Raw genomic sequence first — 204,035 nt, 5'->3', positions numbered from 1 at the left:
GTTCCTCTTCACTTTCTGCCATAAGGGTGGTGTCATCTGCATATCTGAGGTTATTGATAGTTCTCCCGGCAATCTTGATTCCAGCTTGTGCTTCTTCCAGCCCAGCGTTTCTCATGATGTACTCTGCATATAAGTTAAATAAGCAGGGTGACAATATACAGCCTTGACGTACTCCTTTTCCTATTTGGAACCAGTCTGTTGTTCCATGTCCAGTTCTAACTGTTGCTTCCTGACCTGCATACAGATTTCTCAAGAGGCAGGTTAGGTGGTCTGGTATTCCCATCTCTTTCAGAATTTTCCACAGTTTATTGTGATCCACACAGTCAAAGGCTTTGGCATAGTCAATAAAGCAGAAATAGATGTTTTTCTGGAACTCTCTTGCTTTATACATGATCCAGCAGATGTTGGCAATTTGATCTCTTGTTCCTCTGCCTTTTCTAAAACCAGCTTGAACATCAGGGAGTTCACGGTTCACGTATTGCTGAAGTCTGGCTTGGAGAATTTTGAGCAGTACTTTACTAGCATGTGAGATGAGTGCAATTGTGCTGTAGTTTGAGTATTCTTTGGCATTGCCTTTCTTTGGGATTAGAATGAAAACTGACCTTTTCCAGTCCTGTGGCCACTGCTGAGTTCTCCAAATTTGCTGGCATACTGAGTGCAGCACTTTCACAGCATCATCTTTTAGGATTTGAAACAGCTCAACTGGAATTCCATCACCTCCACTAGCTTTGTTCTTAGTGATGCTTTCTAAGGCCCACTTGACTTCACATTCCAAGATGTCTGGCTCTAGATTAGTGACCACATCATCATGATTATCTGGGTCATGAAGATCTTTTTGTACAGTTCTTCCGTGTATTCTTGCCACCTCTTCTTAATATCTTCTGCTTCTGTTAGGTCCATACCATTTCTGTCCTTTATCGAGCCCATTTTTGCATGAAATGTTCCCTTGGTATCTCTAATTTTCTTGATGAGATCTCTAGTCTTTCCCATTCTGTTGTTTTCCTTGATTTCTTTGCATTGATCACTGAAGAAGGCTTTCTTATCTCTCCTTGCTATTCTTTGGAACTCTGCATTCAGATGCTTATATCTTTCCTTTTCTCCTATGCTTTTTGCCTCTCTTCTTTTCACAGCTATTTGTAAGGCCTCCCCAGACAGCCATTTTGCTTTTTTGCATTTCTTTTCCATGGGAATGTTCTTGATCCCTGCCTCCTGTACAATGCCACAAACCTCCATCCATAGTTCATCAGGCACTCTATCTATCAGATCTAGTCCCTTAAATCTATTTCTCACTTCCACTGTATAATTATAAGGGATTTGATTTAGGTCATACCTGAATGGTCTAGCGGTTTTCCCTACTTTCTTCAATTTGAGTCTGAATTTGGCAATAAGGAGTTCATGATCTGAGCCACAGTCAGCAAGGCTATAAGACACAAGATTAATACAGAGACCTATTGCATTTCTATGCACTTATAATGGAATATCTGAAAGAAAAGATTTAAAAAAACTATCATGTTGAAAATTATATCAAGATGCAAATAAAATTAAAAGTGAAAGTGTTAGTCACTCAGTCACGTCCAATCCTTTGCCACTCCATGGACTGTAGCCTGCCAGGCTCCTCTGTCCATGGGATTCTCCAGGCAAGAATACTGGAGTGGGTTGCCATGCCCTCCTCCAGGGGATCTTCCCAACCGAGGGATCAAATCCAGGTCTCACACATGGCAGGTGGATTCTTTACCCAGTGAGTCATCTGGGAAGCCTATCCTATGTGCAAAAGTCAGTCAATCCTGTCCAACTCTTTGCCACCCCATGGAATAGTCTATGGAATTCTCCAGGCCAGAATATTGGAGTGGGTAGCCATTCCCTTCTATAGGGGATCTTCCCAACCCAGGGATTGAACCCAGGTTTCCTCATTGCTGGTGAATTCTTTACCAGCTGAGCCACCAGGGAAGCCCAAGAATACTGGAGTGGGTAGCCTATTCCTTCTCTAGCAGATCTTCCAGACCTAGGAATCAAACCAGGGTCTCCTGCATTGCAGGTGGATTTTCTACCTGCTGAGCTACCAGGGAAGCTGGTATGTGTTTCTATAACTTATTTCTTTTCACTGTTGAATACATGAAATACATATACATTGTAAGTTTAACTGGCAAAGCCCAACAGGATTGTTTCAAGTTTTTATTTGTCTGTTTGTTCTTTATTGAGATATAATGGACATTTAAAAATTGTATAAGGTTAAGATAAGGGGCTTCCCAGGTGGTGCTAGTGGTAAAGAACCCCCCTGCCACTGCAGGAGATGGAGGAGATGCAGGTTAGTTACCTAGGTTGAGAAGATCCCCTAGAGAAGGGCAAGACAACCCACTCCAGTATTCTTGGTTAGGAAATCCCATGGACAGAGAAGCCTGGTGGGCTATATTCCATGGGGTTGCAAAGAATCAGACATGACTGAAGTGACTTAGCTCACACGCAAAAGATATACAATGGGGGCTTCCCTGGTGGCTTAGCGGTAAAGAATCTGCTGCCAATGCAAGAGACTGGTGGGTTCAATCCCCGGGTAGGGAAAATCCTCTGGAAAAGAAAATGGCAACCAACTCCAGTATTCTTGCTTGGGAAATCCATGACAGAGTGGCCTGGTAGGCTATAGTCCATGCGGTTGCAAAGAATTGGACGTGACTTAGCAACTAAACAACAACAAGACATACAGCAGTGCTGATTTGATACATTTATATACTTCAATATGATGGAGAAGGCAATGGCACCCCACTCCAGTACTCTTGCCTGGAGAATCCCATGGATGGAGGAACCTGGTAGGCTGCAGTCCATGGGGTCGCAAAGAGTCAGACATGAAAAGTTTCACTTTTCACTTTCATGCATTGGAGAAGGAAATGGCAACCTACTCCAGTGTTCTTGCCTGGACGATTTCATGGACAGAGGAGCCTGGCAGGCTACAGTCCATGGGGTCGCAAAGAGTCAGACACGACTGAGTATGCACACCACATGATTATTATTAGCTAACACTAATCATGCCACAGAATTATCATTTCTTTTTTGTGTGGAGAATAATTAAGATCCAGACTAACAACTTTTGAAATTTGCAATATAGTATTGTTGACTATGGGCTTTCCTGGTAGCTCAGATGGGAAAGAATTTGCCTCCAATGCGGGAGACCCAAGATTGATCTCTGGCTTGGGAACATCGCCTGGAGAAGGAAATGGCAACCCACTCCAGCATTCTTGCCAAGAGACTTTCATGGACAGAGGAGCCTGGCAAGCTATAGTCCATGGGATTGCAAAATGCCAGACATGACTGAGCAACTAACACACACATACATACACAAACACACACACACACACACACACATACACACACACATACATTGTTGACTATAATCACAAATTATGCATTACATCTTATCTACTTAGTTGCAAATTTGTACAATTAAACATTTCCCCAATTCCCCAATCTCCCAGCTCCTGATAACCACCATCCTACTTATACCATTTTACACGTTTGACTTTTTTACATTTGACATCTAACTTATTTACAGTATCTGTTATTCTCTGTCTGATTTATCTTACTTAGCACAGTGCTACCAAGGTCTATTCATGTTTTCACAAGAACACTTCTATTTTTCTCATGACTGAATAATATTGTTCAAACTTACACCATGTTTTTAACCATTCACTTTCAGATGAGCACTTATGTTGCTTCTTGGTTATTGTAAAAAAGAATCATGGGAATGCAAATATCTTTTCATTGTCCTGTTTTCATTCTTTTTGCATATAAAACAAGAAACAGGGTTGCTGGATTATATGCTATTTTAAAAAAAAATTTTGTGGAATCTTTATGCTGTTTTCCATAGTAACTGCACTCATTCATATTAGCACCAAGTATTGCCTCTACTCCACATATTAACGTCCCTGGTGGCTCAGTGGTAAAGAATCCGCCTGCAATGCAGGAGAGGGAGGCTTGATCTTTAGGTCGAGAAGATCCCCTGGAGAAGGAAATGGCAACCCACTCCAGTATTCTTGCCTGGAAAATTCCAAGGACAGAGGATCCTGGCAAGATATAGTCCATGGCATCGCAAAAGTGTTGGACAAGACTCAGCAACTAAATACCAACCACATACTCACCAACACTTATTATCTCTTGTCTTCTTGATGCTAGCTGTCAATGAAAAAATTAATCAATAGTCAATCCAAAGGAGTAATAGAGAATTTTATTTGAACCAGGCTGAGGATTGTAATCCAAGAGACAGCCTTTCAGAAAACTCTGAGGACTGTTCTATTTGTTAGAAGTTGAAGGCACAGTCACATATATATATTTGAGACAAAGAAATTTACATCACAAATGACACACTGACATTTTGCATCAAGTTCACCAAAGATACATAGTCTAGTTCTGCACACACCAAGCAAGCAGCAGATCACCATTGCCTGTTACAGTTGAGCAAACATTCTCATCCTTTAGGAGCTCTGATTAATGTACAATGCAGATACTCATTGCGCATGAAGGAGGGATCGGTATGGGCAAGGAATATGTCATGCTTAAAGTTTCTTGTCCTGCTTTAAAGTATAAATTTTATTCCATCATAGCCATTCTAAGAGGTGTGAGGAGATTCTCCATTGTAGTTTTGATTTTCCTTTCTACGATGATCAGCGATGTTGAGCAACTGTCCAAAAACTGATGGCCATTGTATGTCTTCTTTAGGAAAATGTCTATTAGAGTTCTTTGTCTATTTTTAAATTGGGTTACTTGGTATTTTGTTATTGAATTGTAGGTGTTACTTATGAATTTTGGATATTAACCCTTTTTCAGATATCTAACTTGGCAGTATTTTCAAATCTATACTAAGTAATACTTCGTGGCAATAAAAAGGAATGAAATATTGATACAAACAAAAACAGGCATGAATTTCAAGTACAATATACCAAGCAAATGTCGATACAAAAAAAAGTATAACTCTGTAATAAACTTATGTGATGGTCTAGGAGAAACAAAGTTAACACCTAGTGAAATACACAGTGGAAGAGGATTGAAAGCTAAGGGACAATTCTGACTGAGGAATGAACACAAAAGTAATTTCTGGGTGATGGAATTAATCTCCCTGTTGATTGGATTGCATTTGACCCTGGTATTTGAATTTATGCAAATACACTGAATTTTGACCTTGGGATTTGTACTTTTTACCATGTGTAAATTATACCAAAAATAAGGGAACCATAGACAACAACATGAGACAGCACCAGGCAGAGGTCACATGGGGTGGCAGTCAGATGTGACTTAGCAACAAAATAACAATAACAACAAGGCCCTCTCAGCCCCTTGCCCTCTGGGCTTGTGAATGGAGTGGCAGCTCTGAAAATCTCTGAATTGCCTTCACAGTCATTCTTCCATGTCCTTGAACAATAGCTTTGCTTCTGTTGAGATGGCTGATCCATAACAATTTCTCTATTAAGTAGTCACTTGGTCATCCCCTTATGATATTTTAAATTATGTATGCTTACTTTTTAAAAACATGAACATGAAAAATCGCAAAGAAAAAGTAATCACTTAAAATTTGACCACTTAAAGTTTACCACTGTTACCATTTCAATGAATGTATTTCCAAAAAGAACATAATTTTCTAATTGCCAGTGACTTATGACATCAAAAGTATCATGCACTAAGTTTACAGATATATAGGTATTTGCTTCTGGATTTCTTTTGATGTCCAGTTGCATATGCTATACAGTTCTGACTTTTGCAAATTTATTTTTTAATATAAATTTATTTATTTTAATTGGAGGCTAGTGACTTTACAATATTGTATTGGTTTTGCCATACATCAACATGAATCCACCACGGGTGTACACGTGTTCCCCATCCTGAACCTCCCTCCCATCTCCCTCCCCATACCATCCCTCTGGGTCATCCCAGTGCACCAGCCCTGAGCATTCTGTATCATGCATCGACCCTGGTCTGGTGATTCGTTTCACATATGATATTATACATGTTTCAATGCCATTCTCCCAAATCATCCCACCCTCGCCCTCTTCCACAGAGTCAAAAAAGACTGTTCTATACATCTGTGTCTCTTTTGCTGTCTTGCATACAGGGTTATCATTACCATCTTCCTAAATTTCATATATATGAGTTAGTATACTGTATTGGTGTTTTTCTTTCTGGCTTACTTCACTCTGTAAAATAGGTTCCAGTTTCATCCACCTCATTAGAACTGATTCAAATGTATTCTTTTTAATGGCTGAGTAATACTCCATTGTGTATATGTACCACTGCTTTCTTATCCATTCATCTGCTGATGGACATCTAGGTTGCTTCCATGTCCTAGCTATTATAAACAGTGCTGCGATGACACTGGGGTACACATGTCTCTTTCAATTCTGGTTTCCTCGGTGTGTATGCCCAGCAATGGGATTGCTGGGTCATAAGGCAGTTCTATTTCCAGTTTTTTAAGGAATATCCACACTGTTCTCCATAGTGGCTGTACTAGTTTGCATAAGAGGATTCCCTTTTCTCCACACCCTCTCCAGCATTTATTGCTTGTAGACTTTTGGATTGCAGCCATTCTGACTGGTGTGAAATGGTACCTCATTGTGGTTTGGATTTGCATTTCTCTGATAATGAGTGATGTTGAGCATCTTTTCATGTGTTTGTTAGCCATCTGTATGTCTTCTTTGGAGAAATGTCTGTTTAGTTCTTTGGCCCATTTTTTGATTGGGTCATTTATTTTTCTGGAATTGAGCTGCAGGAGTTGCTTGCATATTTTTGAGATTAATTCTTTGTCAGTTTCTTCATTTGCTGTTATTTTCTCTCATTCTGAAGGCTGTCTTTTCACCTTTATTATAGTTTCCTTTGTTGTGCTGAAGCTTTTAGTTTTAATTAGGTCCCATTTGTTTGTTTTTGCTTTGATTTCCAGTATTCTGGGAGGTGGGTCATAGAGGATCCTGCTGTGATGTATGTCAGAGAGTGTTTTGCCTATATTCTCCTCTAGGATTTTTATAGTTTCTGGTCTTACATTTAGATCTTTAATCCATGTTGAGTTTATTTTTGTGTATGATGTTGGAAAGTGTTCTAGTTTCATTCTTTTACAAGTGGTTGACCAGTTTTCCCAGCACCACTTGTTAAAGAGATTGTCTTTACTCCATTGTATATTTTTGCCTCCTTTGTCAAAGAAAAGGTGTCCATAGGTGCATGGATTTATTTCTGGGCTTTTTATTTTGTTCCATTAATCTATATTTGTCTTTGTGCCAGTACGATACTGTCTTGATGACTGTGGCTTTGTAGTAGAGCCTGAAGTCAGGCAGGTTGATGCCTCCAGTTCCATTCTTCTTTCTCAAGATTGCTTTGGCTATTCAAGGTTTTTTGTATTTCCATACAAATTGTGAAATTATTTGTTCTAGCTCTGTGAAAAATACCGTTGGGAGCTTGATAGGGATTGCACTGAATCTATAGATTGCTTTGGGTAGTATGCTCATTTTCATTATATTGATTCTTCTGATCCATGAACATGATATATTCCTCCATCTATTAGTGTCCTCTTTGATTTCTTTCATCAGTGATTTATAGTTTCCTATATATAGGTCTTTTGTTTCTTTAAGTAGATATATTCCTAAGTATTTTATTCTTCTCGCTGCAATGGTGAATAGAATTGTTTCCTTAATTTCTCTATTTTCTCATTATTAGTGTATAGGAATGCAAGGGATTTCTGTGTGTTGATTTTATATCCTGCAACTTTACTATATTCATTGATTAGCTCTAGTAATTTTCTGGTGGAGTCTTTAGGGTTTTCTATGTAGAGGATCATGTCATCTGCAAACAGTGAGAGTTTGACTTCTGTTTTTCCAATTTGGATTCCTTTTATTTCTTTTTCTGCTCTGATTGCTGTGGCCAAGACTATGTTGAATAGTGGCGGTGAAAGTGGGCACCCTTGTCTGTTCCTGACTTTAGGGGAAATGCTTTCAATTTTTCACCATTGAGGATGATGTTTGCTGTGGGTTTGTCATATATAGCTTTGATTATGTTGAGGTATGTTCCTTCTATTCCTGCTTTCTGGAGAGTTTTTATCATAAATGGATGTTGAATTTAGTCAAAGGCTTTCTCTGCATCTATTGAGATAATCATATGGCTTTTATTTTTCAATTTGTTAATGTGGTGTATTACATTGATTGACTTGACTTTTGCAAATTTATTTAGAGTTCATCATATGGTCCTCCTTACATGAACCTGCCATGGTATTCTTCTGTTTCTGAATCACCTTGTCTATTAATAATTTATTGATAAATTTTAAACTTTTTTGACTTCTTCCCCCAAAATGGGATTGTTCATGGAATTACATATTCTCATTTATTATATATTTAATTGCCAATTAATGCAATAATTATAAATGAGATGTATTTTTCAAGTGTATTTTCTTGCCATTTTGTAGATATAAAGGAGATATCTACTCCTGGAGATATTTTTTCTTCGTATTTTTTTCTTCCTCACCAGCAAGACCATGAAGAGCCTTAAAATTTTGTCACTTTTATGTCAGAATATTTTTCATTTATTTTTCTTGAGAATTTTTGGCTGAAAAACCAAAGGAGAAACAACAAATTAACCAACCAATCAGAAAATAAGAATAGGCATTATGAAAGAGAAAAAATAAAAATAAGTTTGGATGCCCTCTTTGTACAAGTACAAATTGATCCCTAACCATCAACTTCTTTCATTGTTGCTATTGAGTCACTAAGTCACAGATTTCTTACCACTGAATCAGGGTGACTCAATGGTAAAGAACTCTCCTGCCAATGCAAGAGAAACAGGTTTGATCCCTGGGTCAGAAAGATCCCCTGGAGAAGGGCATGGAAGTCCACTCCAATATTCTTGCCTGGGAAATTCCATGGGCAGAGGAGCCTCGTGGGCCACAGTCCATGGGGTCCCAAAAGAATCAGACGTGACTTAGCGACTCAACAACCCCAACTGTGCAGACACATGAAAGCACTTGAAAGTGCTACTCACACTCAGCCTTTCAGATTCTCACTTTGTCATTTGGATCTCTGGCCAATGACACCTTTGATAAGTCAGGAACTGGGTTAAAAATCTAAAGGAATTCCCAACTTGTTATAGGTTCGGTTGTGTACCTTCCTAAGTATATATATTGAAGTCTTAACAACCTACCTCAGAATATGCAATTATCATATTTGAAAACAGGGTTGTTGCTGATTAATTAAGATGAGGTCAAACTGGAGTAGAAAGAGCCCCTGATCCAATAGGATGATGATCTTATAAAAAGGGGGAACTTGAGACATAAAGGCATGCCAGAGGGACGCAATGTGAAGACTGGGGCTATTTTCCATTAACCAAGGAACTACCAGAATCCAGGAGAGACCTGGAACAGATCCTTCTCTAGAGCCTTCAGAAGATGTAGAGTCCTTCCAACAACTTAAGCTCAGACTTTCAGCCTCCTGAAATTTGAGACAGTAAATTTATTTTGCTTAAGTCACTCAGTTTATCAGATTCTACTGTAGAAGCCCTATGAAACTAAGATACAATGTTATAGTTTTTAAATGCCTTTTCCAGTTTCTTATTATCCTCAATCTTTGCATAACTTGTGGCAGCAAAACTGACTGAATCTTACAGCCACATGCAAACAAATAACTTTTTTACTACCTTTGCTCAGAAAGTCCTTAACTAAATGTGATTTTCCTAACAATGCTCCTTCACTGGTCATCCCATTTATTTCCCCTCTATCCCAAGCTCTTATGGATCTAAGGATCATGATCCCAATATGAATGTGTGTTTCTCCTGAGGACAGGTAGGATGCAAAATCATAACAGAGCTAATTACCATCAGTTCAGCACTAAAACTACCAATGAGAACAGGGCAGAGGGGATCTCAGCAGTCTAGACTAGAATTCACAATGGATGGAAATGACCTTGCCTCTCATGAAGATAATGGCCCAAGATGGGAGTATCCCAGGCAAGGCTCAGCCTCCCCAGTGATCTGAGGGACTCGTGAGGTGTGTTGCCTTTCTCACCCACAGATCCAAAGCACACAGTCCCTCCCAGGGGGTGGTAGAAGGTTTACTCACTTATTTTCCACATCCTGGATAGTGTCAGGAATGGGCAGATTTTTGGTTTCAGGTGGGAGAAGAATGAGAAGACCAGCAACAATCGGAAAGACTCCATAGATGATCCAGGGCAGGATGGGTAGATACACTACTAGGGTCATCAAGAGGGGAGCCAGGGTTGCCCCACACCTGCTAGCTAGCATATCTAATCCTACAAAGTTTGCCCTGAAGGAGTAAATGACATGATGTGGTAATTCAGTAAATATCTGCACATAAAATTTGAGAGATATTACTCTGCAATGAAACACAATTACTATATTCATGAGCTTGATGATAAACCCTTGTTATTGAGATTTGCTCCCTGGTTTTCTAGCTGTCTTTGTCAAAGTGTATTGATACATTTTCATTATTTTATATGGAATGTTACACATTGGACCTATAGTAATAAGAGATTCAAAAGATTAATGAGAAGATACATTGAATTACTGCTCAGAACAATACACAGAACAAAGTTGGGTTTTTTAATTAACTTTAGCTATAGTTGCTATTGATATATTATCACAATTACAAATGATTAATTTATAACTTAAAGATCTTATTGTGTTCACTCCTGAAATAAGCATCAGTTAGATGGGGAAGTCATACTTTAGATCCTGCCAGAGCATCCATAAACTCTTACCTGAGGAGAGTGGGGATGAGTTCAGTAGACTGGACAGAAAGAGCAGATGTAGAGGCAGCAACACAGCCAATTCCCACACTTGCCAAAGCCACACGCAGGGTCTGCATTTCTGGAAGCAGGAAGACCAGCAACACTAAGAAATCTGGGCTGGAAGAAGTGGCACCCACCAAATTTACTCAGGAAAAAAAAGAAAACTATGGTTTATTGATAGGTTTGAAATATACCATAGAATATACATATATATATATATATGTGTATATATATATATGTTGATAAACTGAGAAATGTAAAATCAACAATATATGTGGTAAAATTACATAAAACTATCTGGAATAGTTGCAACAAATCCATCTGCATATCTGAGATTTGCAAGAAAAGAAAAAAGGAAACAGTGTGGCAGAAATTTGCTTTCACTAATTTTGTCCAGTATTTGCAATATCCTTATTGCTGAAGTTAAGACCATGATATGGACAATTACTGAGTCTAATATTCAGCTCCAGTCATGAGACGTTTACAATTCAAGTGCAGGGGTTTTTTTTTGTTTTGTTTTGTTTTTGTTTTTTTTTTAGTTTTTTATTTTTTAAATTTTAATATCTTTAATTCTTACATGCGTTCCCAAACATGAACCCCCCTCCTACCTCCCTCCCCATAACATCTCTCTCGGTCATCCCCATGCACCAGCCCCAAGCATGCTGCATCCTGCGTCAGACATAGACTGGCGATTCAATTCTTACATGATAGTATACATGTTAGGATGTCATTCTCCCAAATCATCCCACCCTCTCCCTCTCCCTCTGAGTCCAAATGTCCATTACACACATCTGTGTCTCTTTCCCTGTCTTGCATACAGGGTCGTCATTGCCATCTTCCTAAATTCCATATATATGTGTTAGTATACTGTATTGGTGTTTTTCTTTCTGGCTTACTTCACTCTGTATAATCGGCTCCAGTTTCATCCATCTCATCAGAACTGATTCAAATGAATTCTTTTTTACAGCTGAGTAATACTCCATTGTGTATATGTACCACTGCTTTCTTACCATTCATCTGCTGATGGACATCTAGGTTGTTTCCATGTCCTGGCTATTATAAACAGTGCTGTGATGAACATTGGGGTACATGTGTCTCTTTCAATTCTGGTTTCCTCGGTGTGTATGCCCAGAAGTGGGATTGCTGGGTCATAAGGTAGTTCTATTTGCAATTTTTTAAGGAATCTCCACACTGTTCTCCATAGTGGCTGTACTAGTTTGCATTCCCACCAACAATGTAGGAGGGTTCCCTTTTCTCCACACCCTCTCCAGCATTTATTGCTTGCAGATTTTTGGATTGCAGCCATTCTGACTGGTGTGAAATGGTACCTCATTGTGGTTTTGATTTGCATTTCTCTAATAATGAGTGATGTTGAGCATCTTTTCATGTGTTTGTTAGCCATCTGTATGTCTTCTTTGGAGAAATGTCTATTTAGTTCTTTGGCCTATTTTTTGATTGGGTCATTTATTTTTCTGGAATTGAGCTGCAGAAGTTGCTTGTATATTTTTGAGATTAGTTGTTTGTCAGTTGCTTCATTTGCTATTATTTTCTCCCATTCAGAAGGCTGTCTTTTCACCTTGCTTATATTTTCCTTTGTTGTGCAGAAGCTTTTAATTTTAATTAGATCCCATTTGTTTATTTTTGCTTTTATTTCCAGAATTCTGGGAGGTGGATCATAGAGGATCCTGCTGTGATTTATGTCTGAGAGTGTTTTGCCTATGTTCTCCTCTAGGAGTTTTATAGTTTCTGATCTTACATTTAGATCTTTAATCCATTTTGAGTTTATTTTTGTGTGCGGTGTTAGAAAGTGATCTAGTTTCATTCTTTTACAAGTGGTTGACCAGTTTTCCCAGCACCACTTGTTAAAGAGATTGTCTTTACTCCATTGTATATTCTTGCCTCCTTTGTCAAAGATAAGGTGTCCATATGTGTGTGGATTTATCTCTGGGCGTTCTATTTTGTTCCAGTGATCTATATGTCTGTCTTTGTGCCAGTACCATACTGTCTTGATGACTGTGGCTTTGTAGTAGAGCCTGAAGTCAGGCAAGTTGATTCCTCCAGTTCCATTCTTCTTTCTCAAGATTACTTTGGCTATTCGAGGTGTTTTGTATTTCCATACAAATCTTGAAATTATTTGTTCTAGTTCTGTGAAAAATGTGGCTGGTAGCTTGATAGGGATTGCATTGAATTTGTAAATTGCTTTGGGTAGTATACACATCTTCACTATATTGATTCTTCTGATCCATGAACATGGTATATTTCTCCATCTATTAGTGTCCTCTTTTATTTCTTTCATCAGTGTTTTATAGTTTTCTATATATAGGTCTTTAGTTTCTTTAGGTAGATATATTCCTAAGTATTTTATTCTTTTCGTTGCAATGGTGAATGGAATTGTTTCCTTAATTTCTTTTTCTACTTTCTCATTATTCGTGTATAGGAATGCAAGGGATTTCTGTGTGTTGATTTTATATCCTGCAACTTTACTATATTCATTGATGAGCTCTAGTAATTTTCTGGTGGAGTCTTTAGGGTTTTCCATGTAGAGGATCATGTCATCTGCAAACAGTGAGAGTTTGACTTCTTCTTTTCTAATTTGGATTCCTTTTATTTCTTTTTCTGCTCTGATTGCTGTGGCCAAAACTTCCAGGACTATGTTGAATAGTAGCGGTGAAAGTGGGCACCCTTGTCTTGTTCCTGACTTTAGGGGAAATGCTTTCAATTTTTCACCATTGAGGATAATGTTTGCTGTGGGTTTGTCATAGATAGCTTTTATTATGTTGAGGTATGTTCCTTCTATTCCTGCTTTCTGGAGAGTTTTTATCATAAATGGATGTTGAATTTTGTCAAAGGCCTTCTCTGCATCTATTGAGATAATCATATGGTTTGTATTTTTCAATTTGTTAATGTGGTGAATTACATTGATTGATTTGCGGATATTGAAGAATCCTTGCATCCCTGGGATAAAGCCCACTTGGTCATGGTGTATGATCTTTTTAATGTGTTGTTGGATTCTGACTGCTAGAATTTTGTTGAGGATTTTTGCATCTATGTTCATCAGTGATATTGGCCTGTAGTTTTCTTTTTTGTGACATCTTTGTCAGGTTTTGGTATTAGGGTGATGGTGGCCTCATAGAATGAGTTTGGAAGTTTACCTTCCTCTGCAATTTTCTGGAAGAGTTTGAGGAGGATAGGTGTTAGCTCTTCTTGAAATTTTTGGTAGAATTCAGCTGTGAAGCTGTCTGGACCTGGGCTTTTGTTTGCTGGAAGATTTCTGATTACAGTTTCAATTTCCGTGCTTGTGATGGGTCTGTTAAGATTTTCTATTTCTTCCTGGTTCAGTTTTGGAAAATTGTACTTTTCTAGGAATTTGTCCATTTCTTCCACGTTGTCCATTTTATTGGCATACAACTGCTGATAGTAGTCTCTTATGATCCTTTGTATTTCTGTGTTGTCTGTTGTGATCTCTCCATTTTCATTTCTAATTTTATTGATTTGATTTTTCTCTCTTTGTTTCTTGATGAGTCTGGCTAATGGTTTGTCAATTTTATTTATCCTTTCAAAGAACCAGCTTTTGGCTTTGTTGATTTTTGCTATGGTCTCTTTTGTTTCTTTTGCATTTATTTCTGCCCTAATTTTTAAGATTTCTTTCCTTCTACTAACTCTGGGGTTCTCCAACTCTTCCTTTTCTAGTTGCTTTAGTTGTAGAGTTAGGTTGTTTATTTGACTTTTTTCTTGTTTCTTGAGGTATGCCTGTATTGCTATGAACTTTCCTCTTAGCACTGCTTTTATAGTGTCCCACAGGTTTTCGGTTGTTCTATTTTCATTTTCATTAGTTTCTATGCATATTTTGATTTCCTTTTGATTTCTTCTGTGATTTGTTGGTTATTCAGAAGTGTGTTGTTCATCCTCCATATGTTGGAATTTTTAATAGTTTTTCTCCTGTAATTGAGATCTAATCTTAATGCATTATGGTCAGAAAAGATCCTTGGAATGATTTCGATTTTTTGAATTTATCAAGTTTAGATTTATGGCCCAGGATGTGATCTATCCTGGAGAAGGTTCCATGAGCACTTGAAAAAAAGGTGAAGTTCATTGTTTTGGGGTGAAATGTCCTATAGATATCAATTAGGTCTAACTGATCTAATGTATCATTTAAAGCTTGCGTTTCTTTGTTAATTTTCTGTTTAGTTGATCTGTCCATAGGTGTGAGTGGGGTATTAAAGTCTCCCACTATTATTGTGTTATTGTTGATTTCCCCTTTCATAATTGTTAGCATTTGTCTTACGTATTGTGGTACTCCTATATTGGGTGCATATATATTTATAATTGTTATATCTTCTTCTTGGATTGTTCCTTTGATCATTATGTAGTGGCCTTCTTTGTCTCTTTTTACAGCCTTTGTTTTAAAGTCTATTTTATCGGATATGAGTATTGCCACTCCTGCTTTCTTTTGGTCTCTATTTGCGTGGTATATCTTTTTCCAGCCCTTCACTTTCAGTCTGTATGTGTCCCTTGTTTTGAGGTGGGTCTCTTGTAAGCAGCATATAGAGGGGTCTTGTTTTTGTATCCATTCGGCCAGTCTTTGTCTTTTGGTTGGGGCATTCAACCCATTTACGTTTAAGGTAATTATTGATAAGTATGATCCCGTTACCATTTACTTTATTGTTTTGGGTTCGGGTTTATACACCCTTTTCGTATTTCCTGTCTAGAGGATATCCTTTAGAATTTGTTGGAGAGCTGGTTTGGTGGTGCTGAATTCTCTCAGCTTTTGCTTGTCTGTAAAGCTTTGATTTCTCCTTCGTATTTGAATGAGATCCTTGCTGGGTACAGTAATCTGGGCTGTAGCAGGTTTTAAAGTGACCAGTCATCCTGGGAATTTGAAGGTTGTGATAATGTGAGATTTTCATTGATAAAATCAGAAAAGTCCCAGGTAAACTCAAATGAGTCAATCAACCTATTGTAGATACAGCATTGCCATAGGGTAAGTATGACACCAGAGAGTAACAGGACAGTACTGCTCTATTAGTGGACAGGCTGTGGAGAAGCTAGGTCTACATCAATGTTAGACATGAAGAACCTAACATCAAAGCCTGTAGTTGGGGAAAATTGTCAGAATTAGGGAACAATTGAGAAAATTTTAGGGGAATCAGTTTTCTGCACAGTATAAAAAGAAATGTAATTATAACTGGATAATATTGGAAAGACCTCCATAGTAAAGCAGTATTATTAATGCATTATTGATGATATTCTGAAGAGCAATAAAAATACCTATCTGTAATGCTGTGAGTCACATTCCTGCACTGGAGATGCAAATTGCCCACCAAGTTTCTCCTAATTATTACATATCATCATTCTATTAACTTATAAAGTAATCTGATAGGGAATGGACAAAGATTTTTCTCAGCTTCAATTCTTGTTTCTACTGCACCCTCCTTCCCCACTTGAAAAAGAGGATTTTTTTTTTCATTTCCTGGGAGACTTTCTTAAGAAAGAACCATAGTCATAGTGACTTGAGCTCACAGTCATATGTAGATACATAGAAATGGGGAAGTAGACCAGTCATCAAAGCTGGTAATGAAGAGCCCAAATAGAGGGAGTGGCCATAGTATGCTCTCACATGGGATATAATTGCAAAGCCTCATCCCTCTCTACTTGTTATTTAATGTGTGAATGGGAAAACCACAAGTGAATGATTGCTGTCCTAGAGAGACTACCTGGAATAAATGGGACCATTTTCCAGACATTTCCACTATATGATGAAAGATAAATATATGTTTGCGCTGCCCCTTACTGACCTTTAGCTCTTTTCTCAAAAACTGGTGGATTCATGTTGATGTATGGCAAAACTAATACAATATTGTAAAGTAATTAGCCTCCAATTAAAATAAATAAATTTAAATTTTAAAAAACTTATTAGCAGAAGTTCTCATCAGTTTGGTTTGGGGGAATACTTAACCTTTCATTAGGACCTCTTTTTACTCCTGGCTTCAGACAAGTATGACCAAACAAACCTTGAAGAATGAGAAAAAGACCCTTCATTTCCCCCAAAGTCCAGTCTTCTCTCACCTTGGGGCACAAATGTGTTGACCAAAATGGAAATTCCTACCAGGAACATGAGAAACATCTGGGTTGGTCGACGGCCCAAGTGATTCAGTGGTAAAACTGCAAGACTTCGGACTGAGACCGTGAGAGCTCCAAAGATTACCTGGAACAAGAAAATATTGCTCCCAAAGTGCTGTAGATTCATAAAGATGCCAAAATGGGGTATTGTGATTGCAAATCTGTAGTGGAAAAAAAAAAAGAAGAAAAAAGACATAAACCATAAGACTTAGAGCAAAGGTACTATAATTGATAATTATATTCACCCAGGCAGCCAATGATCAAAGTTAAACAATAAAGGCCCTATCTGACTTGTGTAATTCTTCATTTTAAAGTGAAAAATCACCATAAAAATTACATGGCTGTATATGAAAATGACACTTTTTCTGACAATCCTTTGTCTGATTTATTAAACACAAATATGACAGTAAGAGGAAACATAACGTGACTCAGTCTCCAAACAAGATGGTATATAATATTTGACAACAGAAGCATTAACAGTGAAACTTAGAAATTAGGGAAATAATTTCTTTTGGGGGGTTGTCTATATGCTGTGAGTCCTCCCCCTCTTCGCCCAATCCCAATACTGCAAGGAATTTCTATTTTCTCAACTAGTGGTTGAAGCTAGAAAATACTGTCTGTGTCCCCTTGACTTGACAGCATAGTGCCCTGGGGATTAACACAGTTCTAGGAAATGTAAAGTTCATTCCTGATTTTTTAAGGCTAAGAAACAGTGTAAGAATACAGGAAAGCAAACATACACCAACAGTAACTTCAGAAATGGAATCAAAGGATCTCAATTCAGATTTTACCCAGAAAACATTTAAAGGAAAGAAGCCCACTTTAATGATCTACTATACCTAGAGAGAGCTAGACTTAGTGCAACTAGACTTAGACATTAAAATAGAAGAAACATCACAGATCACAGTATTCCAAGAAAGGTGTCTGATGACTGTCATCTTTATTTTTTCCTTCCACTCTGATTGTCTAGGATTCAGAAACACAAGTCTATGTCCTAGAGAATATGGAAAAGTTGAAAATGCATGTGCTGTGAACTTAGTCACTCAGTCATGTCAGATTCTGTGCAACACAATGGACTGTAGCCCACAAGGCTCCTCTGTCCTGGGGATTCTCCAGGCAAGAACACTGGAGAGGGTTTCCGTGCTCTTTTCCAGGGGATCTTCCCAACCCAGGTCTCCCACACTGCAGGTGGATTCTTTACTGTCTGAGTCACCAGGGAAGCCCCTCCGAAAAATGAGGCACTAATTTCCATGTGAGTATTATTAGGTGTGTTTTCCTCATCTTCTATCTCCCAATCAGTGCCTCCCCCTCATTCTTCATTATGAAAAATCATAATAAAGTTAAATGCAGAAATGATCTACTATGATATGCCTGGGAAGAGACCAATTACGAAATGCAATAGTCACTTACTTAAGTTTGTCAGTGGGTCTATGTTGTCCTGTATGTTTCTTGTGCATTCAGTGTTCACAAATTAAGAATTATATTTACTTCTGTGTCTCTTTTGCTTTGGACTCTGTGGGAGAGGGCGAGGGTGGGATGATTTGGGAGAATGGAAGTGAAACATGTATAATATCATATATGAAATGAATCGGCAGTCTAGGTTCGATGCATGATACTGGATGCTTGGGGCTGGTGCACTGAGATGACCCAGAGGGATGGTACAGGGAAGGAAGAGGGAAGGGGGTTCAGAATGGGGAACAAGTGTATACCTGTGGCGGATTCATGTTGATATATGGCAAAACCAATACAATATTATAAAGTAATTAACCTCCAATTAAAATAAATAAATTTATATTTTAAAAAGAGAATTATATTTAAAATTTCTCCTTCGGACTCTACCAAAGTAAGTACTTATATCCCTTCAAGAGACAATGACCAAGATTTCCTTACAGAAGCCCTTGTGCTAACACACAAATAAAATGCATCCAAATTGGAAACCATTAAAAGTCCACCAACATTGACGTACATAAAGAAATTGTGCTGTATTCATCTAATGAAAACTGGAGCACTAGGGAGGAGAACCACCTAATGTTACACGCAGCAGAATGGGTGAATCTTCAGGAATGAGTATGAGAAAAGGGGGCCTGTCACAGAATCCTCTTATCATTTACATTAGGTGAAGGTCAAGATCAGGCAAGACTCTTCTGCAGTGAAAGAGATCAGAGCAGCTGGACAGGCGAGGGCAGTGAGGAGAGAACAAGAATGAGCCAGTGGTGGAGGTAGTGGTGTTTATTATTGTACAGGATATGTGAGGGGAATCCTGGGGTATTAGGATTTTCAGGCTTTGATCTGGAAGTTGCTACATTTTTACATGTTGAAATATTCATTGATCTGTAAATATTCATAATATCTTCATGTATCGATTGGCAAAAATGGCTTCAATTAAAATTTAAAGAAAAAAATAAACCCCCAAATCCACACTGTGACAGAAATTTTCAACATAAACCTTCACTGAAGAGATTGGCAGAGTGATATGACCAACTCTACTTCATATTCTAATTTCTGTGGCAGTATTATTTGGTGTGTTTCCCTCATCTTTTATCTTCAAATCAGTGTCTCCCTGTCACAACACTGTTGTAATTAATGAAATAGTTTCATGTTAGTACTCTTTTAATGTTGCTATATAAAGCTATTTTTTATCCAGTATGGATGTTTTGTCCTGTTTTGTCCTGTATGGATGTGAGAGATGAATCATAAAGAAGACTGAGTGCCAAAGAATTGATACTTTCAAACTGCAGTGCTGGAGAAGATTTTTGAGAGTTCCTTGGACAGCAAGGAGATCAAATCAGTCGATAATAAAGGAAATTGATCCCAAATATTCACTGGAAGGACTACTGCTGAAGCTGAAGCGCCAATATTTTGGCCAGCTGATGTGAAGAGCCAGCTTGTTTGAAAAGACTCCAGTGTTGGAAAAGATTGAAAGCAAAAGGACAAGGGGGCTGCTGAGGATGAGATGGTTAGATAACATCACCGACTCAGTGGACATGAGTTTAAGCAAACTCCAGGAGATAGTGGAGGACAGAGGAACCTGGCATGCTATAGTCCCTGGGGTCACAAAGAGTTGGACATGACTTAGCAACAACCACATGCATTCTGTAAAGCCCACCTCACAAAGGAGAGAAGACAGATCCTTTTACGCAGATTGGGTGTGCGGAACAAGTCAAACACAGTAGGTTTGGTCTGTGCTGCCTCCAGCTCCTCCTGCATGGTCACTTTTAAGCCCTTCAACAACAACAAACACATATCACTTGCTGACATAGTGCCAGGTATTGTAATGAACACTGGCACCCAATAGGATAGGAGAGATACATTCCCTTTCTATGTAGTACAACAGATTACACATGCAGTCACTTGTGTGAACAGGATATAGAGGATATAGAGAGTTAAGGGAGACTCCAGGAAATTACACAGCAACAATGATTTTTTTTTTTAATGAGGCCATGGCGGAGGGAAGTGAGCAGGGCATCCAGGAGAGCACACAGGCTGCAGGTTCAAATCAGGAGATGAACTACAGGAAGTAGTCCTTGTATAGCGTTCAAAGCTCCTTTTATAAGAAATGCGCATGAAAGACCAGGAAACTGAGCTTGCATTCTCAACCAGATGGCCTTGTTAGAAAAGCAGTTTGTCTATCTCAATAAGGAGGAGGCAGGCATTAGTTCATGACTTCCCTCCCACCCAATAACCACCTTCCCTTTCCGGCTTACCTCCATACTCAAGATTTCTTCAGCATTCTTTATTCCATTTCTGTGTGCAACTTTTTTAAGTTCCTTTAAGCCCTCATCTGGTTTATTGGTGACAATCAGCCACCGTGAAGATTCCACCAGCCACCTGATGAAAGAAGAGCAGACAGGTATAGTCAACCCTTCTTTGCTATATGATTATTGACATGTTTTATGCCTTCTGCCTACTATCCACTACATCAACTAGACATTCATGTTGTGTTAAACTAATTCTAGGAAAATATGAGTCATAATTTCATGCTGGGATGACAGACTTGGAGACAAATTGCCTTTATGCTTATTCAGCAGGAGTTTTTCCTAGAAGTTTATGAAGGTTAAACTGGAGAGTGCCTCACATACATAATTCCCTCTCAAAGCGTGACATGAGATCTAGCAATTTTGTGCACATAATATATATTCTTTTCAAAAAGTACCCCAGGCTTCCCTGGTATCTCAGTGGTAAACAGTCCACCTGCCAATGCAGGAGACCTAGGTTTAATCCCTGTTCTGGGAAGATCCTATACGCTGGGGAGCAACTAAGCCCATGCACCAAAACTGTTGAGCCTGTGCTCTAGACCCCAGAAACCACAGCTACTGAGCCCATGTGCCGCAACTACTGAAGTCTGTGTGCTCCAGGTCTCCCGCTCTGCAACAAGAGCAACCACCCCAGTGAGAACCCATGCCCTGCAATGAAGAGTAGCCACTGCTGGGTGCAACTAGAGAAAAGCCAGTGTAGCAGCGAAGACCCAGCACAGCAAAAATAAACAAATAAATAAAAAAAAATTTTTAGAAGAAGCCCCAGTTATGTATGGTAGAGGTCAACAAATATTTTAAACACATGTACACCCATGGCTGATTCATGTGAATGTATGGCAAAAACCATGACAATATTGTAAAGTTATTAGCCTCCAATTAAAATAAATAAATAAAATAATTACCCCCCCAAAAAAATAAATAAATACTCCTGCCACTACCAACAATGTTGATATCTAACTACACATGTGAGTCACATATTACATGCGCCTCAATTTCCTCAGCAGTAAAATGGGAACAGGGGGCCTAGCTTCCTTTTATGGTTTTCAAGAGGATAGAATGACTGAGCACGCGATTTGGACATGGATTACACTGTCCCCTCTCTCTGAACTCATCTCACTGTTAAATCTATAGTCATTTTTCTGTGATCTGTTAAATCTGATTCTTCCTAGAATGGTTTTAAGTGTAGGAATGAATTTATCCATTTAAAAACTGTTTGTTGGGGTTTTCCAAGATGTTAGGGGAGTGGCTGGACATGGAGTGCATCTCTCTCCACGGATGCATCAGGAATACCTCTGCAGATGCAAAAGTTCTCACAGAACACTGGCTGAACACTACTAGCAGGAGACCTCAGTCACCAGAAAGGACCATATGGAGCCACACATAACTGGCTAAGATGAAAGAAAGAAGGGAGAATAAGGAGGAGAGCAAGCAGGACCAGGCCTACACCACAGGGTCGGGTAGCTGAAGGAAAGGAGAGATTCCCACATCCAGGGAAATCAGTTGGGACAGAAGGGAAGAATTTGAGGCTGTCAGAAAAGGATGAACCAGCTGATCTGTCTGGATAGAGTGAGAACCATACAGACAATCTGTGCCACAGTCCTACATACCCTAGACTGGAAGCCACATCCACAGGTATGCAGGGGGTCTGGGAGCTGGAGCCTGGGGATTGGAGAGCAAACCCAGGCGAGGACTGCTGGTGGCTGGGGGAGACATCTTAAGGAAATAGGAGGAGAAAATCCACAACAGGGAATGCCTTTGGAGGAAAATTGGACTGCCATGGAAGCAGGGCGTGACTGCTGAGTCACATGCAGGGAATAGAGTCACCACTGTAGCTTCTCTCTCCCCACACACCAGCCTGGGCTACCCAGAAATAGAGAAGAACCAGCCATGGCTGCCCCTTGCCTGCCTGCCTCTGGAGGTTAGCAAAAGCAACCAATAGAGCCTTATCTCTTGCATCCATGGCCACAGGCTAACCTGCATGCCGGGCACCACCAGCCTTCCTCAACTCAAGCAGCCATGCTGCCTCCATGCCTGGTCCCCATTGCAGCAGACCCAAGTCCTCCAGGGCAGCCTTAGGAGCAGACTCCTGTGAGTGGCCCACATGCAAGTTCAGTTCAGTTCAGTTGCTCAGTCATGTCCAACTCTTTGAGAACCCATGAATCGCAGCACACCAGGCCTCCCTGTCCATCACCAACTCCCGGAGTTCCCTCAGACTCACGTCCATTGAGTCCGTGATGCCATCCAGCCATCTCATCCTCGGTCATCCCCTTCTCCTTCTGATCCCAATCCCTCCCAGCATCAGAGTCTTTCCAATGAGTCAACTCTTCGTATGAGGTGTCCAAAGTACTGGAGTTTCAGCTTTAGCATCATTCCTTCCAAAGAAATCCCAGGGCTGATCTCCTTCCGAATGGACTGGTTGGATCTCTTTGCAGTCCAAGGGACTCTCAAGATTCTTCTCCAACACCACAGTTCAAAAGCATCAATTCTTCGGCACTCAGCCTTCTTCACAGTCCAACTCTGACATCCATACATGACCACTGGAAAAACCATAGCCTTGACTAGATGGACCTTTATTGGCAAAGTAATGTCTCTGCTTTTGAATATGCTATTTAGGTTGGTCATAACTTTTCTTCCAAGGAGTAAGCATCTTTTAATTTCAAGGCTGCAGTCACCATCTGCAGTGATTTTGGAGCCCAAAAAAATAAATCTGACTCTGTTTCCACTGTTTCCCCATCTATTTCCCATGAAGTGATGGGACTGGATGCCATGATCTTTGTTTTCTGAATGTTGAGCTTTAAGCCAGATTTTTCACTCTCCACTTTCACTTTCATCAAGAGACTTTTTAGTTCCTCTTCACTTTCTGCCATAAGGGTGGTGTCATCTGCATATCTGAGGTTATTCTCCAAGCCAGGTTTCAGCAATACGTGAACTGTGAACTTCCTGATGTTCAAGCTGCTTTTATAAAAGGCAGAGGAACAAGAGACCAAATTGCCAGCATCTGCTGGATCATGGAAAAAGCAAGAGAGTTCCAGAAAAACATCTATTTATGCTTTATTGACTATGCCAAAGCCTTTGACTGTGTGGATCACAATAAACTGTGGAAAATTCTTAGAGAAATGGGAATACCAGACCACCTGACCTGCCTCTTGAGAAATCTGTATGCAGGTCAGGAAGCAGCAGTTAGAACTGGACATGGAACAACAGACTGGTTCCAAATAGGAAAAGGAGTACGTCAAGGCTGTATATTGTCACCCTGCTTATTTAACTTATATGCAGAGTACATCATGAGAAACCCTGGACTGGAAGAAACACAAGCTGGAATCAAGATTGCCGGGAGAAATATCAATCACCTCAGATATGCAGATGGCCCACATGCAAAGTTGGCAATAAAACCACAAGTGAGCAAAAAGGACAGGGCAATTAAGTAAGAGGATCAAAAACCTTTCATCAGCTGTTCAAGCTGCAGATTAAGTACTTAACATCAACTAAAGACTCTGCATCTATTGAATATATGAGGGTATAAGGAGTGCTCCCACAAAAGAAAATACTCTAGCTCTGGCAGCTGTGGATATTGATGGCAAGCACACATGGGAGGAGAGCCAAATTAGAGTCTCAGCTGTCCTCACAGGGTCCACAGCAGGTCTAGAGATTAGCCCTCCCCAGCATTTGGAGGTCTCTTGGGAAAGCAGTGGAGGGAAATACTTCATGGTAGGGCAAAGGACACCAATGGCTGAGACTCTAGGAAAACATTTATTATTGTTTTTGTGTTTTGATTTGTGCCATTATCACTGGGTCGGGAAGATCTCCTGGAGATGGAAATGACAACCCACTCCAGTACTCTTGCCTGGAAAATCCCATGGACAGAGGAGCCTGGTAGGCTACAGTCCATGGGGTCACAAAGAGTCAGACATGACTGAGTGACTTCACTTTCACTTTGGCTATTTTTTAAAATTTAAATTTATTATTTTTCTTTTTGGATTGCATTTATTTATTTTTTAATACAAATTTATTTATTTTAATTGAAGGCTAATTACTTTACAATATTGTATTGGTTTTGCCATACATCAACATGAATCTGCCACGGGTGTACACGTGTTCCCAATCCTGAACCCCCTCCCACCTCTCTCCCCATACCATCCCTCTGGGTCATCCCAGTGCACCAGCCCCAAGCATCCTGTATCCTGCATCGAACCTGGACTGGCGATTCATTTCTTATATGATATTATACATGTTTCAATGCCATTCTTCCAAATCATCCCACCCTCTCCCTCTCCCACAGAGTCCAAAAGACTGTTCTATACATCTGTGTCTCTTTTGCTGTCTTGCATACAGGGTTATCGTTACCATCTTTCTAAATTCCATCTATATGCGTTGCTGCTGCTGCTGCTGCTGCTGCTGCTTCAGTCGTGTCCAACTCTGTGCGACCCCAGAGACGGCAGCCCACCAGGCTCCCCCGTCCCTGGGATTCTCCAGGCAAGAACACTGGTGTGAGTTGCCATTTCCCTCTCCAATGCATGAAAGTGAAAAATGAAAGTGAAGTCACTCAGTCGTGTCCAACTCCTAGCGACCCCATGGACTGCAGCCTACCAGGCTCCTCTGCCCATGGGATTTTCCAGACAAGAGTACTGGAGTGGGGTGCCATTGCCTACTGTATTGGTGCTTTTCTTTCTGGCTTACTTCACTCTGTATAATCGGCTCCAGTTCCATCCACCTCAGAACTGATTCAAATATATTCTTTTTATCGGCTGAGTAATACTCCATTGTGTATATGTACCACTGTTTCCTTATCCATTCATCTGCTGATGGACATCTAGGTTGTTTCCATGTCCTGGCTATTATAAGCAGTGCTGTGATGAACACTGGGGTACACGTGTCTCTTTCAATCCTAGTTTCCTTGGTGTGTATGCCCAGCAGTGGGATTGCTGGGTCACAAGGCAGTTCTATTTCCAGTTTTTTTTTTTTTTAAGGAATCTCCACACTGTTCTCCATAGTGGCTGTATTAGTTTGCATTCCCATCAACAGTGTAAAAGGGCTCCCTTTTCTCCACACCCTCTCCAGCATTTATTGCTTGTAGACTTTTGGATTGCAGCCATTCTGACTGGTGTGAAATGGTACCTCATTGTGGTTTGGATTTGCATTTCTCTGATAATGAGTGATGTTGAGCATCTTTTCATGTGTTTGTTAGCCATCTGTGTGTCTTCTTTGGAGAAATGTCTATTTAGTTCTTTGGCCCATTTTTTGATTGGGTCGTTTATTTTTCTGGAATTGAGCTGCAAGGGTTGCTTGTATATTTTTGAGATTAGTTGTTTGTCAGTTGCTTCATTTGCTATTATTTTCTCCCATTCTGAAGGCTGTCTTTTCACCTTGCTTATAGTTTCCTTTGTTGTACAGAAGCTTTTAATTTTAATTAGGTCCCATTTGTTTATTTTTGCTTTGATTTCCAGTATTCTGGGAGGTGAGTCATAGAGGATCCTGCTGTGATTTATGTCAGAGAGTGTTTTGCCTATGTTCTCCTCTAGGAGTTTTATAGTTTCTGGTCTTTGGCTATTTTTGAAATTTCTTTATTCTCTCCTGTTGTGGTTGCTGTTTTTATTATTATTATTTCTATTTAGTTTTTTCAGATTCTTTTTTAACCATACTTTTAATTTTTTAAATCTGTCTCTACTTTTACTTTGGTTTTCTCTCCTGTTTTTGTTGGGGGGGGGGGGTTGGTTCTTTTTGTTTTGTGGGGATTTCTTTTATTTAAAATATATATATATCTTTTACATACTTCTATATTAACTTTGCTTTTCTGTTGTTTTTTATTTTATCATTTTTCCATTTGTTTTGTTTTCTTTGCTTTATTCCTCAGTTGGCACTCTGCTTTGGTTTTATTTTCTGTTTTATATTTTTGTTAGTTTTGTTTTTAATTGGTTGATTTCATTTTGGGTTTCCTTTGTTTGTCTGGTTGCTGTCTTTTACTCTGCTCTCTTGGTTTTGTTTTGGTTTCTTGTGTATGTGTGTGTGTGTGTATGTGTGCATGTACACACACACACATGCATACACATGCTTATATTTGCTTTGCTCTTGTTTCTGTGTTTTAGTTGCTTTGACATTTGTCTGGGTTTCTTTTTCTTTTTTATCCCTTTTATTACCATGATGAATGGCTTGAGGGGTATTGCTTCCCTGACTGGAAGTCTGGCCTGAGCCTCTAGGGTGGAAGCACTGAGTCCAGGACACTGAACAAAAGATTCCTGGCCCCAGGGACTATTAATCAGTGAGAGCTCCCATAAAGGCCTCCATCCAAATCCAAGACCTAGTTCCATCCAAATCCAAGACCTAGTTCCACCCAACTGCCTGTAGCACCTAGTGCTGCATGCCTCATGCCAAACAATAAGCAAGATAGGAACACAAACCAAATCATCAGCAGACAAGCTACCTAAAGTCATACTAAGCCCACAGACACCCCAAAACACACCACTTTACACAACCCTCCCATCAGAGGGAAAAGATTCAGCTCCACCCATCAGAATGCAGACACTTGTCCCTCTCTACACAAGCCACTAGACCAACCTCACCCTCTTGGGGGAAAGACCAAAAGCAAGAATTATAACCCTGCAGCCTGGGAAAAGGAAAACTTAAACACAGGAAGTTAGACAAGATTTAACAAAGAGAGAGAGAGAGAAATATTGTGCAGATGAAGGAGAAGGTAAAAACCCACAAGACCAAACAAACAAACAGGAAATAGAAAATCTACAAGAAAAATAATTCAGAGTAAGCCTAAGGATACTGGAGTGGGTAGCCTGTCCCTTCTCCAGGGGAACTTCCCAACCCAGGAATTGAACCAGGGTCTCCTGCATTGCAGGCAGATTCTTTACCAGCTGAGCTACCAGGGAAGCCCAATGATAGTAAAGATGATACAAAATCTCAGAAATGGAATGGAGCAAATGTGAGAAACACTTAGTAAGGACATAGAAGAAATAAAGAATTTTTAAAAAGGCAGTGATGAACAATACAAAAACTGAATTAAAAATACTCTAGAAGGAATCAACAGCAGAATAACTGAATCAGAAGAATGAATAAGTGAGCTGGAAGGTAGATTGCTGGAAATAACTGAAGCTGACTAGAATAAAAAGAAGAGTTAAAATAATTGAGGACAGTCTCAGACACCTCTGAGACAATATTAAATGCACACATTCAAATTATAGGTATCCCAGGGAAAAAAAGAGAGAGAGAGAGAGAAAGGGGTAAGAAAATATTTGAAGAGGTTATAGTTGAGAACTACCCTAACAGGAGAAAGGAAATAGCCAATCAAGTCCGAGAAGCACAGAGAATTTGATAAAGGATAAACTCAGTGGAGAAACATGACAGACACATATTAATCAAATTTTTTAAAAAATTAAACACAAAGAAAAATATTAAGAGAAGCAAGGGTAAAGCAACAAATACTATACAAAGGAATCCCCATAAGGTTAAATCTGATCTTTCTGCAGAAACTTTGCAGGCCAGAAGGTAGTGGCAGAATATAATTAAAGTAATGAAAGGAAGAAAACTACAACCAAAAATACTCTACCCAGCAAGGATCTCATTCAAATTCAATGGAGAAATAAAAAATTTTACAGACAAGTGAAAGTTAAGAGAATTCAGCAACATCAAACCAGCTTAACAACATATGATAAAGGAAATCCTCTAGGCAGGAAATATAAGAGAAGGAAAAGACCTACAAAAACATACCCAAAACAATTAAGAAAATGGTAATAAGAACAGAAATATTAATAATTACCTTAAATGTACATAGATTTAAAGCTCCAATGAAAAAATACAGATTGACTGAATGAATACAAAAATAAGACCCATATATAAGCTGTCTACAAGAGACCCACTTTAGACCTAGGGACATGTATAGACTGAAAGTGAGGGGATGGAAAAAGATACTGCAAACAAAAATCACAGGGAAGCTGGAGTAGCAATACTCATATCAGACAAAATAGACTTTAGAATAAGGAGTGTTATAAGAGGCAAGGAAGGACAGTACATAATGACCAAGGGATCAATCCAAGAAGATATAAGAATTGTAAATATTTATGCACCCAACAAAGGAGCACCTCAATATATAAAGTAAATGCTAACAGCCATAAAAGGGGAAATCAACAGTAACACAATAACAGTGGGGATTTTAACACCCTACGTACACCAATGAACAAATTATGCAGAAAGAAAATTTATAAGGAAATGCAAGCCTTAGGTGACACATGAGAACAGACGGGCTTAATTGATATTTACATGGCATTCCATCCCAAATCAGCAGAATACACTTTCTTCTCAACTGCACATGACTCTCAAGGATCGATCAGATCTTCGGTCACAAAACAAACCTCCATAAATTTAAGAATATTGAAATCATATTGAGCATCTTTTCTGACCACAGTGCTGAGATTAGATATCAATTACAGGGGAAAACTGTAAAAAACATAAACACGTGGAGACTAAGCAATACACTTCTAACCAATGAAAAGATTACTAAGGGAACCAAAAAGAAAATAAAAAATACCCATAAACAGATGACAACAAAAACACAGTGACCCAAAACCATGATTGGGTGGTTTTGTTCAGTTGCTCAGTCATGTCTGACTCTCTGTAACCCCATGGACTGTAGCTTGCCAGGCTTCCCTGTCCTTCACTGTCTCCTGGAGCTTGCTCAGACTCATGTCCATTGAGTCAGTGATGCCATCCAACCATCTCATCCTCTGTCCTCTGCTTTCAGCATCAGGGCCTTTTCTAATCAGTCAGCTCTTTGCATCAGGTTGCCAAAGTATTAGAGCTTCAGCTTCAGCATCAGTCCTTCCAATGAATATTCAGGACTGATTTCCTTTAGGATTGACTGATTTGATCTCCTTGCAGTCCAAGTGACTCTCAAGAGTCTTCTCCAACACCATAATTTAAAGGCATCAATTCTTTGGTGCTCAGCTCTTTATGGTCCAACACTCATACCCATATGTGACTGCTGGAAAAACCATTGCTTTGACTAGATGGACCTTTGTTGGCAAAGTGCTGTCTATGCTTTTTAATACAGTGTCTAGGTTTGTCATAGCTTTTCTTCCAAGGAGCAAGCCTCTTTTAATTTCATGGCTGCAGTCACCATCCTCAGTGATTTTGGAGCCCAAGAAAATAAAATCTGTCACTGTTTCCATTTTTCCTCCATCTATTTGCCATGAAGTGATGGGATCAGATGCCATGATCTTAGTTTCTGTATGTTGAGGTTTTATGTTTCTTTGGGAGTGGGCGGTGGGGGCAGGGGGGGGAATGTTTAATACTATTGAGAATTTTGAGGGAGGGTTTCAGATGGAAAAACAAGCACCAGTTCAGAAATGTCAAATTAAGGGCCAAGTCTAGTAATTCTCAAATTATAGTGAGCAGAAATTTCATAAGGCAAGCTTGTTAAAAATGCAGATTTCTAGGCTCATCACTCTTAATCTAACTTGTCAGCTATAGTGTAGGCCCTAAGAATGTTGAGTTTTAAACCAGCTTTTAGCTCTCCTCTTTCAAGAGGTTCTTTAGTTCCTCTTCACTTTCTGCCATTAGAATGGTGTCTTCTGAATATCTAAGGTACTTGATATTTCTCCTGGCAATCTTGATTCTAGCTTGAGCTTCATCCAACCCAGCATTTTGGATGATGTCATCTGCATAGAAGTAAAATAAGCAGGGTGACAATATATAGTTTTGGTATACTCCTCTCACAATTTGGAACCAGTCTGGTCTGGTTCAAACTGTTGCTTCTTGACCTGCAAATAGGTTTCTCAGGAGGTAGGTAAGGTGGTCTGTTATTCCCATTTCTTTTTTTTTTTAATTTTAAAATCTTTAATTCTTACATGCGTTCCCAAACATGACCCCCCCTCCCACCTCCCTCCCCACAACATCTCTCTGGGTCATCCCCATGCACCAGCCCCAAGCATGCTGCACCCTACGTCAGACATGGACTGGCGATTCAATTCTTACATGATAGTATACATGTTAGAATTCCCATTCTCCCAAATCATCCCACCCTCTCCCTCTCCCTCTGAGTCCAAAAGTCCGTTATACACATCTGTGTCTTTTTTCCTGTCTTGCATACAGGGTCGTCATTGCCATCTTCCTAAATTCCATATATATGTGTTAGTATACTGTATTGGTGTTTTTCTTTCTGGCTTACTTCACTCTGTATAATTGGCTCCAGTTTCATCCATCTCATCAGAACTGATTCAAATGAATTCTTTTTAACGGCTGAGTAATACTCCATTGTGTATATGTACCACAGCTTTCTTATCCATTCATCTGCTGATGGACATCTAGGTTGTTTCCATGTCCTGGCTATTATAAACAGTGCTGCGATGAACATTGGGGTACATGTGTCTCTTTCAATTCTGGTTTCCTCGGTGTGTATGCCCAGGAGTGGGATTGCTGGGTCATAAGGTAGTTCTATTTGCAATTTTTAAGGAATCTCCACACTGTTCTCCATAGTGGCTGTACTAGTTTGCATTCCCACCAACAGTGTAGGAGGGTTCCCTTTTCTCCACACCCTCTCCAGCATTTATTGCTTGCAGATTTTTGGATCGCAGCCATTCTGACTGGTGTGAAGTGGTACCTCATTTCTTTAAGAATTTTCCACAGTATGTTGTGATCCACACAGTCAAAGGGTTTAGCCTTTGAAGTCAATGAAGCGGAAGTAGATGCTTTTCTGGAATTCTATTTCTTTTTCTAAGATCCAATGGATGTTGTCAATTTGATCTCTGGTTCCTCTGCCTTTTCTAAATCCAACTTGAACATCTGGGATTTCTTGGTTCACATACTGCTGCAGCCTAACTTGGAGAATTTTGAGCATTACTTTGCTACCATGTGAGATGAGTGCAATTGTGCAGTAGTTTGAACATTCTTTGGCATTGCCTTTCTTTGGGATTGGAATGAAAACTTTTCCAGTCCTATAGCCACTGTAGAGTTTTCCAAATCTGCTGGCATATTGAGTGCAACATCATTTTTAGGATTTGAAACAGCTCAACTGGAATTCCATCCCCCCCACTAACTTTGTTCATAGCCATGCTTTGTAAGGCCTGCTTGACTATGGACTCCAGGATGTTTGGCTGGACAGTCACTCATTCCAGGATGTGAGCAATCACATCATGGTTATCTGGATCAATAAGATCTTTTTTGTACAGTTCTTCTATGTATTCTTATCATCTCTTTTTAATATCTTCTGCTTCTTTTAGGTCCGTACTCTTTCTGTCCTTTTTTGTGCTCATCTTTGCATGCAATGTTCCCCTGGTGTCTCTAATTTTCTTGAAGTGTCTCTAGTTTTTCCCATTCTCTTGTTTTCCTCTATTTATTTGCACTGATCACTTAGAAAGGCTTTCTTACCTCTCCTTGCTATTCTTTGGAACTCTGCATTCAGATGGATATATATTTACTTTTCTCCTTTGCTTTTGCTTATCTTCTTTTCTCAGCTATTTGTAAGGCCTCCTCAGATAACCATTTTGCATTATTGCATTTCTTTTTCTTGGGGATGGTTTTGATCAGTGCCTCCCTACAATGTTATGAACCTCCATCCATAGATCTTCTGAAACTCTGTCTACCAGATCTAATCCCTGTAATCTATTTGTCACTTCCACTGTATAATTGTAAGGGATTTGATTTAGGTCATACCTAAATGGCCTAGGGGTTTTCCCTACTTTCTTCTATTTAAATCTGAATTTTGCAATAAGGAGTTCATGATCTGAGCCACAGACAGCTCCCGGTCTTGTTTTTGCTGACTGTATAGAGTTTCTCCATCTTTGCCTACAAAGAATATAATCAATCTGATTTTGGTATTAACCATTGTGACGTCCATGTATAGAGTCATCTCTTGTGTTGTTGGAAGAGGGTGTTCACTATGACCAGTTCATTCTCTTGGCCAAACTCTGTTAGCCTTTGCCCTGCTTCATTTTGTACTCCAAGGCCAAACTTGCATGTTATTCCAGGTATTTCTTGACTTCCTATTTTTGCGTTCTAGTCCCATATGATGAACAGGACATCTTTTTTGGTGTTAGTTCTAGAAGGTCTTGTAGATCTTCATAGAATTGTTCAACCTCAGCTTCTTCAGCATTAGTAGTTGAGACATAGACTTGGATTACTGTGATATTAAATGGTTTGCCTTGGAAACGAACAGAGATCATTCTGTAATTTTTTAGATTGCACCCAAGTACTGCATTTTGGACTCTTTGGACTATGAGGGTTACTCCATTTTTTTCTAAGGGATTCTTGCCCACAGTAGTAGATATAATGGTCATCTGAGTTAAATTCACCCAGTCTGGTCCATTTGGGTTCACTGATTCCTGTAATTTTGATGTTCACTCTAGCCATCTCCTGTTTGACCACTTCCAATTTACCTTGATTCATGGACCTAACATTCCAGGTTCCTATGCAATATTGTACTTTATAGCATTGGACTTTACTTTCACCACCAGACACACCCTCAACTAGGCGTTGTTTCCACTTTGGCTCAACCTCTTCATTCCTTCTGGAGCTATTTCTCCACTCATCTCTAGCAGCATATTGTTCATCTACTGAGTTGGGGAGTTCAACTTTAAATGTCATGTCTTTTTCCCTTTTCATACTGTTCATGGGATTCTCAAGGCAAGAATGCTGAAATACTTTGCCATTCCCTTCTCAGTGGACCACATTTTGTCAGAACTCTCTACCATGACTTCCCCATCTTAGGTGACTCTACATGACGTGACTCATGGTTTCATTGAGTTAGACAAGACTGTGATCCATGTGATCAATTTTGGTTAGTTTCCTGACACTGTGGTTTTCATTCTGTCTGCACTCTGATGGATGAGGATAAGAGGCTTGTGGAAGCTTCCTGATGGGAGGGACTGGCTGTGGGGAAATCTGGGTCTTGCATTCAAAACCGATAGAATGCAGCAAAAGCAGTTCTGAGAGTAAAGCTTATAGCAGTACAATTCTACCTCAAGAAAAAAGAAAAATCTCAAATAAAGAACCTAATATTACACCTAAAGCAATTAGAAAAAGAAGAATAAAAAGGGGCCAAAGTTAGTAGAAGGAAAGAAATAACAAAAATCAGACCATAAATAAATGAAGAAAATAATAGTGATGATCAATAAAACTAAAAGCTGCTTTTTGAGAAAATAAAAAAATGGATAAATCATTATCCAGACTCATCAAGAAAACAGGAAGAAGACTCAAATCAATAAAATTAGAAATGAAAAAGAAGTTACAAGAGATACCACAAATGTACAAAGGATCAAAAGAGACTACTATGAGCAACTATATGCCAATAAAATGGACAACCTGAAAGACACAGAAAACTCTTAGAAAAGTACAACTTTCCAAGACTGAACCAGGAAGAAATAGAAAATATGAACAGACCAGTCATAAGTGCTGAAATTGAAACTGTGATCAAAAATCTTCCAACAAACCAAAGTCCAGAGCCAGATAATATGTCTAGAGAAGAGCTAACGTCTATCCTTCTCAAACACTTTCAAAAAAGTTGCAGAGAGAGGAACACTCCCAAACTCATTCTACAAAGCCATAATCACCCAGATACCAAAACCAGAAAAAGACATCACACACACACAAAAAAAATTACAGGGAAATATCACTGGTGAACATAGATGCAAAAATCCTCAACAAAGTACTAGCAAAATGAATCTAACAGCACATTAAAGGGATCATACAATATGATCAAGTGGGGTTTATCCCAGGGATACAAAAATGCTTACATGGAAATCAATCAATGTGATACACCACAGTCACAAATTAAAAGATAAAAGCCATAAGACAATTTCCATAGAAGCAGAAAAGTTTTTGACAAAATTCAACACCCGTTTATGATTAACTCCCCAGAAAGTGAGCATAGAAGGAACCTACCTCAACATAAAAAGGGCATGTAGGAGAAATACACAGCACACATTACTTTCAATGGTGAAAAACTGAAAGCCTTTCCTCTAAGACCAGGAACAAAATAAGGACGTTCACTCTAGACACTACTGTTCAACATAGTTTTGGAAGTCCTAGCCACAGCTAGGACATCATGTGAAAAGCTTGGCTAGATGAATCACAAGCTGGAATCAAGATTGCCAGGAGAAATATCAATAACCTCAGATATGCAGATGACACCACCCTAATGGCAGAAAGTGAAGAGGAACTAAAGAGCCTTTTGATGAAGGTGAAAGAGAAGAGTGAAAAAGCTGGCTTAAAGCTCAATATTTAAAAAACATGAATCGCCAGTCTAGATGCAGGATAAAGGATGCTTGGGGCTGGTGCACTGGGATGACCCAGAGAGATGGTATGGGGAGGGAGGTGGGAGGGGGTTCAGGATTGGGAACGCATGTACAGCTGTGGCAGATTCATGTTGATGTATGGCAAAACCAATACAGTATTGTAAAGTAAAATAAAGTAAAAAATAAATAAATAACTTATTCCCATAAAAAGATAAAAAATGAAGATCATAGCATTTGGTCCCATCACCAGTCCCATTCTAAGAGAATAGAAAAAAAAATATTGTAAATAGGTCAGATAGTTAATTAAATTTTAAAAATGTTTTGTTCATTAAAAAAAAAAGTTTGTTAAAATTACTTAAGGAAAGAGAGACTGCTCAACATATAATGTAAAGCACCAAATATACATGCCATTTTCACACTGGAGAAATCATGCTACTATTTCGGCAAACTTTTCTCTGAATATATTTGCTGTCTCTTTATTCAATTTCATCTGCAACATAGAAAATCAGTGAAAATCTACTATAACCATATTAATTTCAAAGCCAAAAAACTGATGGTATATCTTTTTAAAATATTTGAGACAATATTTGATATTAAGGAAAATATAATTTTCAAATAACTCTGTTACCTCTAAATTAATAACATGTACAAAGAAGGATGGCAAGAAAATACCTAAAACCCCCTAGCCAAAAGTTCATTGTTATTCCCTATTCTTTCCTCCAGTCAGTTTTCATTCCAATCATGAAGAAGGGCAATGTCAAAGAATGTTCAAACTACCATACAATTGCACTCACTTCACATGCTAGCAAGGTAATGCTCAAAGTCCTTCAACTTAGGCTTCAGCAGTACGTGAACTGAGAACTTCGAAATGTATTTATAAGTTGGGTTTAGAAAAGGCAGAGGAAGCAGAGATCAAATTGCCAACATCCACTGGATCATAGAGAAAGCAGGGGAGTTCCAGAAAAACATCTATTTCTGCCTCATTTATGCTAAAGTCTTTGACTGTGTGGATCACAGTGAACTATGGAAATTTTTTTAAGAGATGGGAGTACCAGACTCTCTTACCTGTCCCTGAACCTGTATGCAGATCAAGAAGTAATAATTAGAATTGGACATGGAACAATGGACTGATTTGAACTTGGGAAAGAGTATGTCAAGGCTATATATTGTCACTCTGCTTATTTAACTTATATGCTGAGTAGATCATGCAAAATGCCAGGCTGGGTGAAGCACAAGTTGAAATCAAGATTTCCAGGAGAGATATCAAAACCTCATATCTGCACATGATACCACACTAAGGGCAGAAAGTGAAGAGGAACTAAAGAGCCTCTTGTTGAGGGTAAAAGAGGAGAGTTAAAAACCTGGCTTGAAACTCAACTTTCAAAAAACTCTTGGTATAGGATTTGTTTAGGCCTCACATGATGCCTACCTTATTTTAAAGCTATTTAAATGTCTGATGTGCATTGTCTTATGATCAGGATAGTTTTTCCACCTTACCTAGTTACCTACAAGCTGGTAGGAAATACAGTGAATTTACCCTAAAATGTCCAATCTGTATTGATGTATCTTGTCAGTTTTTTGATGTTGGTTTTCTAAAACAATCTGATCAATAAATCTTATCTAGATCTTTAAAAAATCATGGCATCTTGTCCAGTCACTTCATGACAAATAGAAGGGGGAAAAGTGGAAGCAGTGACAGATTTTATTTTCTTGGGTTCCAAAATCACTGTGGACCTTTGACTGCAACCATGAAATTAAAAGATACCAGCTACTTGAAAGGAAAGCTATGACAAACCTAGACAGCATATTAAAAATCAGAAATGTCACTTTGCTGATAGAGGTCCATATAGTCAAAGTTATAGGGTTTCTAGTAATCACATGCACATGTGAGAGTTGGACCATGAAGAAGGCTGAGCACCAAAGGAATTGATGCCTTTGAACTGTGGTGCTGGCGAAGACTCTTGACAGTCCCTTGGACAGCAAGATCAAACCAGTCAATCCTAAAGGAAATCAACCCAAAATATTCATTGAAAGGACTGATGCTGAAGCTGAAGCTCCAATACTTTGGCCACCTGATGTGGAGAAATGATTCATTGGAAAAGACTTGGTACTCGGAAAGACTGAAGGCAAAGGAGAAGGAGGAGGCAGAGGATAAGATGGTTAGATAGCATCACTGACTCAACAGACATGAATTGGAGGAAACCCCAGAAGACAGTGGAAGGCAAAGGAGCCTAGCATGCTACAGTCTTTGAGGTTGCAAACAGTCAGACATGGCTTAGCAAATGAATGACAACAACAAATCTGCTCCTGGAATCTCAAATTGTATAGAATGAACAGATGAGAAATATGGGTTTTATATCCAAACAATAAGAAAGGGTCCAGGGAATAAGGAAGTCAATATATTACAATTCAATATGCATTTTCACCCCAGTTCCCTTAAGTCAGAGTGAGAGAGAAGACTTTTACCTTGAGGAGAGAAAGAAGCCAAAGAAAGGTACAGACACCACCAGCTGCAGGGTGCGCCACTCTCGAAAGACAAAAGCCAGTCCTCCCAGCATCATCTGTCCAATACTAAGGGCACAGGATACCAGTGTTATTACCATGGCTTTTGACTGGGATCTGGTCCACTCTGTAACTGAAAGAAACACAATTGAGGTAGCAATGTTAGATGAAGAAATTTCAAGATCAAATTCAAGGTTTGGAAAATGGAGGAGATCAAAATTGTCAACTTACTGAGAATACCATTATTTGATATGACGACCACAGCAGAACAACCTGACCAGAATCGTAGAGAGCAGTAAATGAGGAAGGTGGGAGCAAAGGCTGTGCAGGTCCCAGAGATGGCGAGCTGGAGCAAACAGCACCTGAGAATCAACTTCCGCCCAAACCTAAGAAACAGAAGGCAGTTAAAATAGGAAAGCAACAATAATTTGGGACAAAACATTAAGAAAGCAAAAGCATACACTGAAATGTAAAGAATGCTTTAACAAATGATTCTTTGTACCTGAACGCTTGAAAAATCAAGAGCTAAATCAGCAATGGAAATCTCCTCAAATAACATTCCTTGTCTACAATGTACACTAGCAATACCAAAACTTCATCCTCCAGTCACCAATGGACTCTGTCACCTAGCATATAAAGAGAACTACAGTGCTGGAAATTGTAACATACTATAAGCACATATTGTACTAACTTATGTATTTAACAAACTAGGTAGTCTATCCAGTGTGTAGACCACAAGAGAGCTAAAAGTGTACTTGGGTCTCTAGGATCAAACAGATTAAGGCTAACTTATACAAAAGATTGGTGGGAAATGCAACAAAGTCGTAGGAGGTTTATGTAAGGACCACTCTTTGTTGAATCTGGATTTGTTAGTCTCAAGTAATATGCTTTTCTAGAACAGAATGTAAAAGCACTATAACACAGATCGAGGATATTATATAAATCTCTCAGAGAAAAGAACTATGTAAGATGGAGAATGAACAGGAAAAGATGAAGGACAAAGAAGAAAAAATAAATGTTCTCTTTCATTGAGAGTCATGAAAACAGAGTCTTAGTGGAGACATCTAGGACTAAATAGGATATGCAAATCTATATATCCAGTAATAAAAACAGATAAACACATTTGGGATCAGGAATTCCTCTGCAATATTTAAATTATTCAAACAGCTCCTCTAAAAACAGAAAATGTGCAACGTAGGAACAAACACATCAAATAATCATATATGTAATCATTATCATAAAGAAAATAATTTAGAAAACACAAAGTGACTTGATAGACAAAAATTGTAGCAATCATATCAAACTAATTTCAACTGATAGAAATTACCAGGATGGATTTCTTTGAAAACTTAGTTTTTTGCTTTTCCTACATTGCGGGCATATTCTTTACCATCTGAGCCACCAGGGAAGCCCATCCTTCCCACAATAGTACTTAAATTATTAGAACCAATACAACATTGTACAGTAATTAGCCTCCAATTAAAATACATAAATTTAAATTTAAAAAAACTAAATTGACAAAAAAGATATACAGCACAAATAGCAATAATAATAAGCTGGAATATTTATACTAACATCAAATAAATTTCAAAGCAAAATACATTTCCAGAAATAATAATACTAAAGATGTCAAATGTATCTCTTAAAAAAAAAAAGGTTTTCTTTGATATGGACCATCTTTTAAAGTCTTTTATTGAATTTGTTAAAATATTGCTTCTGTTTTATGTTTTGGTTTTTAGGCTTCAAAGCATATGGGATCTTAATTTCCTGACCAGGGATCAAACTGACAACCCCTGCACTGGAAGGTAAAGTCTTAACCACTGGGCTGCCAGGGAAGTCCTTGTGCTATTTTCCCAATAGCACTTGCTGAGGATCGATCCATATATGGATGTAGTATTTTATGTGTTCAGGTAGGAGGGTGAATTACATATCCTCTTGAACTACCATCTCACTCTTATTTCTGATTTTTACTTTTAGTTATTCTAGTCACCCTAGTATGTTTGAACTGGTTTCAATTTAGATTTTTTAAATATAAATTTATTTCTTTTAATTGAAGGCTAATTACTTTACAATATTGTATTGGTTTCGCCATACAATTTAGATTTTTAAGTAGGAGTATAGTTGATTTACAACGTTGTGCTAGTTTCTGCTGTACAGCAATGTGAGTCAGTTATACATAAACACGTCGTTGTTGTTCAGTTACTAAGTCGAATTCAACTCTTTGTGACCCCATGGACTGCAGCACAAGAGGCTTTCCTGTCCTTCATTATCTCCCAGAATTTGCTCAAACTCATGTCCATTGAGTCACTAATGCCATCCAACCATCTCATCCTCTGTTACTCCCTTCTCTTCCTGCCCTCAATCTTTTCCAGTATGAAGGTCTTTTCCAAAGAGTCAGCTCTTCACATCAGGTGGCCAGTGTTGGAGCTTCAGCTTCAGCATTAGTCCTTCCAATGAATACTCATGGTTGATTTCCTTTAGGATTGAGTGGTTTGATCTCCTTGCTGTCCAAGGGACTCTACTCTTTTCTAGGTTCTTTTCCCATATAGGTCATTACAGAGTACAGAGTAGATTTCCCTCTCCTATGTGTGTACATGTGTGTTAGTCACTCAGTTGTGTCCAACTCTTTGCGACCCAATGGATTGTAGCCCACCAAGCTCCTCTGTCCATGGGATTCTCCAGGCAAAAATCCTGGAGTGGGCTGCCATTCTCTTCTCCAACTCCCTCTGCTATACAGTATGTCTTTCAGCTCATTTCAGTTCAGTCACTCAGCCATGTCCGACTCCTTGTGACCCCATGGACCAGAGCACGCCAGGCTTCCCTCTCCATCACCAACTCCCAGAGTTTACTCAAATTCATGTCCATTGAGTTGATGATGCCATCCAACCATCTCACCCTCTGTCATCCCCTTCTCCTCCCACCTTCAATCTTTTCCAGCATCAGGGTCTTTTCAAATGAATCAACTCTTCGCATCAGGTGGCCAAAGTATTGGAGTTTCAGCTTCAACATCAGTCCTTCCAATGAAAACTCAGGACTGATCTCCTTTAGAATGGACTAGTTGGATCTCCTTGCAGTCTAACGGACTCTCAAGAGTCTTCTCCAACACCACAGTTCAAAAGCATCAATTCTTCGGTGCTCAGCTTTCTTCACAGTCCAACTCTCACATCCATGCATGACCACTGGAAAAACCATAGCCTTGACGAGACAGACCTTTGTTGACAAAGTAATGTCTCTGCTTTTTAATATGCTCTCTAGGCTGGTCACAGCTTACCTTCCAAGGAGTGTCTTTTAATTTCATGGCTGCAGTCACCATCTGCAGTGATTTTGGAGCCCAAGAAAAAATAAAGTCTGACACTGTTTCCACTGTTTCCCCATCTATTTCCCATGAAGTGATGGGACTGAACGTCATGATCTCAGTTTTCTGAATGTTGAGCTTTAAGCAAGCTTTTTAACTCTCCTCTTTCACTTTCATCAAGAGGCTTTTTAGTTCTTCTTCCCTTTCTGCCATAACGGTGGTGTCACCTGCATATCTGAGGTTACTGATATTTCTCCCGGCAATCTTGATTCCATCTTATGCTTCACCCAGCCCAGCGTTTCTCACAATGTACTCTGCATATATGTTAAATAAGCAGGGTGACAATATACAGCCTTGACGTACTCCTTTTCCTATTTGGAACCAGTCTGTTGTTCCATGTCCAGTTCTAACTGTTGCTTCCTGACCTGCATACAGGTTTCTCAAGAGGCAGGGCAGGTGGTATAGTATTCCCATCTCTTTCAGAACTTTCCACAGTTTCTTGTGATCCACACAGTCAAAGTCTTTGGCATAGTCAATAAAGCCGAAATAGATGTTTTTCTGGAACTCTCTTGCTTTTTTGATGAGTAGGTCTTTGTTAGTTATCTATATTATATATTGGGGTTTCAATATAGTTTTGATTGGCATGGCTTAATAAGTGATGCTGTTTTGCTTCTTTTCATGTGCTTCTTACAAGTTGTATATCTTCTTTGTAAACAAATGTATCTATTCAAATCCATTGGTAATTTGTCCACTTTATTGAGGTATAATTGACAAAAGCAAATAAAATTGCATATATGTACCTCATGCAAAGAGTTGACTCATTGGAAAAGACTCTGATGCTGGGAGGGATTGGAGGCAGGAGGAGAAGGGTTCAACAGAGGATCAGATGGCTGGATAGCATCATCAACTCGATGGACATGAGTTTGGGTGAACTCCAGGAGTTGGTGATGGACAGGGAGGCCTGGCCTGCTGCAATTCATGGGGTCACAAAGAGTCAGACACAACTGAACTGAACTGAACTGAACTGAAGATGTTCAGTGTGATGATTTGATATATGTATATTGTGAAGAAATCACTTCAACCAAGCTTATTAACATACCCATCATGTCACAGATACAATTTTTGTGTGAGAGCATTTATCTAGTCTCTTGCAAGTTCTGAGTATACAGTAAATTATTAACTATACCTACTCATTGAAAAAGACCCTGATGCTGAGAAAGATTGAAGGCAAAAGGAAAGGGAGAGGCAAAGGATGAGATGGTTAGATAGCATCATCTACTCAGTGGACATAAATTTGAGCAAACTCCAGGAGACAGGGAAGGACATGGGAGCCAAGCATGGTGTAGTCCGTGGGGTCACAAACAGTTAGACACAACTTAGTGACTGAAACACAACAACTGTGCCATACGTGACCAAGATATATTCATCTTGCAAGACTGAAACTTTATACCCTTTGACCAACATCTCCCCATTTCTCTCACCTCCAAAATCTTGACAATCACTTCTCTGCATTAACTTCCTCTGATTCAAGTATTTCATAATCTACATATAAGCTAGTCATGCAGATTGTGTTGTGTGTCATGTTTATTCATGTAGTATAATAATTTATTTATTCATGTTACTACAGTTGATAAGATTTCCAATGAATCACAGCCTTGTTATGGTGAAGGTGCTTGTGTGACTCAATGAAACTAGGAGCCATGTCATGCAGGGCCACCAAAGACTGATGAGTCATAGTAAAGAGTTCTGGCAAAACATGGTCCACTGGAGGAGGTAATGGCAAACCACTCCAGTATTCTTGCCACAAGAACCCCATGAGCATTATGAAAACATAAAAATGTATGACACCAGAAGATGAGCCTCCAGGTCAGAAGATGTCCAATATGCTACTAGGAAAGAACGAAGGGCAGTAACAAAGAGCTCCAGAAAGAATTAAACAACTGGGCCAAAGCTCAAACGAAACTCAGCTGTGGATGTGTCTGGTGGTAAAAACAAAGTCTGATGCTCTAAAGAACAACATAATATAGGAACCTGGAATGTTAGGCCCATGAATCAAGGCAAATTGGACATGGTCAAACAGAAGATGGCATCAGTGAACTAAAATGGATGGAAATGGGAGAATTTAATTCAGATGGCAATTTTATCTACTACTGTGGACAAGAATCCCTTAGAAGGTATGGAGGAGCCCTCATAGTTAAATAGTCCAAAATGCAGTAAGTGTGTGCAATTTCAAAAGCGATGAAATGACCTCCGTTGTTGCCAAGACAAACCATTCAACATCACAGTAATCCAAGTCTATGCCCCAACTACTGATGCTGAAGAAACTGAAGTTGACTGGTTCTATGAAAACTTACAGCATCTTCTAGAACAAACACAGAAAAGGATGTCCTTTCCATCATAGGGGATTGGAATGCAAGGAAGTCAAGAGATACTTGGAGTAACAGGCAAGTTTGGCCGTGGAGTACAAAATGAGGCAGATAAAAGGCTAACAGAGTTTTGTCAAGAGAATACACTGGTCATAGCAAATATCTCATCATGCATGATGCTGAATATTTTCAATTTTTTAACCATCCATTGATATGATCCTGTATTCTGTTAATATGCTATATCATGTTGAATGGTTTGCATGTTTTGAACCATTTTTGCATCCTTGGGGTAAAAACCACTTGTTCATGATATAAAATGCTTTTACTGTGTCATTGAATTTGATTTATTAACATTTTAATGAGGATTTTTGCATCTATGTTTACCATTGATATTGTCCTATAGCTTTACTTCCCTGTCTTTTCATTATAGTATCAGTTGGATGCTGGCCTAGTAAATGAATTTTAAAATATTATCTTATCTTCTATTTGTATGGATAAATTTAAGATGGGTTGGTATTGATTCTACTTTAAATGTTTGGTAGGACCACAGGACAGGAAAAGGTCAGTTTTCATTTCAATCCCAAAGAGGAGTGCCAAAGAATGTTCAATGTGCGTGCTAAATCACTTCAGTCATGTCCAACTCTTTGCAACCCTGTGGACTGTAGCCCACCATGATCATCTATCCAGGCCTGTGATTCTCCAGGCAAGAATACTAGAGTGAGTTGCCATGACCTCAATCTTTCCAACACAGAAATCAAACCAGCATATCCTGTGGCTCCTGATTTGTAGGCGAATTCTTTATCACTGAGTTACCAGGGAAGCCCAAGAATGTTCAGACTACTGGACAATTGTGTTCTTTTCTCATGCTAGTAAGACTATGCTCAAAATCCTTCAAGTTAGGCTTCAGCAATATGTGAACCGAGAACTTCCAGATGTACAAGCTGAGTTTAGAAAAGGCAGAAGAATCAGAAATCAAATTGCCAACATCCATTGGATCATAGAGAAAACAAGGGAGTTCCAGAAAAACATCTATTTCTGCTCCACTGACTATTCTAAAGCCTCTGACTGTATGGGTCACAACAAACTGTGGGAAAATGTTAAAAAGATGGGAACACCAGACCACTCTACCTGTCTCCTGAGAAACCTATGCGCAAGTTAAGAAGCAACAATTAGAACAAGACATGGAACAACGAACTGGTTCAAAATTGAGAAAGGAGTCCATCAAGGCTGTATATTGTCACCCTGTCTATTTAAGTTTATGCAGAGTATATCATTGAAAAGCCAGGCTTGATGAATCACAACCTGGAATCAAGACTGCCAGGAGAAATATCAACAACCTCAGATATGCAGATGATAGCACTCTAATGGCAGAAAGTGAAGAGGAACTAAGGAGATTCTTGATGAGGGTGAAAGAGGAGAGTGAAAAAGGTGGCTTAAAACTCAACATTCACAAAACCAAGATCATGGCATCTGGTCCTATCACTTCATAGCAAATAGATGGGTAAGAAGTAGAAACAGTGACAGATTTTATCATCTTGGGCTCCAAAATCATAGCAGATGGTCCCTGAGGCCATGAAATTAAAAGAAGGTTGCACCTTTTAAAGACAGTTATGACAAACCTAGAGAGCATATTAAAAGGCAGCAACTTCACTTTGCTGACAAGGGTCCATATAGTCAAAGCTATGGTTTTTGCAGTAGTCAGGTATGAATGTGACAGTTGGGCCATTAAGAAGACTGAGAGCCAAAGAATGGGTGTTTTCTAAATGTGGTGCTGGAGAAGACTGAGAGTCCAAGATCTTGCAAGATCGAACCAGTCAATCCTAAAGGAAATCAGTCCTGAATATTCACTGGAAGGACTGATGCTAAAACTGAAGATCCAGTACTTTGGCCACCTGACACGAAGAGCCAACTTTTTGGGAAAGACCCCAGTGCTGGGAAAGATTGAGGACAAGAGGAGAAGAGGGCGACAGAAGATGAGATTGTTGGATGGCATCATTGACATAATGGACACAAGTCTGTGCAACCCCAGAAAATAGTGAAGGACATGGAAGCCTGGCATGCTGAAATCCATGGGGGTCACAGTCAGATATGACTTAGTGACTGGACAACGAACAACAGCATACATGAAGGGAGAAGTAGACAATACAATGATAGGAGGGAAATTCTGTACCACATTTTTGACAATGGAAAGAGATCATCCAGACTGCAAGTCAATAAAAACACAACAAACTTGTATTATACTTTAGAGCAAACAGTCCTAACAGATACAAAGCACATTTCATCCAACAGCAGCAGAATACACATGCTTAAGTGTACAGCAAACATTTTCTGAAATAGATTATATACTATGTCACAAAAAACGTCTTAGCTAAGAAAATTGAAATGTTGTCAAGTATCTTTGTAACTAACTACAATAAAATGAAGCTAGAAATAAATAACAGATGGAAAGTTGGAAATCTTAAAATATACAAAAAATTAAAAACCAATGGGACACAAAATCATTCAAAAGAGAAATCCCCAACATCTTGAAACAAACAAAAATGGTAATACAACACATCAAAACTTGTGAAATGCTGCAAAACCAGCTCTAAGAATGAACTTTATAGCAATAGATGAGGCAGCTATGAAAAAGAAACCTCTCAAATTGCATTACTTTAACCTCAAGGAACAGAAAAAAGAGAGAGAGAAACAAGCCCACAGTTAGCAGAAAGAATTAAATAACAAAGGGAAGATCAGAAATGAAATAAATGGAAACCAGAAAATCAATAACAACGTCAAAAAACCCAAAAGATTATTTTTAAGAAAGTGAACAAAATTGACAAACTTTATCTAAACTAAAAAAGTGAAAGAAGACTCAAATTTTTTTTAAAAAGGATACATTTCAGCTAATACCACAGAAATACAGAGGATTGTAAGAGACTGTTACTGACATTTATAAAGAATAAAGTTGATAAGCTAGAATAAATGGATAAATTCCTATTTATCTGTCATAAAAATATAAAATCTGAACTACCAACAATGACTAATTCTTACCCCATACAAAATGTAGTTACTATCAAAAATATTTAAACAGATCATGTAATTAAGTATCAAACAGTAAATAACTCAATTTTTAAAATGATCAGAAGACCTAAATAGACATTTTTCCAGTGAGGACATACTGATGGCCCATGGGCAGATGAAAAATGCTTAGCATCATTAGTTGCTAGAAAAATGAAAATCAAAAGCATGCTATCACCTTATACATATCAGGATCACTATTAAGGAAAAAACAACAAATAACATCTGTTGGCCAAAGTACGGAGAAAAGGGAAGTTTCATGAAATATTGGTGGGAAAGTAAATTGGTGCAAAAACTGTATAAAACAATATGGAGGCACCTCAAAAAATTAAAATAAAACTACCATATGATCTAACAATACCACTCCTGGGTACATACCAAAAAAAAAAAAACAATAATAATTCAAAAAGATACATACATCCCAGTGTTCACTGAAACATTATTTATAATAGCCAAGACATGGAAGCAATCTAAGTGGCCATTAACAGATGAATTAACAAACAAGATACAGTGCATAGATACAATGGAATATCATTCAGCTCTAGAGAAGGAAATTCTGTCATTTGCAACAACGTGGATGGACCTACATGCTTAGTGAAATGAGGGAGACAGAGAAAAACCAGTACTCCATCACTCATATGTGAAATCAAAAACTGATAGAAAAGAATGGATGTAACAATAAAGAAACAGCCTCACAGATACAGAAAACAAACTAGTATGGGATTAAAAGATACAATATTGTTGAGGTTAAAGCATCTGCCTCCAATGCGGGAGACCTGGGTTCCATCCCTGGAGAAGGAAATGGCAACCCACTCCAGTATTCTTGCCTGGAGAATCCCATGAACTGAGGAGCCTGGTGGGTTGCAGTCCACGGGGTCACAAAGAGTCAGACACGACTGAGTGACTTTACTTTCTTACTTACTTACTTACTTAAGAGAAATGATATGGGGTGGGAAGTGGGAGGAGGATTCAGGATTGGGAGCTCATATACATCCGTGGCGGATTCATGTCAATGTATGGCAAAACCAATACAATACTGTAAAGTAAAATAAAGTAAAAATAAAATTTTAAAAAGAAAAAAAAAGATACAATATTGTAAAGTAATTAACCTCCAATTAAAATAAATAAATTTATATTAAAAAGATATGAATTTATCTCTTATGTATAAATGTGCCTTTATGTATCAAATAAATAAACCACAAGGATCTACTGTACAGCACAGAAAAATGTAACCATTAATTCATAATAACTTTAAATGGAGCATAATCTATAAACTATTGAAATATAATTTAGTTTACCTGAAGCTAATATAATGCTACCAATCAACTATATTTAAATTTTAAAACATAGGACCAGATGGTTTCACAGGTGAATATTCCCACACATTCAAATGACAATCAACACCAATTCTTCTCAAACATTTCCAAAAAATTAAAGAGGCGAGTACACTCTCAAACTCACAGGAAAAGATCACCATTTTCATGCTAGATAAGGACATTACAAGAAAACTAAAGACCAACATCTCTGCTGAATATAGATGCAAAACTTTCTTAACAAGATATTAGAAACTGAAATCAACTGCACACTGAAAGGATTATACACTATAATCAAGTGGGATTTATCCCTAGGATGCATGGAGTTCAACATACACGATTCAATGTATGTGATATACAACATTAATAGAATGAAAAATAAAAATGATATGACCATCTCAAAAGATGCAGGAAAAGCCACTTGACATAATACAATATCTCTTCATGGTAAAAATAATCAATTGGGGATAGAAGCAACGCACATGAACATAATAAAGGTAATATATGATGAGTCTTCAGATAATAGCATACTTAGTATGGACAGGTTGAAAGATTTTCCTCTCAGTTCAGGAGGGGAAAGGGGGTGCCAGCTCACCCTATAAACATAATCCTGGAAGCCCTAGTCAGAGCTATAAGGCAAGAAAAAAGCAAAAAGCATCCACTGGAAAGGAGGAATTATATTGACTTTGCATATGATATGAAATTCTATATAGAAAATTCTGAAAACTTACAAAATTTTTTCAATTCACTAAAAGTAGATTAAAGACTTAAACATTACCCCAAAACAGTAAAACTCCTGGAAGAAAGAAAAGGAAAATCTCCTTGACATTGATCTTGGCAATAGTATCTTAGATATAATAGCCATCAGAACCAGTATGAGGGTGTATCTCACCATTCTTTTGATTTCTATTTCTCTGATTATTAGTGATGTTAAGAGTCTTCTCATATACTGATTGACTATTTCTATATGTTCTTTGGAGAAATATTGACTGAGGTCCTATGCCATTTTAAATATCAGGATATTTGAGAGCTTTTCTTATTTGTTGCACTAGCTTCTTTGGATATTAATTCTTTATCAGACAGATGCCTTTCAAATATTTTCTCTTATTCTGTAGGTTTCCATTTCATTTTGCTGTTCATTTTCTTTGCAATGGAGAAGTTTCTGGTTTGACATAACCCCACTTGTCTATTTTTGCTTTTGATACCAATGTCCACAGCTTTTTATCTATTTTTAGTTCAAAATCTTTGACTGAGCTATAAGTTTCCTGCTTCTTCCCTGAATTTTCTTCCCTTATTTTCTGTCATAACATACTAACACAAACATATCTATAAGCATCACCACACATCCGTATTACCTAAATTGATCAATCAGCATTGGTTGTGAATCATCATAAAAGGCTCAGTGAGAAGACTGGCCAATACGAGCACTTCAGCTCTGAAATCTTTTATGAATTACACGGAGGTGATACATTCAGAGTTCACAATTTTTAGTTGTAAGAGGAAATGATATTAGGCTTACAGACAACAAGGGATATTTTAAGCCTCCCACTTCTCCTACAGAGGACTTGATGTGTGGCTGCCACAGTTATTCTCTTACTTTTGGATGACCACTGCCAAGTACAAGATAACCCAAACATCTCACAACACAAATTATATCACCTGAGGTTTACAGAGTAGTTAACTCACGTGGCTGGAAGAATTACCTCTAATGAGGTTTTTTAAGCAAAACCAAACATCCAGGTTATAGTCACAATTATTTCTTGCTTCAGAACCATCTCACTAAACACCAAAGTTTTCTAGAAATGAATATGGTGGGTACTACGACAGCAGGACCGATATGAGAACCCATAGGCGTTTAGCTCACAGAGTCAACGAGTGAATTAACATAGAGTCATAACATGTAAACCTGCAATATTGTCTCTCAAAAAGATTGAACCTCCTGTCTTGAAGCACCTCACCCTCACTTCTCATTGGTAATTTCTGCTCATCTTTACAAATGAAGTTTACGTAACCCTCCTCTACTGTTCTGAAATGCCCCCCAACCTAATAGAGATGTTATTTCTGTGTCCAGTACAATGAGCTCTGTGACCAAACAAATTTGCATTTGTAACAATGAGTCTAATTCTCCATTTCCATCTATAGCTCCCTAGAAACCAACAGTATGAACTGCCTACTGGAACTCAATAAAGACTTCTTTATGAAAGAGTTAATAGAAAACTGTGAACCTACCCAGAAGAAGGGCAGCCGTGATGTGGAGACACTCACCTGTCTGAGAGAAGGCCGTATATGAGGCCTCCCACCAGCATTCCAGCCATGAATAGGGATTGACCCACTGATTTCTGTGACTGATTGTCACAAATGAGGTCCCACTGGAAAAGAAGGAAACCAGCACAGGGGAGCTTCACAGCTTCTTATATCCCTCAGCGAACGTTCACTCACTCTAACAACCCTCAGGGAACACACCCTCTGGTTTCCTTTGAACATTTACTCACATATATTATTCAAGTCTCAGTGTAAGCACGGAATTCTCTAAATCCTCAACTAAATCCTCTTAGTTCTATTATGGCAAATCATACTCAGTTAGCACTGTGTGCCTCACTGGTTCTCAAACTTTGCCACACATTGAAAGTATTGAGGGGATTTTTTTTTCATTACTGATGCCTGGATTTTACACATGGAATAAAATGTATTTGGTTTGTTTCTTTCATAAGAATCCAGGACATAGAATTTTTAAAATTAATATAAATATTTCCGATTTGCACAAAGGCTAAGAACATGTGACCATGAATAATTTTCCACAATTTATATCAAGTATTAACTTGGCTAAACATAAAAATTCACACAAAACTTAAGTTTTGTGATAGTAAAATCCATAACCAGTTTGTTAATTTCAGTGCCCTCACATTGTAAGTAATTGACAATTTACAAAATCAGCAATTACTATTTGCTAAAAGAATGAATAAAAGCTGGCTATCTGAATAATGAACCTGTGTTTACTTTACATTATTCTAAACACAGAGAACAAGTACTCACAAGAAGTAAACGAGGCCTTTACCTCAGTCACGATGGTGGAGGAGAACAGGCTGTGGTCATACACCCAGCCATCCACACAGGGCTCCATGTCCAGGTCAGTCATGTTGGGCAAGGTCCCATTCAGGTGAAGGAACTGCCACTGGGGGTGAAGGAAACGATGACACTTCTCTGGCTTCAAGTTTGAATCCAGTGGGATGGAGATTCTCAGGAGGACATCAGGGCTGAGGATCCCTGTGTCATTACCAGAGACAGTGGCATTATCAAGAATGTGGACCCAGCAGCGATGACCAGGAACGGCTGCAGTGAAGTTCTCCAACAGCGAGTGACAGACTACTATCATGAAAACGGGGAGAACAAAAGCCATCTGAAGGATCTGGAATTTCCCCAGGCCACCAACTTTATCCAGGAGCTCCTCAAAGGCCATTGTAAACAGGTGATCCTCAAGAAGAGTCACAATGACATCAAAGCTGCAACTTCAAAGGGAGAAAACAGTATCCTTTCATTAATTCATATTGAATCTATGTGACCTCATATCAGGTTCTCCTCACTACTGAGTGGATCCAACTCACCTCACTCCTACAACAGAGAAATGGAGACAGTTTCCCTAGTCCTTTTGGAAGCATAGGATGTTCACTTTTTAATAGTCATAGAGAAAATTATTTACCAAAGATACTTGTATCTGATGAACATTAAATCTGTTTAAAGATTTACTCTCCGATGTGCTTGTCCTCAGTGATTCTGTATCATCAACAGTGAACTTTGGCAAGTACGTGGTCTCTAAACAAGTTAAAATAAACCTACTACAAAAATTCAGTCATTTTCAGAAGATGGAAAGGACAGAATTGAACTGCTTCATAGTTTTCTGTGGAAAGAACAAAAAAGGAAGGGTTGTACTTGTTTATATGGACTTTGCTGTTGTTGTTCACTTGCCAAGTCATGTCCAACTCTTTGCGACCACATGGACTGGAGCACACCAAGCTCTGTCCTCCACTAATTCCCAGAGTTTGCTGAAACTCATGTCCACTGAGTCAGTGGTGCTATCTAACCTCTCATCCTCTGCCATCCCCTTCCCCTTTTGCCTTGAGTCTTTCCCAGCATCAGGGTTTTTCCCAATGAGTCAGCTTTTGCCATCAGGTGTTCATAGTATTGGAGCTTCAGTTTCAGCATCAGTCCTTCCAATGAATATTCAGGGTTGATTTCCATTGGGATTTACTGGTTTGATCTTATTACTGTCCAAGGGACTCTCATGATTATTCTCCAGCACCATGATTCAAAAACATAAATTCTTTGGTGCTCACCCTACTTTATAGTTCAACTATCACATCCATACATGACTACTGGAAAAACCATAGCTTTTACTACATGGACCTTTGTCAGCAAAGTGATGCCTCTGCTTTTTAATACACTGTCTAAATTTGCCATGGCTTTCCAAGGAGCAAATGTCTTTTAATTTCATGGCTGCAGTTCTTGTCTGCAGTGATTTTGAAGCCTAAGAAAATAAAATCTCTCAGTGCTTTCACTTTTTGCCTCCTGTTTGCCATGAAGTGATGGGACAAGATGCCATGATCTTAGTTTTTGAATGCTGAGTTTCAAGCCAGCATTTTCACTCTCCTCTGTTACTGCCATCAACCTCTTTAGTTCTCTTTACTTTCTGCCATTAGAATGCTATCATCTGCATATCTGAGGTTGATATTTTTTCCTGACAATCTTGATTCCAGCTTGTAATTCATCCAGTCCAGCAGTTCACATGATGTATTCTGCACAGAAGTTAAATAAGCAGGGTGACAATATGCAGCCTTGTTGTACTCTTCTCCCAATTTTGAACTAGTCAGTTGCTCCATGTAAGGTTCTAACTGTTGCTTCTTGACCTGCATACAAGTTTCTCAGGAGACAGGTAAGGTGGTCTGATACTCCCATCTCTTTAGGAATTTTCCACAGTTTGTTGTGATCCACACAGACAAAGGCTTTAGCTTAGTCAGTGAAGCAGAAATAGATGTTTTTTTGGAACTCCCTTGTTATCTCCAAGATAAAACAAATGTTGGCAATTTGATCTCTGGTTCCTCTGCCTTTTCTAAATCCAGCTTGTACATCTCTGAGTTCTCAGTTCACATACTATTGAAGCCTAACTTGAAGGATTTTGAGCATTACCTTGCTAGCATGTGAAATGAATACAATTGTGTGGTGTTTGAGCATTCTTTGGCATTGCCTTTCTATGGGACTGGAATGAAAACTAACCTTTTCCCTGTGGCCACTGCTGAGTTTTCCAAATTAACTGACATACTGAGTGCAGCATTAACATCATCATCTTTTAGGATTTGAAATAGCTCAGCTGGAATTCCATCACCTCCATGTTTGTAGTAATGCTTCCTAAGACACACTTGACTTAAAACTCCAGGATGTCCAGCTCTAGTTGAGTGATGGCGCCATCGTGGTTATCCAGGTCGTTAAGACCTTTCTTGTGCAGTTCTTCTGTGTATTCTTGCCACCTCTTTTCAATCTCTTCTGCTTCTGTTAGGTCCTCACCATTTCTATCCTTTATCATTCCAATCCTCGCATGAAATGTTCCTTTGATATCTACAATTTTCTTGGAGAAATCTCATCTTTCCCATTCTATTGTTTTCCTCAATTTCTTTGCATTGTGAGATGTGGCTTCAATCCCTGGTTCAGGAAGATCCCTTAGAGGAGGAAAATAGCAAAGATCCCTTAGAGGAGGAAAACAGCAAACCACTCCAATATTCTTGCCTGAAAAATTCCATGGACAGAGGAACCTGGGAGGCTACAGTCCAAAGTGTCCCAAAGAGTCAGACACCACTCAGCAGCTAGGCACTTGTATTATTACTGCTTCTTGCTATTCTCTGGAATGCTACATTCAATTGGGTATATCTTTCTCTTTCTCCTTTGCCTTTCACTTCTCTTCCCTCCTCAGATATTTGTAAAGCCTCCTCAGACAACCACTTTGCCTACTTGCGTTGCTTTTCCTCAGGGATGGCTGCCTCCTGCATAGTGTTACAAATCTCTGTCCATAATTCTACAGGCACTCTGTCTTCCAGATCTAATCCCTTGAATCTATTCATCACTTCTACTGTATAATCATAAGTTATTTAAGTAATACCTGAATGGTCTAGGGATTTTCCCTACTTTCTTCAATTTAAGCCTGAATTTTGTAATAAGATGTTCATGATCTGAGCCAGTCTTGTTTTTGCTGATTGTATAGAGCTTCTCCATCTTTGGCTGCAAAGAACATAATCAGTCTGATTTTGGTATTGAGCATCTGGTGATGTCCATGTGTAAAGTCACCTCTTGGGTTGTTGGAAAAAGGTGTTTGCTATGACTAGCATGTTCTCTTGACAAAACTCTGTTAGCCTTTAACCTGCTTCATTTTGTACTCGAAGGCCAAACTTTCCTGTTATTCCAGGTATCTCTTGACTTCCTACTTTCACATTCCAATCCCGTGTGACGAAACTGACATCTTTTTTGTTTGTTTGTTTGTTTGTTTGTTAGTTTTAGAAGGTGTTGTAGAGCCAGTCAACGTCAGCTTTTTTGGCATCAGTGGTTGGGACATAGACTTGGATTACTATGATGTTGAGGTGGTTTGCTTTGAAAATGAACTGAGATCATTCTGTGTTTTTTGAGACTGCACCCAGGTACTGCATTTCAGACTGTTTTGTTGACTATGAGGGCTATTCCATTTCTTCTAAGGCATTCTTGTTCACAGTAGTAGACACAGTGGTCATCTAAATTAAAAGTAAAATCATTTTACTACACTGATGGCTAAAATTCTGATGTTCGCGCTTACCATTTTCTGCTTGACTACATCCAACTTATCTTGATTCATGGATCTAATGTTCCAGGTTCCTACACAACATTGTTTTTTACAGCATTGGACTTTACTTTCACCACCAGACACACCCACAACTGAGCGTTGTTTCTGCTTTGGCCCAGCCGCTTCATTCTTTCTGCAGCTATTTGTAATTGCCCTCCACTCTTCCCCAGTAACATATTGGACACCTTCCAACATGCACTGGGGCGTATGGAGCGGGGAAGAGAAGAGGCAGCATTGTAAGTCTGAGAACAGAGTACAGGGTACATAAACTGGAAGACTGATCCCCCTCTGCAGTCAGAGTTAAATGAACTTGGACTGCCAGGAAATTCCAAGGATTCACTTGGTAGTTACAGTCTCACATTTCCTGGAAAAGTGACTAACCACATTCAGTGACTTGAGTCCAAAGTGCAAAACAGAGAGAAGTTACTCCCAACCACACATCTAAGTGCACAGTTGTGTAGGTGACACATGGCAGTTTCAAGGAGCACGGATGGGATGGGATTGGCTCTTGTTCAGCATCTTCCTCTCCTGCCTACCCAACTGCATGCACTTCCCAGTCTCACAGAGAAAGACCTTGTATAGGGAAAGGCCAGTCTATTCAGAATACTTTTTCATGGAGGAAGGCTATTTAAGAAGTCTTTGGGTGATCCTTGGCCTTAGAGTCAGTGTCTCCAGAGGGTCTCCATGGCAGGATAAGGTGTGGGAGCTTGATTCAAGGAGGGCTCTGATGAGTGCCTAAGGAAGAAAGGCAGGGAATAGGAGGGGCTGCTGGGCCTCCACTAGCTGAAGTGAGGAGTCCTTGGGAGGAATGCACCTGGTCAACTTGGCTAGGTCTTACTGTAAACTGGGGCCTAGAAGGTCCCAGCTTTAGCTTCATGGAGATAGGAAGGGGTAGTGAGATGAGGTTCCTGTAAGTCCCACTTCCCCAAAGCCATTGCCATGGAAAAGTACTTCTTCTGTCCTGGCAGGACAAGGAAATTTGCAAATGTATACAAATAATTTTCTCCTATAAAGAAATATTTCCCCTCACTATAGAATATTTTATGTTTTTTGCATCTTAGTTAACTTCTTTTTTTTTTTTTTTGACTCTCGGATTTATTTTATTTTCCTAAGTGTTTGTTTGAGCATTTTTTGGCATTGCCTTTCTTTGGGATTGGAATGAAAACTGACCTTTTCCAGTCCTGTGGCCACTGCTGAGTTTTCCAACTTTGCTGGCATATTGAGTGCAACACTTTCACAGCATCATCTTTCAGGATTTGAAATAGCTCAACTGGAATTCCATCGCCTCCACTAGCTTTGTTCATAGTTATGCTTTCTAAGGCCCACTTGACTTCACATTCCAAGATGTCTGGCTTTAGGTGAGTGATCACATCATCGTGACTATCTGGGTCATGAAGATGTTTTTTATACAGTTCTTCTGTGTATTCTTGCCACATCTTCCTAATATCTTCTGCTTCTGTTAGGTCCAGACCATTTCTGTCCTTTATCGAGCCCATTTTTGCATGAAATGTTCCCTTGGTATCTCTAATTTTCTTGAAGAGATCTCTAGTCTTTCCCATTCTGTTGTTTCCCTCTATTTCTTTGCATTGATCGCCAAGGAAGGCTTTCTTATCTCTCCTTTCTATTCTTTGGAACTCTGCTTTCAGACGCTTATATCTTTCTTTTTCTCCTTTGCTTTTTGCTTCTCTTCTTTTCATAGCTATTTGTAAGGCCTCCTCAGACAGCCACACAATTGCACTCATCTCACATGCTAGTAAAGTAATGCTCAAAATTCTCCAAGCCAGGCTTCAGCAATATGTGAACTGTGAACTTCCAGATGTTCAACCTGCTTTTATAAAAGGCAGAGGAACCAGAAATCAAATTGCCAACATCTTCTGGATCATGGAAAAAGCAAGAGAGTTCCAGAAAAAACATCTATTTCTGCTTTATTGACTATGCCAAAGACTTTGACTGTGTGGATCACAATAAACAGTGGAAAATTCTGAAAGAGATAGGAATACCAGACCACCTGACCTGCCTCTTGAGAAATCTGTATGCAGGCAGGAAGCAACATTTAGAACTGGACATGGAACAACAGGCTGGTTCAAAATAGGAAAAGGAGTGCAAAGGCTGTATATTGTCACCCTGCTTTTTAACTTACATGCAGAGTACATCATGAGAAATGCTGGGCTGGAAGAAGCACAAGCCGAAACCAAGATTGTCGGGAGAAATATCAATAACCTCAGATATGTAGATGACACCACCCTTATGGTAGAAAGTGAAGAGGAACTAAAAGCCTCTTGATGAAAGTGAAAGAAGAAAGTGAAAAAGTTGACTTAAAGCTCAACATTCAGAAAACTGAGATCATGGCATCTGGTCCCATCACTTCATGGGAAATAGATGGGAAACAGTGGAAACAGTGTCAGGCTATTTTTCTGGGCTCCAAAATCACTGCAGATGGTGACTACAGCCATGAAATTAAAAGACGCTTCCTCCTCGGAAGGAAAGTTATGACCAAACTAGATAGCATATTGAAAAGCAGAGACATTACTTTGCCAACAAAGGTCCATCTAGTCAAGGCTATGGTTTTCCTGTGGTCATGTATGGATGTGAGAGCTGGACTGTGAAGAAAGCTGAGCGCTGAATAATTGATGCTTTTGAACTGTGGTGTTGGAGAAGACTCTTGAGAGTCCCTTGGACTGCAAGGAGATCCAACCAGTCCATTCTAAAGGAGATCAGCCCTGGGTGTTCTTTGGAAGGAATGATGCTAAAGCTGAACCTCCAATACTTTGGCCACCTCATGTGAAGAGTTGACTCACTGGAAAAGACTCTGATGCTGGGAGGGATTGGGGGCAGGAGGAGAAGGGGACGACAGAGGATGATTTGTCTGGATGCCGACTCCATGGACATGAGATTTAGTGAACTCTGGGGGTTTGGTGATGCTACAATTCATGGGGTTGCAAAGATCGGACACGACTGAGTGACTGAACTGAACTGAACTGAAAGCAATTTCATTTTCGGAGGTCTGTTGATGTATGGCAAAACCAATAAAATATTGTAAAGTAATTAACCTCCAATTAAAATAAATAAATATATATTTTAAAATAAATAAAATAATAAAAACCCAGTGGCCCAATGGCCCTTAAAAAGTTCATCTGGTTTTGTTCAAGATTTAAAACTACAGTACCAAAGAACAGATGTGTGTGTGTGTGTGCGCTCAGTCGTGTCTGACATTTTGCAACCCCATGTAGCCCACCAGGCTCCTCTGTCCATGGAATTTTCCAGGCAAGAATACTGGAGTGGATTGCCATTTCTTTCTTCAAGAGTTCTTCCCGACCCAGGGATCAAACCTGTCTCCTGCACTGGCAGGCAGATTCTTTGCCACTGAGCCACCTGGCAAGAGGTATCAACATTAAAAGGTATTGAGAGACAGACAGACAGACAAAAGAGGGACTTTCTCCAGGTTCCAGGAGAAAGACTGGGAGACTGAAGAGTTAATTCTTTCCTGTAACTAGAGCAAACACAAGTCATAGCAGCTTTCACTTAGTTTTATAAGATACTCAAAGGAGAAAAGGGTTCAATACTTTGGCCACCTGATGTAAAGAGTCAGCTCATTGGAAAAGACCTTGATCTTGGGAAAGATTGAGGGCAGGAAGAGGAGGGGGAGACAGGGGATGAGGTGGCTGGATGACATCACCGACTCAATGGACATAAGTCTGAGCAAACTGCGGGAGATAGTGAAGGACAGGGAAGCCTGGCATACTGTAGTCCAGGCTACAGTACGTAGAAAAGAGCTGAACACAACTTAGCGACTGAACAGCAAAAACAAATGAGAAAACACAGAAGGGGAAAGATGTGCTCGACTGAAACCTCTCTAATGACCTTCCATCAAAATGCAGCACGTGTAAATTCCAGAAGCTCCAGCATTCTTCCAGAGACTGTCACCTTCTGTGACAGGAGTATCTGCAGGTAGCCCCAGAGGAAGACTTCACGTGGAACAGCCATGAGCCGGAAGGAGGGGCGGGTCGGCCATTCTCAGAAGTCTGTCCAGGAGGCGAGAGCACAGGGCGGATGCTCTTTGCTTCCGTAAGGGATGGAGCCCCTTCCCCAGCGCCGCGGGAAGGCGTCCTTCAGCGGGAGGGAGGCCCTTTCCCCGGTCTATCTCTATCGGTCTATCGGTCCTTTCCCTGGATCTCTGTGCAGCCGACTCCAGCCCCTCCTGGGGAACGCAGACGCCGCTTTCCTTGGGGAGCGGGGTCTCTGGGCCACCCTTCACCCTCAGCTGCCGCTGCGACACGGTCTGGGCGAGGCCGGGAGCTCTGCCCACGGTGGGGAGCTGGTCCTCTGGTGTTGCGAGCGAACCTGCACCGGGCGCGCCGGAGGGCCCGAGAATGCCCCCCTCACCACCCCCTCCCCGACTCTTCACCCCTCACCGCCCCCCCCCAACTTCTGCCGCCTGACGTTGCGGGCGGGGGAAGGGGGCAGGGGGCGCGGAGTTTGGAGCTGAGCTTCCTGAAGGTGTCCTCGGTGGCCCGCAGGGCTCCCTCCCGCCAGGCCGCTCTCCAGGGCCTCCTCGGAAGCTTGTCGGAGGCCCCCTCGCCAGCTGCGGCTCAACAGGGTAGGGGGCGGGTCCCGGCCGCCAGCGCTTGCGAAGGGAGCCCTCTGCAACGCGAGCGGGGTGGGGGTGGGGGGGCCGGAAGGGGTAGTGGGCGGGGTGGGGGGTGGGGGGAGGGGGGGGGAGGGGAGCGCGGCGAGCTGCACCCGCTCTTGCTCTCCCAGCCCATGAGCGCCAGCCCCGGCCCCGCGACCCTCTGGGCAACAGTGACCGCGGAGGCCCCAGCCGACGCCGATGCCTCCTTGAGGGAGTTCCTCTCCGGGGGCCATCACCTCCCTCCCTCTGGCCGGCCTGTCCTTGGGCAGGTCCCCGTGGCAGCCGGGCTCTCGGCTGCTCTGGGAGCCTCCCAGGTGGGATGCAGGTGGGGTTAGAGGAGATCTGGCTGCCTCCGGTCTCCCTGGCTCCGGAGGACACGGAGCCCTCCCCCATCGCCCTGATCCTGCGGTCCCCCGCTTCGGGTCTGGAGTCGGTTCCCTCCAGCAGTCCAGCGGCAGCGAGCAGTCAGTGGTGTCTGAGACTAGAACCGAGAGCCAGGATCTTGGTTCTCAGGGTCACTGCTGCCCTCAAATATCAGAGCCTCGCTCCTGGGCTCCTCGGGGCCGCCCCGCCATCCCCCAGCCCCCGCCCTGGGCACCTCTGCCCAGACGGGCGTCAGGCTGTCTTTTCAGGCGCCCGGGGACTAAGTCTCTCATCCCCCCACAGATGCCAGCTCTACTGGGCTGAAGTCATTCACCGTCAGGTGGCCGGCTCTTCCGGGCCCGTGGGAGCCTGCTGGTAGAAGTGAGCCAGTCCAGTCACCAGCTCATGCCCCCTAATCCTTAGAGCAGACGGCGAGGGTAGGGGGTACCGCTCGGGACCCAGACCCCGGGCTCGCTGCTCCTCTTTCGGGGGATGCTGAGCCCACTGCTCTGAACCCCGGGTAAGACGGCGGGGGGTCCTAGGGGCCAGGGGTGCGGGGAGAGCTGGGACTGGCTCGGCCAAGCTAAGGCGGGTTTGGGGGCTTCCTCCTGGCTCTCCGAGGCCGGAGGCCTGAACGCTGGGCTGGGGTCCTGGTCCCTAGGCTCTCCAGGCTCCGCTGGGCGGGTCCCGCTGGGGGTAGCTTCGGGCCGAGCTGTTGAACTTGAGCTCCTCCTCGGGGCTGCCAGTGGAGCTCTCTCCGCGAAAATTAGAAGCTCAGGGTCCTAGGCGCCCAGGGAGAGGCTGGAGCGGCGGGCGCTGAGGGTCTGGTAGGAAGGGCTGATGCGCCCGGGGTGGTGGGGTGGAGGAAAGCGGGCGGGTCCTCCGCGCTCCTCTCGGTCAACAGCCCGGAGTCATTCTCACTGCTGCTCCGGCCGGATCCCCAGCTCCCCAGCCGCCCAAGGACGCTACTTCAGCTCCTGCGCCTCGTGGTCCCAGTTGTCCTTCACCGCTTCGTTGAATCTGACACAAAGTCACTGACTATCTGGAGGCATTCGTCCAGTTGCGCGGTGTCTTTGTCTTCACAAAAGAAGTCCGTGAAGGCATTGCGGCTGGTCTCCGAGCCCTTGCTTCCAGCGCCCCAGCTTTTCCAGGGCACATTGAAGAAAATCTTCATCCACTGACTCCCACCCACCACCCAGCTGAATGTTCTTTAGAGACCTCGTCCTGATCCCAAAGGCCAGGAAGCAGCTAAGCCCGTGGTAACTGCTGAGCCCACTTGCTGCAGCTCCCGAAGCCCCAGCGCCCTGGAGCCCAGAGATCCGCCGCAAGAGCAACCACGGCATTGAGAAGCTGGAGAGTAGCCAGCCCCCTCTTCCTGCAAGTAGAGAAATCCGGCGTGCAGCAAGGAAGACCCAGCACAGACAAAAATAAGTAAAATTGTATTTTTTAAAAAAAGAGAGAGTGCAGCCTGCCTCTGTATTTTCCAAAGATAATCTAGCATCCTCGAGAACACGATGAAACTTTTCAGAAAAGTTCAGAAGAACAGCATCTTCCTTTTGAGCTTCCCTTGCAACAATGCAGGAGATTCACCGTAGGTTTATTTGCGTTGTCTGCCAAGTTGAGCAAAGAAGACAGTTTAAATCACACTGCATTGCTAGCATGCCCCCTCTGCAATCATGATTTTCCCTTCTTGCAGCACCAAGTATATTAATAATATTAATAATATCAAATGTAGTTCCTCACACACATCAGCTCTCCTGTAGCAGTTCTGAGAATCATCATGTCTGTGTATAGAGAAGGCAAAAATTCTTATTTAGCACCATGACTTCAACCTGCAGTGAGTAGTTCAGCATCTGAATTAAGGGGTCTTCCTTGGATAGCTTGGCCATGTCTCCACTAATGCTTTTAATTTCTTCATATCTTCTGACTCTGGCAAAAGCTTAAGAAATTCTCGGAATGTCTCTGGTCCATCATGCTCGCTCTTTCCTTGGTGAATGTCTTCAATGGACCAAGGAGAATTCTTAAATAACTTAAGAAATATCCCAATGTTTATGCTCTGTTTTGCATCCAAGATAGTAATCTCTTCTCTGGCCTTCCTGAAGGACAATTTTAAAGCCTGCCTCTCCTAGAAGAGGAAGACTTGGTGGTATTTTCTTGCTGCCCAAACAGCTCCTGGGTGGTCCCTGTGTCGATTTGGTACTGATGCTGTTGCCTGGTGCCAAGGTCCATATGTTGGTTTTGCTACGAACTTGCTCCTCTGGAATGATTTTCCAATTAAAAAAATAAAAGCTTCTCATTCACTTTTTCTTACCAAGGTGGCTGTAGCTGTTCAGGTGAGGGGTTGAGGGTAGTTCTGGGGTGGGGAGGGGGACCAGAGGCCCTCCAGTCAACGGAGGGGGAGGGTGAAGAGAGAGAGGAAACCGTTCTAAGGAGTTTGAACCTGTTGTGGGGGGCGGGGGCTGGAGAGGAGTTGGTGGTGCTGCTTGCCCAACCATGCATCCAGCTGCTGTGGTGGTATTTCTACTTCCTTTATCACTGACTAAGCAGGTACAATTCATAACATGTATAGTATGTTGCCTTTTAAGGAGGTAATTTCTTGACCTAGGGGAAGCAGACACAGACATCCGACTTATGCCATACTTTTCCAGCCACTAGCAGGAGGAGAAGTGTTTGAAAGAGGATGAGATGGTCAGATGGCATCATGAACACAATGGACATGAGTTTGAGCAAAACTCCGGGAAAACAGGGAGGCCTGGCATGCTGCAGTCAGTAAGATCGCAAAGAGACGGACACACGACGGAGCAAATGAACAATGAGAAGTCTGCCGCCTTTGGGTGTCATCTTCCAAACCAACGCGCCACCAGCTGGACACACAAAAGACTTGGAGGGCGCCGCATCCCCCGGAATCCCTGGGGAGCCGCGTATGCATGGCGGCAGCAGAGGGACGTGGCAGCAGAGGATGGCCTCCCAGGCAGGCCGGGGAGGGTCCACCGCCCGCATCGCGGGGACACGCGGGCCCACGGATCACGCCAGGCAGGCTCGGAACCCTCCGCTTTCCCGAGCTCTGATCGCCCCCGCCTGAACCTGCTGTTTTAAAAATGCAAGCAAATATTTCACACTGGATTTGACTTAAACTACCATTAAATTTGAACTTTCATGTATTAATTAACCAGAGCATTTGGAATATAAATTTAATTTGTAGTGATTTTATTAAATGTATATACATTTTAATACTGTTTATCCTGTTATTTTCCCCCACGGTTTTGATAACTTCATGATATTTTACATATGCTTCTTGTTTAAAAAAATGAACAGAGAAAATTGCAAAGAAAAAGTAGTAATCACTTAAAAATCTGCTCTTTAAAGGTCCCCATCATTATCATTTCAATGAGTGAATTTCCAAGGAGCACTTAATCTTTCTCTTTGCCAATGACTTTTGTTGTCGAAACTAGCATGTACTAAGTTTACAGATGTATTGGTATCTACTTCTGTATTTCTTTTGATACTGGTTACCTATCCTACTCTGTTCTGATTTTGGTAAACTTAGAGTTCATTATGTGCTGATCCATACATAAACCAGTTACATCCTAATTACATAGTATTTCTGTTTCTGAATTATCTTGTCCATTAATATTATTGTTAAGTTAGAAGCTTTTCAGCTACCTCCCCCCAAATATTGAATTGTTAGTAGAATTGCCTGTTCCCATATATTATACATTGAATTGTAAATGAAATTAATATTTCCAGTGTATTTTCTTGCTACTTTGTAGATAGAAAGGGTTTTTTCCTCCATATTTTTCTCTTCCTCATCAGTAATATCATGAAGTCTTAAAAGTTTGTCAGCCAAAGAAGACATACAGATGGCTAACAAACACATGAAAAGATGCTCAATATCACTCATTATCAGAGAAATGCAAATCAAAACCACAATGAGGTACCACTTCACACCAGTCAGAATGGCTGCGATCCAAAAATCTGCAAGCAATAAATGCTGGAGAGAGTGTGGAGAAAAGGGAACCCTCCTACACTGTTGGTGGGAATGCAAACTAGTACAGCCACTATGGAGAACAGTGTGGAGATTCCTTAAAAATTGCAAATAGAACTACCGTATGACCCAGCAATCCCACTGCTGGGCATACACACTGAGGAAACCAGAATTGAAAGAGACACATGTACCCCAGTGTTCATCGCAGCACTGTTTATAATAGCCAGGACATGGAAACAACCTAGATGTCCATCAGCAGATGAATGGATAAGAAAGCTGTGGTACATATACACAATGGAGTATTACTCAGCCATAAAAAAGAATTCATTTGAATCAGTTCTGATGAGATGGATGAAACTGGAGCCAATTATACAGAGTAAAGTAAGCCAGAAAGAAAAACACCAATACAGTATACTAACACATATATATGGAATTTAGGAAGATGGCAATGACGACCCTGTATGCAAGACAGGAAAAAAGACACGGATGTGTATAACGGACTTTTGGACTCAGAGGGAGAGGAAGAGGGTGGGATGATTTGGGAGAATGGCATTCTAACATGTATACTATCATGTAGGAATTGAATCGCCAGTCTATGTCTGACGCAGGATACAGTATGCTTGGGACTGGTGCATGGGGATGACCCACAGAGATGTTATGGGGAGGGAGGTGGAAAGGGGGTTCATGTTTGGGAACACATGTAAGAATTAAAGATTTTAAAATTAAAAAAAATAAAAAACTAAAAAAAAATGACATATTTAACAAAAATCTAAAACATTTTGGACACTCAGATGTGGAAATAAATTATGTTAAACACAAACAAAGAAAAAAGTTTGTCAGGTAGGAATCCTTTTCTTTGGTTCTCGAGAATTTTCTGCTGGAAAAAAAAAATAGACACAGCCAATCAACCAATTAGCAAATAAAAGTAAACATTGTAAAACAAAAAATAAAAATAATTTGGGATGCTCTCACTCTATAAATACAAACTGGCCTTCTAACCATCACTTTTTCGTAATCCAGTAAAATCCATGGGATTGAAACTCATGCTGGAGAAAAGCTTTGCTAACCATACAGACCCAAGAAAACAATTTTGAAACTTGTTGCTCTCACTTGAGCTTTTCAGACCTCTGACCAATGACACCTTGGGGAAGGCAAGAGGTAAATTAAAAATCTAAGGGATTCCATATGTATGCCTTAACATACAATATTTGCTTTTCTCTTTCTGACTTACTTCACTCTGTATAACAGGCCCTAGGTTCATCCACCTCACTAAAACTGACTCAAATTCATTCCTTTCTATGGGTGAGTAATAGTCCATTATATATATGTATAACATTTTCTTTATCCATTCATCTGTGGGCACGGTGGGGGAAGAAGAGGGTAGGACAGATTGAGAAAATAGCATTGACATATATACACTGCTGCTGCTGCTGCTGCTGCTGCTGCTGCTGCTGCTGCTAAGTCGCTTCAGTCATGTCCGACTCTATGCGACCCCATAGACAGCAGCCCACCAGGCTCTTCTGTCCCTGGAATTCTCCAGGTAAGGATACTGGACTGGGTTGCCATTTCCTCCTCCAATGCATGCATGCATGCCAAGTCGCTTCAGTTGTGTTCGACTCTGTGCGACCCTATGGACAGATATACACTATCATGTGTCAAGTGGGCTTCCTTGGTGGCTCAGACAGTCAAGAGTCTGCCTGCAATGTGGGAGGCCAGTGTTCGATCCCCAGGTTAGAAAGATCCCCTGGAGGAGGGCATGGCAACCCACTCTGGTATTCTTGCCTGGAGAATCCCATGGACAGAGGAGCATGTCAGGCTACAGTCCATGGGGTTGCAAAGAGTTGAACACAACTGAGCAGGTAAGCACATGTGTAAAAGCGATAGTTAGTGGGAAGCTGCTATATAACTCAAGTAGCCTAGTGTGGTGCTCTGTGAGGACTTCGGGGGTGGGATGGGAGGGGGAAGGAGGCTAGAGAGGGAAGGAATATACATATACACAGTTGCTTCAGTCATTTCTGATTCTTTAAGACCCTATGGACCAGCAGTCTCCTCTCTCCAGACTCTTGACTGTCTTCTCCAATGGGTCAACTCTTCGCATGAGGTGGCCAAAGTACTGGAGTTTCAGCTTTAGCATCATTCCTTCCTATACATATATGTGTGTGTGTGTGTGTGTGTGTGTGTGTGTGTGTGTGAAAGTGAAAGTGAAAGTGAAAGTGAAAGTGAAGTCGCTCAGTCGTGTCTGACTCTTTGCAACCCCAGGGACAGTAGCCCACCAGGATCCGCCATCCATGGGATTTTCCAGGCAAGAATACTGGAGTGGGCTGCCATTTCCTTCTCCAGCATATATATATATAAACACACCTGGTTTGTAGTGTTGTATGGCAGAAATCAACAGAACAATGTAAGCAATTATCCTCCAATTGAATATTTTTTAAAAAATCTAAGGGAACTCCCCATTTATTATTGGTTGACATGTGTCCCTCCCAAAGTACCCATATTGTCAAGTCTCAGTATCTCAGATGTGAGGTTACCATATCTGGAAATAGGGTTGTTGCTTATATGAGTAAATAAGATGAGGTCAAACTGGAGTAGGATTGGCCCCTAATCCAATATAGTGGGATCCTTATAAATAGGGGAACTCTGGGGCTTCCCAGGTGGCTCAGTGGTAAAGAATCCACCTGCCTTGCAGGTGACTCATGTTCGATCCCTGGGTCCAGAAGATCCCTTGAAGTAGAAAATGGCAACCAGCTCCAGTATTCTTGCCTGGAAAATTCCACAGACAGAGGAGCCTGGCGAGCTACAGTACATGGGGTCACCAAGAGTTGGACACAACTGAGCATGCACACAGTGGACAAAGAGGCATGCCAGGGAGATGCCATGTGAAAACTGGAGTTATTTTTCCACAAGTCAAGGAACCACTAGAAGCCAGGAGACACATAGAACAAACCCTTCCTAGAGCCTTCAGAGGAAGCATGCCCTTGCTAACAACTTGAACTCAGACTTCCAGCCTCCTGATGTGTGTAAGACAATTTCAAAATTTCAGTTTGTTGAACTCTCTATGAAACTATCCATCTAGTCAATGATGGCATCCAACCATCTCATGCTCTGTCATCCTCTTCTTCTGCCTTCAACCTTTCCTGACATCAGGGTCTTTTCCAATGAGTTAGTTCTTCACATCAGGTGACCAAAGTATTAGAGCTTCAGGTTCAGCATCAGTCCTTTCAATGAATATTCAGGACTGATTTCCTTTAGGATTGACAGGTTTGATCTCCTTGTAGTCCAAGGGACTCTCAAGAGTCTTCTCCAACACCACAGTTCAAAAGCATCAGTTCTTCAGGGCTCAACTTTCTTTATGGTCCAACCCTCAAATCCATATATGACTACTGGAAAAACCATAGCTTTGACTAGATGCACCTTTGTCAGCAAAGTAATGTCCCTGCTTTTTAATATGCTGTCTAGGTTGGTCATAGCTTTTCTTCCAAGGAGCCTTTTTTCATGGTGGCAGTCACCATCTGCAGTGATTTTGGAGCCCAAGAAAATAAAGTCTGTCACTGTTTCCATTGTTTCCCCATCTATTTGTCATGAAGTGATGGGACCGGATGCCATGATCTTAGTTTTTTGGATGTTGAGTTATAAGCCAGCTTTTTCACTCTGCCCTTTCCCTTTCATCAAGAGGCTCTTAAGTTCATCTTTGCTTTCTGCCATAAGTGTGATGTCATCCACATATCTGAGGTTATTCATATTTCCCCTGGCAATCTTGATTCCAGTTTGTGCTTCATCCAGCCCGGCATTTTGCATGATGTACTCTGCATGTAAGTTAAATAAGCAGGGTGACAATATACGGCCTTGATGTACTCCTTTCCCAATTTGGAACAAGTCTGTTTTTCCATGTTCAGTTCTAACTATTGCTTCTTGACCTGCATACAGATTTCTCAAGAGGCAGGTAAGGTGGTCTGGTATTTCTATCTCTTGAAGAATTTTCCACAGTTTCTTGTGATCCACACAGTCAAAGACTTTAGCCTTTGAAGTCAATGAAGCAGATGTAGATGGTATTCTGGAATTCTCTTGCTTTTTCTGTGATCCAACAGATATTGGCAATTTGATTTCTGGTTCCTCTGCCTTTTCTAAATCCAGCTTGAAATCTGGAAGTTCTTGCTTCGTGTACTGTTGAAGCTTAGCTTGGAGAATTTTCAGCGTTACTTTCCTAGCATGTGAGATGAGTGCAATTGTGTGGTAGCTTGAACATTTTTTGGCATTGCCTTTCTTTGGGATTAAAATGAAAACTGACCTTTTCCAGTCCTGTGGCCACTGCTGAGTTTTCCAAATTTGCTGGCATATTGAGTGCAGCACTTTCACAGCATCATGGCCACCTCCATGGCCCTATCAGAGTCTTTTTCTAGCCTCTGGCAGCTGGCAATCAGACAGCCCCTTTGGCTGGTCCTTCTCTGTTGCTCAGCCTGTTCAGACACTTAAATGGCCACCCTGGATGGAGTCCTTCTCTCTTGCTCCATATGTCAGGCACTTAAAGAAGCCCCCTGATTGGGGTCCTTCTCTCTGGTTCAGTGCATCAGGTGCTTAAAGAGCCAGTCTCTCTGGAGTCTTTCTCTATTGTTCAGCTACCTGTGCTGGTGTGTGGGGAGAGAGAGGCTACAGTGATGGCTCCACTCTCTGCATGTGACTCAGCAGTATCCCCTTGCCTCTGTGGCTGCCTGGTTTTCCTCCACAGGCATTTCCCACCGTGGTCTCTTCCCTCGTGTGCCCTGGGGTCATCTCCCTGCAATCAATAACAGATCTTGCCCTGGGTTTGCTCTCCAATTCCTATGCTCAGCTTCCCAGCTGCTGTGCTTTCTAGGGTACTTGTGTGCCTGTCTGGGATATGTGTGGCTGTGTCAATGATTGTCCTACTCCACCAGTTCGTCTCACCCTCCATACTTCCCCATATCCATAGTCCATCCTCTATGTCTGCATCTTTATTACTGCCCTGCAAACAAGTACCATCTTTCTAGATTCATGTATATGTGTTAATATGCAACATTTGTTTTTCTCTTTCTGAATTACTTCACTCATATGACAGACTCTAGGTCTACTCACGTCACCACAAATGAAGCAGTTTCATTCCATTGTATAAATGCACACATCTTCTGCATCCATTCATTTGTGGATGAATATTTAGGTTGCTTTCATGTCTCGGCTATTGTAAATATTGCTGCAATGAACATGGTGGTTCACATGTTTTTTGAATTATTGTTTTCTCAAGGTATATGCCCAGAGTGGGATTGCTATGTTATATGGTAGTTCATCAGCTTCCTGGGTGACTCAGTGATAAAGAATCTGCCTGCAATGTACGAGATGCAGGAGACACAGGCTTGATCCTCGGGTCAGGAAGAACCCCTGGAGGAGGGAATGGCAACCCACCCAGTATCTTGCCAGGAAACTCTTCTGGACAGAGGAACCTGGTGGGCTACAGTCCCTAGGGTCACAAAATGTCAGACCCAACTGAAGCAACTGAGAATGGATGCACATGGTACTTCTATTTTTAATTTTTTAAGGAGCCTCCATATGGTTCTCTATCATGGCTGTATCAATTTATATTCCAACAGTGCAAGAGGGTTTATTTTCTCCACACCCATTCCAGCACGTATTGCTTATAGATTTCTTTATGATGACCATTCTGACTGGTGTGAGGTGATACCTCATTGTAGTATTGATTTGCATTTTTCTAATAATGAACAATGATGTTTCATATGTTTCTTGGCCATCTGTGTCTCTTCTTTGGAGAAATGTCTATTTAGGTCTAATTAAGAGGAACTAGTCAAGGCTATAGTTTTTCCAGTGGTCATGTATGGATGTCAGAGTTGGACTGTGAAGAAGGCTGAGCGCCAAAGAATTGATGCTTTTGAACTGTGGTGTTGGAGAAGACTCTTGAGAGTCCCTTGGACTGCAAGGAGATCCAACCAGTCCATTCTGAAGGAGATCAACCCTGGGATTTCTTTGGAAGGACTGATGCTAAAGCTGAAACTCCAGTCCTTTGGCCACCTCATGAGAAGGGTTGACTCATTGGAAAAGACCTTGATGCTGGGAGGCATTGGGGGCAGGAGGAGAAGGGGACAACAGAGGATGAGATGGCTGGATGGCATCACCAACTCGATGGACGTGAGTTTGAGTGAACTCCTGGAGTTGGTGATTGACAGGGAGGCCTGACATGCTGCAATTCATGGAGTCACAAAGAGTCGGACACGACTGAGCAACTGAACTAAATTGAACTGATTTAGTCTAAATTTAATTTGGTTGTCTTTTTGGTTGAACCGCTTATATATTTTGGAGATTAATTCTTAGTCAGTTGTTTTATTTGCAGTTAGTTTCACTTCCCTGGTGGCTCGGCTGGTAAAGAATCCACTTGCAATATGGAAGACCTGGGTTCGATCCCTGGGTTGGGAAGATCCCCTGGAGAAGGGAATCCTTCTCCCCTGGAGAAGGCTACCCTTTTCGGTATTCTGGTCTGGAGACTCCCATGGACTGTACAGTCCATGCAGTTGCAAAGAGTCAAACATGACTGAGTGACTTTCACTTTCACTTTTTCTCCAGTTCTGAGGTTTGTCTTTTCAATTTTTTGTGGTTTCCTTGTTGTGCAAAAACTTTTAAGTTTAATTAGGTTTTGTTTGTTTGTTTGTTTTTATTTTCACCACTCTAGATGATGGGTCAAAGAGGATCTTGCTGCCATTTATGTCAAAGAGTGTTCTGCCTGTGCTTTCCTCTAAGAGTTTTATAGTGTCTGGCCTTACATTTAGGACTTTTATCCATTATGGTTTATTTTTGTTAATGGGGTTAGAAACTGTTTACATTTCATTTTTTTACATGTAGATGTTCAGTTTTTCCAGCACCACTTATTGAAGAGGCTGTCTTTTTACTATGGTATTTTCTTGCCCTCTTAGTCAAAGGTTAGGTGACTATAGACGCATGAGTTTTTCTCTGGACTTTCTACATAACCCAAAGCAATCTACACATTCAATACAATCCCTATCAAATTACCAATGGCATTTTTCACTGATCTAGAACAAAAAATTTACAACTTGTATGGAACAACAAAGGACCCCAGATAGACCCCTTGGCAACCCTGAGTAAGAAAAATGGAGCTTAAGGTCAGGCTCCCTGACTTAAGACTATACTACAAAGCTACAGTAATCAAGACAGAATGATACAGACACAAAAATGGAAATATAGATCAATGAAACAAAATAGAAAGGCAAGAGATAAACTTACAATATATTTTAAAAATACAAATAGCTTGTAGATTTTTCAACTGAAAGAATTTTGTGGGTGCCGATTCCTTCAGCCCAGATTTTTTAATCTCACTGATCTTCTTTGTCTTCAGAAATACAGACCCTGCATGTGACTTTGGCAAGTGTGGGAACTAGCTGTGTTGCTGCCTCTCAGACCAGTAATCCTGTCCACCACAGTGAACTCCTCCCTACTATCGTCAGGTATATGAGTTTATGACTATTCTCCCAGGATCCACATAGAAGTTTCTCAGCTAATTGATGCTTATTCAGGGGAATAAGTGGAGAAGGCAGTGGCATCCCACTCCAGTACTCTTGCCTGGAAAATCTCATGGATGGAGGAGCCTGGTAGGCTGCAGTCCATGGGGTCACGAAGAGTCAGACACGACTGAGAGACTTCACTTTCATGCATTGGAGAAGAAAATAGCAACCCACTCCAGTGTTCTTGCCTGGAGAATCCCAGGGATGGCAGAGCCTGGTGGGCTGCCGTCTATGGGGTCGCACAGAGTCAGACACGACTGAAGCGATTTAGCAGCAGCAGCAGAAGCAGGGGAATAAGTATAACAAGGTCTGTTAATTACAAAGCAAGTGTTAATATTTGTAATAGTAATAGTATCTTAAAAGCAATTATAACCAAAGTTTATTGAAATTGTTGACTTTGTGCCAAGTACTATGCTAAACTTAAACGCATCTTCTCATTAAGTTTTTAGAACTTTTGTCAACTAGGTGTAATGTGTAACACTGTTCAAAGGCTAATACACCTTGACTTTGACAAAGACAGCTAGCAAAACACAGAGCATATCACAAAAGCAAGTGTTTATCATCATGCTCATGATTTAATACTGTAAGGGTTTTTGGTTCCAAAATAAAAGCAAAATGCATGTTAAGTCACTTCAGCCATGTCCGACTCTTTGTGACCCGGTGGACTGTAGCCCGCTAGCCTCCTCTGTCCATGGGATTTCCCAGGCAAGAATGCTAGAGTGGTTGCCATGGGTTGCCATGCCCTCCTCCAGGGGATCTTCCTGACCCCGGGTTCAAACCCTTGTCTCTTTGGTGCCACGTGGCACCAAAGTCAAAATAATAGATCATAAATTAAAGTCTAGAATTTTACTGGATTATTACGTATTATCATTTACCCATCAGAGCAAAATCTTCAGGATTAGATATGATGGCTAGTAGGTGTGGGGCAGTACTGACTCCCCTGCTGATGACCCTAATGGTAATCTACCCATCCTGCCCTAGATCATCTATGAAGTCTTTCCCATAATTGCTGGTCTTCTCATCCTTCTCCTGCCTGAAACTAGAAATCTGCCTCTGTCTGATGCCATCCAGGATGTGGAAAATAAATGAGTAAATCTTCTAGCCACCCCTTTGGAGGGACTGTGTGCTTTGGATCTATGGGTGAGAAAGGCGACACACTGTGTGGGTCCCTCAGATCAATGGCAAGCTGAGCCTTGCCTGGGATATGCCCATCTCTGCCTATTGCCTTCATGAGGGGCAAGGTCATTTCTATCCATTATGAGGTGTAGTCTATACTGCAGAGATCCCCTCTGCCCTGTTTTCATTGGTTACTTTAGTGCTGAAGAAAAGATTGTGAGGGAACATCCTATCTGCCCTCATGAGAGACACACATTCCTGATAGTGTTTCATGGTCTTCCAATCCATAAGAGTTAAAGTCTTTCTTTGAAAACATATTAGAGAGATAAATCTTGCATGAGTGCCTATAAGATTGGGCAATTTTACTGCCATAAATAATGGAACTATTGAGGATAAGGAAAATAAGAAACTGGTAAAGATATCTGTTTATAAGAAAAATGCTCAGTCACTCAGTCATGTCTGACTCTTTGCGACACCATGGATTGTAGCCTGCCAGACTCCTCTGCCCATGTATTTTTCTACACAAGAATACTGACATGGGTTGCCATTTCCTGTTCCAAGGGGTCTTCCAGGCCCAGGAAATGAATCCACATTTCTTGCATCTCCTGCATTTGCAGGCAGATTCTTTACCACTGTGCCACCTAGGAAGCCCATTATTAGCCTAGGGCTTCCATAATGAAGCTCCACAAACTAAGTTACTTAAACAACAAAAATTTGTCTCACAGTTAAATAGGCTGGAAGTGTGAGCTCAACTTATTGGCAGGGCCATCCCTCTTCGTAGGCTCTAAGGAAGGATCTGTTTCAGGTCTCTCCTACCTCCCAGTAGTTCCTTGGCTTGTGGCAGCATAACTTCAATAATCACATAGCATCTCCCAGGCACATCACTGTGTCTAAATGTTTCCTTTGAATAAGGACACCAGTCTTATTGGACTAGGAGCCCACTCTACTCCAATATGACCTCATCTTCATTCATTTTATCAGTAACTTCCTTTTGTCTTAATATAATATTCTCATATTCTGAGATACTGAGAGTTATGACTTCAACACATGAATTTTAGGAGAGACACAATTCACCCCATAACAAATGGGGAGTTCTCTTAGGATTTTCACTTCACCTCTTGCCTTTCCTCTGTCACTGGCCAGACCTCTAAAGAGACCAAATGAGAGCAGCAGTTTTCAAACTTTCAAGGGTCTGCACAATCAGCAGAGCCTATTCCAAAGTAAGTGTCAACTCCATAGATTTTATTGGATTAAAAAAGACTATGGGGAGAATCAGTTTGTACCTGTGCGTTGAAGGCACACAGACATTTTTCTTTTTTTAGTGTTTGTTTCCATTTGCTAATTGGTTGGTGATTAATTGTTTCTGTTTTGTTTTCCAGCCAAAAAGTCACAAGAAAAGTAAATTAAAAGTTTTCTCCATAAAAGTGACAAAGTTTTAATGGGACTACATGAGCTGACTGGTGAGAAAATGAAAAATGTGAAGAAAAAATAGGAATTTTCCTTTTTATTTACACACTAGCAAGAAAATATAGTGGAAAATGAATCTCACTTACAATCATGGCATTAATTTTCACTTAAACATATACTTCGTTGGAATATGTAATTCCATGAACAATTCTTTTAGGGAAAGTAGTTGGAAAAGTTTTTAATTTATCAATCAATTATTAATAGACAAGATGACTCAGAAAGAAAGATACATAATGGAACTAGGATGTGACTTGATGTATGGAGCAGCATATGGTGAACCCTAAAAAAATGTGCAAAAATCAGAACACTATAGCATATGCAACTGGACATCAAAAGTAATCCAGAAACAGATACCCAATGTGTATATGCTTAACATGATACATTTGAAATCATAAATCACCTGCAAAGAAAAAAGATTATATAATCTTTGAAAACGCATTCATTGAAATAACAATGGTGACATTTAACATTTTAATGGTGGGATTTTAAGTGATTATTACTTTCTCTTTGAAATTTTAAAAGAATCCTAAAAGAAAACAACTTTGAATACTCATTGGAAGGACTGATGCTCAAGCTGAAGCTCTAATACTTTGGCCACCCAATGCAAAGAGCTGCTCATTGGAAAAGACCCTGATGCTGGGAAAGATTGAAGGCAGGAGGAAAAGTGGGCAACAGAGAATAAGACAGTTGGATAGCATCATCAATTCAATGGACATGATCTTGGGCAAACTCCAGGAGATGGTGAGAGACAGGGAGGCCCAATGTGCTGCAGTCCATGGTGTCCCAAAGAGTCAGACACAACTTGGTGACTGAACAACACCCAGAGAGAACTAGACTTATTACAGCAGAAGAAACATCATGCTGCTGCTGCTGCTAAATTGCTTCAGTCATGTCTGACTCTGTGCAACCCCATAGATGGCAGCCCACCAGGCTCTGCCATCCCTGCGATTCTCCAGGCAAGAACACTGGAGTGGGTTGCCATTTCCTTCTCCAATTCATGAAAGTGAAAAGTGAAAGTAAAGTCACTCAGTCGTGTCTGATCCTCAGCGACCCCATAGACTGCAGCCTACCAGGCTCCTCCATCCATGGGATTTTCCAGGCAAGAGTACTGGAGTGGGGTGCCATTGCCTTCTCCGAATCATCATAGATCACAACAATTATAACCACATTCTCTCTTGAACATTATCTCTGCTTTTCCTTCCACTTTGACTGTGTAGGTTTCAGAAACATAAGTCTCTGTCTTAATACTGAAAAGGTGGAAAAGCACAATGCAGTGAAAAGCAAAAGCAGTCTACTAGGATATTCCTAGGATGAGATAAAATGTACAATTCAGTAATTACTTTTTAAAGCTTGGCAGTAGATCTATACTGTCCTTGTGCTTTCTGTGCATTTGAGTCTTCTAAAATTGTAGAATTGTATTTATTTTTTTATATAAATTTATTTATTTTAATTGGAGGTTAATACTTTCAGTTCAGTTCAGTTCAGTCACTCAGTAGGGTCCAACTCTTTGTGACCCCATGAATCGCAGCACGCCAGGCCTCCCTGTCCATCACCAACTCCTGGAGTTCACTCAGACTCACGTCCATCGAGTCCGTGATGGCATCCAGCCATCTCATCCTCTGTCGTCCCCTTCTCCTCCTGCCCCCAATCCCTCCCAGCATCAGAGTCTTTTACAATGAGTCAACTCTTCTCATGAGGTGGCCAAAGTACTGGAGCTTCAGCTTTAGCATCATTCCTTCCAAAGAAATCCCAGGGTTGATCGCCTTCAGAATGGACTGGTTGGATCTCCTTGCAGTCCAAGGGACTCTCAAGAGTCTTCTCCAACACCACAGTTCAAAAGCATCAATTCTTTGGCGCTCAGCCTTCTTCACAGTCCAACTCTGACATCCATACATGACCACTGGAAAAACCATAGCCTTGACTAGACGGACCTTAGTCAGCAAAGTAACGTCTCTGCTTTTGAACATACTATCTAGGTTGGTCATAACTTCTCTTCCAAGGAGTAAGCGTTTTTAATTTCATGGCTGCAATCACCATCTGCAGTGATTTTGGAGCCCCCAAAATAAAGTCTGACACTGTTTCCACTGTTTCCCCATCTATTTCCCATGAAGTGATGGGATCAGATGCCATGATCTTCGTTTTCTGAATGTTGAGCTTTAAGCCAACTTTTTCACTCTCCTCTTTCACTTTCATCAAGAGGCTTTTTAGCTCCTCTTCACAATCTGCCATAAGGGTGGTGTCATCTGCATATCTGAGGTTATTGATATTTCTCCCGGCAATCTTGATTTCAGCTTGTGTTTCTTCCAGTCCAGCATTTCTCATGATGTACTCTGCATATAAGTTAAATAAGCAGAGTGACAATATACAGCCTTGACGTACTTCTTTTCCTATTAGGAACCAGTCTGTTGTTCCATGTCCAGTTCTAACTGTTGCTTCCTGATCTGCATACAGATTTCTCAAGAGGCAAGTTAGGTGGTCTGGTATTCCCATCTCTTTCAGAATTTTCCACAGTTTACTGTGATCCACACAGTCAAAGGCTTTGGCATAGTCAATAAAGCAGAAATAGATGTTTTTCTGGAACTCTCTTGCTTTTTCCATGATCCAGCAGATGTTGGCAATTTGATCTCTGGTTCCTCTGCCTTTTCTAAAACCAGCTTGAACATCAGAAAGTTCACCATTCACGTATTGTTGAAGCCTGGCTTGGAGAATTTTGAGCATTACTTTACCAGCATGTGAGATGAGTGCAATTGTGTGGTAGTTTGAGCATTCTTTTGCATTCCCTTTCTTTGGAATTGGAATGAAAACTGACCTTTTCCAGTCCTGTGGCCACTGCTGAGTTCTCCAAATTTGCTGGCATATTGAGTGCAACACTTTCACAGCATCATCTTTCAGGATTTGAAACCGCTCAATTGGAATTCCATCACCTCCACTAGCTTTGTTCGTAGTGATGCTTTCTAAGGCCCACTTGACTTCACATTCCAAGATGTCTGGCTCTAGATTAGTGATGACATCATCATGATTATCTGGGTCGTGGAGATCTTTTTTGTACAGTTCTTCCGTGTATTCTTGCCACCTCTTCTTAATAGCTTCTGCTTCTGTTAGGTCCAGACCATTTCTGTCCTTTATTGAGCCCATCTTTGACATTGTTTTGGTTTTGCCATACATCAACATGGATCTGCCACAGCTATACACATGTTCCCCATCCTGAACCTCCCTTCCTCCTCCCTCCCCATACCATCCCTCTGAGTCATCTCAGTGCACCAGCCCCAAGCATCCAGTATCATGCATCCAACCTGGACTGGCGATTCGTTCCATGTATGATATTATACATGTTTCAGTGCCATTCTCCCAAATCATCCCACCCTCTTCCTCTCCCACAGAGTCCAAAAACTGTTCTATACATCTGTGTCTCTTTTGCTGTCTCACATACAGGGTTATCGTTACCATCTTTCTAAATTCCATATATATGTGTTAGTATACTGTATTGGTGTTTTTCTTTCTGGCTTATTTCACTCTGTATAATCAGCTCCAGGTTCATCCACCTCATTAGAACTGATTCAAATGTATTCTTTTTAATGGCTGAGTAATACTCCATTGTGTATATGTACCACAGCTTTCTTATCCATTCATCTGTAGAATTGTATTTAAAATTTCTCACCTGGCTGTACCAAAGTACCCCCTCATGAGATAATGAATGAGATTTACTACAGAAGCTCTTATGCTAGCACACATAATCTGTATACAAATTGGAAGCAAATAAAATCCACCAATATCAAAGTACTTAAAGAAACTGCAGTGTATTCATCAAAGGAAAATAAAATAATAGAGAGGAGAACATTCCACTGCTACAGGCAACAGAACAGATGATTCTACATGAATGGGCATGAGGAAAGGAGGCTGTCACAGAATCCTTTGATCATTTATTTGAAGGTCAAAATCAGACTAAACTTTGATAGAGCAATGGAGATCAGAACAGTGCACAGGACAGGGAAGTGAGGAAATGAGAGTGAGGCTGTGGCAGTGGCAGTTATTAGTGTTCTACAGGATATAAATGAGGGATCTTCTGGGGAATTCAGATTTTTCTATCTTGATCAAGACGTTGGTCATATTTTAACTGTTGAAATACTCATTTATCTGTATATAATCTGAATCTATTCGTGCTTTCCTGTGCAAGATTGGCTTCAACTAAAATTCAAAGAAAACTAGAGAAAATTAAAGGCCAAAATCTGTACTTTTAAAAAATTAATTAATTTTAATTGGAGGCTAATTACTTTACAATATGGTAGAAGTATGTGCCATATATTGACATGAATCAGCCATGGGTGTACATGTGTTCCCCATCCTGAACCTCCCTCCCACATCTCTCCCTATCCCATCCCTCAGTGTCATCCTGGTGCACCAGCCCTGAGTGCCCTGTCTCATGCATTGAACCTGGACTGGCAATCTATTTCACATATGATAATATACATGTTTCAATGCTATTCTCTCAAATCATCCCACCCTCACATTCTTCCACAGAGTGCAAAAGTCTGTTCTTTATATCTGTGTCTCTTTTGCTGTCTCGAATAGAGGGTTCTTGTTACCATCTTTCTAAATTCCATATATATGTGTTAATAAACTATATTGGTATTTTTCTTTCTGACTCAGTTCACTCTGTATAATAGGCTCCAGTTTCATCCACCTCATTAGAACTGATTCAAATGTATTTTTAAAATAGCTGAGTAATATTCCGTTGTGTATATGTACCACAGTTTTCTTATCCATTCATCTGCTGATGAACATCTAGGTTGCTTCCATGTCCTGGCTATTGTAAACAGTGCTGAGATGAACATTGGGGTGCACGTGTCTCTTTAAATTTTGGTTTCCTTGCTGTGTATGCCCAGCAATGGGATTCTTGGTAGTATGACAGTTCTGTTTCCAGTTTTTTAAGGACTATCCACGCTGTTCTCCATAGTGGCTGTACTAGTTTGCATTCCCACCAGCAGTGTAAGACAGACCTTTTCTCCACACCCTCTCCAGCATTTATTGTTTGTAGGCTTTTTGATAGCAGCCATTCTGATTGGCATGAGATGGTACCTCATTGTGGTTTTGATTAGCATTTCTCTGATAATGAGTGATGTTGAGCATCTTTTCATGTGTTTGTTAGCCATCTATATGTCTTCTTTGTAGAAATGTCTGTTTAGTTCTTTGGCCCATTTTTTGATTGGGTCGTTTATTTTCCTAGAATTGAGCTGCAGGAACTGCCTGTATATGTTTGAGATTAATTCTCTGTAACTTGCTTCATTTGCTATTATTTTCTCCCATTCTGAATGCTGTCTTTTCACTTTGCTCATAGTTTCCTTCATTGTGCAAAAGCTTTTAAGTTTAATTAGGCCCCATTTGTTTATTTTTGCTTTTATTTCCATTACTCTGGGAGGTGGGTCATAGAGCATCCTGCGGTGGCTTATGTAGGAGAGTGTTTTGCCTATGTTTTCCTCTAGGAGTTTTATAGTTTCTGGTCTTACATTTAGATCTTTAATCCATTTTGAGTTTCCTTTTGTGTATGGTGTTAGAAAGTGTTCTAGTTTCATTCTTTTACAAGTGGTTGACCAGTTTTCCCAGCACCACTTGTTAAAGAGATTGTCTTTTCTCCGTTGTATATTCTTGCTTCCTTTGTCAAAGATAAGGTGTCCATAGGTGTGTGGATTTGTCTCTGGGCTTTCTATTTTGTTCCATTGATCTATATTTCTGTATTTGTGCCAGAACCATACTGTCTTGATGACTGTAGCTTTGTAATATAGTCTGAAGTCAGGCAGGTTGATTCCTCCAGTTCCATTCTTCTTTCTCAAGATTGCTTTGGCTATTTTAGGTCTTTTGTATTTCACAATACAAATTGTGAAATTATTTGTTCTAGTTCTCTGAAAAATACCATTGGTAGCTTGATAGGGATTGCATTGAACCTATAGATTTCTTTGGGTAGTATACACATTTTCACTCTAATGATTCTTCTGATCCATGAACATATTTCTCCATCTATTTCTCCATCTACTTGGGTCATGTTTGATTTCTTTCATCAGTGTTTTATAGTTTTCTATAAATAGGTCTTTTGTTTCTTTAGGTATATTTATTCCTAAGTATTTTATTCTTTTCGTTGCAATGATGAATGAAATTGTTTCCTTAATTTCTTTTTCTGTTTTCTCATTGTTAGTGTATGGGAATGCAAGGGATTTCTGTGTGTTAATTTTATATCCTGCAACTTTACTATATTCATTGATTAGCTCTAGTAAGTTTCTGGTGGAGTCTTTAGGGTTTTCTATGTAGAGGATTATGTCATCTACAAACAGTGAGAGCTTTACTTCTTCTTTTCCAATCTGGATTCCTTTTATTTCTTTTTCTGCTCTGATTGCTGTGGCTAAAACTTCCAAAACTATGTTGAATAGCAATGGTGAGAGTGGGCACCCTTGTCTTGTTCCTGACTTTAGGGGAAATACTTTCAATTTGTCACCATTGAGGATAATGTTTGCTGTGAGTTTATCACATATGGCTTTTATTATGTTCAGGTATGTTCCTTCTATTCCTACTTTCTGGAGGGTTTTTATCATAAATGGATGTTGAATTTTGTCAAAGGCTTTCTCTGAATCTATTGAGATAATCATATGGTTTTTATCTTTCACTTTGTTAATATGGTGTATCACATTGGTTTGTGAATAACGAAGAATATTTGCATCCCTGGGATAAAGCCCACTTGGTCGCGATGCATGATCTTTTTAATATGTTGTTGGATTCCGTTTGCTAGAATTTTGTTAAGGATTTTTGCATCTATGTTCATCAGTGATATTGGCCTGTAGTTTTCTTTTTTTGCGGTATCTTTGTCTGGTTTTGGTGTTAGGGTGATGGTGGCCTCATAAAATGAGTTTGGCAGTTTATCTTCCTCTGCAATTTTCTGGAAGAGTTTGAGTAGGATAGGTGTTAGCTCTTCTCTAAATTTTTGGTAGAATTCACCTGTGAAGCCATCTGGTCCTGGGCTTTTGTTTGTTGGAAGATTTCTGATTACAGTTTCCATTTCTGTGCTTGTGGTGGGTCTGTTAAGATTGTCTATTTCTTCCTGGTTCAGTTTTGGAAAGTTGTACTTTTCTAAGAATTTGTCCATTTCTCCCAAGTTGTCCATTTTATTGACATATAGTTGCTGATAGTAGTCTCTTATGATCCTTTGTATTTCTGTGTTGTCGTGTTTTCTCCATTTTCATTTCTAATTTTATTGATTTGATTTTTCTCCCTTTTTTTCTTGATAAGTCTGGCTAATGGTTTGTCTATTTTATTTATCTTCTCAAAGAAACAGCTTTTAGTTTTGTTGATTTTTGCTACAGTCGCCTTTGTTTCTTTTTCATTTATTTCTGCCCTAATTTTTAAGATTTCTTTCCTTCTATTAACCCTGGGGTTCTTCATTTCTTCTTTTTCTAGTTGATTTAGGTGTAGAGTTAGGTTATTTCTTTGATTTTTCTCTTGTTTCTTGAGGTAAGCTTGTATTGCTATGTATCATCCCCTTAGTAGTACTGCTTTCACTGAATCTCATAGGTTTTGGGTTGTTGTGTTTTCATTTTCATTCGGTTCTATGCAGATTTTTATTTTTTCTATGATTTGTTGGTTATTCAGAAGTGTGTTGTTTAGCCTCCATATGTTTGTATTTTTAATAGTTTTTTTCCCCCCTGTAGTTGACATCTAATCTTACCGCATTGTGATCAGAAAAGATGCTTGGAATTATTTCTTTTTTTTTTTTTGTAATTTACCAAGGCTAGATTTATGGCCCAAGATGTGATCTATACTGGAGAAGCTTCCATGGGCACTTGAGAAAAAGGTAAAATTCATTGTCTGGGGGTGAAATGTCCTATAGATATCCGTTAAGTCTAACTGGTCCATTGTATCATTTAAAATTTGTGTTTCCTTGCTAATTTTCTGTTTAGTTGATCTATCCATAGGTGTGAGTGGGGTATTAAAGTCTCCCACTATTATTGTGTTACTGTTGATTTCCCCTTTCATACTTGTTAGCATTTGTCTTACATATTGTGGTGCTCCTATGTTGTGTGCATATATATTTATAATTGTTATATCTTCTTCTTGGATTGTTCCTTTGATCATTATGTAGTGCGCTTCTTTGTCTCTTTTCACAGCCTTTATTTCAAAGACTATTTTATCTGATATGAGTATTGCTACTCCTGCTTTCTTTTGGTCTCCATTTGCATGAACTATCTTTTTCCAGCCCTTCACTTTCAGTCTGTATGTGTCCCTTGTTTTGAGGTGGGTCTCTTGTAGACAGCATATATAGGGGTCTTGTTTTTGTATCCATTCAGCCAGTCTTTGTCTTTTGGTTGGGGCATCCAACCCCTTTACATTTAAGGTAATTATTGATAAGTATGACCCCATTGCCATTTACTTTGTTGTTTTGGGTTCGAGTTTATACTCCTTTTCTGTGTTTCCTATCTAGAGAAGATCCTTTAGCATTTGTTGGAGAGCTGGTTTGGTCGTGCTGAATTCTCTGAGCTTTTGCTTGTCTGTAAAGCTTTTGATTTCTTCTTCATATTTGGATGAGATCCTTGCTGGGTACAGTAATCCGGGTTGTAGGTTTTTCTCTTTCATCACTTTAAGTATGTCCTGCCATTCCCTTCTGGCCTGAAGAGTTACTATTGAAAGGTTAGCTGTTATCCTTATAGGGATCCCCTTCTGTGTTATTTGTTGCTTTTCCCTTGCTGCTTTTAATATTTGTTCTTTGTGTTTGATCTTCGTTAATTTGATTAATAAGTGTCTTGGGGTGTTTTGCCTTGGGTTTATCCTGTTTGGGACTCTCTGGGTTTCTTGGACTTGGGTGATTATTTCCTTTCCCATTTTAGGGGAGTTTTCAACTATTATCTCCTCAAGTATTTTCTCATAGCCTTTCTTTTTGTCTTCTGGGACTCCTATGATTCGAATGTTGGGGCATTTAACATCGTCCCAGAGGTCTCCGAGGTTGTCCTCATTTCTTTTAATTCTTTTTTCCTCTCTGTTTCATTTATTTCCACCATTCTATCTTTCACCTCACTTTTCCTATCTTCTGCCTCAGTTATTCTACTTTGGTTCCCTCCAGAGTGCTTTTGATCTCAAATATTCCATTATTCCTTTCAGACTGACTCTTTGTTATTTCTTCTAGGTCCTTGTTAAACATTTCTTGCATCTTCTCAATCTTTGTCTCCAGTCTATTTATCTGTAACTCTATTTTGTTTTCAAGATTTTGGATCATTTTTACTATCATTATTCTGAATTCTTTTTCAGGTAGACTCCCTATCTCCTCCTCTTTTGTTTGATTTGGTGGGCATTTATCATGTTCCTTTACCTGCTGAATATTTCTCTGCCTTTTCATTTTGTTTAGATTTCTGTGTTTGAGGTGGTCTTCTGTATGCTGGAAGTTTGTGGTTCTTCTTTATTGTGGAGGTTCCTCCCTGTGGGTGGGGTTGGATGAGTGGCTTGTCAAGGTTTCCTGGTTAGGGAAGCTTCCGTCAGTGTTCTGGTGGATGGAGCTGGATCTCTTCTCTCTGAAGTGCAATGAAGTGTCCAGTAACGAGTTTTGAGGTGTCTGGGTTTGGTGTGACTTTTGGCCACCTGTATTTTAATGCTCAAGGTTATGTTCCTGTGTTGCTGGAGAATTAGCTTGGTATAAATGGCAACCCACTCCAAAGTTCTTGCCTGGAGAATCCCAGGGACAGAGGAGTCTGATGGGCTGCCCTCTATGGGGTTGCACAGAGTTGGACACAACTGAAGAGACTTAGCAGCAGCAGTCTTGCTCTGAATCTTGTTGGCTCTTGGGTGGAGCTTGGTTTCAGTGTAGGTATGGAGGCTTTTGGATGAGCTCTTGTGGATTAATGTCCCCTGGTGTCAGACATCTTCTGGTGTTCTCAAGTTTTGGATTTAAGCCTCCTGCCTCTGGCTTTCAGTCTTATTCTTACAGTAGCCTCAAGACTTCTCCATCTATACAACACTGATGATAAAACATCTAAGTTAATGATGAAAAGATTCTCCACAATGAGGGACACCCAGAGAGGTTCACAGAGTTACATGGAGAAGAAAAGAGGGAAGAGGGAGATAGAGGTGACCGGGAGGAAAAGAAGGAGAATCAAAAGGAGTGAGAGCAATCTAGCCACTAATCAATTCCCTATGTGCTCTCCATAGTCTGGAACACTCAGAGAGGTTCATGGAGTTACATAGAGAAGAGAAGAGGGGAGAAGGAGATAGAGGTGACCAGAAGGAGAAGAGGAGGGATCAAAAGGAGAGAGACAAATCTAGCCAGTAATCAGTTCCCTAAGTGTTCTCCACACCCTGGAACACCCAAAGAGATTCACAGAGTTAGGTAGAGAAGAGAGGAAGGAGGAAGGAGATAGAGGTGATCTGGGGAGAAAAAGGAGAGTCAAAAGGGGGAGAGAGCAATTGAGCCAGTGATCACACTCCTAAGCAAAAATTACTGAAGATTAGATTCTTAAAGGTACAAAATTGATAGCAAATACCAAAAAGCAAAGATTAAAAATCTAGACTAGAGGTTAGACTCTCAAAAATACAGTATTAAAAAAAAAATCACAAAAATTATAAATATATATGTGTGTGTGTGTGAAATTTGCTTTAAAATAGGGGGGTTTTGCAAGATAATAGTAGGTTATAAAAATGTAAATTAAAGAAGTAATAAAGAACTTAAAAATAAATTTTTTAATTAAAAGATGATAATAGTAAAATATATCTAGGAATTTCTCTGGAGCTGTTGAGGGCAGTGTGGGGTCAGTTCAGTTTCAGATAGTTCCTTGTTCCAGTTTATACTTCTTCTCAAGGTCTATAGGCCCCTTCCAATGTAGTCAATGCTAACTACAGGGTTTTAATATGTTGCACCTGTCACTTGTTTGCAAGTCTCTTCAGTGTCTAATTTCCACCCTGACACAAGGGGGCGAAGGCGGTTACTTATTTAGGCTCACTTGTTCAGTTGTGCTGTGGGAGGGAGGAACACTGTGAACAAATATCACTGGCATGTGTGGGGAGTGCTCATAGTGTCTGGGCCACATTGGGTTTGCCCCCACTCATGGGGTTCTTTCCTGGTCTACACTGCTCAGGCTTCAGGTTGCTCTGCAGGGAAACTTCAAAACAGGCCCTGGGTTGCATGCACTTCCCAGGTCTAAACTGCTCAGGTTCAGGTTCTCAGGTACTCCACAAGGGCACAGACTTGGTTCGGTGTGTGTTTTGTGCCCATCCCAGGTCAGAGCAGCTCAGGTGACCAGGTGTTGGGCAGGTGGACTGTCCCAGGTGGTCTGTGCATCTTAGTCACCTCCCTGGTCCTAGTCGCTCAGTTTCCTGGGTGCACAGCAAGAGCACCATCTCAGGTGTGCTATGTATCTCCTCTGGGTAGCTGATCTCTGGCTGCGACCATCCTGGCAGATGTCAACCGTCCAGAATCCCAGGAAGACTTGGTTAGCAACTGGGAGCCTGCTCACATTTCGGTGGAGGATGCCATCTCTGAGGACAAGATTGCCCCTCGCCTTCCAGCTCTGGCTGTCTCCCGCCTGCCTCTCCACCTCCAGCATGGGGAGGGTCAGACTGCAGTTGGCTAGCTCTCCTCTGGTATTCGCTCAATCCTTTGTTCTGTGACTGGGCCAGGCTATGCCTTATGTTAGAGCTTTTCACAGGAAAGTTCTCTCTCTCTCTCTCTCTCTCTCTCTCTCTCTCTCTCTCTCTCTCTCCCTCTCTCTCCCTCCTCTACAGTATGGGTTATCCTACAGTATGGGTTGCTTTCTCACATTAGCTCCCTCAGATTGTCTTCAGGGCATTCAGGCCTGGTCCTTACCCTAAGAATGCAACCAGTGCCTCCCTGTTCACCCCCGCCCCCCCCCCGCCCCCCACAGCTAGCGGGAGTGAGCATCTGGGCTACTTCTCCTCTGAGAGTTTCAGTTAGGCGCATAATCTGTGGGTTTTTCTTTTCTCCTCCTGGTTATGTTGCCCTCTGAAATTCCAAAACTCCCCACAGACCCACTGGTGCGAGGGTTTCCTGGTGTTTGGAAACTTCTCCTCCTTCACAGCTTCCTCCCTGGGATGGGTCTCTGTCCTTATCTCTTTTGTCTCTCTTTTTGTCTTTTATATTTTGTCCTACCTCCTTTCAATGAGAATGCGCTGCTTTTCTGGGTGCCTGGTGTCCTCCACCAGCATTCAGAAGTTTTTTTGTGGAATTTGCTCAGCATTCAAATGATCTTTTGATGATTTTGTGGGGGAGAAAGTGATCTCCCCATCCGATTCCTTCGCCATTTAGAACCACCCCAAAATCTGTACTTTGAGGGAAGTTCTCAACATCAATCTCCAGTGAAGAGACTGACAGTGTGATATGACAAAACCAACTCTATACAATGTAATCAGTCCCATATGAGTCTTATTTATTCATCTTTTATCTCGAAATCAGTGCCTGTCTCTCACAACACTGTTATAACCTTTGAAATAAATAGATTCATGTCCCCACTCTTTGAAAGCTGTCATGTACTCTGTGAAGCTCACCTCACAAAGGACAGGAGACAGATCCTTTTACAAAGGTTGGGTGTGTGGAACAAGTCAAACAGTAGTTTTGGTCGGTGCTATCTCTAGTTCCTCCTGCATGGTCATTGTCAAACCCTTTAACAAGAAATATGTATCATTTGCCAACATAGTGCCAGGTATTGTGATGAGCACTGGCTCCCAACAGGACAAGAGAGATACATTACTTTTCTTTCCAGTATAACATATTATACATGCAAGAACAGGTGTGAGTATGATATGAAAGATGGTGTAGGGAGCTAGGGAGACACAAGGAAATTATATAGCAACACTAATACTTTGAAAATGAGGCCAAAGAGGGGTACAGAGAATCCAGGAGAGTACATTTACTGGAGATTCACATCAGGAACTGAGCTAAATGAAGCAGTATTTTCACAATATGCAAAACTTCTTTTCTATGAGACAGACATGACAGAGAAGGAACTGAGTTTATATTCTCAATTGAATGTCCCTGTTTTTAATAGCAAAGCAGTTTGTCTATCTCAATAAGAAGAAAGTAGGTTGCCATTTGTCTTCCCTCCAACCCAATAACCACTTCCTTTTCCTGTTCACCTCCATATTCTGGGTTATTTCAGCATTCTTTACTCCATGTCTCTGTGCAAACTGTTATGTTCCTTTAAGCCCTCAAGTGGTTTATTGCTGATAATCAATAAACTGACCAAGCAGATTCTACTAACCACCTGATGAAAGAATTACACATAAGTGCAGTCAACTGTCTCTTGCTTGTTTGTCACATGAATCTTGACAACACATTTTTTTTGCCTTTTAGCTATATTCCACCACTTTACTTCTTGGGTCAAAAATACCAACTCATGTTTTGTTATACAAATTCTAGGAAAATATGAATACTTAAAACATGTACTACAAACAAAAAGGATCGCAGACTTTGGAGTCAAACTGCTCTCTGTTTATTCACCAGGAAATTTTCCAAGAAACTTCAAAGTTTAAACCTGAGAGTCACTCTCAAGCATGATTTCCTCCCAAAGCTTGGCATGTGCTCTAGCAATTTTGTGCACATAGTGTATAATTATAGCATATATTCTAAAAAAATAATAGAAAGAAGTCCTTAAATATTATAAGCTCAAACACCAACAAGTATTGTAGGTACTTCTGCCACTTCCAGGAATCTTGGTAGCTGAATACAGGAATGAGTCACTGATTGTGTTGGTCAAAAAGTTTGTTCAGGATTTTCAGTAATATTTGACAGACAAACTTTTTGTCCAACACAATACACTGCCTCATTTTCTCATCGATAAAGTACAGAAAGGGACTTCTCTGGCAGTCCAGTGGTTAAGATATCAACTCCCAAAGTAAGGGGAGGCAGATTCCATCCCTGGTCAGGGAGCTAAGATCCCAGACGCCTGGCAGCCAGAAAACCAAAACATAACACGGGAGCAGTATTGTAACAAATTCAATAAAGACTTTTTTTAAATGGTCCACAGTAAAAATAAATAAATAAATAAGAGGAGACAATAATTTTTAGATGATTAAAGGGGAAAACCTACAACCAAGAATACTCTACCCAGCAAGACTTTCATTCAGATTAGGCAGAGAAATAAAAATTGGCAGACAAGCAAAAACTAAGTGAATTCAGCACTGTCAAACTACCATACAAAAATTCTAAAGGAATTTCTCTAAGTAAGAGATGTTTTGAAGAGGCGACTAGATATAAGAAAATCACAAATGGAAAAGTTCACAAGTAAAGGCAAACATAAAGTAACTATAAGAAATCATCATACAAATATGATATCAAAACCAGCAATAATTATGAGAAGAGGAGAACACAAATGCAGGAAATGGAAATGCATTTGAAATTAAGAAACCAGCCATTTAAAATAACCTTATATATAGTGAATAGTGAATAGTGAAGTCGCACAGTCATGTCCGACTCTTTGCGACCCCATGGACGGTAGCCTACCAGGCTTCTCCGTCAGTGGGATTCCCCAGGCAAGAATACTGGAGTGGGTTACCATTTCCTTCTCCAGGGGATCTTCCCGACCCAGGGATCAAACGCGGGTTTCCTGCATTGGAGGCAGACATTTTAACCTCTGGGCCACCAGGGAAGCCCAGTACATATATAGATTGCTATATATAAACCTCATGGCAGTGGGACTTCCCTGGTGGTCCAGTGGTCCAGAAGAATCCACCTTGCAATGCAGGGGACACCAGTTCCATCCCTGGTCAAGGAAGATCCCAGATGCCATGGAGCAACAAAACCCATGACCACAATTACTGAGGGCTTCCCTGGTGGCTCAACTGATAAAGAATCTTCCTACAATGCAAGAAATCCAGGTTTGATCCCAGGGTTGGGAAGATCCTCTGGAGAAGGAAATGGCAACCCACTCCAGTATTCTGGCCTGGAGAATCCCATGGAGTCCATGGGTCACAAAGAGTCACACACGATTGAGTGATGTTCACACACACAACTACTGAACCTGTGTTCCAGAGCCCATGAGCCACAACTACTGAGCCTATATGCTGAAACTACCAAAGCTCGGGCCCATAGAGCCTGTGCTCTATGACAAAAAAAGCCACCACAAGTAGAAGCCTGCATATAGCAACAAAGACCAGACCTCACTCATCACAACTAATAAAAGCCCACCCGCAGCAATGAAGATCCACCACAGCCAAAGAATAAAATAAATACAATTTTTTTAAACCTCATGGGAATTGCAAATCAAAAGCAAAAAATAGACACACGGAAAAAAATAAAAAGCAACCAAACACAACATTAATCAAATCACAAGACAAGAGATCAAAAGAAGAATGGAAGACTGACAAAAATAATTCCAAAGCAATTGAGAAAATGGCAATAGGAACATACATATCGATAATTATCTTAAATGTAAAGGGATAAAACTCTCCAACCAAAAGACATAGACTGGATAAATGGATATAAAAGTAAGACATATATATATAGTACAGTCTACAAGAGACCCACTTCAGACATAGGGACACATACAGATTGAAAGTGAGGAGATGGAAAACGATATTCCATGAAAATGGAAATCAAGTAAAACGTGGGATAGTAATACTCATATCAGACATTATAGACATTAAAATAAAGACTATTACTAGAGACAAGAAAAATAATTACTTGGTGGTCCAGTAGCTAAGATTCTGTGCTCCCAATGCAGGGGGCCTGGGTTTGATTCCTGATCAGGAAACTAGATCCCGCATGCCACAGCTGTTTGCATGCCACAACTGAGGATCCTGCATGCTGCAAATAAGACCTGGCACTGCCAAATAAATAAATAAATAATAAATATTAAGAGACAAGGAAGGATAGTATGAATGATTAAGGGATCATCCAAGAAGAATACAGAATAATTGTAAATATATATGCACCCAACATAGGAGCCCCTCAGCATATAGGCAGATGCTAACAGTCATAAAAAGAGAAATCGACAGTAACACAATAAAAATGGAAGATTTTAACACCAACTTACACCAATGGAGATAATCATCCGTACAGAAAATTAATAAAGAATCAGGCCTTAAATGATACATTAGCTCAAATAGACTTCAGTGATATTTATAGAGTACTCATCCAAAGGATAAAAGATGATGCTGTGAAAGTGCTGCACTCAATATGTTAGCAAATTTGGAAAACTCAGCAGCTGCCACAGGACTGGAAAAGGTCAGTTTTCATTCCAGTCCCAAAGAAAGACAATTCCAAAGAATGCTCAAACTACCGCACAATTGCACTCATCTCACACACTAGTAAAGTAATGCTCAAAATTCTCCAAGCCAGGCTTCAGCAATACATGAACTGTGAACTTCCAGGTGTTCAAGCTGGTTTCAGAAAAGGCAGAGGAACCAGAGATCAAATTGCCAACATCCGCTGGATCATTGAAAAAACAAAAGAGTTCCAGAAAAACATCTATTTCTGCTCTATTGACTATGCCAAAGCCTTTGACTGTGTGGATCACAATAAATTGTGGAATGTTCTGAAAGAGTTGGGAATACCAGACCACCTGACCTGCCTCTGGAGAAACCTATATGCAGGTCAGGAAGCAACAGTTAGAACTGGACATGGAACAACAAACTGGTTCCTAATAGGAAAAGAAGTACGTCAAGGCTGTATATTGTCACCCTGCTTATTTAATTTATATGCAGAGTACATCATGAGAAACGCTGGGCTGGAAGAAGCACAAGCTGGATCAAGATTGCCAGGAGAAATATCAATAACCTCAGATACGCAGATGATACCATCCTTATGGCAGAAAGTGAAGAAGAACTAAAGAGCCTCTTAATGAAAGTGAAAGAAGAGAGTGAAAATGTTGGCTTAAAGCTCAACATTCAGAAAACTAAGATCATGGCATCCAGTACCATCACTTCATGGGAAATAGATGGGGAAACAGTGGAAACAGTGGCTGACTTTATTTTTCTGGGCTCCAAAATCACTGCAGATGGTGATTGCAGCCATGAAATTAAAAGACGCTTACTCCTTGGAAGGAAAGTTAAGACCAACTTAGACAGCATATTAAAAAGCAGAGACATTACTTTGCCAACAAAAGTCCATCTAGTCAAGGCTATGGTTTTTCCTGTGGTCATGTATGGATGTGAGAGTTGAGCTATAAGGAAAGCTGAGTGCCAAAGAATTGATGCTTTTGAACTGTGGTGTTGGAGAAGACTCTTGAGAATGCCCTGGACTGCAAGGAGATCCAACCAGTCCATCCTAAAGGAGATCAGTCCTGGGTGTTCATTGGAGGGACTGATGTTGAAGTTGAAACTCCAATACTTTGGCCACTTGATGCAAAGAGCTGACTCATTTGAAAAGACCCTGATGCTGGGAAAGATTGAGGGCAGGAGGAGAAGGGGACGACAGAGGATGAGATGGTTGGATGGCATCACCGACCCAATGGACATGGGTTTGGGTGGACTCCAGGAGTTGATGGCGGACAGGGAGGCCTGGCATACTGCAGTTCATGGGGTCGAAAAGAGTCGGACACGACTGAGTGACTGAACTGAACTGAACTGAAAATCCAAAGGAAACAGAACACACTTTCTTCCAATGAGCACATGGAATATTCTCCAGGAAAGATCACATTTGACCACAAACCAAGCCTTGATAAATTTAACAAAATTGAAAGCATATCAAGAATCTTTTCCAACTACAATGCTATGAGATTAGAAATCAATTACAGGGACAAAAAAAAAACTGAAAAAAACACAAATGCTAAAAGCTAAAACAAAATGTTATTAAGCAACCAGTGGATCAGTGAAAAAAATCAAAAAGGAAATTAAAAAAATACTTAGACAATTGACAATGAAAACATGATGATCCCAGAAGATATGAAACATAGCAAAAGCAGTTCTAAGAGGGAAATTTATAGCAATGCACTCTAACCTCAAGAAACAGGAAAAATATCAAATAAACAACCTAAACTCACACCTAAACCAACTAGAGAAAGAAGAACAAACAAACCCCAAAGTTAGTGGAAGGAAAGAAATCATAAAGATCACAACAGAATTAAATGAATAGAGACAAAGAAAATAAAAGCAAAGATCCATGAACTAAAAGTTGGTTCTTTGAGAAAATAAACAAAATTGATTAATCTTTAGCAAGACTCCTCAAGAAAAAAAAAGGGGTGGGGGAGGACTCAAACCAATAAAATAGAAGTTACAAGGGACACCACAAAAATACAACAGTATGGCAATGAAATGGACAATGTAGAAGAAACTGACAAATTCTTACAAAGGTACAGCTTTTCAAGACAAACCAGGGAGAAACAGAATATATGAACAGAACAATTACTAGTACTGAAATTGAAACTGTGATTAATAATCCCCCAACAAACAAAAGTCCAGGAGAGATTACTTCACAGGTGAATTCTATCAAATATTTAGAGAAGAGTTAACACCTACCCTTTAGAAACTCTTCCAAAAAATTGTAGAGGAAGGGACTTACCTGCTGGTCTAGTGGTTCAGACTCTGTGTTTCCACTGCAGAGGGCTCAGGCTCCATCTCTGGTCACGGAACTAAGATCCCACACGCCACACAGTGTACACACACACACACAAAAAAAAAGTAATAAAAAATTATAGAGGAAGGAACACTCCCAAGCTCATACTACGATGCTACCATCCCTCAGATACCAAAACCAGACAAACATCAGCTCAGTTCAGTTCAGTCCCTCAGTCGTGTCTGACTCTTTGTGACCCTATGAATCACAGCACGCCAGGCTTCCCTGTCCATCACCAACTCCCAGAGTTCACTCAAACTCATGTCCATTGAGTCGGTGATGCCATCCAGCCATCTCATCCTCTGTCGTCCCCTTCTCCTCCTGCCCCCAATCCCTCCCAGGATCAGAATATTTTCTAATGAGTCAACTCTTTGCATGAGGTGGCCAAAGTATTGGAATTTCAGCTTTAGCACCATTCCTTCCAAAGAACACCCAGGGCTGATGTCCTTTAGAATGGACCGGTTGGATCCCCTCAGGCCAATATCACTGATGAACATAGATACAAAAATCTACAACAGAATAGTAGCAAACTGAATCCAACAACATATAAAAGGATCATACACTATGATCAAATGGGATTTATACAAGGTATGAAGATTTTTTCAACATCCACATATCAACCACTGTGATACACCACAACAACAAATTAAATTTTTCTTTTAAATCTCAAACAATGCACAAAAGGCTTTTAATAAAATTCAACACAGGTTTATGATTAAAAACACTTCAGAAGATGGGCTTAGAGGGAAACTACCTCAACATAATGGGCTTCCTTGGAGGCTCAGTTGGTGAAGAATCCTCCTACAATGCAGGAGACACAGGTTTGATCCATTGGTCAGGAAGATCCCCTGGAAAATTAAATGGCTACCCATTCCAGTATTCTTTCCTGGAGAATTCCATGGACAGAGGAGCCTGGAAGGCTGAAGTCCATGGGGTCACAAAGAGTGGACATAACTTAGTGACTGAAAAACAACAAAAAGTTTTTCATAGTTTTCTGTCTAAGGAGTAAGCAACTTTTAGTGTCATGGCTGCAGTCACTGTCCACAATGACTTTGGAGACCAAACTCAGAAAACCTGTCACTGCTTCCATTTTTCTCCCCTTCAGTTTGCATGAAGTGATTGAACCAGATGCCATGATCTTAGTTTTTTTTTTTTTTAAGTTGAGTTTCAATCCAGCTTTTACACTCTCCTCTTTTACCCTCACACTGTTCATGGGGTTCGCAAGGCAAGAATACAGAAGTGGTTTGCCATTCCCTTCTCCAGTGGACCACATTTTGTCAGAACTCTCCACGATGACCCCTCCATCTTGGGTGGCCCTACACGACATGGCTCATAGTTTCATTGAGTTAGACAAATAGGAAAAGGAGTAAGTCAAAACCGTATATTGTCACCCTGCTTATTTAACTTACATGCAGAGAACATCATGAGAAATTCTGGGCTGGAGGAAGCTCAACCTGGAATCAAGACTGCCGGGAGGAATATCAATAACCTCAGATATGCAGGTGACACCACCCTTATGGCAGAAAGTGAAGAAGAACTAAAGAGTCTCTTGATGAAAGTGAAAGAGGAGAGTGAAAAAGTTGGCTTAAAGCTCAGCATTCAGAAAACTAAGATCATGGCATCCAGTCCCATCACTTCATGGCAAATAGATGGGGAAACAGTGGCAATAGTGGCTGACTTTATTTTGGGGGGCTCCAAAATCACTGCTGATGATGACTGCAGCCATGGAATTAAAAGACGCTTACTCCTTGGAAGAAAAATTATGATCAACCTAGATAGCATGTTAAAAAGCAGAGACATTACTTTACCAACAAAGTCCATCTAGTCAAGGCTATGGTTTTTCCAGGGGTCATGTATGGATGTGAGAGTTGGACTGTGAAGAAAGCTGAGCACCGAAGAATTGATGCTTTTGAACTGTGGTGTTGGAGAAGACTCTTGAGAGTCCCTTGGACTGCAAGGAGACCCAACCAGCCCATCCTGAAGGAAATCAGTCCTGAATATTCATCAGGAGGACTGGTGCTGAAGCTGAAACTCCAATACTTTGGTCACCTGATGTGAAGAACTGACTCATTTGGAAAGACCCTGATGCTGGGAAAGATTGAAGTTGGGAGGAGAAGGGGACAACAGAGGATAAGACTACTGGATGGCATCACCAACTCAATGTGCATGAGTCTGAGTAAACTCTGGGAGTTGGTGATGGACAAGGGGGCTTGGCATGCTGCAGTCCATGGGGTCGCAAAGAATCAGACAGGACTGAGCGACTGAAATGAACCGAACCGAATTTTTACCCTCATCAAGAAGCTCTTTAGTTCTTCTCCACTATCTGCCATTAGAGTGGCATCTGCAAATCTGGTATTGATATATTGATATTTCTCCCAGCAGTAATGATTTCAGTTCATGATTAATCCAGACTGGCATTTCACATGATGTACTCTGCATATCAGTTAAATAAGCAGAGTGACAACATACACCCTAGTTGTTCCCCTTTCCCAACTTTGACCCAGTTAGAAATTGCACCACATGCCACTTTAACTAAAACCAAAGGATTGTATTTTCTTAAGTAGTGTGTTGTTACAGAACAAACAATTAAAACAAAATTTGTTTTCTGCTCTTTCCTAGAATAGTCCTTATGTCTCTCCAGTTCCATTTTTTAGAAATGACTGAAGACTGTGTAGCTTACTCTAAGGTTATTCAGAGGTCATGTACATGACAAAGTCCTATGCTAGTTTCACAGAATCACAAAGGACAAACACATTCAGAAAGTAAATCTTTAAACAGATTTAATGTTCATCAGATAGATATCTTTGGTAAATAATTTTCTCTATAACTTTGCTAAAAAGCAACCACCCCCATGCTTTCAAAAGGACTAGGGAAACTGATTCCATTGCTCTGTTACAGTAGTGAGGTGGGTTAGACCCAGGCATGAGAAACTGGCATGAGGTCACATAGACTTAGCGTGAATTAAAGAAAACATTTTCTCCCTTTGAACTTCTCTCTGTAAAGTCATTTTGACTCCTCTTGAATATCATCTATTCACAATGGCCTTTGAGGAGCTTCTGGATAAAGTTGGTGGCCTGGGGAAATTCCAGATCCTTCAGATGGCTTTAATTCTCCCTTCTCTCATGGTAGTAGTCTGTCACTCACTGTTGGAGAACTTCACTGCAGCCGTTCCTGGTCATCGCTGCTGGGTCCACATTCTCGATAATGCCACTGTCTCCGATAATGACACTGGGATCCTCAGCCCTGATGTCCTCCTGAGACTCTCCATCCCAGTGGATTCAAACCTGAAGCCAGAGAAGTGTCGTCGTTTCCTCCACCCCCAGTGGCAGCTCCTTCACCTGAATGGGACCTTCCCCAACATGACTGACCTGGACACGGAGCCCTGTGTGGATGGCTGGGTGTACGACCACAGCTTGTTCTCCTCCACCATCGTGACTGAGGTAAAGGCCCCATTTACTTCTTGTAAGTGTAGGTGTATGCTCGGTCATGTCCTGAACATACAGTCGCGTCCTGAGTCATATCCTGTTTGAAAGTAAAAGTTAGTCATTCAGTCGTGTCCAACTCTTTGTGACCCCATGGACTATAGCCCACCAGATCCCTCTGTCCATGGAATTCTCCAGGCAAGAATACTGGAGTGGATTGCCATTACCTTCGCCAAGGGATATTCCCGAGCCAGGGATCGAACCCAGTGCTCCCTCATTGCAGACAGAATCTTTACCAACTGAGCCACCAAGGAGTGCTCCTATCCTGTTTAGAATAACATAAATTAAACAGGGTTCAAGTCTTCAGTCACTGAATAGATAATGCAGCCAGCTTCCTTTCATACTTTTAGTAAGTAGTGATCGATTATCTTTTTAATTGCCAAGCACTTTATTCTTTTTAATTTATTTAATTGGAAGATAATTACTTTACAATATTGTGATGGTTTTTGCCATATATCTGTATGAATTGGCCATAGGTATACATGTGTCCCCTCCATTCTGAAGCCCCCTCCTATCTCCCTCCCCACCCTATCCCACCAGGTTGTCACAGAGCACTGGCTTTTCATGTCCTGTGTCATACATCAAACTCACACTGGTTATCTATTTTACATATGGTAATTTTAAAAACCCAGGAATAATCAAATGAGACTTAAATAAACTTAAAAGCCTTTGCACAAAGAAGGAAACTATAAGCAAGGTGAAAAGACAGCCCTCAGAATGGGAGAAAATAATAGCAAATGAAACAACTGACAAGAATTAATCTCCAAAATACACAAGCAGTTCATGCCACTCAATACCAGAAAAACAAACAACCCAATCAAAAAGTGGGCAGAGGCTGAGAATAAGATGGCAGAGGAGTAGGTGGAAGTGGAGTACATCTCTCTCCATGGATACATCAGGAATACACCTTCAGACACAGAAGTGCATGCAGAATACCAGCTGAGAGCAGGCAGGAGCACCTGACCAGTGGAAAAGAATATATAAAACCATGCAAAACTTGGTAGGATGAAGGAACTGGGGGGAAAATAGGAGTTTTAGTAGGACTGGACCTGCTCTTGGTGGGAGGGGCAACTGAAGCAAGGGTCCAGTCCCCACAATGGGACAATTGTCTGAGTCAGAGGAGAAACATTTAATGCAAAGAGTGAAACAGCTGGTCTGTGGCAGCCTAAATGGAATGAGAATCAGACAGTCCTTGCCACAGCCATACATACTTCAGACAGGAACACTGGTCTTCTGGAAGGAAGGTGCAGCAGCTGGGAGCTGGAGTTTAGGGATTGTGGCGCAATCCCAGGGTGAGGGCTGCTACTGACTGTGGAGGGACAGTCTGAGGGGATGTGAGGGAGGAGATCGTAGTGGGAAATGCTGGTGGAGGAAAGCCCAGCAGCCATGGAAGCAAGGTGATACTGCTGAGTCACATGTAGGGGGTGAAGCCATCACCATAGCCTCTCTCTCCCCACACTCCAGCATCGGCAGCTGAACAGTAGAGAGCCTGGCCCAACAAATGCCTGACGCACTGAACTAGAGTAGGACCCCATCCAGGGTGCTCCTTTCAGTGACTGATATGCCAAACTACAGAGTAGGACCCCAGCCAGGGGGGCCCCTCTATGTGCCTGACTCACTGAACAACAGAGAAGGATCCCAGGCAAGGGGGCCCTCTAAGTGCCTGAATAGGCGGAGCTATGGAGAAAGACTGCCCAAAGAGGCCTTCTGATCGCCAGCTACAAGAGGCTGGAATAAAGACTCTGATAGGGCCATAACTCCTGTGACAGAGACAGTCCGTGTCCCTGCACACATGGCACCAGCAGGGTCCCCACAAGCCAAGCAGCTGTGCCACCTTCATGCTCAGCTCGCTCTCACTGGAGCAGAGCTGCCACAGGCAAAAAAAGTCCTGCGTCTATGCATGCAAGGTCGCTTCTGTCGTGTCTGACTCTGCGACCTTGTAGACTGTGGCCTGCCAGGCTTCTCTGTCAGAGACGGGGTTCTTCAGGCAAGAATATTGGAGTGTATTAGCCAAAACTGGTTGCCATACCCTTCTAGAGCACTATATTTCCTGCTGCCCTAACCGCCAACCCCCCTGAGTACCTGGTGCTGCCAGAATCCCTGTGACCCAAGCAGCTGCATCACCTTCACACCTAGCCCTCACAGGAGCAAACCCAAACCTTCCAGGACAGCCTCAGGAGCTAAACCCCAGTGGACAATCCACATGTAGAGATGGAAATAACACCACAGTTGAAACCCAGGGACAGTGTGGCTAGGGAAAAAGACCCAAAACGTTCCCACCAGGTGTACAAGCTGCAGATTAAATCCACATGATCAACTAAGCAGACTCTGTGTCTATGGAATATGTAAAAGGCCATTGAGAGTTTCCACAAAAGAAAACGCACTAGTTCTGATAGCTCTGGACATTGGAGGCAAGAACATACAAGAGTAGGACCAGACTAGAATCTGAGCTGCCCCCACAGCAGGTCCAGAGATTGGCACATGTTGGAGGGCATCCTAGGGAGATAAGGAGAACTGTGATTCCCAGTGAGGGAAACTGACAGCAGTGACTCAAGAAAAACATTTACTATTCTTTTTTTTTTTTTTACTTGTTCTGTAGATTCTTTTGGATTTTTTTTTCTTTTCTTCCCCTCTGTTGTAGTTGTTGATTTTTTCAGCACTAAGAAATCCAATTAAGCTTTTGAGCTTTTATTATTGTTGTCATAAACCTCTGTCTCTACATTGGGCTTTTGCAGTTCTGTGGAGTTTTCCTCTTTTCTTTTTTCTTTTCTCTTTTTTAATTTTTTAAACCTATTATTGTTCTTTCCACATTGATTCCTTTGTTTGCTATTCCTACTGTTCTTTTACCCTTGCATTAATCTTTAACATATATAAATCTTCTTTGTCTGCCTCTATTTAACTGTGCACAGCTATTTTTTCTTTTCTTTCTCTCCTTTCCTCTCAACATATTTGTTAGAATTATTTTCATTGCTTTATTTCCCAGTTGGCAACTTGCTTTAGTTTTGTTTTCCAGTTTGTTCTAGTAGATACAATTTTTGGTTTCCTTAGTTTACCAGGTCAATCTATTGTACTTTATTTTTGTTGGACTGTTTTGATTTTGCTTACGGGAGTATATGTATATGTATATTCAGTCACACTTTCTATCGTTGTTGTAAACCTCTGCCTCTATGTTGGGCTTTTGCAGCTCTGTGAAGTTGTCCTTTCTTTTTCTTTTTTCTTTCTTCTTCCATTTTTTCCTTTTCTCTTTTTTATAATTTTAATTTTTAAGCCTATTATATTTTTTCTACATTTATTCCTTTGTTTGCCTTTCCTACTGCTCTTTTCCCCTTGCAGTTAATCTTTAATGTATATAAAACTTCCTCATCTACCTCTGTTTAAGTTTGCATATTTATTCTTTCTTTCTTTTCTTTCTTTTCCTCTCAATATATTTGTTAGTTTTGTTATCATTGCTTTATTCCCCACTTGGCACCTTGCTTTAGTTTTGTTTTCCAGTTTGTGCTTAAGTTAGTTTTGTTCTTAACTGGTAAATATAACTTTTGATTTCTTTTGTTCACTGGGTCAATCTACTATACTTTGTTTTTGTTGGACTGTTTTCACTTTGCTCATGGGTGTATACATATATGTGTATATTCCACTATTTTTTATTTTCCTGATTTTGTAATTTCCATTCGTCTGGGGTTCATCTTTGGTTTCTTGTTTTTGGATATTTGTTTTAATCTCACTTAATGCCATAACAAACCACTTGTGGAATTGTTGTTCCTGACCAGAGATCAAGCCCTAAGATTTTGGAATGGGAGCACTGACTCCAAGACCCTAGACTTCCAGAGAACTAATCCTAGGGAATATCAGATAGTGAGAACTCACTCAAAGTAAACTACTTGAATATAAGAACCAGCATCACCCAATCACCAGTAGCACCCCATGCAGGATGCCTCATATAAACAACAAACAAGACAAAAATACAAACCTAATCATCGTCAGACAGGATTATCACCTCACTCAGCCTTGCCATCAGAGGAAAGACAAACAAACAAAAACTCAGCACAAATCTCACCCTATACGGAGCTAACACAGCACTTTCACAGCATCATCTTTCAGGATTTGAAATAGCTCAACTGGAATTCCATCACCTCCGCTAGCTTTGTTCGTTGTGATGCTTCCTAAGGCCCACTTGTCTTCACATTCCAGGATGTCTGGCTCTAGGTGAGTGATCACACCATCGTGATTATCTTGATCGTGAAGCTCTTTTTTGCACAGTTCTTCTGTGCATTCTTGCCACCTCTTCTTAATATCTTCTTACATTGCTGCTGCTGCTGCTGCTGCTGCTGCTGCTGCTGCTGCTGCCAAGTCGCTTCAGTCATGTCCAACTCTGTGCGATCCCATAGAGGGCAGCCCACCATGGTCCGTCATCCCTGGGATTCTCCAGGCAAGAACACTAGAGTGGTTGCCATTTCCTTCTCCAATGCATGAAATTGAAAATGCATGAAAGTGAAAAGTGTAAGTGAAGTCACTCAGTCGCGTCTCTTAGCGTTACCAAATGTAAAATAGATGACCAACAGAAATTTACTGTATGACTCAGGAAATTCAAATAGGGGCTCTGTATCAACCTAGAGGGGTGGGATGGGGAGGGAGTTGGGAGGGAGTTTCAAAGGGAAGGGTATATATGTATGCCTATGGCTGATTCATGTTGAGGTTTGACAGAAAACAGCAAAATTCTATAAATCAATTACCCTTCAATAAAAAATAATAAAAATTTTAAAAGTGGGCAGAAGACCTATGTTTATGATAAAAACTCTCCAGAAAGCAGGAATAGAAGGAACATACCTCAACATAATAAAAGCTATATATGACAAAACCACAGCAAACATTATCCTCAATGGTGAAAAATTGAAAGCATTTCCCCTAAAGTCAGGAACAAGACAAGGGTGCCCACTTTCACCACTACTATTCAACATAGTCCTGGAAGTTCTGGCCATAGCAATCAGAGCAGAAAAAGAAATAAAAGGAATCCAAATTGGAAAAGAAGAAGTAAAACTCTCACTGTTTGCAGATGACATGATCCTCTACATGGAAATCCCTAAAGACTCCACCAGAAAATTACTAGAGCTCATCAATGAATATAGTAAAGTTTCAGGATATAAAATCAACACACAGAAATCCCTTGCATTCCTATACACTAATAGTGAGAAAGTACAAAAAGAAATTAAGGAAACAATTCCATTCACCATTGCAACGAAAAGAATAAAATACTTAGGAATATATCTACCTAAAGAAACTAAAGACCTATATATAGAAAACTATAAAACATTGGTGAAAGAAATCACAGAGGACACTAATAGATGGAGAAATATACCATGTTCATGGATCAGAAGAATCGATATAGTGAAAATGAGTATACTACCCAAAGCAATTTACAGATTCAATGCAATCCCTATCAGACTACCAACAGTATTTTTCACAGAGCTAGAACAAATAATTTCACAATTTGTATGGAATACGAAAAACCTCGAAGAGCCAAAGCAATCTTGAGAAAGAAGAATGGAACTGGAGGAATCAACTTGCCTGACTTCAGGCTCTACTACAAAGCCACAGTCATCAAGACAGTATGGTACTGGCACAAAGACAGACATATAGATCAATGGAACAAAATAGAAAGCCCAGAGATAAATCCACACACATATGGACACCTTATCTTTGACAAAGGAGGCAAAAATATACAATGGAGTAAAGACAATCTCTTTAACAAGTGGTGCTGGGAAAACTGGTCAACCACTTGTAAAACAATGAAACTAGATCACTTTCTAACACCGTACACAAAATAAACTCAAAATGGATTAAAGATCTAAATGTAAGATCAGAAACTATAAAACTCCTAGAGGAGAACATAGGCAAAACACTCTCAGACATAAATCACAGCAGGATCCTCTATGATCCACCTCCCAGAATTCTGGAAATAAAAGCAAAAATAAACAAATGGGATCTAATTAAAATTAAAAGCTTCTGCACAACAAAGGAAAATATAAGCAAGGTGAAAAGACAGCCTTCTGAATGGGAGAAAATAATAGCAAATGAAGCAACTGACAAACAACTAATCTCAAAAATATACAAGCAACTTATGCAGCTCAATTCCAGAAAAATAAACGACCCAATCAAAAAATGGGCCAAAGAACTAAATAGACATTTCTCCAAAGAAGACATACGGATGGCTAACAAACACATGAAAAGATGCTCAACATCACTCATTACTAGAGAAATGCAAATCAAAACCACAATGAGGTACCACTTCACACCAGTCAGAATGGCTGCGATCCAAAAATCTGCAAGCAATAAATGCTGGAGAGGGTGTGGAGAAAAGGGAACCCTCCTACACTGTTGGTGGGAATGCAAACTAGTACAGCCACTATGGAGAACAGTGTGGAGATTCCTTTAAAAATTGCAAATAGAACTACCTTATGACCCAGCAATCCCACTGCTGGGCATACACACCGAGGAAACCAGAATGGAAAGAGACACATGTACCCCAATGTTCATCACAGCACTGTTTATAATAGCCAGGACATGGAAACAACCTAGATGTCCATCAGCAGATGAATGGATAAGAAAGCTGTGGTACATATACACAATGGAGTATTACTCAGCCATAAAAAAGAATTCATTTGAATCAGTTCTGATGAGATGGATGAAACTGGAGCCGATTATACAGAGTGAAGTAAGCCAGAAAGAAAAACACCAATACAGTATACTAACACATATATATGGAATTTAGGAAGATGGCAATGACGACCCTGTATGCAAGACAGGGAAAGAGACACAGATGTGTATAACGGACCTTTGGACTCAGAGGGAGAGGGAGAAGGTGGGATGATTTGGGAGAATGACATTCTAACATGTATACTATCACGTAAGAATTGAATCGCCAGTCTATGTCTGACGCAGGATGCAGCATGCTTGGGGCTGGTGCATGGGGATGACCCAGAGAGATGTTATGGGGAGGGGAGGTGGGAGGGGGGTTCATGTCTGGGAACGTATGTAAGAATTAAAGATATTAAAATTAAAAAAAAAAAGATCTAAACATAAGACCAGAAACTATAAAACTCCTAGAGGAGAACATAGGCAAAACACTCTCCGACATAAATCACAACAGGATCCTCTAGGACCCACCTCCCAGAATACTGGAGATAAAAGCAAAAATAAACAAATGGGACCTAATTAAAATTAAAAGCTTCTGCACAACAAAGGAAACTATAAGCAACATGAGAAGACAGCCTTCAGAATGGGAGAAAATAATAGCAAATGAAGCAACTGACAAACAACGAATTTCAAAAATATACAAGCAACTCCTGCAGCTCAATTCCAGGAAAATAAACAACCCAATCAAAAAATGGGCCAAAGAACTAAATAGACATTTCTCCAAAGAAGACATACAGATGGCTAACAAATACATGAAGAGATGCTCAACATCACTCATTATCAGAGAAACGCAAATCAAAACCACAATGAGGCACCATTTCACACCAGTCAGAATGGCTGCTATCCAAAAGTCTACAAGCAATAAATGCTGGAGAGGGTGTGGAGAAAAGGGAGCCCTCTTACACTGTTGGTGGGAATGCAAACTAGTGCAGCCACTATGGAGAACAGTGGGAGATTCCTTAAAAAACTGGAAATAGAATTGCCTTATGACCCAGCAATCCCACTTCTGGACATACACACCAAGGAAACTAGAATTGAAAGAGACACGTGTACCTCAATGTTCATCGCAGCACTGTTTATAATAGCCAGGACATGGAAGCAACCTAGATGTCCATCAGCAGATGGATGGATAAGAAAGCTGTGGCACATATACACAATGGAGTATTACTCAGCCATTAAAAGGAATACATTTGAATCAGTTCTAATGAGGTGGATGAAACTGGAGCCGATTATACAAAGTGAACTAAGCCAGAAAGAAAAACACCAATACAGTATACTAACACATATATATGGAATTTAGAAAGATGATAATGATAACCCTGTATGCGAGACAGCAAAAGAGATGCAGATGTACAGAACAGTCTTTTTGACTCTGTGGGAGAGGGAGAGGGCGGGATGATTTGGGAGAATGGCATTGAAACATATATAATATCATATAAAAACGAATCACCAGTCCAGATTCGATGCAGGATACAGGATGCTTGGGGCTGGTGCACTGGGATAACCCAGGGGGATGGTATGGGGAGGGAGGTGGGGGTGACGGCTCAGGAGCGGGAACTTATGTACACCCATGGCAGATTCATGTTGATGTATGGCAAAACCAATGCAGTATTGCAAAGTAAAAAAAATAATAAAATAAAATAAAAGTGGGCAAAAGACCTAAACAGATATTTTCCAGAAATAGAGATGTAATATGCAAAAAGATACTCAACATTGCTCATTATTAGAGAAATGCAAACCGAAATCCCAATGAAGTATTCTCATACCAGTCAGATTATGAAAGTGAAAGGCGCTTAGTTGTCTCCGACTATTTGAAACCGCATGGACTAAACAGTCCATGGAATTCTCTAGGCCAGAATAGTGGATTGGATAGCCTTTCCCTCCAACCCAGTCAGAATAGCCCTCATCAAAAAGTCTACAAATAATTAATGCTGGCCAGGGTGTGAAGAAAAGGGAACCCTCTTACACTATTGGTGGAAATGCAAACTGATACAACCACTATGGAAAACAATATAGAGATTCTTTTTTTTCTTTAATTTTAAAATCTTTAATTCTTACATGCATTCCCAAACATGAACCCCCACCCACCTCCCTCCCCACAACATCTCTGTGGGTCATCCCCATGCACCAGCCCCAAGCATGCTGCATCCTGCGTCAGACATAGACTGGCGATTCAATTCTTACATGATAGTATACATGTTAGAATGCCATTCTCCCAAATCATCCTGCCCTCTCCCTCTCCCTCTGGGTCCAAAAGTCTGTTATACACATCTGTGTCTTTTTTCCTGTCTTGCATACAGGGTCGTCATTGCCATCTTTCTAAATTCCATATATATGTGTTAGTATACTGTATTGGTGTTTTTCTTTCCGGCTTACTTCACTCTGTATAATCGGCTCCAGTTTCATCCATCTCATCAGAACTGATTCAAATGAATTCTTTTTAACAGCTGAGTAATACTCCATTGTGTATATGTACCACAGCTTTCTTATCCATTCATCTTCTGATGGACATCTAGGTTGTTTCCATGTCCTGGCTATTAAAAAACTAAGAATAAAACTACCATCAGTTCAGTTCAGTTCAGTTCAGTTCAGTCGCTCAGTCGTGTCTGACTCTGCAACCCCATGAATCGCAGCATGCTAGGCCTCCCTGTCCATCACCAACCCCCGGAGTTCACTCAGACTCACGTCCGTCGAGTCAGTGATGCCATCCAGCCATCTCATCCTCTGTTGTCGCCTTCTCCTCCTGCCCCCAATCCCTCCCAGCATCAGGGTCTTTTCCAATGAGTCAACTCTTCTCATGAGGTGGCCAAAGTACTGGAGTTTCAGCTTTAGCATCAGTCCTTCCAAACAAATCCTAGGGTTGATCTCCTTCACAATGGACTGGTTGGATCTCCTTGCAGTCCAAGGGACTCTCAAGAGTCTTCTCCAACAACACAGTTCAAAAGCATCAATTGTTCAGCACTCAGCCTTCTTCACAGTCCAACTCTCACATCCATACATGACCATAGGAAAAACCATAGCCTTGACTAGATGGACCTTAGCTGGCAAAGTAATGTCTCTGCTTTTGAATATGCTATCTAGGTTGGCCATAACTTTTCTTCCAAGGAGTAAGCGTCTTTTAATTTCATGGCTGCAATCACCATCTGCAGTGATTTTGGAGCCCAAAAAATAAAGTCTGCCATAAGACTCAGAAATCACACTACTTGTCATATACTCTGAGGAAACCAGAATTGAAAAAAGCACTTTATTTTTCAATAAACAAAAAACTAGTGTAGTGAAAAAACAAACTAGAAAAGAATTTTAGTATCACAAAGCTTTAAATTGTGTGAAGGTGTACAGTTAGAAAAGATATAATATGTGAAAACTACCCTTGGTAGAATGTTCTTGCCTTACTTGCAAGTTGAAAATATGTGTATTAATTTTTTAATTTCCATGTCCTGGCTACTTGTCAAAAAATGATATCAGAGTGCATTTCACCCTAAATGTAATCCAGGCATCATAAATTTTTTTAAAAATGTATTTAGTGTGTCCAAAATCACTGCAGACAGTGACTGCAGACATGAAATTAAAAGATGCTTGCTCCTTGGAAGGAAAGCTATGACAAATCAAGACAATATGTTAAAGAGCAGATACATCACTTGCTGACAAAGGTCCATATAGTCAAAGCTATGATTTTTTCAGTAGTCATATATGGATGTGGGCATTGGATCTTCAAGAAGTCCATGCCCAAGAATTGATGCTTTCAAATTTTGGCGCTAAATAAGACTCTGGACAGTTCTTTGGACTGCAAGGAAATCAAACCAGTCAATCCTAATGGAAATCAACCCTGAATACACATTGGAAGGACTGATGCTGAACCTGAAGCTCCAGTACTTTGGCCACCTGAGGGAAGATCTGATGCATTGGGAAAGACCTTGATGTTGGGCAAGATTGAACTCAAAAGCAGAAGGCAGTGGCAGAGGATGAAATAGTTAGAAAGCATCACTGACTCAATGGACATGAATTTGAGCAAACTCCCAGAGATAGTGTAAGACAGAGGAGCCTGGTATGCTGCAGTCCATGGGATCATAAAAAGTCACACTTGACTGAGCAACTGAACAGCAAAACAAAAGACAGAAACATTGATGTACGCAGTGTTAAGTGAATATGAAGATTGGCCCTGATATAACCTACAGGATTTAGCTGAGGATCTGAAAAAGTCATGCCTAATCCCAAAGAAAGGCAATGCCAAAGAATACTCAAACTACCGCACAATTGCACTCATCTCACATGCTAATAAATAATGCTCAAAATCCTCCAAGCCAGGCTTGAGCAATACATGAACCGTGAACTTCCAGGTGTTCAAGCTGGATTTAGAAAAGGCAGAGGGAACCTGAGATCAAATTGCCAACATCCACTGGGTCACTGAAAAAGCAGGAGAGTTCCAGAAAAACATCTATTTCTGCTTTATTGACTATGCCAAAGCCTTTGACTGTGTGGATCACAGTAAACTGTGGAAAATTCTGAAAGAGATGGGAATACCAGACCACCTGACCTGCCTCTTGAGAAACCTATATGCAGGTCAGGAAGCAACAGTTAGAACTGGACATGGAACAACAGACTGGCTCAAAATAGGAAAAGGAGTACATCAAGGCTGTATATTGTCACCCTGCTTATTTAATTTATATGCAGAGTACACCATGAGAAATGCTGGGCTGGAAGAGGCACAAGCTGGAACCAAGATTGCCAGGAGAAATATCAATAACCTCAGATATGCAGATGACACCATCCTTATGGCAGAAAGTGAAGAGGAACTAAAAGCCTCTTGATGAAAAGGCTCTTGATGAAAGAGGAGAGTGAAAAAGTTGGCTTAAAGCTCAACATTCAGAAACCTAAGATCATGGCATCTGATCCCATCACTTCATGGGAAATAAATGGGAAACAGTGGAAACAGTGTCAGACTTGATTTTGGGGGGGCTCCAAAATCACTGCAGATGGTGACTGCAGCCATGAAATTAAAAGACGCTTGCTCCTTGGAAGGAAAGTTATGACCAACCTAGATAGCATATTCAAAAGCAGAGATATTACTTTGCCAACAAAGGTCTGTCTAGTCAAGGCTATGATTTTTCCTATGGTCATGTATGGATGTGAGAGTTGGACTGTCAAGAAAGCTGAGCACCAAAGAATTGATGCTTTTGAACTGTGATGTTGGAGAAGACTCTTGAGCATCCCTTGGACTGCAAGGAGATCCAAGCAGTCCATCCTAAAGGAGATCAATCCTGGGTGTTCATTGGAAGGACTGATGCTAAAGCTGAAACTCCAATACTTTGGCCACCTCATAGGAAGAGTTGGCTCATTGGAAAAGACTCTGATGCTGGGAGGGATTGAGGGCAGGAGGAGAAGGGGATGACAGAGGATGAGATGGCTGGATGGCATCACCGACTCAATGGACATGAGTTTGAGTGAACTCCGGGAGTTGGTGATGGACAGGGAGGCCTGGCGGGCTGCACTCCATGAAGTCGCAAAGAGTCAGACTCGACTGAGCAACTGAACTGAACTGAACTGAAGCTGTGACTGGAATGATATGGAGAAGTAAAGGTTGTGAAGGAAACCAGAGGGTAGTTCATTAAAGGGCTATTAGAGTGAGCAAATATTTAAGGATGTAACATACTGTGAAGGTCCTCTGTGCTGATTTCTTTCTCTTCCAGTGGGACCTCGTATGTGATCAACCGTCACAGAAACCGTTGATTCAATCCCTAGTTATGGTTGGAATACTGGTGGGGGGCCTCATCTATGGCCATCTCTCAGACAGGTGAGTATCTCCACATCACTGCTGCCCCTCCTCTGTGGTGTGTTCACAGTTTATGATTACTTGTTTCATAAGGAAATGTTTCTTTAGTTCCAGGATACAATTTATGCTGTTGTGGGTTGCCTTGGTTTCCAGGGAGCTATGGATGGAAATTCAGAATTAGACTCATTGTGATGAATGCAATTTGTTGCCACAGGTCTCTCTGTTTTAACACAGAAATAACCTTTCCATAAGATTAAGGGCAGGGGGCATTTCAGAACAATTTTTAGAGGCAAGTTACCATGAAATTAGAGAGACCTCATAAAGATGAGGAGTTACCAATGAGAAAAGAGAAGGTGTTTTCAAGATAGGTGGTTCAGCCTGTTTGAAGAAAAAGAGTTGTAGCCCTTTGCCATGAAGTCTGTGTGTCCCTCACAGATCAGTGAGCTAAATGCTTGCAGGTTCCTACCTTGGTCCTCATGTCATGGTCTTCTGTGTGTGTGTGTGCATGCGTGTGCGTGTGTGTTCAGTCACTCAGGGTGTCCGACTCTTTATGACCCTACAGACTGCATCCCTCTAGGCTCCTCTGTCCACAGTATTTTCCAGGCAAGAATATTGGACTTGGTTGCCATTTGCTCCTCCAGGAGATCTTTCCGACCCGGGAATCAACCATGTCTCCTGCATTCCTGCATTGGCAGGCAGATTCTTTACCACGGAGCAGCCTAGGAAGCCCATATCATGGTTACCTTACTGTAATCAGTGCTCTATAAAACTTCTGTGTTTCTGGGATGGTACTGAAGTTGGAGTATAAATTATTGTGTCTATAATCTGGTTGTGTGATTATGTTAAAAGAAAAAAGAAAAAGCCTACTTACAAGTAATATTTGCCACCATACAAGGCAATTAACTAATCCGTAGACCTCATGTGTCACAATATGTGGTGTGAGAAGTTTGGGTTATCCTGTACCTGACAGTAGTCATTCATAACGTACATTCTTGAAGCAATAGGACAAATATGGCAGCTACACATTTAAGTCTCCTATAGGGGAAATGGGAGGCTTAGAGTAAGTATCCCTTGTCATTTGTAAACCTGATATAATTTAATCTTATAGCTGAAAATTGTTGACTCTGACTGTATCACCTCAGTGTAATTAGTCAAAGATTTCTGGATCAGAGTGCTCATTTGCACCAGCCTACTGACTGAGCCTTTTATGACTATTCAGAATAAAATGCTGGTTGAGAGTTTAGATGGACATAGAGTCATAGATGTCTAGGTTTGTGTGTCTGTGTGAGTTATGATAGGAGCTGAGAGTGGAAAGTTAGGTGAAGAGGTAACATTGTAGCTAACCTAAGGATTTTAAACTGACATAGGTAAAAAGTTTATGAGCACTGGCTTCACAAGCAGAAATAGGTAAGGGAGACTATGTCAAAATAAGTCTGCTGCATAGCGAAAGAAATGATTGACAAAATAAAAAGGAAATATGTAGAATGAGAGAAAAATATTTGGAAGCCACGTATCAGATAAAGAGTTAATATCCAAAATGTACTGGGAATTACTACAACCAATAGAAAAAGAAAAAACATAAATAACCTGTTGCTAAAAATGGGCAAAGGAGCTCAGTAGATAGTTCTTCAAAAAAAGACAAAGTAGTAGTCAACAGGTATATGAAGAGATACTTAACATCACTGATCATCAGTTCAGTTCAGTCGCTCAGTTGTGTCCAACTTTTTGCTACCCAGTGGACTGCAGCACACCAGGCTTCCCTGTCCATCACCAACTCCCAAAGCTTGCTCACACTGATGTCCATCGAGTCAGTGATGCCATCCAACCATCTCATCCTCTGTCGTCCCCTTCACCTGCCTTCAATCTTTCCCAGCATCAGAGTCTTTTACAATGAGTCAGTTCTTCACAGCAGGTGGCCTTCCAATGAATATTCAGGACTGATTGCCTTTTGTATCGTCTGGTTTGATCTCCTTGCAGTCCAAGGGACTCTCAAGAGTTCTCCAACACCACCGTTTAAAAGTATCAGTTCTTCAGCACTCAGCTTTCTTTATAGTCCAACTCTCAGGTCCATACACAACTACTGGAAGAACCATAGCTTTCACTAAATGGGCATTTGTCGGCAAAGTAATGTCTCTGCTTTTTAATGTGCTGTCTAGGTTGGTCATAGCTTTTCTTCCAAGGAGCAAGCGTCTTTTAATTTCATGGCTGCAGTCACCATCTGCAGTGATTTTGAAGCCCAGAAAAATAAAGTCTGTCACTGTTTTTGTGGTTTACCCATCTACTTGCCATGAAGTGATGGGACTGGATGCCATGGTCTTGGTTTTTTGAATGTTGAGTTTTAAGCCAGCTTTTTCACTCTCCTCTTTCACTTTAATCAAGAAGCTCTCTAGTTCATCTTTGCTTTCTACCATAAGGGTGGTGTCACCTGCGTATCTGAGGTTATTGATATTTCTCCCGGCAATCTTGATACCAGCTTGTGCTTCTTCCAGCCTGGCATTTTGCATGATGTACTCTGCACATAAGTTAAATATGCAGGGTGACAGTATACAGCCTTTTCCCAATTTGGAACCAGTCCATTGTTCCATGTCTGGTTCTAACTGTTGCTTCCTGACCTGCATATAGGTTTCTCAAGAGGCAGGTCAGGTGGTCTGGTATTCCCATCTCTTTAAGAATTTTCCACAATTTCTAGTGATCCACACAGTCAAAGGGTTTGACATAATCAATAAAGCAGAAGTAAATGTTTTTCTGGAACTCTCTTGCTTTTTCTATGAGCCAATGGATGTTGGCAATTTGATCCCTGGTTCCTCTTCTTCTGCTAAATCCAGCTTGAACATCTGGAAGTTCACGGTTCATGTACTGTTGAAACCTAGCTTCGAGAATTTTGATCATTACTTTGCTAGCAAAATCAAAACAACAATGAGATACAGCCTCACACCATTTGGATGGACATTGTATCCAAAATATTGCTGTCAATCCCAGAGTCAAAGAACTTTTTCCTCATGCTTTCTCCCAGGAGTTTACTGTTTCAGGGTAATGTTTAAGTCATTAATCCATCTTAAATGAATTTTTGAATGGTATGAATAGGGATCAAAGTTCATCTTTCTGCATGTGATTACCCAGTTTCTCAATATCATTATTGAAAAGAATATTACTGGCTCCTTTATCAAATGTGATATCTGAAGAATTAATTTCTGGAATCATGATAAGAGCATTAGTATATGTGTCCATCTTTATGCCAGTACCATAATCTTTTTATTACTGTAGCTTTACACTATACTTTGAAATCAAAAGTGTGATGCTTCTAAGCTTGTATCTTCTTTGTCATAATTGCTTTGGCTATTTGGGAACATGTATGATTTCACATAAATTTTAGAATAGCTTTTGCTATTTCTGTGAAAAATACCATTGGGATTTTTTTTCATTGCAATCTTTTGGCAAGCCTGGGAAGTAAATACCACTTGTACCAGCAGTTTGCAATGCCTGATAAGTTAATTAGCCCAGGGCATTTTAATTAGTAAGCTGCAGAGTCCAAACTCAAACCCCAAGACTTTTTATTTAGTAAACTTTATTTCTTAGAGTAGTTTTAGGTTCATAGCAAAATTGAACAGAAAGTACAGAGATTTCTCCTATACCCTTAATGCTGATAATGGGGAAGATTACCATTGGAATTTTGATAGAGATTGCACTGAATCTATAGATGGCTTTGAGTAGTATAGACATTTCAGTTCAGTTCAGTTCAGTCGCTCAGTCGTGTCCGACTCTTTGCGACCCCATGAATCGCAGCACGCCAGGCCTCCCTGTCCATCACCATCTCCCGGAGTTCACTCAGACTCACGTCCACCATGTATATGGGTTATCTTTCCATTTATTTGTGTCTTCTTCAAGTTCTTTCATCAAAGTCTTGCTGTAGTGTCTATGTATTTCATCTCCTTCATGAAACTGATACTTATTTTATAATTTTGATGCTATAGTAAGTGGAATTGCTACCTTTTAAATTTCTCAGACATTGCATTCTTGGTGTATAGAAATGCATTTAACTTCATATGTTGAGTTTTGTATCTTGCAGTTTACTGAATTTGTAGATTGGTTCTAGCAAATTGTTTGGTTGAATCTTTAGGATTTTCTATTACTATATACAAGTTCATATTATCTGTAGCAAAGAAAATAAAATTCTTCCTTTCCAGTATGGTTACATTTTTCTTCTTTATCTTGCCTGCTATCTCTAACCAGCACTTCCAGAATTGTGTTGCTAGAACTAGTGTGAGCGGGCACTTTTTCTTCCCTGAACTTAAAGGAAAATCTTTCAAATTGTCTTTGCTGAGTATGATGTTCTCTGAAGGGTTGTCTATATCACATTTATTGTGTAGAGTTATATTCCTTCTATACCACCTAATTGAGTATTTTTTATCATGAAAGGGTATTGTATTATGTCAAAAGGCTTTTTCATCTTTTGAGATCATCATTTGATATGCCCAAACTATCCCTTCCTCCCTGACAATTATAAGTTTGTTCTTTAAGTCTGTGAGTCTGTTTCTGATCTGTAAATAAGTTCATTTCTATCATTTCTTTTTAGATTCTGCATATAAGGAATGTTATATGACATTTCTCCTCCTCTGTCTCACATTTTATTCAATATTTCAATCTGTAGATCCATCCATGTTGCTGCAAATGCCATCATTTCATTCCATTTTATGGCAGAATTATATTCCATTGTAGATATGTACTGCATCTTCTTTATCCTTTCATTCATCAATGAACAATTAGATTGCTTTCATGCCCTGGCTATTGCAAATAGAGTTGCAATGAACATTGGGATGCATGTATCTTAAGGCCCTCTTTTCTTGATGTCTGATGAAACAGACAATTCACTTTTCCTTATTTGTTTTGCACCTTCTTTTCCTTCATTCTCCATCTTAGGTAATTCTTTCCTCTGAGATATTTATATAACAGCCTCTGGCTGAATTATGGTGCTCTTATATTCTGTTCTAGAAAAGTATATTGCTTTAGGCCAATGAAATCAGATTCAACAAAGAGTGACTCTTACCTAACCCTTCAACAACTTTCATGCATTATTCCACTGATCTTTTGCATCAGTTTAGCCTTGCCTGTGTGGTCCTCAAGACCCAAGTACACTTTTAGCTCTCTTATGTTTCAGACACTTAAGAGACTATACACCAGATTAAACACATGCTAATACATGACTGCTTACAAAAGTGTTACAATTTCCAACACCATGGTTTCTTCTGTGAGGTTATTTTTATTTTTGGCCATGCCACATGGCTTGCAGGATATTAGCTCCTGGATCAGGAACAGAACCCATGCCTTCAGCAGTGAAAGCATGGAGTCCTAACCACTGGAACACCAGGGAAGAAAGTAAAAAAGAGAAAAACAAAAATCATAAATTAACACATATATGGAATTTAGAAAAATGGTAGAGATGAACCTATTTGCAAAGCAGAAATAAAGACACAGATGCAGTTTCTTTTATATGGTGTCAGAGGCATCTGGTGGTTGTATGATGAAGTTTTTGTATTATTAGCATATAGTCAAAGATTGTTGCTTTATGGAGATTTGCATTGTTGATTTAGCTCTTGTTTACTCAAGCTTTCAGGTACATGATTCTCTTGTTAAAGTTATAGAGTATGTTTTTGTTTTCTTAATTTATTACCATAAATTATCATTACTCACATCACCTAAGCTGACTGTCTGATTTGTAGGTTTGGGCGAAAGCTGATTCTCAGGTGCTGTTTACTCCAACTTGCCATCTCTGGGACCTGTACAACCTTCGCTCCCAACATCTTCATTTACTGCTTACTACGCTTCTTGTCGGGCTGTTCCATTGCAGTCATAATAACAAACAACTGTTTTCTAAGTAAGTCAACAATTCTGATCTAATCTATCTTCTTAGCCTTGAATTTGAGCTTGAAATTTCACACTTATTTGACATAATAACACTGTTTTAATATCTTTCAGTTATAGAGTGGACAAGATCCCAGTCGAAAGGCATGGTATTAACATTGATATACTGTGCCCTTAGTATTGGACAGATGATGCTGGGAGGACTGGCTTTTGTCTTTCGAGAGTGGCGCACCCTGCAGCTGGTGGTGTCTGTACCTTTCTTTGCTTTCTTTTTCTCCTCAAGGTATGAAGTTCTCTCTCTCTCTTAAGGAAATCTGGGATAAAATGCACATTGAATTGGGATATATTGATTTTCTTATTCCCCAACACATTCTTATTGTTTGGACCTGAAATCCATGTCTGTTACCTGCTCATTCTGGGCAATTTGAGTTTTGAGAAACATAACATGGAGTAACAATAATCTTCCTGTCTGTGACTTATAGGTATTTTCTGCCATCTGGTTCCTAAGTCTTTCCCAATATAAAGGTCATAGAGCTATCCAATATTATTTTTCTTAATATAAAATACAGACTCAATTTTTTATATATAAAAAAGATATACCTTTAATTCTATTTTGGCTATGGAATGAATCAGGTCACAGAAAAGCTTTCAGTGATTTGTTCTGTTGCAGATGAAATTGGATGAAAAAGATGAAGCAAACTTATTCACAGAGCTGTTTCACAAAATAGCAACAAGATTTTCCACTAGCTAAATTTGCACACAGATTAGATGATTTACATTATGAATTCAGCATTCCTTCTTCTTTTAAATAACTTTAATAAATAATTATTAATGGATAACTTCATTCCCACACTAAAACCAATCTAGGGAAAATCAGATCTAGGAGAACATAAGGAGATGACTACAGGTTTTATAGAACGAGATGAGTTCAGAGAGAGAGGACAGTATAATCCATGTCAGACTCATCTATTAAGTCATTCTATATTTGTAACAACACTACAAGGAAGCTAGCACTACTATACCCATGCTATTAATGAGAAAACTGAGGCAGATGTAAATAAGCAATTAGTTATTAATTGGTATTAGTAATTGGATAATTAGTTATCAACATAACTAGTAGTAGCAGGAGTAATTGTAGTCATTGTTAGGCTTTAAGCTGACATTATGGGGGCTTCTTTTTTAAAGGAATAGATACTGTAAATATACGTCATGTGCAAAAAGTTGTTTGTCCCATGCTGAGGTGGAAGAAAATTATCATGTGAGGGACTCTCAAGATTAAGCTTGTCAAGTTTCTTGTAAATTCTCCTAGTGAGTAAGCAAAGAGGCAATTTGACTCCAAAGTCTGTGTTCCTTACTGGTAGTACAACTTTCAAGTGCACTGTCATGGAGTGGTTAGTCTCATATTCTCCTAGTATTTGTATAATAGATCTGGAATATCTCACATTCCCTGGTGGCTCAGATGGTAAAGAAACTGCCTGCAATGCAGGAGACCTGGGTTCAATCCCTGGGTCAGGAAGATCAGCTGGAGAAGGGAATAGCAACCCACTCCAGTATTCTTGCCTGGAGAATTCCATGAACAGAGGATCCTGGTGAGCTACAGTCAGTGGGGTCACAAAGAGTGGTACACGGCTGAGCAGCTAACACTAACTAACTGATCCAACAAGGGAAGTGGTAGATTTTAGATGAAAAGCAAAACGCAACTATTATCAGTTGACATGTGACAAATAATCAATGGCCTCCCAGGTGGTGCTAGTGGTAAAGATTCTGCCTGCCAATGCAGAAGATGATGCAAGAGATGTGGGTTCGATACCTGGGATAGGAAGATCCCCTAGAGAAGGAAATGGCAATCCACTCCGGTTTTCTTATCAGGAAAATCCCATGAACAGAGGAGCCTGGCAGGCTACAGTCCTTAGTGTCTCAAGGAGTCGGACAGGACTGAGCAACTGAGCACAGCTGACTGCACTTGCTTGCTCATCTTTCATCAGGTGGCTGGTGGAATCTTCTCGATGGCTGATAATCACCAACAAACCAGATGAGGGCTTAAAGGAACTTAAAATGGTTGCACACAGAAATGGAATGAAGAATGTTGAAGAAACCCTGAACTTGGAGGTGAGTGGGAAAGGGAAGGGAAGATGATTACTTGGTTGAAGGGAAATCATAAACTCACCTGCTTTCTCCTTCTTGAGATAGACAAGCTGCTTTCCTAACAAGGACAGCTAGTTGAGAATGGAAATTCCCTAGACTTTCATGGGCATCTAATAGAAAAGAAGCTTTGAGCACTGTGCAGCTACTTCTTTCGTTTTTAAACGTTTTTATTTTGTGCTGGACTATTGCTGATTAACAATGTTGTGATAGATTCAGGTGAACAGCGATGGGGATTCTGGGATACATATAGGAGTATCCTTTAGCTCACTTCCTCTGAATCTAAAACTTTTCTACTCTTGAGTCACCCTACCTCCATCTATGGCCTCTTCTTCAAAATCACATTTTAACATTTAATTTCCTGGAGTCTCCCTTAACTCCCTACATCTTCCTTCACTGCATGTTCACATGTGATTGTATGTACAATATGATATACTAGAAAGAAAGAGAACACATGCCTCTTGTCCTCTTGTGTGCCAGCGCACATCACGATTCCTGGCACTATGTTAGCAAATGATACATGTTTGTTGATGTTGAAGGGTTTGAGAGCAACCATGCAGGAGGAGCTGGAGACAGCACAGACTAGAACAACTATATTTGACTTGTTCCGCACACCCAACCTGCGAAAAAGGATCTATCTCCTGTCCTTTGTGAGGTAGGCTACTCACGGTGCAAGTGAGAAGAAACATGAATCTATTTATTTCAAATCTTATAACAGTATCGTGGGAGAAAGGGCATACTTGCATTTTTGAAATTAATTTATTTTAATTGAAGGCCAATTACTTTACAATATTGTAGTGGTTTTTGCCATACATTGACATGAATCAGCCATGGGTGTACATGTGTCCCCCATCCTGAACCCCCCTCCCACATTCCTCCCCATCCCATCCCTCAGGGTCGTCCCAGTGCACCGGCCCTGAGCACCCTGTCTCATGCATTGAACCTGGACTGGTGATCTATTTCACATATGGTAATATACATATTTGCATTTAAAGGATGAGGAAAACAGGCCAAGTAAGACTCATGTGGAACTGATTTTACAATGACAGTTCAGTCATATCACACTGCCAGTCTCTTCACTAGAGATTGAGGTTGAGAACTTCCCTCACAGTACAGATTTTGGCACTTAATTTTCTTCATTTATTCTTTGAATTTTAATTGAAGCAAATCTGGCACACTGTAATGTGAAGAGATCACAAATAAATACAGATCAATGAATATTTCCGTGTTAATAATGTAACCAACATACAAATCAAGATAGAACAATCCTAGTTCCCCAGGAGTTCTGCTCATGTAACCCATATAACCACCACCACCTCCATCACTACCCCACTCTCATCTCCTCCTCACTGCCCTCCACTGTACACTGTTCCAATCTCCATCACTAAAGATGAGTGGTGACTGATCTTAACCTTCACATAATAAATGACAAAAGGGTTCTGTGACAGGTCTCCTTTCTTCAGGCTCATTCATGAAGATTCACCCATTCTGTTGCTTGTACCAGTAAACTGTTCTCCCGGTGTTTTATTTTCCATTACATGACTACACGGCATTGTCTGTATGTACTTCAAACTTGATGGACTTCATTTGTTTCCGTTTTGGATACAGTTTGTGTGCTAGCAAATCTTGTTCATTATTTCTTGAGGAGATGTAACTACCTACTTTGATAGAGTCAGGAGGAGAAACTTTAAATACAGTTCTGAATTTTTGAAGACTTACACACACATCAGCCACTGGAAAATACATACCCACTGCCAATCTTAACCTTGGAGAAGGAAATGGCAACCCAATCCAGTACTCTTGCCTGGAGAATCCCAGGGACGGGGGATCCTGGTAGGCTGCCATCTATGGGGTCACACAGAGTCGAACATGACTGAAGCGACTTAGGAGCCAATCTTAAGAAGTAACTACTAAGCTGAACAATTTACTTCCTTCCAGATATATTCCAGTAGATGTCTGCAGTTAAATGCATTGTGCTGTTTCAACATTTCTTTACTCACTAGGAAACACAGATTTATGTTCCGGAATCCTACAATCAGAATGGAAGAAAAAAGTATAGATAATGATCAAGAAAGACCTTGCTTGAAATTGCTGTGATCTGTGGTGTTTCTTGTTGTAAGTTCTAAGTGTAGCTCTCTGTGGTTGTAGTAGATCTTTAAAGTGGACTCATGTCTAGATGCTTTCTGTGTAAAATGTAGATCCCCAGTGGCAATATTTTATTACATTTCTGATGCTACAGTTGGTGCACGTTTGTTTTCTGAATTCTTCCATTTTCCCTTGGTGCTAAGAAATCAGATAAAACGTTTAAATTCCCCAGAATTCTGTTAGACCCCAGGACACTGCTCCCAGGTCAAGGAGACACTGGTAGTCTCTTTGCAACTTCAATCATAGTTGAGAAAAAGGGAATTCTTCCCAGTACTGGTGTTGGGGGACGAGAAGGAGGACTCACAGAATTCATACATACATAGGTACATTTATACAGACAACCCACAAAAAGAAATACTTCTCCAATTTATAAATTTTAATCATTCTGTATTCAATTTCTCTAAATCATTCACTTTGGTGGACTGGGCCAGATTATGTATTCCTGTCATTGTCAACTCTATGCTTAGGGACTCAGAAAAAAAAAATGACAAGAGGGAGTGTCACTTTCATATACAGACACATAATCTTTTATTGTATCTTTATCACATTAAAATGAAGTATTACAGAGATCAGACTGGGCCTTTATTCTTTAACCTTGACCATTGGCTGCCTGGATCAACATAATCATCAATGACAGCAATGGGCTCTAATCTATGGCTTGTGTCTTCTTTTGTTCGCTACAGATTTGCAATCACACTACCCTTTTTTGGCATTATCGTCAATCTACAGCACTTTGGAAGCAATATTTTCCTGTTCCAGGTAATCTTTGGAGCTCTCACTATCTCAGTCCGATGTCTTGCACTTTACCCACTGAACAATGTGGGCCGTCGACCAACCGAGATTTTTTTCCTGTTCCTGGTGGGACTTTCCATTTTGATCAACATGTTTGTGCCTCAAGGTGAGAGAAGATTGGAATTTGGGGAAAGGAAGTGTCTTTTTCAAACCATCATGGATTGTGTTGGGTCATACTGTCTGGAGCCAGCAGTAAAGAATGGTCTCAATTAAAGGGAAAGAAAAAAAAAACAAAACAAAACAAAACTAACCACCTCCACACCTCAGGGCCTTTTAAGGTAGATCAGACAGCATTCTGTCTATGGAACATATTTCTCCCAGTGCAGTGCCCTATCAGAGACTGTGACCCCAAACCCTGGGGCTGAAACTCTTGCCTTCAGAGACAGCCCACACTCTGTCTATGGAGCAGGTGGTGGTTTAGTTGTTAAATCATGTCTGACTCTTGCAACACCATTTTGTGGCGCATAAGGCTCCCCTGCCTCTGTCCATGGAAATTTCCAGGCAAGATTACTGGAGTGGGTTGCCATTTCCTTCTCCAGGGGATTTTCCCGACCCAGGGATAGAACAAGGCTCTCCTGTATTGTAGGTGGATTCTTTACCAACTGAGGCACCAGGGAAGGCCAATTAAAGGCTAAGTCCTACCCAAACCAATCACAGAGTTTATGAGAAATTCTAATAAGATTTTAGAAAAAGAACCAGAGATCAGCAAGTGGCAGTTCAGACATCTATTTATCATCATTACATAGTGAATGTTGTCTGTAAACTGGTACCATTAGTCCTGACAGTTCCTCTAGGACAGGACTTGTTCAGTTGCCATTCACACTTTTAATAGCAAGGATGGAGGGGTGAGATCTTGCAATTATATCCCAGGTGAAAACATAGTATGGTCACTCCCTCTGTTTTGGCTCAGTACCAGATATTATGGGGCTACCCTGGTAGTTCAGCTGGTAAAGAATCCACCTGCAATGCAGGAGACTCTGGTTTGATCCTTGGGTCAGGAAGAGCCCCCAGAGGAGGGCATGGCAACCCACTCCAGTCTTCTTGCCAGGAAAATCCCAGGGACAGAGGAGCCCGTTGATCTACAGTCCATAGGGTGGCAAAGAGTCGGACACAACTGAAGCAACTGAGCATGCATGCACTTGGTAGTTCTATTTTTAATTCTTTTTGGAACCTCTATACAGTTCTCTATAGTGGTTGTATCAATTTATATTCCCATCAATGGTGCAAGAGGATTTCCTTTTCTCCACACGCCCTCCAGCATTTGCTTATAGATTTTTTGTTGTTGATGGCCATTATGACTGGTGTGAGGTGATACTCCACCGTAGTGTTGATTTGCATTTCTCTAATAATGAGCAATGTTGAGTATCTTTTCATGTGTTTGTTGGCCATCTCTATGTTTATGCCTTCTTTGGAGAAATATCTATTTAGGTCTTCCACTTGTTTTTTATTGGGTTGTTTGAGTTTCTTTTATATTGAGCTGCATGAGCTGCTTGTATATTTTGGAGATTAATCCCTTGTTAGTTGCTTCATTCGCAATTATTTTCTCAGATTCTGAAAGTTGTCTTTTCATCTTGTCTGTGGTTTCCTTTGCTGTGCAAAAGCTTTTAAGTTTAATTAGGTCCCATTTGTTTGTTTTCATTCTTAGTTTCATTACTCTAGGAGGTGCAGCTAGGGGATCTTGCTGCCATTTATGTCAAAGAGTGTTCTGTCTATGTTTTCCTCTAAAAGTTTTATAGTGTCTGGCCTTACAGTTAGGACTTTTATCCATTTTGAGTTTTTTTTTTTTTAATGGAGTTAGGAAATGTTTACATTCCATTCTTTTTCGTGTAGCTGTCAAGGTTTCCCAGCACCACATATTGAAGGGGTTGTCTTTTCTCCATTATATTTTCTTTTCTCCTTTGTCAAAGTTTAGGTAACCATAGGTTCATGAGTTTATGTCTGGACTTTCTATCCTACCCAAAGCAATCTACAGATTTAATACAATTCCCATTAAATTGCCAATGGCATTTTCAAAGAACTAGAACAAAAATATTTGTATGGAACCCCCAAAGAACTCCCAATAGCCAAAGCAACCTGGAGTAAGAAAAACGGAGCTCAAGGAATCAGGATCCCTGAATTAAGACTACACTACAAAGCTATGGTAAACAACACAGTATGGTACAGGCACAAAACAGAAATATAAATCACTGGAACAGGATAGAAAGCCCAGAGGTAAATCTACAATATATTTCAAAAATACAAACAGCCTATAGAGTATTTTTACTGACTAAATTTTGTGGGTGTTGATTCCTTCAGCCCAGATTTTTTCATCTCACTGATTTTCTCATCTCCAGATATGCAGACACTGCGTGTGATTTTGGCAAGTGTGGGAATCGGCTGTGTTGCTGCCTCTCACACCTGTTTTACTGTCCATCAAAGTGAACTCCTACCCACTATTGTCAGGTATGAGTTTATGAATACTCTGCCAGGACCCATAAGAGAACTTTCCCAGCTAATTGTTGCTTATTCAAGGGAATAAACATAATAAGATCTGTTAATTATAAAGCAATTAGTATTTGTAATAGTGCTTTAAAAATAATTATAACCAAAATTACTGCAAATGCTGACTCTGTGCCATGTACCATGCTAAGCAGTACTTCAATGCATCCTCTCTTAACTTTTTAGAAGATTTGTCAGACTAGTCACAATATGTAACACTCTGTTTAAAGAGTAATTCATATTGACCTTGACAAAGACATCTAGCAAATCACAGAGCAAATGACAAAAGCAAGACGTTTTCATCAAGCTCATGATTTAATACTTGTGGAGTTTTCTGGTTCAAAATAAAGTCAAAATAATAGATCATAAATTAAAGTCCAGAATTTAAGTGGATTATTATATATTGTCATTTACCCTTCAGAGCAAAAGCTGCAGGATTAGATTTGTTGGCTAATAGGTGTGCGGCAGCACTGGCTCCCCTGCTGATGACCCTAGTGGTGTATCTACCCACCCTGCCCTGGATCATCTATGGAATGTGTCCCATCATTGCTGCTCCTGTTCTCCTTCTCCTACCTGAAACTAGAAATCTGCCTCTGCCTGACACCATCCAGGATGTGGAGAATAAGTAAGTAAACCTTCTAACCATCCCCTGGGAGGGACTGTGTGCTTTGGATCTGTGGGTGAGAAAGGCAACACACTGCGTGGGTCCCTCAGATCACTGGGGAGGCTGAGCCTTGCCAGGGATACTCCCATCTCGGGCCATTGCCTTCATAAGTGGCAAGGTCATTTCTATTCATTGTGAGTTTCAATCTAGACTGCAGAGATCCCTTCTGCCCTGTTCTCTTTGGTAGTTTTAGTGCTGAAGAGAAGATATTAGCTCCACTAATATCTTGGGGCACATCTTACCTGCCCTCATGAGAGACATACATTTCTGATCATGTTTCATGGTCTTCAGAAGTCTCTCTTTGAAAAGATACTGGAGAGAGTAATCTTATATTGGTGCCTATAAGACTAGACAATTTTGCTGTGATAAATAATGGAAATATTGAGGATAAGGAAAATAAGAAACTGGTAAAAAAAATTTGTAAATAAGAAAAATGCTTGGTCACTCAGTCATTTCCGACTCTTTGCAACCCCATGGACTGTAGCCCACCAGACTCCTCTGTCCATGGAATTTTTCACACAGGAATACTGTGATGGGTTGCCATTTCCTACTTCAGGAGATCTTTCTGACCCAGGGAATGAACTCCAAATTCTTGTGTCTTCTGCATTGGCAGGTGGATTCTTTACCACTGCCCCACCTAGGAAGATTATTACTGACCTACAGCTTCCATAATGGAGTGACTCAAACTGAGCTCCTTAAACAACAGAAATTTATTGTCTTACAATTATATAGGCTGGAAGTCTGAGCTGTAGTTGTTGGCAGGGCCATGTCCCCACTATAAGCTCTAGGGAAGGATCTGTTCCAGGTCTCTCTTACATTTCAATTTGCTTGTGGCAGCATAACTCCAATTTTCACATGGCATCTCCCTGCACACCTCTGTGTCCTGATGTTTCCTTTGTGTAAAGACACGAGTCTTATTGGATTAGAGGCCCATCCTAGCCCAATATGACTTCATCTTAATTCATTTTATCTGCAACTTCCCTGTTTCCAAATATGGCAATCTTACATTTGAGGTACTAAGAGTTATAACTTGAACACATGAATTTTAAGAGAGACATGATTCAACCCATAACAAATGAGGAACTCCTTTAGGATTTTCAGTTCACTTCTTGCTTTTCTTCCATCACTGGCCCGACCTCTAGAGAGACCAAATGATAGTAGCAACTTTCTAGGATCTCCACAGTCAGCAGAGCCTATTCCAGCATGAGTGTCAATCCCATAGATTTTATTGAATTAAAAAAGATGATGGAGAGGATCAATTTGTACTTATGTATGGAGGGTACACAAACCTACTTTCACATTTTCTTTTTTAAAGGTTGTTTTTCATTTACTTATTGGTTGGTTGACTGATTGTTTCTTGTTTTTCCAGCAAAAAATTCTCAAGAACAGTAAATGAAAAAGATCTCTACATAAAAGTGACAAAGTTTTAACGAGTTATTGGTGAAGAAAAGAAAAATACAAGAACAAATATGAATTTGCCTTTTTATTCACCAACTGGCAAGAAAATATACTGGAAAATGTATCTCATTTATAATCATTATATTAATTTGCACTTTATTATATAGTTTGTTGGAACATGTAATTTCATGAACAGTTCAATTTGGGGGAAAGTAGTTTAAAAGGTTTTGAATTTAATCAATAAATTATTAATAGACAAGATGATTCAGATTCAGAAACAAAGAAACACCATGGAATTAAGACCTGACTGGTTGATATATGGAACAACATATGGTGAACCCTAAAAAAATTTACAAAAATCAGAACACTGTATCATATGCAAATGGACATTGAAAGAAATCCAGAAACAGATACCCAATATGTATATGCTTAACATAATACATTTGACATCATAAATCGCCTTCAAAAGAAAGCTTATGTAATCTTTGAATATCTTGTGTGTGTGAGCTCAGTCGTGCCTGACTCTTTGCAATTCCATGGACTGTAGCCCACCAGGCTCCTCTGTCCATGGACTTTTCCAGGCGAGAATACTGAAGCAGGTTGCCATTTCTTTCTCCAGGGACCTTCCTGACCCAGGGATTGAACCCACATCTCTTACATCTCCTGTATTCGCAGGCTGGCTCTTTATCACTAGTGCCACCTGGGAAGCAATCTTTGAAAATACAATCATTGAAATGATAATAGTGACTTTTTTTAATGGTGGGATTTAAATGACTATTACTTTCTCTTTGGATTTTCTCTTTTCATATTTTCAACAATTAGCATATATAATTTTAGTATTTTAAGACATCAAAATTGAAGTATAAGCAACTTCAAAATGTGTATGCACTTAATAAAATCACTACAAATTAAAAACTATACTCCCAATCTCTCAATTTATCCCTCCCCTTCTTTCCCCCAGTAACCATAAGACTGGTTTCTACATCTGCGACTCAATTTCTGTTTTGTAAATAAGTTCATATACACACTGTGCTGTGTTGTACTTAGTTACTCAGTTGTGTCCAACTAGATGACCCCATGGACTGTAGCCACCCAGGCTCCTCTGTCCATGGAGATTCTGCATGTAAGAATGCTGGAGTGGGTGGCCTATCCCTTCTCCAGTGGAGCTTCCTGACCCAGGAATCGAACTGGGGTCTCCTGCATTGCAGGTGGACTCTTTACCAACTGAGCCATCAGGGGAGCCCCTTGTCATGTATATGTAACATATAAAGGACTTGACTTGTTCCTGTGGATACAGAGATTTGATAAGACAAAAAGCATTAAATCAGAACTCTCATGTAGGCCACAGTGCAACTTGGGTGTCACATTTAAATTTTCTATAAGTCTGTGATTATAACTTGGAGGCTCAAGTCTCTCCAGTTTGGAAGGATTCCGGAATTATGTTGCATGTATATTCTCAAAATCTCTCCACGTGGTATCTTTATACAAAGCCAAAATTATGAGTTTCAGATGAAAGGGTGGGTTGACCTCTTGCATCTCAATCCCAACACAGGGAAGAATCTCTCTTTTCTCAAATAGTGATTGAAGTAGCTGGAAAGAGACATCTGTGTCACCTTGACCTAAGAGCACAGTTTCCTAGAATCTAACACAATTCTGGGAAACTTAAACTTCAATTCTGATTTCTTAGGACCAAGAGAAAGTGTAAGGATATGGGAAAGCAAATTTGCACCATCAGAAATGGAATCAAAGCTTTCCACTGGGTGGTCTACATTTTACCCAGAAAGCATCTAAGGGACGGAGGTCCACTTTAATGATCTACTACACCCAGAGAGAGCTACACTTAGATATTGCAACAGAAGGAACACCACAGATAGAGCAATTGCAAGCAAGGCCGCTCTTGAACATTATCTCTGCTTTTTCCTTGCTCTTTGTCTATGATTCAGAAACATAAGTCTCTGTCTGAGTGAATACTGAAAAGGTGAAAAAGCATAATGCAATTAAATGCAAACGGGGTCTACTAGGATATGCTCTCATTTCAGTCAATCAGTCAAGTCTGACTATTTGGGACCCCGTGGACTGCAGCAGGCCAGGCCTCCCTGTCCATCATCAACTCCGGAGTTTACTCAAACTCATGTCCATCGAGTCAGTGATGTCATCCAACCATCTTACCCTCTGTTGTCCCCTTCTCCTCCTGCCTTCAATCTTCCCCAGTACCAGGGTCTTTTTACAGTTCTTTGCATCAGGTAACCAAAGTATTGGAGTTTCAGCTTCAGCACGGGTCCTTCCAATGAATATTTAGGACTGATTTCCTTTAGGATGGACTGGTTGGATCTTCTTGCAGTCCAAGGGACTCTCAAGAGTCTTCTCTAACACCACAGTTCAAAAGCATCAATTCTTTGGCACTCAGCTTTCTTTATAGTCCAACTCTCACGTCCAACATGAGTACTGGAAAAACCATAGCTTTGACTAGATGGACCTTTGTCAGCAAAGTAATGTCCCTGCTTTTTAATATGCTGTCTAGGTTTGTTATAGCTTTTCTTCCAAGAAGCAAGTGTCTTTTAATTCCATGGCTGCAGATGACTGCAGTCACCATCTGCAGTGATTTCGGAGCCCCAAAAAATAAAGTCTGTCATTGTTTCCATTGTTTCCCCATCTGTTTGTCATAAAGTGATGGGACCAGATGCCATGATCTTAGTGTTTTGAATGTTGAGTTTTAAGCCAAGTTTTTACTCTCCTCTTTCACTTTCATCAAGAGGTTCTTTAGTTCTTCTTCACTTTCTGCCAGAAGGGTGGTGTCATCTGCATATCTAAGGTTATTGATATTTCTCCCAGCAATCTTGATTCGAGCTTTTGCTTCATTCAGTCTGGCATTTTGCATGATGTACTCTGCATGAAAGTTAAATAAGCAGGGTGACAATATACAGCCTTGCTGTACTCCTTTCCCAATTTGGAACCAGTTTGTTGTTCCATGTCCAGTTCTAACTGTTCCTTCCTGACCTGCATACAGATTTCTCAGGAAGCAGGTCAGGTGGTCTGGTATTCCCATCTCTTGAAGAATTTTCCACAGTTTGTGTGATCCACACAGTCAAAGGCTTTGGAATAGTCAATAAAGCAGAAGTACATGTTTTTCTGGAACTCTCTTGCTTTTTCAATGATTCAACCGATGTTGGCAATTTAATCTCTGGTTCCTCTTCCTCTGCTAAATCCAGCTTGAACATCTGGAAGTTCACAGTTCACGTATTGCTGAAGCCTGGCTTGGAGAATTTCGAACATTATTTTGCTAGCATGTGAGATGAGTGCAATTGTGTGGTAGTTTGAGCATTCTTTGGCATTGCCTTTCTTTGGAATTGGAATGAAAACTGACCTTTTCCAGTCCTGTGGCCACTGCTGAGTTTTCCAAATTTGCTGGCATATTGAGTGCAGCACTTTCACAGCATCATCTTTTAGGATTTGAAATAGCTCAACTGGAATTCCATCACCTCCACTAGCTTTGTTTGTAGTGATGCTTTCTAAGGCCCACTTGACTTCACATTCCAGGATGTTTGGCTCTAGGTGAGTGATCACACCATCATGATTATCTTGATCGTGAAGATCTTTTTTGTACAGTTCTTCTGTGTATTCTTGCCACCTCTTCTTAATATCTTCTGCTTCTGTTAGGTCCATACAATTTCTCTCTTTTATTGTGCCCATCTTTGCATGAAATGTTGCCTTGGTATCTCTAGTTTTCTTGAAGAGATCTCTAGTCTTTCCCATCCTATTGTTTGCCTCTATTTTTTTGCATTGATCACTGAGAAAGGCTTTCTTATCTCTCCTTGCTATTCTTTGGAACTCTACATTAAAATGGATTTATCTTTCCTTTTCTCCTTTGCCTTTCACTTCTCTTCTTTTCTCAGCTATTTGTAAGGCCTCCTCAGACAGCCATTTTGCCTTTTTGCATTTCTTTCGGGTGGCGGGGTGGCGGGTGGATGGTTTTGATCACTGCCTCCTGTACAGTGCCATGAACCTCTGTCCATAGTTCTTCAGGTGCTCTGTCTATCAGATCTAATTCTTACAGTCTATTTCTCACTTCCACTGTATAATCATAAGGGATTTGATTTAGGTCATACCTGAATGGTCTAGTGGTTTTCCCTACTTTCTTCAATTTAAGTCTGAATTTTGCAATAAGAAGTTCATGGTCTGAACTCCTTAAGTTTCCATTAGTATTCATCATATTCGTCTTACGTTCCCATATGTATTCATCTTATGAAAACTAAATCACTAGCAAGGAGAACATCTTACTGCTACATCAACAGAATAGATGGATCTTCATGAATGAGCATGAGGAAAGGAGATTGTCACAGAATCTTCTTACCATTTACATTATATGGATGTTAAGATCAGACTAAACTGTGATACAGTGATGGAGATCAGGACAGTACATAGGACATGACACTGAGGAAAAAATGAAAGTGAGGCTGTGGTGGTGGTGGTTTTTACTGTGATACAGGATATAAATGAGAGGATCTTCTGAGGGTTTCAGATTTTTCTGTCTTGATCAGGACTTTGGTTACATTTTAATTATTGAAATAGTCATTGACATGTACATAATCTCTATCTATTCCTGACTTCATGCACGAGATTTGCTTCAACTAAAATTCAAAGAAAAATGAAGAATATTAAATGACAAAATCTGTACTGTGAGGGAAGTTCTCTACATCAGTCTCCAGTGAAGATACTGACAGTGTGATATGAATAAGGAATTCTACACAATGTAATCAGTTCCGTGTGAGTCTTATATGGTGTGTTTTCCTCACCTTTTATCTCCAAATCAATGTCTTCTTCTCACAACACTGTTATGAACTTTGAAATAAATGGATTAGATACAGGTCCCCACTCTTTGAATGTTGTCATGTACTGTATGACGCTCACCTCACAAAGGACAGGGGCAAATCCTCTTACATAGGTTGGGTGTGCAGAACAAGTCAAATAGGGTATTTTCATCTGTGCTGCTTCCAGTTCCTCCTCTTCTCAAACACTTCAACAAAAAACACATATTCTTTGCCAACATAGTGCCAGGTTTTGTGATGAGCACTGGCAGACAATACACAAGAGAGATGTGTTCCCTTTCTTTCTCTATAACATAGTACACATGCAATCACAAGTGTGGAGGTGATATGAAGGATAGTGTAGGGAGCTAAGGGAGTCACCAAGAATTTATATAGCCACACTGATATTTTGAAGATGAGAACAAAGAGGGGTGCAGGGCATCCCAGAGAGCACATATACTGGAGATTCACATCAGGAAATGAGCTAAATGAAGCAATGGTTGCACAATGGGCAAAACTTCTCTTCTATGAGCTAGGCATGACAGAGAAGGGAGCTGAGCTTATATTCTCAACTAACTTCTCTTGTTATTAATAAAAAAGCAGTTTGTCTGTCTCAGTAAGGAGAAGGGAGGTTTCATTTTGTCTACCTTCCAATCCAGTAACCGCCTTCACTTTCCTCCTCTCTTCTGTGGTCAGGGTTGCTTCACCATTCATTATTCCACGTCTGTATGCAGGTTTTTAAGTTCATTGTTAGCAAGGTGATGCTCAAAATCCTTCAAGCTGGGCTTCAACAGTACCTGCATGAAGGACTTCCAGATGTACAAGTGGGATTTAGAAAAGGCAGAGGAACCAGAGATCAAATTACCGACATCCATTGTATCATAGAAAAAAACAAAACAAAACAGGGAATTCCAGAAAAACATCTACTTCTGCTTCATTGACTATGCTAAAGCCTTTGACTATGTGGATCACAACAAACTGTGGAAAATTCTTAACAAGATGGAAATACCAGACCACCTTACCTGCCTCCTGAGAAACCTGTATGCGGGTCAAGAAGCAACAGTTAGAAATGGAAATGAAACAACAGACTGGTTTGAAGTTGGGAAAGGAGTACATCAAGGCTGTGTACTGTCACCCTGTTTATTTAAATTACATGAGAAGTGCAGCAGGAAAAATGCCAGGCTGGAAGAATCACAAGTTGAAATCAAGATTGCCGGAAGAAATATCAACAACCTCATATATGCAGAAGGTACCACTCTAGTAACAGAAAGTAAGGAACTAAAAGTCTAAAGAACTAACAGTCAGGAACTAAAGAATCTCCTGATGAGGATGAAAGAAGAGAGCGAAAAAGCTGGCTTAAAACTCAACATTCAAAAACTGAGATCATGGCATCCAGTCCCATCACTTCATGCAAAGAGATGGGGAGAAAGTGGAAACAATGAGATTTAACTTTCTTGGGCTCCAAAAGCACTACAAATGATCACTGCAGCCATGAAATTAAAAGATGATTGCTCCTAGGAAGAAAAGCATTGACAAACCTAGACAGTGTTTTAAGAGGCAAAGACATCATTTTGCCAAAAAATATCTGTATTGTCAAAGCTATGATATTTCCAGTAGTCATGTACAGATGTGAGAGCTTGACAATAAAGAAGCCTGGGGGAAAAAAAAAAGTGAAGTCTCTCAGTCGTGTCTGACTCTTTGCGACCCCACGGACTGTAGCCTACCAGGGTCCTCCATCCATGGGATTCTTCAGGCAAGAATACTGGAGTGGGTTGCCATTTCCTTCTCCATGAGCCCTGAAGAACTGATGCTTTCAAAGTGTGGTGCTGTGGAAGACTCTTGAGAGTCCCTTGGGCTGAAAGGAGAACAAACTAGTCAATCCTAAAGGAAATCAAATCTGAATATTCACTGGAAGGGACTGATGCTGAAGCTCCATACTTTGGCCTCCTGATGCAAATGCTGCCTCATTGGAAAAATGATGCTGACGAAGATTGGAAAAATGATGAGATATATTGGGTTAGCCAAAAAAAATTGTTTTTCTGTAAGATGTTACTGAAAACTCTGAACAAACTTTTTGACTAACCCAGTAAATAAGTGACTCATTTGTGTAGTCAGTTACCAATAACACTGGTAGTGGAATGGTAAGTAGCAGGTGTATGCTGAATAAGATTGAAGGCAAAAAGAGAATGGGGCGGCAGATGGTGAGATGGTTGTATGGCATCACCAACTCAATGAACATGAGTTTGAGCAAACTCCAAGAATAGTGAAGCACAGAGAAGTCTGTCATGCTACAGTTCATGGGATTGCAAAGAGTCAGACACAAGTTAGCAACTGAACATCAACAACAAAGTACTCATGAGGTTTGTTGATGATAATCAGCCACCAAGCAGATTCTACCAGCCACCTGATGGATGATGGGCACACAAGTTCAGCCAGTTGTCTCCCCATTATTTGTCACATTATTATTGATAACAGATGCTTTTTGCCTTCCATCTAAAATCCACCACTTCACTTGTTGGGTCAAAAATAGAAATTCATGTTCTGTTAAACAAATTCTAGGAAAGTATGAGCTCCTAAATATTATGAATATACAATAATATATTTCATAAATAAATATTAACTCAAATATGAGTTTCTTTGTACTACATACAAAGGATCACAGACTTTGGAGTCAAACTGCCCCTCTGTTTATTTACCAGGGGATTTTTAAAGAAACTTTAAAGTTTAAACTTAGAGTCACTCACAAGCATGATTTCCTCCCAAAGTTTGGTGTGTGATCTAGCAATTTTGAGCACATAGTGTATTTTCATAATACATATTCTTAAAAAAAGAAGAAGCCCTTAAATTATGTAAGCTCCAACACCAACAAGTATTATAAGTACACCTGCTACTTACTACTCCACTACCAGTGTTATTGGTAACTGACTACACAAATGAGTCACTTATTTACTGGGTTAGTCAAAAAGTTTGTTCAGAGTTTTCAGTAACATCTTACAGAAAAAACAATTTTTTTGGCTAATCCAATATATCTCACTCAGTTCTCTCATCAATGAAGTAAGGAAAGGAACTTTCCTGGCAGTCCAGGAAAGTGGTTAAGACTTTTCCTCCAAATGTAGGAAGTGTGGATTCAACCTCTGGTTGGGGAACTAAGATCCCACATGCCTATCAGCCAAAAAACCAAAACAAACAGAAGCAATACTGTAGCAAATTCAATAAAATCTTTTTTTAAATGGTCCACATTTTAAAAACTTTATAAAAAGGGTGGCACAATATATTTTAAATGATTAAAAGGGAAAATCTACAACCAAGATACTCTACCCAGCAAGACTCTCATTCAGATTGGACAGAGAAATCAAAAGCTTCACAGACAAGCAAAAACTTACAGAATTCAGCACCATCAAATGAGTCATACAAAAATGCTAACAGAACTTCTGTAGATAAGAGAGGCAGAAAAGAGGCCACAACTGTATACAAGAAAATCTAAATGGGAAACCACACAGGTAAAGGCAAACATAAAGTAATTGTAAGATATCATCCACACACAAATATGATATCAAAACTGGTAATAATTATTAGAAGAGAAGAACACAACTGCAGGAAATGGGAACTACATTTGAAATTAAGAAACCAGCAACTTAAAAGAAACTTGTACATATATATAAAACTAATAAAAAATCCAACATATGGAGGCTGAACAACACGCTGCTGAATAACCAACAAATTACAGAAGAAATCAAAATATGCATAGAAACGAATGAAAATGAAAACAAAACAACCCCAAACCTGTGGGACACTGTAAAAGCAGTGCTAAGGGGAAGGTTCCTAGCAATACAGGCATACCTCAAGAAACAAGAAAAAAGTCAAATAAATAACCTAACTCTACACCTAAAGCAACTAGAAAAGGAAGAAATTATGAACCCCAGGGTTAGCAGAAGGAAAGAAATCTTAAAAATTAGGGCAGAAATAAATGCAAAAGAAACAAAAGAGACCATAGCAAAAATCAACAAAGCCAAAAGCTGGTTCTTTGAGAGGATAAATAAAATTAACAAACCATTAGCCAGACTCATCAAGAAACAAAGGGAGAAAAATCAAATCAATAAAATTAGGAATGAAAATGGAGAGATCACAACAGACAACACAGAAATACAAAGAGACTACTATCAGCAATTACATGCCAATAAAATGGACAACTTGGAAGAAATGGAAAATTCTTAGAAAAGTACAACTTTCCAAAACTGAGCCAGGAAGAAATAAAAAATCTTAACAGACCCATCACAAGCACATGAATTGAAACTGTAATCAGAAGCCTTCCAGCAAACGAAAGCCCAGCTCCAGACAGCTTCACAGCTGAATTCTACCAAAAATTTAGAGAAGAGCTAACACCTATCCTAGTCAAACTCTTCCAGAAAATTGCAGAGGAAGGTAAACTTCTAAACTCATTCTATGAGACCACCATCACCCTAATACCAAAACCTGAAAAAGATGCCAAAAAAAATAAAACTACAGGCCAATATCACTGATGAACATAGATGCAAAAATCCTCAACAAAATTCTAGCAATCAGAATCCAACAATACATTAAAAAGATCATACATCATGACCAAGTGGGCTTTATCCCAGGGATGCAAGGATTCTTCAATATCTGCAAATCAATCAATGTAATACACATTAACAAATTGAAAAGTAAAAGACATAGGATTATCTCAATAGATTCAGAGAAAGCCTTTGACAAAATTCAACATCCATTTATGATAAAAACTCTCCAGAAAGCAGGAATAGAAGGAACATACCTCAACATAATAAAAGCTATATATGACAAACCCACAGCAAACATCATCCTCAATGGTGAAAAATTGAAAGCATTTCCCCTAAAGTCAGGAACAAGACAAGGGTGCCCACTTTCACCACTACTATTCAACATAGTTTTGGAAGTTTTGGCCACAGCAGTCAGAGCAGAAAAAATAAATAAATAAAAGGAATCCAAATTGGAAACGAAGAAGTCAAACTCTCACTGTTTGCAGATGACATGATCCTCTACACAGAAAACCCTAAAGACTCCACCAGAAAATTACTAGAGCTAATCAATGAATATAGTAAAGTTGCAGGAGACAAAATCAACACACAGAAATCCCTTGCATTCCTATACACTAATAATGAGAAAATAGAAAGAGAAATTAAGGAAACAATTTCATTCACCATTGTAATGAAAAGAATAAAATACTTAGGAATATATCTACCTAAAGAAACTAAAGACCTATATTTAGAAAACTATAAAACACTGGTGAAAGAAATCAAAGAGGACACTAATAGATGGAGAAATATACCATGTTCGTGGATCAGAAGAATCGATATAGTGAAAATGAGTATACTACGCAAAGCAATCTATAGATTCAATGCAATCCCTATCAAGCTACCAACGGTATTTTTCACGGAACTAGAACAAATAATTTCACAATTTGTATGGAATACAAAAAACCTCGAAGAGCCAAAGCAATCTTGAGAAAGAAGAATGAAACTGGAGGAATCAACCTACCTGACTTCAGGCTCTACTACAAAGCCACAGTCATCAAGACAGTATCGTACTGGCACAAAGACAAATATAGATCAATGGAACAAAATAGAAAAGCCAGAGATAAATCCACGCACCTATGGATACCTTATCTTCAACAAAGGAGGCAAAAATATACAATGGAGAAAAGACAATCTCTTTAACAAGTGGTGCTGGGAAAACTGGTCAACCACTTGTAAAAGAATGAAACTAGAACACTTTCTAACACCACACACAAAAATAAACTCAAAATGGATTAAAGATCTAAATGTAAGACCAGAAACTATAAAACTCCTAGAGGAGAACATAGGCAAAACACTCTCCGACATAAATCACAACAGGATCCTCTATGACCCACCTCCCAGAATATTGGAAATAAAAGCAAAAATAAACAAATGGGACCTAATTAAAATTAAAAGCTTCTGCACAACAAAGGAAACTATAAGCAAGGTGAAAAGACAGCCTTCAGAATGGGAGAACATAATAGCAAATGAAGAAACTGACAAAGAATTAATCTCAAAAATATACAAGCAACTCCTGCAATCAATTCCGGAAAAATAAACAACCCAATCAAAAAATGGGCCAAAGAGCTAAATAGACATTTCTCCAAAGAAGACATATGGATGGCTAACAAACACATGAAAAAGATGCTCAGCATCACTCATTATCAGAGAAATGCAAATCAAAACCACAATGAGGTACCATTTCACACCAGTCAGAATGGCTGCAATCCAAAAGTCTACAAGCAATAAATGCTGGAGAGGGTGTGGAGAAAAGGGAACCCTCTTACACTGTTGGTGGGATTGGAAACTAGTACAGCCATTATGGAGAACAGTGTGGAGATTTCTTAAAAAACTGGAAATAGAACTGCCTTATGACCCAGCAATCCCACTTCTGGGCATACACACCGAGGAAATCAGAATTGAAAGAGACACATGTACCCCAATGTTCATCACAGCACTGTTTATAATAGCCAGGACATGGAAGCAACCTAGATGTCCATCAGCAGATGAATGGATAAGAAAGCAGTGGTACATATACACAATGGAGAATTACTCAGCCACTGAAAAGAATACATTTGAATCAGTTCTAATGAGGTGGATGAACCTGGAGCCGATTATACAGAGTGAAGTAAGCCAGAAAGAAAAACACCAATACAGTACACTAATGCATATATATGGAATTTAGAAAGATGGTAATGATAACCCTGTATGCGAGACAGCAAAAGAGACACAGATGTCTAGAACAGTCTTTTGGATTCTGTGGGAGAGGGAGAGGGTGGGATGATTTGGGAGGATGGCATTGAAACATGTATAATATCATATGTGAAATGAATCGCCAGTCCAGGTTTGATGCATGATACAGGATGCTCAGGGATGGTCCACTGAGATGACCCAGAAGGATGGTATGGGGAGGGAGATAGGAGGGGGGTTCAGGATGGGGAACACGTGTACACCCATGGTGGATTCATGCTGATGTATGGCAAAACCAATACAATATTGTAAAGTAAAAAAAAAAAAAAACAAAATAAATAAAAAGAACCTTGTATATATATGAGCACCAAAGCATTGATGCTTTTGAACTGTGGTGTTGGAGAAGACTCTTGAGAGTCCCTTGGACTGCAAGGAGATCCAACCAGTCCATTCTGAAGGAGATCAGCCCTAGGATTTCTTTGGAAGGAATGATGCTAAAGCTGAAACTCCAGTACTTTGACCACCTCACGTGAAGAGTTGACTCATTGGAAAAGACTCTGGTGCTGGGAGGGATTGGGGGCAGGAGGAGAAGGGGACAACAGAGGATGAGATGGCTGGATGGCATCACTGACTCGATGGACGTGAATCTGAGTGAACTCCGGGAGATGGTGATGGACAGGGAGGCCTGGCGTGCTGCGATTCATGGGGTCGCAAAGAGTCAGACACGACTGAGTGACTGAACTGAACTGAAAGAGGAACTAAAAAGCTTCTTGATGAAAGTGAAAGAGGAGAGTGAAAAAGTTGGCTTAAACCTCAACATTCAGAAAACGAAGATCATAGGATCTGGTCCCATCACTTCATGGCAAATAGATGGGGAAACAATGGAAACAAGTAACAGATGTTATTTTCTTGGGCTCCAAAATCACTGCAAATTGTGACTGCAGCCATGGAATTAAAAGACACTTGCTCCTTTGAGGAAGAGCTTTGACCAACCTAGACAGCATATTAAAAAGCAGAGACATTATTTTGCTAAAGGTCTGTCTAGTCAAGGCAATGGTTTTTCCAGTAGTCATGTATGGATGTGAGAGTTGGACTATAAAGAAAGCTTAGTGCCGAAGAATTGATGCTTTTGAACTTTGCTGTTGGAGAAGACTCTTGAGAGTCCCATGGACTGCAAGGAGATCCTACCAGTCCATTCTAAAGGAGATCAGTCCTGGGTGATCATTGGAAGGACTGATGTTGAAGCTGAAGCTCCAATATTTTGACCACCTGATGGGAAGAACTGACTCATTGGAAAAGACCCTGATGCTGGAAAAGATTGAAAGCAGGAAGACAAGGGGACAACAGAGGATGAGATGGTTGGATTTCATCACCGACTCGATGGACATGAGTTTGAGCAAACTCCAGGAGTTGGTGATGGACAGGGAAGCCTGGAGTGCTCTAGTCCACTGGGTCACAAAGAGTCAGACATGATTGAGCAACTGAACTGAACTGAAGATAAAAATAACATAAAATTTACATTCCAAGAATTATAATCCAAATATTGGCTATATTCTCTCATGTTGCATAATCCATCCTTGGATTGTTGTTCTTGTTGCTGATCAGTCACTAAGTCATATCTGACTCCATGGACTACAGCATGCCAGGCTCTTCTGTTCTCCACTATCTCCAGGAGTTTGCTCAAATTCATGTCCTTTGAGTCGATGATGCTATCTAACCATCACATGCTCTAGTGCCTCCTTCTCCTTTGCCTTCGATCTTTCCCAGCATCAGAATCTTTTCTAGTGAGTCAGCTTTCTGTATCAAGTGGCCACTGTATTGGAACTTCAACTTCAACATCAGTCCTTCCAATGAATATTCAGTGTTGATTCCCTTTAGGATTGACTGGTTGGATCTCCTTGCAGTCCAAGGGACTCTCAAGAGTCTTCTCCAGCACCACAATTCAAAAGCATCAATTCTTTGGTGCCCAGCCTTCTTTATGGTCCAGCTCTCACATCCATACATGACTACTGGAAAAACCGTAGCTTTGACTATACAGACCTTTGTCTGCGAAGAGATGTCTCTGCTTTTTAATACGCTGTCTAAGTTTGTCATAGCTTTCCTTCCAAGGAGCAAGCATCTTTTAATTTCATGGCTGCAGTCACCATCTTCAGTGATTTGGGAGCCCAAGAAAATAAAATCGGTCACTGCTTCTAGTTTTTCTCCTTCTGTTTGCCATGAAGTGATGGGACTGAATGCCATGATCTTAGTTTTTTGAAAATAGAGTTTCAAGCAATCTTTTCCACTCACCTCTTTCATTCTCATCAAGAGGCTCTTTAGTTTCTCTCCACTTTCTGCCATTACAGTGGTATCATTTGCATACTGAAGTTGTTGATATTTCTCCCAGCAACTGATTCCAGCTTGTGATTTACCCAGCCTGGCATTTCACCTGATATACTCTGCATATAAGTTAAATAAGCAGGGTGACAATACACAGCCTTGTCTCCTTTCCCAGTTTGGAAACAGAAATTGCACCACATTCCACTTTGCTTTAATTAAAAGCAAAGGATTATATTTTGTTAATTATTTGTTGTTACAGTAACAACAATGAAACACTTGCTTTCTGTTCTTTTCTCAGAAAAATCACAGGGCATTTACTCTTTCATCTCTCAAATTCCATTTTCCGTAAATGACTGAAGACTGTGTAGCAGGCTTATTATAGATTGCTCAAAGGTCAAGTACCTGGCAAAGTCCTATGCTGGTTTCATAGAATCACAGAGGACAAACATATTTAGACAGTAAATCTTTAAACAGATTTAATGTTCATCAGATACAAGTATTTTTGGTAAATAATTTTCTCTCTGACTTCACAAAAAATTGAACACCCAATGCTCCCGAAAGAACTAGGGAAACTGATTCTTTGATCTGTTGCAGTAGTGAAGTGGGTTAGGCCCATGGATGAGAAACTGTCATGAGGTCACATAGATGTACTGTGAGTTAATAAAAGAAAACATTTTCCTTCTTTTCAGCTTCTCTCCATAAAGTCATTTTGACTCCTCTTGAATACCACCTGTTCCCAATAGCCTTTGAGGAATTCCTGGATGAAATTGGTGGCCTAGGGAAATTCCAGATACTTTAAATGGTTTCCCTGATAGCTCAGTTGGTAAAGAATCCACCTGCAATGCAGGAGACTCTGGTTCGATTCCTAGATTGGGAAGATCTGCTGGAGAAGGGAAAAGCTACTCACTCCAGTATCCTGGCCTGGAGAAGTCTATGGATTGTATAGACTCCCAAAGAGTCAGAAACGACTGAGCAACTTTCACTTTCACTTTTTCAAATGGTTTTAATTCTCCCTTCTCTCATGATAGTAGTCTGTCATATGCTGTTGGAGAATTTCACTGCAGCTATTCCTGGTCACTGCTGCTGGGTCCACATTCTTGATAATGCCACTGTCTCAGATAATGACACTGGGATCCTCAGCCCTGATGTCCTCCTGAGAATATCTATCCCCTTAGATTCTAACTTGAAGCCATAGAAATGCCATCGTTTCCTCCACCTCCAGTGGCAGCTCCTTCACCTGAATGGGACCTTCCCCAGCATGAGTGAGCAGAACATGGAACACTGTGTGGACAGCTGGGTGTATGACCTCAGCTTGTTCTCTTCCACCATTGTGACTGAGGTAAAGGCCTCATTTACCTCTTGTAACTATATGATCTCTATGTTTAGAATAACATAAACAAGGTTCAGGTTTTCAATTACTGAGTAGATAGTATAGGCAGCTGCCTTTCATTCTTTTAGTAAGTAGTGGTTATCTTTTTAATTACCAAGCACTTTATTTTTTATTAGAATTGAGTATAGTGGAAAAACAAACTGGAAATGAATCTTAGTATCACAAACCTTTAAATTGTGTTAAGGTATACAGTTAGACAAGATATAATGAGTGAAAATTTATCTTTGGTCAAATGTTCTTAGCCTACTTGCAAATTAGGAAATAGTTCCTACTTGGAAACAGAGGTATTAATTTTTAAAAATTTCCATGTCCTGGCTACTTCTCAGAGAAACATTATCAGAGTGCATTTCACTCTAAGTGTAAAATCCAGACCTCATTAATGAAAAACGTCCTTAATGTTTTTAATGTGTGGCAAAGATTTAGAACCACCAAGGAACGCAGTGCTAAGTGAATATGATGATTGGCCCTGATATAACCTAAAGGAGTTAACTGAGGGCTTCTAGAGACAGCTTTTTAAGCTGAGACTTGAATGATATAGATGAGTAAATCTGGTAAAGGAAACCAGAGAGTGTGTTCACTGAGGGCTACTGAAGTGAGTGAACATTGAGGGCTATAAGATGCTGTGAAGCTGCTCTGTTCTGACTTCCTTCTTCCACTGGGACCTTGTATGTGATTATCAATCATAGAAATCAGTGTTTCAGTCCTTATTCATAGCTGGAATGCTGGTGGGAGGACTCATATATGGCCATCTCTCAGACAGGTGAGTGTCTCCACATCACTGTTACCCTTCTTCTGTAGTATTTTCACAGTTTGTACTTAATTATTTCATGAAGAAGTCTTTACTGAGTTCCAGTATGTGATTTATCCTGTTGGGGATTGCCTTGATTCCCAGGGAGCTATAGATGGAAATGCAGAATTAGACTCATTTTGATGAATGTGATTTTGTTTCCACAGAGTTCTCTGTACTGATTACAGAAATGACATCTACCTAAAATCTGGGGGTATTGCAGAGAAGTTTTTAGAGGCAAGTTACCAGAAAAATTAATTTATAAAGTTGAGGAGTTACCATTGGGTAATAAGAAAAAACTGCCTCAAGATAGGGGATTCAACCTGTTTGAAGAAACAGCACTATAGCCGTTTGTCATAAATTCTATGTTAAGTCCCTCACAGATTCAGTGAGCTAAATATTTTCAGGTTCCCACCTTGGTCCTCACATCATGGTTAACCTCACTGTAATTAGTATTCATTTCTATGAAACCTGAATGATTTGTAAGATGGTATTGAAGTTCAGTTTTAAAAAAAATTAATTAGGGGTAATACTTGCAACCATATACAGTAATTAATCTATAGGCCTCATGTGTTTTAATTTGTGTTGTGGGAAGTTTGGGTTGTCCTGGGCCTGGCAGTGGTAATCCTCAAAGTAAGAGAACAAACAAGGCAGCCACTCAGTCAGGTCTCTCATGGGGAAGTGAGAAGCTTAAAAATGTTCCTTATCATCTATAAGTCTAATATCATTTAACCTTAAGTTGAAAATTATGAACTTTGAATATATCACCTGAATATAATTCATAAAAGATTTCACGCTCAGAGTGCTCGTATTGACCAGTCTGAGCCTTTTATGATGATTCACAGTAAAATGCTAATTGATGAGTTTAGATGAGCATAGGATAACAGATGTGTGTGTCTGTGTGTCTATGTGAGTTAGGATAGGAGATGAGAGTGGAAAATTTGATGAAGAGAGAACCTTGCAGCTAAGCTAAGTATTTTAAAACTAAAAATAGGCAAAAAGCTTAGGAGAATTGACATCAAAAGCAAAAATAGGCAAAGGGGACTTATGTAAAACCAAAAGTCTTCTGCACAGCAAATAAAATGATCAGCAGAATAAAAAGGAAGCCTCTTAGCCTCATCCACCAGAGGGCAGACAGAAGAAGCAGGAAAAAATACAGTCCTACTGCCTGCAAAACGAAAACTGCAATAACAGAAAGTTAATCACATCCCTAACATAAATCACAGCAAGATCTTCTAGGACCCACCTCCCAGAGTAATGGAAATAAAAACACAAATAAACAAATGGGACCTAAGTAAACTTAAAAGCTTTTGTACAATTCATGAAACTATAAGCAAGGTGAAATGATAGCGCTCAAGATAGGAGAAAACAATAGCAAATGAGACAACTGACAAAGAATTAATCTCCAAAATATACAAGCAGCTCATGCAGCTCAATTCCAGAAAAATTAACAACCCAATCAAAAAGTGGGCAATAGACCTAAACAGATATTTCTCCAAAGAAGACATACAGATGACTAACAAACACATGAAAAGATGTTTAACAGCATAGCATATGCAACTGGACGTTGAAAGAAATCCAGAAGCAGAAACCCAAATGTATATGCTTAGATACAAGGACTGATGTTGAAGCTGAAACTTCAATACTTTGGCCACCTGATGTAAAGAACTGACTCCATTGAAAAGACCCTGATGCTGGGCAAGATTGAAGGCAGGAAGAGACAGGGAGGACAGAGGATGAGATGGTTGGATGGCATCACCAACTCAATGGACATGAGTTTGAGCAAGCTTTAGGAGTTGATGATGGACAGAGAAACCTGGCGTACTGCAGTCCCTGGGGTTGCAAAGAGTCCGACATGACAAAGACTGAACTGAACTGAACATGATACTTTTAACACCATACCCCTGTGCATGGGCGCAGTCAGTCCTGTCCAGCTCTTTGAGACCCCATGGACTGTAGCCTGTCAGGTTCCTCTGTCCCTGGAATTTTTCAAGCAAGAATACTGCAGTGAGCTGCCATTTCCTACTCCAGGGGACCCTCCGACCCAGGGATAGAATCCACATCTCCTGTAGCTTCTGCTTTGTCAGGCGGATTCTTTACCACCAAGCCAACTGGGAAGTTCTTGACATCATACTGCTAAGCTGTTAAGTCACTTCAGTCATGTCCAACTCTGTTTGACCCCATAGACGGCAGCCCACCAGGCTCTGCTGTCCCTGGGATTCTCCAGGCAAGAACACTGGAGTGGATTGCCATTTCCTTCTCCAATGCATGAAAGTGAAAAGCAAAGTCGCTCAGTCATGTCTGACTCTTCGTAACCCCATGGACTGAAGCCTACCAGGCTCCTCCGTCCATGGGATTTTCCAGGCAAGAGTACTGGAGTGGGGTGCCATTGCCTTCTCCATACTTGACCTCATAAATCATCTGCAAATACAAAGATTATGTAATCTTTGGAAATACTTCATTGAAATGATAGCAATGGTGACCTTTTAATGGTGTGTTTTTAAGTGATTATTACTTTGCAATTTTCTCTTTTCATATTTTCAACAATTTACCATATATAACTTTAACATTTTTAGGACGTCAAAATTGAAGGATATGCAACTTCAAAATGTGTGTGCATTTTGTAAAATCACTACAAATTAAAACTGTACTCCCAAGCTCCCAATTTATTCCTTCTCCCTTTTCCTCTCTAGTGTCCATTAGAGTGTTTTCTACATCTTTGACTCAATTTCTGTTTTGTAAATAAGTTCATATATATACTACTATCTATAAATGATAACTAACAAAGACCTACTGTATAGCAGCACAGGGAAATCCACTCATTAGTCTGTAATGAACTAGATGGGAAAAGATTCAAGAAAAGAGTGAATATGTTTTTCCATATATCTGATAGCGAAAAGTAACACAACATTGTAAATCAACCGTACTCCAATTAAAAATTTTTTAATAATAAACTGTATGATTCAATAGGGGGAAAAACTATATTCCAAGTGTCATAGCTAATTCAAATAGGATAAGCTATTAATAATAAATAAGACAAACCCAGTTTGAAACATAAGTTTTCATTTTAAAACCAACAGGCTCAAAAGTACTAATAATTCTCATTGTGGGTAAGGGTACACTGCAATGGACATTCATATACCAGAAAACATGGTATAGTTTTAAAAGATCAAACATGCTGTGAAGCTGCCCAAAACAGCTGACATTATATTAAGAGTTTTATTTCACTTTTTGTTCAGCAAACCCTTGTTGTGCATATATAATATACAAAGGACTTGGCTTGTTCCTGTGGATAGATTTGATGAGACAAAAAGCATGAAATCAGACTATCAGAGAGTTCACAAATGCAGTTAAGGTGTCACATTATGATTTTCTACAAGTCTGTGATTTTAACATAGAAGCTCAAGTCTCTCTACGTTGGCAGGATTCCAGAATTATTTTGAATGCATAAATCTCAAAATCTCTCCATCTGAGGTATCAAAATTCTTTATACAAAGCCAGAGTTAGAGGTGAGATATCAAAGAAGGGGCCTCCATTCTTCTGCTCAAAAAGATTACTAGGTCTTCTGAAGACCATCCTTTGTTCTGTCCACTTTGCAGTTCTACGATTCTTTGTTTCTCCCAATAGATTTTGTCTAATATATTGAGATTAACGGATAGTTTTTCTTGTTTACTCTGTTGAAATGATGAATTACATTGATATATTTTACAGTGATAAACTGATTTGCCGCTGTGGTAAGCCTACACGTTCAAGATATAGTAACCTCTTTTAACACATTGTTTTATTTGATTTGCTAAAAATTTTAGTGAGAAGGTTTGAATCTATGTTGATGAGTTACTGTTCTCTAGATTACTTCTCAGTTTATCTTCATCTGCATTGATATCCCAGTAATGTTACCCACATAGAACGTTAAGAAACATTTTCTCCTCCTCTATTCCTGAAAGAGAATGTGAAATTAGAATTATGTCTTCCTTAAGTATTTGGTGGAAATTTTCAGTGAAGATACTTGTAGTTTCCTTTGTGGGAGAACGTTTAACTATAAATTTAAAAATTTTTATGCCGTGTGTGTGTGCTTAGTCACTCAGTCAAGTCCAACTCTTTGAGACCCCATGGACTATAGCCTGCCAGGCTCCTCTGTCCACAGAATTTTCCAGGCAAGAATACTGGAGCCGGTTGCCATTTCCTTCTCTAAGGGATCTTTCAGATCTGCAAAGTGGACAGAACAAGGGATGGTCTTCAGAAGACCTAGTAATCTTTTTGAGCAGAAGAATGGAGGCCCCTTCTTGATATCTCACTTCTAACTCTGGCTTCGTATAAAGAATTTTGATACCTCTGATGGAGAGATTTTGAGATTCATGCACTCAAAATAATTCTCTTGTGTCTCCTGCATTGGCAGGCAGAATTCTTTAGCACTGAGCCACTGGGAATAGATATAGACTATTTAGTTTATGTCTTTATGAATAGTTTCTCTCCTCATCATAGATCCCATTTTCTTTATTTACTTGGTAATTTTTGACAGAAGCCAAGCATTGTGACTTTCAGCTTCTTGGGTGCTAAATATTTTTCTACTCCTGAAAATTTCTTTGAGGTATGCCTAAGATACTTGGAAACACTGATCTTTTGGGAGGTCTCAGAAAGTCCAGGAGACTGCATATCAGGCAGCCGTTTGGACTCACTAACAGTCTGTCAATACTGGCAAGGGGTTAAGGAACCACAGGCAAATCTGGACTTATCTCCTAGCTTGTTGACCAAGTCTGTAAACAAACCAGGCTTGTTTGCTTGTTATCACAGCAAGGTGAGCACTGAGGTTTGCAACAGAGAAAGATTTTTTTCATGAGGCAGCCAACTGAGGACACAGGAGAACAGATCTCAGAACTGCATCCCCAAAGGCCAAAGGCTCAAGATATTTATGATATGAAGAGGCAGAGTGGTCACAGGCATTTGGAAAGGGGATTGGAGGTGAGGTGAGGTCATTCATTTCTCTGAAGGCCCAGGTTTAGGGTTAGTGGACTCAATTAGTTTTAGCCAGGTGTATTGGGCAAGCGTTGACTCCAAACTTTTGGAAAACAACTTAAGCTCCCATTACTACAGTGACTCATGCATCAGAAGCATGATCTATAGCGGTGGTTAGAAATCTGATGATAAATTACCTAGGGTTCATGAAGTTTGGAGAATATGAATTAGAGAAAGGGGGAAAAAAATCAGCTGCCGCTGCTGCTGCTGCTAAGTCACATTAGTCGTGTCTGACTCTGTCCGACCCCATAGACGGCAGCCCACCAGGCTCCCCCATCCCTGGGATTCTCCAGGCAAGAACACTGGAGTGGCTTGCCATTTCCTCCTCCAATGTGTGAAAGTGAAAAGTGAAAGTGAAGTCGATCAGTCGCAACCCCATGGAGTGCAGCCCACCAGGCTTGAGTAGGTTTAATCAGTAAGGGCAGGTTACCAGCAGAGGGGTTTGTGAGCCGTTGGTCCCTTATCTGCTGTTCTATGAGACACACTCAATGAGTTCTGTTAAGTGCCGTCTTCCATTGGTTTCATAATTTCTCCCTCTTCATCCGCTTTTTCTTTCTAGTATCAAACTTTATGTGTTTCTCTGCTTCCTGTCCACTTTCTTTTTGTCCTATTCCTTATTTTATCTTTTTAAAAATGTAATTATCTACAGAAAACAGCTTTTAAAAGGCATCCATATATACACCTTATATACAAAAATGAAATATATATTACTAGTTTGCTGTGGTACAGAGCTTTCCTTAGGAGAGGAGGATGGCTCTGACGCTAGGAAAGATAGAGTAAGCATACTACATCTGGGCTCTTTCACTAAATGCACATTGAGAACTGGGGAAAAAAGTATGAAACAACTATTTTAGACTGTGAAAGTATATTACAGTAATATATTTACATGTCTAAAATCAATAGCAAAAAGTAGATGAGAGGGCTTCCCTGGTGGTCCAGTGGTTAAGAATCTGCCTTGCAATGCAGGGGACACTGGTGCAACTCCTAGTCCTGGAAGATCCCACATGTTGATGGGCAACCAAGTCTGTGCCCAACTGCTGAACCTGTGCTCTGGAGCCCACAGGCTGCAACTACTGAAGCCCTAGGGTTTAGAGCCTGTACTCCACAACATGGGCTTCCCTGGAAGCTCAGTTGGTAAGGAATCCACCTGCAATGCAGGAGAACCTGGTTCAGTTCCTGGATCCGAAAGATCTGCTGGAGAAGAGATAGGCTACCCACACCAGTATTCTTGGGCTTCCTTGGTGGCTCAGCTGGTAAAGAATCTGCCTGCAATGTGGGAGACCTGGGTTTGATCCCTGGGTTGGGAAGATCCTGTGGAGAAGGAAAAGGCTACCCACACCAGTATTCTGGCCTGGAGGATTCAATGGACTGTATAGTCCATGGGGTCGCAGAGTCAGACACGACTGAGCGACTTGCACTCTGCAACAAGAGAAACCACTCCAGTGAGAAGCCCATGCACTGCAACAAGAGAGTAGCCCCCACTCTTCACAACTAGAGAAAGCTTGCATGAAGCAATAAAGACCTAGCAAGCCTCTATATATATATATATCAGTCAGTCAGTTCAGTTGCTCAGTCATGTCTGACTCTTTGTGACCCCATGGACTGCAGTTGGACTTTCCATCACCAACTCCCAGAGCTTGCTCAAACTCATGTCCATCAAGTCAGTGGTGCCATCCAACCATCTCATCCTCTGTTGTCCCCTTCTCCTCCTACTTTCAATCTTTTCCAGCATCAGAGTCTTTTCAAATGAGTTAGCTCTTCACATCAAGTGGCCAAAGTATTGGAGTTTCAGTCCTTCCATTGAATATTCAGGATTGATTTCCTTTAGGATTGACTGGTTTGATCTCCTTGCAGTCCAAGGGACTCTCAAGAGTCTTCTCCAACACCACAGTTTAAAAGCATCAACTCTTCAGCGTTCAGCTTTCTTTATAGTCCAACTCTCGCATCCATACATGACTACTGGAAAAACCATAGCTTTGACTAGATGGACCTTTGTTGGCAAAGTAATGTCTCTGCTTTTTAATATGCTGTCTAGGTTGGTCATAGCTTTTCTTCCAAGGAGCAAGCATTTTATTTTTTACAGTATGAAGAGGCAGAAACAAAATAAAATAGATAAAAAATATTTAAAGTAGATGGGAGAGAAAATAGAAGTATATAGGAGTAAAGTTTCTATGTATTCTTAAAATTTAATGAGTGTAAATATGAAATAGTTTCTGATAGGTAATGCTGTGTTTTGTAAACTCTAGAGCAACCTCTGAGGGAAAAATAGTTTAAATTTCTTAAATGAGTTAAGTGATACACTAGAAAATATTTACTTGAAACAAAAGGTGGTATTAAAAGAGGACCAGAGAAACGAAATAGTCATGAGACAGAAAGAAACAACTAGGATGTGATTTGGGGACGTGATATCAGTCCATGGCATTTTGACATGGCACTCCGAACAAATTAAGGCTCAAGAAACCAGTTTCCTTTTATTTTTTAAAATTGAGATATAAGTCACATATGGTATCACATGAGTTTGAGGTATACTGTGTGTTGATTTGATACATTCGTATATTGTAGTATGATTACCAGCATAACCTCAGCTAACATCTCTACTATGTCTCACATTCACAATTTCTTTTCTTCTGTGGTGAAAACAATTAAAATCTCATCTCCTGGTTCCTGGGGGGAAGGATGGGAGGAAGGGATAGTTAGAGAGTTTGGGATGGATATGTACACACTGCTTTATTTAAAATGGATAACCAACAATGAGCTACTGGACAGCACATGGGACTCTGCTCAATGCTATGTGGAAGCCTGGATGGGAGGGGGGTTGGGGAGAGAATGGATACATGTATTTGGATGGTTGTGTCCCTTCCCTGTTCACCTGAGTCTATCACAACATTGTTAATCAGCTTTACCCCAATACAAAATAGAAAGTTATTTAAAAAGAAAAGTAGAAAACCATTTTAATGAAAATAAAATAGCAAAGAAATCTTTCTCGAATTACTATATATCAGTTAAAATTTACGGTAGAAATTTCACATGAAGTGAAAAAAGAAAGCATTGGAAATGGCTTCTTTTCTAAATAGATGAACTGAACTGCAAAAGATCTGGTAGTTCTTCTTCCCATGGCAATAGTTGTAAAACTATGAATAGAGTTAAAATTCTATTAAAAAATGGATAGCCAACAAGGACTTACTGTATGACACATGGAACTCTGCTCAGTGTTATGTGGCAGCCTGGAGGGGAGGAGGGTTTGGAGGAGAATGGATACATGTATATGTACAGCTGAGTCCCTTCTTTGTTACCTGAAGCTATCACAACGTTGTTAATTGGCTATACTCCAATACAAAATAAAAGTTAAAAAAAATAAAATAAAATTTGAGTCCAGAACGTACTTATCGATAGTATTTATCTACACCTGCAAGTTTGTGCCCTTGAAAGACATCACTCTAATTCTCCCTTTCCCAAACTGCTGGCAACAAACCATTCTAATTTTTATTTTCATAAATTTGGCTTTTTAAGATTCCACATACACATGACATCATACAGGGTTTATCTATTGTTGACTGACTTATCTCAGTTTAATGTCCTCAAGGTTCAACTGTGTTATCACAAATGGCAGGATTTTCTTCTTTTCCATGGCCATATAGTATTCCATCGTGTGTGTGTGTGTGTGTGTGTGCATGTGTGTGTGTGTGTGTGTGTGTGTTTAGTCATGAAGTCATGTCCAACTCTTTTGGAATCTCATGGACTCCAGCCTGTTAGGCTCTTTGTCCATGGGATTTCCCAGGCAAGAATACTGGAGTGGTATGTGTGTACCACTTTTTTAAAAATCCATTCATCCATTGACAGCACTTCATTTCCATATCTTGGCTATTTTGATAATGCAGAATAAACGTGAGAGTACACTTTATCTCCTCAATATACTGTTTTAATTTCCCTCAGATATATTACCAGAAGTGGGATTGTGAATCATATGATGACGCTATTTTTGATTGAGGAACCCTACTGCTTTTCACAGAGGCGACACCAATTAACATTCCCACCAACAGTGTGCAACGGCTGCCTTTCCTCCCCCATCTGCAGTGACACTTGTCACGTCGTCTCTTCTTGGTGATAGTCGTTGCATGTGGTGTGAGGTGGTAGCTTACTGTGGTTTTGATTTTTATTTCCCCAGTGATTAGTGACGTTGAGCATTGTTTCATATATTTTTGGGCCATCTGCATGACGTTTTGGAAGAAACTCTACTTCAGGTGTTTTAGTATTGTTGTTATTGAGTTTTCTGAGGTGTTTTGTGTATTTTAACTCCTTCTCTGATGTGCTATTTGCAAATATGTTCTCTCATTCCATAGTTGCCTTTTCATTTTGTTGATAGTTTCAGGCCAATTTTCTTTGGGATGTGGATGCAAAAATCCCCAAGAAAATACTAGTGAATGAAGTGTACCAACTATAAAATGATTATTATATAAACACAACCAAGTGTTATTAATCCCAGAAATACAAAATTGACTTAGCTGACATAATTAACTAATACTATATCAATAGATAGATAACTCAAAACTACTTAATTATGTCAGTAGAAAAAAATTATTTCTTAACATGAAAAACCCCTGCATGGTAAAAATGCTCAGTAAATGCACAATAGAAGGGGACTTCACCCTGATAAAGAGCACATATGCCTCTTCATTTTTGTTGACTGTTTCCTTTGCTCTGTAGAAGCTTTTGAGTGTGGTGTAGTCCCAGCTTTCTATCTTGGTTTTATCACCTGTGATTTTGATGTCTTCTATGAAATCATGGCCAAGACCAATGTCTAAAACGTTTTCCCCTGATTTCTTTGAGATGTTTTATGACACAATTCTGTTTGTCTTGCTAACAAATAGAATATTATTTGGCCTTTAAATGAAAGCAAATCCTGTCATTTGGGACAATATGGATAAGTATATAGACATTAAGATACTAAGCAATGGAATAATCCAGTTACAGAACGACAAACATGCATGATTCCAATTATCTGAGGTCCTAAAATAGTCAAAATCATAGAAGCAGAGAGTAGAGTGAATGGTAGTTGTCAGAGGTTGTGGGAGGGGGGAATTGTTCTCTTTTTTTGCAATTAATAATGTAATTTAGTCTATGATGATATTTTATATTTTAACATAAATTTATTTATTTTAATTGGAGGTTAATTACTTTACAATATTGTATTGGTTTTGTCAATAAGTATAGGTTTATTTTTTCAAGATAAATAAGGCTATAGTTAACACTATGGTATTATACATTTTAAAATATGTTGAAGGGGGAATTTCCAGGAGGTATGGTGGGTAAGAATCCACTTGCCAGTGCATGGGACACAGGTTCAATCTGCGGTCTGGGAAGACTCACATGCCTTGGAGCAACTAAGCCTGTGTGCCACAACTACAGAAGCCCAGGCACTGTAGGGCCCAAGAGCTGCAGCTACTAAGCCCATGTGCTGCAACTGCTGAAGCCCATGCCCCTAGAGTCTGTGCTCTACAAGAGAAGCCACCGCAATGAGAAGCTTATGCACGACGGTGAAGAGTAGCCCCCACTTGCAACTAGAAAAAGCCCACATGCAGCAATGAAGACCTACTGCAACCTATATATCTATATATCTATATATACATTGAAGGGATGGATTTTGTATGAAACGTTCACTGAAAAAAACTACAAAAGAGCATATGGAAATTTTCAGAGATCAGTGCCTTAATGTTCTGGTAGTATCATATGTATATGCATGTATACAATCTCGACAAAACATATACACTAAATGTGTACAGTTTTGTGTATCAATAAAGCTAGAAAAGAGCATATATGAAAAACCTCTATAATCACTTTTGAGCTTTGTTTGTTTGTCTTTTTGTTCATGGTGTAGGGTGGAGGTCCAGAAAACTTTTTCTGTTCATTTATTTGTTCAAGCATCATTTCTTAAAGGCTTCCTTTCCCCCACTGAACTTTTCTTGTCTCCTTGGTTAAAAATCAACTGACCATAACTTTAGGGTTTACTTTTCTGATCTCAATTTTATTCTTTCAAACTAGTGTTAGATGTTTAATGTTTGTATACATGGTGTATACATGAGTGTCTTTTGAGAGCTGTTTCTGTAAATAAATTCCACAATTAAAATTTTCAAAGGGAAAATAAAGAATGGAACACATGGAGACAAAGAGAAAGCAGAGTAGCTCATAAAGTTTGGTAGCAAGAGAGAAAAATATAATGAAGAGGAAGAAATTAAAGATATTCATAGAAGCCAAGTCTTTCAAGAGATATGAGAAAATGAGATTCCTTGTAAAAATGAAAGGTTTGGCTTTGAGGCAGGAGAAGGCCATGCTGCGCAGAAGGAAAAATGTAGAGCTTGGGGATAAAGATACAGGGGAATAAAAAACAAGATCTCCACTGTTATTTGTCGCTTAACTGATGTAAGTAACAGGGTTCCCAGCAGGAGGACACATATGAGCGGCAGTGTTGTAAGTTTGAGGGGAGAGGACTGGGTAAAAACTTGGATGACTGGTTCCCCACCCCCCCTTAAAGACACAGCATATATCAACCTAAAAATATAGTACAACTGCCAGGGAATTCCAAGGATTCACTTGGTAGTTACTGTAGGGTAAGGGAGTTAGAGAAGGCAAGGTTTGGAAAAAGAACAAGACTGATACTTTACAGGATCAGATCACCTTTAACGAGGTGAGAAGGGGCAGCAGTCGGATAAGTGAGCTGCTGCACTAACCCAAGAAAAAAGTAAGTATATATAGGCATATATGTGGAACTCTACTGTCTTAAGGGTGCTTGTTTTTCTCCAAGGTTGTTTGGAGTATTTATCTCTTAAACAGCTGGGGCAAAGAATTCTGGAGATCGGCCAGAGACTGGACCAGTTGGGAGCTGGGCGTAATCAACCTTAATGTCCATTTTTTTCCCTCTGGGTGAGAGAGTTCTTTGTTTTGCATAGAATGGTGGGGAGGACCTGAGGGGAGTTTTAACTCCAGGCTATTTTGAGCCATGTAACTTTCCTTCAGTTACAGTCTAACATTTACTGAGAAAAGTGAGCGATCACATTCAGTGACTTGAGTCCAAGAAAAGGTTACTTCCAACCACATATCTAAGTGCACAGAGTTGCGTAGGTGACATGGACGTTTCCAGGAGCATGGATGGGATGGGATTGGCTCTTGTTCAGCACCCTCCTCCCCACCTGTCCACTTGAAAGCACTTCCCAGTCTCACAGAGAAGGACCTTGTATGGGAAAGGCCAGTCTATTCAGAATATTTTCTCAGGAAGGAGGTCTATTCAGGGAGCCTGCAGGTGATCCTTGGCCTTAGAGTTGGTGTCCTCAGAGGGTCTCCATGGCAGAATAAGGTGTGGAAGCTTGATTCAAGGAGGGCTCTGATGACTGCCTAAGGAAGAGGGGCTGGGGTTAGGAGGGGCTGCTGGGCTTCCACAAGCTGAAGTGAGGAGCCTTTGGAAAGGGTGAGTCCACGGCCAACTTAGGCCTTGCTGTAAACTGGAGCCTAGGGGGTTCCAGCTTTAGCTTCATGAACATGAGAAGGGATAGTGAGACGGGGCTTCTGTGAATCCCACAGCCCCAAAGCCCCTGCCATGGAAAACTACTTCTTTCTTCCTGGTGGGACAAGGAAATTTGCAAATATACACAAATAATGGTCCCCTCTAGAGAAAGTGTTTTTATTTCCTTTCACTATAGAATTTAAAGTTTTTTACATAATATGTTAGAAATACAAAAATTTGCTTCATAAAAGCTCTGGACAGTAGTAATACACACGGATACTAATGCTAATATTTTGGCTAAAAACACCCAACCTTTACTTTTCCCCATAAGAATAGTGTCCTATTCCACACTTTGTTTCATCCTGCTTTCCTATCTTACGTTGGGCTTTTTTTCTCTCTTTGATGTATACTGCTATGTTCATCCTTTCTAATGGCAGATGCAGAAGCAGACTTGCTGGATGGATATATTCCTAATTTACTCAATCAGAAAATTGAGGTGGTTTCCAGTTTTCCTGTTTTTTTTTTTTAAATTTTACCAACAGAGTTTATTATCAAGCTTTTCACATTTTGCCAATATGATGGCAAGAAAATAGAATCTAATTTGGTTCAAATTTGTACTTCAGTCATCATGGGTCAAGTTGAATGTCTTTGCATATTTTAAGGGCCATTTTTATAATCATTTTGTAAATTGTCCTTTCCTGTTTTTATGTAGGATTTCTATTCATGTTCATCTCCCATTTTAAAAACCTCTTTGCTGTAAATCAACTATACTCAGATAAAATTTTAAAATTAAAACCTTTTAATTTTTATATCTCTATAATATTTTAAATTATACATGCTACTTGTTAAAAATATGAAAAGAGAAAATTGCAAAGAAATAATCACTTAAAAACCCACCATTAAAAGGCCACCACTTCATGTACACAATGCTATATTTAAAATGGATAACCAACAAGGACCTACTGTATAGCGCATGGAACTCTGCTCAATGTTATGTGGCCACCTGGATGGAAGGGGGGTTTGGGGGAGAATGGATACATGTATTTGTATGACTGAGTCCCTTGTCTGTTCACCTGAAATGATCACAACACTATTAATTGGCTATACCCCAATACAAAACAAAAAGTTCCCAAAAAGTCACCATTGTTATCATTTCAGTGAATATATTTCCGAAGAGCACATAATCTTTCAATTTGCCAATGATTTACGATGTCAAAGTATCATATATAAAGAAATATATATGTATGTATATGAATTTGTTTAACTTGGGGTTACATCTGCTACACTGATTTTTGTAAATCTATTTATAATTCACCATATGCCACTCCATACATAACAATCTGTTTGACTTCAAGGTATAAAGATGTCAAAATTAAATATTGCTTTGCTTACTTTGTTTTCTGCTTGATAATTTGAAATATTAATGAAAGAAGGAAAGAAACCTGATCAGTTAAGAAAACTAATGATCAATCTTTTCATATCCTCAAGTATAATCAAATCTGTAATTGCTTATGTTCTTAGTTGATTCTTTGAGTAAATATTTTAGCTCCTATTTTGACATATATCTTATGTCCGAATGTTGAGTTGTGATGAGTGTTCTGAAGAAAAAGAAAGAGGGGGAAGTGGGAGGAAACGTGGCATCTATAACGTCTTTACATGAAGGAATTTGTTAAAACGGTAATATGAAGTCCCGTGCTGTGCATGCCAGGTTGCTTCAGTCATGTCCGACTCTTTGCGACCCTATGAACTGTAGCCCACCAGGTTCCTCTGTCCGTGTTATTTCCCGGGCAAGAATACTGGAGTGGGTTGCCACGCCCTCCTCCAGGGGATCTTCCCAACCCAGGGATCGAACCGTGTCTCCTACGTCTCCTGAATTGGCAGGCAGTTTCTTTACCACTAGCGCCACCTGCTGCTGCTGCTGCTGCTGCTGCTGCTGCTGCTGCTGCTGCTGCTGCTGCTGCTGCTGCTGCTGCTGCTGCTGCTGCTGCTGCTGCTGCTGCGTCGCTTCAGTCGCGTCCGACTCTGTGCCACCCCGTAGACGGCAGCCCACCAGGCTCCCCCATCCCTGGGATTCTCCAGGCAAGAACACTGGAGCGGGCTGCCATTTCTGGGAAGCCCCATATTAAGTCCCATTCCATACTAATTCCGTCTGAACAAGTTTTCTCCTTGGACGTGAGCACTGTTGTCTTCTCTCATCCTTGTAAGTTGCTCGGTACTTTAACTGCAGCCCACTAAGTCCCATTACTAGACTCGCCATGGAAAGTGACCTCAACCAAGATTAGTCCTGGTTACTTCCACTGCTACATAGTTTAATATATTTTCACTTGTTCAGGAGTTTTGTACATTTTAATTTTTATTGGGAAAGAGGGGTCCTAATTTTGAAGATTTTATTAATTACTCTGAAAATATTTTCTCAGGTAAAGAGGTACATAAGAGCACAACAGGCATAAAATAATAGGATTTTTGCGTGATTTTTCAGGCAATGTTTTAAATTATTCTGCTTGTATACATCAACCAGCCATGTCCTAATTACATGATGTTCCTCTATTTCTGAATCGTTTTCCCTGTTAATAATTTATTAGTAAGTTCAAAACTTTTTCCAACTACTGCCTCAAAATATTGGATTGTGCAAGGATTATACGTTCCCTCAAGTTATGTGTTTATGTGCAAAGTAATGCCATAATTGTAAATGAGATTCCTTTTTCCAGTATATTTTCTTGCTAGTTTCTAGATATAAAGGAAAAACCCCAGGTTTTTTTTTCCTTCATATTTTTCTTTTCCTCACCAGTCAACTTATGAAAGCACCTTAAAATTTTGTCACTTTTATGTAGCAATCTTTCTCATTTACTTCTCTTGAGAGTTTTTTGCTGGAAAAGCAAAACAGAAACAACCAATCAACCAAGCAATCAGCAAATAAAAACAAGAAAAATAATAAGTCTGTGTGCTCTCCATGCACACTGATCCTCTCACATCATCTTTTTTTAGATTCAGTAAAATATATGGGACTGACACTCACGCTGGAAAAGGCTGTGTGGACTCTGCAGACCCAAGAAGACAGTTTTGAAAGTTGCTGCTCTCACTTGGTCTCTTTAAATCATGGCCAATGACACCTTTGCAAAATCAAGAAGTGGATTGAAAATCTTAAGGGATTTCCCATGCATTTAATTGCATCCATGCTAAAATTTCATATATTGAAGTAGCTCAATATTTAACACTCAGAATCTTAGGAAGATTTCCAAATGTGAAATGTGGCTGTTGTCAATATGATTAATTAAGATGAGGTCATACTGGAGTAAGATTGGTTACTTATCCAATAGGCTAGTGTCCTCATGTAAAGGGAACGTTAAGACCAGCAGGCGTGCCAGGGAGATCCGTGTGTAGATTGGAATATGCTGCCACAAGCCAAGGGACTATTAATACCAGAAGTCAGGAGAGACCTGGAACAGATCTTCCCTAGAAGTTTCAGAGGAAGCATGGCCCTACCAACAACTTGAGCTCAGAATTCCACGCTCCAGAACCATGCGATAATAAATGTCTGTTAAATAACTCAGTTTGTGGAACTTTATTACAGAAGCTCTAGGTGACTAATATACCATTTTTCTTATTTAAAAGTATCTTTTACCAGTTTCTTATTTTCCCTATCCTCAATATTTTCATTACTTATGGCTGCAAAATTGCCTAATGTTACAGGTACCAACACAAGATTTATCTCTCTAATATATTTTCAAAGAGAGACGTTAACACTTATGGATCTGAGGACCGTGAAACACCATCAGAAATGTGTGTGTCTCATGAAGGCAGGTAGGATGTTCCCTCACAATAGAGCTAATTATTGGCTCTTCAGCACTAAAGCTACCATTGAGAACAGGGCAGAGGGGATCTCTGCAGTCTAGACTGGATCTCACAGTGGATAGAAATGATGTTGCCATTCATGAAGGCAATGGCTCAAGATGGGAGGATCCCAGGCAAGGCTCAGCCTCCCCAGTGATCTGAGGGACCCACTCGGCATGTTGCATTTCTCACCCACAGATCCAAAGCACACAGTCCCTCCCGGGGGTGGTAGCAGGTTACTCACTTATTTTCCACATCCTGTACGGTGTCAAGCAGAGGAATATTTCTAGTTTCAGGTAGAATAAGGACGAGAAGACCAGCAAGGATAAGACGCACTCCATAGATGATCCAGGACAGAGTGGATAGATACACCACCAGGGTCATCAGCAGGGGAGCCAGTGCTGCCCCACACCTACTAGCCATCATATTTAATCCTGAAGCTTTTGCTCTGAAGGGTAAAAGAGAAAAATGCATAATAATTCAGTAAAAAAAAAAATCCCATACATGTAGTTTAGGATCTACTACTTTGACATTGTGCATGGTAAGTTGCTTCAGTTGTGTCCGACTCTTTGCTACCCTAGGGGCTGTAGCCTGCCAGGCTTCTCTGTCCATGAGATTCTCCAGGCAAGAATACTGGAGTGGGGTGCCTCCTGGGGATCTTCCTGACTCAGGGATCGAACTCGCATCTTCTGCGGTTCTTGCATTGCAGGCAGATTCTCTACTGCTGAGCCACCAGGGCAGCCCACTTTGACATGTAATGGTAGACATAAAACACAGTTATTACATACATGAGCTTGATGAAAGACGCTTGTTTTTGAGATTTGTTCTGCGATTCTAGCTTTGTCAGGATCAAATTGTGTCAAAACCCATTTCCATCATTTTAAACAGTATGTTAATGCATTGCAACTACCAAGACAAGTGGTCCAAAAGGTTAATGAGGCAGACACTGAAGTACTGCTTAACACAGTACATGGCACGCAGTCCATTTTTTCAATAAACTTTGGGTAATTGTTGTTAGTACGTTGTTACTATTATGATTACAAATGAATGCTTTCTAGTTAACAGATCTTATCTTGATTATTCCTGATCAATTACCTGGGCAAGTCCTATTTGGGGCCCTGGCAGAGCATCCACAAAGTATTTTACCTGAGGAGAGTGGGCATGAATTCAGAGTTATGGACAGAATTGCTGGAGACAGCGGCAGCAACACAGCCCATTCCCACACTTGCCAAAGTCAAACGTAGGGTCTGCATTTCTGGAGACACAAAGAGCGGGGAGACTAAGAAATCTGCATTGAAGGAATCAGCATCCACCCAGTTCAGTCAGGAAAAAAAAAAAGCCTTATAGGCTAATTGCATTTTTGAAATATATTGTAGAAAACTATACAATGGCAGGGAGCATAGAACAGCTAACAATGTGAAAAATGTAACATTATCAACATAGGTGGTTAAAAGTACATGAAACTATCTGAATTAATTATAGCAACCCTCTGTGCATAGCTGAACTTTGCCGAAGAATCAGAAGAAAAGGTGAGTCTGGTGGAAATTTGCTTTTACTTATTCTGTCCAGTACTCGCTATATCCTTATTGTAGAAGGTAGAACTGTCATGTAGATGATTGCTGAGTCTAAGACTCAGCTCTAACCTGGAAGACCTTACAATTCAAGTGCAGGCTTTCCTGGTTTTCCTGGAATTAGGAGGTCTTAGCAGTGTGGGATTTTCACTGAAAAAAAAGGGTGGGGCGGGGGGGAAGTTCCAGGGAAACCTAAAAGACTCAGTCAACCTAGAGCAGATGCAGCCTTGACATGGGATAAGTATGACACCAGGCAGTAATAAAACAGAACTGCTCTGTGAGTGGACAGGCTGAAGAGGAGCCAGATCTGCATCAGTGTTAGACACGAGGAACCAAGAGTGGAAACTTCTATTTGGAGGGGAACAAAATGTCAGGATTTGGGAACAAATGAAGAAACGTTCAGGGAATCTGTATTCTACACAGTATGAAAGGAAATCTAATTATAGCATTATAGATTGGACAGAACTCTCTTGTAAGAGAGTGATCAGGCATTACTAATGATATTCTGAGGAGCAAAGTCTACTCATCTCTAAGGCTGTGAAGCACATTCCTGCCTTGTGCGATGTGAATCACTGTGCCCACTAAGGTTCTCCTAATTGTTACATAGGTGTCCCTGGTGGCTCAGCGGTAAGGAATCCACCTGTGATGCAGGAGACTTGAGTTCGATCCCTGAGTCAGGAAGATCCCCTAGAGAAGGAAACGGCAGCCCCTTCCAGTATTCTTGCTTGGGAAATCCCTCGGACAGAGGGGCCTGGAGGGCTACAGTCCAAGGGTTTGCAAAGTGTCAGACACAACTTAGCAACTAAACAACCACGAGTCATTAGATAGCATCATTCTGTTAACTTATAAAGTAATCTAACAGGAAATGGACAAGAATTTTAATCTGCTTAAATTCTGGTTCCAACTGTACAGACATTCACTTTTTACAAAAGAGGAATTCTTTTCATTACCTGGGAGACGCTCATAAGCAAAAGCTGTAGTCATGATGACTTAACCTCACACTCACATGTGGAACATAGAGATGAGGAACTAGGTCAGTCATCAAAGCTGGTCATGAAGAGCGCTGACAGAGGGAGTGACCATCATATGTCCTCACCTGGGACATAACTGCAAGGCCTCACCCCTCCATGCTTGTTTTTAAAAGTGAGAATGGGCGATATCCTATGTCACTTCAGTCACGTTCAACTTTTTGCAACCCTATGGAATGTAGCCCGCCAGGCTCCTCATTCCATGAGGATTCTCCATGCTCTCCACTAGGGGATCTTCCCAAACCAGGGATCGAACCTGCATCTCCTATGTCTCCCACATTGACAGGCAGTTTTGTTTTTTTGTTTTTTTGTTTTTGTTTTGTTTTTTTTTTACCACTAGTGCCACCTGGGAAGTCCCAAGTGGGTGAAGGGCAAGTGAACAAATGCTCTCCTAGAGGAACTGTCCAGAATAAATGGTGCCAGTTTCCGAATACGTCCAAAACATGAGGAAGGTGAAGATATGCCAGAGCTGTGCTTACGGACCTTTGGCTCTTTCTCCCAAAAACCTAGTAGCAGGACTTCTAACGTTTGTGGGGATACTTAGTAAGCCAGTATTGGGACTTCTGTTTATTCCTAGCTTTGGACAAGTAGGGCTAATACAATCCCTGAAGGACATGAAAAAAAAAAAAACACTTCCGTTTCCCCAAATCCCAGTCTTCTCTCACCTCGGGGCATGAACATGTTGGCCAAAATGGAAAGTCCCACAAGGAACATGAAAAGCATCTGGGTTAGTCGACGGCCCGTGTGATTCAGTACTAGGAGTGAAAGACATCGAGCTGAGATAGTGAGAGCTCCAAAGATTACCTGGAACAGGAATATATTGCTCCCGAAGAGCTGTAGATTCATAAAGATGCCAAAATAGGGTACTGTGTTTGCAAATCTGTAATGAGCAAAAGGGGAGAGACACAAGCCGTAAGATTAGAACCCAGGGCTGCAGCTGATGATTATGTTGACCCAGGCAGCCAATAGTCAAGGTTGAAAAAAGACACAGTCTTGATTTGTATAATACCTCCTTTTAAGGTCATAATTTTCAGTTAATGTAAACAATTACATGACAATATCTAAGTGGTAAAAGAATCCACTAGGCAATGCAGAAGACACAAGACATAAGGGTTCAAGCCCTGGGTTGGAAAGATCCCCTAGAGGAAGAAATGGCAACCCATTCCAGTACTCTTGCCTGTGAAATCCCACGGACAGAGGAGCCTGATGGGCTACAGTTCATGGGGTCGCAAAAGAGTCTGATATTCCATTATAGGTTAAAACAGATTATTGAGTAGAGCTCCTTGTGCTATACAGTAGGTCATTGTTGATTATCTATGTTATATGTAGCAGTGTGTATGTTAATCTCAAACTCCTAATTTACCCCTCCCCATACCTTTCCCCTTTGGTAACCATACATTTGTTTTCTATGCTTGTGAGTCTAATTTTTGTTTTGTAAATGAGTTCATAGGCATCCGTTTTTTAGATCTCACAAATAAGTGACATCATGATGCTTGTCTTTGACTTACTTTACTTAGTGTGGTAATCTCTAGGTCCATCCACGTTGCTACAAATATGTACATGCACATACCACATTGTCTCTATCCATCTGTCAATGGACACTTAGGTTGCTTCCATGTCTTAATTATTATAAGTAGTGCTGCCGTGAACTTTGGGATGCATGTATCTTTTCAAATTAGACCTTTGTTTGGATACATGCCCAGGAGTGAGATTGCTAGATCATATGGTAACTCTACCTTCAGTTTTTTAAGTAGCCTCCATACTGTTCTCTACAGTGTCTGCACCAATTTATAATCCCATCAGCATTGTAGGAGGTTTCCCTTTTCTCCACACCCTCTCCAGCATTTATTATTTGTAGACTTTTTGATGATGAACATTATGGCTGGTGTGAGGCAATACCTCATTGTAGCTTTGGTTTGCATTTCTCTAACAATTAGCAAAGTTGAGCATCTTTTAATGTGGCTGTTGGCTATCTACGTGTCTTCTTTGGAAAACTGTATATTTAAATCTTCTGCTCATTTTTCAATTGGATTGTTTGGTTTTTTATATTAAGATGTAAGAGTTATTTGTCTATTTTGAAAATTAATCCCCTGTTGTTACATCATTTGCAAATATTTTCTTCTATTCTGTAGGCTGTCTTTTCATTTTATTTATAGTTTCCTTTGCAATACAAAACATAAGTTTAATCCATCCCATTTGTCTATTTTTCTAACTCTTCATTTTATTATCAGTTCCATGTGAGTCTTTCATAATCCTTCAACTACCTCCAAAAATAGCAATTACTTGGGTGTGTTTTCTTCACCTTTTATCCCCAAATCAGTGCCTCCCTCTCACAACAGTGCTATAACCTTTGAAATAAACAGATTTATGTCCCCTCTCTTTGAATGTCATCATGCGCTGTGTGAAGCCCACCTCGCAAATGACAGGAGACAGATCCTTTAACGCAGGTTGGGTGTACGGAACAAGTGAAACACAGTTGTTTTGGTCTGTGCTGCCTCCAGCTGCCCCTGCATGGTTGCTCTCAAACCCTTTAGCAACAACAAACACGAATCACTTGCCAATATAGTGCCAGGTATTGTGACGAGCGTTGGCAACCGATAGGATAGAAGAGATATGCCCCCTTTCTTTGTAGGGTAGCATATTGCATATGTAATCACGGGTGTGAATGTGATATGAAGGAGGATGTAGGGAGTTAAGGGAGACTCCAGGAAATTAAATGGCAACAATGAAAATTTGAAAAGGAGGCCGTGGAGGCGGGCAGGGCATCCACTATCGTATGCAGCCTACAGGAAGTGAACTAAAGGAACTAGTCGCGCAGTGGGCAAAGCCTCTTTTCATGAGATGGCCGTGAAAGGCCAGGGAACTGAGCTTGCATTCTCAGCTAGCCGCCCTTGTTAGAAAAGGCTTTGTGTATCTCAAGGAGAAGATAGGTATCAGTTTATTCCTTCCCTCCAACCCAGTAACCACCTCCTCTTCCCTGCTCACTTCCACGCTCAGGGTTGTTTCAGCATTCTTCACTCCATTTCTGTGTGCAACTATTCAAAGTCCCTTTAAGTCCTCGTCTGGCTTATTGGTGATAATCAGCCACCGAGCAGATTCCACCAGCCACCTGACGAAAGGTGAGCACACAAGTGCAGCCAGCTCTCTCTTGTGATTCGTCAGATGATTATTGACAACAGATGCATTGTGCCTTCCATCCAAAATCCGCCGCTTCACTTGTTGGGTTAGGAATAGAAATTTCAGATCTGTTTCACAAGCACTAGGAGAATATGAGAGTGGCCACTCCCTGCAGTGCACTTAAAAGCTGTACTACTAGTAAGGGACACAGACCTGGAGTTAAATTGCCTCTGCTTATTCATCAGGAGAATTTACAGAAAACTTCTGAAGTTTAAGTTTATCCCTGATATGCATAATTTCCTTCCAAACCTTGCCATGGGATCTAGCAACTTTGTGCACATAGTATATATTTACAGTATATATTCTTTTTGAAAAGAAGCCCCAAATATGTCAGCATAAAGCCTAACAGTGATTGCAGGTACTCCTGCCACTACTAGCTATGTTGATAACTAATGACCCAATTACTAATACCAATTAATAACTAATTCTTTATATCTGCCTCAGTTTTCTCATCAATAAAATGGAACAGCACTGTCAGCTTCCTTGTAGGGTTGTTATGAATATGGAGTAACATAAAGAATGAGTCTGTATAGCACATGTGCTATAACTCTGCTCAATTTTATGTGACAGCATGGATGGGAGGGGAGTTTGGGAGAAAATTGATATGTATGGCTGAGTTCCTTCACTGTTCACCTGGAACTATCACAACATTGTTTGTTAATTTGCTATTCCCCAATACAAACTAAAAAGTTTAAAAATAGTAAATAAATAAAATGGCATCATAAAAAAACAATGAGTCTGACATGGATCACATTCCCTTTCTCCCTGAACTCACACCTCTATATAAAATCTGTAGTCATCTCTCTGTGATCTCCTCAATTTAATTCTCCCTAGGCTGATTTTACGGAGAAGGCAATGGCACCCCACTCCAGTACTCTTGCCTGAAAAGTCCCATGGATGGAGGAGCCTGGTGGGCTGCAGTCCATGGGGTCGCGAAGAGTCAGACACGACTGAGCGACTTCACTTTCACTTTTCACTTTCATGCATTGGAGAAGGAAATGGCAACCCACTCCAATGTTCTGGCCTGGAGAATCCCAGGGACGGGGGAGCCTGGTGGGCTGCCTTCTATGGGGTTGCACAGAGTCGGACACTACCGAAGCGACTTAGCAGTAGCAGTAGTAGACTGATTTTAAGTGCGGGGGTCAAGTTATCCATAAATAAATGTTTGTTAAAATTATTCAAGGGACTGGTGAACACATGATGTAAATCACCCAACCTGCATGCCAATTATTAGTACTGGAGAAAGAACATGACTATTTTGTCAGATTATTCTATGAATAAAGTTGTTTCATCTTCCCTGTATTCAATTCACCTACAACAATGAAAATCATGGAAATTTTTACCATAACCTGGTTCATTCCAAAACCAAAAAACAAAACAAAACAAAAAAAGAATCAAATTTACTTTTTTTCAAAATATTTGAGTCTATATTTTATATTAACAAAAACCATGTCAGAATAACCCTCCAACCACTATACTAAGTAAGCCTATGAAGAAAGATGGCAGAAAATACCTAGAACTCCCAGGAGAAGGGTCACTGTTAGTCAATGTTCTATTTCACAAATTGCACAGAGTAACAGATGATAGACAAGGGTTTTAAGTTCAAACAATAAAAAGGGGTCTAAGGAATTAAAAAATGAATATATTCAGATACAATATGCATTTTCATCCCAGGTTCACATAAGAGAGTGAGAGAGGAGGCTCATACCTTGAGGAGAGAAAGAAGGCAAAGAAAGGTACAGACACCACCAGCTGCAGGGTGCGCCACTCTCGAAAGACAAAACCAGTCCTCCCAGCATCACCTGTCCAATACTAAGCGCACAGGATACCAGTGTTATTACCATGACTTTTGACTGGGACCTTACCCACTCTACAACTGAAAGAAAATCCAAGTGGGATATTATTGTCAGGTAAGCGTGAAATTTCAAGGCCAATTTTCAGACTTGGAAAATGGAGAAGACTAAAACTGTTGACTTACTGAGCATACTGTTATTTGACACGAAGGCCACGGCGGAACAGCCTGACCAGAAGCGTAGCAAGCAGTAAATGAGGAAGGTGGGAGCAAAGGCTGCACAGGTCCCAGAGATGGCGAGCTGGAGCAAACAGCACCTGAGAATCAACTTCCGCCCAAACCTAAGAAACAGAGATTAGACTGTGAGCGCAGTAGCAACCTGCGGTAAAAACAAAGCCTACTCTGAAATTTAGAGAATTTTTTTTCGTGTTCATAATGGTTCAAAATGGTTTTGTCCTTTTTTATGATTTGGTTTTTTATTTTACTAATTTTTTACATTGTTTATTGGGAGATCATTGCTTTATAATATTGTGCTGGTTTCTGCCATACATCAGCATGAATCAGCCACAGTCATACACATGTCCCCTCCCTCTTGAACCTCTCTCCCATCTCCCACCCCATCCCACCCCTCTAGGTTGTCACAAAGCACTGGGTTGAGCTCCCTGCGTCACATAGCAAATTCCCACTGGTTCTCTATTTTACGTATGGTAATATATATGTTTTCAGGCTACTCTCTCAATTCATCCCACCCGTTCCTTCCTCCACTGTGTCCACAGTCCACTCTCTATGTCTGTGTCTCCATTGCTACCCTGCAAATAGGTTCATCAGTACTATCTTTCTAGATTCCAAGTGATTCTTTGTATCTGAAAGCTTGAAAACTCAGAAGCTAAATCAACAGTGGAGATCTCCTCAAAGTAGCACTCCTTGTCAGCAATATGCACTAAGAGTTTCAAAACTTTATCCTCTAATCACTTGGACTTTGACACCAAGTGATATATCGTATAAAACAAATTACAGTGTTGGAAACTGTAATATACTATAAGCTCCCATTTTACTAACATATGTATTTAGCATGGTAGAGAGTCTGTACAGCGTCTAGAACATGAGAGCTAAAAGTGTACTTGGGTCTCTAGGACCAGACAGGCGAGGTTAAACTGATGCAGATCAGTGGATCAATATTCAAAGTTGTTGAAGGTTTATGTAAGGGTCAGTCTTTGTTGAATCTGAGTTTATAGGCCTCAAGCAATGTACTTTATCTAGAACAGAATATGAAGTGTTAGTGTTAGTCATTCAGTTGTGTTAGACTCTTTGCGACCCCATAGACTGTAGCCCATGAGGCTCCTCTGTTCATGGAATTCTCCCGGCAGGAATACTGAAGTGGGTAGCCATTCCCTTTTCCAGGGGAGAACAGAATATAAGACCACCATAACCCTGGGAAAAGATCTGGATGGTGCAGTAAAAGGATATGGAGATTACCTTCTCCCATTAACACATCAAATACATCTACAGGACTTCCTTGGTGGTGCAGTGGATAAGAATCCACCTGCCAGTGCAGGGGGACAAGGGTTCGATCCCTACCTAGTCCAGGAAGACTCCGCATGCCATGGAGCAACTAAGCTCATGCGCCATAGCTACTGAAGCCCATGGGCCTAGAGCCTGTGCTCTGCAACAAGGGAAGTCACTGCAATGAGAAGCCTGAGCACCACAGTAAAGAGTAGCCCCCACTCCCCGCAAATAGAGAAAGCCCACATGCAGCAACAAAGACACAACACAGCCAAAAAAAATTTTTTTAATTAAAAAAAATCTATATATGGAAACATTCTCACTGAAACTAACTGGAAACTGGCAGAATGACTTATGTAAACCAATGATGTAAGATACACGTGTAATCAGGTAGGAAGGAAAGAAACACAATCAGGTTCAGACTTGCACTCCAGGAGAGGACTCAGAGGAAAAGGGAGAGGCCGTAGGAGGACACCTACCCTGGGGACTGAGCAGGTCAGGCCACAGATTGGGAGTCCAGTCCTGGGGCATATGTGAAGGAAGCAATCCCCTGTGGCTGGTAGGAGGACTTGTTGTTCAGTCTTTCAATCATGTCCGACTCTTTGTGACCCCGTGGACTGCAGCTTGCCAGGCTTCCCTGTCCGTCGCTATCTCCCAGAGTTTGCTCAAACTCATGCCCATTGAGTTGGTAATGTCATCCAACCATCTCATCCTCTGTCACCCCCTTCTCCTGTCTTCACTCTTTCCCAGCATCAGGGTCTTTTCCAATAAGTCAGCCCTTCGCATCAGGTGGCCAAAGGATTGGAGCTTCGGATTCAGCATCAGTCCTTCCAAAGAATATTCAGGGTTGATTTCCTTTAGGATTGACTGGTTTGATCTCCTTGGACTGCTGGGAATAACTAAAGGGATGTGGGGAGCCTGGACTCAGCTTGTGGGAGCACATGTGTGCTTGCTAGCATCCACAGCAGGGCATAGAGAGAGCTTCCCTAGAGGCTGCCAGGCTTCCCGCTGCTGCCTTGCTGCACATCCCAGCTCTGAGGGAACTCTCCCATCCCACTCAACCCACACCACAGCACTGCACTGGATCCGGGGTACCCACAACCAGGATAAAGACTTGACCATGGGACACAGAGGCAACCTGGTCCCAGGGCAGAGCCTGGGTGGGGTGGAGCGGCCATTATTGACACTTACTCAGGCGACACCTCAGAGACCTCCCAGATCCCTGACAGCAGCCGCTCCTGACGGCTAACCACCCAATACCTGCTGAGAGTCCTCACAGGCCACGGCAGCCCTGTGGAGCTGTTCTACAACAGAATGGGGGTCGCAGAGGGTAAAAGCCCACTAGAAAAGGCAAATATATATTAAGGGCTGAGGATTTACTGCTTAAATAGGCCAGTACATAGATTCCAAGATGAAACGAAACTATAACAGCTACTATAGACATAAGAAACATAAACACAAAGATTTAAAATACAGCATCAAAAATACAAAACGTGGATGAGGTGGGGTTTTAAAAGGCAGAACTTTTAGAATGTGTCTGAACTTAAATGACTACCAGTTTAAAACAAGCGTGAGTCTGTGCCCACTTCGGTTCAGTTCAGTCACTCAGTCATGTCCGACTCTTTCGACCCCATGAATCACAGCACACCAGGCCTCCCTGTCCATCACCAACTCCCGGAGTCCACCCAAACTCACGTCCATCGAGTCAGTGATGCCATCCAGCCATCTCATCCTCTGTTGTCCCCTTCTCCTCCTGCCCCCAATCCCTCCCAGAAGCAGAGTCTTTTCCAATGAGTCAACTCTTTGCATGAGGTGGCCAAAGTATTGGAGTTTCAGCTTCAGTATCAGTCCTTCCAATGAACACCCAGGATTGATCTCCTTTAGAATGGACTGCTTGGATCTCCTTGCAGTCCAAGGGACTCTCAAGAGTCTTCTCCAACATCACAGTTCAAAAGCATCAATTCTTCAGCGCTCAGCTTTCTTCACAGTCCAACTCTCACATCCATACATGACCACTGGAAAAACCATAGCCTTGACCAGACGGACCTTTGTTGGCAAAGTAATGTCTCTGCTTTTTAATATGCTATCTAGGTTGGTCATAACTTTCCTTCCAAGGAGTAAGCGTCTTTTAATTTCCTAGCTGCAGTCACCATCTGCAATGATTTTGGAGCCCAAAATATAAAGTCTGACACTGTTTCCACAGTCATGTCCAACTCTTTGCAACACCATGGACTGTAGCCCACCAGGCTCCTCTGTCCATGGAATTTCCCAGGTAAAAATTTTTCCCAGGAGTGGGTTGCCATTTCCTGCTCCAGGGTATCTTCTCAACTCAGGGACTGAACCCGCCTCTTCTGCGTCTCCTGCATTGGCAGGCAGATTCTTTACTGCTGAGCCATCTTGGAAGCCCTTAAAACAAGTAGATAAAGTCATACATTAATTTGGCCACCTGATGCAAACAGCTGACTCATTGGAAAAGACCCTGATGCTGGGAAAGATTGAAGACAGGAGGACAAAGGGATGACAGAGGATGAGATGGCTGGATGGCATCACTGACTCAATGGACATGAGTTTGAGCAAGCTCTGGGAGTTGGTGATGGACAGGGAAGCCTGGTGTGCTGCTGTCCATGGGGTAGCAAAGAGTCGGACATGACTGAGCAACTGACCAACAACTATAAATTTAACCAAGGAGATGAAATAGATCTGGACACTAAAAACAAGGCTTTGATGAAAGAACTTGAAGAAGATACAAATAAATGGAAAAATAACCCATATTCATGGACTGGAAAATTAGTATTGTCAAAATGTACATACTACACAAAGTCATCTATATATTGGTTGGTGGTGGTTTAGTTGCTAAGTTGTGTCTGATTCTTGCGACATCACCAACTGTAGCCCTCCAAGCTCCTCTGTCCACGGGATTCTCCAGGCAAGAATACTGGAGTGGATTGCCATTTCCTTCTCTAGGATTCCAATTCAGGAGTCGAAACTGGGTCTCCTGCACTGCAGGTAGATTCTTTACCAACTGAGCTACAAAGGAAGCCCCATCTACAATTATGCCATCCTTATTAAAATTCCAATGACATTTTTCACAGAAATGGGAAAAACTATCCTAAAATCTATATGAAATCACAAACGACCCCCAAAAGCAAAGTCAATCCTGACAAAGAACCAATCTAGAAACATCCTACTTTCTGATTTCAAACTATACTACAAAACAATAGGGATCAAAGTGGTATGGTACTGACATTAAGAAAGATACATAAACCAACAGAAAGAACCAAGATTCATGAAATTAACCCTGGATATATATTATTTGATAAAGAAACCAATAATATTAAAGAGCAGACAATAAAATTTTTCAATAATAATGTTGGGAAAATGAAATAACAGGCAGGAGTATGAATTTGCACTCTACTGACAATATTCCAGAAAATTCACCCAAAATGGGTTAAAGACTTAAGCATTAGCCCTGAAACAATAAAAATCCTAGGAAAAAACTCCCTGACATCAGTCTTAACAATGACTTTTTAATATAATAGCTACCCAAACAGGCATGAAGGTATATATCATTGTGGTTTAGATTTGTAGTTCCTTGATAATGTGAAATTAAGCACATTTTCATCTTCTTGTTAACAATTTCCATGTCTTCTATGGAGGAACACCTATTGAATTCCTTTGCCATTTTTGAGTAGGTTATTTGTGAGTTTTTTCTATCAGTTGCAGCAGTCCCCTAAATGTTTTGGATATTAAATCTATCAGATATGAGGCTAGCAAATATTTTTGCCATTCTGTAGGTTTCCATTTCTTTTTGTTGATCATTTGCTTTGCTATGAAGAAGTATTCTGGACATTGACCTTGGCCACAAAAGCACAGTCAATGAAAGCAAAATAAAGAATTGGGGATTATGTCAATCTATAATGCTTCTTCTTAGCTATAAGAAGCTTTTTGCCTATGTTTAGTTCAAAATCTTTAGGTTAGTTATAAATCTCCCTTTTCTTCACCAAATTTTCTATTCTCGACATCTGTCATAATCCCATTTCCTCACAGAAACTGAGAAAAACCTATTACCCTCTGTGCATCTAAGCTGATCAATTAGCATTTTATCACAAATCATTGTAAAGGGTTCAGTCATAAGACTGGTCAACATGAACACTCTGATATAGTTTACAAATTACATTCAGGGTGATATATTCAGCATTCACAATTTTCACCTGGAAGGTTAAATATGTTAGGCTTATAGGTATGGGATAAAGGTTACTTAGAGTCTCCCATTTCACCTATGAAAGACTTGAGTACCTGGCTGCTGTGGTTCTCTTAATTTAGGATGGACAGTGCCAGGCACAGGATTAGCCAAAACACTCATACCAGAAATTATGACAACTTGAGGTCTATAGATTAATTTCCTTATATGATTTCAAATATTACCTCTAAAGAGTCTTTTCACAAGATCAAATGGCCAATTTATAGCCACAATTATTTCTTAATGCAATTCAGGGCCACCTCACTAAGCACCCAGGTTTTCTAGAAATGCCTTCTAATTACAGTGGGACACGTGAGGCATGCAAGGCACAACTTCCCAGCTGGCACCTGGGAACCTGCCTGCCAGTGCAGGAGACTTGAGAGACACCACTTCGATCCCTGGGTTGGGAAAATCCCCTAGAGGAGGAAATGGCAAACCCACTTCAGTATTCTTGCCTGGAGAATCCCATGGGCAGAGAAGCCTGGTGGGCTACAGTCCACAGGGTCACACAGAGTCAGACACGACTGAAGCAACTTAGCACACACACATGCATGCGAGGCACAGCAATCAAGGTGGGAACCCACAAGATTTTGGCTCACTGATTCCAGTGGGAACTTAACACGGAGGCCACGGCAAAGGCTGGCAATGCTGTTCTCTATATCTGTGTCTTGAAATAGGCTGAAACTCCTGTCTTGAAGCAACTTCCACTTGCTTCCGATAAGTAACTCTTCCTCATATTTCTAGATGAAGTATTATGATACCTCCCCTCTAAACACTATTCTGAAATATCCCCCAGATCTTGTGGAGATGACATTTCTGTGTCCAGTACACAGAGCTCTATGGCACCAAAATGACATCATCACAATGAGCTTATTCTAAATTTCCATCTATAGCTCCCTGGGAACCAAGGCAACCCTGCACAGTGTAAATTGGATATGCGAGGAATTCAAAAAGATTTCTTTATGAAGCAATCATAAACTGTGGGCAGCAGTGATCTGGAGAAACTCACTTGTCTGAGAGATGGCCATATATGAAGCTTCCCACCAGCATTCCAGCCATGAATAGGGATTGAACCATTGATTTCTGTGACTGATGATCACATACTAGGTCCCACTGGAAGCGAAGGAAATCAGCCCAGGGGAGCCTCACATGCTTGCATGCTCAGTCATGGACTGAGCAACCCCATGGACTGTAGCCAGCCAGGCTCCTCTGGGGGAATTTTCCAGGCAAGAATACTGGAGTGGGTTAGCCATTTCCTACTCAAGGGGATCTCCCTGACCCAGGGATTGAACCTGCATCTCTTGTATCCTCTGCATTGGCAGGCAGATTCTTTACCACTGCACCACCTGGGAAGCCCTGGAGTGTTCCACAGAATCTTATAATCCCTCAATAATCATCACTCTGATAGCCCTCAGTGAACACACTCTCTGGTTTCCTTTACCACCTTTACTCATCTGTATCATTCAAGTCACTTAAGCATGGTTTCCTCTGGAAATTCTCAAATAAATCTTCTAGATTACATAAAGATCAATCTTTCTATTCACTTAGCACAGCATACCTTGGTGGTTCTCAAACCTTGCCACACATTGTAAACATCGGGGGTGGGGGGCGGGCTTAATATACTGATGCCTGAATTTTACACTTAGAGTGAAATACACTCTGATTTGTTTCCCTGACAAGTAGCCAAAGTATTTTTTTACTTAATGCAAATGTTTCCAATTTGCAACTAGGCTGAGAACAAGTGACTAAGAATAATTTTTCACACATTGTATCAGGTACTTCCTTGTCTGATCATCTATCTTCACACTTGGTTTAAAGCTCTTCAGTACTAAAATTCATGTCTAGTTGGTTGATTTCACTGGTTCCCACTGAAATGTAAGTGCTTGGCAGTTAAAAAGATAAACAATCACCATTTGCTGAAAGATTGAAGGAGAGTTACTATCTACTCAGTAACTGAAGATTTGAGCCATGCTTATGAGAAGGTAACAGGCAGGAAGGCCAGGGGTCTCCAAACGGAGGAAATAGGCTGCAAGTGTCAGACATTTTTTTTTAATCTCTCTCTTAAGCAGCAGGAGGAAACAAACTAGTGATATATTTTTTCCCCGTCTCTATACAAATTTAAAAAGAGTTTTCTCTTAAAATACTGTGTTGCCATAATGACACCTGGTTCCACCTGAGCTTAACTTTTCTCAAATCTTGAGCTAACCAATGCATTTTTCTTATGGAAATGTTTGTCTTAAGCTATGTTAATGTACTATGCATTTACCCTGGACTCTATCTTCCAGTCGGTTCCGCCTAGAAGCTCAGATTTAGGCTCAGAATCGACTTGACAAACCAGTATGTTATACTCAAACCAATGTTATATTCAGACATTGTTCTCCTAGTCTATGTAAACGAAACTTTTTGTATAATCTAATTTGCCTTTCTCCAAGATTCAAGTCAATCATTTTATGGCCCAGGATGACTCACCTGGTGCCAAGATTATCTCAAAATGCATCTTGTGGGTAAGGAGCCTGGTGCCATTCTCTGAGTTTTGAGACATTTTCTTTCTTTCATTAACAGACTGCTAGTAACTATATAACATCCAGCTAAAGACTAGCAGGGAGCATTCTTTCTGCCCCCTCCTGATGTCTATGTCAGACGCTTTCTCTATCACTTTTATACTTTAATAAAACTCTATTACACAAAAGCTCTGAGTGATCAAGCCTCATCTGTGGCCCTGGATTGAATTCTTCTCCGGAGGCCAAGAACCCCAGCATCTTTCGTGGCTCAGCAACAACCTTTCACTTACTTTATGTTTTTCTAAACACCCAGACTTTTTTTCTAAAACACCCAGGGTAGACGCCAGGAGTTGGTGATGGACAGGGAGGCCTGGCGTGCTGTGCTTCATGGGGTCGCAAAGAGTCGGACACAACTGAGTGACTGAACTGAACTGACTGAAACACCCAGAACATATACTGACAAGAGGCAAATGGGGCCTTTACCTCAGTCACAATGGTGAAGGAGAACAGGCTGTGGTCAAACACCCAGCCGTCCACACAGGGCTCCGTGTCCAGGTCAGTCATGTTGGGGAAGGTCCCATTCAGGTGAAGGAGCTGCCACTGGGGATGGAGGAAGCAACGACATTTCTCTGGCTTGAAGTTTGAATCCAATGGGATGGAGATTCTCAGCAGGACATCAGGGCTGAGGATCCCAGTGTCATTACCAGAGACAGTGGCATTATCAAGAATGTGGACCTAGCAGCGATGACCAGGAACAGCTGCAGTGAAGTTCTCCAACAGTGAGTGACAGACTGCTATCATGTGAAAAGGAAAAGTTACAGCCATCTGAAGGATCTGGAATTTCCCCAGGCCACCAACTTTATCCAGAAGCTCCTCAAAGGCCATTCTGGACAGGTAATCCTCAAGACGACGCACAGTGACTTTAAGAATATAAGTTCAATGGAAGAAAAAATTTCCTTTCATGAATTCACACTGAGCCTATATAATATCACAACAGTTTCTCATAAATGGGCACCATCCCCTCACTACTGCAATAAAGAAGTGGAGACAGTTTCCCCAGTCCTTCTCAAATCACGAGGCATTATTCTTTTCAGTAAAGTCATAGAGAAAATAATTTACCAAAAATACTTCCAACTGTTGCCAGTGAACTCTGTTTAAAGGTTTACTCTTTGAACTTGCTTATCCTCACTCTGTAAAGCCAGCATTGAACTTTGGCATGTACATGGTATCTAAATAATGTAAAAAAAAAAAAAAAAGCCTGCTACACAGCTTTCAATCATTTCCAGAAGATGGAATTTGAGAGACACAGAAGTGAACTGCTCTGTGATGTTTTTTGCTCTGGGAAGAACAGAAAACAAGTACTTCTTGTATAGTACTGAATTTAGGTTAAAATCACTTTTAAAAACATAATCCTTTGTTTTTAATTAAAGCAAAGCAGAATGCGTACAATTGCTACCTTTTGGTAACCAATACTGTGCTTCAGTTTAAATCACACCAAGAATTCATAATAATATTAGATTCCTTGAAATATATATACAAGAGAAAGGCAACTGTAAGCTCTATCAGAATCCATTTTCTCAGATTTCTTTATTCATTTACGGAATATATTAGAGGACCTTTTATGTGCTGGCAGTTAGAATCTTCATTATTTGTTATATCATTATGAATTTGGCCTCTTTTATACCTGGTGCGTACGTTTGTGATAGTCACTCAGTGGTGTCTGCTTCTTTGCGACCCCATGGACTGTAGCTTACGAGGCTCCTCTGTCCATTGAATTCTCTAGGCAAGAATACTGGAATGGGTACCCATTCCATTCTCCAGGGGATCTTCCTGACCCAGGGATCAAACCTGGGTCTCCCCCATTGCAAACAGATTCTTTACCATCTGAGCCACCAGGGAAGCCTGGTAAAGCTCCTTAATATTCGTACTTCATACTCACACTATAATAGCTATTCCAGGTTTCTTATACTTGCAGCTTGCATGCCATAACTTTCTAATCCTTTATATTTTTAACTGAAATGCTCAGTGAGATTATTTCAGAATCATATGCAGTTGTTGTTGTTTCGTTTAGTCACCAAGTCATGTCCAATCTTTGCGACCCCGTGGACTGCAGCCCATCAGGTCCTCCAGTCCTTCACCGTCTCCCAGAGTTTGCCCAAGTTCATCTCCATTGAATCGGTGATGTCATCCAACCATCTCATCTTCTGCCACCCTCTTGCCCTTTTGTTTTCTATCTTTCCCAGCATAAGAGTCTTTTTCAGTGATTCAGCTCTTCATATCAGGCCAGGGTATTGGAGCTTCAGCTTCAGCTTCAGCATCAGTCCTTCCAATGAGTATTCAGGGTTGACTTCCCTTAGGATTGACTTATTTGATCTCCTTGCAGTCCAAGGGATTCTCAAGAGTCTTCTCCAGCACCACAGTTCAAAAGCATCAGTTCTTTGGTGCTCAGCCTTCTTTATGGTGCAACTCTCCCATCCATACACGACTGCTGGAAAGACAATAGCTTTCACTATATGGATCCTTTTCAGCAAAGTGATGTCTTTGCTTTTTAATATGCTGTTGAGGTTTGTCACAGCCTTTCTTCTAAGAAGCAAGTGTCTTCTAATTTCATGGCTGCGGTCACCATCCACAGTGATTTTGGAGCACAAGAATAAAAAATCTGTCACTGCTTCCACTTTTTTCCCTTCTATTTGCCATGAGGTGATGATGGGACTGAATGCCATAATCTTGTTTTTTTTTAAATGTTGAGTTTTAAGCCAACTTTTTCACTCTCCTCTTTCACCCTCATCAAGAGGCTCTTTAGTTCCTCTTCACTTTCTGCCAGAAGAGTGGTATCATCTGCATATCTGAGGTTGTAGATATTTCTCCCAGCAATCTTGATTGCAGCTTTTAACTCATCCAGCCCAGCATTTCTCATGAGGTACTCTGCATAAACTTAAATAAACAGGGTAACAATATACAGCCTTATCGTACTCCTTTCCCAATTTTGAACCAGTCAGTTGTTCCATGTTAGGCTCGAACTGTTGCTTTTTGACCCACATACAGGTTTCTCAGGAGGCAGACAAGGTGGTCTGGTATTCCCATCTCTTGAAGAATTTTACACAGTTTGTTGTGACCCACACAGTCAAAGGCTTTTGCATAGTCAATGAAACAGAAGTAGATATTTTTCTGGAATTCCCTTGCTTTCTCTATGATCCAACAGATGTTGGCAATTTGATCTCTGGTTCCTATGCCTTTTCTAAACCCAGCCTGTAATTCTGAAAGTTCTCGATTCAAGTACTGCTGAAGTCTAACATGAAGGATTTGCGCATAACCTTACTAGCATGGGAAGTGAATGCAGTTGTCTGACAGTTTGAACATTCTTTTGTTTTTAATATAAATTTATTTATTTTAATTGGAGGCTAATTACTTTACAATATTGTATTGGTTTTGCCATACATCAACATGAATCTGCCACGGTGTACATGTGTTCCCCATCCCAAACACCGCCCCCCACCACCTCCCTCCTCATACCATCCTTCTGGGTCAACCCAGTGCACCAGCCCCGAGCATCCTGTAACATGCATCGAACCTGAACTGGCATTCTTTAGCACTACCCTTCTTTGGAATTGGGATGGAAACCCAAATGCGGTACCTAGATATAATATAAGGAGAAATTGCATAGGTTTCATCCAATTTCTTCAAATAGTAATATTTGAAAAACTATAATATAATGTCACAACTAAGATGTTGATACTGATATCATCTACTGAACTTATTCAGAATTCCTCAGTAAATTCATTGTAATGTGTATGTGTGTATTTAGTGCTGCCTATAAAGAAGACTGAGCTCTGAAGAGCTGATGCTTTTGAATTGTGGTGCTGGAGAAGACTCTTGAGAGTCCCTTAGACTGCAAGGAATCAAACCAGTCAATTCTAAAGGTAATCAACCCTGAATATTCATTGGAAGGAGTGTTGATGAAGCTTAAGCTCCAATATTTTGGCCACCTGATGAGAAGAGCTGACTCACTGGAAAAGACCAGATGCTAGGAAAGATTGAAAGCAAAAGGAGAAGGGGGTGACAGAGGATGAGATGGTTGGACAGCATCACTGACTCAATGGACATAAGTGTGAGCAAACACTGGGAGATAGTGGAGGACGGAGGAGGCTGACTTGCTGCTGTCCATGGGGTTGCAAAGAGTCAGACACAACTTAGTGACTGAACAACACGTCTTCAGTCCTAATAGACTATTCTTGGTTGGCATATTTTTCTTTCAGGGCTCTGAATATATTATCACTCTGTCTCCTGGCATATAGAGTTTCTGCTGAGATATTCACTCATCACATCATTGGGTTTCCCTTGTAATTTGCAGGCTTCTTTTCTGTTGCTGCTTTTGAGAGTCACTCTTTGTTTTTTATTTTTGGCAGTTTTATTACACAGTGTCTTATAGAGGATCTCCTTACATTGAGATTGCTTAGTAAATTTTGAGTTCATGAACTTGGATATCCAAACATTTCCTCAGATTTGGGAAGTATCAGCCATTATTTGATTAAGTAAGCTATCTTTCCCTGTTTTCCTCTATTCTCCTTCTGGAATGCCAGTAATTGTCAAATTGTTTCTTGTGAAGGTATGCCATAAATCATGTAAGTTTTCTTCACTCTTTTTCACTCTTTCTCCCTCTTTTTCCTTTGTTCTCCTCTGATTGGGTAATTTCAAAGTTCCCGTCTTCTAGCCCATAGACCCTTCCTTCTGCCTGATCCATTCTTCCGTCAGTATTCTTCATGGCATTTTAAATTTCATTCATGGTATTCCTCAGCCTCAGAATCTGTATGGTTCTGTGTGTGTGTGTGTGTGTGTGTGTGTGTGTGATTTCTGGCTCATTTTTAAGCTTCTCATTTTGTTTATGGGTTATTTTCCCGATTTTAATGAATTGTCCTTATGTGTTTTCTTATAGCTGATTGACTTCTTAATAAAAAGCTATTTAGAATTCTTTTTTGCTAAATTGCAGATCTTTACATCTTTGAGGTTGGTGACTGTAAAATTATAGTGGTATTTTGATGACGGTGTCATCTTTCTTGGACTTTTAATGTTTCTTGAACTCTTGTAGTTCTGTATTTGCATTTGAAGTCACATCCTTCAGTGTTTACTATCTACTTTGGGGAGAGAAATACCTTCTGTCAGCCCAGCTAGTGATTCTGAGGCTTTCTCAGATCTTTTGATATACCTGATCCACGCTTCTTGTTCTCTCATAAGAGAAGAATTCTTAAGCTGGTAAGCCTTCTCTTTATCCTGCAATACATCGTGCTGACAGCCTCCATCTTGCTTTCCCATAGGTGACACTGAAGCTCAAGTTTGTGATCTCTCTTGTCTGAAAATTTGGGCTGGCTTTCTGGGCATGCTCACTAAATGTCTGCCAAAGCTTACTCTTGCCTCTGCTGTCAGGAGCACACACAGGGAATCAGTCACAGGATGAGGAGTGTGTAGTTAGGAGCAAAGCACATGAGGGTTCCTGTGGACCAGTTAGGGGAATCTATAGGTGACTCATTCCCTGAAGCTTGTGGGTACATTTCCCGATGAAGCCTGAAATGCAGTTAGTAGGATCTGCATCCACTTTTTTAAAATTTATTTTTATTTATCATTTATTTATTTTAAAAGTTGAGGTACATGGGACTTCCTTGGTGGTCCAGTGGTTAAGAATTTGTCTGCCAATGTAGGGGACCCAGGTTTAATTCCTGGTCTGGGAACTGAGACCCCAAGTACCTCAGAGAAACCAAGCCCACGAGCCACGACTACTGAGTCTGAGCTCTACAGCCCTTGCTCCACAACAAGAGAAGCCACCGCAATAAGAAGCCCGCATATCGCAACTGAGGAGCCATCCCCACTCCCCATTCAATGAGAAGCCCGTGCACCACAGCTGGAAAGCAGCCCCCACTCCCCACTCACCCCAACTAGAGAAGGTCTTTGTGCAGCATCGCAAACCAGCACAGCCAAAAGCAGAAACAAATTAAAATTCAAAAATTGAATAGTTATATTCAAAAACTGTATAGTTATATACAACATTATATAAGTTTCAGATGTACACATAGTGACTCGCGATTTTTAAAGATCATATTCCCTTTGTAGTTTTTATAAAATACCAGCTATATTCTCTGTGTTGTATTATATGTTTATTGTTGTTGTTCAGTCGCTAAGTCATATCCAACTCTTTGCGACCCCACGGACTGAAGCACACCAGGCTCCTCTGTCCTCCACTCTGCCCTCCAATCTTCTGAAGTTTGTCATAGCTTTCCTTCCATGGAGCAAGAGTCTTTGAAAGGGATGGAAGGCTAGCCCAGAAGAAATAAAGCTGAAAAAGTTCATCATCACAAACCTGTCTTACAAGAAATGCTGAATGAAGTTCTTCTAGCTGAAGTGAAAGGACTAACTGGTGACATGACCACAAAAAAAAAAAAAAAGAAAGAAAATATTCAACACGCTGGTGTGGGTAAGTATATAGTCCAATTCCAAATACTCTAATGCTGTAATATGATGGTGTGTTAACCACTTAATTCAGATTTAAAGGCAAAAGACAAAAGTATTAAAAATAACAATACTCACAATGATACATTAATGATGACGAAAGAGTAGATTGTGATATCAAGCACATAATACAGGAAGTAAAAGGATAGTCTTTTGTATGCAATAAAAGTTAAGTTTCTATCAGCATGAAGCAGACTGTGTTTAAGTAGTTCAATATAAGCCCCACAGTGTGTGCTGCATGCTAAGTTGCTTCAGTCGTGTCTATTTCTTTGCAGCCCTATGAGCTGTAGCCCACCAGGCTCCTCTGTCCATGGGATTCTCCAGGCAAGAATACTGGGGTGGGGTGCCATTTCCTCCTCCAGAGTATCTTCCCAACCCAGGAAATGAACCTGCAACTCCTGCATTGCAGGCAGATTCTCTGCTGGGGTAAAGTCCTGGGGTAACATAAAGCAAATACTCCAGTAGATTCACAAAAGATAAGGAGAAGGATATCAAAGCTTGCCACTATGGAAAAGCATCCATTCACAAAAGAAAGCAGAGAGGAGGAAAGGAGCAAGAGACGACAAAGAGTGAGCCTAGGATGGCATTAGTAAGTCTTCAACCATGAATAAGTGCTCTGTATGTAAATGGATTAATTCCCCAATCAAAAAAATCATACAGTGATCACATGAAATGGCCAACCCAAGAGGTGGAGATCAGCAGCATGTTCCAAAGTACTGAATCAGTCAAACATAGAAAGACACGATTGAGTGACGGAAAAACAAGAAGGGAGCATCTGACTATTCAGACACCTGGGAGGGGAAACCTCTGTACGGTCCCCTAAATACAATAAGATGCTATTAGGGCAAACCATGGGTTTCCCTCGTGGCTCAGATGGTAAAGAACCCGCCTCCAATGTGGGAGACCTGGGTTCGATCCCTGAGTTGGGAAGATGCCCTGGAGGAGGGCAAGGCAACCCACTCCAGTATTCTTACCTGGAGAATCCCCAAAGACAGAGAAGCCTGGCGGACTACAGTCCATAGGGTCACAAAGAGTCAGACATGACTGAGTGGCCAAGCACAGCACAGCAGAGGGCAAACCAATATCTTTAAAAATGTTAAGAGACCAGTTCTGCATAATCGTAAGTACAGGACATCAGCCAAAGAGCATTCTAAAAGAACATCACTAGGGTCAGATCCGGGCTGTAATATCTGAAAATCGTTTCAGTGTAACGAATAAAGTGAAACTACAGACAAGAAAGGATGCTAAGCCTAATGACCAGTGGCTTAGATCCAAATCATCTCCAACTAAAAATCAGCCCATCTATAACCCAAGTTATTTAACCTCAGATGGTTTGAGGATTTGTGATCAACACTGCCAGTTAACCCCCAATATTCATTTTGTCCATAATACAGAATCTTGGCCTCCCGGAAGAAAGGCTGCATTTCACATTCTCTCTGGCAGAGAAGTGTAGCCATATGAAATCCTTGGCAGCAATGTTTTCTAGACAATGGGATGGGAGAAGTAATGTGCACACATGAAAAGATGCTCAACGTTGCTAATTATTAGAAAAAAGCAAATCGAAACTACAGTGATGTACCACCTCATGCTGGTCAGAATGGCCATCATTAAAAACTCTACAGATAAATTTAGGAGAGGGTGTAGAGAAAAGCGAACCCTCTTACACTGTGGGTGGGAATGTCTACACTGGGGCAGCCACTGTGGAAAATAGTATTGAGCTTCCTCAGAAAATTAAATATAGAATTGTCATATGATCTAGCAGTCACACTCCTGGCCATGTATTTTATCTTCACAAAAAATAAATTTTAAAAGAAAGAAGTAATGTGCACCACCTCTAGGTTATCTTTAAAGAGATGCGCCCTTTCCCTTCGCTTTTGAACCCAGGCAGCCTATGTTCAGGGAAAGATTGAGGACATGAGGAGAAGGGGACAACAAAAGATGAGATGGTTGGGTGGCATCACCAACTCAATGGACATGAGTCTGAGCAAACTCCGGGAGATAGTGAAGGACAGGGAAGCCTGGCGTGCTGCAGTCCATGGGGTCACGACGAGCCAGACACAACTGAGTGACTGAACAACAGCAAGCCTATCTTCCAAAAAAGCAAACAAAAACCTAAGTTGCTTTTTATTTATTTTCTTGATGTTGATTCACAGTGTTATGTTAGTTTCTGCTGTACAGCAGTGATTCAGTTATACATGCATATGTATCCTTTTTTGTGTTCTTTTCCATTATGGTATACAACAGGATACCAAATACAGTTTCCTGTGCTGTACACCAGGACCTTGTTGTTTATCATTCTCTATATACAATAGTTTGGGCTTCCAAGGTGGCTCAGTGGTAAAAGATCTACCTGCCAATGCAGGAGACCCAGGAGGTGCAAATTTGATCCCTGGGTCAGGAAGATCCCATGGAGGAGGAAATGGCAATCCATTCCAGGATTCCTGGCAGCATAATCCCATGGCCAGACACAACTGGCAGGCTACAGTCCATAGGGGAGCAGAGAGCCAGACACGGCACACGCGCATCCAATGGTTTGCATGTGCTAATCCCAAACTCCCAGTCCATCCCTTACCCACCTCCCACCCCCACTGGCAACCACAAGTCTGTTCTGTATGTCTGTGAGTCTAAAAACCTCTTAATCATCGTTATTATATGTGTTATATTGCTAGTGGTCCCAACTTGCTCCTCCGCCATCTAGGATGTCGTCTTCATCATCATGATCTGAAATGATTCCCTCTCCTGTCTGCATTCTACCCGCCTGGAAGGGAAGAGCCACAATTTTAATAGCTGCCTTCCCATCCAATGGAGGAAGAAATGCCAACCCACTCCAGTACTCTTGCCTGGAAAATTCCATGGACAGAGGAGCCTTGTAGGCTACAGTCCATGGGGTCACTAAGAGTTGGACGTGACAGTGACTTGACTTCACTTCAATTCCCATCCGAAACTCTTAACACTGTGCTCCACTACCCTCTAGCTGTATTTGACATAATCATTGAGTCACTTTACTGACTGGGCTGGAGGAATGGTGTGGAAAGGGTCACTGGAGCTCCAGGGGTCAGTGCGGAACAAGAACAATATACAAACAGGAGTATTCTCAGAACCTAGGAGAGGAGAAACCTAGATTATTCCCTCTACCACCTGGCTCCAGACTCTGACCACATCTTTAGTGAAAAAGACTGAAAGTCTATGTCATTGGAGTGCAGAATAACCATAATTCCTTGCCTAAATTTCTGATTACATCATCTGCATTGTACACAGATTGATGGAGCACCCACAGAGAGCCAGGCAGAGTTTGTCTCTTGTGACCAAGGCAGGCAAGATCTTTGCTCTCAGAGATTTGTGTTCTTTTTTTGAAAAACATTGTTATTTGTTCTTCTTCTTGTTATTTTATTTATTTTTATGTTTTGGCCATGCCCATGGGAAGTTGATTTCCCTGATAGCCCAGTTGGTAAAGAATCCACCTGCAATGCAGGAGACCTGGTTTGATTTCTGGGTCAGGAGGATTGTCTGGAGAAGGGAAAGGCTACCCACTCCAGTATTCTTGGACATCCTTGTGGCTCAGCTGGTAAAGAATCCACCTGCAATGTGGGAGACCTGGGTTTGATCCCTGGGTTGGGAAGATCCCCTGGAGAAGGGAAAGGCTATCCACTCCAGTTATCTGGCCTAGAGAATTCCATGGACTATATAGTCCATGGGGTCTCAAAGAGTCAGACACGACTGAGCGACTTTCAATCAATCAGTTACCATCATGGCATGTGAAACCTTAGTTTCCCAACCAGGGATGGAACCCATACCTCCTGCATTGGAAATGAAAGTGAAAGTTGCTCAGTCGTGTCTCTTTGCAAGCCCATGGACTATCATGGAATTCTCCAGTCCAGAATACTGGAGTAGATAGCCTTTCCCTTCTCCAGAGGATCTTCTCAACCTAGGGACTGAACCCAGGTCTCCCACATTGCAGGCAGATTCTTTACCAGCTGAGCCACAGGGAAGCCCCTGCATTGGAAGGGCAGAGTCTTAACCACTGGACCCCAGGGAAATCCCAGAGGTTTGCATTCTAATGGGAAAAGAAGCGGGTGGGGACCAGGGAAGGAACAGATGATAGCAAGTAGGAAATAAATGAATATGAGTGGTGCCAGGCCAATGTAAACAGGGTCCAGGTTGTGCAGGACATCGAATGCTGGAGGAAGTGAGTGCTGGGGGAAGTGAAGGGAAAGTTCTAATGCAGGGTGTGAGCTTGGTTTCAGGTTTCTAAAACACCACTCTAGCTTCTCAGTGGAAAATGGATTGCAGAGGACAAGAATAGAAGCAGGAAGACCAGCTAGATAATTACTGCAGAGGTCCCAATGAGAGGGACCGATGAGAGGTGACTTGGTTTAGGAAGGAGGCAGTGAAGGATGAGAGAAGTTTGGTCTGCACTGTGGAGGCAAAGCCCACAGGGTTGCTGGTGGATTAGGTTCAGGGAGTTGAAAAGAGGGGTGAAAAAAATCCAGGATTTACAAATATGTTAATAATTCTCATTTCAGACCGCTGGTCCCATCATTCCCAATGTATCCTCTTCAAATCTTCCCAGACCAGAGATCGAACTCACGTCCCCTGCATTGGCAGATGGATTCTTAGCCACTGTTGTTTTAAGCCACAGTTTGTTATAATTTGTCACAGCAGCCCTAGGAGGAGAAGCTGAGGGCTTCCGTTTGCCCAGCAGTTGAGGGCCTATTACCGAGTCCAAGCTCCTCACCACATGATAGGCCGATAGATATGAGACGAGGTGTTGGGACTAGGAAGGGGCTTTGTCAGGAGCCAACTGACAGAGAAGATGGCAGGCTAACACCTCAAAATAACCATCTTGTCTGGGCCTGAATGCCAGGTTCTTTTATGGGTCAGAGATGGGGAGAGGTGAAGAAACAAAAAGACCATTTAATTCTTGTAAATATCTCTTAGAGGGGCAAGCCTCAGGCAGGGGGATGTGTTAGTTTCCCTTCCCTACAACATTTCACTGGTGGGCAGGGTCCCCCTGTCTCCCTGAGGCAGGCCATTATGTATGCCTACAATATCAAAAGTGGCGAGATAAGGGATAAAGTCGCAGAAGCAGATCCAGTATGAATTCAAAGTTAACACTTCCTGGTTAGCAGTCCCTCATACAATCTGCTCTCCCCTCAGGGAGCATCATGGTCCAAAGGAACCGACACATTTAGGGTGTGGAATGGGCTTCCCTTGTGGCTCAGCTGGTAAAGAATCCACCTGCAATGAGGGAGACCTGGGTTCGATCCTTGGGTTGGGAAGATCCCCTGGAGAAGGGAAAGGCTACCCACTCCAGTATTCTGGCCTGGAGAATGCTGTGGACTATATAGTCCATGAGGTCGCAAAGAGTCGGAAATGACTGAGCAACTTTCACCTTTGGGGGCTTCCCTTCAATACTTTCACCACCTAATGTGATGAACTGACTCATTGGAAAAGACCCTGATGCTGAGAAAGATTGAAGGCAGGAGAAGGGGAAGATAGGGGATGAGATGGTTAGATGGCATCACCAACTCAATGGACATGAGTTTGAGTAAGTTCCAGGAGCTGGTGATGGACAGAAAAGCCTGGTGTGCTGCAGTCTATAGGGTTGCCAAGAGTCAGACACGACTAAGCAACTGAACTGAACTAAAGATGTGGAACTGTGTAGACTAGGTTTTAATGATAGCTTACTGTCTGTACTTACTTAAGAAACGTTTTAACTTCTCCAAGCCCTATTTCATCTAGAAAAACAAAAGGAGGAGGGGATAATGCCATCTAATTGAAAACCCTACTGAGGCCCTTGATGTAGGTCTAATTGGTGATTTGGGAACATAAACATTAGTTTTAAGATATTATGATAAATTAGCAAACAAATCCACTTTTAATTGTAAAGGTAATTAGATGTTTGCTGTATCTTATATTTTCAACTTGGAGACTATATAGTAGACAGCCTCTAAGATGCCTTCAATGATTTTTCACTTCTATTACTAAAATCCTCCCTCTTAAGTGTGGGCTGCACTTATTGACTTGCTTCTGACAAATAAAAAAACAGTAGGGGCTTCCCTGATGACTCAGTGGTAAAGAATCGGCCTGCCAATGCAGGAGACATGGGTTCGATCCCTGGTCTGGGAAGATCCCACGTGCCTCAGAGCAGCTAAGTCCACGTGCTGCAACTATTGAGCCTAGGAGCTCAGAGCCAAGAGCCGAGGAGCTGCAACTACCGAGCCTACATGCCACGTCTACTGAGGCCCAAACAATCTAGAGCCCATGCTCTGAAAAAAGAGTAGCCACCACCATGAGAAGCCCATACTCTACAGCCAGAGAGTAGCCCCCACTTGCCACAATTAAAGGAAAGCCCACCAGCAACGAAGACCCAGTGAAGCCAAAAATAAATAAGTAAATAAAATTATTTATTAATTTTAATACATTAAAAATAAAATAAGTAAATTAAAAAGTTAAACAGTAACAGTGATAAGCTACCTCTTCCAAGATTAGGCTATAAAGGACTGTGGCCTTCATCTTGAGGCTCTTTCTCTCTTGTCTCTCCTCACTCCCTGTGGAGGAAGTCAGTTGCCAGGCTGTGAAAGCACCATGTGCAGGGTCTATCGTGGGACAGAGGCTTGACAGCAACCACATAGAATCAGATTCCCTTCTGCCAGGAGAGCCTTCAGATGAGACCCTAGCCTTAGCATAAGACACCTCAAGCCAGAGGCATCCAGTTAAGCCAGAATCCTGACCCACAAAAACTGTGAGCTAATAAATATGTGTTTTAATCATAATTCAAAAAGGTACATGCACCCCAATATTCATTGCTGCACTGTTTATAATAGCCAGGACACAGAGGCAGCCTGAATGTCCATCAACAGAGGGATGGAAACAGAAGATGTGGCGCACACACAACAGAACATTATAGCCATAAAAATGATGAAATAACACCACCCACAGCAACATGGGTGGACCTGGAGACTGTCACACTGAGGGAAACAGGTCAGACAGAGAAAGACAGATATCATAGGACAGGACTTACATGTGGAATCTTAACAACAAGGAGGGTGGCAAGTGAATTTATCTAAAAAGCAGAAATAGAGTTATACAAGTTTGTAGAGGTTCCCAGAGGGTAAGAAGGGGAGGGATAAATTGGGATGTTGGGATAGACATATACACACTGCTGCTGCTGCTGCTGCTAAGTTGCTTCAGTCGTGTCCGACTCTGTGCGATCCCATAGACGGCAGCCCACCAGGCTCCTCCATCCCTGGGATTCTCCAGGCAAGAACACTGGAGTGGGTTGCCATTTCCTTCTCCAATGCATGAAAGTGGAAAGTGAAAGGGAAGTCGCTCAGTTGTGTCTGACTCTTAGAGACCCCGTGGACTGCAGCCTACCAGGCTCCTCTGTCCATGGGATTTTCCAGGCAAGAGTACTGGAGTGGGTTGATACACACTACTATATATTAAATAGATAACTAATAAGGACCTGCTATATAGCACAGGGAACTCCATGTCGTACTCTGCAATGGCTTATTTGGGAAAAGAGTCTTAAAAAGAATGCATATATGTATATGTATGAGCTTCCCCTGGTGGCTCAGATGAAAGATCCAGGTTCGATCCCCCATTCCATTACTCTTGCCCGGAGAATCCCATGGACAGAGGAATCTGACAGGCTATTTGTAACAAATTTACCCCCAGTGTCATGACTTAAAACGCATATTTATTTATTTAAAGTTTTTATTAGAGTATAGTTGACTTACAGTGTTGTGTTAGCTTTGGGTGTACAGCAAAATGAAGCATTTATACATATACATGTATCCTTAGTCACTCAGTCACGTCCAGCTCCTTGGGATCCCATGGACTGAAGCATGCCAGGCTTCCCTGTCCCGCCACAACTGCTGAAGCCGGTTTGCCCTACAGCCCGCAAGCTGCAACAAGAGAAATGACCACAATGAGGAGCCCGTGTACTGCAACCAGAGTCGCCCACACTCTCCACAAATAGAGAAAGCAACAAAGACCCAGCGCAGCCAGAAATAAAACAAATAAATTTTTAAAAAGACAAGGAAACATATTTTTTAAAAGAGTTACTTTATATGACTAAAGATGTGATTGAGTTAAGGATTTTGAGAGGAAGGGCTTATCTGGGTTATCCAGGTGGGTCCTAAATTCATTGACAAGTGTCCTTAAAAAAGTGAGAGGGAGGGGAATTCCACTGGCAGACAAGGAGGAAGCAGAAATTGGAGTGAGGCAGCCACAAGTGAAAGAATGCCAGGAGGCTCCAAAAGCTGGAAGAGGGAAAGCATTCGTTTTCCCATACAGCCTCTGGAGGTAGTGTGGCCCTGCCAACACTTCGATTTCATACTTCTGGCCTCCAAAACTGTAGGAGAATAAACTTCTACAGATGATTATCGTACAGAGATTATTACGCGAAGTGAAGTAACTCAGAAAGAAAAAGACAAATACCATATGATATCACTTATATGTGGAATCTAAAATATGACACAAATTAACTTATCTGTGAAACAGAAATACACTCACAGAGAGCAGACTTGTGGTTGCCAAGGGAAAGAGGGTTGGACTGGGATTTTGGGATTAGCAGGTACAAACTATTGTATATAGAATAGATAAATAAGTCCTACTGTATAGCACAGGGAGCTATATTCAGTATAATGGGATAAACCACAATGGAAAAGAATATGAAAAGGAATATACTTATGCATATATTACATATATATATATATATAGTTGTTGTTGTTAGTTGCTAAGTCATGCCTGATTCTTTTGCAACCCCATGGACTTGCAAATTCCCTGGACAGAGGAGCCTGGGGGGCAATAGTCCATGAGATAGCAAAGAGTTGGACACAACTAAACACACACACACACACACACACACACACACACACTTCCCTGATAGCTCAGCTGGTAAAGAATCCACCTGCAGTGCAGGAGACCCCAGTTCGATTCCTGTGTTGGGAAAATTCCCTGGAGAAGGGATAGGCTACCCACTCCAGTATTCTTGGGCTTCCCTGGTGGCTCAGATGGTAAAGAACCGGCCTGCAACATGGGAGACCCAGGTTCAGTTCCTGGGTTGGGAAGATCCCCTGGAGAAGGGAACGGCAACCCACTCATTTTCTTTTCTTGTCTGAAGAATTCCACTGACAGAGGAGCCTGGAAAACTACAGTCTATGGGGTCGCAAAGAGTCAGACACAACTGAGCAACTAACACACACACATGTTCCATGGGATTTCCCAGGCAAGAATCTCCCTCTACATACACACACAGAGGAAAGTCCATGTGAGCCCACAACGAGGACACAGCTGTCAGCAAGACAGAAGCAAACTCTTGTCAGACACCAAATCTCTTAGCACCTTGTCCTCGGGCTTCCCAGCCCCCAGAACTTGGAGAAATAAATTTCTCTTGTTTAAATGACCCCATCCAGGGAATTTCCCGGTAGTCCAGTAGTTAGGACTCTGTGTCTCCATGGCAGGGGGCCCAGGTTTGATCCCAGGTCAGGTAACTAAGATCCCACAAGCCAAAAAAAAGGAAAAAACAAATACAATTTAAATGATGGAGTCTATGGTATTTTGTTACAGCAGTCCACACAAGCTAAGACCCTGTGGTTGACTAAGAATGGCCATAAACTCTTACACTACCCACCTTTGCATCTATGCTCTTGTAATGTGACATGGTCCTCCCATCAAGAATTGGCTTGAATCCACCCTTTGGCTGTGACTTGCTTTGGTGAAGAAGATATTACCAATCATGACACAAGCAGAAGTTTGAAAGGTACTCATTCACAGGACTTTCCTCTTTTGCTGATATTTGGCAGCCCAGCTAGCTTGCTTCCTTTAAGAATGAGAGGCCATAGGAGCAGAAGTGAACCAAACCAGCTGAGGAACCTCCCTTTAGACCAACAGGCCTGCCGACTGACCCGCCAGTTAACCATATACACGTGAGCAAACCATGCAGCGATCAGATTAGAAGGACCCACAAACTCATGAGTCAAATAAATAACTATGTTTTAAACCATTACAATTTGGAGATCTCATCCAGTAATAGTAACTGATACGCTCTTAAGGTCACCTCCATTCTATAATAAGTGTGGAATCCACAGTGGGTCAGGCTTTGAGTTCAGGGAGAGGATACTATCATGGACCACTTCCTGATTTTTTCCTCTTCTCCAGGGGGAAAAATAGATCTTCACAGTCTTGCTTCAGATGGACCTATCACCAAGAAGACCTTTGTTCTGCTCTGCCATCCCTGTCTGGATAACCTCTGCCACACCCCCTCTCTCTTGGTCTTGGTTCCCTCACCTGTACAGCTACGACAGTGGATTTAACAAGAGGCTTCCCAGGTGGCGCTAGTGGTAAAGGACCCGCTGCCGATGCAGGTGAGACACGGGTTCAATCCCTGGGTTGGGAAAATCCCCTGGAGGAGAGCACTGCCACCCACTCCAGTATTCTTGCCTGGAAGATTCCATGGACAGAGAAGCCTGGCAGGCTGCAGTCCATAGCATCACACAGAGTCAGACACGACTGAAGCAACTTAGCAAGCATGCACATGATTTAACAAGTAGTTCTCAAACACTGATTTAAGACAAAGTTCATATTTGGATGCAGTAAAATAAGAATGAGACATTTTAAAGTTCCTATGCAATCTAGAATTATTTTATTAAAAAGACTGTTCTTTATTTTCAGATTATATCCTCTTTCTGATTCTTGTTTTTAACTTGTCATTTAAGAAATGATGGACTTCCCAGGTGACACAGTGGTGAGAATTCTGCCTGCAGTGCAGGAGATGCGGCTTCGATCCCTGGGTCAGGAAAATCCCCTGGAGGAGGAAATGGCAACAGACTCCAGTATTCTTGCCTGGAAAATTCTATGGCCAGAGGAGTTTGGCAGGCCACAGTCCATGGTGTTGCAAAGAATCAGGCACAACTGAGCACACAGATCTTTAAGAAATGATAAGGTATTGGGTGGGGGAAGGATATAAGTGAACTGAGATTTGAAAAATGTTGATAGCTGTTGAAGTTGGGTGATCTTTGTATATCCTTGAATATTTCCATCAAAAACATGTTAGTAAACAATGATGAAGGTAAGTTATAATGGTGTTTGTATGTACATCCATGAGTGTGTTTTAACTCTAAACTGGATGGAAATGCAGTTCTAAAAATAAAATAGGAAGGAAGAAGGGGAGGAGAAGAATTGTGGAAATTAGATACAAGCAGACAGAGAGAGGGCTTCCCTGGTAGCTCAGCTGGTAAAGAACCCTCCTGCAATGTAGGAGACCCTGGTCCAGTTCCTGGATCTGGAAGATCTGCTGGAAAAGGGTTAGGCTACCCACCCCAGTATTCTCGGGCTTCCCTGGTGGCTCAGACAGTAAAGAATTCACCTGCAATGCGGGACACCCGGGTTCCATCCCTGGGTTGGGAAGATCCCCTGGAGGAGAGCATGGTAACCCACTGCAGTATTCTTGCCTGGAGAATCCCCATGGATAGAGGAGCCTGGCAAGCTACAGCCCATGGGCTTACAAAGAGTTGGACATGACTGAGCGACGAAGCACAGCACAGCACAGACAGAGAGAGCTTCCCCGCTCTCAGAAATGCCTTTCATAACCAGCAATACAACCTCTTCCCATCTCTCCACAACGTCCCCACCACCACCACCAGACTCCCTCCTTCCTCCCCTGGGTCCTAGAAGGGAAGCTTTTTCACCCTGACTTCTGAGTGAGCAAAAGCCATATTGATACCAAGTCCAAGCTTAAATACAAGGAGGTGTTGACTCAAGTAGTTCAACTTTATTCAGAAAGCCAGATGACCAAGAAGATGGCAGACTAACGTCTCAAAATAACCATCCTATGATGTCTGGATGCCAGGTTCTTTCACAGAACAGAGGTGGGGGAGGTGAAGAAATAAAGCAAAAAGGCCATCAATCTAGCAAATAGCTCCTAGAATGGCAAGCCTCAGGCAGGGAATTGTTAATGTCTTTCCTCCTGTAGCCACACACAGGTGACAGGGTTCTAAACAAAGGCACTTTGGTTTAACATTCACAGGGTTCCCCAGGCAGGCTACTGTGTATAGAGAGTATTCTTTTAGTAAACAAAAGCAAGGGGAAGCAAAGGTTAAAGTAACAGATCCAAACTGGAGTCATAACTGGCTCTTCCATGTAACAATATCAGGGCTCTCAGTTTCCTAGGAGGTCCAAGGAGAATGCGGCTGTGAACAGGCTGAGGGAGGGGAAGGTGGTGTGCCCTTGGCTAGCCACCCACCTATTGAGCAAAGCAGGTGGGTTGATGGCCCACTGGCCCTGGCCACGTGCCCCTCGTAGAGAAGGACGAGGACTCACTATGGTGTCGCTGCCCACTGCCCCCGTACCTGTGATGGAGCAGCAGAGGCTGTCAGCTTCCAGACCACATCCCGTTGGCCTTTACCATTTCAGTGACTGACAACCAGACTTCCTTGAGAAGTGGAATATTTCCTGCCATATCAGTAAACAGGGATGCCATAGTCATCAGAGTTACAGCCCTCCAACAAGAGCCTGTGAGCCCCAAGGTAACACAGGAAAGAGAAGGATACATGCTATCTAGCAGCCACCAGACTACAGCCACTCCCCATGGTCAGCCCAAAGGAAAGGAAGCTCAGAATGTGAAAACAGGATGCTGGCCCCAGAGAACGAAGAGCACTAAATTCCTTCTACTTGGGATATCTGGTTTTCTTTAATTAACAATAATCTTTTGGTTTTCAGACTACCCTGCCCTTCGTTGCAAAACTTCTCTACAACCTGGCTCCTCCCCTCACCTCCTCGGAGCAGTTCTCTCAAGGTTACTTGGGATGCTGCCTCCTGGGCTTGAAGAATTCCCACTGAATAAAAAACTTTTAGGTTGTGAATATTTTTAAGTCGACATCCTAATGCCGAGCACCTGCCTCTCTTTGCCAATGGTCTTTCCTGGGCACTAGATTCTGCTCTGCCCAAGTATATCAGGCTGGAAGTGCAGGAGAATTTAACCACTGTACAACAGCCCTCAATCCATGGCTGCCCAGGTCCAAGTAAAAATCCTCCAGCTCCCCCAGCCAGGATGAGGGGTGTGCTCCATCCTGTCTCCCTCAGCTCCCCAGTGAGCTCCAGCTCCAGGTGTCCACAGGGGCATCTGGCTTGATGATGCATCCTTTATCGTTCCCCTTTCCCTTCCCTTCCCTTCCCTATGCCTCTTCCCCACTGCCCTGCTGGGTGTCTTGGGATCACTTCCTGAATAAACCACTTGCACTCAAACCTTCGTCTTAGGATCAACAGGCTTACTTAGGTGTGTGCATGCATGCTACATCCCAATCCCCAGAACCCGTGAATATGTTGCTGTAACTGTAACCAGGAAGGGTTAATTTTGAATTTACACTGGATCTGCTTATCTTGCCTTATCTTGCCACTTTTGTAGGCATACATAATGGCCTGCCTTTGATGCTTTAGAACTGTGATATTGGAGAAGACTCTTGAGAGTCCCTTGGACAGCAAGGAGATCAAACCAGTAAATCCTAAAGGAAATCAATCCTGAATATTCTTAGGAAGGATTGATGCTGAAGCTGAAGCTCCAATACTTTGGCCACCTGATGCAAAGAGCTGACTCATTAGAAAAGACCCTGATACTGGGAAAGATTGAAGGCAGGAGGAGAAGGGGACAAGAGAGGATGAAATGGTTGGATGGCATCACCGAATTGATGGACATGAGTTTGAGCAAGCTTCAGGAGATGGTGAAGGTCAGGGAAGCCTGGCGTTCTGCAGTCCAAGGGGTCACAAAGAGTCCAATGAGTCTGAGCAACTGAACAACAAGTAATGGCCTGCCTCAGGGAGATGACCACTTGTGAAGGACTGTGACATTCTTGAACTCTGTCCCCCTCGTCTTCAGCTTACCTGAGCAGCCCAGAAATTCACATTTGGGGAGGCCTGAATCACAGATAGATGTGACATCTCTGTTTGTTGATATGACAAGAGATATTCCATTCCACAGCCATGAAATGACTGTAAGGAAGTGAAACTAACACATCCCCCTACCTGAGGCTTGCCATTCTAGGAGAAATTTGCAGGAATTAAATGGTCTTTTTACTTTGTTTCCTCACCTCCCCCCATCTCTGATCCATAAAAGAATCTGACATCCAGGCCCTGACAAGGTGGTCATTTTGAAGCACTAGCCTGCCACCTTCTCTGTCAGCCGGCTCCCGAATAAAGTCCCTTCCGGGTCCAACACCTCGTCTCAGATTCACTGATTTATTGTGTGACCAGCAGAGCAAGTTTGGACTGGATAACATAACTGGAATTGGGCTTCAGCTACTTGACACTCAGAAGTTAATAAAGAGGCAAACCTGGTAGAAAGGAAAGTTTGCTTTACTTTGGATATAGGCAACCAGGGATGGGAAGCGGGCAGACTTCTGCCCAAAGGCCAACTCCCCTCCTACCTACAACCAGTGGACATCAGCTCTTACAGGCAGAGCGAGGGAGCTAAATGCAGAAACAGCACAGTCAGCTCTGCCAGTCACATTGAAACTGGTTATCAGTGGTATGACCAGGGTCATCTTGATTGTTTCAAGTACAGTTAATTTTCAGTTCTGGGGTCAGTTTGTTCCCATTTCTTCGAGGCCAGTTCTCAGAATTTGAGGCAGTTCATGTCATGGCTACAGTCTGGTCATGATTAACTTCTTCCACCTGACGGAGGTTTCAGTATCTACAAGACAGCTCACAGGATATGGCTCAGAATATTATCTATAGCCCTTGAGAAGGAACTAAAGATCCTTGATTAAACTATTTTTAGTTTTGGATGATTTTCCTGTGTTTCTTCATTTTCTCACTTCTCTGCTTAAGTTTATTCTTTGGCTAAAGTTTTTCCACAGACGAAAGGCAGGCAGAGTACATGAAGGGGTTGGGAGGGAGGGCCACAGGGTCCTGCTCCGTTTCATGGCAAAAGAGAATTTTGCCAGTCTGCAGATGGGGAGATTATCCCTGATGAACTGTGTGGGCTCAATGTAATCATGAGGGTCCTTATAAGAAGGTGGCATTTGAGTCAGAGATGTTGTCATGGAAACAGGGGTCAGAGCAATGCAAGTGTTGGAGAGGGGCCACAAGCCAGGGAATGTGGCAGCTTGGAGAAGATGGAAGAGGCAAGGAAACAGATTCTCCTCTAGACCTCCAAAAAGCATGCAGCTCTGCTGACAGCTTGATTTAAGCCCAGTGAGACCAACTGTGGACTTCTGACCTCCAGATAATAAATTTGTGTTGCTCTAAGCCTCTAAGTTTGAGCAGTTTGTTGCAGCACAATAGGAAACATACAGTAATCAATCAGCCACTCTTGCCCTTATAACCCAAGCATCATGAGGGAATCCTTCCCAACATGCACTAATCGATAGGAACCTGTACCCAAGGTATTACCCAGGTGTCACCCCTGTGCCATGTACATCTGCTCTCTGGACCCAGAACCTTTGGACACATCAGAAGAACCCTCTCCTTTGGGAGGGTCCAACCCTCACTTGCCTGTGTCCCTAGGGTCCACCACATCACCCAGTCAGGGGCCCCACTTCCCTGACTCTCTGTGCGCAAGGGGCTTCCTGGAAAAATGACAGAGATAGAATCAGTTATGATGGAGGGGGAGTGGGGAAGAGGATGAGCTGCCTGGGAAGCTCCTGGACTCGTGGTGCAGCCATCGGGTGTGAGATGCTGCCACGTTTGTCTCAGGGACACTCTAACACAGCCTAAGAGACAAGCCACTAGACAGTCTACATCTTTACTAGCAAGTAATGTGGGGACTTCCCTGGAGGTCCAATGTCTGAGACTCTGCACTCCCAGCGCAAGGGGCTTGGGTTCGATCCTTGGTCAGGGAACTAGATTTCACATGCTGCAGCTAAACATCTTGCATGCCACAACTAAGTCCCAGCACAGTTAAATAAATTTAAAAATAATAATAATAATAAATATTTTTTAAAGACTCAAAGCCTTTTTTTCATTTTTTTTTAATTGGAGGCTAATTACTTTACAATATTGTAGTGGGTTTTGCCACCCATTGACATGAATCAGCCATGGGTGTACATGTGTTCCCCGTCCTGAATCCCGCTCCCACCTCCCTCCCATCCCATGGGAAACAAACACCCTGATGCCTTCTCTACACCTGACCCATACCCAGGTGGGGACTGGGGATGAAGAAGGGCTCAGGGATGCCTGCTGCATTATAACTCGTCGGTGTTGGGGAACTGTTAGACGATAACTTCTATTTTCCCCCAGTCGATTGACCAAGCCCCCGGTTGCCTTTCATCCTTTTCTCCCAAAGGCTGACGCTGTGCGAACGGAGGGCGGCGGTCAGACCGGCTTTCCTGAGCGGGCAGAAGCAGCATTCCCGCCTCGGTTCCGTCTCTCGGCCACATGGCGTCGCTGTGGAGCCAGCCCGGGGCGCTTCCGAATGCGGGCGGGGCTGCGGGCTCGGAGCTCAGGCTGGAGCAAAGCGCCCTCCCCAGCAAGCGCCCCAACGTAGGCTGCAAGGTTGCCGTTCTCCCCGCTGAGTCTCTGCGATTCCACAAGCAGGTGCTCTCCGGGGCCCCAAGGCCGGCCGAGGGTCAGCTGCGGTCGCTGTGAATCCTCAGATTCCGCCCCCTTTCCTTGGGCGAGGTGCCCCCATCCCCTCCAAGAGAGGTGCCTGCCTCCAGGATGACTGACCCCAGGAGGCCGCAGTGGTCCAGGGGGCCCAGGTAGACTGGGAGACTTCCTGCCACCTCTGTCTGGAAAAGATGCACACGCATTGACCAAAAACTGGAGGGCGCCCAGACATCTGCTGGGGAAGTACAAACTTAGAGACAAGATCTGCCAACCCAGAAAAACCCCTCCGAAAAAGTAGGAGGGAAAAACGTTTTGTATGGAATGAACATTGGACCAGAACCTGCTACACATCACAGGCGATTCACTAAGAGGTTACAAAGAACTCTCACCCTTTCATACTGGTTCAGATCAGTCGCTCCGTCGTGTCCGAATCTTTGCGACCCCATGAAAAGCAGCACGCCAGGCTTCCTGTCCATCACCAACTCCCAGAGCTTGCTCAAACTCATGTCCATCGAGTCGGTGATGCCATCCAACCATCCTTTCACATAGCCAGGCAGATAACCACCCTCACACACATCTTCTCAAGATCAACCACAGCTAACCCTCCAGCAGGAGGTCTGGAGAGCACCATTGTCATTCTGCTACATTCGCCTGGCAATTACAGTGGCCACCTGTGTTTGCTATTAATAATTGCATTTATGCAGAGGAAAACTGCTTGCTCCTGTCTTGAGAACAGGAGGTAGGCTTGCAACCTGGAGCCAGGCATTAGGTCAAGTTAGACTCTGCTCTCCCACAGAAAGTGGAAGGTGGCCGTGCTGAGTTCCTGGACAACTCCATTTCCAAAAGAGGGCATCCCTGGTGGCTCAGCCACTAAAGAAACTGCCTGCAATGCAGGAGACCCTGCTTTGATTCCTGTGTTGGGAAGATCCCCTGGAGAAGGGGTGGGCTACCCACTCCAGCATTCTTTGGCTTCCCTGATGGCTCAGATGGTAGAGACTCTGAAAGGAGACTTGGGTTGCATCCCTGGGTCAGGAAGATCCCCTAGAGAAGGAAATGGCAACCCACTCCAGGCTCCTTGCCTTGCCTGGGGAACTCCATGGACAGAGGAGCCTGGCCATGGGCTACAGTCCATGAGGTCTCAAAGAGTAGAGACTAACACTTTCACTTTCCACTTCCCTGAAGAAACATTCCTGGGATGGTAAACTGGCAAGGGGCTTATTTAGCTTTTGAAAAGATTTACATACATTTCAAAGAGGCAGAGCTTACAATTATAAGGTTTCTAAACTGAATGTTCTAAGAAAAGGGAGGGGAAGTCTTTTCCCTTTTTTCCCTTCAGGGAGAATTAAGCTCTTTCTTATTTTTAATTTGTGTTTGCCCTTACACAGTCACAGCAAACATTCGCTACCCTTCAAACCACTTCCTCTGCCCAGCCCTGCCTCAGACCCCTTAAACCAGCCAACATGGACACACCGGCAGGACATATGCACACACGGGCACACGTCTGCACAAGCACCAGGCACACACACAGGCACGCACACATTACACGTGTGCACAATCGTGCATGCACACGTGCTCTCACCCACTCTCTGCTTAGCCTTTGCTTTCTGGACCATCTTCCTTTCCAGGTTAACCCTCCAGGTTGAGCTGACTCAACTCAGCAAAATTAAGACCAGGTCTGGCCGGTTCTGATGGGGTGGGAGGAGCAGGGGGTGAGGCTGAGTCCAAGCAGGACCAGGGACCTGAGCCGATCTGGCTTCTTTGCCATGAACTTTAATTTCTTTCTTTCTTTTTTTTTTTTTTTTTTTTACTGAAGTATAATTCTTCCTTGGTGGCTCAGATGGCAAAGAATCTGCCTGCAATGCGGGAGACCTGGGTTCAATCCCTGGGTTGGGAAGATCCCCTGGAGAAGGAAATGGCAACCCACTCCAGTATTCTTGCTTGGAGAATTCCATGGACAGAAGAGCCTGGTGGGCTATAGTCCCTGGGGTGGCAAGAAGTTGGACACAACTGACCAACTAAAACTTTCACGTTCATAGCTGATTTGCAAGGTTGTGCCAATTTCTGGTCTATGGCAATCTGACTCAGTTATACATGCATTTATGTTGTTTTTCATGTTCTTTTCCATCATGGTCTGTCACAGGATGTTGAATATAGTTCCCTGTGTCACACGTTAAGACAGTGTTGTTTATCCATTCTAAATGTAATAGCTTGCATCAACCAGCCCCAAACTCCCAGCCCATGCCTTTCCCATGACCACAACAAGTCTGTTCTCTATCTTTGCCATGATTTTTTTTTTTTTTTTTGCCACACAGCACATGGTATCTTAGTTCTCTGACCAAGGATCAAACCCGAGGCCCCTGTATTGGAAGGGCGAGTCTTGCTTAACCCTCTAGACCACCAAGGAAGTCTCTGCCATGAACTGCTTTGTGAATCCGGTCCCCTGCCCTGCTGAACCCTGGTCACTGTTGGCTTGTTGTTTAACTTGGCAAAAACAGTTTCTTTTTAAACCAATTTTTGGTAGGAATTTTCAAACTCACAGAAAAGCCGGAAGAATAGAGCAATAAACCCATACACTCACCACTTGGGTTCAAAAATTGCTGACATTATGTTGTGTGTTATATGACATGGTTTGACTGAACCCTTTGAAAGCAAGCCTCAGACATCACGACACGTCACTCCAAGATCATTCAATGTACATCTCCTAAAACTCTGACTTTTTAAAGCCTGAAATTGAAATGGATCTGTTACCTGAAAGAAACTGGTAAAGCTCTATTTAGTTGAAATGCTTTCAAGGAGAGAGAAGAGAGGTGCAACAGAGCTGGCGCTAGGATGGTGGTGGGAGAAAAATTAAGCTGGTTCCCGCTTGTATTGTACCGAGTTACATGAAAAAACCAGTTACTTGAAGAAGATAAGACCATTTCAGACAGTGGCAGGTGCTATAAAGAGAAAAATAAAACAGGATAGAGGTGATGAGGGTAAGACCAGGAGCAAGGCAACATCAGGGTGGTAAGAAGTCAGGCTCTCAGGAAGAAAAAGTGACTTTTGAGCTGAGACCCTAAGTAGCAACACCAGACAGCCGGGAAAATGGAGTTCAAGGCAGAGTAAAGAGCAAGGCCAAGGGCCTGGGAGCGCAAAGGAGCAGGGGGTGACAGTGTGGGGAGAAGAAGGTATGGAAAGTACCGAGAGACAAGAAGTCAAGGCCCAGGTCTCTCAGCCAAGGGGAGCAATTTGGAGAGAACTGTAAGCAGGAGAATGACTTGATTGGACTTACAGTTTTAGATACTCTGGCTGTTCAGGTGAAAAATACTTGAGGGGAGAGCTAAGGGTGAAGCCCAGAAGCCGTCGAGGAGGCTGTTTGCAATCCTCCAACCAAGGGAGAATGGTGGCTTGGACCAGGTGGTACCCAGAGGCAGGTGTTATTGCTCCCATTCTAAAATGGGGAAACTGAGGCTCAGAGAAGTTTAAGTGACTTGACCAGGGTCAAGCTTTCTTTAAGTGGCAGGTCCGGAATTTTTTTGTGGGGGGGGCAGGGGAAGAGGAGAGGATGGAGGGTACTTTTTTAACTGTGGTAAAATATACATAACATAAAACTTACCATTTTAACCATTTTTAAATGTGCAATTCAGTGGCATTAAGTATGTTCACAACGTTATAAGACCATCACTATTCATTTTATGAACGTTTTATCTCAAACAGAAGCTCTGTGTCCATTCAACAATAGCTCCCCTGTCCCCCTACCCCAGCCCCTGGTAGCCCATAATAGAGGTCTTCTTCCTGTCTCTACGAATTTTCTCCTCTAAGTACTTCCTATAAGTGGAAACTTTTGTGTTCTTTTGTGTCTGGCTTATTTCACTTGTTGTCATTGTTGTTCAGTTCCTAAGTTGTGTCCAACTCTTTGTGACCCCATGGACTGCAGCACGCCACGCTCCTCTGTCCTCCACTATCTCTTGGAGTTTGCTCAAATTCGTGTCCTTTGAGTCAGTGATGCTATCTAACCATCCCATCTTCTGCCACCCCCTTCTCATTTTACCTTCAACCTTTCCCAGCATCTGAGTTTTTTCCAATGAGTCGGCTCTTCACATCAGGTGGCCAAAGTTTTTGAGCTTCACCTTCAGCACCAGTCCTTCCAATGAATATTCAGGACTTATTTCCTTTAGGATTGACTGGTTGGATCTCCTTGCAGTCCAAGGGACTCTCAAGAGTCTTCTCCAGCACCACAATTCGAAAGCATCAGTTCTTTGGTGCCCAGCCTTCTTTATGGTCCAGCTCTCACATCCGTACATGACTACTGGAAAAACCGTAGCTTTGACTATATGGACCTTTGTCTGCGAAGAGATGTCTCTGCTTAATACGCTGTCTAGGTTTGTCATAGCTTTCCTTCCAAGGAGCAAGCATCTTTTAATTTCATGGCTGCAGTCACCATCTTCAGTGATTTTGGAGCCCAAGAAAATAAAATCGGTCACTGCTTCTACTTTTTCTCCTTCTATTTGCCATGAAGTGATGGGACTGGATGCCATGATCTTAGTTTTTGAATGCTGAGTTTCAAGCCACCTTTTGTACTTTCCTCTCACTTAGTGCAACTTTTTTCTTTTCGACCATACCACTGGGCTCGTAGGACCTTAGTTCCCCCATCAAGAATGGAACTTGCACCTTCGGCAGAGAAAGCAGGAGTCCTAACCACATGACCACCAGGAAATAGTCCCAGTACAATGTTTTCAAAGTTCACTTTGTAACATGTATCAGAATTTCCTCCTTTTTAAGGTTGAGTGATATTCTATCTGGTGTGTACATCACACTGTGTTTAACCATTCATCTGTGGGTGGAGGGCCAGGATTTCTATCAAGGTGCCTGATTCCAACTCCATTGGGGTTGGCGCTTAGTTCAGCGCAATGCCACCAGCGGACACCAGAGGGCGCACACAGAGCCTCCCAGGCGGGGGCGCTGCGCGGGCACTTGGCTGTTGCGGAGGAAAAGCAGGTTGGATGGAGCTCCGCTTCTTGCAGGCACATCCCACACCCAGAAGAATGCGGAGGAGAGGGAAACTGGCTGCGGGGAAAGCGATTCAACTATAGGACCGGCCTCAGATGGAGGACAGAGAGGAGGTCGGGGTGGGAGGTGTCGCCCCTGCCATCCTTCATCCAACCTGCAAAAGGAGACAGACGCCGGCCACGTGCAGCTTCCCAGCCAGCCGCCCTCCAGCAGGAACCACCGACAGAGGAGCCCAGTGAGGCAGGCGGGGCTCTGAGTCCGGAGAGGCTCGGGCTCCCAGTCCTGCTCTTCTCTAGGGGCCCAGTGGGCACCAGCCTGTGGCTTGCACGGTGTACAGATGAGAAAACTGAACCTGAGTCACTGCTTGTCCAGAGCCAGCGGAGGTGGAGAGGTCTGAACCCCTGCTGCCAGGTGGGCCTTCTCTCTCCAGGCTCAATGCCCTGGCCCTTCAACTACCTCTCAGTGTGGTTTGAGGCCTCATTCCCATTTGATCTTGTTGAGGTTGGCTGACCACCATGGCCTCCCTCTTTCTGAGCATTAGGCCTCTAATAATACCACCCAAGTTTCCCTGGGCTGATCTAGGCAGCCAGCTCATGTTAAATTTCCATCAGCTTAAACCCCTCAACTTTTCTCCCATGTGCTGTTGGTTGCTAAGCCTTTTCTCCTCCACTCCCCCACCCCACCCCCCACCCTTCACTGCGTCCATGTGCAGCTGGGTCTTTGGATCTGAGTCCAAGAACTGACATTTATCCCCCGTCAGATTTCATCTTGCTCATTCATCTGACAAACATTTGTTCGGTGCCCACGCCATCCCAGGCACTGAGGATACAGCACAGAAAGACAGATCCCCTGTCCTTGAGGAGCTCACACTATCATTAATCACAGCAGCTGCCACCAGCTATCAGGGGCCTGCTGCGTGCCAGGCCCTGGGCTAGGGGGTGCACGTAGCTGGTCTCACTGACCCTCACAGCAATGCAGGTGGCACTGTCCCATTTTGCAGATGGGGAAACCGAGTTCAAAAAGGTTTTTGTGACTTGTCTGAAGTGGCATACCTGGAAAGCGGCAGGCTCGGCATTCAGTCCTCCAGTCATTTTCGATTCTGGTTCTGTCCTCCTTTGTAGATACCCTCTCTCCCAGCTTTAGGTTCTCTGCAAACCTGATAAACCTCTCTAAGTTTCATCCACAACAGTGATGAAACTAGATGAGGTCAGAGCCTTGGGGTGAGCCACCAATGTCCCTCTACTCCAGAGGGACAGCCATCCATGATTCTGCACCCTGTGGGCTCAGCAGATATAAATGAACTCAGTTGGAAGCCCCCTGACCCTTCTCCTCCCTCCACCCCCAGCCCTGGGTTCACTCCTCTGTCCAAGCAGCTGTGTACCTGGCTGTTGGCGTCTTTGCCATCAAACCAATCCTCGATGCCAAATCTCCTACAAGCAGGAGCCCCGCTGTGTCTAGTCCTTGTCTGCATCCTGGTAAAGCTCTGTTTGCCCATGTCCATCCCCAAGAGGGAGACCTGAAGCCCAAGACCAGGAGAGGGGAGTTGAGCTGGGGTTTCTCAGGCTCTGAGCACCCCCTCTTGCCTCTGTGGTTTCTCTTCTCCCACACCGTCTGCTCCAGGAGGCTCAGACCATCTTTTTTTTTTTTTTTGCTCAGCTCTTCTGCCAAATTGAGGGAGACCAACTGCAAAGCAGGCCTGTGTGAGGTTTGTGGGCAGGAAAGAAGACTGGCAGAATAAAGTACTGCTCCATGGGGGAGGGGAGGTTTAAGATGGGCTCCAAGCTCCCAGCAGGACCAGGGGGCACCACGCCCTGTGACAAGGTTTGTTTGGGCTTCCCACATCACAGCACTGCAGGCACCCACCCTCCTCAGTAGCCCTGATGGTAGGAAACATCATTGTGCCCATTTTGTAGATGAGGAGACTGAGGCCCAGCAAGAGGGATCCAGGCCTGCACATGACCTCTGCTAAGACTGCCCGAAAAGAGATCGGGGACTCATGGACAGAATGCATCTTCTGAACCAGAACTCAGCGAGCTCCTACAGTAAGCCCAGTCAGCAGAAAATATGTCTGAGTCAGGCTCTGCCCTCCTGGCCTCACGTTCGGGGTCAGGAGAGATAAATAATAAGCCAGCCCATGACTCAGCCAGTGATAAATGCTACAAAGAGCATAAAGCCAGGCAGAGCAGGTGTCAGTAGAGTTAAGGATGCTACTTCCGGCAACATGGTCCTGGAAGGCCTCTTGAGGAGGTGACATTTGAGGAACTAAGGAGGAGCTAGCCTTGGGGACAGTGAGTATAAACTTGCTGAAAGAGGGCCTTTCCTGGCAGTCCAGTGGTTAGGACTCTTGCGTTTCCCCTGCTGGAGCCACAGATTATAACCCCTGGTCAGGAAAAATGTTCCTGCATGGTGCAGCCAAAAACAAACGATGCTGAAGGAGAATGAGTGCAGTATGGCACCCAACCCAGCCACAGTGGCTGATTACAAAGAGGGAACCACGTGGCTCTGATGTGAGGCTCGGCTGGCAAGCCAGGGGCTGTTGTCCTCAGGGTGCCTGAACCCTGGCATGGGCTCCATGGATGCCTCCACTCTCCCTCCAGAGGTCTGTGAGCCCTGCCCCTGGAATGTGGATCTGTGATGCTCTGTGTCATCTTCATTTCCTCTCATCTTCAACACCTTTGTGCACAGGGCCCAGCCCAAAGCTGGCTCTAGGTAAACGTTTGTCAAATGAACAAACTCCAGAAGGCCCTGCTCACCCAATCCCGAGGGCCAGCAAGGAGGAGGTGCGAGGACCAACCCAAGGAAATCCTACCTTCTTCTCCAAGGCATCACTTATGGGGTTTGTGGCTGCTATGGGTGGTAGAAGCAGAAAAGACAAAGGGATTCCAGAAGGTGGGAGGAGGGGTCGCCTACACAATTGGAAATTTTCGCACAGAAGTCCAGATTTCAAGCTATTTTTAAAATATCTGAGGATCTGGCAACCCCGAGCCTGCATATCCCCATGGCAACGCCAGCTGGTGCTGAGCGGCCCTGGTGACTGGACATGCGCTCTGCACTTCGCCGAGGACCGGAGCTCAGGGCTGCCGACATCTAGCCCACCCCACTCGTTCACATCACTGCCCTCGTGGGCATCTGAGTCGGCCAAACCTGGTTTAAGAGATTTGATGAGCAGAAAATCGTTCAAGGGACATGGGGACCGTAGCATCTGTCTCGTCAGCCTGCAGTTACAGCGAGTCAGACCGAGGTCCCCTCCCTCAAAGTCTTACGGCTGATGTCGGGTCTGTGGGGCTTCTCATATCCACACAAATCGGTTCGCTGTGCTGGGTTCTGGGTTCAAGTGGCGGGAAGGTTCCAAAACTCCGCAGTTCGGTCAAGGCGAGAGAAGCAGTTTATGAGGTCCACCAGCAGGGGGCGACTCTCCTTGCTGTGCCTTTAGCGCTGCGGGGTCGAGGGCAGAGAGGGCGAGGGAGTCACTTCGGATCTCGCCTGGGCCACCGGAACTCCAGCTGCTGGAAAACAACCCCTTAGTCCTCCTGGGTCCCGGAATGATCCTGTGTCCTCGCCCTTTCTCACTTGGGTGACAGCTGAAGCCCAGCCTGCCTGGCATCGTGGGCTCAGCAGTGACTGGCCGGGCCCGGTTAGACTCCAGGTGCCCAAGGACAGCCTCAAAAGGTCCACCCGGCTGAAACCCTTCCAGCCTGTGACCAACGGCCAAAGGGCACGCCTCTGTCCTCCCTTCTCCCAGCAACCTTCTCTTCCTCCTGGGATTCCTCGGCCTTGCTGATCCATCAGGGGTGACCCTCAAATTAAGTACTATGTGCTTGGTACTATGTTCAGGGTCTTATATACATTATTTAAAATCCCAACAGTCTTCCTCCAATTAAAAACAAACCCAACAATCGTGTAAGGTAGGTCGTCGAGCCGTCATTGTTGTTCAGGCACTAAGTCACATCCAACTCTTTGTGACCCCATGAACTGCAGCATGGCAGGCCTCCTGTCCCTCACTATCTCCCAGAGTTTGCCCAAGTTCATGTCCATGGAATCAGTGATGCTATCCAACCATCTCATCTCATAATGTAGGTATTAATCCCCATTTTACAGGTGGGGAAACTGAGGCTTAAACAGGAACTATCACTGGCCCAAGGCCAACCAGCTAGCAAGTGGTAGAGTCAAGACTCAGATTCAGGCCTTTGGGACTCCTCTTCCCTGGAATGCTTTCTTCCTGTGAAGGAAATTTTAGAATCAGGCAGGGGGAGTGGTTGGTTAAGCTTTGAGGGCAAAGGATGAGCCCTTGCCCAGGCCCAGCCTGAAACCACTCCATTCAGGCCACTGTTCTGTTGGAGCCACCCAAGGACAGGGGCAGAACCTGGAGTCCCAAACAGGGATGAAGGCTCAGGGCTCCAGCATGGCCACCATGAAGGAACAGCTCCTGGCCCTTGGGGATTTACTGAACCCCCCCCCCAATCTCCTACCTGGGGCCGTAGACGGAGCCACGGGACCGGGCCCCACAC

The 204,035-nt window shown here is 41.3% G+C and overlaps 2 protein-coding genes and 2 pseudogenes across 8 annotated transcripts; 1 reads left to right on the top strand and 3 right to left on the bottom strand.

Annotated features, from left to right (window-relative positions):
* Window positions 1-4,191: 4,191 nt before the first annotated feature.
* On the bottom strand, window positions 4,192-92,100 carry LOC101118318 (solute carrier family 22 member 10-like). 4 transcript variants are annotated; one of them, XM_060404308.1, is made up of 11 exons: window positions 50,999-51,577; window positions 50,452-50,902; window positions 49,662-49,765; window positions 37,594-37,748; window positions 37,327-37,495; window positions 20,579-20,702; window positions 19,981-20,096; window positions 16,821-17,035; window positions 10,725-10,833; window positions 10,067-10,270; window positions 4,192-8,562 (listed from the first exon to the last, which is right to left on the bottom strand). In XM_060404308.1, the coding sequence occupies exons 2-11, from the start codon at window positions 50,851-50,853 to the stop codon at window positions 8,502-8,504; spliced, it is 1,659 nt and encodes a 552-aa protein (XP_060260291.1). In that variant the 5' UTR covers window positions 50,854-50,902; window positions 50,999-51,577; the 3' UTR covers window positions 4,192-8,501. The 4 variants fall into 4 exon arrangements, with proteins under 4 accessions (XP_060260291.1, XP_042094235.1, XP_004019671.1 ...); XM_042238301.2 differs by lacking the exons at window positions 10,067-10,270; window positions 50,999-51,577 and adding an exon at window positions 91,827-92,100; XM_004019622.5 differs by having other exon boundaries at window positions 50,452-54,278.
* LOC101113025 (FH2 domain-containing protein 1-like) lies at window positions 58,842-61,869 on the bottom strand (annotated as a pseudogene).
* A 2,631-nt stretch (window positions 92,101-94,731) lies between the features above and the next one.
* LOC101118064 (solute carrier family 22 member 10-like) lies at window positions 94,732-124,215 on the top strand. Of its 4 annotated transcripts, XM_012102062.5 has the most exons (10): window positions 94,732-95,320; window positions 107,740-107,843; window positions 113,540-113,694; window positions 113,796-113,964; window positions 115,667-115,790; window positions 116,363-116,478; window positions 118,652-118,866; window positions 121,094-121,202; window positions 121,660-121,863; window positions 123,272-124,215. In XM_012102062.5, exons 1-10 carry the CDS (start codon window positions 94,919-94,921, stop codon window positions 123,330-123,332), a joined length of 1,659 nt encoding a protein of 552 aa, XP_011957452.2. In that variant the 5' UTR covers window positions 94,732-94,918; the 3' UTR covers window positions 123,333-124,215. The 4 variants fall into 4 exon arrangements, with proteins under 4 accessions (XP_011957452.2, XP_060260288.1, XP_060260289.1 ...); XM_060404305.1 differs by lacking the exons at window positions 113,540-113,694; window positions 113,796-113,964; XM_060404306.1 differs by lacking the exons at window positions 118,652-118,866; window positions 121,094-121,202; window positions 121,660-121,863; window positions 123,272-124,215 and adding an exon at window positions 117,827-118,323.
* A 30,006-nt stretch (window positions 124,216-154,221) lies between these two features.
* LOC101117802 (solute carrier family 22 member 10-like) lies at window positions 154,222-172,377 on the bottom strand (annotated as a pseudogene).
* Window positions 172,378-204,035: the final 31,658 nt, after the last annotated feature.

Source organism: Ovis aries, chromosome 21, assembly GCF_016772045.2.
Source record: "Ovis aries strain OAR_USU_Benz2616 breed Rambouillet chromosome 21, ARS-UI_Ramb_v3.0, whole genome shotgun sequence".
Classification (NCBI taxonomy): Eukaryota; Metazoa; Chordata; class Mammalia; order Artiodactyla; family Bovidae; genus Ovis; species Ovis aries.
This window is presented reverse-complemented; position numbering and strand designations above follow the sequence as displayed.

Coding starts and splice junctions, on each gene's coding strand:
- LOC101118318 (XM_004019622.5), bottom strand. CDS start 50,853: ATGGCCTTTGAGGAGCTCCTGGATAAAGTTGGTGGCCTGGGGAAATTC. Junction 37,496..37,593: donor ATCAAATAATGGTATTCTCA/GTAAGTTGACAA, acceptor TGTTTCTTTCAG/TTACAGAGTGGACCAGATCC. Junction 8,563..10,066: donor ATCCAGGATGTGGAAAATAA/GTGAGTAAACCT, acceptor TTGGTTTTTCAG/CCAAAAATTCTCAAGAAAAA.
- LOC101118064 (XM_012102062.5), top strand. CDS start 94,919: ATGGCCTTTGAGGAGCTTCTGGATAAAGTTGGTGGCCTGGGGAAATTC. Junction 121,203..121,659: donor CTCCTACCCACTATTGTCAG/GTATGAGTTTAT, acceptor TTTACCCTTCAG/AGCAAAAGCTGCAGGATTAG. Junction 121,864..123,271: donor ATCCAGGATGTGGAGAATAA/GTAAGTAAACCT, acceptor TTGTTTTTCCAG/CAAAAAATTCTCAAGAACAG.